Consider the following 288,358-nt stretch of genomic DNA (forward strand, 5'->3'; position numbering starts at 1 on the left):
CTCATAGAAGAGTTATTTGTTCCTCTATGTGTTAGCTTTACATGGGTTTTTGAATCACCCAAATCGGAGTTGTATATTGAGAGATATGATCAAAAGAGTACAGACTGCGCAGGTTGGAAACGCGACGCGCGCGCGCGAATTGCATGACGAGCTCGCGACTTGTGCCCGATAACTCACTGACTCTCATTTTGCACTTTACGCGCTCGCGACTTTCAACTGCGCGCTCGCGACTTGTGCCCGATAACACACTATCTCTCATTTTGCACTTCTCGCACTCGCGACTTTGCACTGCGCGCTCGCGACTTGTGCCCGATAACTCACTGACTCTCATCTGGTGCTTCTCGCGCTCGCGACTTTGCAAGGCGCGCTCGCGACTTGTGTTTTCATGCACTTTTGGACTTCATTTTCAATGCAATTGTATTCCTTTGCTTAACTTATATGCCTCCAATCATTTTAACACCAAAATACAACATGAGAACATGTATTAAAACAACATGCAAGCATACACTATTGACATCTCAACATTATGCTCCATTGAGGTTAGGTAGAAACCATGTAGATAAGGCTATGTCGTGACATAGGATAGCAGATCTGTGCCCCATACAGTTCGATACTCCGGCTATAGGCCGTTGAGTGGATATGATTATATATGGGCCATAGCAGCCAAGCATACAGTATTCATCCAGTTTCATACAGTTTTTCTTATCACTTCGGTTTCACTATAACCTTATGGAGCCATACAGATATCTTGACTTAACATTGCATGACAGAAAGAAAGATCATGATATGTGTGCTTATATGTGCCATATGTGTTTACATGATTCCTTTTATACATGTATGTGCTTCTATGTTTCTTTATATGTTGAGATATCCACTGAGCTTTATTTGCTCAGCGAGTTACCTGTTTAACTCGCAGGTTTTGAGTCTGGACCGTAGAGAGTCAGCTTACAACTGCTGTAGTTCATCTGTAGAAGACTCGTTCTTCAGGGTAGCTACTCATTTTAATGTGTACCTTTTGTCTCTCCTTTTTATGGCATGTACAGGGCACTCAGTTGGGCCCATTCCATTTTGTAAACTAGTATCATGTCTTGTAAACATTAATACATTATGAGTATAAACAGCATCAGCATGCTATTATATTCAATATACATTGTGATTTCAGCATAACAGGACATAAGTCAACCAGTTTGTAGCATCTCGACTCGGTTTATTCGGGTTTACGGGTGGACCGGGAAGGGATGTTACAAATTTTGGTATCAGAGCCCTATGTTTAGTTTCCCCGGGCTTTCATGCATATGTCAGTATAGTGTACATGCCATGTCTACCCTGATGAACTAAGCAGTTGTTGTTCTTTTAGGAGGATGTCACAGGAAGGTGAGAGTGAGTCACACGCCTCCAGAGCAGTGGAGGGTGAGGCTCCAGTAGCACCAGGTCAAGAGGTGTTATTAAAGCAACTTGCAGATTCTTTTAGACAGATTGCAGGGGTGATACCTCAAGCACCAATAGTAGTAGAAAGAGAAAGAAAGCCCCTACTAGAGAAGCTTCGAAAATATGGGGCGAAAGAATTCAGAGCTAACAAGGATGATAGTCCAGAAATAGCTGAGTATTGGTTAGATGGGACATCGAGAGTTTTGGAACAATTACAGTGTACACTAGAGGACAAGTTGATTTGTGCCACATCATTGCTGATAGATGAGGCATACACATGGTGGACCACTGTTCAGCAGCGAGTATCAACAGAGCAGCATACTTGGCAATTCTTCTTGGATGAATTCAAGAAAAAGTTCATCACAGAGGCTTACCTAGATGCGAGAAGAAAGGACTTCTTATACCTTCGGCAGAACAGAATGTCAGTTGCCGAATATGAAAGAGAATTCACCAGACTCAGCAGGTATGGTGAGCGGATAGTGGCGACAGAGGCCGAATGGTGTAAAAAGTTTCAGGAAGGCCTGAACGATGAGATTCAGATGGGAGTGGTAGCTTCCAGATTCAGAGAGTTCTCATCTTTGGTAGAGGCAGCTCAGGAGATAGAGCGCATTCAGGCCAGTCAGCGTACCAGACGCCAGCGGTCTCAGCAGAGGAGAGACCAAACTCAGAGTGCACCCAGTACATATCAGTCAGAAAGCAAGAGATTCAGAGGTGCTAGTAGTTTAGCTGGTTCTAGGCCTCCCTTTAGCCAAGGCACAGCTAGGGGTGCTAACATGCCTGCGGTATCAGTTGTGGCTAGTTCTGCCGGTGGTAGTCGAGGTTCAGGCAGAGGAACTGGTAGAGGCACCAGTCGAGGTGCAGAGTCAGCCGGTTATACTTTTCCACCTTGTGAGCATTGTGGCAGACGACATGGTGGAGATTGTTGGCTGGTGACTGGCAAATGCTGGCTATGCGGAGCATCTGACCATTAGAAGAAAGACTGTCCTAAGAGGGCAAAAGTTCCTACACAGTTCATAGCAGGCAGAGGTAGAGGTGAGAGCTCCGGAGGGCAGAGACAGCAATCAGAGACTGTGGACAGACCCGATACAAGAGGTCCAGCCAGGGTCTATGCTATGCGAACCAGGGAAGATGAGGAAGCTCCAGATGTAATAGTTGGTGAGTTTTCTTTATGTGATCATACAGTTTATGCTTTAATTGATCCTGGATCATCTCATTCATACATTAGCGTACCTAAACCTTGGGGTAAAGGGTTAGAAGTTGCATATGTGAGTCAGGGTATGTTAGTTACTAATCCATTAGGCGATGTAGTAAAAACCCATACAGTGGTCGAAGGATGTCCAATTGTTATTCATGGAAAAGAGTTTCCAGGAGATCTTATGGAGTTGCCATTTAAAGAATTTGATGTTATTCTGGGTATGGATTGGCTATCCAGACATCAGGCTATAGTTGATTGTGCAAAGAAAAGGGTGACACTATATACAACAGCAGGGGAGGAAATTATAATAGTTGGGAAGCGACGAGATTTTCTGGGTAATGTGATATCAGCCATGGCAGCAAAGAGATTAATTCAGAAGGGTTGTGAAGCATACTTGGTATGTGCATTACAAGCAGAGAAAGAAAAGTCAAAAGTGCAAGACATACCAACAGTGTGTGATTATCCAGATGTATTTCCAGAAGAGTTACCAGGGTTACCACCAAGGAGGGAAGTGGAGTTTACCATAGATGTCTATCCTGGAGCAGCACCAGTATCAATTGCACCTTACAGAATGGCACCAGCCGAGCTAAAAGAGTTGAAGATTCAGCTGCAGGAGTTATTGGACAAAGGCTTTATCAGACCCAGTGTATCACCTTGGGGAGCACCGGTATTATTTGTAAAGAAGAAAGATGGATCACTCAGATTGTGCATTGACTACAGACAACTGAACAAACTGACAATCAAGAATAAGTATCCATTGCCTCGAATCGATGATTTGTTTGATCAACTAAAGGGTGCAGGTATGTTTTCTAAGATCGACCTTAGGTCGGGATACCATCAGTTGCGGATAAAGGAAGAAGATATCGCTAAGACTACATTCAGGACCCGATATGGTCACTATGAATTTTTAGTCATGCCATTCGGTCTCACAAATGCACCAGCGGTTTTCATGGATCTCATGAACCGCGTGTTTCATTCATATCTGGATCAGTTTGTGGTGGTGTTTATAGATGACATTTTGGTCTACTCCAAAGACAAGGTTGAACATGATAAACATTTGCGGATTGTACTCCAGACACTGCGGGATAAACAGCTGTATGCCAAGCTCAGTAAGTGTGAGTTTTGGCTGGAAGAAGTTTCTTTCTTAGGACATGTGGTGTCATCTGAGGGTATCAGAGTGGATCCTAAGAAGATTGAAGCTATTGTTGATTGGAGACCACCCAGAAATGTCACAGAAGTTCGAAGTTTTCTGGGTTTAGCCGGTTATTACAGAAGGTTCGTAAAGGGATTCTCTATCATTGCATCACCTTTAACAAGATTATTAAAGAAAGCAGTCGTATTTCAATGGGATGATAGATGTCAGCAGAGTTTTGACACTTTGAAGAAAAAGTTGACTGAAGCACCAGTGTTGACCCAGCCAGTGTCAGGTAAAGACTTTGAGATTTACAGTGATGCCTCTCATACTGGGTTAGGATGTGTACTCATGCAAGACAGGAAAGTGGTAGCTTATGTCTCCAGACAGTTAAAGCCACATGAATTGAATTATCCAACCCATGATTTAGAACTGGCAGCCATTGTTCTAGCATTCAAAGTATGGCGGCATTATCTGTACGGTGAAAAGTGTCACATTTACACAGATCATCAGAGTTTAAAGTATTTACCGACACAGAAAGATTTGAATTCAAGACAACGGAAGTGGATGCAGATTCTGGCTAATTATGATTATGTCATTAATTACCATCCGGGCAAAGCTAATGTGGTAGCTGATGCCCTTAGCCGGAAATCATTGTTTGCTTTGAGAGCAATGAGAATTAGTATGGAGTTGCAACAGCAGGGAATTATTCTAGCACAGATGCAAGTACAGCCATCTTGGGTTCAGGAAGTTGCAGAAGCACAGAAGAAAGATGCACAAACAGCACTATGGGTGAAACAAGTACAAGAAGATCATGGTGGGAAATTCAGATTGGATAACAGTGGAGTCTTGTTCTATGAGGACAGAGTTGCTGTACCACAGATAGGGGAGCTTAGACAAAAGATTCTGCATGAAGCTCATAACAGTCCATACACAATGCATCCAGGTAGTACCAAGATGTATCAAGATTTGAAGAAAGGCTATTGGTGGCCGGGCATGAAGAAAGATATCGGAAATGTTGTAACAAGATGTTTAACATGTCAACAAGTAAAAGCAGAACATCAATTGCCAGCTGGGTTGCTTCATCCAATAACAGTGCCAACTTGGAAATGGGATCAGATCACGATGGATTTTGTTACTGGATTACCTCAGACGCAGCGGAAGCATGATGCAGTATGGGTGATTGTGGACAGATTAACTAAGTCCGCACACTTTCTACCAGTTAGGATGGACTATTCTCTAGACAAGTTAGCAAAAATTTATGTTAGAGAAATAGTTCGACTACATGGAGTTCCATCATCCATTATATCTGATCGTGATCCAAGGTTTACATCGAAGTTTTGGGGTAAACTGCAGGAAGCATTAGGAACGAAATTGCATTTCAGCACTGCATTTCATCCTCAGACAGATGGCCAATCAGAGAGAGTAATTCAAATCCTGGAAGACATGATGAGATCATGTGTTATAGAATTTGAAGGCAGTTGGGACAGATATGTACCTCTTATGGAATTTGCCTACAACAACAGCTATCAATCGAGCATTAAGATGGCACCATATGAAGCATTGTATGGTAGACAATGTAGGACACCTGTGTGTTGGACAGAACTGAGTGAGAAGAAGATTTTGGGTCCAGATTTGGTTAGAGAAACAGAAGAGAAAGTGGAAATCATCAGAAAACGGCTGAAAGAAGCAAGTGATCGACATAAGTCTTATGCCGATTTAAAGAGAAAGGATATTGAGTACTCGGTTGGTGATAAAGTATTTCTGAAAGTTTCACCATGGAAAAAGATCCTAAGGTTTGGACGAAAGGGTAAGCTTAGCCCTAGGTTCATTGGTCCATACGAGATTGTTGAACGTGTAGGACCATTAGCCTATCGCCTAGCGTTACCTTCGACCTTAGATCGAATTCATAATGTCTTTCACGTATCCATGTTAAGGAGATACAGATCAGACCCATCACATGTGTTATCAGCAGAAGAGATTGAAATTCAGCCGGATCTCACTTATGAAGAAGAACCAGTTCAGATCTTAGCCAGAGAAATTAAAGAATTACGGAACAAGAAAATAGCATTGGTAAAAGTTCTTTGGAGGAATCATAAGACAGAAGAAGCAACTTGGGAATCTGAAGAAACCATGCGACAACAGTATCCACAATTGTTCACAACAGGTAAACTTCGGGACGAAGTTTTTTTATTTAGGAGGGGAGAATTGTGACATCCTACCGAGTCGAGTCGAGTTGACTCGAGTTGAACCAAACCCGGTTGGGGTAGAATGGGTTTATAAGTGGACTTACTTGATTGAGAGAAAAAGATCAAAGCAGATGGGTGAGGATTTATTTGCATTAAAAGATCAAGCTTGGGTATTAAGTTGTAGCCTTTTCACAATTGAGGTACCATTTAGTAAGTTTCACATAACATTTCATGATATTTTGGGAACCTACCCGTGAGCTCCATGTCACTTTCCCATTTTCATCTTTATCTTCATCTTCTTCATTTTCTTCCTTTCCTCTTCCACCTTCCTTTCAATTTTAATGGTAGTTAAGCCTTAACTTCAACTTCTCTTCTATCCAAGTAAGTAAACCTTCTTGAAGTTCATAATTGAATCATTTGGTGCTATTTTTAGAATATTCATAAGAATTCTTATTTATAGGTGAAGTGAGTTCAAAGGTAGTAGAAAAAGGAAACTAAGGAAGAGCTCAAGCTTTTGGAGTAAAGGTTTGATATCTCTTGTCATTTTTCCATTTTCTTTGCATGAGAATTTGTGTGGTGTGTTGCTAGTGAGACAATATATTGCTTCATGTTGAGTGGTAGGACTGGTAATGGTGAGAAAACAGGGGAGGAAGTGAATAAATGAAGTAAATAGTGAGTTTATGCTGAAACAGGTTTTGCTGGAAATTTTACTAGTAACTTCATCTTGATTTTGACCCCATTTAATGATGGAATTAGGAAGTGTCATAGAAGAGTTATTTGTTCCTCTATGTGTTAGCTTTACATGGGTTTTTGAATCACCCCAAATTGGAGTTTTATATTGAGAGATATGATCAAAAGAGTACAGACTGCGCAGGTTGGAAACGCGACGCGCGCGCGCGAATTGCATGACGAGCTCGCGACTTGTGCCCGATAACTCACTGACTCTCATTTTGCACTTTACGCGCTCGCGACTTTCAACTGCGCGCTCGCGACTTGTGCCCGATAACACACTGTCTCTCATTTTGCACTTCTCGCGCTCGCGACTTTGCACTGCGCGCTCGCGACTTGTGCCGTTAACTCACTGACTCTCATCTGGTGCTTCTCGCGCTCGCGACTTTGCAAGGGGCGCTCGCGACTTGTGTTTTCATGCACTTTTGGACTTCATTTTCAATGCAATTGTATTCCTTTGCTTAACTTATATGCCTCCAATCATTTTAACACCAAAATACAACATGAGAACATGTATTAAAACAACATGCAAGCATACACTATTGACATCTCAACATTATGCTCCATTGAGGTTAGGTAGAAACCATGTAGATAAGGCTATGTCGCGACATGGGATAGCAGATCTGCGCCCCATACAGTTCGATACTCCGGCTATAGGCCGTTGAGTGGATATGATTATATATGGGCCATAGCAGCCAAGCATACAGTATTCATCCAGTTTCATACAGTTTTTCTTATCACTTCGGTTTCACTATAACCTTATGGAGCCATACAGATATCTTGACTTAACATTGCATGACAGAAAGAAAGATCATGATATGTGTGCTTATATGTGCCATATGTGTTTACATGATTCTTTTTATACATGTATGTGCTTCTATGTTTCTTTATATGTTGAGATATCCACTGAGCTTTATTTGCTCAGCGAGTTACCTGTTTAACTCGCAGGTTTTGAGTCTGGACCGTAGAGAGTCAGCTTACAACTGCTGCAGTTCATCTGTAGAAGACTCGTTCTTCAGGGTAGCTACTCATTTTAATGTGTACCTTTTGTCTCTCCTTTTTATGGCATGTACAGGGCACTCAGTTGGGCCCATTCCATTTTGTAAACTAGTATCATGTCTTGTAAACATTAATACATTATGAGTATAAACAGCATCAGCATGCTATTATATTCAATATACATTGTGATTTCAGCATAACAGGACATAAGTCAACCAGTTTGTAGCATCTCGACTCGGTTTATTCGGGTTTACGGGTGGACCGGGAAGGGATGTTACAGGAGTTCTCCCTTTTGTGGACATCTCCTTTAGTATGTCCAAGATTCTTGCATAGTATACATGTCATTACAACACCTCTCTTTGAAAGCTTTCTAATTTTCTTTTTTGGTTCATATTTGTGCCTTCGTCTGTTTATCTTTTTTCCTCCCTGCTCTTTTTTTTTTTTTCTCAATGATTGGTGGTAGAACAACAGGATTATTGGTCTCAGGCTAAAGCTTCATTCCTAGCATTGGTTGCACACTAAAACCGTATAACAATAAAAAAAATGTTGCTTCCTATACCACTAGGCAATGTAATCTTCTAGATTCAACTTTATGTGGTTCATGGCACAAATTGCATGTTGATATAGAATGCCTTTAAGCTCCCATGACTTGCAATTATATGTCATTTTACCCAAACACACAGTGTGTTGGTATTCTCCTCTACAATTTCAAATCCAATATCCCTATTCCACTTTGGTGTATAATGCATAACTAATAGCTTGTGCAATTCTAATTTTTCCATTGCAACAGGCGAGATATCACAAATCCATGTCTCTACAAATTCTCTCATTCTCACATTCCTCTCCATCACCTGTTGCTTAATCTCTTCACACATGGTTATAATGGATTTCAGTCTGGCACTGAGAATCCACCCATTAAATATCTCAGACATGTTGTTTTCAACCACATCACATTGAGTTGAGTCCTAAAGAGTGCCCTACACCAAGTATTGGTATTATAATACAACAAATTCTCAACAATACTAGTTCCAAGTTTGCTCATATCTTTCAACTTCTCTTTTAATAGCATTTCAAATGGTGCCCTTACCACCTCCTAAAACTTCTTCCTTCTCTCTTCATCCCTCCACTTCTTTGCCCAGTTTGTCCAAATATACCTTGCATACATTCTGTGCTCAACATCAGGTAACTCCTAATTAATGGCTCTGTCCAATCCATATCACACACACAGTTAAAAGAAAAACCACATTTATGCATTGTTAAGAATTTATTAGTAAAAGACAAAACCAAAATGTAAAATAAATACCATAAAAGCCCCATAGCTTCTGCATGTCTGTCACAACTGCCCATCGCTTCCCTATGGTGATATCCAAATCTTGCTTCAAAGTGGAAATGAACCAAAGCCAGTTCCTTATGTTTTCAATATCAACAATAGCCTAGGCAATAGGAAACATTTGATTGTTTCCATCTTTAAAAACAAAACACAACAATTGACCTCCACATTGAAAACATTCTACTCATCATCAATCACTTCTCTACTGTCTGGGTCAAGATCATTTGAGTAGGGTTCATTGTTACCTATTTTTCCTTGTACCTACCATTGATATGATCTTCCCCTCTAAACCCAAAGTCTGCACCTACTTCCCCTAGAGCCAAATTTGCACAATCCTCTTGTCTAGGACCCCTAACTCTTCTCTTGTAAGCCCTTACACTTTGTCTAGCTTGCCTTAACTCCTCATCATTATCACTTGGATCTTCTGCTTCTTCATCCTCACCTTCAGAATCTTCGTCAAATGAAGCTTCACTTCCTCTAGGTACTCACTCTCATAACTATCTTCACTGTTTGACTCATGTTCTTCCTCTATTACATACCCTGCCTCATCCTCAATCCCATCTAATCTAACATTTTCACTACTTGAAGCATTTATTATCTCCACCACATTATCATTAATATCATTGCCCACACCCACATTGTCTAACTCAGCTTCTTTATTAACATCCCCACCAACATTTACCCCTTCTGGATTTGTAATAACTACCTCAAGAAGTCCACGAAACTCTATCTCCTCTGCTCATCCACATCATGCTCAACATACAAATGGAGGGTTTCACCATGACTCAAGACACTACACTCAAGAAGCACATCACTATCCTTGTATGAACAACTAAAGACCTCTGTCTCTCCTACTATCATAGACTTTGCAAATATCTTAAACACATTATTGTACCCAAAAGACTTGGTTGTGGCTTGGAATTCCCTAATGAAAGCGAGTTAGAGTCCATATTGGGTTCCATAGTCACATGGCCCCCAATATACCTCATTTATGGCTCAAATTGAAACATGCCACCATGATTCCATCTCAAGTGTATTCTCTTCTCAGCCATTACAGAATCCTGGAGAAAGAAATATTAAAATAAGGTCTCATGTGCATTGTCTTACAAAAATAGCTATCTAAAGAACTAAAATTTGCTACAAAACCTACTTTCTAAATAACCCAATATTTTACCCCAAATATATATATGTATAAAAAAAAAAAAACCAGTTGACAATTATTCCTTTTCCTATAACGACAAACGCAACATATTGACCATTACAAATTGCAAACTAAACACATTGTTAAAAAAATCCAATATACCTAGTAAAATCTAATCAACAGAAACCTTAAATCATATAAAAAAATGGGAAGAATGAACTTACCTGTAACAGGAAGCAGTACGCAATATCGCCTCGCTTTTCAACCAAAAACAAGCTACAAAGACGCAATGCAAGGACTTGAACAAGCAATGTGAGAGAAAGAGATTTCAAGAAGATGGAGGCACTGAGATTTTTAGATTTTACTCTCAGTTTGGGATTTTGGTTTATGGGTGAGTTTGACTGTTATTTTCCTTTAATTTTTCATTTTTTTCTTTTTCTGTTTCCCGTTAGTTCTTGTACATGTGGAATCCAACGTGGCGGATAACTTGATGACAAATTAACAGCTTTTTACACGTCAACGCAAGTGCGTTTCACGCAAAATCTTCATTTTGCTCAGGGGTACAATAGCTACAAAAAGCAAGTTAAAGGGCACAAAGGGTCTCTTGCAAAGTTGAGGGACACAAATGACAATTTTAGAAAAGTTCAAGGAGAAAATTATGCATTAGGCAATTTTTGAAAAAACTTTAAGCTATTCGACATCCCGTATACACACATATGTTCATTTTGTTTAAAAATGAACTTTAAAAAGAAAAAATTTTAAAAATTTTAAAAAGCGTAATCATAAATTCTATTTGAAAATTTATTTTTAAAAAATATATATCCAATCAAATTATACAAACATAAAAAAAATATATATTAATAAAAAATATTTCCTCCGTCCCATTTTTTTTTTTTTTTGCATGGTTTGACAAAATACGCATATTAAGGATTTAGTCAACAAAAATTATTTACCATTTTTCATGTTTAACTCACTAAGATGTTAATAAAAGTCATTCATTCAATGAAAAATCATAAATATTATTAAGAGAAAAGCAATTATTTAAATGTACAAATTTAGAAAACTTGCAAACATTTTGAGACATTCAAAAAAGAAAAAACAACCAAACAAAATGGGATGGAGAGAGTATATATTTTCTTTTTTTATCTCTCTCCTAGATAAAAGCTTTTAAAAAATTAAAATCAAATATTGAAAAAATAAATTTTAAAAATATATAAAAAAATTTTTTTCAAATGTTTCATTATCATATATATATATATTAAAAAATAAAATTTAAAAGATAAAATTTAAAATTTTGAAATACTTAATTATCTAGATTTATTTATTTTAAAAAATAATTTTAATAAATTATATCCAATCAACTAATAAAATTTAATTTTTTATTTAATTATAACTAAAATTATTTTAGGATATGTTAAATTTTATTAAGGTTTCTATCAAAATCAATTATTTCCCTTATTTCCATGGTATGGATTTAAATTCTACACAAGTAACAAACAAACAAAAAATGAGATAATGCACACCAAATATAGCAAGTGCATATACGAACTCGCAATAAATCTGAATTTGAATCTCCTTCCATAATACTAAAAAAAAAAAAGTGACGATAATAATAAAGATAAAAAAATATTTAAAAAAAATAAAAAGATTAGTCATTTGAATCCCATATAAAATTTGGGGCTTAATAAATAACACAGAGAGTAAAAACACACAAGATTTTTGCAATTGCCAGTCTATGGAGTGAGAATATGGTTAGGGACATTTAACATTGCAAAAAATGTTGAAGAGACTACAATGATTTATGAGTATACATGTTGTTATACAAAATTGACATTAATCCATGACCAAAGGAATTTTACTCGATGGCAGCAGCGATGGTAGTAGACTGTATAATGTGCCATTATCAAATGAGACATGAAGCTATACAAAAAGAAAATTTTTTTTGTTCAACCATTGATAATATAGCTGGAATATAATTTTTTTTTGGTAGTGATGGTATTAGAAATATGAATTAAATCTATATTTCCTATATTTCCTATACATCTCATTGAGAATATACACTATCAATTAAATCTCTCTTTACGATAAGAAAAATGAATTATAATTCTTTTTTTTTTTAGTAAGATTGAGAGTAAAGCTCAAAGAAGAAACTTACAAACACATTCTAGTATGTGCTACCCCACACAAATTATGGTCAAACCAGGACACAATCCCTAATCGAGGATCCAACAAAACATGACTCTCTCTGGCATAAGAATGAATTGCAATTTTGATGTATATATGATAACTCTCAAATTCTAAATATTGAAAGTTAATATTCTCCATATTTTTAATTTTGAAAGAAAATTTTAGTTTCCTTCAATATTTTAATAATATTTCACATAATTAGCATATTTACTGAAATAATATGCATCTAAATTTGGTTGGCTTCAACATTTTAATGGTACCTTCTCTCTAACATATTTTGTTTACCCAAATAAAAATTATAAGCAGATTGAGTATCAATTAAAAGGCAATTGCATGAAGATTAACATTCATCCACAAAGTATTTTCATGTGAAAATCATGATATAAAAATGATTAGAAAATGAAAGCAAATCAACCATGTAAAATTCAGTTATTAAAAACAATATGTACAGTAACAACAATCATACTTTAGTCCTAAACTAATTGAGATCAGCTGTATGAATCATTTGTTTTAAATATCCAATATATATAATTAATTTTAATAATTTGGTGAGACTTATAAATAAAGATACTATTTTAAACAGGTTAATATTCTTGTGAAATAAAAATAATAAATTCATTATATTAATTATTTCAATAATTATAGTTGAATATCTTTTTGTGTAATAAAAAATAAATACTCATGCTTAACGTTATATTTAGTATGTTGTTTTCTAATCAAACCGACTGTTAAACGAGAAATTAAATATTCTATTTCGTCATCCCTTGACAAAATCATGGCTCCATCACTGAATACAGCTAAGATCTAAATCAGGACTAGTCATGGTCCAATTTAAAATTTGAGGTCGGACCAAATTGGTTTGAGAGAATTCGATTGAATTCGGTGATTCATAGGTTGTATTAGTTCCTAAGTATAGAATTGGAACCAGTGGAAATCTGCTGGAGTCAGCCGATTCTGGCGGTGATTCTACGATTTCCAACAAAAATAAAAATAAAAATAAAAATAAAAATAAATGCTAGAAATGTTCAAGTTCGGACTAGTCTTGATTCGAAGTTAGTCAGGTTCGAAACAGACAGTTTGGCAAAGTTCTTGTAAAAATATATATATATATATATATATATTTAGTGGATGTTTTAGATTATGGTCCAACAAGATTGAGGTATTACAGGCTATTAAATGAATATGTTGAATCGGAAAAACTTACCTATATTGGATTCATGAACCATCTATAAATCAAATTAATAAAAATATAAATTTTTATTAAAATAATGATATTCATGACCATATACTTAAAAAACAAAAGATAAAATAGAAATAATTTTTAAAAAAATATTTAATTTCATTGATTTAGTCATAAGTCACTTTGTCAAAATTGAACCAATACTCTATCAACTATTCATCACAGGAATTAAATTATAAAAAAATAAATGAAAAATAAAACCAATATTGTAAAATGTAAAATCTAAGGAGAAAAACTAACTAAATTAATTTTGATGGTTTGATGTTCGGACATTTTTCCGAGGATCTTCATTACTGGCAAGCATCAATGGAGCTTTATTGAAAGTACCTGAAACTGGAAAGCTATTGCAGAAAATGGTAGTGTTTCTCCATCAAAGCAAGCCAAGATAGAGACAACATGGAATTGGAATATGAAAATCCTAGCCTTGGACCCATGAACTTTAGAGTATTAATTTTTCAACACTTTCTCTTGTCTTTCACGTTGTACAGAAAGGTAATTTTATGCTTGACTATAATAAATCAATTTGAGATCGATTTTATTCCTGTTATCCCGCGTTAGCACGGGGATTAAATCTTTATTCAAAATATAAAATTTAGGTAATTTTTATTTTTTTTAAGCTAATTTTTGAGGAGTGAGCACAGTTTGATAGCCCAATTCAAATATATATATATATATATATATATATATATATATATATATATATATATATATATATATATCATTACTAAAAACATGACATGTTCTCCACTGATTGTAATTTTTAGATGCAATGAATAATAATATTATTAAATTTAAATGAATTTGAATCCCGAAAACATTCCAAATCTTTTTACAATTTCCCAAAAGAATTAAAATAAAAAATAGAAGGCATAAAAACATTATTGGGCTCAACAAATTAAAAAAAATAGAAAAAGAAAAAGAAAAAAAGAACATAAACCCATCAGAGCATCAACATTTGCTTACCCCAGACAACATGCCCTTTTCATGTTGTCGAATACAACCCCATCCCCACTCCCAAACAACTATCATCTATTGCTGGACAAAATAAAATAAAATCTGAAAAATAAGTCATTTTTAATATTAAAAAAATAATAATTAGATGAAGAAAATATCCAAGCCAACCCAATAATGGTAAAACCAATAAACCCCCACTCCAAAATTTAATTAAAAAAAAATGTAATCACCACCACCACTCTATCTTAGCAGTCCACGTGTTTCTGTCATAAAGGTTTGTCAGAGGGCCCCACTCCAAAAGAAACACATCACGTGAAAGCCCAGGTTAGCACCAGAAATGCACACACATACCATATCCCCTACACTATTAAACATTAATTAATTTCTTCTTTTTTTTTTTTTCATTTTTCATGTTTTTTTCTTTTCTGTGTCTCTCTCTCTCTCTCAACTCATGAGAAGCTGCTCCTTGTCCGTACATTGCATGTTTTCATTGTTGTTCATCTTCTTAAGATTTTGTTGATGATACACTTGCCTTAGTCTCTCTATCTCTTTCTTCAGTGCCTCTTGATGAGCTGCCAATTTTTTTTCAGAAATTAATATATAAAATCTAAAAATAAATTTAATTTAATATAGTCAGTTCAGACCTATAATTCTAAAAGAAAAGGAAATATAGATCAATTCCTTATTTTCTGTGCTACATTCCACGTTAATATCAAATATTGCTTTAACAAAGAATGCATTCTATCTAGTTACCAAGTGTTTATTAGAAGATTGCGTGATTTCTGAGTTTAAATTTATTTAGTAAATATTGATTGAATTAAATTAGAAAAAATATATAAAGTCTAGTGATATTAATAATTTTGGTTTTTTTTAGAAAAATTTAAAATTGTACCTATAGTTCATTCTAGTATAAGATCCAGTTTATATTAGCCAAACCCTAATTCTTATTTCTTATAAGATTGAGCCTAAAGAGATTATTCATCATACATGCAAGAGTGCTAAGCAAAAACAAATTAAAATAATAAATAAATAAATAAATAAAAGTGAATCGAGTCACACTGGGTTGGGAGGGTTATCCTGCATTATCCGAATCCCAATTAGTCGGCTGTACCGGATACTGGGTGGTTTACCAAAAAAAAAAAAATAATAAATTTGCAATAATGAATAATATATCTCTTACCATCTTTGAAAATCTTGTCTTGAGCTAAGGCAGCAATCCTTTGCTTTAAAGCACTATTATCAACATTGAGAATCAACCTTTGATGATCCAAAAATGCAACTCTTGGAGACAATGCTGATACTTCCGTCTTTATTTTTCATAAAACCAACAAAAAAACAGATTTAACTACCTTAATACTCGAAATTGTGAATTAATTATATTTATTTATCTTGTAATATAAAAAATTAAGAACTACCTGCAACGTTGTGACGCTACGTTCAAGCTCTGAAATGTATTGTAACTTTCTCACTCTTGACCTTTGTGCAGATTGACGATTTGCTAATATTCTGATTGGTAACATTAATCTCAATTAGCAACTGTTAAGTATTTTCTATATAAATCCAAAACTTGCTAATGCTAATGTCGTTTTAAATTATATATACTGCATTATTTTAGTTATCTATCGACATGCAACCTTAAATAAACAATAATTATCAAGTTTTAAGACATTTTACTACGTGGGTTTTAATCTTATATTCCGTAGAAATAAAGCAATTCTTAGTTAATTACCTTTTAACTCTCTTTGGATCGATAATGGTAGGCTGCTGTGTTGTTTCTTGATTGCATATTGAGCTTTCCTCCTCTCCAGGTTCGTTCTTGGCTTTCTGTTGCTCCTGTTGCTGATGAGATTGCAGTTGTTGTTGTTGTCGTTGATCTGATGCCGCCATTGTTTTCTCATCGTTATTGCTGTTCTGATCCGACGGGGTCGACGGGTTTGATGTAGATGGCGGCAATGACAACGACATGTCGTCAAAGAACATTGACATAAGCTGCTCGTCATCATCTAACTTGTCAAATCCAAGATTCCCGGAAATGAAGGCATTCGAAGAATTATTATTATTGTTGCCGCTATTGTTGCATTCTTCCGCAGATTGGGTGGCGCTGCTTGTCTCAAGAAATGTAATTGAATCGCTTATCGACCGGCGGTGAACTCCACGTCTGGAAGACGTGAAGTCCAAGAATTCATCAAACCTCTTGGATTGATAATTCTCAACTACAGCGGTGGCGGTGGCGGTGGCCGCAATGGCAGTATTGGTAAAAAAGTTATCATTTGAAATTGGTTGATGAGGAAAAGGAAGCCAATTTGGAGTCATTGTAGGTATTTTGGGAGGTAACTGAGCCATCAAATCTTTTTCTTTCTTTCTCCTTTTTTGTAAAATGAAAATCCAAAACCCAAAATAAGGTTATTGGTAAGAAAGAAATTAGAAATCTAATGATTTAGCAAATCTTGGGCTCCTAGAAACACTCAGTTGGAGATATTAAGGGAACTGATGACTCTTCTTTTTGTCTACCTAATTATGGGTTATGGATATAGTTATAGTTATAGTTATAGTTATGAGAAAGAGAAACTAATAAGAAGAGGGAGGAGTTGAAACTAATAAGTAACAAAGAAAAAGAACCAGACAACCTAAATGAGAAAGAGAAAGTCTTGGAGAGTTTTAAAAACACTCCTAGGTATAAGATATGAAGGAGTTATAAGAGAAGCAGTTAGTACAGCAGCAACCAAGCAACATCATGATGTTAGTTTCATGTCTTGCTTTTTCTGTTTTAATTAATGTCTTTTGTTAATATTATTTATGGGTTTTTTCTGTTTTTGTTTCTTTTTCAGCATTGAGAAAGAGGAATTAAAATTCAATTATTTTCATATATATATATGAAAAATGTGTTAGCTTAAATCTTTTTTTTTTTTTAATGTATAATGCAATGAAAAGCGTTTTTAGTGTAGGATACTATGATTACATTAGAAATTATACTTTTACGTATTAAATTTTATTACGGCTTATCAAATATAATATCAGAGAGATTATTTGAAGTTTTTTTTAGTTGAATATATATTCATTATTAAATTAGTTGCTCATTTGATTTTGTGTTTGGCAAACTACATCAAGGTTTTTAATAGATTATAATTTAGAAAATGCTAATTTTTTTAAATTATAATTTTCTTAAAATAATTTAATAAATAATAAATAATAAATAATTCATTTATTTTTATAATATGTATGAACCTACTCATTGATTAAAACCAATGAAAAATACGTTTTTATTGAAATGATCATACCCGGGAACAAAAAAAAAAGTGAAAATAATATTTAAAAAATTTCTATTTTTATGAATTTAATCCATCAGCCAGTTCATAAGTCTAAGTTTAAACAAGTCTAATCCAATAAAAAATAATTTTAAATTCAATTTCAAATAACTTTTTTTTTTTTTTCAGTTATAGTTATTATTATTATTTATTTATTAAGGCCCAGAGGTGCTGGGGGTGGTGGGTCACATGGGGTTGGATTAGGAACAGCTAGCAACAGCTGGGATTTTTAGGGACTCAACGGTTTTTACTAGGAAAAGTCTCCGAGCATTTGTGTGAGTACTTCTCTAATAACTGGAGGAATCAGCCACCACGTGCAGATGTGACCCCTCTTCTTGGCATCAACTCATACACTACACTATATTTTTTTTATATTATTTTTTTAATTCAATATTTATTCCCTAAGATAGGGCATATTTTCTAATTTAAGGCACTTCAAATTGCCCTAAATTTGTATGTATGGGTTCAAAAGTTCTTTTTCTATATATGTATTTAGCCCTGGCTTGCCCTTCAACAATATTAATTCCCTATATATATAGGGCATATTTTGTAATTTAAAATATATATATATATATATATATATATATATATATATATATATATATATATATAATTTTCTTTTATTCAAATGACAAATTTTGAATCCATTCAAATGACTTATTTATTATATATCATTTCAGTTTGATCCATAAAAAAATCAAGTATAAAACTTGATTAATAAATTTTTATATATAATAAATATTTTCACGAATTAAACTAAATCGATATAATTCAATTCATCTAATTAGTTGGATATTATTTTTTTTTATGGTTTAATTTTTTTTTTTGGGTATATATATATATATACACACTCAAATAATTTGGTTGAGTTCAAAATTACTTGTGTAGCTCAAAATTTGAGAATTTCTAATTTGACAAATGGTATTGATGCTCCACTTTTGAATTTTAAAGGGTAGCATTTTTTTAATTTAGAACCATTATATTAGTTGTCACCTATTCCACAATCCTCTCTTATTCACTTCAAAATTAGATATTTATAATTTAATTAGGAAAAATAAATTACAACTGAAATTTAATCAAGTTAAAAAATTTTTTAATATAATATATTACGATTTTATTAAAAACTTTAAATCAATAAAAATAATATAGAGAGGACATGGCTCCTCTTCTGAACATCAAACATAGATTAAAAATTATTATTCTTTGATCTAATAAGAAATCCTAATGAAAATAATTGGAAGATGAACTTGAAAAAACTAATAGATCTTTAAAAGTAGTTAATTAGATAAACTCCATAAATTTTATATATGTGACCTAATTATTCATGAAATAGTTGCTTACAATGAACACAAAGGATTTGATCCGATGCAGAAATATGCTGTACTATCAGATTTAATTCAAAAGATAAAGATCATCGTGTAGTTGAAAAATTCTCCAAAAATTGCACACATGTCCAAATAAAACCAAACAAATACTCCACTAAAATGGAGAGATCATAAACTCTACACAAGATGGAGATAAATCACATAGATATATAATTTATTTAATAAAAAAACATAAAAACTTGCAACAAAACTAAAAATATAAAGAGTGACTGTCACAAAAGACAATATTCAACCTATCTCCATATCTACATGCTTGATTTTGCATTTAAATGGAGAAAAAGTAAGAAAATTTTAATGGAGAAAGGGAGAGAGAGAGTAATCAAGTTAAAGTTTGTTTTAGTAGTTTAGTGTCATCAAATAAACAAAAGGAAATTAAATAATTTTCTACATATATATCATAGATTTTAAGAAATGATAATCAGAATTTGATTTTCTTATTTTCTACCCATATATAAAAATAAACGTCTTTAAAAAAAAAAATATATATATATATATATATATATATATATAATTGAGTATTAGATTATAAGTAAAATTATAAATGAATTAATTAGCATTTAAGCTATTAGAGACTCAACTTGCAAAAAATTTATTTTATTCATTAGAAAAATTTAAGAGTAAAGTTTCAACCCGATTCGTTACTGCCATACATAGTTATAAGATCAAAAACAATAATAAAAAAATGTAGATTGTGTTCGGCAATAGTTTTAAGTAATTTTTACTATTTTTTTTAATGTTCCGTAACATAGTATTGAAACTAACTTTTAGAGGTTAAATGTATCATTTTTATAAAATGTTAACTTTAGCTTTTTAGTATTGTATGAAAAGCTACTCTACTCAATGCTACTAAAATAATTAAAAGCTACCAAAACAACTAATTTTATCGGACAGACTCGTAATGAAATATAATTATATGGGAGCGTAATATAACATGAGAGATATTTATCTTTTAAGGACATATAACATAAAATAATATAAAGGGCATAAGGTGGCATTAGTGGAAGATGTGGAGGATTTTATATAGGGAGGATGATGAGCTGTGAAAGGAAGGAAACACTGTTAGAATCATGTCTTCTTTCCCCCCATGTGAATTGTTTGTAAGACCCCTCCTTTTCTTGCTTTGTCTCCAAATCAGACCCACATGGAGAGGGTATGTGTCCTTTTTTGGTTGCCTCTCTCTCTCTCTTGTATAAGAGGTTTCTTGTTAGCTTCTATCATCTCATGTTGGCATTTTAACATATGTTTTTTTAAATGAAAGTTCTTAGAGACACATATAATGATTAGTGAAAAGTTGGAAGGCAAGTTAAGTATACCCCTTGTAATATGAAAGTTTGTCTTCCTATAAAATAAATATTATTATTTTTGATGCCCTCTTCATAATAAAATAATAATAATAATTCACCACTTGATGTAATTAATTATGTGCTTAAATTGATAAACAAGCAAAACTCAAATTTCAACGCCATTTTATTATGAGTAATGTTTTATAGACAAATGATTAGCATTAATTATAGATTTTGGGGAATTTAATTGATAATCCTTATTTTATTTGTAAGAGCCAAAATTAATTCAAATATATTATGTCGGTCCACAAATAAATGTCACATTTGCAAAAATATCATATCCACACATAAGTCACATCTATTGATTTTAACAAATAATAAAGAAATTTTTCATGTTTACCCTTTATATATAAGGAACATCGATTACTATTCTGCTCAAAAATCACATTAATTTATTACAAATAAAGATAATATAGTAAATTTACTCAATAATTTGTTATAAATTAGAGAAATTATTAGTTTCTTAAGAGACCAAAAAAATGCAAATGTGACGCTTATTAATGGACGGAAGGAATATTAAATTACAAAAATATAGGAATAGATCCATGTTATATCTTGAAGTGGCTATCGGTTCAAACTTTTCAAAATTCAATTCTTTCTCTAAATCTTATATATATTTTAAAAATATTTTTGTTTGCCTCCCTAAAATTTTCGAACTTGAATTTTTCTCCTTTAAATTTTACAAATGTATGAATGTATATATTTTTTCTCCCTACGTATTGCTTTTTATCTATCTACAATACATAAACGTATGAATGTAGAGAAATATATACGCTAGCAAAAAAGGATAATGACATAATAAAAAGTCAGTAATAATTATATTTTCATTATAATAATTAAACTTACTTCCTAATTCTATTAATACTTAGAAAATATTCAAACACTTGATTAATAAAATAAGGAATTGAAATATTAAAATAAAAAATTAATAAAACCTATGTTAAATTGTAAAAAATATTATAAGAAAAGACTGATTTGAGTGCAAACAATTTTCATTATGCAATATGGCTGCTAACCCAATAATAACAATATAACATTATGATTAATTTATATTATTTGGGACACATAATAATAAATAATATTAATTTGCATGTGCATACCATAACAAACCTAACATTAATTTTAATTTTAGGATCCCAAAAATTCTTAGGAACCGTACAGACAAGGAAGGGACTGTGAATTGGATACAATAGAAAAGCATTATTGCACGTGGAGGAGAGGGGAAAAGGGGCCCACTTGCGTGTGATTTTTGAGATAATAGTAATAAAAAGTAGCAAAAGAGAACGCGTTAACACATTACTATAATAAAGGAATAAAAGTGTATGTCTGTGGTCACCGCTTTGTACAGTTGCATCCATTTGCAAGAACAGACTCTCTGACTTTGCTCTTTTTTTTTTTTTTTTTTTTTTTTAATTATTTAAAATAAGTAATATCATAAAAAATATTGTGGAAATTATTTAATTACTTATTCAACACTGTTTAAATTTTTAGTTTGATTTGATGGTTTTAATCTCAAATCATAAAAAAAAAAATCAATGTGACAGTTTTTAAATTTTACAAATCAAACTAAATCATCAATTTTGAAAATTAAGATTTTAATTCAATTTGAATATGTTTGGTTGAATTTGGGTGGTTTGAGAACACTGTTAGGATGTGTTTACTTGTAAAAAATAATTTTCTATTTTCTATTTTCTAAAAAAATAATTTTCTTAAAATGAAAATTAGAAAATAAAAAATAGAAAAATGAAAAATGCGTTCACCGGTAATAATGAAAAAATATATTTTAACTTAAAAACTTCATAAACTTTATTCATAACCTTTATAATTAAAAGAAATAAAATACTTTTAAATTGAGAAATTTCTTAAAAATTTTTGAATTCTTATTATTGATTATTTATAATTATAACATCAATTTTTATCATTTTTGTAATTTTTAAAAAATAAAAAATATAATATATTTTTAATAATAAAATTAATATATATTAAAACATCATATAATTTTTTATTTTATTTAAGCATTTTTATTTTTTTATAGAAAAAATTATTTAGATATTATAATTTAATTATGAAAATTTCATTTTTTATAAATGGAAAGCAATTGGAAAATGTGTTTTTTTTTTTTAATAAAAGAAAATGTGATTAGTGAAATATCATTCCAAACCTTTGTTAATTTTTTAAAAATTGTAAAATTATTTTCTAATTTTTCAAATAAAAAACTAACCGATTTCAATACAATTATATAGTTTCAGTTTTTTTTTAAAAACTTTTTTAAGAAACTATCCCAGTTTTCCAAGTCAACACACTCTTACTTCCTATGAACAAATCGTATATTTTCCTCCACTAATACAAACTTCTGGATCCATGCCTAATCATAATTAGTTCTTTAATCTATATTATTTGATAATGTCACGACCCATTTCCATGGGCCGGACCGGCACTAGGACCTGGATAGGCTTAAGGCCCCCGAAGCCCGTAGTAAGCCTGTACTATTTAAAACTCGCATTCTACTCACAATTGTGGATTCAGGCCTAATAATTTATTTCATGATTATATCCAAAGTACAATCCAAATAATAAATGTCTATACTCTATTTGTTCATTTACAACCCAGTTGGAATACAATTGCGGAACTCTACTCCATAATTCGCTACCCTTTGCATTTACATATTCAATAATTATTACTCTTATCGATCCACATCTCGTTCGTTCGTTTGGACTCCAAGATTCTTCTTTCCATCTATTACCTGGGGAGGTTGGAAGGGGGGTGAGTACTAAACTCAGTGAGCAGGATTAGATAACTCTCTCACCCCACACAATCGTGCAAATGCTAAAATATTTTAATGTGGTCACCCATTTAGTTATATGATCATGCAGTTTGTCACACAAATGGCAATACAACAACAATCACAATTATTATCACCTTCATATAAGCACATCACGTGGAAATTAGTCAGTGGCACCACCTGAAACCCCAACGAGCCGTCCTCACACATGGCTCGCCCTCTCATACATGTGCACCAGGGAGCCGATCCCCCATACGGCCAACTGGTCTAATCCTCACTGACCAGTCCTCTCATTGTTTTTCCATTCTCTCTCTTTTCTTTTCCATACCAACAGGAGGCAACCCGGTGGTCTCCATCCAATCTAGATCATCAAGTGCTCACAACAGGAGGCCACCCTGCGGGCTACAATCAAATCTAGATTATCAGGTGCGCAACAACAAGAGGCCACCCTGTGGATCTATATAACCCATATCATCAGGTGCACACGGGGGCGCCGATCTCCCATTTTCCCGGCCGACGGTCAATATCATATCATATTCAGGATCCATATCACAGACCGTCCTCACAAACCCATGGTGGTCCACGTCATCCCAATTCCACACAAACAAGGCACAGTGTATTCATAGCACAAGTAATCAAACAATTTTTACTATCAACAAATAGTGCATCATAATATGGCACTTCAATAAAATAATGCATGATAACATTTAGCCGTGAATGCATGCATGCAGGCGGATGAGGCGAATTATCTAACACTACTCACAGTTCTTTATTGTCCTCTAAGGGGACTGCCTTTCTAGCCACATGCTTCCAGCCTTTGTCCTCGCATTTCAGAATTTTATAAACCTCTAAAATAAACAATAAAATTCTAAGTAAGAAGTTTAATTTGAAAGATTCTTTTTCATATTCATTTATTAGTTTTGGTTTCCAGTCATTTAATTCACTTGTTAAGATATATATTGGGTTTCCTTATTTATTTATTTATTCTAATTTATCGCCTTTAAATAAAACGTTTAGTTATCCGTTAAGTAATATTTTATAATAACGCTAAGAAGAATACGAATATTAATCATAATAATATTATTAATAGTAATAATACGATTGATAATATAATATCACAATCGATAATCATTGTAGTCGTATTATCTATTACGAATTTCTTTACTAAGTGTTCGCCGAAATTTCGGCAGCATTTCCTCTATAAACTGTACTACCCAATTTATCAAATTTTCACAAATCCACACGCACAGCCCATCCATCGGGCAAATTCATATCCACTAATCTCGTCCGCCATAACCGTCATTTATTCGGTCACTTAATTCACATAGCCCATTAAAATTAATTGTTCTATAACTATTTATTTGTTAATAAAATTCCTAAAAGTTATTATTAGCTAGGAATATATATTTTAGTACCAACCTTATAGTTATAATTAATTTTCATGAAATATATTTAACAATATTTAATTTAATTTAATTTAATTTACTTAAATACTTAATTAAGTTAATTAATTAATTAATTCGGGATTTATTCAAAAATTGCGAATTAAGCTTTAGAGTGTACCGATTGAAAATCAGATTTTATGTCCGTGATCCGCGCGAAGAGGAGATCATTCTGCCTCGCGGGGTCTTCGCCGGAGTCTCGCCGGAGCGTCGCCGGACCACCGCTGTCGCCGCCGTGCACGGTGGCCGGAAAATTTAACCTTCACCAAAATTGACAAACGATACATCATTTTATTCGTTTCGATGAGAGGATCATTAATATGTATTCAAATCAAGGTGGGTGTGAACTATTTGGCCGGAAATTGACCGGAAAGGTTCGGTGATACCCATTTTGGGTTTTTTGATTCCGGCTATTACAGTCGACGAGGAGCCTACCAAATGAAAGAGGAAGAAGAGAGGAGTCGATCAACACCTACCTCGACGCCTCACGTCATCGGAAACGATGGGAAATCGCCGGAGAAGTTGCTGCAACGGTGCTAAACGTTTCGGTCGAGATTTCTCTCAATCCGGGCTCAAATCGTGCAAACCAAAGTTTAAATCAAACTCCTTGCGACGAGTAGATATTTTTAGAGTATCTATTTGCCGGATTTGGCGGCCGGTGGTCGGAGAACGAGAAGAAAAGGGGAGGGGGGGTTTGTTGAGAGAGAAGAGCGAGAGAGAGACCACTGAGTCTCTCTTCTCGTTTCTCTTTTCTTTCTTCTTTTTTTTTTTTTTTTTTTTTTTTTTCTAGAATTTTCTAGTTGGTGGATGGGGTTTGGGTCGATTCGAGTCTGGTTTGGTTTAAATCATGGTTTTAGCTTGATTTTTCAATTGATTTATGGATTTTTCATCTGGTTTTCGAAAAATTAATTTGATTTTTGTGTCCGGTTCAATTTATTTGATTATTTTGTTCAGTTCCGTAATATTTTCTCAATTTATTCATAAAATATTAATAACAAAGATTTTTAATTTTAGGCTGATTAATTTATATAGTAGTTACATATATATAGACACATTTTTAATCGATTAACAATTAGTGTTCCATTTTATTTTCATCGAAATTTTAAGTATTACCCAAACGAAAATTCTAAATAATATGTTTTTGGACTTGAGCCCAATTCGTAAAACTTTGGGCTCAATTAGAATTACTCGATCTTAACAGCCCATATTATCATAAATCTGGATTTTTGATTTAATAAAAATTCTAAAGTTTTAAAAATAAAAATTCGGGGTATTACAGATAATTACAGTACTTGCATCAACTTTAAAAAAACTACAAAAGATTTTGAGAAAATTAAAATTATTTTTATAGTGTAATAATTTATGAGATCAAGCATATTTTATTTTGAAAATTTTAGAAATAAAATAATTTACCCAGTAAAATGCCAAGCAACAAAATACAATGACAAAATTTCATAATTTTTTATAAGTAAAATATTGGGTCATTAATTTAAATATATAATTTCCAAAGCATCGTACTAACCGGTGGCAATATTATAAAGTATGAAAATGCTGATTTTATTATAATTAATTTTTTTTCATTTAATAAATAATAAATTTTTTATTAAATAATAGAGTTGCAAATTACAATAATATATGGTTAATAATATATGGTTAACAAAAGGACAAAATATAATTTCAATTCCTTAAAAATTTGTCACATTATAATTAAAACCTTTTATATTATTTAATTAAAAAATTAACTCGATGAAGGCCCCGCATTGCGCGAGTTGCTTTTTATACATTTTATTTTATAATTTATAATTTAAGAAATTGTAAAAGAAAAGAAAAATATTTCATTTTGGTTTGAAAAATCATAAGTTGGTCAAATTCAATATTATAACCTAACTAATTGGTAAGCAATTATGTAAATAAAAAAAAGGTACTTCCTAATCATGGAAGTACTGTGCGTTAAACATGGTATTAAAAGATAAACGGGAGAAAAGAGATGAGCTTAACTCCATAGAATGAGTTTTTTGCACCATATAGTAGCCTAGCCTATGAGTAATTTACTTTATCTAGAATTCACAAATCTATTTTTATTTGCTTTATTGTTTTTCTTTGGTTCTCAATTACACCACAATCTACTAAGTAACTAAATCTATAATAGGGTGACGAAACACTTTACAAATCCTACATTAAAATGCATAACACCACTTACAAAATTGCAGCAGCATCAAAAATTTAATATCTCCATCTACAGTGTATACCTTAAGTTGATTTCTGCAAATGGTTTTTATCACTGAATTTGAGTTCGTTTTAATGATTAAAGACCTCTATCTTTGACTGTGTCTAAAAACACATAGAGAAATAGTTTAATAGAAAAATCTAGGCATATGAGAACCAGTAAAATGGGCTGTATTAAGTAGTCTTGTCCACCAGTGTTTTTATCGATGAAAAGACATTCTAAAACCTCAAAGTCTCATATCTGCTCTAGGCACTATATCTGCAATTCAGAATTAAGTTCATTACTTGATAAGTTTGTATGTGAACACAAAAGTTTTACTTATAAGATTGATAAGTTTGCCTTTTTGTTTTAACTGCTTTTGTAAACTACATCTGCAATGTTTTAGAGTTAGCAAACCATGGTTTGGGAAAGTTAGAAATGCCATGATTTCCTTAAAGCAATTTAAACAAACATCGTAGAAAAAAAAAGGGCAAAAACATAGTTTATGTCAAAGAGGCAACATTGCATACCGGGCTTATCAAAGGACATGGCAAGATAGAGTACTCACAAACTATACAAATTATGGCAAAAAAAAAAAAAAAAAAAATACAAATTTGGTTACATGCATTCAATTATGAGAAGGTTTTTATCTTAACAGTTTCCGTAGATAATACATTTGTTAATAGCATATATTTTTGCACTATAATTTGATTCTGTGAGTAACCATAAGTGCTAACCAATTCATTCACGTTCTTCCTCTATGCTAAATCACATACATAAATATTGTTTTCCAATGAGAAATTAATTTAAATTTCAGTCCTCATCTATTTATGAACTTAAACCAATAATAAATAGATGAGGATTGAGATTTAACCAAGAGATAGATAGTTTTTAAATAGATAAGATTAAATTTAAAAAATGTTTGTTATCATCATAATAATATTAATTTTTAAATTTAAAAAATAATTTTGTATCCAATTAAATTGTAAAAACAAAGAAAAAATTATACTAAATAAAAGAAAAAAAAGCTCAAACATTTGTAAAAAAGAAAAATAGAAATACTCAAAAAATAGTATGCGAAGTCAGCTTCATAAACTTTTTTTTTTTTTTTTTTTTTTTTGCTTCAGTTGATTATATGAAAACTCGAAAAGAAAAAAATAAATAATTATACCCATTGAATTACAATAAATTATTGCATTAATAAATATTAGCTTAATACCTGAAAATTTTAAAGCAACATATAATTTCGCCTTTCATCACTTGATCAAGTTATGAAAGTAAATTATTTAAATTAAAGCAACACAAATGTAGATTACAATAACTTTTCTGTAAAATAAGTCGTTGGGAAATATTTTTTATAATTTTCTGTTATTTGAGTGTTTAAGTATAAGTTGATGAAAAATATTTTATGGTAAAGGAAAACCAAGTTATTTTTAAGTAAAATGGTTTTCAATTTTTCAAAAGATGAAAATATTTTTCAGATATTGACAAATTTATTATAAATTTTATAAATGTATATTTTTTAATTTATTAATCGTCAATAGCACTACCCTGTTATCAGTCACTAGTGACTTTCTTAATTTACTATTTTATGCATTGTTGCTCATATTTAATAATAAATTCTATTATTATAAATATTTTATGGTCTTATGAGTTAAAGATTTTAATATTTTTAACTAATTTTTAATATTGTAATCAAATAATAGAAAATAAGTCATTTAACAAAAATTTTTCAAAGAATCCTTAAAAATATTTTTCAAAGGTAGGTTATTTTCCGAAAACAAATGAGGCCTAAATGTGCATTTTTTTTTATAACTAAATATTTTAAATATACTTAATTTTAGAATAATAATAATAATAATAATAATAATAATAAATGTATTAATTACTCGCAGCCTTCTTTTAAAACCTATAAAAAGAAAAATGTGAATAAAGTTAAATAAAAATCATAGCTAAAGACAACTGCTTGTAATCACTCTACAGGACCAAAGGTCTAATACTTGACCATTCATACATGGTACTGACTTTTCATCCAGTGAAAGACAAATGAATAGCAAACACTTGGAACTCAATGGAGACAAACATTAGATACACAATCGTTCATTACTTGTAGTTTGTTCAACCAAATATTAAAGCATGACATTTCTGTAACTCCATAGCCAAAAGCTAGAGGGTACATTTTTCTATGTATAGTCAAATCTGTGTCTATTTTCTATTTCTTTCATCTTATTCCTTTATTTATATACATGTTGGACAGTGAGGGACAGCACATGTCCAGGATGTAAGTTTGAAGGCCAAATTAGCCACAATACTTCCCTGATATTAGTTCTACACACTATTGCTCTTAACATCTGCTTCATGTGAAAAATGGGATTTGAGTCCGAGCCAACACTGGTAATAATCAGCATCCAAAAGCGGTGACTCAACAGCCCACGAGCAGATTCTCGGAATTAAACATGACTCAAACATGAAAGCCATTGTATCTGTGATTTTATATGGTCCTGCATCATTTCCACGTGCGATGGTAGCCTGCAAAGCAAATAAATCATTTTTAGACCACGACTTGTTCAGTGAAAACCAGCTCAAAGGGGTTGTTGATGACCAAAATAGAAATTGCAGTAGTGTATGAGCAATGAAAGCAGAAGCAGGGGTGGACACGGTTCCGGTTCCAAAATTTTTTGGAACCGGAACCGAACCGAAAATTAACAGTTTCGATTACGGTTTGGAACCGAATGGTTCCGGTTCCGATTCCGATTCCTCAACGGTTCCAAAATCGACGGTTTCGACTGGTTCTGACCAGTTTTGTACTGTTCTGACCGGTTTCGGACGGTTTCGACTGGAACTAGAACCGTCGGTTCCGACCAGAACTGGAACTGCAGGTTCACGGTTCCAAAACTGGTGGAACCGGAATCGAACCGGTTCGGACCGGTTCCGGTTCCCATCGGTTCCGCTTCCGGTTCTCACCGGTTCGGAACCGACGGTTCTAGTTCCGAAAACCGGATTTTGGCCACCCCTAACCAGAAGTGTCTTAAAACTTGTACTACTTATGTCATCTCCAAATGTGGAAGTTAGTTTGCTCTAAGTTGATAAAAAAAACTAGTGAGTGTATGAAGCCGTCCACAAGAGATATACCTCGTATGTCTTGGTATCTGGACCATGTGGAGTCATGCAGCTGTGAAGACTTGCAGCACCTGGTATGAACCCGTCAGCTTTTGCCTGAAGATGAAGATGCACAGGATGAATAAATATTAGTTAAGCTTGTTTCTAAGTGAGCAGGGAATTTAACCGAATTTTTGGCATAAGCACACAAAAAGATTAAGGGGTCACAGTATTAGCAAAATGTTTTTCCCTTTAGACCCTTTCAGTAACCTCTCAATCTACTGTTCATTTATTATCAATGTAATTACAAGTATAAAATACAATCCTCTACAAATTACATGTTACAAAAGGAAAAGAATGCGAATCCTAGAACAGCAAGAAACTGATCATAAAAAATGTGAAAAAAAAAACCTCATATCCACCATAAATCAGGCCCATAAATTCGCTCATACAATTTCGATGGTAATATGGAGGTCGAAAAGTATGCTCTGCAACTACCCATCGGGAAGGGAAAATGACAAAATCAAGTAATGCCACTCCAGGCTTGTCAGTTGGTGCTGTCAAAACTACAGTATATTGCAGAAATTCAATTAGAAGTTGAAGCACATTTTCAACAAACAAAGAATAGTAGTAAAGTGAAAATAGACTGATGATACACATCATCTACCTGTATTTATTGATGGGTCACTGTGATCAAACAAAACAGTATTATAAGGGCAAAACTTTTTGAGATCATACTGCAGATAAAAAATAGTTGTCAATTTCACACCAAATGAAGGCAAAAATGTCTCCTCGTGGAATGTGTTAAAAACTATTAACTTACTACACTTACCTTGTATGGAACATAATTACCATGCCAGGCTACAACATTGAAGGGAGAAAAATCTTGCTTTGCAGTAAATAGTTCACCACCAAACTTTTGTATGATGGTATACCCTGGACGAGAAGCCTCCTCAAACCAGGCCTTGGGAACAAGGAAATCCCTTGGAGCAGCAAGACCATTACCACCTAAATGAAACAAAAAAAGCCATATTTTTGCTGCTAAAGCAACATATATATATTGAACCAACACCTGTTTGCTAGGCACATCCAAAAAAAGAGATTAGGTACCTATTGGCCCAAGATCAGGAAGCTGAAAATGGGTACCAAATATCTCACAAGCATAACCACGAGATGGGCCGTCTGGCAAATCTACAGCAAAACGGAACCCTTGAGGTAAAACAACTATTTCACCGGGGGTGACTTGCAGCTTTCCACATTCAGTAGTAATCCACAGCCCTGCACAACCAGGACAGAGTGTGCTAGTAACAAGATCTCAAAGTTCTCAACTATTTCTCAAGTTTGTTGTAATGGAGGATGCATTAAAGATGCATAAGAAGAAATAGCCAGAATTCCAGCGACACATATAACACAATACTATACTATAGGATGCTACATGTGTTAGCAATGCATGCAGCTAATAAGGAGATAGAAAGTAAGATTCTAGTGGGGATATGGAGATCTAGTAAAGGTATCTTCGATACACAGACATTAAATATAGCGAAGTACATAAAAATTGAGGAATTTAGGAGCCATATTATCATACATACAAGTATATATCCAAGTTCTTTTAAGGATTGGGGCAAAATTAAAAGCTATTGGTAGTTTTTTAATTTATTTGGGAAAAAAAAAAAATTTCAGGTCCCCCTAAATTATAGGGAAATTAGCACAAAGGTCCATCAGTCCAAAAACTGTGTCATTTGACCGTCATATCATGGAAAATATGGAAATAGCCTTATTTTAAAAAATTCAGGTCCCTATATTATAGATCCCTAAATTATGGTTCCATTTCAAACTAAGGTCTCTAAATTGACAGATTTTGTGGATGGAAGGACCTACATGTTAGTTACGCTTAATTTTTTCGTTTCTTTCTTGTAATTTCATCTCATACTTCGCAGATGGTAACTTGATATCAATTGCATAAAACAAGAAAAGGAATTGGAGCTGGCATAAAAATAATTGCCCTATTGACAAGAATGAACAAGTACTGAATAGGGCTTCAGATAATGACTAATGCCTGCCTAAATATCTCCCACCCACTCTAATACTCTCTTCCACAAAATAATGGAATTTTAGAGGACTATAAGCAGCTAAAAAAATCCTGGTCTGCAAATCTTGTAGCAAACCAATTCACAGCCAATTTGGCATAAACAGGTATCTCTTTGCATGATTCCTATCCCTGAATGGAACACTTCCAATTATAAATTATTTGATAAACTAAAATTTGGTTTCAAAATCTAGGATTTATGAGACTATTATTGCATAATTTACTACCCAAAAAAATTTCTCCTAATAGAAAAACAAAGCAACAACCTAGAAACATATTCAAGTGTCTCAAACAATTATACAATCACTCATCATCCTCCTAAATCTATAATATTCAAATATATATCATAATTCCATATAAACCAAACGAACCAAACAACACATATTTCACACTGCAGGTATTACCAGGGCACTCATATGCACACATACATATTGGTTTCAATTTAAAACAAAAATCTAATACCATAGATCAACTAAAATAATTTTATACCAAAACCATGATTGGTTTCACATTGAATCACTCACTTCCTTTCTGAGGAACTATCAAAAAGTCACCATCCGCATTACAGAAAGCACAGTTGTCCATTGATTTGTTTGCGGTGTACCTACACAAAGAATCAATTTTTAACAAAAACAGAAACAGAAATGTTCATTCCATTTCCATATAATATAGGAAAACACCAATTACATGTGAATAGCAAATCCATGGCGAAGAAAGGAACTACCAGCCCCACAAACTGTATACAACCCATCAACAAAATCAGTTGGGGAATCAGGAATTTCCATCGGCTTCCACCGCAGCTGAGTAGGTGTTGTACGACTATTTGTCTTATCAAATTCGCTCGCTAGCTTTTCGTTACTTGGAATCCGAGGCTTAAAGGGTTCATGAGTAACTGATGGTTTTATTCGATAAAACCAACTATCCATTGAAACAAATAACATAGAAAAATCACTAACCAAAAAAAAAAAAAAATTGCCATAATTTTTTTTTTTAAAAAAAAAGGAAGAAACATGAACCTGCGTTGATTCAGCTTGCGGGGAGAAGTAAAAGATGAACCAGAGAGCTGTTCTGCATAAAGACCGTAAGGACATAAAAGCGGGCTGTTTTGGCCACGAGGAAGAGCACCAGAAATAGCCTCTGACTCAAAGCTGTTGCCGAATCCTGATTGGTAATCACCGTCGTCAGAGGGGAAATCACGGCCGTTGCGTTTTGTGGGTACTGGTTGTTCTCGGTGGTGGTAGTGGTGGTGGTGGTGGTGGTCAAGGTGGGGAATTTTCTCCATGATTGAGCTGAGTAAAGAAATGACACGTTCAGACTATATTAGTATTTTTGGTTGGGAGAGGAAATGGATATATATATATATATATATCCATATGGTGATGAAGAGGAAAACGACATAGGTGGAGGTGGCCTCCGGCGATGACTTGGCATGATGATAAAATTAGGGAGACGTGAATTGGGGGAACAAGTTCAGTAACAGAACAAGGATAAGTGCACAAGTCAGCAATTTCTTGTACTTAGCTACTTTCATAGATTTACTAATTATTAAACGTAATTTGGTCATAATTCAATCCCATAGAATTGGAATAAATATAAATATCTAGTATGAGTAATCAGGTTAAAAAGAAAATTTTAATGTAAGCAATCGAATTAAATATAACTCACTAATTAATTTGATTAAATTAAAATTCATGGTTAATGCAATATGCATATTGAGATATTTGTTTTATTATCACTGTTTCATTAACAAGATAATGGATCTGCGCAAGTGATCCTTAGCCTAGTGGCAAAGATGATGCTTGAGAGGTCTCACGTTCAATTTTTGACACTGTAATATTTAATTTTTTTTCCCCTTTATTCAATTCATTTGTTTAGAGTTTATTTTTTTCTTCGGCAAATATCTTAAAAAAAATTATCCTGTCCTTCTATAATGGATGAGATCCTTTTTTTTTATTTGATCTTTATTTTGTTAATATAGAATATTTTTTTCATTAATATAACATTTCTTTATTGCATAATGTTTCTTTATTTTCTATTTTATTTTATTAATACATTTCTTTATTATTATATATTTATTATATTTATATTATTTTTTTAGTTTTAATTTAATTTATTATTTGTTAATAGAGATTTGTTAATAAAACTTACGTGGCTAAATGCTTTTCCACTATAAGAGCCACTATAAGTTTGTTCTGTAACATGTCATAGCAATAATGGCATAGCTAGATCTTAGTTACGGAATTTAAGTTCTTTGTAGTTGAAAATAAATATTTTTCCACGTAAATGCTTTTCCACTATAAAAGCCACTATAAGTTTGTTATGTAGCATGTTGTAGCAAGAATGACATAGTTAAATTCTAGTTATGTAATTTAAATTCTTTGTAGTTGAAAATAAATACTTTTTATCAAACACTTCATTACACTGTAACTAAAACGTTAAATTCTTTTGCAATGAAAATAAAAATTTAAAGCAAATGGTTAGTTACGAAAATTAAAAATTGTAGCCCACTAATTGTTTAGCTATAACTACATAATAGAATGTCTTGCCATAGAAATAATAAAGTACCAAATATTTTTACATTTAGTTATGATTGTAGAAACTATAGCTAAAAATTAAAATTAATTGCTACAAACAATATATTCGTAATAAAAATTTTTATTTTTGTTTCGAATAACAGTTACGTGTAGTTAATTGTTAATTATTTTAGCTTCAAAATATTGAAATTATTTGCTACGAATTTTATGATGTTCTAAAAATTTAGAATTTTGAGTTTTGACATAATCATTGTAGCTAAAAATATATATAAAACAATTTTAATATTTAACCACAAATAAATACATTTATAGATAATTATTTTAATGTTTAGCTACAAATAAAAGTAGATTTTTAAGAAATAATTCAATTCATTAGTGCTAAATGAAATTTTACAACTAAATATTGTATTTTAAACCACATGGTAAACTATACATTAAACAATATGTAAAAATAAATATCACATAATACAAAGAATTACACATTTAGTTCAAATATAAATTAAAATAATAAAATAATTGAATTCGAATGAAAAAACTGTATAAAAAAACACCAATTTAAATTTTTTTCTAACTAATCAAAGTAGCAATTGAAAAGAATAATATTCTAATAATAAATTGTTTTACTAAAAAAAACTCAGTGAAATGTCACTTCGCGTCCATTAATAACCCTCTCATCTTGCCATCTTAAGGACTCTCAACTGAAGAGGCTGCAATAAACAATCACAATAAAAAATATGTTAGAAATATTAACTTAATTGCTATAAAATATAATTAGTTATAACAGTTTATTGTAGCCAAAAAAACTGTGTGGCTGATAAGACAATTATTGCCACAATATATATAAAGAATAAAAAAAACAATATATTAGTTTTAAGAGTTTAATTTATGTTAATAAAAATTTTAAAATAATTATAAGACTTTAATTTTGTAGGTATAAGTATATATTAGCTACGATATTAACTATTTATCTAAAAAAAGGATGAAGAAGATGATGGTGGAAAGATATATTTTCATTAATCTGCACACCTCAATTTATACAGATAAATAACGTAATTAACTCCTAAACTACAACCTATCATTAAGCTATTTACAAGAGTAATTGATATACTTTACAAATCAGTCTACTATCTAATTATGGTAGAGATAAATGCAGATACTTTCCTTAATACTCCCCCTCAAGTTGGCGAGTGAAGATTCCGAACTCCCAACTTGCTTCTCAAATACTCAAATTGTTCTCGACCCAAAGCTTTAGTAAAAATGTCTGCCAATTGCATTTGAGTTGGAACATAACAAGGCTGAATGAAACCCAATTGTAATTTTTCGCGCACAATATGACAATCAATCTTTATATGCTTTGTACACTCATGAAAAACCGGATTAGCTGCAATATGTAGAGTCGCCTGATTATCACAAAACAACTTGGCCGATTTCATTATTTTAACGCCCAAATTACGAAGAATATACTGAAGCCATGTAATTTCCAAACATGCATTTGTCATCGCCCTGTATTCTGCTTCAGCAGATGACCTAGAAACGTTTGTCTATTTCTTTGATTTCCATTAAATCATTGAGGTACCCAAAAATACACAATATCCTGAAATAGAGCGCCGTGTCATACGGCATCCTGCCCAATCTGAATCACAGTATGCCTTCAATTCTAAGTTATTTGTGGAAGGTAACAATAGACCCTGTCCCGGTGTGCCTTTGATATATCTCAATAAACGGAGAATAGCATTCCAGTGCGGAAGTCGTGGCTCTCCCATGAACTGACTAAGAGTCCGTACTGCATATACGATTTCTGGGCGCGTGACTGTCAGGTAAATCAGTCGCCCTACGAGTCTTCTAAACTTGGTAGGATTGTGTAAAATCTCTTCATCGGTAGATGTCAATTTCAGCTGCTGTTCCATGGGAAATGCCTCGGGCTTGGCTCCTAATAAACATGTGTCTTGTAAGATGTCTAGCGCATATTTTCGCTGTGACATAAAAATTCCTTATTGTGATCGCGAAAACTCAATGCCCAGAAAATATTTCAAGTTACCCAGATCTTTGATAAGAAATCTTTTGAGTAGGGTCTGTTTGAGCTGATGTATTTCTCGAAGGTTATTTCCTGTCAGCAAAATGTCGTCAACATAGATAATTACAGCAGTGAAAGAGGTACCTTGAACATTTGTGAATAAGCTGTAATCTGCCTTAGACTATGCATAACCGGCCTGTTGGATAGCTATGGAGAAGGTGGAGAACCAATTTCTTGAGGCTTGTTTGAGCCCATAGAGAGACTTGTGAAGTCGGCATACAGTGTTCTCCCCCTGTCGGCGGAGTCCTGGTGGAGGAATCATATACACAACCTCATGTAAATCACCATGCAGGAAGGCGTTTTGAACATCTAACTGGTGAGTGAACCATCCTCTAGCTGCAGCAACTGTGAGCAAGCAACGAGGAGTGGTCAATTTTGCTGTAGGAGAAAATGTTTCCCTCTAATCAATCCCTTCAACCTGCGTATACCCTTTGGCGACAAGGCGAGCTTTGTAACGCTTAATGGACCCGTCTGAGTTATATTTAATTTTATAGACCCAGCGACATCCAATGGGTTTATGACCTGCAGGAAGAGAAACAAGACTCCCAGTATGGTTACGCTCCAAGGTCTGTAATTCGAGATCCATAGCCTTTTGCCAATGAGGATGAAGGACAGCTTGGTCATACGAAGTAGGCTCTACCTGTATGGTTAGTTGTGCTAAAAAAGCTCGGTGTTTTTGATGAAAAATGAGAAAGTGAAATATAATTTGTTATTGGATACCTGGTACTATGCGAAGGACTTGCACCTGGGGAAACTTGATTGGCTTCAGACGACATGAAATAATCTTGGTGCCATTGTGGTGGATTTTTTATGCGAGTGGAATGACGGAGAATTTGAGGGACGTCCGAAACTGATGGCGATGAGGAAGAAATTGGTTCATGATCGGGAGATTAAGTAGGCAAAGATGTGGAGGTTGGAGATGATATCTCTGGTGAGTGTGTTGAAGAGTTTATATCTAATGAAAGTGGTGAATGAGATGATATGGAATGATTTGGAGGAGTGGCTGATATTGGATAATTATTAGAAGAGTCATGAGTTGCTGGAGAAAAATCAAGATTTGGATAAGTAACTGGGTCGATATCCATGATAAGATGTGGTTGTACTGACTCGGATGGAACATTATATGAAAAAGGAAATGAATTTTCATGAAATTGTACATCACGACTGACAAAATATCTTTTGGTGGTGAGATTATAAAGTTTATACCCTTTTTGTCTGTTTGGATATCCCACAAAAATACATGAAATGGCACGAGGATCAAATTTTTGCTTAGGATGGACATTAGTTGCATAACACTGGCAACCAAAAACTCTTAAGTGTTGCAAAGAAGGGGTTTTGTGATATAATCGTTCATATGGTGATTTATTTGATAAGATAGGTATTGGTAGTCGATTTATGATGTAAACAGCTGTAAGAACACAATCTCCCCAAAATTCTAATGGTACGTGTGACTGAAAAAGGAGAGATCGTGCAACATTAAGAATGTGACGATGTTTCCGTTCTACTACACCATTCTACTTAGGAATGTAGACACAAGTATGTTGCAATTCAATGCCATGATGATGAAGAAAATTTTTAAGAGGGTGAAATTCTGATCCATTATCAGTTCGGATGATTTTAACAGATGTGTTAAATTGTGTGTGAACAAATTGGATGAATTTTGTTAATAAGTATGGAGTTTCTGACTTAGATTTCATAAAAAATATCCAAGTGCATCTTGTAAAGTCATCCACGATGGTAAGAAAAAAACGTGCTCCTGTATGTGTGGGAATTTTATGAGGACCCCAAACATCACAATACAGTAAGTCAAAAGGAAATTTAGTAGTAATAGAACTGACAGGAAAAGGTTGTCGAGTCTGCTTTGCTAGTGGGCAGACACTACAATTATTATGAAAATTATCAGAATTTTTGTTTAAAGGTAACAAAGGAGAAATTAATTTAAGACGTGAAGGTGATAGATGTCCGAGGCGCATGTGCCATAGATCGGTCGAAATAGAAGCTTGAAATGAGTGAACAGATGAACACGAGGGCACCATGTGATAGAGTCCTCCATGTTGTTTACCCGAGCCAATCATCTTCCCCGTTGTCAAGTCCTGCAAAATACATGAGTCAGGAAGGAGAATAATGCAACAATTAAGGTCATTAGTAATTTTACTTGCTGAAATCAAGTTTAATCGGAATGAGGGAACACATAAAACATCTTTCAGGGTTATATCAGGGTTGAATTTTATGGTTCCAGTTTGTGTTATCGGAATAGTGACTCCGTTTGGTAAATTAATGGAACTGGCTAAGGGTAAACGGGATTGTGTAAATTGATGTGATCCTGAGGATATGTGGTCAGTAGCACCACTATCCAAAATCCAGGGACTAGATATGGCTGAATTGGTAAAAGCTTTGGATAACGAAAACAAACCTATTGCGTTTGCATACACATCATTGTTACCAGTAGAAGATCCTTGATTTGCTGAAGATAAGGCATGTGCTATTTGTTGTAAATATTCGGTCGAAAATCCTCTGGAATTGCTGCCTATGCTTTTTCTTTCCCCTTCGTGTGATATCTCAGACATGTTAGCCTGGGGAACTCCTTTTTGCTTTTTTTTTTTAACCTGCAACGGTCTTCAGTATGTCCACGTCTATCACAAAATTTGCAATGAAATTTCAAAGTGCGACATTCATTAATAGTGTGTCCAGATCTATGACAATGATCACAAAATTTAGAATTTTCTGAATATGTCCCTTTATTTTGAACAGCCGCAGCAATAGTAAAGTTCTCGGCTGGTTCTGATGATAATTGCCTTTGTGTTTCCTCTTGTATTACTAATGAGTATGCCTGTCGAACATTAGGCAGTGGAGTCATCATAAGAATGTTAGATCTTACCGCTTTGTACGACTCATGGAGACCCATTAAAAATTGCATTAACCTGTCTTCTTGAAGTTGCTCCTGATGCGCGGCGGTTTGATTGTATGTGACTGGGAGACGGTAAGTGTCTAATTCATCCCACAAAGCTTTCAATTTGATATAATATGATGCAACAGACATTGTACCTTGTGAGATCATTGCAATTGATTTTTGCACCTGGAAAATTTCAGGAGCATTTTTCTGATAAAATTGATCTTGAAGATCAATCCACACCTGATGCGCCGTCTTTGCATGGATTATACCTTCGGCCAAGTTGGATTCTACTGAATGTGTCAACCATGATAAAATCATGCTATTGCACTGATTCCATGCTGCAAATTCTGCGGGTTTTTCTGCTTGTGATGGTGCTTTAATCGAACCGTCGATGAAGCCGATTTTATTCTTGGCAGTGAGTGCATGAGTCATGGCTTTGCTCCATGATTGGTAATTATCACCGTTTAATTTTACCGAGACAAGTAAATGACCCGGTTGGTCTGAATGATGAACAAAGAAAGGGTGTGAAGGGTCAGAGATTAGTTGTTTAGTACCACTCTCTTTTTCAGACATGGCGGAAGTATGGTGAGAAACAACAATGATTGTTCAAGAGCCCAACCTGGCTTTGATACCATCTAAAAAAAGGATGAAGAAGATGTTGGTGGAAAGATGTATTTTCATTAATCTGCACACCTCAATTTATACAGATAAATAACGTAATTAACTCCTAAACTACAGCCTATCATTAAGCTATTTACAAGAGTAATTGATATACTTTACAAATTAGTCTACTATCTAATTATGGTAGAGATAAATGCCAGATACTTTCCTTAATAATTTATTGTAATTATAAATATAATATATTGCAGTGAGAGAGAAAAAAAGTGATGACATATTAAAATTTTTAATATAAAATAAGCCACTTATTGTCCACATGACATTTGTATTATATTACTTCATCTGCATACCGAAACTGATAACATTTGAGGTGGTGCAGGATTATACAGAAAAATCCTTTTTTGGCTTTCTCTTTAGCCTTATGCCTCTTATCTATGGGAGGTCTTCCTTCACTAGCAGGTTTTGTTTTTTTTTTCGAGAACTCCATTTATTGTAGTGTTGATGTCAGACAGATTTATATTTCTTAATTTTAATAGAACTCCTTACGAACATTGTAAAAAATTCACAGACGAAGAAATGAAAAAAAAAAATCGTTTATTCCCTTTTTATATCTTATATCTATAGTTTCTCTTGCCTAGGTGAATCTCTTTTTTATTTAATAAAAATTTTGAATCATGGGTTATTAATATGTGCAGTACTAATAAATCCAAAACCTTTTTTTCTAAGGAAAAAAATATTATTTAGTTTCTCTAATTTTGTCAAATTTACTAGCTTGTCCCCTATTTCAGGGATCCAATGAAAAGATGTTTGTACTATGTTGTCGTCTAACCCATAAATGACATATCCAGATATTTTATTTTCAAACGTTTTTTATTTTTATTAAATCAAAAATCCTATGTTTGGAGTCATGGGCTCTACACGCGACCCAATGCAGGCGAAAGCCCACAAATGGTAATTGGACCAAGTCCACAGCTGCATCATCGAGTTTTATAGACTCCAGAACCTTCAAAACTATTCCGAGAATTTTTAAGATTAATATCAAATTTATTTTTAAATAAATAAAATCTATAAGCTAAATAGTTTTATAGTAGTAGTTACCATACTAATTATTATCACAAATATTAAATACTTTTAATTATGGCGTTGGAATAATCTAGAATCAAGCTAAACCACTTTTAACCAAACTAAGTCTTAGTAAACCCGATGCAAACTTGTTGAATCGAATCAAGTGACACTTAGAGCCTCTTTGGTTCAATGATTTATACCAACTGATAGCTGATAGTTGGTAGCTGATAATTGATAGTTGGTAGCTGATAACTGATAGGGATTAGCTGATTATTGTTCGTGTTTTAGTAGCGTTAAAACATAAAATGACTACTAAAGGCATATTGTTTTTATATATTACTAGTTCTTTTATGATATGCATTGCACGTTGACTTTACTCGTTATATATTCGTTTAATTTTGTTATTTATATAACATTAAAATATAAATTATTATTTAGATTAAAATAAATACAATTATTAGTTAATGTTGTACTTTATACATACAATGAAATCCTGTAACATATCTTGTACTGTGATATCTAATTGAAAAAATATATAATTTTGTTATTAATTAATTATATAAAATCACTACAAATTTGCATTTACCGTACTGTAAAATACTATATGATTTGATGATGCTATATGAAACATCCTGTAATTTTATTTTCGAAACTTTTGAATTTTTGTTAAATCAAAATTTAGATTTTTGACTATTTGGGCTATAAATACCGTTTAATTCTGATCCGAGCTCAAGTTTACGGAGTTGGGTTCAAGCCCAAAACACATTATCGCAATTGCCGAGTTGAGAACCTTTAGAAAAAAAAATTAAATAAATATGGACCTTTAACTATTAATTTATTATAAATAAATATATGTGTGTGTGACACTATATAAATTAATTATCCTAAAATCAAATATTATTATTATTATTATTATTATTATTATTATTATTGAGTAAATTGAATAAATGATCTAGAATCTTACAAAAATAATTAAAATGAATCAAACCAGATCTGAAAACCAGTTAAAATCTTTGAAAATCGAGTCAAATTATTGAATCAGACCGAACTGGAATGATTTGGAAACCGACCTACTTTCTTTCTTCTTCTCTCTTCTTCTTCTCTTCTTGGGGAGCGCCGACAACAACGTTTCCTCCTCCCACCACGTTTTCCGACCACTGCACGACGAGGGTGAGTGGCGATCGGTTCCTAGAGCCTCACCGATCATTTTTCCGGCCTCCTTTCACGCGAAAGGAGTCCCCAACGGTGCGAAACGCGGCTGTCACCTCCGACAGCTCCCCACCTTTGATTTTTCGATGTCTAGTTTGATTCAAGCGGCGAATGGCTTCAAGGTGAGCTCCGATCAATTCCTCCCTCTTGGGTGAACAATTTTCATCCAAGAAACGATGATTTTGGTGGAAGGAACTGAAACCACCATGGACGGCGGTGTGGAGAGGACTGTGGCGCTAAATCCGGCCAAACAAGCCATTATCTCCTCAAAACGACACCTAATTCAGCTTCTACGAGTGGTTTCAAACATTTTGGTGTTTGTAATGCAAAAATTCTAGACTACTTGGGATTTTTCATCCATTGTGCACGGCGGCAGATGGGCGAGCCTCCGGCGAGGCCCCTAGAGACAGAATCTCCTTCTCCTTGCATGGATTATGGAATCGTCATCCGAATTTCAATTGGTACATTCTAAGACCCAGTTCCTCATTTTGGTATAAAATTTCTAATTTATATCTATAAGTTGATTTTCAATTGAATATTTAATCGAAATAGATAAGCATACTAAATTTTGAAAATATAGAATACAAGTCATTTAGTATAATTGTTAATCCAAATGAGAAAGATAAATTGGAGTTAGTTAATTAATTAATCAGATAGTCATTAGCCTAAAACTAGTTGGTTGTGTACAAATAAAGTAAGATGAATTTTCAGTAGGATAATGGAGGTTAGATGCGTAATCCTGAGAAACTAAGGTTTGGAAGGCCTAACCACTTTCGATACTGATATAAGAATCGAATCTAAATAAATAGTAGTTATAATAGGTTATTGATAAAAAAAAAAGAATTTTTAGAAACTTACCAATTTAACTACCATAAAACAATCTTATATGAATATTTAATGTGGATTATTTGTTAGTGGAAGTCGAGGTATGTAGAATATAACTAGATAATTATATAAATATTGATGAATTCAAAGGTAGCTGTGAAAATATCAAGCTAGGAATAGCGAGTATTTATGATGTAAATTGTAGGTTTAAAATGAAGTGTTATAGAAATAGTATATTGATATTGTCATTGGAACATGATTAGAGGAAGATGGGATTTAGAACTGATTGATTGCCCGACGGATGGGCTGTGTGATTTGAGTAAATGGTTAGATGAATGAATATGGTTATGGCGGACGGGTCAGTTGTTGTGAATTGCCCGATGGATGAGCTTTGAGAATTGGTTATTGAATTGTAGTTTAATCGAATTTTTAGGGTGCCGAAATTTCGGTAGAATCTAGGGTAGTCATAATTAATAATTAAGTTAATAGGTTTATTTAGATTAATTCTTTAACTTGATATATTTATATTAAAGTTCCTTATTTAAATTATTTATTTATTTGTTTGTTTGACAAAGGTCAATTATTATAACATATCGTTAATTGTTACTCCTTTGTTTAATTGTAATTGAATATGAATGTCTAATTGTGCAGTTGCATCACGATATTTAATTGTTTGTTATGCTTGCATTAAATTGCAATGCTTGATTATTTGTGTTGTGATATGTTATGCTTTGTTTGTGTGGAGTTAGGATGAAGTTGGTCACCATGGGGTTGTGAGGACGGTCCTGGAAATGATGAAATTACGGGATTTGAAATTTTGAAAATATGAGATTTGCCCGTTAGCCAGGTATGGGGAGATCGGTGCCCCTGTGTGCACCTGATGAAATGATATGGATGATATGGAAACCACAGGGTGGCCTCCTATTGGTACGGAAAAAAAAAAAAGAGAGAATGGAAAAACAAGAAGAGGGTTGGTCAAGTGAGGATTAGACAGTCAGCCATGTATGGGAATCAGCTCCCTGGTGCACATGTCATGAGAGGGTAGGCCATGTGGAAGGACGGCTCATCGGGGGTTTCGGTGATGCCACAGACCAATTTCCACGTGATGTGGTCATGTGAAGATGATAATGTTTGTGATTGCTGTTGATATGCCATTTGCGTGATCATATAACTAGCCGGATGACTAGATTGATATATTTACACATGTATGTGAAGTCGTGTGTCATGCAATGATTATTGCTTCTTATAAAACTCACATGAGTTATTTAACTTTTCAGGTAGTAGGTTCCTTTTCCTTTCAGTCTAAGCTCTGTTTCTTTTTATCGTTGAGCTAGAAAGAAATTTCCTAGTTTCAATCATTAAATTGCTATATAACTATATGTACAAGAATATAATTGTATTTATCTATTAGTGAACTCCGCAGTTGTAAGATCTATATACCTTTAGTCGTGTAGTAATATAGACGAAATAATTCTGTGAGCCCATATTATAAATGTGTGTATTGTAAACTGGGCCCGAATTGTAAATGTTTAAGATGTTATAGTATAGGGCCGAATTATAATATAAATATGAGGTTTATTTTCGCATTGCAGTATGGGCTTAATGTTTGGAAATCACGTTTTTATAGTTGAATTTGTAGCTAGGCTTACTTCGGGTCTCGAGGTCCTTAAACTTACCTGGATCCTAGTGCCGGTCCAGCCTATAGAATCGGGTTGTGACACTATAATATTAATATAATAAATTAAGACTTACTCTAAATATAAGATATGACTTTGATCTGCACATCAATTATTTTCGTCGGATGAAGTTAAACTGAAATTTTATCAATAGCATGTAATATTTTGGACCATGTCTTTGCACAGAATCGAAAAATAAGTTGTTTAAAAGGAATCGATATGTAAAGTTGTAAACAATAATATTGGCAATAAAATGTACTATATCAAGTTTTAAAGAAGATATAAATGAGACTAAATTTAAAAATTACAAAGTCATATATAAAAAATATTTGAAAAAAATATTAAAATTTTAAATGTCTAATTATCTTTATATTTATTTAAAAAATTTTGAAAATATCCAATTAAATCATAGAAAAATTAAATAAAATTCTATAAATTTTAAAAATAAAAGAATAGAATATTAAATAAAAATAAAGCTCTTGAATTTTCTCTTTATTTCATTTTTAATATAGAAAAGTTGAAAATAAAAATGATAGCAAATTCAAACATTTAAAGCTTATTTTTTCAAAAGGATTTCATTAGATTAAAAAGAAAACTTTATTTTTATATTAGTCAAATACTATGATTTCATACTTCCATTGCTTTTATTAAATGATTCAAATAAGTGTACAACATCCTTTTTAAAAAATTTAAAGAGAAATAATTTGTTTAAAAAATTTTATTTGATTTTCATTTAATTAATTAATGTAGTTTAATAATAAAGTGTTTAATTGTATTTTAAAAAATTCAGAACATAATAAATTAATAGAATTTAAGTTCTATTTCCAATAGTTGAATTAAAGTTTTCGATTTACATCCTGAAAAGCAATATAACACGAGAGAATATGATTAAGAATATAAAAAACTATTAATTATAAAAATCATTGGACAATAATATTACAAGATCAAATAGAAATTGTCACGACCCATTTCCATGGGCCGGACCGGCACTAGGGCCCAGGTAAGCTTAAGGCCCCCGAGGCCCCTAGTAAGCCTGAAACACTACAAATTTGCTATCTCAATATAATTTTAAACATTTACAAATTTCCCTGCTTACAATACACTATAGTTATAATACAGGCTCACAGAATTATTCCATCTATAATAATACACAACTTAAAAGTATACAAGTTCTATAACTGCGGAGTTTACTGACGGATGTATACATATAAGTCTTCGGACATTTATCTATTTAATTGATCAATACGAAAATTAGCGAATTTCTTTTTAACGGTGAAGAGCAGAGTTATAGCTGGGATTTAGAAATGCTACTTCCTGAAAGATTTAAACAAAGGAGATGTGAGTTTATTAATGAATAATAATGATTGCACAATACACGCATTCACACAATTGTATAAATATATCAACCTAGTCATCCGACTAGGTATATGCTCACACAGCCAGTCACACAAATGGCATATCACCAGCACTCACAATTATTAACATCTTCATATAATCACATCACGTGGAAATTAGTCAGTGGAGTCACCGAAACCCCCGATGAGCCGTCCTCCCACATGGCTCATCCTCTCACAGCGTGTGCACCAGGGAGCCGATCCCCCATACTGGCCGACCGGTCTAATCCTCACTTGACCAGCCCTCTCATTATTTTTCCATTCTCTCTTTTCTTTTCCATACCAACAGGAGGTAACCCGGTCGTCTCCATCAAATCTAGATCATCAGGCGCACACAACAGGAGGCCACCCTGCGGGCTGCGATCAAATCTAGATTATCAGGTGCGCCCAATAAAGAGACCAACATGTGGTTTACGGTAACGGTACGGTAGGTGCACACGGGGGCGCCGATCTCCCAATTTCCCGGCCGACGGTCCAATTTCATAATTCATCACAATTAGGATCCATGCTTTATCGACCGTCCTCACAAACCCATGGTGACCCACTTCATCCCAATTCCACACAAACAAAGCAAGGCATTGTCACATCACAACTAATCAAGCATTGCAAATAATTGCAGAAATATTGCAAAGTTGAACATCGGAATGCAATGCACAATTAGACATTCATACTCAAATGCAAATAAATAAATAAATAATAATAATGATAATAAACAATAACAATGAAAATAAAGAAGTAATTGAATAATTAAGTAAATAATGATGATAGTAAAATAATTAGAATACTTTATTTACTATGTATTAAGTTATAGAATTATTCTAAATAAACTTATTACTTTATATTGTTAACTAAAACTAGTCTAAGTTCTATCGAAATTTCGGCAGCACCTCCCCTAAAAATTGGACTATTTACCTGCTAAAATATCACAAAATTATATATATTAATCATTCAATGCACACAGCCCATCCGTCGGGCGATCAAACAGTTAAATTTCCCTTCCTCCCTCCAAATAATAATGTCAACATTCAATTATTAATTCACAACTTATAATAACCTTCAAACGTGTTCCAATAATATTACTGAACATTCATTGCTTCACATAAATATAATCAGCTTCTTTAGCTAATTGACAAATAAATAAAATCTTTTATATATCTATATACATATAAGAACACAATTACAGATATTACAATTTTATGTTCTACTTACAATGCTACTTGCTGAAATAATATTGAAATCTTTTAAAGACCAGCTTATAAACTATCCTATAGTTCAAACAAATGGTATACTATCTTAAATGCAATTGTCGTATTTTCCCAGTTGAAGTTATGTGTTTAAGATTTCTCAATCAATGTTTGAATTCTAACTTATAATCTATTTGATTTATTAGTAGAATAATTATTCATCTTATCTTAGTATAATTATTAGCATTTACTAAATTTTTGTATTACACTTATTTGCACCCATAAATTTAATCAATAGTAACCCGTATCCTATTATAACTCTATTAGTCATCTAATGATTTCTAATAGTACACTTGGCCTATTAGCCTTTAAATATTCCGCCGAACACCCGACAGCATCTCTCCTTAATCATACTCAACATCTAGTTTAAATTACTGTAAAACAATCGGCAGCCCATCCACCAGGCAAAGAACTTTAAATAAAATCCCCATCCTCCTATCATTATCAACCCACCATTCTTCGTTATACAGTAATTATAAAATCAATATCTTGAATCCATAATCTACTATGAATTACTTAATAAGTAAAAACAAAATAATTTCTTAAATTGAATCAATAAGTCTCATTTATATACATACCCATCATTGATTTTCACCTTTCAAATTTAATCACAATCAAATAAATGGTTTGTTTGACTGCACCTATTTTATATTTCATGACCTATAACCAATTATATACAACACTAAATCCTAGATTTCCTTTAATAAGCCAAGTATAACTTACAAATTAACGTGTCTAACAACCCTACTGGTTATTATATCCTTACGATGAATTTGAGTCCAACCTACAAGTATGTGCTAAGTAAACTCATATCTTGGTTTCCTAAGCATACTTTAATTCATGTTTTATGAATTCAACTTCGTCTTGGCGTAGAAAACTAAATATTTTTACCCGTTACTACTTGTAAACACGTGTCTATTTATCCTTATATCATAATCTGTATATGAAATCAATAACACTAAAAGTTTTCTTATTATAAAACTATAACTTCGATTTAATCTCAAGTCATGCTAACAAAATAAGCTAACAACCAATTTATTCATGTGATTAGAATACCCAATAACTTAGCTACTGCATTTCTACCAACCCCTCCTTAATTTAACTTTCTGTGATATTTACGGCTTAGAAGCCTAATTTTCGATTTCTGTCGTCTAATGATTCGAACACTATACCTTATCAAAGTGCAAACTAATTGCAAAACTAGATTCTATGTAAAAATTGGAATATACTGTCTATGAGGAATTCCGGTCACCGAATCCACCGCTGTCGCCGCCGTCTATGGTGGCCGGAGGTACCTTGGTTCCTAAATCTTGCAATTCTTACGCCAAGACGCAGCAAATTTCATATAGAACTCAGTTCCATAGCCAACTACCACAATTTATGTCAATATCTAACAAAATCCCAATTTTTATTTCTTAAATCCCTAAGTCCCATTTTGATCAATACCTGCGTTAAATCGCCTAATCTATACGAAATGATTTCTAAAGGAGTGAAATGGGAGGACAATCAACTTACCTCGTCGGAGATCATCGCCGGAGCTGCTCGGAGGGAACGACGGAGACGCGACTGTCTCGATCGCGTTGAGGTTCCAGCTTCGCTGTGACTCTTGCGCTCACTAGAAACAGAAACGAAGAGAAGGGGAGGAAGGCGGGCTGCTGCGGCGAGGAGTCGACGGCGAGGAGGCGCTGGTTCTGGTGGTCGGAAAAACGAGAGAGGAGAGGCAGCGAGGTCGCGTGATGGCGCTGGCGCAAGGAAGAAGAAGAGAAAAGAAAAAAAAAGAAAAAGGAAAGAAAAAAAAAAAAAGAAAAGAAAGAAAAATCTTGGCTTCTAGACCATTCCGGTTCGATTCGAACCGGTTTGGTCTAATTTAATGATTTGGCTCAATTTGCTTGGTTTTCGAGTTTTTTCGCTTGGTTTTCGAAAAATCGAATTGGTTTACGGGTCCAGTTTAGCAATAATAAAATACTACTGGTATAATCTCATTGGTTGAAATAAAAATTTTGGTTTTTAAATGAAAATTCTACGAAATTAAATTTTCAGGTCGTTTCAGAAATATATACTCATATACATATTTTCTTGAATTAAAATGATATTCAAAAGTATAAATGAAATCTATTTTTGTCGATTAAAATGCATTAAAAATACAACTAAAAGGGATATTTAAAAAGATAAATAGATTTAATTTTTCCTATTGAAATGCATGAAAAATTAATTAAAATGATATATTGGGAATTCCGAATTAAACTAAGATTACTTTAGAAAATCTCATAATTTACTCCTCTATTCCCTCATATATGTAGGTTATAGATTATAAATTTATTTTATTATCCATTGAGTTAAAAGAGAGCAAAATAATATAATAAATACATGAAGTATGTAACAGGTATTTAGTTCTAACAAATAATTTAAATCCTAAATTGAATAAAATTAAAAACATGTATAGTAAATAAAAGAATTTTTAATTTTCATGTATAGCCTTATTATATAACATTAAAATATTAAAAATAAAATGTATTTATTAATATATACTTAACATTAATTATCTATTAAGCATAATATTTAAAATAAAATTTAATTGTTATATAATTAACATTAATTATCTATTAAGCATAATATTTTAAAATAAAATTTAATTGGTCATCAATAAGGTTATTTTAGAACATTTTTAATTTCATTTAGAGCATTATCGGGAATCTCATTATTCCGCTCTTCGTTACCACATATATATATATATATATATATATTAAAGTAAATATTTTTTTAAAAAATTATTTTTATTTTAATGTTTTACATAAACAAAAATATTATTGAAAATTTTAAAATAATATTTATGAAAAATTTTTAAATAATTATAAACAAAACTAATGTTAGAACTTACGCGATGCGCGGTACAATATTAAAGGATAAAATAATTTTTTATAATTTCGACACAAATACAATACAAAAATTAGACGATTGACAGGAATATAACACGTTTAATCCGCTTAATATCATAAATATATTAAATGGATCCTGTCGATCCATATATAACTCGTGTAACCCGCTTAATATCATAAACAGATTAAGTGGATTGTTGACTTATATGCGACCCACTTAACCTGCTTATAATATTTTTTTAGTTTTTAACCTATTTAATTTATCATATTTAAAAGTAAATTTTCACACGTAACATGCATAAATTCTTCAAGATTCATAATTAAAATAAAAAGTAATACAACAATAAAATTTAAATAGATATTAGTTAGAGTATTTATATCTAACACTAAAATTACCTCTTTACTTCTAAATAAATAGGTCATTCGCCTAATTCGCATGTCAATCCGCGACACAACACATTTATATTCGTGTCATAAATAGATAACTCGTTTATGATACGAACTTGTTTAACTTCAATCCTAGCCCATTTAATTTGCATGTTAGAGGAATCGTATTCACAAGTCGTGACCCATTTTAACACCCTTAGTATGACCTGCATAAAAAAAAATGCATACACACTATTAATTATTTTTCGATAGAGATAATAATTTTGAGAATTTGACCAATTGTATTGAAATAAAAAATTAAGTATTTTTTATTTTATGTTTATGATTTATTATAAATGATTTTTATTTATTTAAAATATTAATATATTTTACTTATTTAGTATAGTGTGTCCTAAATGTGTGGATCTCCTACTTTTTAAAAATTAGTGTATCGCTTGATGAAGTGTTTTTTAAATTTATTTTTGTATCTTTTTTTATTAATGAATAATTAGAAGAAATAAGAAATGACTAAATTTTTTTTCAGAAAAACTTTTCTTACTTATTTTTTTGGATATAAAAGAAAAATAAAATTAATTTTTCTCTAAAAATTATTTTTTTTTATTTTTCTTCTAATTTGAAAAGAAAATTATCTAAATTCTTTTCTCTTATATTCCTTTATTATTTTCAAATAAAATAATTTTTGCTTATTAATATTAATTTAGTTTTTTTTCCCTCCTATATGATATTATCTAAAAATATAATTGCTTTTTTTCTCTTATAATTTGCACGGTGCGCAGAGTAATATCAAAAGATGAAATGTTTTTTTATAATAGCATTCAAAAATAGTAAAATTATATAAATTGAAACAACTTGAAATTTTATTTTCAAAATTTTTCATTTAAAATTTTAATAAATTATCACCCTACGAATTTATTTAACCAGTTAAATGCATATATATAATTTATATAGTTGAATCAACCCCACAATTAAATAAAAACCCAAATAAAACATATTGAAAATCGAAAATCATACAAAATCACGATTTGGACCGAACCGAACCCGAATCAAACCAAATCAGTCAAAAAACCTAACCCAAACAATTCTAGAAACCCCCATATCCCCTTCAGCGCCGACTTCACCCGTCCCCCTCTTTTCCTTTTCGTTTTCCCGACCAACGGAGACCAGCGCCTCTGCCACCACTCCGTGCCGCCGTCGCCTCCTCACCGCGCGCCTCCTAATTCTCCCTCCCTCTCTCCGTTCGTTTCTAGCGAGAGCAGCTCTTGCCTCGATCGGAATCGCGTCGCAGTCTCCCCTCGACTCTCTGGTGACACCAGCCCATAGTTGATCGACCATCTCGTCTCCAGCACTGCTTTATAGCCGTCTTTCCATTTCCGTTCCCTCTCTCTCTCTCTCTCTCTCTCTCTCTCTCGTTCGGTCCCAGTCTCGTGTAGCGCTGCAAGGGGAGGTGTCGGGTTGTGCTACTCCGATCCGCACAGCCACCTTCAGCCGCTATTTCTCGTTTTTCGGCAACACCAGTTACCAGCCGGCGAAGTCGGCTCTCTTCTCGTCTCTGGCTCTTCATCGCACATCACGGTTCCCTCCTCCGGCCAAGTTAACGACGACAGAACCAGACTTTGATTCATAGCCAGGTAAATTGATTGTTGACTCTTTTTCAGTATATTTTTCATGAATTCATTGAGTATAATTATAGAATTTAATGTATTAATTGAATTACTGTAGAATAAAGCATTAGATACTACTGTTCATATAAATATTTTAGAAAATTTAAATTAATTTCTTGCTAACTTTGTTTAAAACATGTTTTGGTGATTATATTAGTGTGATTAAGGTAATCTTAGTTTAAGAATGAGTGTAGCATGATTATGACAACAATTATTATTTGCTAATACATGAGCTATTGCAGAAATTTATATATCTAGCTACTGTTTAGGTGAATGTGATTAGCAATAAATGATCCCTATATTGAGATGGTTAGATTATTGCGTTTATTAGAAATCCTTGTGAAGAATTAAACATTCTTTAGGTTGAAAATAGTTAGTTAGCTATATGTTCAAGTTCTCAATATCCTAGGAAGGAGTTATTGAATTGTTTCCATTTTGAATGAGTTACAAACTGAATTTTTATCAAGAAATGTGCAAAACCAGGGGATATATTATGGGTATTAAATAGAAAATCTTGAATTCCTTGAGCTAGCAGTAATTATTTAGTTGATTTCTTGAATTATAGTGTTTGGGCCGAGTATGCGAAGTCATAAACCAAGTTCTTAATGCAATATGAGTTTAAGTTAAGGAAAATATATCTTTCTTGGGGGCAGTAGCTATTTCAGGTACTTCGTACCATTTTAAATAATTGGTATGAAAACAGATATATGTATATATTTATATTTTCAATACTCTTATGTTGGTTACTGCTTGATAGCAATATTCTTGCTAAATTAACGATTCCATGGTAAAACTCTTTAGCTATATCTAGAAGTTTTATTTTTATGTCAAGACAGAGAAAATTATGAAGCTTTAGTTATATGTTTAAGTTTCGAGTTGGGTTACCTATTAGACGTCTTCATTAAATTGTAATTTAATTGAAATATCGGTTCTTAATAGTTAGTCTAGAATTTTATAAATGTTGAATGATATTGTCTATACTTTAAGCAAAGAATGATTGATAATATTCCTGGAATAGTTGAAGGTATTTTAAATTGTAAATTATGGTTGATTGGTGATATTGTTATCGAAAGAGGATAGGTATTTAATTTGATTACTTGCCCGATGGATGGGCTGCGTGGATTGATTTAATATTGAATGAAAATTTTGATATTTAAACAGGTAGATAGTCCAATTTTTAAGAGAGGTGCTGTCGAAATTTTGGCAGAATCTAGTCTAGTTATAGCAGTTAGATACGTAGATAATTTATTAGACTAATTCCCTAACTCTTTATTTAAATTAGTGCTTTGTTTGATGCAATTCTTTTCTTATATTCTTAATTTTTAGATCATACCGGCCCATCTGCTTCTCCTCCGAGTTAAAATCCGAGTTAGAGCTTCTTCTATTCTCTATCACTGTGAGTAATAATAAATAGTGCAATCATCATTTGCATACACGTATTATTTATTTTATAATAAAGTTATATATAGAAAAAAGATAACTTAGTATTTATTTTTATACTTATATTATTATTATATTATTACTCTATAATTATATTTCATGTTTGCATTTAATTTTTAATTTGGTGCATCTTGTATTGAATAAACTGTTTGATTACTTGTGTTGTGAAATTGTTGTGCTTTGTTTGTGTGGAATTGAGATGAAGTGAGTCACCATGGATTTATGAGGGCGATCTTCGATACCGTTGGCCATGTATGGGGAGATCGGCGCCCCGTGTGCATCTGATGATATATGATATGGAGAATAATAGGGTGGCTGCCTGTTGGTATGGAAAAGAAAAGAGATTATAAAAAAAAGGAGAAGGTTGGTCAATTGAGGATCAGACCGGTCGATAATGTATGGGGATCGGCTCCCTGGTGCACACGTTTGAGAGGGCAAGCCATGTGGAGGATGGTGCGTCGAGGGTTTTGGTGACGCGACTGACTAATTTCCACTTGTTTGATTATTTGAAGGTGAAATTACTTGTGAGTGCTGATGTTGTACCATATGCTTCATTGATTGTATGCACACTTTAGTAGTTTATGATGCATTTTGCGTGAATATCTGTGTTATGCATTATTTATTATTATTCACTGAGTTGCAAAACTCACTCCTCTTTTGTTTAAGTTTTAAGGAAATAGGATTCCCATTGAGTCGCCTAAAGCTCTGCATTTTTCTTTGCAGGGCTACAAAAGTAAATATCTGGTTTCTGATTTTAATTAATTATTATATAGAAGAGTTTAGCTACTTCTAGCCATTTTTGAACTCCGCAATTATAGGACTGATATGCTTCTAATCATGTATTAATATGAATATATTAACTTGTGAGTGTTTTAATCATTTATTTTAATGCATGTATGGACCGATAGCCTATTTTATAAATTAAGTGTATTATAAATAGGTCCGAACCATAAATTGATTTGAGATGTTGAAGTTGGGCTAGGAATATGGGCTTACTGTTCCTAGAAATCTGCTTGGCGAGTATGGATTTGGATTAAGCTTACTACGGGCTTTGGGGACCTTAAGCTTACCTGAGCTTTAGTGCCGGTCTGGCCTATGGAAATGGGTCGTGAAAATAATAAAATGATAAATTGTATCTTATTGAGATATGCTGAAAAGTTGTAATGCTAAGATATGTCTTTTTAAGTATATGCGAAGCTTTTCATAAGGTATGCAATAGCAAAAGCCATGCATGATATGTCCTATATAAAAAAATGCATACACAATATTAATATATTTTTCAATAGTGATAATAATTTTGAGAATTTAACTAATTATATTGAAATAAGAAATTAAATATTTTTTTATTTTATGTTTATGATTTATTGTAAATGATTGTTTATTTATTTGAAATATTAACGTATTACTTATTGAGTGTAGTGTGTCTTAAGCATATGAATGTCCTATTTTTTAAAAATTATCGTATCTGTACGTTTCCCTATTTCGTGTCCCGTGTCTGTACAACTTAGCTCTTGGTGTATGAGACTATTCCTTACACAAACTCAACCAAGATATTTTTTTTTATTACCAATAAAAATAAAGTACTTTTTTAAATTTACTTTTGTGTCATTGAAATTTGAAATTAAGAATTTTTTATTTTATGTTTATGATTTATTATAAATGACTGTTTATTTATTTTAAATATTAATGTATTACTTATTTAGTGTACTATGTTCTAAACGTGTGGATGTCTTGCATTTTTTAAAATTATTGTATCTCGTTTCCATGCAACATAGCTCTAGTATATGAAGTTACTCTATATACCAAGCTAATCAACTAAAATTTTTTAATTATCAATAAAAAATGAAGTGTTTTTTTTTTTAATTTTTTTTTGTGATTGAAATAAGAAATTAATTATTTTTTATTTATTTTGTGTTTGTAATTTATTATAAATGATTGTTTATTTATTTAAAATATTAATGTATTACTTGTTCAGTGTATTGTATTCTAAGCGTTTGTATGCTTATATTTTTTTAAAATTATCGTATCTAGTACATTCTTTTATCTAGTGTCATATGTTTGTGAAACCTAACTCATGGCATATGAAACTACTGTATACACCAAGCTAATCAACTAAGTTTTTTTAATTATCAATAAAAATGAAGTTTGTTTTTTAATTTGCTTTTGTATCATTGAAATAAGAAATTTAGTGTTTGTTTATTTTATGTTTATTATAAATAATTGTTTATTTGTTTGAAATATTAATATTAATCGTATTCCGTACGTTTCGCATATTGTGTCCCGTTTTAGTGCAACTTAGCTCCTGGTATATGAGACTACTTTATACGCCAAGTTAATTGTCACGCCCCGACTCTAATCACTAGAGAAATTGTCCGCTTTGGATCAAGTACACAGGCCAAGAGCGGCTCACAGCCATGCTGTTTCATTCTCCTAGCGGTACTGGCTGAAATAACATTAGAGAGGTAATCCATCCTCTCCCCCACAACTACAATCTCCTCTTCAGACGGAGTCTGAAGCGTAATCCTCTTACGTCTACAATCAACAATGACCCCATGTCTAGTCAGCCAATCCATACCCTATATTACATCGTACTCCCGAAAAGGCAACTCTATGAAATCACCTGGAAATACATACTCATGAATGACTAAAGGGCAATCTCTATACACCCGATCAACTACTACACTCTGACCCAAAGGGCTAGTAACCTCAACGCTGTGCTCTAATGTATCAGCATGCATACTACCCAGTCTACCCACATGTATGCATATGTATGAATGCGTGGAGCCTGGATCAATCAAAGCAAGGACAAAAGTGTCAAAGATGGAGAAGGTACCTGCAATGACATTCGGCGCATCCCGCTGCTCCTTGGTCCTGATGGCATAAGCCCTCGCTTGTGCTCTAGCCTCTGGTCTCTCCACAGTCTCAGAAACTGGTCTCTCACTGCTAGTACCATATCCCTCACTACGGCCTCTACCTCTGCCTCTCTGAACATAGGGAGCTGGACGAGTCACGGTCATAGGACAATCCCTGATCATATGCTCAGTGGATCCACACCTAAAGCAAGCTCTCGTAGCTTCCCAACACACCCCAACATGTCTCCTGCCACACTGAATGCAAATTGGTAGACCTGGCCATGCAGCACCTCCGGCACTAGCAACAGATGTAGCCGGAGGCGCTGATCTCGTAAATATACCCCGACCAACTATCTGGGCCGGTCTGCCCCCATCTGCGGTCCGCCTCTAAATCTCTTGCTACTAGACTGGATCCCTGAAGTCTGTCCAGACGTAGCACTCTGCAATCTCTTATACTAACTGCTCTGTTGGGTCCTCTGACCTCTGGCCTGTCTCTCATTTCGAATAATCTCAAGCTCTGAAGCAGCCTTCACTAAACAAGCTAATGTGGTGTGGGGCTGGGATGTCAAGTGCATCCTACACTCATCCAGTAACCCCTTTCGGAACTGCTTACACCTATCTGCCTCAGTAGGGACCAACTTTGAAGCATACCTACTCAACCGCAGAAACTCCCGCTCATACTCGGAGACAGTCATCCGTCCCTGCCTAAGCTCAAGGAACTCTACTATCCTCTGATCCGTGTATAGCTCCCCCACATACTTCACCCGAAACTCAGAGAGAAAGAAATCCCAAGTAACATCCTCGGCTCACACTGTCTTAACCATAGACTCCCACCATAGGTAAGCCTCTTCCTTCAGCAAGGAAAGAGCACAGATCAATCTATCTGGAGGAGTACACTGCATCTGGTCCAAGATCCTCTCTGTAGCTCGGATCTAGAATTCTACTGCAGAAGGATCATCATCCCTCCGACCCATAAAATCCTTAACACGATACTTCCTCAATCTAGATCTCAACTTTGAGGAGGAGTATCCTAGAGGAGGCCAACAGTAGTCCGTATTCTATGCACCCAGGTAGTAATAAGATGTATTGGGATTTAAGAGTGCAGTATTGGTGGCCGGCTATGAAAAGGGACATTGCGGATTTTGTATCGAGATGCTTAACCTGTCAGCAGGTTAAAGCAGAGCATCAGGTCCCATCAGGTTTACTACACCCTATCTCTATTCCGGAGTGGAAATGGGATAGGATTACCATGGATTTTGTGATTGGGTTGCCTACTACACCTAGGAAGAAAGATGCTATTTGGGTCATAGTTGACAGATTGACTAAGTCAGCGCATTTTCTTCCACTTAGGACCAATTATACGATGGAGCAATATGCGGAACTCTACATTGATGAGATTGTGAGATTGCATGGAGTTCCTTCTTCCATTATCTCTGATAGAGACCCGAGATTTATTTCGAGGTTTTGGAAGAAGTTACATGAGGCTTTGGGTACTAGACTGCATTTCAGTACAACTTTTCATCCTCAGATAGATGGTCAGTCAGAGCGGGTTGTTCAGATTTTAGAGGATATGCTAAGAGCTTGCATCATTGAGTTTGAGGGTAGTTGGGAGAAGTACATCCGACTTGCGGAATTTGCCTACAATAACAGTTATCAGTCGAGCATTCAGATGGCTCCCTTCGAAGCACTATATGGCAGGAGATGTAGGACTCCACTATGTTGGTCAGAGTTGAGTGAGGGCAAGATTATAGGTCCAGATTTGATTCGAGACATAGAGGATAGGGTCAGAATTATCAAAGATAGGTTGAAAGCAGCTTCAAATCGTCAGAAGTCCTATTCAGACTTGAAGAGGAGGGATATAGAGTATGCAGTGGGTGATAAGGTTTTCCTTAAGGTATCTTCGTGGAAGAAGGTATTAAGATTTGGAAGAAAGGGTAAGCTTAGTCCTAGGTTCATTGGTCCATATGAGATCATTGAGCGTGTGGGTCTGTTGGCCTATAGACCAGCTTTACCACCAGACCTGGATAGAATACATAATGTCTTCCACGTATCTAGATTGAGGAAGTATCGTGTTGAGGATTTTATGGGTCGGAAGGATGATGATCCTTTTGCAGCAGAATTCTGGCTCCGAGCTACAGAGAGGATCTTGGACCAAATGCAGTGTACTCCTCCAGATAGATTGATCTGTGCTGTTTCCTTGCTGAAGGAAGAGGCTTACCTATGGTGGGAGTCTATGGTTAAGACAGTGAAAGCCGAGGATGTTACTTGGGATTTCTTTCTCTCTGAGTTTCGGGAGAAGTATGTGGGGGAGCTATACACGGATCAGAGGATAGCAGAGTTCCTTGAGCTCAGGCAGGGACGGATGACTGTCTCCGAGTATGAGCGGGAGTTTCTGCGGTTGAGTAGGTATGCTTCAAAGTTGGTCCCTACTCAGGCAGATAGGTGTATGCAGTTCTGGAAGGGGTTACTGGATGAGTACAGGATGCACTTGACATCCCAGTCCCACACCACATTAGCTTGGTTGGTGAAGGTTGCTTCAGAGCTTGAGATCATTCGGAATGAGAGACAGGTCGGAGGACCCAGCAGAGCAGTCAGTATAAGAGATTGCAGAGTGCTACGTTTGGACAGACTTCAGGGATCCAGTCTAGTAGCAAGAGATTTAGAGGCGGACCGCAGATGGGGGTCAGACTGGGCCAGACAGTTGGTCGGGGTATATTTACGAGATCAGCTCCTCCGGCTACATCTGTTGCTAGTGGCAGAGGTGCTGCATGGCCAGGTCTACCAATTTGCATTCAGTGTGGCAGGAGACATGTTGGGGTGTGTTGGGGAGCTACGAGAGCTTGCTTTAGATGTGGATCCACTGAGCATATGATCAGGGATTGTCCTATGACCGTGACTCGTCCAGCTCACCAAGTTGGGAGGCCAGCTCCCTATGTTCAGAGAGGCAGAGGTAGAGGCCGTAGTGAGGGATATGGTACTAGGAGTGATAGACCAGTTTCTGAGACTGTGGAGAGACCAGAGGCTAGAGCACAGGCGAGGGCTTATGCCATCAGGAGCGGCGGGATGCGCCGGATGTCATTGCAGGTACCTTCTCCATCTTTGACACTTTTGTCCTTGCTTTGATTGATCTGGGCTCCACGCATTCATACATATGCATACATGTGGGTAGACTGGGTAGTATGCATGCTGATACATTAGAGCACAGCGTTGAGGTTACTAGCCCTTTGAATGTCAAAATGGCCCAAGCTTGATAGAAATAGAGTGGATATCAGAAGCATTCTTGATTTTTGCAGTAACGCATTTAAATTATGCAGATCATTGGATCATTTTCATTTGATACCTTGTAACTCCTTTGTGATAAGATTGGATTTGGTGTTCCTTAATAATTGAATAAAAGATTGATATTGTTTCCTTTTCGTTGTTCGTTTCTCTTCTACTAATATGAAGCTTTGATATTATTTTTTAGTAATGCGAAGTGAATTCAACAGTAACACTTAAAAGAGATCCTTAATTTGATTAAGACTTGAGAAGGAAGTTGCTTTTTTATTCAAAAGTTACAATTATGTACCGCTGTGGTGTAGGAGTCATAAGTCATTGCATGTGTCACTCTCAACATCACTCTCAACTAAGGATATTTGACCTTTGTGATCAAAAAGATATTCTTAGTAGTATAAGTAATTAATTAGTTGGTTGGAATATATCTTAGGAAGATGCTTGCCTAGGAGCATTTACCAATAGTGCAATAAGTTAATTAGAATTAGGATGCTAGTGATTAGTTGAAGATAAAGCATACAACTATCAAGGTGTTTGAAAGTGAGATTTTATTTTTCCTTTTTATGTTTGCATATTTTAATTGATGAAGCTGTAAAATGAGGTTCCTATGATTTTTGGGATAAAAATAGACCCTAGCACAACTTTATTACAATTGCTGTGATTTTATTATCATATAACCCTCTTGTCTGCATTATATGTCCATATCTAACCTATTACTTTTATTGTTAATTCAAACTAGAGAGTTGGCCCAAGTAATTTTTTTGCCTATGCAGTATGTGGCTTGATTTTTTTATAATAGATTGTTTCTTGGACTAATGTTTTTAGTATTGCTTTTTTGGACCTATTTGTTTAAGTGATATTGAAATTTTATTTGGATTTTATGAAATTAAAGTAAAATATTAGAAATATTTCTTTTATTATGATAATCAACCTTTTATTTGATTTCTTAAAACTTTTATATATTTAATAAGTCTATGTAAAATATAATAAATATGAATGCATTAGTGCATGGTCAAACTTAATTTTTTTTAATGTTGTAGCAACGGTTGGAAAATATTTTCCAAGTGCTTTTTTAGTAATAGCCAAATATTGGAAAATAATGTATTTTCCCGAAAAAGATTTTCCATGGAAAACATTTCCAAAGATAAGTTATTTTCTATGAAACAAATGTAGCCTTGATCTATGTTTTCTATTTAAAATTGCAGTAGTTTAGGCTTTTAACCTTTTGTTTCTTCGGCTGCATATTTTTGCAAAGGTGTTCTCTCTCTTCAAGTGTCAAATTAATTGGTTTATTGTGGCTTTGGAAGTCTTGAATTGACAATATCATAGTCATGAAGTGCTTCGTTTCAGATTATGAGTAACTTTTATGGTTAATAGTGCAAAATTGCAAATGATGCCTTATTCATAATGCTTAATGGTTACGTTTGTGGTGAATAGTAATTAATGATTACTTGCTGTTTAATGCTTCGCATTTATGTTAGTCCTTTGTTTCTAATCATGCAACTAAAATTAATGACTACAGAAGGGAGAGGAAGGACGTTTTAAATAGGTGCAGAGTTTGTGTGGCTGTGTGCATAGAGATGTCAGAAGATTATGCACCTGCATCAGAAGATGATGATAGTGAAGTTTTGAAAAGCAAATCAGGGAGGTTGAAAGATGGTGCTAACAAATCAAAGAAACGGAAAAGCAATTTAAGTGCAATGACTGAAGAAGATTGCCATATCACGAAACTACAAAAATTTTATAAAAGAGCCATATTAGCTTTAACGAAACCATCATACCTTCTTGGGCTAGGTATTAACTCTGTGCGACCAGAAAATCGTCAGAGATTATGCCACCTTCTGCAGAAGTTGGTTAGACAACACAATTGGAGAGAAGCAAGTGGTGTACTCAGTTTGTTGTTGAAAGCAACATGCAAGGACAGTTGCCCTTCCACAAATCGGCTGAAATACTCGGTATAATTTTCATGCCAAAATGTTATTATGACATCATGCTGCTAAACTCTTGTTATTCATTTTTTCGTCTGTTATTCACTAGAATTCAAAAGGTGAATGTGGAGTTAAAAAGTTTTTGACATTATGTGTGTACTTGCATTTTTGTGAAATTAGGAAAATGATATGACGAGTACATTTTGGCTTTGACCTACTTTTTGAACCCTTACAGCTGCATTGCAATTGATGACTTAGTAATATCTTTTAAATTAGACATTGACCTTTGTGTTTGGGTTTGAACTTTTCTTGGTTCTGTTATTTATCCTTTACCATTGTATTGCGAAGAAAACTGGATAAATTTTCAACTGAAATATTCTAGTATGATCTTCCTCGCTTCTTGATGGAAAAATATGTATTGTGAACTTGGTTTGACAAGCAAGTATTTAGGCATACAGACAAATTGGGAAAATGATATCATGAGACCACATTTTTTCACACTTCTAGCTGTAATGCGATTGATGACATGGTAATATTTTTTTAAATTAGACGTTAACCTTTGTGTTTGCATTTTGAACTTTTCTTGGTTTTGTTCTTTATCCTTTACCACTGTATTATGGAAGAAAAATGAAGAAATGTTTTAACTGAAATATTCTAGCATGATATTTCTTGCTTCTTGATGGAAAAACATGTATTATGAACTTGTTATGACAAGTAAGCTTGAACACACAGAAAAATATATATGTGTTAATGCACATGCATGTTTTTCAATATATACTGAATTCAATTGCATAAAAGGACGTATAATGCTTGTATCAACAACATAATTAGCTTTACCTATTCCATATGGTTTCGATAGGGTGGAATGGGTTTTCTTTTGATAGTGCCCTTTTTTTTATTTTAATTTTATTTTGTTGATTCCTTGTAATGCCTATTTTCTTATTTGGTGATATGCCTATATTGTGTGAGGGACATGGACAACGTTATATACTCTTCTGTCATTTTCTAGGTCTTACTGGAGTTTCTCAAGCATATAGAAGGTGATGAAGTTAACTTGACAACTATCAATGGCATCTATGATACCTGGATGAGGAGAATTGTACTCAAGTTATCAAAAAAGAACAGGAGTCTATACATGGAAAAGGTTCTATATTCAAAATCATGATAATTTGTTTAGTGTTCATGGTGTTGTTGAAATCCTTGCTTTCATCAGCTGCCCATTTGTTATTACTATTGTGTTGATCAAATACATTGGCTGAGCAGGATGTCTTCATTGTTTGTTTGGAATCTATACTTAACCGACTTATGCAAGGAGACATTGAAGATGAGCATCAGAATGCTAGAAGGTATGGATTTCTCTGTTGCCAGGCTTAATAAGTTGTATAAATGTAGATAGAAGTTGCATATTAGAATCCCTATTCTTGTGAAATGTTAATTCCTGGAAGTATATGATCCATCACGATATGCTCCATGTGGTGATACTATTACTCAAATGAAAGAAGTTTTGATTTGCTTATCCTTGCCTCACATGTTATACTTCATTAATTAATTGGCATACATTTATAAATGTAAAGTATTGATTTATTTTAATCTGTTTAGTCATAAAGTTGATGTGCTTGTCAAGGTAAGTAATCACATTTTGTGCTTTCGTATGTAATTGTTGTATCTTCCCCTTTCTTGATGATCAAATTCAACCATTAGTACTAGGGTTAATGATTTATGGTGATCATATGAACCTTGGGAGAAACATACTTCAAAAGCTAACAGTTGAGATTGGAGAGCCATATTCATGTAAACCTCACACTGAATCCCATGCTTTCAGTGTAGGCTCCAAGTTCCATATCTTATAACTGAGATCATAACATCCCACCATGCGCCACAGTCCTGACTCCTATGCAGGCTGACTTTGTGCTAGGACGGTTATGTACTACGTTCTTATAAGGTGCTAGGAATGCCCGTTAATTATATATTTGGTGGTTGAATTTTGCCTATTTTTCTATTTCAGTATCTGACTTGAAAATTTTCTTCAACCAAGTACATTTAACCAGAAGTTTTACTGAAAAATTAAAATAAAAAATTTCTTCTTAATAAATGATGTCAAACATAAACATCCATTCTTTTATTTGTCTATCTTCATTTTCTTTTTTCTGCTCTGTTTGTAACCACTTCCTTGCTAATTCCTGAAAAAGCAGTCTTTTGAAACTTCTTCTCTCCATGTGATTCTAGATCTTTCCCGTTTGACACCCTTGAACGCAACATAACGCACTTATAACTGGATCACATGGGGGTCAACATAAGACATGACTAAACAATCTTAGATGTCCTTCTCTCATTTTATTCACAATAAAGTAGAAAAATTGAAAAAGTTGAGACAGTATAATAGAAAAATTAACAAAGTTCAGAAGCTAAATTTATGTTATCCCACATTTAAAAAAAAGGTTGCGTCCTTTAAAATGCTGTGGGAGAATATGGCTTTATGGCTTCTTTGTGGGTGTGGCTTAATCGATGTTAATTTTTCAGATGTCTTTTTGTGCTGCTTTTATCCATAGGTAGATTAGGCTAGGGGTTTGAGGTATTCTTTTGTCTACATTTTAATCTCTTACTATCTTCATTGAAAAAATTTATTTTTTTATAAAAAAGGAAGTTACTATAATATGGCTTCTAGACAAGACCATATATAGCTTGATTTAAAATATTATTCTCTTCATGGTTTTTTCAGCCTAGTGCAAGAACATGAATTCGTGGGTCATCCAATGTTCCTTGTGATCATTGGTTTGATATTCTTTACGCTTTGGTACTCTAAACTTCCTGAAGACATGCAGTGGAAGGATGCTAACCAAATTTCTACCCCCACAAATTCAGAAAGATCACTCATTCATTCTCAATTAGACATTTCAGCTTCAAGATTCAGTTATAAAATTGGGGGCTCAGAGGGCCATAATGCACTTTCTTATGATGAATCTTCCCTGCAATGTGACTCAGAAACATCGGTTATGAATGATCACAGAGTGCCAATGCAGGAAGATAGTGACCTTAACAAAGAAGGGGCATATATGGAGGTACATAATAAGCTGCAGACAGATCTCCCACCAGACATCCAGCCACCTGGGTTTTATGTGAATTTTGCTGAAAACGAGGCCTCTGCTGAAAATAATGGTGGTCATATGCATTCCATCCCAAATTTGTTTGCTATAAGTGAGTTCTTATTCCTTTAACATTTTTCTGTCATTATATTTTTATTTTTCATTCACCATTACTGTGTAGTTTTTTTGTCATTGCTCATTTGGCAAAGATCATAAATTTTGCTTCTATCATGTATACAAAAATTGCACATCACCTGTTATATGCCTGTATTTGGAACACAACAGAAATGCATTATGCTGCGCTGGGTAACTTTCTCCATGTATTTATACATGCTTAAGCCTAGATATGTGTATACCATAATAACAAAACTTGGCAAAATCCATGGAGTGGGGCAATCTAAGTACATGAACAAATTAGTAATTTAACCAAACCTCAGGAACTAAATAGGGAGTCATCCTATTTGTATTTCACAGGGCATTGAAGATCATTAAATGATTGCGTATTATGAATGCTGCATGTCACTCATCATTAACATGAATCATGCATGCACGTAGTTAGAATTATTAGTTTTCTTAGTTTGTGTGAACCAATGATTTTAAATACAAATGAGCAGTCCTTTCCAATGAAGTTCAGTTAGTCATTTTCTGATAATTGCATGCCACCCTTGCTATTAATTGATTTGATTCTTACTGAAATTCTCTCTTTTGCAAAGAAAGCTTGGATCCATGGTTGTTACCCTTGCAAACTAAGAATTGGGAATTCGAAAACGTGACTTTAGATGATGAATATGAGAATGCAGTAAAGTACTTAAGAGAAGCTGTTTACTCAACACCCCCGATAATGGCGGCCATACTTCCCTTGATACAGGTATAGTGAATATAAATGCTAAACATCTTGAAAATATTTTTAGAAAATCAGATACATGTCATTCTGGAACTTAAATTTTTCCATCAAATGATTAGTCCCAATTTGCATGTCAATTAGGATTCTGATATCAGTATTCAGTTGCACTCTATGGTCTGTTTCAATGAACTAGACTATATAATTTTATCTTTGAGAGAAAAACAATCTTTAAACAGTAACTCCATGTAGTAATCTCCTTATTTGACACTGTTACATTATCTCACGATTGGCATAGTAAGATTAGATTCACACAACCTATAGAAGCAGCATGCATGCTTAGCACGTAAAAAAAATATTAGGTTATGCAAAAAAGTATGCTATTCTCTTTCAAGATAAGTCATAGCAAAAGTAATGTGCATCTCCTTGTTTTTTGCTGCATCAATCATCAATAACAAGAACAATAAGTCTATCATTGTGTTCCATTCATTCTTATTTCTTCTTTTCAGTAGTATTTTTCCAAGTTACTATTTGGTTTAGCACCTGCACTTCATGTGTGTTTTTGTATTAGCACATGTCAGAGGTAACTGATATTCTTTAATTTCAATTATTTTGATTAATTTTTATTGCAAAATTATATATATTTTTTCATTGTACACTTAAAGTATGCTCATATCTAGTTCTTTTGACATGTATCTTACATACGATTTTATGTAAATTTTTTAGTTTGTTAAATATTTTTTTAAAAAATTAATATGGTTATTATTAATAATAAAGCAATGTTGAAAGTGATGCATAATGTTTTATGATTCTTTTGGAAATAAAATTACCTGGCATTATCAGAATCCTGCTTTGTCATAAACATACAATTTGAGGTCACTGCTTCAATAAAATGTACAAAATAAATAGACTAAAGATAGTAACTTTCAGATCATAGTTTAATAAATTCAAATAAAAAGACTTGAATTCATTTATACCCAAAAAATATAACATAAGGAAAGAGGTCATTTAAACAAATATAAGTTGCCAGTATCAATCAAAATCATAGAAATAAAAAAGATCATAAGAAAATAGAAGAAAAGAGTTATACATTACCAGCAAAGAAGTTAAGGATCAAATAGGTAGTTTTTGATAGTAGAAGTTGAATTCAGGTATATGGGAGAAAAAAAGTGGCCTAATAGACTTATTTACCTCTTACTTTGCAACTTATTACAACTGCACCATATTTTTAAATTTGTTAATATTATTACGCCAATTTGTATGTTTGGGATTAACTGCACCCTAAAACAGATTTTGGGAAAAATTCCACTCCAAATTGGTACCATCTATTGCAACTATATTCAATTAAGTCCAAATTTTAAGTTTAGGCCCAAAATAAGATAATGTCTTTGTCTTTTTAGTCAATTGAATCCAATTTTCATTCAACAAAATAGAGAATTATTTTCAAAATTTTATTTTTTAAAGATAAAAAAAAGCGAAATAGTTGTAAGACACTAGAACTTTCTACATACATTCAAAATCTATCGTTGTTTGACATATTTAATTTAACTCATCAATGGAAAACTCAAGATAACCAAAGTTTTTCATATTTATTTTTTTCTTTACATATTTGAAACCATATCCAATTAGAAGATAAAAATTCAAAGAAGTCAAAAAAGAATATGCAAATATAAAAAAATAACCCCATTGTAAGTTGCATAAATAAACTTTCTTTATCATTTTTAGACTTTTGTTATTTTATTTTTCAATTATGAACTTTCTATCTTTTAAAATGTGAAAGTAATTTTTTATTTTATTTGAACAAAAATTGGATTTAAATTGAGCCAAAAATAAATTAAAAAAAAAAAAGAGGAGCCAAAAGTAAAGATATTGTAGAATAGAAGTCAATTTCTATTGTTTTTGGTCTTGAATTTCAATTTTTGTTTTTATGTTTTGATTTTGTGCTTCGATTATCAGCGGTTTTGACTTTTAAATATGAAAATAATTTTTGTCGGGATTGGTTCTGTCTTCAGTTCTTTGATAAAAGCCATTTATCGGCAAAGGATCGAAATTTCGATTTTTTATTCTTTTTGAATAAAAATTGAATTCAATTGACTTAAAGATAAAAGCATTGCCCTAAGTTGGCCTTAAACTTAAACTAGCCTTAAATTGAATATAATTGAAATATTTGGGGACCAATTTGGTGTATAATCTTCTTTAAAATATGTTTTAGAGGGGTTGAATTTCAATGGAAGAGCCTAATTACATGGATACACACTTAATAGGGTATCAACTTCAGTTTGTAATTTAAAAATACCCAATCTTTAATTTATGTAAGGGTAATAGACTTTTGGTCGCAATCAATGATTTCCATTGGCTGGAATACCACGAATTTTACACGTGGCAATTTTTTAATTATCCACCCACTCCTCCACTTCGACCTTGTCCCTCTCCCTCTCCCTTTCCTCTCAACTTTTTTCCTTATTTCTCTCTCTTCACCTCTGGCAGCCACAAAAACTTTTCTTCCTATCGCTTGATCCTACCTCCACCTCTGGCAGCCACAAAAACTTTTTGTTAAGATTGGAACAAGTGCCACCTCTTGGGGTAATCCAAGGACTAGACGACCTTCACCAGGCAGAAGGTCTCTAGCTTGGACCTTCACTAGGCGAATCTGAACTATGACACCTGTTAGTGAGGTGTGCGTGGATGCACTGAGGGCTGGGAGGGCCGTACGAAGCGTTGCCGGAAGCCATGGCCATGACCTGTCACAACAAAGATCTCACCTTACATGTTTGCATTTAAGTTCCGCTGAGTTTTGTTAGCTCTAGGACTCCAAAAAGCTCAAATCATGCACCATGTAATATGAGATCCAAACTCTCCAATTGTTGATGCACCCACTCTCTAACCAATTTTCATTTTTTTCTCACTTGAATCTATTTTGCTCACTTATATAATCTGAAAAAAATTTAATTTTCTAGAATGGCAGGAATGAGATCTATATCTCTTGATTTGTTTTATAGTATGATGCTTTTTAAGGGCATACTGGCAATTCAATTCTTTTGTTTTTCATCATCTTTTTGCTATTGTATGTTTCTGGGTTTTGTTTATTTCCCTTGGACTTTGCTTTTCATTCTTTTTTATCGTTAACTGCCTATAATACAAAAATCACGAAATCAAGATGTAGTTAATTGAAAAAGGAAAGGATTACTCAGAGCAGATTTATGAGAAATGTATGTACGATTTAGAAGAGTTGATTATGGAAAAGGTGAGAGCTTGAATCTTTGAGCCTCGATCAACAGTTTTCTGAAAAATTTGAATCTGAAAAAAATTTAATTTATAGAAAATTGATTTAGTAATACTGGATATGAAGATTGGGGAGAGGAAGTAGATCTGAAGGAAGAGAGAGAAAAAGAATGAAAAAGGCAAGAGAGAGATTAAGCTGATATGGCAATACGAGTCAGATTACAAAACACGTGTCAAGCTATGTGACCGTCCGGTCAATAGAAATTATTGATTGCAAGCAAAGGTCTTTTACCGTTACATAAATTGAAGACCGGGTATTTTTTAAGTTACAAATTGAAGTTGATACCCCATTAAGTGCATACTCATATAGTTTAGGCCCTTCCAGTGAAATAAACCCTATTTTAGTATGCTATTAATCTCAAACTTGCAAACTGGGTCAGTAATAACTGTAGATTTAATGTGGGAAAATATTTTTTCTGTATTTGATTCATCAATAGGGACACATATATATACACATACAAGATACTATAAACCTAATAGGAATCTAACTCCTAATAGAGTTCTATTTACAACTAATCCTTAACACTCCCCCTCAAGTTGGAGCATAGATATTAATCATGCCTAACTTGTTACAAAGATAGTCAACCCGTGGTCCGTTTAGAGCTTTTGTAAAGATATCCCCTAACTGTTCACTTGTTTTAACGTGTCCTGTAGAGATAACACCCTGTTGTATCTTTTCACGAATGAAATGACAATCAATCTCGATATGTTTTGTTCGTTCATGGAATACTGGATTTGATGCAATGTGAAGAGCAGCTTGATTATCACACCATAACTTTGCAGGCAAGGATGACTTGAAGCCAATTTCCTCTAACAACTGACGAATCCAAATTAATTCACAAGCAGATTGTGCCATAGCTCGATATTCTGATTCAGCACTCGATCGTGAGACTACATTTTGTTTCTTGCTCCTCCATGATATCAAGTTTCCACCTACAAAGATACAATATCCTGAAGTTGATCTTCTATCAACCTTCGAACCTGCCCAATCCGCATCTGAAAAACATTCAATGTTCAAATGCCTATGATTTCTGTAAAATAGGCCACGAGCTGGATTACCTTTCAAGTAGCACAAAATCTGTCCTAAAGCTTCCCAATGGATAACAGTAGGAGAAGACATAAACTGGCTCAAAACGCTCACAGAGTAAGCAATATCTGGACGTGTTACGGTAAGATAATTCAATTTGCCTACTAACCTTCTATACATCTCAGGATCATCAAATAGCTCACCACCAATTGAAAGTTGCAAATTTGGAGTCATTGGAGCACTGCATGGCTTGGCACCCAACTTTCCAGTTTCCTTCAATAAGTCAAGGACATACTTCCTTTGAGATAAGAAGATGCCTCTCTTACACCTAGATACTTCAATACCCAAAAAATACTTCAACAATCCTAAGTCTTTTGTCTGGAACTGGGTCTGGAGAAATGACTTGAGTGATGTAATGCCGGCTGAATCACTCCCTGTAATAACAATGTCATCAACATAAACCACAAGTAGAATCAAACCAGTCTTAGTACTTCTGAAAAATACAGAATGATCAGAAGTACTCTTCTGCATGCCAAATTGATGTACCAGATTGCAAAATCTACCAAACCAAGCTCGAGGACTCTGTTTTAGGCCATAAAGAGATTTTCGAAGTTTACACACTTTACCCGACTCCCCCTGAGCAACAAAGCCTGGTGGTTGCTCCATGTAAACTTCCTCCTGAAGATCCCCATGAAGAAAGGCATTCTTAACGTCCAGCTGATGTAAAGGCCAGTCAAAAGTAGCTGCTAATGAAATAAATAAACGAACATAAGACAATTTGGCAACAGGAGAAAAAGTATCAGAATAATCCAGGCCATAGATCTGAGAATGGCCCTTTGCAACTAATCGAGCCTTGAGACGAGCAACAGTCCCATCAGGATTCACTTTAACGGTGAAAACCCACTTACAACCAATAGCTTTCTTACTTGCCGGGAGAGGCACAAGATCCCAAGTGCCATTAGTATCTAAGGCAGCCATCTCCTCTTTCATTGCTGCACACCAACCAGGATGGGACAAAGCTTGGACAACAGTTTTAGGAATAGAGACAGAGTCTAAGTTACTTACAAAACAACAAGATGAATAAGAAAGATGATCATAACTAACAAACGAGGAAATAGGGTAGGTACACTTGCGTTTACCTTTTTGAAGAGCAATGGGAAGGTCAAGGTCTGACTGGGGAGTGGATGGCACAGGCTCAGGTTGAGTGGAGAGAACCGGATCTTCTGTTGAAACGGCAGGTGGAGGAAGCGAGTCTAGAGTTCCTGGTCTCCTGGAATAAACCTGTTCAAAACGAGGGCGTGTAGATGTTGGTGCAGGAGCGGGAATAGGAGCAGCAGACGCTGGAGTAGGAGCAGGAGCAGGAGCAAGGTCAGGAATACGAGCAGGAGCAGGAGAGTTATGAACTTGCCGGATAGCATAGACTAAAAGGTCATCATCCTCCCCCTCACTCTTATATATAGAAGACGGAAAAAATGGAGTATTCTCAAAAAATGTGACATCTACAGAAATAAGATAACGGTCAAGATCAGGAGAGAAACAACGATACCCTTTTTGATGCCGAGAATACCCAAGGAAAACACAACGAAGGGACTTTGGATCTAATTTGGAAACCTGTGGACGAACATCACGAACAAAACAAGTACAACCAAAAATACGAGGTTCAATGGGGAATAGAAGTTTAGAAGGAAACAAGACATTATAAGGAATTGCACCATTAAGCACAGAAGAAGGCATGCGATTAATCAAAAAACATGCAGTAGAGACAGCATCAGCCCAAAAATGTTTAGGGACCTTCATTTGGAATAAAAGCGACCTAGCAACCTCAAGAAGATGTCGATTCTTTCTTTCTGCAACCCCATTTTGAGAAGGAGTATCAACACAAGATGTTTGATGGAGAATACCATTTTGTGACATATAAGATTGGAAGGAACTAGATAGATATTCTTTAGCATTATCACTGTGCAATATGCGAACAGAAGTATTAAATTGAGTTTTAATTTCAGCACAAAAAGAACAGAAAATAGAGAATATCTCAGAACGAGTTTTCATTAAAAATAACCAAGTAACACGAGAATAATCATCCACAAAAGTTACAAAATACCGAAAGCCAGTTTTAGAAATAATAGGACATGGACCCCAAACATCAGAATGAACTAACTCAAAAGGGGATGAAACCCGTTTATTGACTCGAGGAACTAAAGGTAAACGATGATGTTTGGCAAATTGACAAGATTCACATTCTAAACTTGATAAGGACTGAAACTGCGGACACAACTTCTTTAAAGTAGACAATGACGGATGACCCAAACGACAATGAACTTCAAGAGGAGATAGAGCACCAGCACAAGCCAAAGATAATGAAACGTGTTCATCCAAAAGATAAAGGCCACCAGACTCACGTCCTCTACCAATAATCCGCTTCGTCAAAAGATCCTGAAACACACAATATGTAGGATAAAATTTGACACAACAATTCAGCATACGAGTAATTTTGCTAACAGATAATAGATTAAACGAAAAACGAGGCAAACAAAAAACAGAGGATAATGGAAGAGATGGAATGGGATTGGCGGTGCCAATACACTTGACAGGAGATGTGGACCCATCAGCTAAAGTAACATGACGATTAAATTGTTTAGGTTCTTTTAATGAGGATAAGAGACTAGGGTTACCTGTCATGTGATCGGTGCAACTAGAATCAATGACCCACTCTGATGATGTAGACATAAGACAGGAAGGAGGAGTACCTGAGTTGGCAGCAGCAGCAATTGAGGAATCAGTAGACTTAGAGGAACGGTATCTAGAGAGCTCAGCATACTCCGCAGCAGAAATTGTTACATTGTCGTCAGACGAAGTAACTGCATAATCTTGATGTGCCATATTTACCCTTGGTGGCTTATTTATTAGTTTCTTGCAATACCGTTTAGTGTGACCAGGTTCATGACAATAATGGCAGATAAGAATGCTTGTCTCCCGAGTGATTGGTCCATTACTGCGGTTATTTCCACCTCTTCCTCTGTTTCCTGGCTGTCTAGCTACCTGATTACGACTCACAAGGGCACTATTATCAGAAGGGGAAGGTGTATGAGAACCTTCAGTACGTAGCAATCTAGCAAAAGTCTCCTGAAGAGAGGTAACATCACTGCCCAAAAGAACTTGTGATTTGGCAGTTTCAAACACTGGAGCAAGACCTGCAAGAAAACTCATCACAGCCATTTGTTCTCGCTGCGTCTGTTGAACCTTAACATCAGGACTAAAAGGCATTAAAATATTAAGTTCCTCGTAAATCTTCTTAAATTCCATGAAATAAGTTGTAAGGGGCTTATCTTGCTGGTCAGCCCGATAAAATCCCTTGCAGACTTTATACATACGAGACAGATTACCTTTTCCCGAGTACAAAAATTCAAGATAATCCATTAATTCTTTAACAAACTCACAATGATTAATTAACCCAACCACTTCACTGTCAATAGAGTTGCGAATCAGGAGAAATAACTTAGCATCTTCTCTTAGCCAACTTTGTCTATTTTCACCAATTGGTGGATCATCAATTAGATGATCATCTTTTTCAACACTCCTCAAATAAATTCTAATTGTCTTACTCCAATCTAAATAATTAGTTCCTTTCAATCTATGTTCTGTGATTTTATTCATTGCTGGGATCAATTCAGTAATAACAGCTTTAGAATCTGTGGGTGTAGTATCCATTAAATAAAATACCCCAACAGCAACCAAATAATAGCACGAACTCAACAGATCAGTAGCAACACCAAAAGGAACCGAAAACCCAAACAGCAGTAGCAAAAAACAAAGAAAGCGCCTACCAGATGCTGTCGGAACCGAAAACTAACCACTGGAAAAGAATCTGGACGTCGAGTCGATCCTGGGAGACGAAATCCGGTCACCGGAAACTGCCGCACGCGCCTCCACTCGCCGGCGCATGAGATGACGTTCGATTCTTCTGACGGCGCGTGAGGCACACTCGCCGGTCTTCAGGTCACCGGATTTGGTGGAGACGCCGATCGGAGGTCACTCTTCCTCCCTTGGGTGGCGGTGAGACAAAAGTAAACGCCTAGGTAGGAGAGCTAGACTGACAGGCGCGAATTAGAGTTATTGCCGGTCGCCGGAAACGTCAACGTAGAAACCGGAAGAGAAAAAAAAATTTTAACGAGCCAAAGGCTCTGATACCATGTAGATTTAATGTGGGAAAATATTTTTTCTGTATTTGATTCATCAATAGGGACACATATATATACACATACAAGATACTATAAACCTAATAGGAATCTAACTCCTAATAGAGTTCTATTTACAACTAATCCTTAACAATAACAAATTAGAAAAAGGGGTGCAATTGTAACATTGCAAAGTTCAGTAAATAAGTCTATTAGCACTAAAAGAAAATGTAAGAACATTGTTTTAATCACATTATAATAATTGACAAATATGAACATATTAATTAATAGAAATTGATGACTGGAAACTGAATAACCATGTACTTGGAGGCTTAGCCTAGTAGTAAGCTGATATTTAACTTGGGCAAAGGCCCATAATGGACTCTCCCTTCTTTTTTTTCTTTTTTTTTAACCAAAAAAAATAAAAAAACGTAATAACCATAGGAGAATTTAAATGGTGCAATGAACTATAAATTTATATGGTAATAATTAATAAGAACAAGTTTTGGATAGTATTTCTTATATTAGTTGAATAGTTCTAGGGTTGAGGTTTTTATTTCAATGGATGAAAATAACAGAAAAATGACTAATTCTCAAAATAAAGATAAAAGACTTCTAATTTAACTAGGATGCTCCAGCATCAAGAATTCTTTACATTATTCTTTTAATAATATAATATAACAAATAACAGATGTATAGTGTAAGGGATGATAAAAATTAACATTAGTATTTTTGTTTGTTCATATGTTTCAACCTTTTGTGTACATCTATATAATGTGCAAAAGGGGAGGATTATAATCTGAAAAGCTAAAATCGCTGTTATTTTAAACTTGTGATCGAGGGGCTTGTAGTTCAAACATTTGATTTTGATTAACATAAATTAATTGTTTGAGTTCCTTAAATTAGTGGTCATTATTCAAGAATTGTTTTTACAGGAGTTTATAAATCCTTAAACAATAAGAATAGAGAATCCTTTTATCAACACAATGTTTTGATAAAGTAATAATAAATATAAATGCAAATAGCTTAATGAATAATAAAGATTTGATAATCTAGGCAATATTAAAAGTTTGTAAAGGCGTTTATGTCCTCCGACCCCCACCTCCCCCCCAAAAAAAAAAAAAAAAATTTGTACATTTATGTATAGTATAGATAGATTCTGTATTATAGATATAGATATGATTTCTATGGAAGACGTTTGCAATATTCTCAAAGAAACCTATTTTTAATTGGAGTAGGAAATTGAAATAATCTGCAAACTGTTACTGTTGCCTCTTGTCAGAAAACTACATTTTAGTCCTCCATTGTCAACTTTTCACTACAACTTGGTTATGTTTCAGGTTAACTCGAACTAGACAGTTAGGTATATGAATAGTTTGAGTTTTTCTAGGGCAGCCACATGCTTAAGGGTATTTCAATGATCTGTGTGCATGCACAAACCATTGCGTGGCTGAAGAATTGAAACCTTCATTATCTTGGTCCAGCCAGATTACATCAAGTTGTTCCTCGCTGATGTTTCACTCTTTTTATTTTGGTGGATGCTGTCTTGATCTCTTAGCCCTCCCTTCCAAATTGTATGTTCACAAACTATTATAACTTTTAGCTCATCTTTAATGTGAAATTCCATATGCATTGGTATATGTGCAGTTTTGTTGCCCTGAAAGATGGTTTTTGCTTGCTGTTGAGTATCATCTAGCTAACAGTCTTTATCCTTAAGATGGAAAAGTGAGTCACAGACAGTGTCTGTTCCAAATTTGCCCTTGTTCCCTTCTTAATATTTTGATGGGTGCTTTCCAATTTGGCTTTAATCTTTTATTTGTTTGCAATAGTTTAAATCATTAACTTGTGTGTGGCATTCATCATTCACATGCAATTGGCGATTTTATTACTGAGTAGAATTTTAATATCTGAATGTAGTATTTTAATATCTGAATTTAACTAGTTCCTTTTTGTGCCAGTTATTGCTGATTGGATGTAAAGATCAAGAGGCCCTCCATGAACTTGAGAAGTTATGTAGCAATTCAAATGCAGCGCTTCCTAATAGGTAGTCACTTCTCTGCTAAGTTATTAACTGCTCTTGGTTGCCCAAAAGCAAGTGAAAATTGAAAGGAAAATGTGATATGTTGGGGAAGTTAACCTAGTTTGGTTAGTAAAGGGAATGACAATTATTTGATTGACGAGAAAAAACAATGGAATATATATTTGTTGCCAGAAGATTTGGCAAAAATGATGGGTGGTTGTTGCTATGGTTCTGATGTTGTGGGAAAGAAGGGTAGCTGCAATGATAGTGTAGCCAAAGGAGTAAATTTTTAATGATGGTGATGGCCGTGTGTATGTTATTTGTGATTTATTTAGATGTTAATCTCTCTCTCTCTTAGGCATTCATGCGTACACCAGCATATGTAGGTGTTCTAAGTTTATGATGTTAAAGGTAAAAGTTAAGTTAGAGAAACATAACATCAATTGTTTTGCAAATAGAGTCTGTTGAGAATCTGGTCCCTAGGAGCAATTAATCAAATTCAATTCAATTATATATTTAATATTGGGTTTATAATGAGTTGGGTTTACCTTTAACACAAAATGGCCTAAGCCATTTTGGTTGATTCACCCTTCACATTATATGGCCTTTTAGTTAGTTGTATTTATCCGATGTGGGATTACCCACATACTCCAACACTCCCCCCTCAAGTGGGATTACCCACTTGACAAGCATACGATGGCTCAACACATGGATCCATCAAGGTACGACCCAACACGGGAACTTCCCTCATGCAGGTTCGGGTCCCAGGCTATGATACCATGTTGAGAATCTGGGCCCTAGGAGCAATTAATCAAATTAAATTCAATTATATATATATAATATTGGGCTTATAATGAGTTGGGCTTACCTTTAACACAAAATGGCCTGGTTCACCCTTCACATTATATGCCTTTTTACTTAGTTGTATTTATCCGATGTGGGATTACCCACATACTCCAACAGAGTCTTTACAGATAGAAGGGCAAATAACGTGGAATTGTTTTTCCATGCCTCAGAAACGTTTGTCCTATGTGTAGAATCAGCCATTACTCAAGGTGAAAACTGTGATTCTTACAACATATCCCTGTATATTTAAGAAGCATGAGTTTAACAACTTTCATAACCAAATTACACCTTACAGTTTTGCTACTGAACTGTTTGCTTTTTCTTAAACCAATCGCAATTTTTTCCACCCATTAATTATTTTAAATTTTTTAAAATTAAAATATATAAAATTTCTCACTCACACAACACAACCATGTTCATATATATTTACACTGTATATGCATAATAATTGATCAGCATTATTTTATGTATCAATTATTTTGGGTGTATAGAACTTTCTTGCGCTGCCCTTTACCAGGTCAAAGATCAATCTCTTTTCAAAGAAATGAAAATCTTCTAGTTGCTAAAGTCTTGTTTAAAAGCTGTAATATTGCACCCTTTGTTCAGTTTTTGCAAGTTCTTGTTCTTAGTTAGGAGTTATCATTATCCCATGTTAGATGAACTGTTAGGTAATAAAGCGCTTTCTAATCACAGGGCTCCCTGCTTTGCAAGAGTTGCAATGTCTATTAAATTTGGTAAAGTACCATCTAGTAGTTTCAAGCTGGGTTAAATTTTCATATTTCCACTTTTCAAGAGTAGTTCGATCAGTTATTGTGCTTTATTCATGTTTGTCATTTCGATAAGAACTTTAACGGAATTCCCTTTTTTCGTTTCGTTTGCAGAATTCTTTTCTCAATAGAATTAACAGAATTCCTTTTTGCAGAATAAGGACTCACCTTTTGGAGCATGTTGATCCTAATAACTGCATAGTGCTTTCAACCTGTTCTGAGGACACCTTAAAGAATGACCCCACATGTAGCAAGTCACTGGCAAAGCTAATCAGCCTGCATCAAAATGGTAACTTATCCTTGCATTTGTGTGATAACCTCCTGCTGTGTCCTTCTCCTCCACCTCCCCCAATTTCTCAAACTGGTGTATGTCTTCATTATCTATTTGAAGACTGGAGTTTCAGTCTCTTGACAGTCTCTCCATCTTTGAATAAGTTCTTTTTTTTTTTTTTGTAATTTCATGAAGTTACAAACAAAATAGAACTACCAATATAATTTAGGACTCATTCCTATGAGGAAAAGCCTGCACTTCCTTAGATCAAGCTGTGAAAAGCACGCCTAAGGCGTGCCTGACTCAAGGCGCAGGTCCTGGAGCCTCAAGAGCAGAAAAAAGCCCTCGCCTAGGTGCAGGCGCAAGGCATAAAAAAAGTGTGCCCTTTTGTTATTTTATGCCACCAACAGATCTTAGGGTTTTTCTTTTTAATATATGCAGTCGGGCTGTGTTTATATAGGCTTCTATTAGTTTAAAAAAAAAAAAAAAAAACTAAAAGAAATAGAAGATATTGGTGGATCTGCAGAAGGAAAAACATAGATCCACTCTACGTCAAGCTCCTCTGCACCAGTTTATCGACAACCAAAGAAAGGCCCCAATTAGATAATTTATATCCATTAAAGCCTTCAAAAAGAAGTCTTTTCGTCCAATTCAGCAATTGATTAACATGAAAGAAAGATATGTGTCTAAACTATTCTTGAATCTTTTCTCATTTCCCCCTCTCTCCCTCAATTTGATTCAACAATCAGCTTCTACTCCCTTCTCTTTCAAGTCTAATAGCTTCAATAATAAGCTGTTATTTTGCTGAATTTTTTGCTGATTTGTGCTGCTGAAACTTAGGCTAATGGTTATTGCTATTAATTTAGGGCTGCTGAAATTATATTTAGATATTCCAAGCATTAAATAGTTTGATTTAAGATTTTATATGTTTAGATTATTAATATGAATTTTTTGTTCAGTTTTAGAATTATTTTATATTTTTTCCATTTTTTTATTTATTTTGTGCCTTCGCCTTGCACATTGCGCCTAGGCTCCAGGACCCCTTTGCACCTTAGTGTGCCTTGTGCCCTTAGCAACTATGCCAGGACCCCTTTGTGGCTTAGCGAGCTTTGCGCCTTTAACAACTATGTCTTGTATTAGAATTGCATTAAAAATTAATGGAAGCATACTTGCTGGAATTCTTATTAATTGAATAGCAGATTATGTTATGCTGAAAATAGAACATTACAAGAATATATAAAAACCCAGGGTAATTCTGAACATGCTGGTGCTTCAACTCCAAGCCATTGTGGACTTGTTTCCTTGACTAAGGATTCCAACTTTTTGTAGACAAAAGAAAATTCAAAATAGAAAATCATTTCCCTCGTAAATAGGAGAAAGTAGAAAGATATTTGAGGTTAGTAAAATTTTTTTTTGTTGAGATGAGATTAAATTCCAACTCTCCTCGTTCATGTCCTCATTTGTAGAATCTTCCTTGATTGGAGAAAACTCAACCTTGTGTCACTGTTGAACAGACTTTGTCTTCTACCCTATCAAAGGGCCTTTGATCCTTGGAGTCATGTCCATACTTTTTCTGTGTTTTTGCTTGTCAATGTGGAAATGTAGTTTATGTGATAGGAATCTGGTCAACCGTGCGTCACTGTTAAACAAACTTATCTTTTACCCTATCAAAGGGCCTTGGAGTCATGTCCATTCTCTTCTGTGTTTTTGCTTGTCCATGTGAACCTATCATTTATGTGATAGGAATCTTGTCATTCCATTGTTTAGTAATTTCTATTTTATTATGTGTGCAGGGGATTATAATCCTGAATCCCTTTTGGAAATGATAGCTTTGCATTTGGATGCTGTCTTTGTCGAATATAATATATGGAGAGAGTTTGCTTCATGCTTTCTCAAGGTTTCTCAATGTGAAGAGGATCGTATGTCAGTGTGTCTTCATGGAAATGGTGGAAAACACGAAGGTTTCTCTGCCTGTTACAACAGGATCCCCAAATTTCTTACACATGACAGATCAGGAAAGGCTTGGACGATCCGCTGCCGTTGGTGGTTGGCACGTCACTTCAGCAGGAACATGCTCACAACAGAACTTGCTGCAGGTAATTTAGCCTTTGTTTTTCTTGCAGTTGAATTTGTTTAATTGGTAGTGTAATTTAAGTGTGAAGAAATATTCTCTCTTAGTTTTTTTTTCATCAGTAGGGACATATATATATACATATACAGGATACTATAAACCTATTAGGAATCTTACTCCTAATAGAACTCTATTTACAACTAATCCTTAACACTCCCCCTCAAGTTGGAGCATAGATGTTAATCATGCCCAACTTGTTACAAAGATAGTTAACCCGAGGTCCATTTAGAGCTTTTGTAAAAATATCTTCTAATTGTTCACTTGTTTTAACGTGCCCCGTAGAGATAATACCCTGTTGTATCTTTTCACGAACGAAATGACTATCAATTTCGATATGTTTCGTTCGCTCATGGAATACTGGATTAGATGCAATATGAAGAGCAACTTGATTATCACACCATAACTTTGCAGGCAAGGATGACCTAAAGCCAATTTCTTCTAACAACTGACGAATCCAAATTATTTCACAAGTAGATTGTGCCATAGTTCGATATTTTGATTTAGCACTCGACCGTGAGACTACATTTTGTTTCTTGCTCCTCCATGATATCAAGTTTCCACCACAAAGATACAATATCCTGAAGTTGATCTTCTATCAACCTTCGAACCTGCTCAATCTGCATCTGAAAAACACGCAATGTTCAAATGCCCATGATTACTGTAAAGGAGGCCACGACCTAGATTACCTTTCGAGTAGCACAAAATTTGTCTTAAAGCTTCCCAATGGATAACAGTAGAAGAAGACATAAACTGGCTTAAGATGCTCACAGAATAAGCAATATCTGGACGTGTTACCGTAAGATAATTCAGTTTGCCCACCAATCTTTCTATACATCTCATGATCATCAAACAGCACACCACCAATTGAAAGTTGCAAATTAGGAGTCATTGGAGCACTACATGGCTTGGCACCCAACTTTCCAGTTTCCTTCAGTAAGTCAAGGATATACTTCCTTTGAGATAAGAAGATGCCTTTCTTACATCTAGACACTTCAATACCCAAAAATACAGAATGATTAGAAGTACTCTTCTGCATGCCAAATTGGTGTACCACATTGCAAAATCTACCAAACCAAGTTCGAGGACTCTGTTTGATGCCATAAAGAGATTTTCGAAGTTTACACACTTTACCCGACTCCCCCTGAGTAACAAAGCCTGGTGGTTGCTCCATGTAAACTTCCTCCTAAAGATCCCCATGAAGAAAAGCATTCTTAAGATCCAGCTGATGTAGAGGCCAGTCAAAAGTAGTTGCGAAAGAAATAAACAAACGAACAGAAGACAATTTGGCTACAGGAGAAAAAGTATCAGAGTAATCAAGACCATAAATCTGAGAATAGCCCTTAGCAACTAATCAAGCCTTGAGACGAGCAACAGATCCGGCAGGATTCATTTTAACTGTGAAAACCCATTTACAACGATAGCTTTCTTACCTGCCGGGAGAGGCACAAGATCCCAAGTACCATTAGTATCTAAGGCAGCCATCTCCTCTTTCATTGCTGCACACCAACAAGGATAGGACAAAGCTTGGACAACAGTTTTAGGGCTAGAGACAGAGTCTAGGTTACTTACAAAACAACAAGATGAAGAAGAAAGACGATCATAACTAACAAAAGAGGAAATAGGATAAGTACACTTGCGTTTACCTTTTCGAAGAGTAATGGGAAGGTCAAGGTCTAACTGAGGAGTGGATGGCACAGGCTCAGGTTGAGTGGAGGGAACTGTATCTTCTGTTGAAGCGGCAGGTAGGGGAAGTGAGTCTAGAGTTCCTGGTCTCCTGGAATAAACTTGTTCAAAACGGGGGCGGGCAAATGCTGGTGCAGGAGGGGGAATAGGAGCAGCAGACATTGTAGCAGGAGTAGGTGCAAGTTCAGGAATAGGAGCAGGAGCAAGAGAGTTAGGAAATTGTTGGATTGCGTAGACTAAAAGCTCATCATCCTCCCCCTCACTCTTATATATAGGAGAAGGAAAAAATGGAGTAGTCTCAAAAAATGTGACATCTACAGAAATAAGATAACGGTCAAGATCGGGAGAGAAACAACGATACCACTTTTGATGCCAAGAATACCCAAGGAAAACACAACGAAGGGACTTTGGATCTAATTTGGAAACCTGTGGACGAACATCACGAACAAAACAAGTACAACAAAAAATACGAGGTTCAATGGGGAATAGAAGTTTAGAAGGAAACAAGACACTATAAGGAATAGCACCATTAAGCACAGAAGAAGGCATGTGATTAATAAAAAAACATGCAGTAGAGACAGCATTCGCCCAAAAATGTTTAGGGACCTTCATGTGAAATAGAAGTGCCCTAGCAATCTCAAGAAGATGTCGATGTTTGCTTTCTGCAACCCCATTTTGAGGAGTATCAGCACAAGACGTTTGATGGAGAATATCATTCTGTGACATATAAGATTGGAAGGAACTAGATAGATATTCCTTAGCATTATCACTATGCAATATGCAAACAGAGGTATTAAATTGAGTTTTAATCTCAGCACAAAAGGAACAGAAAATAGAGAATATCTCAGAACGAGTTTTCATTAAAAATAACCAAGTAACTTAAGAATAATCATCCACAAAAGTTACAAAATATCGAAAACCAGTTTTAGAAATAACAGGACATGGACCCCAAACATCAGAATGAACTAACACAAAAGGGGATGAAACCCGTTTATTGACTCGAGGAACTAAAGGTAAACGATGATGTTTGGCAAATTGACAAGATTCACATTCTAAAATTAATAAAGATTGAAACTGCGGACACAACTTCTTTAAAGTAGACAATGAACCTCAAGCGGAGAGAGAGCACCAATACAAGCCAAAGAGGACGAAACGTGTTCATCCAGAAGATAAAGGCCATCTGACTCACGTTCTCTACCAATAATCCGCTTCGTCAAAAGATCCTAAAACACACAATAGATAGGATAAAATTTAACACAACAATTCAGTAGACGAGTAATTTTGCTAATAGACAATAGATTGAATGAAAGAAGAGGCAAACAAAAAACAGAAGACAACGGAAGAGATGGGATGGGATTGGCGGTGCCAACACACTTGACAGAAGATATGGGCCCATCAGTTAGAGTAACATGACGATTAAATTGTAACATCCCTTCCCCGTCCACCCGTGAACCCGAATGAACCGGGCCGAGACGCTACAGTCTGGTTGAACCTATGTCCTGTCATGCTGATATCATCCTGTATGCTAAATATTATGTCATGCTGTTGCTTTATACATCATTTATATACAAACCTTTAAATATGCTCCACGGAGGTTAGGTAGAAACCACGTAGATAAGGCTATGTCGCAACATAGGATAGCAAATTTGCGTCCCATACAGTTTTGTACTCAATCTATAGGCCGTTGAGTGGATAAGGATAGGATTTATATACGGGTCATAGCAGCCCAGCCATACAGTATTCATCCAGTTTCATACAGTCGTTCTTATCACTTCGGTTTCACGGTAACCTTATGGAGCCATACAGTTATGAAATTGTGTTATTTATAAATTACACGATGTTTAATAAAAATTGCATAATTCATACAGCATAATGACAAGTAGATAAGACCATGAAAGTATAATGATATGTGTGCTTACATGCTTATTTATTTAATGCTTATTAAGTTGAGATATCCACTGAGCTTTATTTGCTCAGCGAGTTACCTGTGTTAACTCGCAGGTTTTGGGTCTAGACCTTTGAGAGTCATCTTTACAACTGCTGCAATTCATCTTTTGAAGACCCAGTCTTCAGGGTAACTACTCATTTTGATATTTGGGTTCTGTGGCATGTACATGGCATATAGTTGGGCCCATTTCATTTTGGAAAATAGCGTAATGTCTTGTATATATTAAATAAATGGTTGTATATAAATGATGTATAAAGCAACAGCATGACAATATTTAGAATACAGGATGATATCAGCATGACAGGACATAGGTTCAACCAGATTGTAGCGTCTCGGCCCGGCTCATTTGGGTTCACGGGTGGACCGGGAAGGGATGTTACAAATTTTGGTATCAGAGCCTAGTTTAGTTCCCTTGGCTTGACTGCATATGTCATTATAGTGTACATGCCATGACTACCCTGATGAACTAAGCAGTTGTTATTCTTCTAGGAGGATGTCACAAGAAGGTGAGAGCGAGTCACACGCCTCCAGGGCAGTGGAGGGTGAGGCTCCAGTAGCACCAGAGCAGGAGGTGCTGTTAAAACAACTTGCGGATACCTTTAGACAGATTGCGGGGGTGGTACCTCAGGCACCAGTGGTAGTAGACAGAGAAAGAAAGCCGCCACTAGAAAAGATTAGAAAATACAGTGCGAAAGAATTCAGAGCTAGCAAGGATGACAATTCAGAGATAGCTGAGTATTGGTTAGATGGTACTTTGAGAGTCCTGGAGCAGTTACAGTGTACACCAGAGGACCGTTTGATTTGTGCCACGTCATTGTTGATAGACGAGGCATACACATGGTGGAATACTGTTCAGCAGAGAGTACCAGCAGAGCAGCGTACCTAGCAATTCTTTTTGGATGAATTCAAGAAAACGTTCGTCATAGAGGCTTACCTTGATGCTAGAAGGAAGGAATTCTTATACCTTAGGAAGAACAGAATGTCAGTTGCAGAATATGAAAGAGAATTCACCAGACTGAGCAGGTATGGTGATCGGATAGTGGCTACAGAGGCAGAGAGGTGTAAAAAGTTTCAGGAAGGCCCGAACGATGAGATTCAGATGGGGAACGATGAGATTCAGATGGGAGTGGTAGCTTCCAGATTCAGAGAGTTCTCAGCTTTGGTAGAGGCAGCTCAGGAGATAGAGTGGATTCAGGCCAGTCAGCGTACCAGACGCCAGCGGTCTCAGCAGAAGAGAGACCAGACTCAGAGTGCACCCAGTACATACCAGCCGGAGAGCAAGAGATTCAGAGGTGCTAGTACTTCAGCTGGTCCTAGGCCTCCCTTTAGCCAAGCACAGTTAGGGGTGTTAACGCGCCAATAGCATCAATCGTGGCTAGTTCTGTCGGTGGTGGTAGAGGTTCCGATAGAGGAGCTGGTAGAGGCACCGGTAGAGGTGCAAGGTCAGCCGGTTATACTTTTCCACCTTGTGAGCATTGTGGCAGACGGCATGGTGGAGATTGTTGGATGGTGACTGGTAGATGCTGGATATGCGGAGCATCAAACCATCAGAAGGACTGTCCGAAGAGAGCATAAGTTCCTACACAGTTGGGCCATTATGACATTTGGAGCTCCCTCATCTCATCGTTCAGGCCTTCCTGAAACTTTTTACACCTCTCTGCCTCTATAGCCATTATCCGATCACCACACCTGCTGAGTCTGGTGAATTCTCTTTCATATTCTGCAACTGACATTCTATTCTGCCTAAGGTATAAGAATTCCTTCCTTCTAGTATCAAGGTAAGCCTATGTGATGAACTTTTTTTTGAATTCATACAAAAAGAATTGCCAGGTACGCTGCTCTGCTGGTACTCTCTGTTGAATAGTATTCCACCATGTGTATGCCTCGTCTATCAACAATGACGTGGCACAAATCAAATGGTCCTCTGGTGTACACTGTAACTACTGCAGGACTCTCAAAGTACCATCTAACCAATATTCAGCTGTCTCTGAACTGTCATCCTTGCTAGCTCTGAATTCTTTCGCACCGTATTTTCTAATCTTTTCTAGTGGCGACTTTCTTTCTTTGTCTACTACCACTGGTGCCTGAGGTACCACCCCTACAATCTGTCTAAAGGTCTCCGCAAGTTGTTTTAACAGCACCTCCTGCTCTGGTGCTACTGGAGCCTCACCCTCCACTGCCCTGGAGGCGTGTGACTCGCTCTCACCTTCCTGTGACATCCTCCTAGAAGAATAACAACTGCTTAGTTCATCAGGGTAGTCATGGCATGTACACTGTAATGACATATGCATTCAAGCCAGAGGAACTAAACTAGGCTCTGATACCAAAATTTGTAACATCCCTTCCTGGTCCACCCGAATGAACCGGGCCGAGACGCTACAATCTGGTTGAACCTATGTCCTGTCATGTTGATATCATCCTGTATGCTAAATATTATGTCATGCTGTTGCTTTATACATCATTTATATACAGACATTAATTTAATATATACAATGACATTACACTATTTTCGAAAATGAAATGGGCCTAACTATATGCCCTGTACATGCCACAGAATCAAAATGAGTAGTTACCCTGAAGACTAAGTCTTCAAAAGATGAACTGCAGCAGTTGTAAAAATGACTCTCTACGGTCCAGACCCAAAACCTGCGAGTTAAAACAGGTAACTCGCTGAGCAAAAAAAGCGCAGTGGATATCTCAACTTAATAAGAATTAAATAAATAAGCATGTAAGCACACATATCATTATACTTTCATGGTCTTATCTGCTTCTCATTATGCAATTTTTATTAAACATTGTATAATTTATAAATAACACAATTTCATAACTGTGTGGCTCCATAAGGTTACAGTGAAACCGAAGTGATAAGAATGTCTGTATGGCTGGGCTGCTATGACCCGTATATAAATCATATCCTTATCCACTCAACGGCCTGTAGCCTGAGTACCAAACTGTATGGGACGCATATCTGCTATCCTATGTCGCGACATAGCCTTATCTACGTGGTTTCTACCTAACCTCAGTGGAGCATATTATTCATAAAATGCATAAACCATACTGTTTACCTGTATGCTGTCTCTTTCTATACGTCGTTAACCTATTTCATGCTTTAAAAGGATTTCATAGACAACTACAAGTAATATCAAATGAGGAATAATGCAAACAAGTGATAACTTGTAAAGAAATTTGCATGAAATTAATCTAACTGTTGCACCCGCGACGCAACTCTTACTAATCTTTATGTATCTTAATTTAGAACATTCGGATTTAATTTAAGTACTCCTCTTAGGCTAAATGAAGCTACATATGCATTCCAACAGCATTTCTAATGGAGCCTTAAAATCTGCCAGGGCAGCCTGTACATGTTTCACAAATTCTAGCATAACTCTTTCTTCTTAAGTCCAATTTAGGTCATTCTAAAGTCTATGGTTAGCTAACACATTAGGGTACAAATATGTCTTCTACCACCTCTTTGAAATATGTTGGTAAAATAGTCAAATATTGAATTAAAGTAGCAACTTCCAGTCTGCCTAGCTGTTGGTTTCCAGCCTGCACAGTTTGTACCATTCTGGTCATATGTCTCAATTTATAAGGCCAATTTAGGTGATTCTAAATTCTATGGTTAGCTAACACATGAGGGTACAAATATGTCTTCTACCACCTCTCTGAAATATGTTGGTAAAGTAGTCAAATATTGAATTAAAGTAGTAACTTCCGGTCTGCTCAGCTGTGGGTTTCCAGCCTGCACAGTTTGTACCATTTTGGTCATATCTCTCAATTTATAAGGTCAATTTAGGTGATTCTAAATTCTATGGTTAGCTAACACATTAGGGTACAAATATGTCTTCTATCACCTCTCTGAAATATGTTGGTAAAGTAGTCAAATAGTGAATTAAAATAGCAACTTCCAGTCTGCCCAGCTGTTGGTTTCCAGCCTGCATAGTTTGTATCATTTTGGTCATATCTCTCAATTTATAAGGTCAATTTAGGTGATTCTAAATTCTATGGTTAGCTAACACATTAGGGTACAAATATTTCTTCTAGTATGTTACAAAATCACCAAATAGTACCTAAATTTTCAATATTTTACCATTTAATACCTAAACTTTATACTTTATTTCAATTCGGTCCTCATCCTTATACAATTGAGTCTACATCTTTATGTTTCATTCAATGTAAGTCCAAGTCTTTGATTTATTTAATTTTTATGGCTCGAACCGGGTTCTGGTTCGTTCCGACTCGACTCGACTCACTAAATGAACGACTCGATTCAGTAGGATGTCACATAAATTGTTCAGATTCTTTTACTGATGATAAGAGACTAGGGTTACCTCTCATGTGATCTGTGCAACCAGAATCAATGACCCTCTCTGATGAGGTAGACATAAGACATTTAGTAGCAGTACTTGAATTGGCAGCAGCAGCAGCAATTGAGGAATCAGTAGACTTAGAAGAACGGTATCTAGAGAGCTCAGCATACTCCGCAGCAGAAATTGTTACAGTGTTGTCAGAAGAAGTAACTGTAGAATCTTGAGTGGCCATATTTGCCCTTGGCGACTTATTTATCAGTTTCTTGCAATACCATTTAGTGTGTCCAGGTTCATGACAATAATGGCAGGTAATAATGCTTGCCTCCCGATTAATTGCTCCATTACTACGGTTATTTCCTTTTCTCTTCCTCTGTTTCCTAGCTGCCTAACTATCTGATTACGACTTACAAGGGCACTATTATCATAAGGGGAAGGGGTATGAGATCCTTCAGTACACAGTAATCTAGCAAAAGTTTCCTGAAGAGAGGTAACGTTACTGCCTGAAATAACCTGTAATTGGGCAGTTTCAAAAACCGGAGCAAGACCTGCAAGAAAACTCATTACAACCATTTGTTCTCGCTGAGTCTGTTGAACCTGACAGCGGGGCTAAAAGGCAATAAAATATTAAGTTCCTCGTAAATCTTCTTAAATTCCACGAAATAAGTTGTAAGGGACTTGTCTTGCTGGTCGGCCCGATAAAATCCTTTGCAGACCTTATACATAAGAGACAGATTACTGTTTCCCTTAATACAAAAATTCAAGATATTCCATTAATTCTTTAACAAACTCACAATGATTAATTAAACCAACCACTTCACTGTCAATAGAATTTCGAATCAGTAGAAATAACTTAGCATCTTCCCTTTGTCAACTTTGTCTAATGTCACCAATTGGTGGATCATCAATTAGATGATCATCTTTTTCGACACTCTGCAAATAAATTCTAATTGTCTTATACCAATCTAAATAATTAGTTCCTTTCAATTTATGTTCTGTGATTTTATTCATTGTTGGGATCAATTTAGTAGTAATAATAGCTTTAGAATCTGTAGGTTCAGTATCCATTAATAAAAACGAAACACCCCAACAGCAACCAAATAATAGCACGAACCAAACAGAACAGTAGCAACACCAAAAGGAACTGAAAGGCGCAAACAGCAGTAGCAAAAAACAAAGAAAGCGCCTACCAGATACTGCCGGAGCCGAAAACTAACCACTGGAAAAGAACCCAGACGTCAAGTCGATCTTAGAGGACGAAACTCGGTCACCGGAAACTGCCAAACGCGCCTCCACCCGTCGGCGCGTGAGATGACGTCAGATTCTTCTGACAGCGCATGAGGCACACTTGCTGGTCGTCAGGCCACCGGATTTGGTGGAGACGCCGATCGGAGGTCACTCTTCCTCCCTTGAGTGGCGGTGAGACAAAAGCAAAGGCCTAGGTGGGAGACCTAGACTGACAGTCGCGAAATAGACTTGTCGCCGGTCGTCGGAAACGTCAACGCAGAAACCCGAAAAAAAAAAAAAATGCTAACAAGCCAAAGGCTCTGATACAATGTAATTTAAGTGTGAAGAAAACATTCTCTCTTAGTTTTTTTTCATCAATAGGGACACACACACACACACACATATATATATATATAGAATACTATAAACCTATTGGGAATCTAACTCCTAATAGAACTCTATTTACAACTAATCTTTAACATGTAGTAACTAAGAGAGTTTGACAAATCGTACTTTTGGTCCTTGAACTTTGAAGTTTGAAGTTTCAAAAGGCCCTATGTTTTCTTACTCCTTTGTATCCCTCTCTACTTCCCCCTTCCCATGCCCCTTCCTTCTTCTCCGTCTTCCTCTTCTGTTATTTTCTTCACTTCCATCTCTTTTTCCCCTCCAATATTTTCTTGTTTGGTGCCTTTTCCTTTTTGATCTTTCTCTTTTCCAGCCTCATATGTCCTCTTTTTTGTCTTCCTTTATTGTTTTGCCCCTGGCTTTTTTAAACTCTCCTTTCATTCTGTCAGATTGATATGCTGTTCACACTTTGGCACCTTTATCTTGATATGGGCCTTACAGGAAGTAGAACGTTTGTAGGCTTTATTTGCTGCCGAAGAAGTGTCTAATTAATTGGCTTCCTTTTTTTTTTTCCTTCCTTTTTCTTTTGGGGCTAACCTATGTTGGTTTTTCCAATGGTTGAATTGAAGGATGGTGTCTAGATCTGTGCTCTTCCATCTTTGTTCATCATTTTCTTGGTTTCCAAAGCTGTTGTGCTTTTTTTTTCTTTTCAAGTTTGTGAATTCTCACTGGTTTGGTTGTGGTTGTTCATCAGTTTATTGCTGATGGCTTTATAATTTAGAGGTAGGTTCAGGATTTGCTGTCAATTCAGTTGGTGACTGAATTTTGGTAGGCTAAGTGGTTAGGAAAGGAGGAGCTGGTGTCTTTGATTGTGTGCTTCTGAAGTAGACATGCAGGTGCTGTCTATGGACTGGAGATAGGAAACTTCTTTGTTGGTTTAGTGCTACAAGGGGCTGATGTAGTTTATATTTCTCCCCATAAGCATAGTCCAAGTTGAAATCATGATCTTAATCTGTTGCGGAGAGAAGAGCCTCTTTGCAAATTGCAACAATTACTTTTCTTTTAGTTGTAGGAAATTTAACAAGCAATTTATGTTTTTAATAGAGAGTGGGTTTTGGTATAATGATAAAGTTACTCCACTTGTGACATAGGGGTTATGAGTTCGAGCAATGAAAATAGTCTTGCTACAAAAAGCAAGGAGAAGGCTGCATACATGAGTCCTCCCCATAGCCTAAAACCATGGATGCTTTATGCACCAAGTCACGCTTTCAATATTCGTTTTACTAGGAGGGTTTAGAAACTTTATATTTCAAGAGGACAATTTATTAATGCTAACATCTAGGAGTGTGCAAAACCACCAACCGAACTGAACTATTTCATTTCGTTTCGGTCAGTTATTTAAGAGAGGTTCAGTTTGGACCGAATTTATTATTCAGTTCGAGAAATTCATTGGTTGGGCTTAAAATTGAACCAACATAGCAAAAATTGACCAAACCAGACGAACTGACTGGTTCAATTCGAGTCAGATGCCAATTTTGGTTCGGTCTATCGTCCAAAAATTTCTGTTCACAATTTTTTGGCCTTGGTTTGGTTCGGTTCAACCGTTTGCTCATACCTAGTAACATCTCCATTAAATTTTCCTGAATTTTCAATTTGATAAGAGTTCTTTTTTATTTTAGACAAAAGTTTTCACAATCCTGGAAATTGACAGATTTCTATATTGAGCTAGTGTTGAATTGAACGTGCCGATCTGGGTTATAAGGGCGAGCCCACCCATAGCTACTCTTTAAAATGTTGCAGTTCTGAATTTTGAGACATAAAAACAGGATAAAGTATTAAAAGGGGCTAGAAAGCTTCAACTTGTTCTTAGTCGATAATCAAAATCATATCTAACCTACCAGGCCATTCTATAATACCAATTTAATTGACATCTTAGTTTAGACGCACGCCTTATGATTTACTTCCTTGCACCACTCTAGGTCTAAGATTTATGGTTATGAGTCGAGCCCCACTTGGATTCAACATGCAAAATATTTAATTAAACTTGGTTTTAACTTTCGAAGAATTTAGCTTAAAATCAGAGTACTATTGCTCAACTCAAGTGACTCAATAGCATAATCAAGTATTATTAAGGTTTTATATATATATTATATTTATAGTAGATTATTTACTAATTTGAGCTTTATTTTTAATTTTAATAAACAAATTTATTTAGGTTTTTAATAGTAATTCAACCCTTAATTGTATGAAAAATAAAACTTGACTCAGCTCAGTTAAACTTCTAGTTACAGGGTTTTGAGCTCTTTTAATTGCCAAGTTTATGCCATATTAATTTTCTTTATTATTTTTTTTATTTTTTTGCAACAGGTGATTTGCAGCTCCTAACTTATAAAGCAGCATGTGCATCTCATATGTATGGGCCAGAATTCGAATATGTTGTAAAAGCCAACACTTTCTTAAAGAACGAAAACAATAGAGACCTGCTTATGTTCTTGAAACTGCATATGCAGAATTCTATTGGTATTTATTTGAACTTTAAACAGAGAAGCAACTGATATTTTTTCTGTTCTTTTCCTTATTTCTAATTGAAGAAGTAAGTTTCCTTTTTTATTATGTCAAAAACATTTTTATTTGCTATATATAGCATGGTATGCCTGACTTGTAATTCTGTTCATAAATTGAAGCTTGCAGTCTGTCTAGAAATATAATTCAAAATAGAGAACTTTTTTTGGTCTTTAAGGTGTGTTTTCACTCAATCTACATGTTACATCGTGAGTCAAAATATTGTGGGATAGGTGACCCATTCCAATTGGCGGATGGAGTCGATGAAATTTAGTTTTTTGATTTGATTCTGATTCAACTTATGATTCTAGGTAATTTGGCTTTTTGACTCTTGATTTGGTGTAGAAATAAGCTAACAATCTGCCAAATAGTTAAAATCAATCCTTTTTTTAGCACTCTTTATGTCGAGGCATGTATAACCTATCATCTCTGGAGTCCTCTCATTTTATCTTTAACTTCCTGCTTCTGCCTTTTGTATAATGTGGACATTTTTAATCTTGTGAACATGTTGTGAACATCTAAGCATCTTCTCAGCATTCTCATCTCCACAATATTCATCCTGTGAACATAGTTGCAGATTAGGTGCCCAACATTCATTCCCATATAGCATTGCTGTCCTACAGAGTTTACCTTTAATCTTGTTTGTTATCGTCCCATCATATAGTTCTTTTCCTTCATTTCATCCATTCTACTCGGAATCTATAGGAAACATCTTCATCTATGAGATCCCTTTCTAGAATACGGAGTTTAAATATTTGAATTAATTGCATTTAGACACTATTGTGCATAAGAATGACAATTTAATTTGAACTGATGGATATCTGCTTCAATCCGGTCCTAATGGTATGGATTTTATCCGATTTATTTAATAAATGGATTGGGATGGATATTAAAAATTATATTCATTATGGATTTTCAACAATAGTGGGTAATGTAAACCCTATCCCAAATTCAATCCGATTATATTTTTATTTAATTGTGCTTTTTTTTTTAATTTATATAAACCAAAAACTTAACGGATCCTAATAATTTAATAGTTTAAATATCATCAAAGTTCAAACTTGGTAAGTAACAAATCAAATCACCATTTGTTCAATTTATATTTTCTATTTCTTTTAATTTTTATACTTTTTTTTCATTTATTTGGTTCTTTCAATATCTATTATTCTTATTTTGCTAATCGGTTTACTATTTTTCTTATGCTCAATAAATAGTTTTAATTTTTGACTTTTTTTTTCTTTTATTTATTATGTTGAAGTGCAGCTAATAAACTTGTTTTATTTTCATTATAGTTATTATGCATATTCAATTATGTAGTTTTGTTATCATTTTATTGATTTTCACTATTTGTCATATTTATTTATGTGTTATTTATTGAAATCAATAAATAATATTGAATAACATTCATTATGAATATAATAGAAATATGTAAATTAAATGGGTTAATAATAAAAATTTGAAAAATGAAATTCAGATTAAAAAAGGAAAAATTACGATTTTATCCTTATATTTTGCCAAAATTAACTAGCATGCCCTCACGGTTTTAAAAATACACTATTTTGTTCCTAACTTTTGGTTCCGTTAAACATTTATGCCCTTCCGTCTAATTTTTCCATTTTTTCCATTAAATATCTATAAAAAGATAAAATTGTCCTCGTCTTCTACCTCTCAACCTCTTCCTCTTCCATCTCAATCTTTTAACCCAGAAAAAAAAAAAAAAAAAAAAAATCTAACAACAATTTCCAAATTCTGCAGGGCAAGATCTCCAATCCCAATTCATACTGCAATCCATAAAATCCATTCCCAATTCCTATTGCAACTTAAACAATTTTATCCCTCAAGAAGTATTTACACTCGGAAGTGGAAAACAGGAGAGCAAAAACGAAAAGAGGAAAAAAAAAACCCATTCCCATTATTACTCCATGCATTTAGCTTTTATTATTCTTTTTATTATTATTATTATTATTATTATTATCATCATCTGGGCTGGCCACTCCTCTTTAACACAGCTCCTGCGTTTTTTGCTTTTCTGGTAAAACTTTCAAATCTGGCTTTAGCAGTACCTTTTCCTTTTCTTTTTCTTTCCTTCTTTATAAAATCTTTGCCTTTTTTTTTCTTTATATCAATCAGACCCGTTATATTTTCATAAAATCTTATTGTTTTTTTGGATTTTGAATGAATCCAAAGATTTACTTCTCTTCTTCCCTTTTTTGGCTTATCTTTCTCTCCTCCATAAAAAGCCTTACCCATTTGGTTTGAATTGGGGAAAAAAAAAAAAAAAAAACAACTTATGGGTATATTTTATAGCAAGTCTTTGAACTAAAAAATTATTTTTTCTATGCTTAATCAGGATTTTGTTGTTTCTTATTATAATTGATTTGAAACAGATTTCCATCAATATTGTTTTTTACTTATCAATTTTTTGGAAAAATATCATTTTTGTTTAAACATCAATCTTTCCTGATAGATCCATGCCCTCAAGACTCAATTTATCTATGCCATCATCGGTGCAATGGAAACCCAACCAATTTGTAGAGTCGCTACTGCATTGTTGTATCGTTCTACACCCATGGAAAAGTATACATGAATAAATATAGGATGAGACAGAAAAGTAAGAAAGTGATGGAACCCTATTAAAATATGTGTATTTTCACATTTTTTTTAGATTATTTAACGTAAAAGGTCAAAATTTGAACGCAAGAGTATGATAGTTTAATTGAGCTAATATATAAAGAAAAAGCAGCGTTTTTTTTTTAAAAAAAATATTAGATACACTAGTTATTTTTGACAAAATATAGGTATAAAATCATAATTTTTTTGAAAAAAAATTGAATTTATTGAACTGTACTCACCTTGCCTCAATTCATGGTGAACTAAATAGTAGATAAGTAATTATATTGCTTCATGGGGCAGGGGAAGATAATTTAATACCTAATCCATACTCGAGTCACCGCCAACAATACCGTCTAATCTTACATCACTTTCCTATTTTTCCCTTAAACCTTCATAGTGTAAACTCATATCCTCATATCCTCAAGATTTCATCTCTGTAGCTCTAACTTTTAGTTTACTCCCTTGTTAGTTTCATTCATTAAGGCAATATTATTTAGGAATAACATGCACCAAGGAACATCCTCTTATAAACAATTGGTTAGTTCATCCACTATAAATCCTTGATGTAGCCCAGTTATTATAGGGAACTCCTTGGTATTTACATATTTGGTACGAACTCCTTCTTTCTCTAATACTTACAAAAGTATTTCTTCGATGTTCTGTCATAAACTTTCTCTAGGTCATACCATGTGTACATCCTTCTTTTTTTTCCCCCCGATATATTTTCATCACTCTTCTTAGAAGAAAAATAGCCTTCATTCCATGCATAAATCAAACTGATTCTTCGATACTTTTTGTAATGTCCATTAGTTGTGTTTTTTTACTCTTTCCTAGAGCTTCATCGTGTGACTCATAAGTTTAATACCATGTTAATTTGTACAGCTTTGGATATCCCTTCTTCTCATGTATCGATATCAAAGTGCTTTTTCTTCGTATTTATTGTAAATCTCATTCAAAAAATATTACTGGAAATTTATTTTGAAAAAAAAATCATTAAGAGCAAATGAATATTTATATCTTTATATAAATTTATGAATTATTTCATTTATAACTTGAATTTATTTAAATGTTCAAAATTAATTTAACTCATAACCTTTTTTCATGAATCAGATTTAAAGTACTCTATTAGTATTTCTTTTGGTTCTCCATAATATTTTTCCAGGAAATCTACCTATAACCCGCCCGAATGTTTTTATTTTTTATTATTTAGTTGTGATATTAAAAATTAGTTAGAAAATTTTAAAAAATTTTAATTTCTAAAAAAATGAAGAGCGATAGAAATTCATATTTTAGAATTTATGATAGTTGCCGGTGATTTATAGGCCCTATTCGATAATTTGTGAGGTAATATTATTCATATTGTTCGGTGACATTGCATTTGTAACAGTATTTAAATGCTAATGGATTGTATTATGAAACGTTATTCTTTTTAATATTAATTAAGTATTATAGTTAACAGCTTATAAAATAATTAATTTTACTAAATAGATAACTTGAATTCGGGATAGCTATTCGAAATCTTAGTGACCCATAGAGATTAGTGAATTAATAGATGTATTTTTATAAAATGATAATAAGGTTATCAATACTTGAAATGGTTCCCTTTTGAAATGACTTTCAATTTTCAAGCAAAAATTTCCTTCAAAATAGAGTCATTTTTCTTTAAAATGGTTTTTTTTTTAACCATGATAATATTTTTCAGTGATTGAATTTTTTTTTTTTTTTTAAGTGCCGGAAATATCGAACATTTAGAAAATATTTTTCACAGAAGTTATTTTTGAAAATAAAAGTAGTAATAATAATAATAATAATAATAATGTTCATCTCTTAACTTGGCCCGCCCATTATCATCAAAATTTCAGAAGCTACAAAACCAATTCAAAGCCCCTCTATCTCTCCCCGCGTCTATAATCTCAAATCCTCGCGGATTTAATCCAAAAACAGCATCAACAAACCAATTTTCCCTTGAAAGAGAGGGAAATACTTGACCCGACCCGACTTTGACAGGAAGATATGGCGGCGTACAGAGCAGACGATGATTACGACTATCTATTCAAGGTGGTGTTAATCGGCGACTCTGGAGTCGGGAAATCGAATCTACTCTCTCGATTCACTCGAAACGAGTTCAGTCTCGAATCCAAATCTACTATTGGCGTTGAATTTGCCACCCGTAGCATTCGCGTCGATGACAAGATCGTGAAGGCTCAGATTTGGGATACCGCCGGCCAAGAAAGGTTTTTTTCTTTGGATTTTCGTCATGTTTTCCCTCTCATTTTGATTGAGATTTTGGGTTGTGGAATTACCAATTCTAAAGCTTTTTCTTCATTTTGGTTTCATGATCTGTTGCTTTGGTGAGAAAATTGATCGGTGTTTAGGGATTTTTTTTTAATTTTTGGGATGTTTGAGGGAAAGATCGTTAGTGGAATATATTTTTGGTTGGTGATTGCTAATAAATATTTAAGAAATAAAAAGGAGTTTAATTTCATATCATTGGACAATAAAATGCTAGTTTTTGCAGTAATGGCTGTACCAATGGTTGATTTTCGAATCTAAGTGGGTATTTATAGGACATTTCTGGTAATTAACATTTGAAATGAATTTTTGGTAATAGTAATTAGCGCAATGTGTTATCCATTTTAAGAAAACTATTGAGTTAAGAATTGGCTAATTTGGTAGGTACTTTACCCTACATGAAGATATCTTTATATTGGATTAATTTTTTTGTTTTCTGTCTGTGAAGGTTATTCAATAGACTAATCAAGTTTCAGATAATGTATAAGGAAATATTGCAGTCCGGCTAATATTTCTCATTTTACACTGTTGAAATAAATTATTTAAGAATAAGTATGTTAAGAAAGTTGTTTGAAATTCAGTCCTTATCCTTACTGGCCAATACCAATTATATGTGAGATAATTCCTGTCAGATAAAACGCAATGGTTTTATTAAGTGCCATTGCATCTATAGCAACGTGTTGCCTTTGGTAAAGAATCTTTCTTTATTATATAGCAAGCATTGTCCACTTTCCATATGTAGCAGAGAGGCTTTCTGCTTGTAGTCTTGATCTGATTCAGTTTTTAGGATGGTAGATGTGATGTAGAGGTTTTAAATGTGATCATTACATGCAGTTATTATGAAGTACATCAGCATACACATTAATTTCTATTTAAATTATATTGGAAAGATTTGTCTTGTGTTTTGAACCTGCCAAGCGTTTATATTTTTCAAGAGATCGTGTGACCAAATGAAGCAGGTGTTTTTTGAGTATGCTATTTGGCTGCTATTCTATTAACAATATTCACTTGGGTTTCTTATCTTTCTAAAAAATTTTCATCTCTTAGATATTGAGATTTTATACAAATTGAACCAAAATAGTTTTGAGATACTTTGGCTGGCTTCCTTTGAAAACTCAGCATGAAACAATTATTGGCTAAATTATCCAAGTTTGGTCAAAACATTCTCCACATAAAATGAGCTAAGCTTGGGCCAATTGAACTGCTAGAGTTTCACAAATCAACTAGGAGGCTGTGAACAACAACTGCTGTGTTTTTAAATATAATATTCAGAAGTTTGGTTTCTAGAAATAGATAATGTACACAAAAGCATGTGATTGGCATGTTTAAAAGTCTCATTGACCTATTATGAAACCTATGTATCTTATAGACTAATTAAATTGGGCATATATATAACTCTATCTGTGGTGGTGGGGATGTGCTTGGCTAATTCTTTTGCTGGTTAGCAGTGAACCAAAATCAATCTTATGGTGAAAATGAGTGCGAGCCAGCTTGGGCTCTCTTGTGCATGACAAGCTGCATGAAACATCTCAAATGCTGGCCCAGACTTTTACCAATTATATTCCTAACTTTAGGTGAAGCCTTTTTTTTCGCCTTTTCCTTTCACTTCAGTCTTCATGCTTGATTGTTCGTGTTCTGTTGTGCTTGGTTGGAAAGGTTTATATTTCCTTCATTTTAGCACCAATATTAGAGAGATTTCGATTGACACATATGTCTGTCAAAATAATAATAATAATAATTCATGTTCGTTTCGTTTACATATGATAATCTAGCTGTGAATATTTGGCTTATGAATGTTGTAAGTGACTGCTATTTTATTTACTTTGCCAAAGGTACCGGGCGATCACGAGTGCATACTACAGAGGAGCTGTTGGTGCATTGCTAGTTTATGATGTAACAAGACATGTGACTTTTGAGAATGTGGAACGATGGTTGAAGGAGCTACGAGGTCACACAGATGCTAATATAGTGATTATGCTTGTGGGTAACAAGGCAGATCTACGTCACTTGCGTGCTGTTTCTACTGAGGATGCCAAGGCCTTTGCAGAGAGGGAGAAAACATTCTTTATGGAAACATCTGCCCTTGAGTCTATGAATGTTGAGAATGCTTTCACCGAAGTGCTGACTCAAATATATCATGTGGTGAGCCGGAAAGCACTTGATATAGGGGATGATCCAGCAGCCTTGCCCAAAGGACAAACTATCAATGTTAAGGATGATGTTTCGGCGGTTAAGAAAGTTGGTTGCTGCACTGTTTAAATCCGGGATTGAGGAGGTGGAAAAATAATATCTTTACAAATATAAACTTCAAGAATTTCACTTGATAAGACACAGCACCTCTTGCAACTCAGCCATTACAATCGTAAGTCTGATGCTGAAGATCTTAAGAGATTTCTCTGGAATCCAAAGAAAAGGTCTTTAATCTTTCATATTCCTTTTCTTGCTTTTTTAGTTGATGAGTTCTTTGATAGTTACTTGAGGTTTTCAACTTTCCCTCTTGTGTATTGTTTTCTTTCTTAGCTGATGTAGCTTCTGTTGTATTTGGATGCCGTAGCATAGACATTTTCAGAAAATTTTAATTCTGTAATTGATTTTGATTTGCATTCCTTTTGTTTATGCATAACTTCCAATGAGAATAGTTGTCATTGAGATTCAAAATTAATCTGAAAATTTTGAAAGTAGATCTATCATTAGAACTTGTTGGGATTCTTTTTTAGTCTTTGTTGAACATCAGATTTCTTGAAGGTGGAATGTAGGTCACTAGTATTGGGGGAACTGATATGGGAAGATGTGCAAAATGATGTCCTTTCATGAATTGGAAATTGTCATATTAGATCTACAGTTATTGAATCTGCAGACTCTGGAGAAAGAATACCGGTCTTTTCTCGTTTTTATTTTATTTTATTTTTCCTTTTCAAAATTATGCTTCACTGCTTCACCCTCTGCAGATGATAGTTAATAAGTATGATATGTGCACGTTTTTCAGCTCAAAAAGGGCCCCCATGGACAATGTTTCAGCATTCTTTCAAGTTCACAGTAAAAAATATTACTTATTCCACCATTGCACCCTCTTCCTTCCTGGAACCTTTGATATATTCTCTCTGTCTCACCTTTTTCTCTTTTTATATATTGAATGTGCAGATTAGATATGTAGAAAGTGATTCAGAATAATGAAAATTTTCCTATAAAGCTTTGCTGGGAAAAGATTCTCTTTTTAATGTGCTATGATTGAAAGCGACATGTACTAAATAAGTTGACCTGTTTCCATTAAAATTTGTAATTTCCATCTTGGGTTTTTTTTGTCTTATTGAGCTGAGCTGTCCTTAAATGGTATGTAACTTTGTAATGAAAATTGTAATTTTGTAGTTTTATGTATATTTTTATATTTACACACTTTAATAAATTTAAAATGTTAATAAAATATAAATGTAATTGTGATGCATAAAATAAAGTAACGATATAATTTCTTCCTATTTTTCTATAAAACAACAATTATATATTTTAAATTTATGAATTTATAAATTTAGATTTTCATGAAATCCAACAAAATTTTAGATATACATCATTCTTGCAAATGAATTTCAATTCCATAATTTAAAATATTTTATTTACTTGTTCATCTAAATAAATTTTCATTTATATCAAATATAAATATATGAAATTGTAAATAATAATTTTATTTAGATATTGAGTTTTGAATAGGAGTGTAAAAAACAAAAATTCAAATTCATATTCAACCATTATTGCAAACCCTAAAATACGTTGATCCTAAAAAAAATATTAAGATCAAACTTCAAATACATGAAAAAAAGAAAGAAGGTTTGAATATTATCGTCAATCTGAAATTTGGGATATTTAATAATAACATTATATTAATGTTATATATATATATATATATATATATATATATATATATATATATATATATATATATACTAAAATGGAAAGAAAATTCATAATAACATTATATATTACTGTCTTTTTAAAATTTTAGTTTAATTATTAAATATATTTTGTTAATTAAATTAAGATGTTATTTAAAATATGTTATTTTAAGATACTCTCAGATTTAACCATTCATTTTCCGGAACTTTTACTATATTAAGATGTTATTTAAAATATGTATACTAAAAAGATTCTTTCAATATTATTCCTATAAACGGGGGAGTTTTTTAAATATGATAATTTTTATTATATTGATTTAAAAAATTAGGAAATAAATATGATAATTTTATATTTTTTATCCATTTGGAGATTAATCATAACATGAAATCATAATAATATTTTATATTTCATTTTCTTATTCTTCCCTTAATGTCATTAACACTGTTAAAAAAAAAAAAAAAAGCTCATGTTAATTAACTAAAGTCTGCAGTTGTCAAATAATCTAATAAATATTGGAATGGAAAATTTGAAACACAAAAAATTTTTAAGAAAAAAAAATGTAAATTAAATCCTTATTTAAAACAAAACTTAAAAATAAAAATAAACTAAATAATCTTTTAAAATACATTGTGCTTTATCTAAATTTTTTTACATAAACATATTCTTTTAAAATAAATATTTTATCAAAAATTAAACATTGAAAATTAATTTAATTCCTAATTTTCAATATTAAACAAATATTCAATACTTTAAATTTAGAATAGCTTTTAATATTTTAAGATGTTTCTCTAGCTAATAACGTCTATGACATTTGTTTCACCATTTAAAAAAAAAAACATAAAAATAAGGTTTCACACTTGTCTGTTAAAATTTTTACTTTCACCCGTAAATTATTATCTCAAAGGTTATGGTAATTAACCAGACATCAGATTAATATTTTCCACATAAAAAGCCATGAACCTTAAAAACAATTGTTGTTACCGTGAAACTACATGTGGTCTTTTCTTTTTCTTTGCTTCAAATAATTTAATAATCAATTCAAAGAAGTTAATTTTATGTAGAAGCAGAATCATAGGAGGGTTTTCTGGACTTTCTCCCAGAAAAAATCCCAACGCTGAAAATAATAAAAAAGTAAAAATAAACGGATCTCCTGAAAATGGCATATTAACTGAGAGTTAATAATACAAGCATGCATGCAAATGCATAATGAGTAAGTCTGTACAAGTTTTGATAAATACATGACCAACAAATAAAAGATTTAGACAGTGTGACTGTTAGTTTAGTTGTATATTTGCAAGTGCATGTACAAAATACATACCAAAATACCAACCTCGTTACGATAAATAATTAGCAGAAGGAACAAATAGCAGCGCTGCTTCGAATGACCATCCAAAATATATATAATTGTTTCCTTTGGGTGACATTACTGAACTTATGCATGTTTCCTTTCTGCTGTCAATGCTTCTGATTTGCAGATAGGGCAGACATTCTTCAAGCGCAGCCACCTCATCAAGCAATCCGCATGGTACTCGTGTCCACAATCAAGCATTCCTATCTTCTCTTGACTCTTATAATCATCCTACAAGGTTAAATTAATAAATGAGAAAAAGGAACAAAGTGAGATTCCACTCTCACATTGAGCATCCTTCGCAAGTTTCCACTAAAACAAATTTTACCTACCTGGCATATAATGCAAGAATCAGGTTCTTGATCCATACAAGCTGTCTCTTCTAAATTAATCGACATTGGTGATGATAAATACGTTCGTGTCTTTAATCGATTTCTGATTATTTCCTCTGATAATCCTGTGTTCACATTTCCAATCCGCTCCCCAAGTGCAAGAAGTTCCTGCAATTTTTTCAATATTTATAACTTCCAATTATTCAGATCATCCAAATCCATGCTGTCCTCGCACAATTAATTTTCTTATGGACTTAGTATTACTTTGTTTGCCAAGAACAGACTGCAGTTTAGGTATCAAACTTACCTCATAAGACATGTCCTCTATATCCAAGCGCATATCACTGTGATGGTCAACATAATTTTCTACTTCATAATAGTCGGGGAACTCTAGTACAGCTACCCCCTAGACACATCAAAAACCATATATCACCACTTCAACATATAGAAGAAATATATTGAATTATTTTCCTTCATCAAAAACATCATTTTGACCAAATGAAAATTAACTGAACAAAAATTTCAGAGATCAGGGAGTAGTATTACATCAGTTGGGAGGACTCGCAAATGAGGAAGATTGCGATGTCTCAGAGCTGTCTCAGCCACGACTCCCTCACGATGAGGTCTGTACATCCTAAGGCCAGTTGGCTGCATGGAACCTGGATGCCTAACTCCTATATCCAAACCATCTTGAGATGGATTCACATTGCTCTGTGAGGCATAGCTTGTAGGACATCTAAATGAAGCGGCTGGTAACTGAGGAATAACATTAAAATTGTGGCCTCTCATTCCTTGAATAGGAGGTGACAAATGATGAAAATTATGGTGGCGGAGGTTGGCAGGTGATGGGTGCAAGAAACTTGTGTTACTTCTGTTGGTAGATAGCTCATGGTATCGCTGTAGACCCATGCTCCCAGTATCAATAGAACCCCCAGTAACATTGCTTGCTACAAGAAAGTGAAACGAGCAAACTATTAAATTCATATGTTCATCTTATGAACAACATACAATCATTTTTGTGAAAATAATGAAACAAAAAATTCAAATGTAATCCATCAAATGGAATCAAAGAATGTAAACAACTAGGAACATAGAAATTACCATGCATGTAAGTAATAGTGGGATTCTGGGTCCAAGAAGAAGCTCCTGCATCACTAGAATTATTGCTTAACTGTTGATCCAACCATAGAGAACCAGCTGGCGGAAATGGCTGAGCCATGTAGTTTCCTTGAATAAAATGATTTTGGTTATGCCCCAAACCAGGATCAATCCCAGTGGCACCTAATCTGTTCCTCACACTTCTATGAGATCCCACTTCCCTGATTGATGGAGCACTATTCCCTCTATACTGTGGCGTGAAAGATGCAGCATCCATCATAGCAACCCCATCAGGATGTCTTGTATTTAAAGGGGTTACTGAAGAACTGGAGCTTGCTGAGGGATTGAAATACTGGAAATTCCCTGAGCTACCTTCAGCAGTTTTTCTCTTGTATGAACCTCTGGCGTTATCCATGAAGTGGCTATTTGCTCCATACTCATCCGGAGAAACTCCAATGACACCATAACTGGAGGAAGATGATAAATGATCACATGACCCATGACTTAAAGGAATGCCAGAAGATGGAGCCAAATACGGAACATAGAAGTTCGATGCAGTAGCAACTTGCAGATCTATATTAGGGGCATGATGCGGAGGATAATGTTGCATGCCATGGTATTGTGGCATTCCATAAAATACAGCACTATCATAATGCTCTGGTAGATGATGAGCATCAAGAGTAGTTGTATTCCCTGCACCTGTAACCATTGTCGTCATATCAGATTGTTGGAAGTTTGTAATGCCTCCCAAAAGAATGCATGGCTCAGGATGTAGATAACCCTGGCCTTGCCGATCCATTTCTAGATCAATCATCTGACTAGCGCATAGCATGTTCCTTTGTCCCATAGCTCAAATTATCCCTGATTCCCCGAAAGGATATTCACAAGATTCAATCCAATTAGTTATGGATGATAAAGCAGTATATCATACAAAAGTTGCAGTGCAACTGTGAGAATACAAAACGTTGATTGTCCAGCAATCCAAACAATGATGCTCTTGTAACCAGTCAAATCATATATACAAAAGCAATAAGAAGGTGATGCAATGTCAAATCATATATATTCTCCAGCATTAGGGATACAACAGATGACATCAAAAACCCTTTTCCAGTTTCTTCATTATGACATCCTTTATAACGATAGCTTCCTGAAAAATGTCCTATTCTGGAAAAAGCAGTTAAATACTAAATGAAAACAGACACAACTACTTCAAAATTTCCCACCCAAAACTTAAGGAAGAGGCAAAAATTCAAAGTTAGTTCAAATGTTCCACCTGAATGTTAGTATGAAAGACATAACATATAAGACCAATAATCCCATTATTTTCATTTCTCTACATAACTGTAAATAACCTGATATACAATAGATGATTACATATAGATACAAAAAGTCAACCACGTAAGCACTTTCTTTTTTGTTTTGGGGGGGATGGGGGCAGAGAAAAACAGAAGAAAGAAAGAGAGTCAAAGAAGAGAATATTTCAATCTTCCAAAAAAAAAGAAGAACCAGGGCATTACAAGAATATCAAGGTCCAGAACCAAGTGAGAAAAAGAGAGTATATGCATTCTGCAACTCATAATGCTAAGAACATTCAACTCCAATACACCACAAGATGCCAATGCCAAGCTAAGAAATCCACTGCAGACTTGGTGTTTGAAGGATATTGATAGAAGAATTGAAATCTATGGGATCATTGACAGAATAATTAGACCTATGTCCTAGATAACCATAAGTCCATCCTATAGTAATCCAGAATTTGTCTATAGACCTCTTTGTTCGTTCAACATCCAAACAGGTGATGTGCTACATGTCAGGTTTCATAATTGAAACAAAATATGCATTTACTCTCTGTGCATGCTGGTCATAAGTCATAACAAATCAAACCAACCTCTTAGACACACTAGCGCAAAATCTATATTGGTCTGCATGATACTCCCGCCACTCCAACACCCAAACTTTTCAGAACATAGTGCAACTAGGTGCAATCAAAGCATACCGCAGATTGGATTTCTTCTTGTAAGGGGTATGAGATTCACAATTAAGATTGATGAACATAACAAGATGTTCAAGGAATAGCAAGCTTAATACCCCAAAAATTCTTGCTAGATTAATGTGTCTTTTTTCACGTGATCCATTAAAAGTTCAAAAAAGAAAACACAAAATACAGAGACCCTCAAAACCACTATCTCACACAATCTCAAAACAAATTACTTTACCCATCCTGATCATATCAGGATTCCTATTTCTCAAGCAGAAAGCATACGCCTGATTCTACTTTATGATGTATTCAATGTTTACAAAAGAACGGAACTTTGCTCCTAAAAATACAATCAAAAGGGTAAACCCTTGTGAACAGATTCAGGTTATCAATTCATCATTTGAACCCACAATAATATCGACAAAGCCAATCCAGCCAAAGGTACTATAAACAATACGATCAATAATAGGAAACATCAGCAAACGCAAACAGAAATTGTTCAAGGAAAAAAGTTTTGCATGGCATCAACTTAGCTTCTAAAATTGAATTTTAGCTTCAAAATCCTAAATAGGACAATTTAGCCCATGAAGGAAGCAGTATAAAAACAATTGAAATGCTTCTACCATTGATATCGACACCAAAACGAGCGGAACAAAAAAGTGAACGTAATAAGAGCCATTGAACCATTATAACTTCTCAAAAAAAAAAACCCAGTAATTTGCAACCAAAAAATGGAAAAAACTTTGATATATTTGCTAATAAAGCTGCAAAATTTACATATGGGTCATAATAGAGAGACCATCAAGAGATAGAATTCCTTACCTTGTGAACATTAACAAAATCGAGAGCTGGAGTATTAGCAATTGATAAGTTTTTCAATATATTTCCTGCAAAAAAGAGGAAAATTAAGGGGGAAAGAAAAAAACAAGCTTACTTTCGGATAATCAAAAAAAAAAAAAAAAAAAGAGAGAGAGAATTGGATAATTGAAATTAACGGACACAATGCAATTTGATTGAAACTAGGTTTCAGAAGAAGAAAATTAACCTATTTCACGATTTTGAGAGATCTCCCACAGAAATTTCTGAGAGAGAGAAAGAGATGGAGAGATAGAGAGAGGAGAAGGGACTCGTTTTGATTTCTTATTTCTAATATTTTATAAGCAAAATACAAGAGAAGACGCGAACTCTGTCTGTTTTCTTTTTCTTTTCTTTTCTTTTTTTTCTTTTTCTTTTTAACCGTTTTAATGACCGTCAGGGATAAGGAGAGATTCTTTTTAATAACCGTTATTGAATTTCTTTTCTTTTTCCTTCCTTTTTAATTAAATTAAAAATTTATATATCAAAACTAGTCATAATCTCGCGCTTTACGTGTATATTTATACATTATTTGAAAATTACTATTGTTATCGAAAATTTTAAAAAAATAGTTGAAAAGTTTTTTGGTAAAATCTCAAGAAATAATTATAATTAAATCCTATTTTTTACTTGAAAATTAGTCTATTATTTGAGATTTAATATATATATATATAATGTATAGACATATTAATTTATTCAAGGTATGATATGATATAGTAAAGATGGAAACTCTTCAAACAACAAATCAAGAAAAAGTTTTAAATGAAAGTATTAATATATGAATGAACTCTTTAGTGTATAAATATAATTTATTTAAAATTTTCTCTAAGAAATCCTACAAATATTATTTTTTTTCATTTAATCATACAAAGCAATTTCATATTATTGCAAAGTGAAAAAGTATTGAAGAAGCAATTTGTTTTGATTATTACATTAAAAAATAAAAAATAATACACACTTATGACCAAATATACAATATAAAAAGTTGCTTAGACAGAATTTATTTTTATATAAGACAATGTGCATGCTATAAGAACAATAATTAAAAATAAAAAATGGTAGGCAGACTCTTAAATTAGCATTTTTTACCATTACCAAAGAAAATTTTCTTTCATCTATAAGAATCATTCAAAGACCAAAGGCCTACATTAAAGCATTGCCTGAGAAGAAATTCTTGCAAATGCAATATGTAACTTATTGTAAACATGCTGAAAAATTTTGTGTCATGCTGTTTGTTGTAAAATTACCTTTAAATCCATCTAATTTCTCCACCTTAGAATAGATTGTAGCCTCCATTTATGGGTATACTTTGAATTCTGTCCAAAAAAGAAAACACCATATCAGACCTAGGTTGGTTGATTTTGTTTCATCTCTTCCTTATCCCTAGCCGAAATATAGATACTCATTAGAATTATTTATATTTAAATTTTAGAAATTTTATTTAGATAATATAGATAATATTAAGAACCAATTATATGTAAGTAAAATTTGGAAAAGCTCAAAAAATTTCCCAATAAAGAAAAATAGAAACCAATATAGACTATAATTTGTGTTCAATTTGAAAACTAATCTAATCATGATTCGTAAACAATACAGAAACTGTGTTTTAAAGATAATATAATTATATAAAAAAATTTTAATAATTAAATATGTATAATTTATAATAAAATATTAATTAAAATACTAAGTCGTCCAATCAAGGCTCAGGAAAATTAAGGAAAAATTTAAAATTTATAAAAAAAAGAAAAATAAAATTCTAGACAGAGAGACGCGTTTTTTGTTTTAGCTTTCGTATATGTATAGATATATGTATATAAATAATTTTAAAAATATTGCTGAATTAATTTACAAATATATCAGGGTTAGTTTTTTACCTAAGACAAATTAAAATCTTTTACCAATTAAATTTTATATTAAAACATTTTGAGACCAACTTCAATTGTCAGTTCATGTGAATTTTTTTTTAATTTAACATTATTAATAATTAACTATGTATTATATGGGAAAAAGTTATAATAAGGTTAAATATTTTTAATTTTAAGTGATAAATTAGTTATTATTCATAAAAATTCAACGCATATTTTCATTAATAAGAGTATTATTTATTATTATGTTTAATAATAAGTGAAACATTTTATAAAATATTAAAATTCCTAATTAATATAATTTAATATGAATCATTTCTAAGTTTTCTATTTTTTTTTCCTATTTAATGTGTATTTCCATCAATAAACTTATTATTATTGCCACTTATATTAGCGAACTCCATAACTTTGCATTAAAAATTAAAAATTTTAATTAGTTTCTAAATAATTTAATATGAATCATTTAATTATTTTAGAATAATAGGAATCATTTAATAATTCATATTAGCACATATTAGAAAAACAATTAAATAAGCGTTATAGCTTAATCATATTAATTATTTTTTTAAATAGTGTAAAAGTAAACTAAAACTATAATTTATGAAACAGAGGCAGTAAGACATAATTTATTTTCAAAATAATAATACATAACATAATTTATTTTATTTAGAAAAATAAGATTTGAGCAAACTTGAAAGATAATTATCTTTATATATTATCATATTAAAATAGTGTGTATATTTTAAATTAAATTTTTTTATCAAACAGAGCCTAAGTGGATGAGTTTTCTACTGTGTAGATCATAATATATTGCCATTAAGTTGAATCCCCCAAATAAATAAAAATAAATAAATCAAACTATTATTTTAAGAAATAAAATAATAAAATAAATAAATCAAATCTTTAAAAGCTTTCTTGTCACTCTCTTCTTTTGATATTTCTATACAAATTTTCTAATTTTTTAATTAATTTTTACACATTTCTTTTCCTATATATAATCTAATATATACCTAGATCTAAAAATTTTTAATAATTAATACTTTAAAACTTTTGAATTTTTTTCTTATCTATATCTCTATGTATGCCTATATCTATTTATATATCTCCATATTAATGAGTTTCAATGATTTCCTTTTATAGTGTTTTATTATTATTTTTTATTGCTTTTCAATTTTGTGACATTCAATTGGGCTATGTTTTTAAATTTATTATATTTTTAGCGAATCGTAGAAAACTGTAAATTTTTTTTTATTAAATGCTTCATATTCGTATATATGTAAATTTTAATTATTTATAACTATTTTAATTCATGTAATCATTATTATTATAATATTTTTTTCTCCAATTGCTAAGTTAGCCTATCGCATACAATTCAAGTATTTGATATGATTTGAATATTTGAGTTTTTGAAAGAGTTTGAGTTAATAAATTGGGAGAGAAATATAAGTATAATATATATATTATTTTTGCCATTTACGTCAAAGAGAAAGCTCTCCATTATTGAAGTTATATATCGGTAAAGTGAACATTTATATTATTATTTAAAAGGTGAAAAAAAAACAATAAATTCAATAAATATATTTAAAATAACAAAGGATCTGATAAATTAAAAATAAATATATTTAACAAATTAAAAAGAAATTGAGATACCTTATTATAGTTATAATATTTTCATCATTTAATTTTTAATTTTATTATCTAACTATATACTAAAATTATATCTAATAATATGTTTTAAAAATTAATATTTATTTACAATAATATCTATTTCTATATTTCAAATTTGAATTTTTTTTTAATTTTCTTGTTAGATCATTTAAGATATTTTTTAAGTTTTAAAATTAGTAGTTATTTTAAATAATTGATTATATTTATATTTGAATTTTTAAAAAATTTTAGATTGTTTAATTTTTTTGTGTCTATTTATTTATAATAATTATCTATCAATACATCAATATATCTTTATTATTGTCTTTTATATTTTCTATATGTCTTTCAAATTTATAATTCTGTAAAAATAATTTAACTAATGGTTATTGTCTAGGACTTTTGTAGTGTATGCATTTATCATATATATATATATATATATATATATATATATATATATATATATATATATATATATATATATATATATATATATATAATCTTTTTATTTTTTAAGTTGTAGGATTTATTTTTTATAAATATTTATTTTTATATGTAAAACAAAAAAATTAACATTTAATATAATCTATAATAACAGAATAATAAAATATCTCAGCAATACGCGGGTTTTCACCTAGTTATAATTAGATTTTCACTCCATATTGAAAGGAGTCAATTGGCATGTAAAATGACCATCAATGCTAGGTTAGATATGTATTTTTGGAATCTAATAGAATGTAATAGTTATTAAATTCAGTCTAACTCAACATGTCAATCTAGAAAATCGATGAACCCGGCTTCAAAGTTAGGTTAATTATGCTTTTAAATCATTTAAGAAAGAGAACCGGACGAACCCTTGTCGACCCGCATAACCTTATTGATCTCAATTAATTCTTTGATATTTTTAATTATTTTAGTTTATTATTAATTATTGTAAATTATAATTATTTAAAAATATATATTGTTAATATTTTTATAATAAATTAATTAAATCATTGATTCACCGGTTGAGTCGATGATCCATCGACTCGGTTCTTTAGCCGAGTCAAAGTCTGGATCGAATTTAATAACACAAAATATAATTAAATGTACTTTTGATAATATCTATATAAGAATACATTAGTTGCACTACATTTTATTTTATTATGTCTTATATCTTTTCAAATGTGGGCTAAACATATACTTAAACAAAATAAATATTATTTGGTTCATAAAAATTAATCTAATTAAAGATTTTGTTTTTTTTTTAAAACATAAGATTTTGTCTTTTTAAGAAAGTAAATTAAGGAGTCTTTCATATTTATTTTCAGTACTAAAATAATTCATTAGTGAGAACCGAAAATTTCGATAAATAAAAAAGACTAAAATACCCTCATAAGTATTGGTGATCATAAATTCTTTTGAATCCTAATGTAATCTACATCTTTTTTTTTCTTAAATTTCTTTTTATTTTTAAAATTTCTTTTTATTTTAAATAATGTTTAATATATATATATATATATATATATATATATATATATATATATATATAAAGTTGGAATGAGTTACCAAAAATAATCCTCCTATATATTTATAGATCGACAAAAATATCGTTAAAGATTTTAATTTTATTGGTTACAAAATAAAAGTAATTCGATTTGATTGGTTACATTAATTTTCTATTTAAATCTAATATTTATTGGTAAAATATAAAAATAAAAAACTAATTGGAAGAAAAAAAAGAAATCTTTAATAGCGAATAAGGTATTTATAAATTTAATAAGGTGGAAAATTTAATACAATTGTTAATTGAGAAGTTTTACATTAATTAGTATTTTAAATTGATTTCCTATTGTGCAAGTGTTGTCATATCTTAATTAATAGTTATAATACTATTGTAGTAGGTTTATCTTATTTTAATTGTTAGATATTATAAATCACCACTGTGTATAATTATTTTATCTATACAAATGTCAATAGTTTTTCTTCCACCATTAAAAGTTTCGCTATCAAGAGCACGTCGGAACACTTATCACTTGACTTATTATTATTGATAGTTGATATATTAATTTTAATTTAATCATTATGCTATGTGTTGTCAATCGTAATTAAATTTTGATGTTCCTAAACTTTACTTTGTGTTTATAGATGAATATTATAATCTTAAATTTAATTATTGTTTCATGTATTCATTTTTAATTTGTGCTTATTGACACAAGTTGGTTCAACTTTATTTTTATTTTTATTTTTATTTTTATTGTTGAGTGAATATTTCATATTTTATGATAAAATTAAATTTTATAAATCATTATGAATCTTTTTTTAATTTTTAGATTTATGAATATTCTTTTCAAATTTTGTGAAAGGAACATGAATATGAAAGAAAATTAATTATAAAAAATATTTTATCTAATCATAAATTATTTTACAATTGTATTTATATTTTATTAATTATTATATTTAATTTTTTTTATTAAAATAAAAATAAAAATTAATATCATTCTTGATAAATAACAAAAAATTATAAATTAAATGACGAGTACCTATAATAAAAATCAATACTTACAATATTTTTAAATACTAGTAACTTAAAAAATCCTAATGCCAAACAAGATTTTCAACATTTGTCCTAAAACTTTGTTTTTATTTTTTAGGAAAAGTCAAATTGACACTTAATTCTTGAGATTGACTCATCTAATTTTTGCTAAATTAAAATTAATTTTATATATTTTCAAATACTAAAAAACAATTTTTTATGCATAATAAAATTCTTTTCATACTATCAAAATATTGTATCAGTACACACTTGAATTACTTTGAAATATGTAGATAATTTTTGTTATTCAAAATATAAAATTCTCACAAAAATGTATAAATATTTTTACTATTTTTTGACAAAAAAAATTGAGTTTAGCTTACCTAAAATAAGAATAAACAATGTCATCTGGAATTTTCATTTATTTTAATTATCAAGAGTAATTTATTTATTTTTAATTATTAAACAATTTCTTTGATTTTTAAAATGATTTTGTCTAAAACAAATTATATAAGAGTGACAATTTTGTTAATACAAATAAATATGAAATACTATTTAATTTTATAAAAAATGATGATTATTAATTAAACTAAATTTTAGAATTATAATAATAATAAAATAAAGCTGAGGCTCCATAATTTTAACATGTTCCTCCAGATAGAAAAAACATATATATATATAAAACGATAGAAAAAACTGGCATGGTATTGTCTTGTTATGTCAGTCCACTTTTCAACCCGTTCTTCAACTTTTAAAAGTCTCCACCGTTGACTTTGAGCCCAATGTTTCTCTTTGACCATTGACTCCATAAGGTTACTCAGGAAAGTTTTTTTTTTCCATCAAAGCATCTTATGAGTAGATTGTTGAATGTAATGAAATGTAATTACTCCCTCGTTTACCCGGCAATAAATAAATATTTTATTTTATTTCATTTTAAGTATTCATTTAAAATTTTGAGACTATATTAATTATTTTTAAAATTTAATTCATATATATTAAGTGTCATTTTTTTATATTTACTTTTAAGAAGCACAATTTAGACATACTGTGATGTATTTTTAAAAAGTCAATGAATTTTAATCATTTTCTTAATTTTTATGAAAAGAGCAAATATTGTTATCGAAGTGAAATGGAGGGAGTATTACATAAATACATTTTATTACATTAAATTTCATTTCATTATGGGTATTTAATCTTTATTTGGATGGAGTGAGGAATTATTTAGTGAAGAAAAATAAGACAAGGTAATGGGAGAAAGGTAAAGGAAATAATAGTTTAATATATAACTTTATATTATATTATTTAGTTTGGAGATATTAGAAAATAAAGTTAAATATGAAGATTAAGAAAATATTACTCTTAAAATTTGCTATTTTAGATATATAAATTGGTTAGAATTATTTTTTATATTAATTTATGAATATTAAATTATTTTTTTTTAATTATAAAGAAAGACGTATATCTCTCTTTTTCTCAATTATAAAAATTTAGTTCAAGATCAAGGGAGAGGTTGCTTTTATCACTAGTGACAGCCCCTTCCTCTCTCTTCTTCCTTTTTATTTCTTTTGTGTTTTTTCAAACAACTCTCAGATTTGTGTCCTTTTTAAAAAGCTTTGGATTTAATTCATGTTTTCCTATATATTTTCTATGATTTTCTGATTTTTTTTTTCATAAATTTAGCGTTTTTGTTTCGAGGATTTATTCAGTATTCATCGCATGTGAAGTTCTTATATATATATATATATATATATATATATATATATATATATACATACTTGGCATAACATGTGTTTTGTTGATATTCATTCGAACCGTTTCCTCCACTGGAATCAATGCTTCAAATCTTTTTTTTTGTTCATCAATAACCTAGATTAATTTAGTCTTTTTATTCTTGAGTGTTTGGATATTTTAATTTTTTTTTTAATTTTAATAGAAAAATATAGAAAAAATGGATGGAAGGATCCGTGAAATCCTCGAAGACCATTATTAATATTATCAAATTATAGAAATGATTGGTTAAACTTAAAAGCCGAATTAATTATTTTTTCAATTATCAATAAAAAGTTGATCCGTTAGTAAACATGTTTAGGCCGTTGCTAAAATAAGAACTTTAACTCATTGATAAATTTATTTGTTGATAAATATATATTGTATTAGGGCAGGAATTCGAACCTAAATCTATTGACAGGTCGCATATGCATTTATTTATGCTTTGGTGTGCGATCTGTAGTGGATTATTATTTGACGAAAATTATTTATTATGTCTCTGTTCTGTTAATATTTTATTAATAATTTTTATCATTTTGTATTGTTATCAGTAATCTGTAAGTATATCTTGTAGCTTTACTTTGTGTAAATACTAGCAAATCCGACATTTACCTATTTCAATTTTTCAGGAATTAAAATTTTTATTTTAAATGTTTATATTTACCAAATTTACACCTTCTAAAACATTTCATAACGTGCAAATATTATCTAAACACATGGAAAAACACAATATAAATATGGCTTGACTTGCCTAGATCAAGTTTATGACTCGCTCGTAAAGTAAACTAATGAAAAATAAGTTTTTATTAAAACATGAGTGTTTTTAACCGTTCATTAAAAAAAAAAGATAAAGTGAAAATAATATTTAAATATCTTTTTTTTCATTGGTGGTACATGGGTGGGTTATAGACTAGGTTTGGTAAGTCTAATCTATATGAATATTTGGTTCAGAATTAACCAACCCAAAATCATTGTGCTTATACTTACTTACAACTGATACAAGAGCGGAACTCCATTGGGGCAAAAGGAGCCATGGCCCCCTAAAAAAATTTTTAAAAAAAGTTTTTTATGAAAATTATATTTTAATCCTTCAAAATATAAAAAACATACATTTGCCTCCCTAAAAGTTTAAAAAAATTTCATTGGCTCTCCCAAAATAATTATTTTAACTCTGCGCCGTCTAATACACGGCTAATCTTGAAGTAATTGTCAAATAAAATACGAAATTACAGAATGTAACAAAAAATGTTAATAACCTCATTTATATTCTTGGAAGTAGGAGGATTATAGTCATCAAAGCAAACGTTAAAGGCTGAGATGTCTTTATAGCTTGTCGAAATAGGTGGAGCATCTCTTGCTACATCTAACGCATACTTTCCGCTTAATGCTCCTCATCCATACACATCTCATCGCCCAACTCCTTAAGAAGTCGCTTCTTCTTCTCAAGGAACTTCTGCATAAACTATATCATTTTAGGGTCGAGAATTTGTTGTGAAGGCGATGGTGCATTGGATAAACTAGCACCTGAAGAACTCGTATTATGCTAATGCTTGCGCTCCGAGTCCATATATCCTTCTCCCTTTAGTTGCTTCCAAATATAATTGATGATCATCCGACGTCGATACGTCAGAGGATTCATTTTGTTCTGGAGTTTATCGCTCCTTTAAAATATTCCAACAAGGTCTCGGTGATGATTTTTCTTCACAATTAAATTTAAATTACCTTCAAATTTAAGGTAATTTATGAAGAAATTAATAATAATCATCTTCACAATTTATTATAGTTTTTTTTTTATTATTGTTATTTTTGGCCTCACAATTAGAAAGTTCATATTTATTACTGTTACGTTTCTTTTTATAACATTAAGAAGATGATAATTAAACTTGAATCTATTTCTTGACACGCTGATTCCATAATACATTTTTTGCAAAGTTTTAATTACTATATATTTGAGTATCTCTAATTTCTATTTTTTAAAAATTTATTTTTATTCTATTTTGCGCCTATTAGAAGAAACAAGAGAATATATTCAATAATTTTATTTAAAAAATAAATTGAAGTTTCTTCATTTCTTGGCAATCTCCAATACATGAACTTTGAAATTGAATGATACATTTAGCCTCAGAATAGAGGTAAAGAAGATTAAAGATTGATGACAAACTATGAAAAGATATATACCAAAAAGCTAAAGGCATATTCTTGGCAAGCAATGTTGGAGAATACAACTTTTTTTTTTTTTTTTCAAAAAAATAAATAAAAAGAAATAAAATTATGATGTGGGCCCTCTAATTTCTAGCCGCAAAGCACAGGATTAAGGTGGATCCCACTCTTTGTGGGCATGTTAACGACAATCAAAATATTGCTCATGCTATGTTCTCTTCTCCCATGTGCTGTCTCTCTCTCATAAAATTGTTGGGTCTTGGAATGCGACCTTTTGATACTTAAATCAAAAGCTCTATTTATAGTATTATGGTCAGCTGCCAAACTAGACTCTAATTTTGAAAAATGAAAAAAAAAATTATTATGTTTATATTCATTTACAATTCAAAATTACATTGAATTTAGTAACTATATACATACATTTTTAAATTTGTTAAATTTTTTATAATGATAACACACGCATATACACGTGTAACTTTACCTAAAATTAATCTCTTAAGCTATAATTAGTGATAGAAATAGCTAATTACTTAGGCCTCGTTTGGTTGGGAGTAAGTGAACTCGGAAACTTGATTTCATCATATTTGATTTTCAAAACTTAAAAACTTCCCGGAAAGTTGAATTTCTCTACTTCTTGTCTGTATGCGAAGTTACTTCTTCTCTCTCTTGTTGTCTTAATGGAAAGTTATTTCTTCTCCTGAATCCAAGGAAGTGCATTTCTGACCTTTAGAAATTTAATGATCGTCCATTTTGCCTTTTTCTATTTGGTGCTACTATTACAACTCCTTAAAGAAGCTATAGAAGCTTCTGGAGGTTTAGTATTTTCGGCTTGAGACAATTTGGATGAATGCAAATATGATTTACGATTGTTTGATGTGTTGCACTTCACATTATATCCATGCTTGTAAAAACAATTCGACCTCTTGACAACCCTGAGAAATTAATTTCATTAATTAATTTACTGAAAAGATGTAATATTTTTTATATTCAAATTTACGATAATATTTTATTTATTATTTTGTAAAAAAAATTATATGTTAATTATAAGCTTGTTAAACGATGGTAAATATATATAAAATGTGTTTCATAAGTTTTTTTAATGAATTATTTCAATTATTTACACTATAAAATTTATAATACAGTTTTATTTTTTAAGAATTCAATATATCAATCAAATATATTTACACTATAATTTTCAAGAAGTAACTTTCTTGAAACTCTACTCCTCCTGAAATATGTGAATTTGAGCAAAATGAAGCTTTAAAAGGTCTAGTTTTCAAACTTGTTAAAAAATTCAATCTAAAAAATATATATCATCCCTTTAAAATTTTATTTTTATACATTCACATCTTGTTAAAATATGGTATTAAATAATAAATAACAATAAGGTAGTTATGTAATTATTACTTAGTAAGAGACTTGAAGGAGAAGAAGGCTATGGTTGGACTTAATCGACTTTTTATCTGATTTGGACTTAATTTGCTGCTTTTGATAGTAATTTTGATAATATCAGCAATTCTTTTTTATTTTTGTTTAATTATTAATTGACATCTTGTTTCACCTTTAGATTAATCTAAGGCTCTGCTTGTTTCCGTAAAATAACTTACAGGAAAATAACTTGCTGAAAAATATTTTCATGGAAAATATTTTCCCCGAAAAATATTTTTTAAATGACTTATTTTTCGTTGTTTAGTTGTAATATTGAAAATTAATTTAAAATATTAAAGTCTTTATCTCATAAGACCATAAAAAATATTATTAATAATAGAAACTTTATAATTTAAAAATTTTATTGTTAAACATGAAAAGAGTGAAAAAAAAATTATGAAAGTCGCGGGCCTCCGGTGGCTGGTGGTGGTAGCTAGTGGTGACCAGTGGTAAATGATGACTGGTGGTAGTGACTATGATGATTAATAAATTAAAAAATATAGGTTTATAATATTTGCCAATATCCAAAAAATGTTTTACTCTCTCGAAAATGTGAAGTTGTTTTTCTTAAAGAATGACCTAATTTTTCTTTGACCAGGAAAATATTTTCCGTTGACTTATTTTCCTGAACGCTCCAAACAATAAAAAATTATGGAAAATATTTTCCTACAAGTTATTTTACGGAAACAAAGGGAACCTAATACTTTAAATTCTACAAGCATGTCTTACTTCTTCCAAAATTTCCAAAACTAATTACTTTTTCTTTTTCTAAATTGGTTAAATTTTTTTATTTGGTCGAAAATAATATTCCAACCCATGAAAATTAATAAATTTCGTGATGGTTTTACTTTCATTAATTTGAAAGAAAAAAATTACACTTTATCTCAGTTTAATTATTCTTTATTAATATTAAAATTTAAACAACTTAATTTTATTCTAAAAATACATTTTAAATCTATCTATATATGTATATGAAATATGTGATCAAATGTAAAATTAATTGTCTCCTTAAATTTTTAAGGATAATTATTACTAAAATTTTATCAAAATAATTAGTATTTGCAAAGAAATAGTTACCAAAGCTACCTATGCCAAAGCTACCTATGCCAAGGATGGTGATCGAATACGTCTTTCTTCCACTCAAAGGCCAATTTTAGAATAAAAAGAATAAAATTCAAAAAATAAGGGGGGAAGATGGTACTCTGTTCACGGACTCGGGTAATATTTTCAGAGTGATGACTCAGTACTATAAGGACTTACTCACTTCCTTTAATCCATTTGGGTTCGAAGATTTTTGGGCATGGTAGAGAGCAAGGTTACAGTTGAGATGAATTCATCACTCGTAGAGCTTTATACCAGCGAGTGAATCTGATTAGCCCTTAAACAAATGCACCCCTCAAAGGCCCTAGGGCCAGACGTACACCCCTTTTCTTTTTTCACAAATTTTGGCATGTTGTAGGTTATGAAGTAGAGGAGAAAATTCTTTCTATTTTGAACGATGATGTTTCCCCCAAATCCTTGAATCACACTTCCATTACCTTAATTCCAAAAATAAATGACCTGAAAATACCAAATATTTTAGGCCTATTAGCTTATGTAATGTCATGTTCAAATTAATTACTAAAACTATAGCGAATAGGCTTAAAGTTATCCTTCCGTATGTTATTCATGAATCTAATCAGCTTTTTTCCTGGGCAGACTCATTACTAATAATGCTCTATTGGCTTTTGAAACTTTTCATTTTATGAAAATAAAACCACCGGCAAGTGCTAAAATTAGATATCAGTAAGGCCTATGATAGGGTTGAGTGGTGTTTTTTAGAATAGATGATGTTGAAATTGGATTTTGATAATAAATGGGTAGATTTGGTTATGCAGTGTGTCTCTACTGTTTCTTATTATCTTTTAATTAATGGGAACCCCAAGAAGTTTTCTTTCCTCAAAGAGGACTCCGGCAAGGGACCCATTGTCCCCTTGTTTCTGACGTATACAAAAAATTTTTCGGCCCTCATTCGTAAGGCGGAAAGGGAGAAGAAAATTCATGGGATCAATTTTTGCCAGAGCCACGTAGATAGAAGCAGAAAGTATTCTCCAAGAGGTGTCCAATTATGGTAGAGCTTCAGGACAACAGGTGAATATGGATAAGTCCGATATTTCTTGTAGCTGAAACATTAGTGTCGAAATGCAAACAACCATTAAGGGTACATTAGGGGTGTGTAGGGTGGAGCAGCACAATAAATATCTAGGTCTTCCTACTATCACTGGGAGAAAGAAGAAGCTAACATTTAGCACCCTTATTGATAGGGTGGCAACAAAAATTGGCTAGTTGGAAAGAAGAATCCCTCTCTAAAGCAGGTAAAGAGGTGTTGTTGAAAGCTATCATCCAGGCTATTCTGACCTACACAATGATTTGTTTCTTGCTCCCATTAGATACTTGCAATAGAATCGAGTCTCTTATGGCGAAATTTTGGTGGGCTCAGAAAGAAAATGAGAGGAAGATTCATTAGGCTAGTTGGAAGTCGATGTGCCTTTCAAAGAAAGCTAGTGGGTTGGGTTTTAGGAATTTACATTGCTTCAATCTAGCAATGGTAGCTAAATAGTGTTAGCAATTGCGATTGGTTACTGATGAAAACTCTTTGTTGGCACAGTTTTTAAAGCAAAGTACCATCCTTAAAAGTCCTTTCTTGATGCAAAATTTGGTTCTAGACTAAGCTACACATGGCGCAACGTTATGGAAGTAAGGTGGATCATTCAAAAGGATTCTGGGTGGTTAATAGGTAAAGAAAGAGACGTTCATATATGGAAGGATAGCCGGGTTCCGAATCAACCTGAATATTGTATGTTATCCGCTCTTAATATATATGATGCGAATGCAACAGTTGATGTCTTAATTGATGTGGATTCGGTGAAATGGGATACTACTCTTATAAATTTAATTTTTTTCTCCAAGCGAAGCACGACAGATCAATAGCATTTCTTTATGCTCTAAGAGGGATGTGGATGTGTTAACGTGGCCTGTGTTGAAGTTGGGTTTTTACTCTATATGTTCTGCTTATCACTTGGCTGTTAATGAACTTTTTATGTCTGAATTGATAGGTACATCTGCAGGTGGTGACAATCCTATTTAGGTGTTGCTGTGGAAATAAAAGGTCCCACCAAAAGTGTGACATTCATGTCCAGAGCTTGTCGTAGCCAGCTACTAAATTTGAGCTTGAGTGTAGGAAGATGGATATTGATCCAATCTGTGATCTTTGTGGGGAAATGTTGGAATCCTAGGCTCATGCACTTGTAGAATGTAGGGAAGACGAGTTTGGATGTTGAGTCCCTTGAGACTCAGACCGGAGGATCAGATTGGCACTTTCAATGACTGGTTTCAATCAGTTGCTCTGTCTTTCAAGTCGGAGCATGATACAGAATCGCTACCACTCAACCATAGATCTCAAGGAAGCATGGAGAACACCTAAGTTTCTCACATTAATGGAAGCACATGTTGAGATGGAATCTGAAATTCTAGCATATGGCATGCCCTGGCCATACTAGAGCCTAACTTTGGCATAATAAGTTAGCCCATTTTTATTAGTTTTGAGTTGTAATGTTGTTAATGGGTTGGGCCATCAATAAATTGGGCCACCCTTTTATTTTTTATCCTTAGTTGGTTTGGATTAATTATTCCATATCCTTAGTTGGTTTGGATTAATTATTCATTATCCTTAGCTGGTTTGGATTAATTATTCCTTATCCTTAGTTGGTTTGGATTAATTATTCCTTATCTTAGATTTGTTTAGATTTAGTCAATCTTTAGTAGATTTGGATTAGATATCCAAATCCTTAAGTTGTTATGATTTGTTAGTCATATCCTTAGTTGGTTTAGATTTGCTAAATCCTACTCCTTAGCTAACTCTAAATCCTTTAAGGATCTGGACCTCTTAGATTAGTATAAATAGCTTGTTATTTTGTAATTATTCACATAATTATTCAATCAATTAATACAAGAGAGAGATCTTCTTCTTCATGCTTAGGCGTGTTCTTGCTTTAGAGGGTGTGAGATTGCATTCTTCTAATTGCATCAAGAATCAAGGTAAACTTATCAATTCTTTGTGGCGTTTATCTTATTCTTTTACTCTATTATTGGTGTTCTTGCTTCTTTAAGCTTTGGGTGCCATAGAGGGGAGCTTATTTAGATCTTAGATCTTAGATCTCTTCCAAAACTTGTCATAGAGTTCATGGAATTTATTTCCATTGGGTTCCGCGTTAGAGCAAGTAGAGCTTTTTTGCATGGTTTAATGGGCCATCTGGAAAGGTCGGAATGTATTATTCCATCAACACAGGGTCTTGTCAGATATACAGGTGTTGGCAATGGTGATGGGGTTGTGGATTGATTATGGTCAACAAATACGTAGTGGTGGTAGTGCATCAGCTATACGATCTACAGTTAAATGGAAGTCGCCTTCTGATGGGCAAGTCAAATTGAATTGCGATGCAGTAGTAGGAATTGACGCAACTGTGGTTATGGCTTTATAATTCGAAATAGCAACGTGCAGTTATAGCGACAGGTGCGTTAAGAGTCAACAGTCTCCTACCACTAGTTGAAGCTGGAACAAAAGCTACTTATTTTGGAATAGAGAAAGCTTTGGAGCTTGGTTTTACTTCGCTGGCATTTGAAACAAATTGCAGTACAATGGCCAATCATTTACAGCAGTGGGAGGTACCTTGTAACAATTTTGGAACTGGGATACTGAGATGTTTATTGCTCACTAGTCAATGTACTCTCTTTTCTTCTTCTCATGTGGTTAAAGAAGCCAATAGGTAGCTAGGGATGACCATTTTTCGGTTTTCGAAATTGAAATCGTCGGTTCGAAACCAGTGGAAACCAGAACTGGTGGCCTACAGTCCAGTTCTGGTTCCACCATTTTTGGAACCGTGAATTGGCGATTCCAAAAACTGGCCGAAACTAACCGAAGCCAACGGTCTTTTTAGCCAGTTAAAACCGATGTTCCAACCGACGGTTCCAAGTAAAATTTGAATTTTCTATCAAACGGCTAGAACTGACGGTTCCATCCGATTTCAGCAATTTTTTTTTGTAAATAATTTTATGAAATCTCCAAATTAACCTTCCTAATAACAATAAACGACTATATAACGATTAGTTTTAAGGGTATTTGTGAACAATTGATTTTTTGGATTTATTATAAATACTTATTTCCATTTACAATCTCTTCACACAAAATTATATTTACTCTGTCTACTCTACAATCTCTCTAATTTTTATTTATAAATTGTTGTCCAAAATATTGTAAAATAATTTCTCTAAAGTCTAATCTCCAATTATTTGTTTAAATTATTATTAATTAATTTCTCCAAATTCCAATCTCTAATTATTCTCTCTAATTTTTTTTATTCAATTTTTCAAGTTATATATTATTTTTCTATAATGGCAAGTAGAGAAAACTCAAGTTCTGGTAAGGATAAGGGAAAGATTGAAAAAACACAAAATTCATCTATGCCTAGGAACTACATCTTCAATTTCACTCCCAACTAATTTGATCTTGAGGGATATCCAAATAAAATTATATATTGAATTTGTTGAATATTCTAGAATTATAGGATTATATATTGAATTTATTGAATATTCTAATTCATCTACTTCTTCTAATTGTTCTCAATTTAATAATCAATCATTCCCAACTGAAAAGTTAAGTATTGGTGTTGCTAAAGGTATATTATTATAAAGACAAAAACAGACATAGGAAATCAGGTTCTTTTCCCGAACTTAATAATTATCTTACTACTGTTTTGAAGTTTGGTGATACTTTTGGAGATAATAATTTTCCAATTCTAGATTGGTGGAGTCGTTACGCTAATAAATTTCCAACCCTTGCACTAATTGCAAAACAAGTTTTAGCAGCTCTGGTCTCGACTGTTGCAGTTGAACAAGCTTTTAATCAACGAGGAAACATACTTGATGAAACACAATCTATGATAACAATTTGATTCACTAGAAGCGCAACCATGCATAGATGATTGGAGCAAGGCTGAATTAAGAGCACAAGAGAATATCAAAGAAAATGAAGATTTATTTGATCTTTACTATGGGTCTTCAACGAGAACATCAACTAGTGAAAATAGCGACTAAGTAAAGTAAAAAGAGTCAAATTGGTTCAACGTAAGTAGAAACTACGTGGGTTTTGATTTCTCTAAAGTCCAAGAGGATATGTAAGCAACTTAATTTTTGAAAAATTAAGTTCAAGCCATTAAAAAAAAAAAGTTCCAGCTTTTTTTTAAAAAAAAAAAAAAAAGATTAAATTTGAAGACTTTTTTTTTAAAAAAAAATTAAGTTTAAGCCTTTTTTTAAAAAAAAAAAAGTTCAAGCAATTTTTAATTTTTTTCTTACAATTTTTTTAGAAATTATTTCACAAATTTTTAAATTTTCAAGAAAAAATATTTTGTAATTTTTCATTTTATAATCATGCGATTCGCTGGAAAATCGACCGGAACTGTCGGTTTTAGAACCATTAATAAACCAGAACCGTTCGGTTCTAAATTATAATTGGAACTGTCGATTTTCGATTGAGTTCCGAAACTGTGACCATCCTTATAGGTAGCTCACTCCCTAGCTAAAGTAGCTATTTATGTGTGGATTGAGGAGATTTTTCCTTCTATTCTTCCTTGTGTTTTGAACAATAGTTTGGTTTCATCTTTATAAAATTTGCTATATTTTCCTTTAAAAAAAATAAAAAGCTATCTATGTCAATGTGATCCAGTTGATTTTCTTTCTCATTTATGTAGGGAGTTGGATATTTCAGATTCAAAATCTCTTGACCCCAAAGCCACCTATGTCAATGTGATCGAGTCGGTTATCTCACTTATGTAGGGAGATAAACATTTTAGATAAAGCATCTTAACTCTAAAGCCACTTATGCCAATGTTATCTAGTTAATTTTCTCACTTTAGATTCGAAACCTTTCGATCAAAAAAGTTTTCACCAATTTAATTAGCAGGAAAGATCATCTACATTATATAGCTCACAATATTCCTCAACCCCTTGTCCCTCATAACGAATTAAAAATGTCAGCTATCAATTTATCAACAACCATTATTAGCGATAAATTATTACAAACAAGTAAATTCATTGGCCTTTGTTTATTGTGTATGTCCTTAAATATAATTTTCTTTGGCCTTTGTTTATTTTGAAAAAGTGACACGTGGAAATTCACTAGCACGCACTTGGGATTTGGGAAAATTAATCGATCAAATGACACGTGCAAATAATACATACACATTTACCTAACAATCAAACATTAGAAGATGCAAATAATTACAATTTTTTTAAAAAAAAAAAATTCAGAATTCACATGTGCATGATATGTTCCTTTTTTCTCCTTGCAAAATGCAAAATTGAGCTGATAAAATCTGCAAAAAGCCAAGGCTTTTGTAGCAAGTTAGTTAATGCCTTGATTAAAAGCATCTAGTCGCCCACAACAAGCCTAATTGTTAAGGTATCTTCCTTTTCCAGCTTGTAATTTTCTTCAGATGGCAGGTTAAGCCTTGATTCTTTAACTATCTTACGCCCAAAACAACAAGGTGCTGGCTTTTTTCAATCTCATAAGCCACCTGCACCAACATCCTAATCCTAATTGTCAAGGGACCGCTATCGTCTCTTAAAATACTAGTCCATTGGAGTGTACAACGTCCATGTTTATAAGTTCAAAACTGGTGCTAAACTATGGTCAATGGTTCTGTTTTTAAACTATAATCAAAACCATACATTTAAGATTCTGTTTTGATTTTTATTTTTTTAAAAACTAAAACTGGCGGCTCCGGTTTGAGCTTCCTTTCTCCATTTTTTTTTTTCTGGTTAGAAAGGTTTAAGAATTAATGAACTAAACCATTACCAACTTCCTCCAATGATTTTCCATTATTATTTTGATTAATAAAAGTGGACAGATAACAGATCTTAATGCACTGAACCCTGTACTCCCAGAAACAATTGTTTGGAAATCAAACCAAACCAGTCGATAAGATGATTAAACCTGAACCGGTTAATAGGCTACGTAACAAAAACCAGTTTAGTGATCAATTTAGTCCAATCTATTATGATTTTTTTTTTTTTATCTTTAAAACAATTAATGTTGTTTCTTTTAATTTGTTGGTTATCTTTACTTATTTGTAATGTTTACAACTTATTTGCTATTTTTATTATTTTTTGGTTGATTTCTGGCCGAGTCAGACCGGTTGAATCGACAGAACCAGGACAAAAGTACCAGGGCCAGGGAGAAGTTGCATATAATTGGGTCAAACTTTGTTTTTTTTTTCTTGAAAGGTGAATTGTGACCAAATTGAATTTTATTAAATTTTTTACACCTATAAAATCCAACCAAACATAATCCAGCCGAGTATTTTTGGTTCGGTATTTGGTTATAACCAAATCAAATGAATAATTTATACTACAAATGTTACTGTCAATTTTTTCATAATACATTAATAATAATAATTATTATTATTATAAAACGATAATACTGTTGAAAGATAATAATAATTGTTAGTATATTACTAATAAAGATCGTCTTTCACCTCTCACATTTCAGTAGACAAGACCAAGAGACTCATCCAGATCAATTTCCTTGATAAAAATACATTAATAGTTGGTTTGTCGATATGAGATGCTTATAGAACAAAACTGAACTGCAGTAATTTCAAGAATTCCTGAATAATTCTGTTTGTTCTTTTGGTCGGTGGGCGAGACGGATGGTTGGATATGCTTTAGTTTACAAGAGTAAGGTTAAATATCTTAGACAGAAAAACAAACCAAGAACGATGCAACGAGCTTCTTGTAACTTGCTTACTTGCGAGCTTCTGCTTTCTTCTGTTCTTTGGCTGACAGAAAAAATGGAACTAGCATTAGAAAAACATATATAGCATTAGCATTATTCCTATTCAATGGGAAGAATCATACCAGCCTTCTCTTCATCTCGTTTCTTTGCAGCCTCTGCCCTTTGTTGCCTTATCAAGGCCAAGCGCTCTGCAAGTGCAACGTTATATCAGATTAATGATATCATGAAAAGGAGAAGCCTCTAGGGAAAAAAAAAAAAAAAAGGCACAAAAGATTAAGCAGAGGAAAGCCAAGCAGAGTCAGTTTGATACAAAGAAATCAGAAAATGAAAATTAACTTAACATGAATCTGAATATAAAAATGGCGATGCAATAGAGGTAATGAGTTCACAAATTATGATGCAAATTTAATGTTTTAGCTCCATATCTAGTGAAATCAACACTCCCAGCAGAATAGTAACATGGGAACAATCATAGTTTCTTTGAGACAAAAACCAATTAAAACAAACAGCTGTACAAGCCATTTAACTGCAAAAAGAAAGTTCATTTTACTAATGTTTATCTGTTTTCTAAAAAGAAATTATAAGTAAAACCAGCACTAAATCTTGGCAGAGCTTCTTGATTAATGAAAGGTCACACTCAAATCTGATAGATTGCTTCACCATCATGAGCCCATCCTTGTGCACTGATATAGGAACCAAGACAATATTTCTCCTCACAATTCCAGGGTAAGGGTTGCCAAGAGCACAATGCTCAAATTCAGTCCACTCAGCCAAGAATTTCTTGAACTATCGGAAAGTATCTTAACTATTTTAGTGGCTAAAGCAATATGCATAGTGCAATGACTTTACAAACACCGGGGTGATTTTATTCAATGCATCACCTTTCGCAATTCATTAAGCACTTGGCCTTCTAAACTCTCTCTCCAATGTGATCTCCGCTATAGCTTCGTTTTCTAAATGAGAATTATTTGGAGTGCAGCACAAAAACTCCAAACAAAAGATACCATTAAAGCTATATGCTTCAAATCTTTTAATCTTTAGAAAATTGACCTCAACCATACTGGCCACTTTCAAATGCATTGCATACAACAAAATGAATTCTCAGTGACGTTTTCATGCATATAATATCAACTTGCTTTAAATTTTATACAATGGGAAATCAACTATTAATAGACAGGAACTCCAGTCTTATAAATTCAATACTAATTCCACTCATTATGCACAACCATTACCTGAAGGGAAGCCAAAATTCTAACAATAATCTCATTCTCTGACAATCTATCAATACTACTGAGGGTTCTTAGTCACTGAAAGATGAAATGGATTATATACTTTTGTAATTCTCAAAGCATATGACATTAATGTAATTTGAAATTCAGATTTTTCTTCCCTTTCCTTTTTCCTTTCAAAAAAAAAAAAAAAAAAAAAAGAACATAGCAAATGGCATGAATTACATCCATCTAGCGTCATCAATTAGTAATTAGTAAATCAATATATGAGCAGCAAAAGTAATGGGGAATTTGAAATTATATCACCATTTTATAGGACTGTAACAAGTCAAATTTACATTTCAATGTTATCAGTCAAAACCATTAATTTTGAAAGTCTCCGTCATAAAAATGTTGGAAAAAAAGATTAGTAGGTAGTAATATATTATCAGTGTCCAATTCTTACCCAAATCTTTCCTTGCTTGTTCAGTTTTTCCCTGTTCCTGCAGCCTCATATATCGTTCATGTGCCTTTTGTTTTTCTATCTCTTCTCTGCAAACAAAATATTAAAAGATAAGGCAACAACAGAATCACCTAATCAGCACTTGAAAACTCGATTGAAAGACGAAGAAAAAACAGCAGTAATAAACCTTAACAAATCAGCTTCAGAACCATGCTATTTTATTTTTAATAAAAAACACACAAGTAAAGAAATTTATGTCATTAATACACTAAGGTTCGTTATCACACCCACAATCCAGAAGCAGAAAACAATTCAAGCCTTGAAAACATCCAATACAGCCAAAGAACTAAACATTCAGGCTACATTTAGTAAATCATAATGGAATGTATATTTAGGTTTATGGTTTAAGTCTCAGAACAAACAAAAAGAAGACAAGATTGGATATAATTTTCTGTTAACCACTACTTAAGGATAAAAGCATATCTCAACAAATTGAAAATGTATTTTGAAACAAAAGAACTTTTTGGTCTCAGACCTAATTTGGCTGTTCATCTAATCTATATTAGTTCACCCATGTTTCTATGAGAAGCAATTCCAATTGAGTCATCAATGTAGATTTTTAGCTACAAATTGATTCATAAATTTTCTTGTTTAGTTTTCTCTATTCATAGACGACTGAACTAGTGAAGAACTTGGTCCCTTCCACAATTTGACATCTGAATTATACCAACTATGCATTTTGAAGTTGTTAAAGAGTTGCCAATAGCATGACTTTGCATAAGGGCTCCTCGGTCCTTTCTTCACCTTCTACTGCACTATGTAGTATGTAATGCAGACGAAAACATCACAAAACAAAAAGAAAGAGCGATGATGTTTGTTGCTCCCTCCCCAGATGCCACCCTCCCCCCCCACCAACAAAGAGAGAGAGAGAGAGAGAGAGAGAGAGAGAGAAAACTGAGAGTAGATTAAGAATATCAGAATATGGAGCTTTTGAGTTGCTAAATTGTAATAACAAATATGCATGACATGGCCTCACAATTTAAAAAGGACAACATCAACAACTAATAACCCTTTGCATCTTCCACATATTATGGGGCCTAATGCATGAAATGTATAGTTATATGTATCACCACAAAAACCAAATTGCTACTGTTAAAAATATATTCAGTAAAAAAAAAAAAAATTGCAAAAACAATGAAAAATAAGGTAATGAAGTAATTACATACAATGCCAACTTCCACAAACAACCTGTTATTAGTTGCATAACAAAAGCACCTTTTGGAAACTATTATCTGAAGCAAGAACGAAAGCTAACCTTTCACGCCTTGAGAGTTCAGTTGTTTTTCCCATCTAGAAAATGAAATTTGAATCGGTAAACTCAAATATATAGTTATAAATCAACAATACTGACAAGGTGTGCAGCAGAGAACATATGACAAGCTTACGTCAACATCTTTAGCCTTCAAACTCTTTGGTTTTACTAAATTAGGGTTCTCAATCTCAATTAGTCCCTCAGCACCTTTCCGCTTCTGCCAAACATTCAAAATAATAACAAGAGAAGAAAAATGCTTTTGAGAAAAATGAAAGAAAAAATTGCATAATTCTGATAAACCAAAGAGTACATTGAGCTCAAATTATTACTACCAAGAGAAGAAAAATGCTTTTCAAAAAAGGAAAGAGAAATTGCTTAATTTTGATGAGCAAAAGTGTAGAATGACCTCAGATTCTTCTTCCACTTCCTCTTCAGACTCTTCTTCCACTTCCTCTCTAGCTTCCTGATGTATTGGAAAAGATTGCTTTTAATATACTGGAGTGTATTACATGCAAACACATTGGAATTGGTGCTTAGTGCATAATTCTTGTGTGCCAGTGCAAGTGTTTGCGAACTTGCAAACAATGCAGTTGGTACTCAATGTTTCATGCTTATGTACTAACGCAGGTGTCTTGGCATCAGAATATCAATTTGCATTGGTTTGTGGATCCCAAATCAAAGAGTAGGCAGGAGACAGGAAATGAAGCAAATTACTAATTGAATAAGACTATTAGAAAAGGAATATGACGGGGACTTTAATGTTGCTGGATCAAGTTATCAAAGATAGCCAAATCTCAGGAGAATGACTCTGTCATCTTATCAACTATTTACAGACATGCAGCTTCATTTGCCAAATGGAAAATAAATTTTCAAGCATGCCAGAGAAACACTTAAAACTTCTTCAAGATAGAACACAGTTAAATTTTTCAGAGAAACTGGTGAAGAAACATAAAGGAAACTAACATAAGAAAACAAGTTTTACACCCAATCTTTAAAGTTGAAAGCATAGCATACGTAGTATGCAACACAGAATCCATAACATAGCCAAGGCATCAACTAATGGATATCAAGTATAATAGCCGATCAGAGAGGTCTACCTGTTTAAAAGTCCGTGGACGAGATGAGATACCTGCAACTGAGATTACACAAAACACAAAAGCAAAAGAAGAAAAAGTCAGTTAAAAATAACATGAAAACATTACATCGAGCAAAGCAACCCTATTTGATCATAGTTTAGCTTATTCAAAACGCAAATTTCTCAATCACCCATTAAAGAACTAAGATTCTTCTATCAATCACAAATCAACCACCATAATTTTCACATTCTTTGAGAAACCCATGTACCAAACATCTGGTGGCATGGATTTTTAACTACAAAATTGAGGAAAATTTCCATTTTAACCCACGTTCAAAATTATCAAAAGAACTGAATGAATCTTGTAGTTCTAGCCTTCTAGGCTAAATTTAAAGAAAAGTAAATATTATCACTAAAAGCAAGAAAATTCTTCTATCAAATGATCAATAACTATAAATTCTCAAAGTCTTAACAAGTTCAGGATTTAAGTAAATATTAGTAAAAAAATGGAAAGGTGGCTAAAAATCCACATTAAAATATTTCTCCAACAATAAGAATAAAAAAAACAAACTTTTCTTTGGAAAAAAAAAATTAAACGGAAATAACATATCATAGATCTAAGATTATCCCAATAACACAAAACCTTTGCATGTGCTTGTGTTTATGTCTATATGCATATACAAATATACACATATTAAACGGTATATAAAAAATAAAAAAATAAAAAAAAGGAAGGAGGGAGTACCGAGTTCTTCAGGGGTGGAGAAGTGGCGGTGACCGGTGGGCTTGCCCTTGAACTTTCCTCTTCCCATCCCTTCTTCAGATATGGAGATGCAAGAAACAAGAGAACTGTGCCTTTTGAGCAGGTTCTTTCTCTATCTCACACACACACAATGACACAAACGCATGAGTGGTCTTATAGGAATATGGCTCCATTTGGAAGCACCGATACTACTTTTTATGTACTTTATGTGTTTTCTGTTAACCTTGCGCTGATAATGATAAAAGGAAGGGTTAGTCGTATTTATGGTCTCTCTACTTTTAAATTTTTCTAGTTTAATGTCTAAATTGAAAAAATTTGTAATTGACTATCTTGCCGAAATATTAAAATAAATCATTTTATCTGATAAATGAAATTAAATATAAATATTTATTCGATTCATCTTTTTCTTATTGAATTATGTATCTTCTCTCCTAAAAAAAATCAGAAAAATAACTTTTAATTTTCTTTAATTCTAAAGCAATATAAAAAAAAAGAGATAAAAAATAAAAAAGATAACAATTTAAAAAATAAATAAATTTAGTAAAATAGATTATTTTGTTTTCTAGATGAGAAATTTTGGCTGAAGATTTAATTTACCAAATTAAATTATTAATTCAAACATTTAAGTTGAAATAACAAAATAGGAAAAACTAAAAAATTTCAAACACAGCAAATATAATCAATCCTAAAAAGAATACTTGTAAATTGGATTTAGAATTTTTATTTAAAATTTTCTATTGTAGTGTCACATTATTTTTTTTCCCTCGACCAAGTGTTTTAATAAATGAAGTTTTATGAAAAAAAAAAAATGACTTGATGGAAGATACAATTGGACAACTCGGTCGGTCATAACTAATTTGGTTTAACCTTTAATTTCACCCTGATCTTTTTTGAGTAGTTGCAATTTCACTTTAAATCGATTTTTGTATTATGGACATCCTGAACTTATCAACTAGTTACAATTACATCATAATTTAAATTAATATCCAACTCATTATTTTTGCATCTTAAAACTGGTTCAATTTTAAAATCAAATACTCGGACTTAATTTTTTCATTTATATAGATTTAATTTTATTATTTATTGTTTAAATACTTGGGCATAGAGTTCATTTTTTTTATATTATTTTGATCAAATTTTCAATCTTAGTTTACTTTTAGAGTGCAATTGCAATAAATTAACAAGTTCAGTGTGGTGCAATTCACTTTTAGAGTGTAATTGTACTCTAAAATCAAATTATAGTGTAACTGCAATTAGATTGATAAGTTCAGGGTATCCAGAGTATAAAAGTCGATTTACAGTGAAATTACAACTATTCTGAAAAATTTAAGATGAAATTGAAGTTCAAGGTGAAATTGAAGGTTAAGCCTAACTAATTTAGATTTGTTGAATTTGCCCTATGGAGCCCACGTCAACATAAGAAGAAAATTAAAAAAAAAAAAAAAAAGAAAATCATTGTTTTGTTTTTTTTATTTTATCAAAATTAATTATTTTGTCCGTGCATTATTTAAAATACACTAATTTTTCCTTAGTTCTGGATCTATTAAACTATTTTGTCTTGATTTTTTGTATTTAAGTCAATACTTGTTATAATACTATTAAAAAAATTACTATAAATTATCCCTTATTTTTATTCAAATTAACTAATTTATCTATACATTCATTTGTATTTTGTATTTTTTATCAGAAAAGTATAAAAAAATTAACAAAAGGGCAAAGTAATATATCACATGCAATAAACACAGGAGCAATTATTAAAAAAAAAAAAAAAAAAAAAAAAAAAACTATATAGGGACATTCTTTGAGATTGATCTAGTTGTCTTGGAGGTGAAATTTTGATGGATCAATAGGGTTATAATGGAATAAGTTGCATTACCATGCTCCAAAAGGCGGAAATTAACATTTAGTCCATAAAATTTCACACTTATCCATAAATAAAAATATATAAGATGGAGAACACATCAAACACTTTGCAAAAGATGGAGACAGATTAAATCTTATTAGATATAAGATAAAGCATAAGAAATAAAAGAAAAAAACATTAGCTAAACTCAATATTTTTTCGAAATAGATACAAATATGAAATTTATTAGACAAACAACAAAAAGAACATAGAAAAAATAAATAAAACAAAGATGTAGAAAAAACGATAAAGGGGCTACCATAAGAGACAAGAGCCAACCTTCCTTGTGATTTACATGCTTGCTAGGTTTTGATGGAGCAAAAAATGAAAATAAGAGGAGAGAACATAAAATATGATAAAATCTCTGTTCATAAAAAAAAAAAAAAAGTTGTCACGTGTTGATTCAGTGGCAAGCAACCTCAATCCTTGTAAAATGATAATGCAAGTTCGATCTTGATAATACACAATAATATATACCTTTAACTAATAGATAATATAGGATTCTCTCTGTCGAGAGAATTTACTTTATTTTTTAAAAATTATGACATCTAACCCTCAATTCTAAGCGATTAAAAGATCTCATGAAAGCACACTTAACAAGATGGTTTGCTTTTAACAAAAAGAAAAAAAAATAAAGGGTTAGATTTTCTACTAAAAAGACATGAGTTTACAAATATTTTTTTTGAAAAGGATAACCTAAAATATATGATATTTGATGAATGGTGGATGAAAAGAGAATTCAAAGAGATGTGATGCATATGAACTTAGGAAAAAAAAGGGAAAGAAAAAAAGGAAGAAAGAGATATGAATCAATTCTAAAAAAGATAAGCACCGAATGTAAATATGAAATTTTAAGAATTTTTCTTTAAATAATTTTCCCTTCATCTTATAAAAAAATTCTTACTTGTCCTACCACACTAAAATGTCACTTCCAGCAACTGGTAAAGCGTTAGAAGTTAGGAGAGAATCATTTTATTAGATTCAATGTTCTATTGGATCACAGCCTTTGAGAATATTCTGCCCTAGAGGACATTAACAAAGATGCTCCCATCATGTCAAAAAGTAGCATATTCTAATGTCCAACTTGTATATTTTATATATATATATATATATATATATATATGTAGATATTCTTAAGTGATTTTGAATTATGTGAAGTTTAATTTGCAATTCTTAAAATATGATTTTACTTTTCCTCAAAAAAAAAAAAAAAAAAAGATTTTACTTTTGACTTGGTTAAGGAAGATATAAGTTTTTTTAGTAAGCTTTTATTTAAATAAATTGAATTTATATTGAAATAATACAAGTCTTAATCATTTGTGCTTTAGTTGCTGTTTATTGATTGAATTTATATATTATAATTCGAAATTAATGTATTAATTTAATGGTAACGTGAGATCACTTTAAGAATATGAATATGTTATGGTTCAAATTATAAATATAAAAATTTTTCTTTCAATTTAAAAAAAAAATTAAAAGATTTATTTTTTTTAATTCTGATTTGCTTGATGCATTTAAAAATATATAATGTTAAAAAATAATTTAAAATTCTAAATGCATCCTTAAAAGTAAAAGACTGAAGGAAAATGAGGCTTTTTCATAAAATAAGACAAAGCTTGTAATTCCAACTTCCGTAATGAACAAAACCTCGTCGTTTTTTATGTCGATATATATGCTATTATTAAACGACATACTTCTGAAGCCAGCAGTAGGAGAAAGGAATGGAAAACCTGCAACGGAAGAAGAAAAACCCTAAGCAGCAGAAGCAGTTACCGCTTAACCCTAATTGGGCTCAGCTCCAACAAGTATCTCATTTCTCTTTCTCTTCCATTCTTCCATTCTTCCTTTCTTTCACTATATCTATAAAAGTTGCAGTGTGTATGTTTTTGTTCCCAACATATGTTTTTGGTTTTTGCAGAAGCTTAACAGCTCTGGCTCTAGACATTCAAGACCTTCAAATGATTCAAGTTCAGAAACCCAAATATCTGTTTTAGGTAAACCGATTCTTCGGTTTGCAATTGAAGTACTTCTATAGTTTTCCAACACACACGTGTGTGTAAATGTATGCAATGAGCTTCTGTTGTAGTATATTGTGATGCTTGTTTGCTTGGTTGGATGTATTTTTCATATGAGAGGTTTCTCATTCCTCTCTTCTTGCTAGTTGATTTTAGCCTGGGGATTGCATATTTTTGCTTTATAATTACACCTTTTTACTTCCAGTTGGTTATGTTTTGTAACTTGGGATGATGTAATTGAATATAAAAGAAATTTAATCAAATAAAAATGCAGCACAAATTATGAGCTAAAAGTTTATTTCATTACATTATATTTAGATTAATTACATCATACCAAGCAAACATGATCTTTCTGCTTTTAGAATTTGCCTTTCAAAATCAAGAATAATAAAAGAAGAAACATTCTTTACTTTGTAAAATAAGTGATTCCTCAGTTTATCTTAGAAGTTCTTTTGCAGGAAAGCGGAAAGAGAGACCCAGTTCAGTATCTGATGAATCTCTGCCAAATCCTCTTGCTCCAACTAATGATGATTCCAGGTGCTCCTTATTGTAGCATGTTATATGTTGCTTGAGCCTGTCAAAATGTGATTATATCTTCAATAACAATTTAACCAGAGGCATGACCTGCAGCAAGTACAAACGATTGTTTGGGAACATAGCTAAATTTTTTTTATATAATTTTTTTATGCTGCCATTGTAGACAGCATATGCTTTAATGCTTATTCTGTATGTTCCCAGCTTGTTGGGTACCACGGGGTTTTATTGCTGTAGAAGCTAATACCTCTTACTTTCTGTTGGTGAATGTAAGGGGAAAGAAATTGCCTGACTTGTATTTTTTAATGCTAGTACTGTTATTCCAATTTCGCAATTTTAACAGCAGATATTCTCTGTTTACTTTAATTTACTGATTGAGATGTTAAAGTCAATCCCATATTTTTTTCAGTCGTTTTCTTGTCCTAAATGTCCTTAATAGCTAATTAATTATCACAGTTTGACAGATGTAATAGCCATGGATTGTGAAATGGTAGGCATTGGTCAAGGAAACAAAAGCGCCCTTGGACGAGTAACCCTGGTATTTCTTTGGACTTCTTTTCCGTTTATGAGTATGTCTTTTCATTTCTTGCTTTACATTGTTAAGATCAGTATGATGGCTGATAGACTGAGACTCGGAGGCATTTTTATATGTTATGATTACAACCCCACCACCGACAATTGAGCTTTAGTTTCAAATTATTTGGGGTTGGTTATATGAATCATTTGTTGCCATTTCCGCCATTGTCAATTAATAGCAAGAAATAAACAAAGCATAAAATAAGTGTTTTATATGTTATGATTATATTTTTTATAATGAGAAATAATCTATTTCTAGATATGAACTCCTTGTTCAGTCCTGATCCTAAAGTTCTATTTGTCTTCCTCTAGGAGGTGGCATTTAATTTCTTATGTCACCATACTAGGGAGTTGAAATCTTCACACAAGTGTAGGATTCCTTCCCCTTTTTATAACCCTCCTTAGGTCAAGGATGGATCACATCATGAGACATGTAGATGGCAAGTGAGACACATGCAAATTGTACAAAAGAGAAAATAGCATTGTCCGATATGTAACTTTTAAGATCTTCATCTTATTAGATGTATGGTTATTGTAAAATATAGTTTTAACTTTTAACATTAGTGATGAATGACATTGCTTTAGTTAATGACAGGTAAATCAGTGGGGAAATGTTATATATGATGAGTTTGTTCGCCCAATAGAACGTGTTGTTGATTTCCGTACAAGAATTAGTGGCATTCGACCTCAACATTTGAGGAAAGGTGATTTTGTCTTTCTTTTCTTGCTTTAAGATTTGTGCAGGAGGCAATTTTAGACCTGGTGGAACATTTTATTTATTATTTGGAGCTCCTATTCTTTTCTTTTTCTTTTGCTTTTTCCAATTTAGTTTCTTTTGTATACTGGGATACCAGTTGGACTTGGGTTGCACAATGGGGGTAGCTCTCCCTCCCTAAATAGAAGCACATCCAAAAGAACTAAAACAATAACTCTTCCTAGTCCCTGTCCACAAGCAAATTGCTAGCATTGAGACTTGATGGACTTCTTCGCACTGCTGCTCTTGGCTTAAGACACTGAACCACTGAGAAATATTTAGAATTTCCTTATAGTAAGTGTCCAAAAATAATTCGGAGCAAGATCTGAATTCTTTGCTCAAGTTAACTCAGAGCATTTGGAAACTTTTGTAGGTTTGCTTGTTTACCTTTCATCATGATAAGTATCCTTAAAAAATTTAGTGATTTTCTTTCTTCTCTCTCTCTCTCTCTCTCTCTCTCTGAGGACAGGTGGAGCATAGAGGTATTCCTGTAAAGTGATCTTGCTTCTCTGTGTACTTGAGAATGAAGGGCAAATTAGTAGCCTCACTGGCCTGTAATTGCAACTAAAGTAAAAAATAAGATTGAGTTGAGAGTGCATATCTAACAATATAATCTTGTAAACTTAATGTATTGTACCTCCCTAACACGAATAATGGATGTTCTAAACTGTATTTTCCTATGAAAAAGGATCAGAATAATCTAATTTAATGCAAGATTCACTGGTAATATATAATTGAAGTTTATGTATAGCATTAGAATAATCTTGTTTCTTAAAATACTAGATGATAGGAATTAGTACTGTATTTATCATTTTTGTGGAGAGTGTTAAAGGCTCTAGGAGTTACTGAATCTTGTGAATTTGCTAATGTTATTTGCAGCAAAGGATTTCCCAACTGTTCAGAAGAAAGTTGCAGAGTTGATTAAAGGAAGGGTTCTTGTGGGGCATGCCTTGTCTAATGATCTAAAGGTTTTATGAATTGTTTATAAAGAGGGGGGAAGGGGGGAGGAAACCTGAAATTGTGAATGGATGCTAATGATTATATATATGTATCTTCTTTTTTTTTTTTTTTTTTTTTCCATTTGAACAGGCGTTGCTATTGACTCATCCCAAAAAGGACCTGCGGGATACTTCAGAGTATCAACCCTTTCTCAAGTACTCATAATTGCACTTGGTTATTTTGTGACTAAAATTTGCCATAGAATTTATATTTTTCTATATTCCCTACCTGTTGCCTAATGATATTGTGGTTTGTTAAGCAGGGAGCGGCGCAGGAAGGCACTTCGGCATCTTGCAGCTGAATTTCTTGGTGCAAAGATACAGAATGGGGAGCACTGCTCTGTAAGTTTCTCAGCAATGATTACTTTTCTTTTATTTGTAAAGTTTATTTGCAAGTTTTTATCTAAATTTGTTGTTGTACAGCTTTTATTTCATGTATATAAGGAGTGAGGATATTGAATTCAGGACTCCAACTCCAAGCTTTACTTTGTTAAGACTAGAGACACTGAAATCTAAATTTAGTTCCATTAATTTTTGTAAGTGATTTGTGCACTGCAATATTATGCATAGCAGCAAGCATAAAATTTTCTCCTTACATCTTCCCACTATCATTTGTGCTTAATGTATTTTCCCTGTTTGGCAAGTTGTACTTTGTCTTTACAACTCTGTTGATGTTGTTGTAACTTATTTCATGAGGCATGGGATTTGGTTGCTTACATGCTTTATAGTTGTTGCACTTTCTACAGAGCTGCAAGATATTATCTTCTCAAGTTGATGAAATGTACTGAATTTTTCTTTACCTCCTTTTTCTACTTGATGTTTGTTTCAGATAGAGGATGCTCGAGCTGCTATGCTGCTTTACCAGAAAAACAGAAAAGAATGGGAGAAGAACATGAAAGATCAAAGAAGACTGAAGCTAAAACAGAAGAAACGCAAAAAGAAAAAGAAACAAAAAGAGGGAGATGCCCTGCAAGTTAAATCTGCTGCTACGCTTCATAGCAATGGCTGTTCCTTATGAATAACATATTGCAGAGTGCTTATTCATATTAATTCCATTTCACAGTGATCTGGTAGCAGATCTTCCATTTGGCTGGTGAAAGCAAGAGAATTTGGATACTTGTAATCAAGCACATTTAAGTTTTTCAGGGAAATACCAAAATTTGTTAAAATGATGTGTAACATATTTTATTTAATTATCTAAAATAATTCAGAAAATTTCTTTTATCCTCCAAGGAAAAGGATTAGTTACTATTAGAAGATTAATCAGATAATGTGCAAACAGAATATTTCAATTATTTATATTTGTTTTCTCACTTCTTTTATGAAAATATTATGATTAGAATTATATTATACTTATAAATAAAATGTTAATTTTCTTTTAAAAAAAATTGGCCACAATTTGCTTTAAAAAATGAATTTAAATTTTATGGCTGAAAATATAAAACTTTTGTAATTTGCTTTGAGAAAACGGTACATAGCAAATTCATGACGTCCCTAATTTTTTTTTTTTTAAATTTATAAACACATTTTTTAATCACAGTCTACCGTTACTCAGTCTGTAAGCAAAACACATTTTGTGGGCGAAATGTTCACGGTTAGTTAAACATACGAAATGTTACTGTTAAACACATACCGTTAGTTAAACACACTTTTTGAACTAAAAAGTTTTGATTTTTTAGACGGAACAGTGAGTAAAACAGGGTGCAAGTGTTAATAAGCTATAATTCAGGGGCGAAATGTGCTCACCCTTAGAAATAACCGATCCATGATGAGAACGACGTCGTTATTTGAACAGCCGTTTTTATGATTTTCTTATAATCGGTAAATGGCAGAGTGCTGTCCAGAAATTTCAGATTGTACTGTCTCTACGCTCTGAAATTTTTCCCCTTTTTCTCCTTTTCTTTCTCGCTCTCATCTTCTCTTTCGATAATCTATTTTTTGTCTGCTCTGATTAGAGGTGCGTTTCCAAATTTCATATTTCTTTCTCTCTTCCCATCAAATTCCCTATTGTTTATGGTTCTCGAATTAGGGTTTGTTTTTCTTTCTTTTAATTTAAATTTCTCTTTTGATATTTGAATGAAAATCTTTCTTTTGCTTTTCTAGGGTTATTTTTTCTTTCTTGCCCGTCTTGGTTTTATGCTTTGTTTACTTCAACTACATAGGTTTCCCCTTTATTTCCTACTATTGTTTTGAGAAAGAGTTGCTTTTGTTTGAGTCATGCTATACTTTGATTGGCTTCTGGGAAAATTTAGGAAAATGAGAGATGTGGATTTTAGCATATCGTGTTTCGCCTATGTTGACCTTCAGTTCCAAATGATTATATTATTGGTTTTTTTTTTTTTTTTTACTACTTCTTCATGTTTTTAGAATCACACATAGTATGCTTAAGGGTTACTGAAGTAATCAGCTTTCTGAATTTTCGTTTTGAGATGCTTTATATGAGTTGCCATACTCAGAAGGTTTATCATTAGATTAACAATTGTATGCCTAGTTGTTGATGACATTTATTTAATTGTTTACATCCATTGCTTTGAAGAGTAGCTTTGCGCTTAAATCCAAGCAATAACACTTACGAAATCAGAAATAGAAAAAGGTTAAAGGGGGAGAAACCCCTTTTTGTTTATGGTAATTCTTTAGTAGTCAAAATCTCGCTTGCGTGATGGGCTAAGATGTGTTATAATGAGGTTGAGCTTTCATGATTGATATTTCAGGCTTCGGTTGACCAATGGGGAAAAGGAAGTCAAGAGCAAAGCCTCCACCTAAGAAGCGAATGGACAAGCTTGATACTGTTTTTAGTTGTCCTTTCTGCAACCATGGGACAAGTGTTGAATGTCGCCTGTAAGTGTTGGTTTAGTTATTCTTTCACTTTCATTATTCACAATCTTTTTGTCTGTTTTGATGGGAAATATTCTTATTGAATTTTTTGTTCGTTTAATTACTATTTATCTCCACTTTTGAGGAAAAGCTTCCATTATTAGTTTTTTTGTTTTATTTGGGTTTTTTATATCTTCATCTGTAACATACTTTAGTTTTTGGAAAAAATATTTATATCCAAAAGATTTGTCATTGATGAAAGGAACCTTGAGAGAAATATGCTACAAATCCGACGTTAGATCAATTAACTTCAATTGATTTGGGAGTTCTAAATAGAGTAGGAGGTTAATGGGTGTAAAGAGTATTCAAGAACTTAGGATTACACCTGACCTCAATTTGTACCCCAATTCCAGGGTTAAAAAAATAATAGAAAATGGTTAGATAGGGAACAAGAGTCAAAACTAAACTACATTGAAAGGATGTAGTACAATGAGTAGCAATGGAGATGTAAGTAGACTGAGATTGGGTCAGATAAAGTAGAGGAGCATCAGTAACGTGTGTCATTGTCAATACCTATGGTGAGTGGTAAATTTCATGACAACAATAAGAGAGTTATGATGCTATGAGGCTCAAAGAATGCTAACATTGATAATATAATGTCAAAGTTGTAGTTTATTATCCATGAGTGGTAATATAGGACAGAATAGAAAAAGGAATACAGATACATCAAGAAAAGATGATAGTGGAACCAAGCAAAGGGGGAAAAAAATCCGTGAAAGGTCATTTAAGATAATTTGACTGCATGTAATTTAGGCCCTAAGATGTGACAATGAGAAATAGTAATTAAATTTAAGTACAATGAATGAGAAGCGTACTTGGGAGGCTGATGATAATGCACATTGGAGTTGTAATGAACAATGTAATACCTTAGCATCTCATGGAGAATGTGGTCCTTGTTAGGGCCCCGGCAATAAAATTACGAGAATAATTACGCAGCGGAATAATTAAAATTGACACATAGAAATTTACGTGGTTCACCTATAACTGTTTAGGGCTACGTCCACGGAACAAACTCCGAATAATTCTTCCATTATTAAAAATAGTAGGCTTACAAAGAGAGTAATACAAAAATAGTGGCACTCAAAGTGTCTCCCAAAAACACCCCAAAATAATTTCCTCACTATTTTTCTCTCCCCTAGTTTTAGGAAACCCTTCCTAAAACTAGATAACTCTCTCTTTACATTTTTTTTTCTTCTTTCTGCTGTGTATTTTGTGAGTTGCAGCTACCTCTACTTATAGGGACTGAGAGACGCGTAATTAACGCGTTCAAAACCGCCTAACGCGTCCATTGCGTGAAAACCGTGTGCAACAATTCAAAGCCATCAACTTTGAATTTTCTTTTCTTTCTTTTACACATGTGGGTCCCATTTAAGTGGGCACACCACAACAGAAGCGTCTATGTAGAGTTGTTGGGATTAACTTCAAAGTTATGTTTAACTTTTGTAGAGAAAAGAGAACATGGTTTGTCGCTTGAAAAAGAGCTTGTACGGGTTGAAACAAGTGCCGTGACAATGGTATAAAAAGTTTGATTCTTTCGTGGTGAATCAAGGATACAAAAAGACAGATGCAGATCCTTGTGTATATGTCCAGAAATTCCCTGATGGTAAATTTATCATCCTTCTCTTATATGTCGATGATATGCTAATTGTTGGACCAGATGCAGACATAATTAGCAGGTTAAAGAATGATTTGTCAAAAGCATTTGACATGAAGGATTTGGGACCAGCAAAGAATCGAAGAGCTAAGAAATTATGGTTGTCACAGGAGAAGTATATTGAGAAAGTACATCAAAGGTTTAGAATGGAGAACGCTGAAGCAGTTAGTTGTCCTCTTGCTAATTACTTTAAATTAAGTTCTAAATAGTGCCCTTCCACTGATGGAGAGAAGGAAGAAATGGAAAAGATTCCATATGCTTCAGCAGTTGGAAGCTTGATGTATGCCATAGTTTGTACACGGCCAGATATTGCTCACTCAGTTGGAGTAGTGAGTCAGTTTCTTTCAAATCCTAGAAAGGATTTTCAGATATGGTTGGGGATGTTGACTCAAGAAAGTCTACATCAAAATATCTAATCACATTTGCAAGGGGAGCCGTGTCGTGACAGTCAAGATTACAGAAGTGTGTTGCTCTGTCAACAACTAAGGCAGAATTTATAGCACTAACAGAAGCGTGCAAGGAGTTGCTGTGGATGAAGAAATTCTTGAATGAACTCGGAATTCATCAAGAACGGTATCAGATATTTTGTGACAATCAAAGCGCAATTCACCTTGGAAAGAATTCCACCTTCCATTCAAGATCAAAACACATTGATATTAGGGATGTGTTGGAGATGAAGCTGTTATAGGTTGAGAAGATCCTTACAGAAGAAAATGGGTCAGACATGTTGACGAGATTCTTTTAAAGGAGAAGTTCGAATACTATCGGTTAGCTGCAGGAATGGTGGCGGCTAATGTTTCCACTTAAGTGTGCGGAGGGAGAATTGTTGTGGTGTGCCCACTTAAATGGGACCCACATGTGTAAAAGAAAGAAAAGAGAATTCAAAGTTGATGGTTTTGAATTGCTGCACACGATTTTCACGCAGTGGATGTGTTAGTCGGTTTTGAACGCGTTAGGCGGTGAACGCGTTAATTACGCGTCTCTCAATCCCTATAAATAGAGGTAGTTGCAGCTCACAAAGTTCAAACTAAGAAGAAGAACATAATTTAGTGTAGAGAATTTTAGGAAAATGTTCCTAAAATTGGGAAATAGTGAGGATTATAATTTTTAGGGTGTTTTTGGGAAACACTTTGAGTGCCACTATTTTTTTATAATCTCTTTGTACCTAGCATTTTTAATAGTGGAAGAATTATTCGGAGTTTGTCCCGTAGACATAGCCCACAATAGTTAAAGGGTCAACCATGTAAGAGAAGCCCCTAACTGAATCTTTTTACATGAAATGACCCCAAAGCTGTTAGGGCTACGTCCACGGGACAAAGTCTGAAAGGTTCATCAAGAAGTTGCTATGGATGGATTAGACATGTTGACGTAGCCCTAGTCAGTGGAAGCTCACAAAAGGTTCATTTGTGGTAGCCAAAGACCCAAAGCTGTACGTGATGCATGCGAAACTCTCCCAATACACTTTGAATGTAGCGGAGAATGACAGTATAGTTGCATTTTGGCATAAATGACTAGGCCACATGAGTGAGAAAACTCTGTCAAGAGAACGTAGTACCTGGATTGGATAAAGTTCACCTAGACAAGTGTCCTGATTGTATGGCGGGAAAGCAAAACAAAGTAGCTTTCAAGATTACCCCTCCTTCCAGAATGAAAATGTATTAGATCTGATTCATTCAGATTTATGTGAACCATTGACAATGACATATGGTTGAAATCGATATTTTGTGACATTTATCGATGACCATTCTAGAAAGACCTGGGTATACACATTGAAGTCTTCTAAACCTAGTTGAGAGACAGACAGGCAAGAAGTTGAAGTGTATCAAGACAAATAATGGTGGAGAATACACTGGGCCATTTGATGCTTTCTGCAAAGAACATGGTATTCGACATCAAACGACACCTTCTAAGACGCTGCAACTGAACGGTTTGGCTGAGAGGATTAATAGAACTTTGATGGAGAGAGTCAGATGTTTACTCTCACATGCAAAGTTGTCTAAAGGTTTTGGGGTGAAGCTTTTCTTACAGCAGCTCACGTTGTTCCTCTACAGTATGATACTCCAAAAAGAGTATGGTCAAGAAAGGATGTTTCCTATGATCATTTGCGGATGTTTGGTTGCAAAGCCTTCGTGCATATCCCGAAAGATGAACGGTCTAAGCTTGATGTCAAGACTAGACATTGTGTATTCATTGGATATGGCCAAGAACAATTTGGCTATAAGTTTTATGACCCAATCTAGAAGAAGACTATAAAAAGTCGTGATGCTGTATTTGTGGAAGATCAGACTATTAAAGAAATTGAAAAGACTCGGAAGCTGAGTGCTAATAGATCTGATGAAGACTCAACAGACATACAGATAGTCCCTCTAATAGAACGCAGACAAATTGGAGATGAAGAAAATGTTCCACAAGAACAAGTGCCAGAGTTAGAAAATCCACAAGTTCCTAATGAAAATGAACCAGATGAAGATTATGATGTTCATGTTCAACCACCAGCACCGGAAGCTTCTCAAACTTTAAGAAGATCTAGTAGAGCTAGACAACCATCTATTAGATATCCAATCAATGAGTATGTACTGACGACTGATGGGGGAGAACCTGAAGGCTTTGAAGAAGCTATGGAAAATGAACACAAAAGGAACTCGATTGAAGCCATGCACGATGAAATGAAGTCCTTGCATGAGAATGAAACATTTGAGCTGGTGAAGTTGCCTAAAGGTAAGAAAGCTTTGAAGAACAAGTGGGTGTTCAGGATCAAGCAGGAAGAACACAGCTCCCAACCATGATTCAAAGGTAGACTGGATGTGAAAGGATTCAATCAAAGAAAGGTTATTGATTTTGATATTTTCACCAGTTGTGAAATGACATCCATTCGAACAGTGCTCGGAACGGCCGCCAGTTTTGATCTAGAAATCGAGCTAATGGATGTAAAGACTACCTTCTTACATGGAGATTTGAAAGAAGAAATAGACATCGAGCAACCAGAGGGTTTCGTAGAAAAAAAAAAAACGAAAAGAGGATTGTGTTTGTAAACTTGAAGCAGAAAATCGAGACAGTGGTATAAGAAGTTTGAGTCTATTATGGGGGAGCAAGGTTATAGAAAGACTACTTCAGATTACTGTGTTTTCATGAAGAAATTCTTTGATGATTATTACATTGTTCTTTTGCTCTATGTGAATGATATGTTGATTGTTGGTCAGAATTCTGTCAAAATTCTAGCTTGAAGAAACAGTTAAGTCTTTTGCTATGAAAGACTTGGGACTAGCAAAGCAGATTCTTGGCATGAAGATTACAAGGAATCAAAGAGCTAAGAAATTATGGTTGTCACAGCAGAAGTACATTGAGAAAGTACTTCAAAGGTTTAGAATGGAGAACGCTAAAGCGATTAGTTGTCTTCTTGCTAATCACTTTAAATTAAGTTCTAAACAGTGCCCTTCTACCGATGGAGAGAAGGAAGAAATGGAGAAGATTCGATATGCTTCAGCAGTTGGAAGCTTGATGTATTCCATGGTTTGTACACGACTAGATATTGCTCACTCAGTTGGAGTAGTGAGTCGATTTCTTTCAAATCCTGGAAAAGAACATTGGGCTGCAGTGAAATGGATATTCAGATATGGTTGGGGATGTTGACTCAAGAAAGTCTACATCAGAATATCTAATCACATTTGCAGGGGGAGCCGTGTCGTGACAGTCAAGATTACAGAAGTGTGTTCCTCTGTCAATAACGAGGCAGACGGAGTTGTTGTGGATGAAGAAATTCTTGACTGAACTCGAAATTCATCAAGAAAGGTATCAGATATTTTGCGACAGTCAAAGCGCAATTCATATTGGAAAGAATTCCTCCTTCCATTCAAGATCAAAACACATTGATATTAGGGATGTGTTGGAGATGAAGCTGTTACAGGTTGAGAAGATCCATACAGAAGAAAATGGATCAGACATGTTGACGAAGATTCTTTCAAAAGGAGAAGTTTGAATACTGTCGGTTAGCTGCAGGAATGATGGTGGCTAATGTTCCCACTTAAGTGTGTAGGGGGAGAATTGTTGTGGTGTGCCCACTTAAATGGGATCCACATGTGTAAAAGAAAGATAAGAGAATTCAAAGTTGATGGCTTTGAATTGCTGCACGGTTTTCAGGCGGTGGACACATTAGGCAGTGGACGTGTTAGGCGGTGAATGTGTTAATTACGCGTCTCTCAGTCCCTATAAATAGAGGCAGCTGCAGCTGACACAACACATAGCAGAAAGAAGGAAAAAAGAATATATAGAGAGAGTTATCTACTTTTAGGAGGAAAGAGAAAAATAGTGAGGAAATTATTTTGGGGTGTTTTTGGGAGACACTTTGAGTGCCACTATTTTTGTATTACTCTCTTTGTAAGCCTACTATTTTTTAATAGTGGAAGAATCATTCAGAGTTTATCCCGTGGACGTAGCCTAAAACAGTTAAGGCTGAACCACGTAAATTGCTATGTGTCACAATTTTGATTATTCTGTTGCGTAATTATTTTCGTAATTTTATTGTTGAGGCCCTAACAAATTATTGTGCGGTGCCCATTTAAATGGAACCCACATGTGTAAAAGAAGAAAAAAAAGGGAAAACGTGTATACAACTGTACACTCATTTCTTTGAAAAAGAAAAGGAAAATGGATGCGTTAATTGTGCATCAGTCGGTGAACCCGTTAATTACGTGTCCTTTTTCTCCTATAAATAGGAGAAGTTTGCCTTAACATAAAACATACTAACAAAGAAGAAGAACACACAATTAAGTGTAGAGAATTTTAGGAAAAGGTTCCTAAAATTGGGAAAGAGAGAAAATAGTGAGGATTATAATTTTTGGGAAACACTTTGACTGCCACAATTTTTTTTTTTTTTTTGTATAATCTCTTTGTACCTAATGGAAGAATTATTCGGAGTTTGTTCCGTGGACGTAGCCCATAACAGTTAGAGGGTGAACCACGTAAATCTCGGTGTCTATTTTTATCTGCATCTCCAACATGACAGCAATATACATCATGAGAGACTAAAGTCACCTCACCATCTTCTGCTAAGACTGTAGCAGATGTATTTCTGTCATTCTCTTGTCTTCAATTTGCATTCTCCTGTTTAAGTAAACAACAATTCCTTTTGAGATGACCCTCCTTACTGCAATGGTATCACTTTCTCATTTCTCTGGACTTGGATCTACCACCTAACTTTTTATGCCTTGGACCTTTACTCTTGCTCCGGCCCCTATTCTCTGTGACAAGGGCTTGTGAACTAATACTGGCAATGTCTCTTCTTCGTGGTTCTTCATTGAATAGTCTATTCTTTACCATAGACATTGTTACCACACTATTTGGAGCTGAGTTACTCAATGATACCACAAGAGTATCCCAATTATCCGGTAAAGATCCCAACAGTAGGCATGCTTGCATCTCGCCATCTAAGGACATATCGCTAACTGCTAACTCAATTACGAGTCCTTTTAAATCATTCAGGTGTTGTGTAACTGATCGCCCCTATGACAACTTCAAGTTCATGACTTTACGAATCATGAACACTTTTCCTTGAGCATTTGTAGCCTCGTACATATTCTATAATTTCTTCCAGAGAATTTGGGGATCTTTTTCATTTCTTACATGGTTGTACAGGCTAGCATCTATCCATTGGCGTATTGTACCCAATGTCTGCTTTTTTAACTTGTCCCACTGCTTTTCTTTCATTTCTTTTGGCTTTGTACAGTCACCTTCAATTGGATCATACAGATCTTTGCAATTGAGATAGTCCTCCATTCTGGATTTCTACATTGAATAATTTGAATCTGTCAATTTTATCATTGCCCCGTCGCTAGCCATGTCGAACTCTGAATCTGACAATTTTATTATTCACATGAATAGTAACTTTGCAGAAAACTGACAGAATTTTAACCTGACTCTGATTCCAGTTGTTGAGATTAATGCTCTAATCCCGAGTAGGGCCCGCAGAAAAAAAAATGAAATGTCGGTGGTAGAAGTAAAAATAAAATTACCTTTACCACATTTACCTCCAATAATTATGTTTTGGATATTGACGAACGAATCCACTAGAAAGAATAATCACGGTAAAGAGTAAATAATTACCGTAAATGCCATATAAAAATAGGGACACCGAGATTTACGTGGTTCACCCAACTGTTATAGGTTACGTCCACGGGACAAACTCCGAATAATTCTTTCACTATTAAAAATAGTAGGTACAAAGAGATTATAAAAAAAATTGTGGCACTCAAAGTGTTTTCCAAAAACACCCCAAAAATTTATTTTCTCTATTTTCCAATTTTAGGAATCTTTTCCTAAAATTCTCTACACTTAATTGTGTGTTCTTCTTCTTTGTTTGTACGTTTTGTGTTGAGGCAAACTTCTCCTATTTATAGGAAAAAAAGGACGCGTAATTAATGTGTTCACCGACTGACGCGCAATTAACGCATCTATTTTTCTTTTCTCTTTCAAAGAAACGTGTGTACAGTTGTATACACGTTTTCCCTTTTTTTTTCTTCTTTTACACATGTGGGTCCCATTTAAGTGGGCACCGCACAACACTTTATAGGGGTAGAATGGAGCAAAAGGATTCTTGTAGCCTACTCGATTTATTGGGATCTAGATTTGAGAATGTTCTGATAATAATGCACATTGGAGTTGTAATGAACAATGTAATACCTTAGCATCTCATGGAGAATGTGGTCCTTTATAGGGTAGAATGGAGTAAAAGGATTCTTGTAGCCTACTCGATTTATTGGGACCTAGATTTAGTTTGTGTTGATCTATGCCACATGAATTGCTATCTATTTCAATAGCCAAAACTAACCCTTAGTCTCGAACATCATGGGTTGGCTATATGTATCCTTTGTTACCATTTATGCTTTAATCAATAAATAGAAACAAATAGAATAAAGCATAAAATTGGGAAGCAAAGGATTTTAGAGGAAGAAAATAATTTCTGTAAAAATTATTTGAAAAATTTTAAAATAATTTACTCGATTAACTAATAAATAGGCTTAGGACAAACAATAACAAAAAAATCTTAAGCCTAGAGTAGTTTGGTTGGATATATGAATCTTTCATTTCCATTTTATTTTATTCATAACTAGATACTCATTATCTGAAGAGACCGTTGATTTTTTGCAACCACTACCCTCTATATGGTTCTTGGTCTTCCTCTTTCCCATTTAGCACCCTCTACTACGAAAGTATCACACTTACGAACTGGGGCACATGGTGCCTACATTGTAGATGCCCTTATCTCATTTTATCCTCGAATTCTGTTACTTACATCTTTTGTCGAATGTGATCATTCCTAATCTTGTCCATTCTGTTTTGTGACTTTTGTCTTACATCTTTTGTTGAATGTGATCATTCCTAATCTTGTCCATTCTGTTTTGTGACTTTTGTCCTTCTATTTGAATTTTTTTATTTTATTTCCTTATTTTTTTATTTGCCTTTAGTGATATGAAGAACTTGATTGGTGAGGCTATATGTGCAATTTGCCAAGAGAGCTTTAGCACAACTATCACAGGTATGTCATATTCTGTATGTTTTAGACTTGTTTGTGACTATCAAAACCTCATAGTTTGTTAGGGTATCCCAAATTTACATATGAGATATATCTGTCAAAAAATGTGAGGTTATTTGTTTGCATTATGAATGCTCAATGTCTCATGGAATTTTTATGGATTTCCTATATTATTTAGCAGGACAAAACTACAGATTTATGAAATTTCAGTCGGCACTCATCAGTTAGTTTCTCTTTAGGTTGGGCCAAAGGAAATGTGGCTTCAACGTAATTTGAAGGAAGAAACTTGAATTTGGTTTTTGTAGCATAATTATGGCATTTGGACCTGGTTCAGCACACTTCTAGAAATTCTAAATTGCCTGCATTTCTTCATAGTAGAAAGAATGAGAGGAGGGCAAATGCATCATTTTTAGTTCTATCCAAAAATATCCATCTTAATAGCTGGTTTTAGTTTAAAATTAATATAAAACGCAAGTCTACTTGAAAGTGGATGCAGCGTTCCTAAGCAGTTGGTTTATATTTGGCAAATTTCCTGACATCTTTTCAGAAATATGGACATCTCTACTTGTTGCCTGGATTAGCAGATCACATTGAAAATTTTGGTTTCTATTTATGAATCTCTCTTCTAGTTATACTTTCTGCATTATTATTTTTTGAATTGTGTTGACATATCGAAGTTGAACTGATATTCTGTGTTACTGTTACATTTTTGCAGCTTTAAGTGAACCCATAGACGTGTAAGTTGAAAACTGTATTTCATTTTGAACTGGAAATAACATTTGGCTATTAGATTCATTCAGATGTTTTTGGTGCGCAGATATAGTGAATGGATTGATGAATGTGAAAGGGTCAACAACCTTGAAGATGATGGTGCGTATAGAGCTGATTAGGTGGTTGAATGAAGCATAATACATAATGAAATTACATCTTAGTTATAAGATCTAGAATGTAATGCTTGTTGCTCGCGGCATGTACAGTAACTATTGATCCATGCTATGCTTGATTCATGTAACATATGTATTTGGTTTTAAGGAATAAGGATGACGAATTCTGGAAAAAATGTTCTTGGGGATAGAGTAAACTTGATTAACTGGGAAGCTTCTGTCTTTTTCCTGAACGATTTCACTGTTTGATTAGCATTTGCATTTTTGGGAAGTCATTTTAGGTGTTGAGGAAAGTACTAGTTCTAATTGTTTCTGCTGCTTCTAAAAATAGAAGCTATGGTAGCAATTTAATGTGGATGTTTGCCAGAAATTAAATTGTCGGCCTATTTTCCTCTTATCTCGTACATTTAATTTGATTTAAGGATAAACTTTTAAAAAAATAATCAATTACTACTAAATATTTTAAAAACAATAGATGTTTGTGGAGAAAAAGAACTACTCTAAAAATCAAATTCCTATTTCTTTTTTAATCACTTTAATATAAGCCAACAAAGTAGAATTTAAAAAAAAAAAGTTAATTTAATCATAGTTGATTATAATTGAAGTGGCTTTATATATGGATGAAATGTAAAATCTATGAATTTTACAAAATCTAATAGATTGCATACTTTGTGAAATTTATAAAATTTTACTTTTTATTATTTAGTAAAAAATAAAATCTATTAAAGAGGTAGGATTCAAACCAAAGAGGTAGGATTCAAACCAAAGACCAATTAGTTAATAACTGACCACTTTACTACTGAGCTATTGAAAAACAATAGATTTGATATGTAGAGTTCGATTTTCGTTTTTAAGTGATATTTCTAAAATAAAATTAAACAATTTTGAATTTCATCATTAATAAATAAAATAAAATTGAGGTGATATTCCTCCCTCTTAAAATGATGAAATTGAAACTCGATAAATTAGCGTCTATTTTACCTTAAATGGAAAAATGTGCAATTTCAGTGAATATTTAAATTTTATAAATTTTGCCGATTAGGTATGATTTGATTGGTCTTCCTACCTCTTGTAAAAGATGTAAAGAGTTAGACGTCTCAAGTTGAATTTTCTTTGCCACAAAAGTTATCATCAATTTGGTGAATGTCATTCAAATGGGAGGAGCTATCTCTATTGTATAGCTCACAATGTTGTTCAAGTCTATTAGGCCTCCTATATATAAAAAAAGAAAATTCACAAATTTTATCAAATCAATCAGACGTAAAATTTCAAAATATTAAATTTATCAATTTAAAAATACAAAAATATCGCACATCGGGCCTATGGTTCATATTTAGGCCCGAACCCAGAAATCACTTTCTCGTTAAACTGGCTGATTTAGATATCAAAATAGATTTGTTTGTGCCTTTCTTTTCGCCTTTTCTCTTATCTGTTTTTTAATTTTTTTTCTGTTCCTTCGACAATAACAAACAAACCAAAAAAAATCACTTAATCAGTCGGATTTATTACAATATAATCCAATTCTTTTTGCTGGGTCTTCGCTTTTATTACTTCCAATTTGTAATTTAGTTGGTAGTTACAATTCTCATAGCAGTCATGGGTCGACCTCCCAGTAATGGCGGCCCTGCCTTTCGCTTTATGCCTAATGAGGTATCATCTCTCTTTTTTTTCCAATTTTCTTTCTGTATGCGTAAGTTTGCACGTGGGTGTTTAGTGATGCTTTGAATTCAGAGTTGGAAATATATGATATTGTTTGATTTCATGTCTGGGTTTTATCTGCTTGTTTTTAAATGTGTTCTGAATTTTCTTTTTCATTATTTTGGCCCTGTAATGCTTGTTCGTGTTTAATTTAACTCTTTTTTTTTTTTTTTTAAAATTAAGATAGCTAAAAGACTTAGCATTTGTGGTTTATCAATGTCAGTCCTTTGTTCTTCTTGTGCCTTGGCCTTCAATTATATCTATATCTATTCCGAAGTTAGATTTCTGGGTTTTCTTGAGTTGTAGGGGGTGTGTCAACAAATTTCAAATACTGTTGGTAATGCATAAAAAGAAACCTCAAAAAGCGGAAAATAGCTAAAAGTTATGAGAATTTACGTATTCCTTGACTGGTATTGTAAAAAGAAAAACTGGGTTAACCCCCTGCCATTTTTCTTATGATGACTTTGGTGTGTTTGGAATGCTTTGATCGTTAGAGTTCATTTGTGAAATGCTGATTTGAGAAACGGAAGTCTTAATGAAAACAATTGGAAACAATTTTTTTAAATCGCGGTGACATTGGCAGACCAGGTGTGGTGTAGATGCGTCAGAATGTCAGGGTCTAATGGTAACAATAACAGTTGTTGCTATCATGAAATTTTTCAGAAAATTCTGGTTTCAGCTTGGTCAGCGTATTGATGTGGCAGTGATTCAGCATTACAATTGTGTTTATATGCTATCTTAAGGTTGATATTTAAACCATGACAGGAAAGAAATAAGGAGAAATTGTGATATTCACTGGTGACTGTAGCTTAGTAGTGAATAGCAGCTAGGTCAGTGTATGTGCCCAAACACTAGGAAAGGTTTTTGGAGAAAATATTTTCCACAAAATAAATGCAGGTTAAGAATGTGAAAGTTATGCTGTTTAGAATTCTTTTCTATTTTCCCTTTTGAGATCATTGCAATTGTTTTGAATATGTTTAGTATTTCAATCACATACGTGCTCTAAGAGAAATCTCTTCTCTGTTTTTTTTTTCCCTCTCTTTTTCCTTTGTGGAATGTATATTAAATATAATGATGGTTTAGCCATATTTTTAGGGTTTTAGGCTAAGTAGAAGTAAGACGGAATACATGCACTGCGAGTTTTGGTTTAAGGAAACAACAAGAAAATGAGGTTAGATTAGATGGTATAATGGTGTCCAAGTGGAATCAATTCAAATATTTAGTCTCTGTATTCCAAAAAGGTGGTATCATAGATGAAGATGTCTCTCATAGAATTCAAGTAGGATGGATGAGATGGAAGAGTGCTTCAGGTGTACTTGTGACAGGAAGATATCTAACAAGGTTAAAGGTAAATTCTATAGGACGGAGGTGAGATGACCAACAATCTATATGGTTGTGAATGTTGGGCACCTAATGCGCAACATGTTCAGAAGATGAATGTTGCGGGGATGCAAATGCTGAGATAGATATGTGGGCACACAAGATTGGATAAGATTAGAAATGATCATATTAGACAAAAGACGCAAGTAGCTTAAATTGGAGATAAAATAAGAGGATGCATGAGATGGTATGGCATTTATTGTATAGACCCTCACATGCCCCAGTTAGCAAATCTGATACTTTAGTAGTGAGGGTGCTAAAAAGAGGGATATCGACCTAGAACTGGAGGGAAGTTATCACTAAGGATCTACAGTCTTTGGATATTAGTGAGGATATAGCTATAAACAGAATAGAATGGAGGCGAAAGATACATGTAGCAGACCCTAGTTAGTTGTTGCCCATTTCATGCTTTGTTCTATTTATTAGTATGTCAAAATGATTTTAAATTTCCTTTTTCAAAATTTTTTACAGTTAGTATTTAAAATTTTTTTTCGACCTATATTTTGCTTTGTTTTGTTTTAGAGTGGATATTTGAAATAAATGATTCATATAGCCGGCCCAACTAGTTTGCGACTAAGGCTTGGCGGTTGTTGTTGTTGTTATTTGCCATGTTTTTGAAACTTCAAACGATTGGCTCTAAATTACCTCCTTTGTTAAGGTTGCGGAGATGGAAGGAATTTTACAAGAACATCATAATTCAATGCCAGCTCGGGAAGTTTTGGTAGCTCTTGCTGAGAAGTTCAGGTTTGCATTTTGCTTTCTTTTGAGAACAATAGATGTTGGCCTTCTTTTGATATAGGATGAATATTGAAGTAATTAGGATCTTGTCTTTGGTTGTAGCGAGTCAACTGAACGAAAAGGGAAGATCATTGTACAAATGAAACAAGTGAGGCAATTCTCTTGCATTCCCCCCCTCGTTTTGGAGTCGCTTAGAGTTTTTATAATTGACTGGACTGTGATTATAGGTTTGGAATTGGTTCCAAAATAGACGGTACGCAATAAGGGCAAAATCAAGCAAGACTCCTGTGAAGTTAAATGTTACTCCCATGTCTCGAGAGGAGTCAACTCCGGTGAGAAGTGTGCCTCAAGCTGTAGCTGCTCCAATTCCTGCTGCTATCCCTGCAACCATGGCTCTTCCTTCAGGTAGAATTTCTGAAATTCTGAGTACCTTTTTCCCCTTTTATTGAGATTTGAGCTTAATTATCTGGTCATATTTGTGTATTTTATTTATTTTTTTTTTCATGTTGTGTTGGATAGAGTCTAGTCCATAAACTACATTTAAGTTGCTGCATATTAAGATAAGTTTGGTGTGGCTCCAGATTGTCTAAAATGGTTAACATGTTTTAGTAGGGTAAAGCTATCTGGTCCGCAGTTAATTAAGCCAAAGCAATTGCAGGACTTAATAAGCTCTCATTTTGTACATTTGCTTGATCCAATGGTCTGTTTATGTACGTGATGAATAAACACAGGCTCACAAACACACACAGACACTGCAAAGCATGTGCAAGCGGACATTATTCTGTTTCTAAGTGTACTGCTTTATCTGTTTGCCATTATGCTTTGCTCCTTGTTGCACTGAAATTATGCTTAAAAGAGGTTCTTGCTATAACTTCTTATCAGTGAATGGCATACGTCTACACTTATACTCAATAAAACCTTTATCCCAGAACATTTGAAATTGGCTAAATTTATTTGTCTTCTCCACTGCGATCTTTAGAAGGGACTAGGGCTTCCAAGTCTTTCCTTATTACTTCCCTCCATGTCATCTTAAGTTCGCCCGTCTCTTTTTTCTTTCCTATGACTTAATTGTGCTAAACTTTCCTCAATGGTAATTTGTTGGTCTAAGGTGCAATGTTCTATCAACCTTTATTCAATTGGAGCTATCTAGCTTCTTGCAGATGGAATTATTCCTTGTCCATCATTGTATTTATGCCCATCCATCTGAGCATCCTCTTTCTGCCATATATCATAACTGGTAGAATTGCAGTCCTATAGAATTTCACCTTCAACCTAGCTGGTAGTGTTGAACATGTCAGACAGATCTTGTTCTTGTCACTTCTTTTACTAATATTTGGTTTTTCTTGTTAAAACTAATTTCCATTCTATCATATTTACTGGTCCACATGTGAATCAGGCGCTAGCATGGCATGGATCCAGGGTCTGAACTAGAAAATAAAGTTTGGAGAGGTGAAACAAAACTTTTTACCCCCCTCCCTTTTTCCCTCTGAGGCTGGGGTCTGCCCCTGCATGTATCTTAAATGTGAAATTAAGTTTAAAAGCTCATATTATGAAATACCATTATGATGTGAAGAAATTATGTGATGCAGCAGTTTTCAGGATGCAACTCTTAATTGCATAAGCTAATTTAAGAAGAATAAATCAATTGATGGAGTTTACACAGACAAGGTTTCAGTAAGATTGTATCTTCATTTTAATTCTTAAATGTTTCGTCACTCCTTTTTTAGTTAAGGTTTACTTGTTTGCATTCTCTTTTTTATCCATGCTTTATGTTATTCTAGTATATATAGTAATAAACTTGCTGGCCCTAACTTGAACGATAACTAGAAATATTCATGTCCGCCATCATATGGGAAGAGGAAAGATTTCAAAGATTCTCTTTTTGCGCATTTTTTGGATAATTATTTTTCCATCCTTCTTTTCTTGTACTATCTGAGAGCTAAATGCTTCTCAAGTGTTTAAATAAAATGTTCATCTAAATCCCTCTTGGAGTCTTGCTCAGTTGTTGAGAAACCTTAATAACAGCATCTGGAAAAAGACTGAAATACCACTTCTCTTCTGTGATCCCACATGCTTTAGAATTCATGTTTTGACATGCATGCTTCTTTTGGTTGTCATTCCTATACTTATTTTGCCTTCATCTTTTGAGTAGTACCTAGTGCAGGGAGAACCACTACCGAAAATTCTTATATGGAGTTTGAAGCCAAATCTGCTAGGGATGGGGCGTGGTGAGTATTTTGCACAATTCATGTTTGGAATTCAATCTGTGAGATACTTTAATGCTTTTTCAGATCCTGTTGATACTTACTTTCTTCTTTATTTGATAAAAGAATTACTTGAATCTTTAATCATATCTTCTCTTTGTCAGGTATGATGTTGGGACCTTCCTATCCCATAGGCATTTGGATACAGGAGACCCGGTAATAGTTGAGCTCATATTCCTGCAAATATTCATAGACTAATTAACAAGAACTGGTTTCAGATGCAATGCCTTGGTAGCTTGCAGTGTGCAGTGCTTCACTGTCTGTCCATTCATCTGCTGCATCTTTTTATTATTAAATAGACTAACTATATTGTTAAATTGCTTGTGGTACTGCCTTTTTGAATTTCATTTCTCTGAATAAAATTTGATTAATTCACATGATTCTGGATGCGACCAATAACTGGAACCCTATGCTGAAATTCCTTGTTGTTTTAGGAGATATGAACTTACTTAAGTGTACAAGCTTTAACCCTATTAGGCTTTGTACAAGCTATCAAATTATTTTATCTGCCAAAGCTAACGATTGACTGAGCTTATGCTAAGATGCTTAACTGAATACTGTGCTCTCCACAAAGAATCTATAAGAACTGCTGACATTATATAAAACTAGTCCAAGGCTCATGCGATGTGTGGATTTATTTTATGCATGTGTACGCGCACACACACATTGATTTTTTTTGTTATAGAATTTTTATAGCTATTTGCCTTATGGAAATAGAGTTCTTTTTCCTCTTCTGTATGATTTTGGGACAATCGTTTTTTGTTTTCTTTCAATCTGCTTCTCATGTTGTTCTGGTGTTTCTGGTCATTTCAGGAAGTATTGGTTCGGTTTGCAGGTTTTGGACCAGATGAGGATGAGTGGGTTAATATTCGGAAGCATGTCAGGCAGCGGTCCCTTCCATGTGAAGCATCCGAATGTGTTGCAGTTCTTCCTGGAGACCTCATACTCTGTTTTCAGGTAGGAATTTCTACTCTTTAGCGGCAATAAATGATCTATACCATTCCTTGAGGGTCCATTTGGAAAAGATTACATGGGAAAATTCAATTGAATTTAATCATACTAATAGAGTTTAATTTAATTAATGATAGAATTCATGTCTTTGGGATAAAGTTCAAAGCGATAGACTTCTGTTTTATTGGAAGGTATTTGTTTCCCATTTGACCCTTATTTATAAAGAGACATGTTTAATTTAAATAAGGGCATTTTTCGAGTTATTCATAGTGGAGTTTATTAGGTGGATTGTGCTTCTTTTGGCATGATCTTATTGCTTTCAAAATGATTCATCTTCTAAATTTGAAAGAATTGAATGCTGTGAAACATGCCTCTCCCAACATGAGAATTTGTGAAATAGAATTGAATTGAATTCTTGCAAGTTCTGAATTTCCGGAGGCCGATTATGCAATCTTGATAATTCTATGTTTAATGTTCTTGAAATTTTCAGGAAGGTAAAGATCAGGCTCTGTACTTTGATGCACATGTTCTTGATGCACAAAGACGAAGGCATGATGTAAGAGGTTGCCGTTGCAGGTTTTTGGTGCGTTATGATCATGACCTGTCCGAGGTACATGCATGTTCTCTCTCTCTCTCTCCCCCCCCCCCCCCCCGGGTCGCGCGCTTATACAGGAGCTCGCACACAAGTTCCTATTTTATAATCTTTAGGCAATATTTATGTCCTCTCATGATATTAGGTTGCTTTATTTAGTTTGGTAATAAGAACTGTAATCTCCTAATTTGTGTGGTTATTTTGGCTTAGTTTTCTGGCAAATGTTGTTGGTTTCCCTTTTGTCATTTTTTGGTTTTCCCTCTAATCAATGAAATTGTTTCCTTAGTAAAAAGTGTAAAAGAAACCATAAAATGTTTAACAATCTGCAACTGGATTGATGCATAGTCATCTGTCATAGGGTCGAAGTTATAGAGATTTTCCATCTCTTTTGGAATACTTACCTGTTAGAGAAGTTAAACAGGCAAGTATAAGGTTGAGACTTTGGGTCGTTTTTATACTGAAATAGAATTTTTTTTTATGCAAAAAGCAGCCTTTTGAATGCATGGACATGAAATGAGTTCGATCATTGACATAATTTATTTAAGGACAAGAAGATTGATGACTTATTGATCTTGTTGCTCTTGTTTTTTGTGTTGCAATAGGCAAGCATCCATGCACTTACTTTGATATGATTTAGTGTGTAAATATTAATGTTATGTTGTGTTTGATTACCCGTGCATTTTTTTTTGTTACTCTTCTTAACTTTATGGTGCATTTTCCTTTTTCTTCATGCAAAAATACTCAGATGATATATGGTGTGTATTATGCATTCAGCACGTAGCAATGTCCAAATAATGATTCATTCTGTAATATGGGATTTATATCTTTTGAATCCTCAGGAAATCGTACCACTAAGAAAGGTTTGTCGTAGGCCTGAAACTGATTACAGGTTGCAGCAGCTTCATGCTGCAAATGACTCGGCAACTACTGACCAGCAGAAAACTAATACGGATCCTTCTACAGCCTTCTTCCAAAGAGTTACTCTTTCTCCTGCAGAAACAATGCAGAGGCAACGAAATGCAGATGTTGCCACGACAGGCGCTGTTTCCAATGCTAACATTTCACTCCCTATCAAAACTATTATTCCGGAGCCGAAAAGTGTTGAAACTAGCAATACTGCAAATGTTGGGACTCCTAGTGTGCTCCCTAATAACACTGCTAATGTCGGAAATCCTAGTACTTTTCCAAGCAGCACTGTCAATGTCGGAAATCCTAGTGTTTTCCCAAGCAGTGCTGTCAGTTCCGGAAATCCTAGTGTTCTGCCTACCGCTGGTGTTCTCCCAAGCAATGCTGTCAACGCGGAATCAAGTGGTCCTGCTATAAATAATGTTAATTAGTGTTTATGGTGGCTCTGTAGAAAATATGCAGGTAGGGAACAATAGATTCATAGGACGACTTTATGATTCCACCTTCTTGATGACCTCATATTCTCTCCTCAAGAGGGTCATAAAGCAAAATAGGAATGGTTCCTAGATGATTGAAATTAAATTCCTAGATGATTAAAATTAAATAGAATATTTTATTTTGTAACATTATTATCATATATTTTTTTAAAATGGTTTAATATATTAATATAATTTATAAAATTTTTAACTATATTTGTTAAATTAAATTTGAACATTGAAATTTCAAAATCATTTATCTATAAATCAATTAAATAAATATTAAAAAATATTTTAATAAAAAGTGAGATATAAAAATTTAAATTAAATATTAAAAAATTAATATTATTAAATTATTTATGCAAGCACAAGCATGTAGCTACCGGTCATAATTTATAATAAACAATAACTAAAGAAATAATGAAATAAAGAAATAAAATAAAATAATTGTTTATTTAGATTCTTCTTGAAGCAATTCCTGCATTAAAATTTCATAGATATGTTGTTAATGAAAGAAGGCAGAGACTAGACACAAAGTTGACACTTTTTAAACTGATGGTAAAAATAAAATCCATTAACGCCATAGATGGAACAAGGAAGAAGGTAGCCTTCTTGAATATTTGAGCAAGCATATAATTCAAATTGATATATTAACTTTAACAATTTAATTTAAATTGATAAAATAACACCAACGATTCTTCGAGTTAGCGTTATGATTGGTTTGTTTGTCAATTTAATTTAATTTAATTATTAAAATTAAAAATAATTCTAAATGTTGTAAAAGAGTAAAAAGATTTGCTAAAGTTGACAACAATTAATTCTAACTCCCAAAAGAATTTAGATTCATTGTATGAATCTTTTATTATCCATTTTGTGTTGATTAGTTAAGGCAAGAAATTCGCGGGCTTTGACAAAAAATAATGCTTTTCAAAATTCTATTTTCTAATCTAACGTCATTTCAAAATTATTTACTAATCTAATGTTTATCCTCCCATGCAGAAAGAGTGTTGCACTAAAATCATCAACTCAATTGGTGGTTTCAATACAATAAAAAAAGGAATCCACAGTGATAAGCAATCAGTAAAAAGTAATTATATGAATAAAATAATTTTTATTTTGTATTGAGACCAGTAATCCAATTGATGGTTTCAATACAAAATGAAAATTTTAAGTTGGCAATTTGCCTTGCCAGTAAAACACACAATTCCTTGCACCGCCTCTCAAATGAATTGTGTGTTTATATATATTTTTACAGATGTTTTTATATATTTTTTTGCATTTTAAAATTTATTTTAAAATTGAAATAATAATTTATTCTTTAAACAAATAATCATTGATTAAAAGTTCAATTAGAATAATATATTAAGATAATAATAATACCTTTAAAAAATATATTATTAAAACAATATAATAAATATTTTTTTAATCAATAACAAAAAATATTAAAAAATTATAATTTATTAATTATTAAAAACTCAAGTTATTTAATAAACTCGAACTACTATCAATTATCCAATTACTAAAGATATTTTAGGAATTTTAAATTTTCACTAAAGTTATTACGTGTAATCCTATTATTCTCTCACATTCTCACTTTTATATTTAATATAGAAAATTTAACGGTATTTTTGCTGAAAGTGTAATAGAATCTATGTTGGAATATTTTAATGTATTTCAGAAAAAAAAAGTACCAACTAGTAATTTATGGCCAAATATAAAGACATATAGTAATTTTCCCTTTATTTAATTAGGAACATCATCTCATAAGGAACATTAATTCAATTAGGAATCTCAATACATTTATATTTAATTAAAATATCATTAAAATAACTTGATATTTTATTGTCCTATCAAAAACCATCTTGAATCATTTTATGTTTATGTTAAAAGATTTTTTATTTATTTATTAGGATGTCCTTTGGGTTGAAATAATTCAATGAGATACACAATATAGGTAGTTTTTCCTCTGACTTATTAAATTAATGAAAACACTTGTGATCGAGATGACTCAAACTCGAGACTTATCACTCCTCACACTAGTGAGAAGACTAACTAGATCACATGTGGTTAATTATATTTATATTAAAAGATTGAAGTCAATTATTTAGTCATTCGTATGAAATTATATTTCAGTTATTTGGCCATTCGTATGAAATTATATTTCTATTTTTAAAGTCTAATATTCTGCTTGGTATAAATGAATTTAAAATATGAAATTATTTGTAGATGAAGTATTGTATAATTTATATGTAAACAGATTTTTATGTTTGGCATGATTAATTTAAAATATGTAATTCAATTGAATTACATGTAATCATGTATGGAATAAATTCATTTGCTTTTGTTTCTTAAAATATTATTGAAGTAGTAAATTCATAAATATAAATAATAAAAATATCAATTATATTTATGTTATGCTACATAAGTTTTTTATTTTTTTATTAAAATAAATATATAAAATAAAACAATATTAATAAAATTATTTCATTTAATTTAGTGTTAAATGTATAATCTCTCTCCTCAATACTAAAAAAATATTAAAATAAAAAACACAACAATAATAAAATAGTTTTTCTTATTAAAATTTTTTAAATGGCGCAAAATAAATATGTTAAATAAATAAAACATTTAAAAATTGAGGAGAAGGACAATTTTATAATAAAAAATTAAATTGATTAGTTTGTAGATTTGTGCCTTGTATTCCTCTACAAATAATATGAAATATAGTGCAAAATATGAAGGGTTAAAAGTTAAATCTGAATAATTCATTAATTTGTAAAAAATTTTAAAACAATTTTAAAAGGCCTGAAAAATCAAATTTGATATTTCATAATTTTAAACTCGTTTAGAGACTAAATTGACTTAAAAAATCAAATTTATCCTTTTTTTTATCCAGCTAAATAAGTTGAAGGAGCAAATTGACCTTTTTAAATTAAATTTGAAATCCACGTTCACAAAATGATAGCTTAATCTTGAATACTCTCTCTATTCATAATATCTATTGAGTAATATTTTTTTCATAAATGTCTCTCAGCTTTGAGAATAAAGTAATTAATAATATTTTCAATTTTATTTTTACTTATATTAAACACAATAATTTTTTTAATTTTTTAAAACTATCTATAATAAAAATTAATAATGTCCAAAAGAATAATTAGTCAATTTAATGAATATTTAGTTATACTTTAGGGAAATTAATTTTTTCTTAATTACAGTCTAAAAATTAGGCATCAATATATTTATGGAATAAATAATTAATATATTTTTATAATATTAAGAATCAAATAATATACCAATTAAAGCAGAAAAATAGTAAATATTCCTTGCTATATTGGTTAAAATTTTTATTATCATTATGGATGTGGAAAAAAATAAAAAAATAAAAAAATAAAAAATAAAAAGAGCAAGAAGCAAAATGAAAGAGACGATGGGAGTTGGGAGTACATGTATATACATTAATCACTAAGGCAACCAACCAATCTGCGGATATTAGCAGGGACACGTTCCACTTCACCTCTTCCAAGTCCTTCTTCTCCTCCTCCTTGCTCTCTATTTCAATTCATTATAAAATCCTAATCAACCCACAAACTCATTTCCCAATGCATTAAACCTCTTTAATACTCACGTCAAACACAAACAAAAATGCAAATCTTGAAACCTCAAAGCTTCAAAAACGCAGCTATCAACTTTGACCATTGCCAACTTTTTAAGGTACCCTTTAATAGGTTTTCCGTTACCAGTTGCAGGGCGGTGCTAGTGCCCCGCTTTGGTGGGCCCGAGGTGCTGGAGCTCCGGTCCGATTTAGAGGTCCCTCAGCTCAAACCCAAAGAGGTCCTGGTTCGAGCTCGTGCTGTCTCTATCAATCCCCTCGATACTAGAGTGAGTCAATTCTTCCTAGTATCCGTTTACACTTATTGGGTTGTGGCGGTATGGGCTGTTTGTTTGTTTAATGAAATAATGTGGGTAATTGGTGTGGGAATAAAGGAAATGGTAAAAGAAATGTCGATAGCAGAGGAGTTTATATTGTAATGGAAGTAGGGTTATAGTCATTCTATATATTTATATGGGTGATTTGAAATTTTAATGATGGCTTTCTTATTCAATTGGATTATTGTGGATAGGATTATACTCTTAAGTCATATTTGCTTCACTCCAAATCTAGGAATGGAATGCAAGTCTTGGAATTTGACTTCGTTTCTTTTTATTTATTTATTTTATTTTATTTTATTTTATTTTTTGTGGTATTTTAAATAACTCTAATTCATATGGATGAGATATATTGTTAAGCATAATTCTTAATCTAGTCAATAAATTCTATTTAATTATTTAAAAAAATGGAATTGGATTTTTGAACTTAGGCATCCATTTCCTTTCCCATTCTAGTTCCAAGGTCAATCAAACAAGCCCTTAAGGGAGGGAACCCTTAAGGGAGGGAAAGTATGATTTTGTTTGGTATAGAAGACAGTGTTCATATTCACATTGTTTTAGATTTTGTATATTTCCTACCTTATACGTGTTATATAGAATTCATGGCAGTTTGGTATTGTTAGTTACCAACTAAACTTTATTTGTGGTTTCTAATACTGAGCCTCCATTGGGATTGAGAACCACGGGGCTAACGCCTTTTGTATAACTAGTTTTTATTTCCTAATTTTTCATTTTCATTCTCTTCCTTTTATATAACTGAACACTTGAGGAGTGGGGATGGTGGGTCGCTTTCTGTTCTTAATATCTCAATTCCTGATAACCAAACTGGGGTTTAGTGATTATCCTTATTCATTAAACTGTGACTTGTACAATTATTATCAGATATTGAATACTTGTGAATATAATGCTTTCAGATGCGATCAGGTTATGGCCGTTCCATCTTTGAACCGCTTCTACCTCTCATTTTGGGTCGTGATATTAGTGGTGAAGTTGCAGCTGTTGGAACTTCAGTGCAGTCGATGAATGTTGGGCAAGAAGTTTTTGGTGCATTGCATCCAACTGCTGTGAGGGGTACTTACAGTGACTATGCAATTCTTTCAGAAGACGAGCTCACTGCAAAACCAGCATCAGTAACACACGTGGTAAGTACTGTAGCTTTTGTTGATTTAGGCATATAAATTATTTTGTAGCTCATGCTGTGTTCTTTTGGTTCATGTGTTTGGTCGGGTGGATCCCTAAACCTGAAACCGTGTGGTAACTTGTTTCTAAGTGTTCTTTATCTTCCAACCTTTCTACGGACATTTCTGTTGGAGATGAAATATTTCCCTTGAACCCCTAAAAGTCTGTATGCCACTCAGTAAGTTTGGAGTGTGACTTGTTCTTTTCTTGGTTTAATGTTCATATAAATTGTTTGCGTATGGACTTTTCTCAATAGTAAGAATTTAATCTGTTGTTTTCCTCTAACTATTATTTTTAGTTCTTCTCTGTGATAGCATTTGTGTCTTATAATCAATTGTTGAAATTTTGATTTCTGGCAATCTGATTTAGTAATTCATAGTTATGACCATATTGTTTTAATTCCTTTCACTATAGAACATGATCTGAATTTCTTTTCAATTCCTTCTGCAGGAAGCAAGTGCTATTCCTTTTGCTGCACTAACTGCATGGCGTGCTCTGAGAAGTACAGCTAGGATCACTGAGGGGTATGTTTATATTGACCTAGAACATGAAAATGAACTGCAATTCAATCTATCATCTGTAAATTCTTTTCAAGAGTCGATCTTTGACATTATTTGAGTACAGAATTGGAATTTGACATGAAATTTCTGAGAGAAATTCGAACTCAACATGATTTAGACTTGCCTATCATGAAAGTTATTAATGCAGCTCATTTCTAAAAATTAATAAATTGATCACCTTTAGCCAAACTAAAATAGAAACCTGAATTCGACATCACTATCTACACAAAACATGAGCTGTAGGCCAAGCCTTTATTTTCATTCAAACCTTAAATTCCTCACTTTCTGAAACATTATTGCTCCACTATGGTTTATTGATTATGCAGGCAAATCTTTCCTCCATCTGTTTTGGTAATAGGGTCAGCAAATCTGGATCTTTCTTTCAAAAATTTCTGGAATTTTTACATATTTGGTTTCATCGTATTTATCAAAATTGAATGGAATTCAAGGTTTAAATCTTTCTAAAGAAAAAGTGGCTATCAAGATTAAAACTTAGTAGCTTGATTCAGGAAATCTATTGCTATTCTAGTGATGAAGTTAGTCAACCTTTTCCTTGTGAATGGACCTTTCTTTAAAAAAGTCCTGGAGTTGTCTATCAGATTAGGCTTCAGCGTTGTTAGTCATTTTTATCTATGAAAAACCAGAAAACATGGTTACTGTTCAATCACACTATAAATCTATGCAATAACAACTAATTTGAAACCCAATAGCAGCTCAAAAAGAGGAAGCCGCACTTGGTCATCTATGAGAGTGGGGGTAATTATAGTCAAATAGACTTAATACTTACTAGCCGGAGGGACAAAACCATATGTGAAGATTGCAACGTTATACCATTAGAATCTCTGAGCACCCAACATAGGTTATTGGTTTTTTAGATGTGAAGATTAAGATTGGAGAGATTAAGGAATAGAGTTCCATGCAACCAAGAATTTGGTGGTGGACATTAAAAAATACAAACCAGATAGCTTTTAACAACCAGCTATTAAAGGAGGGTGTTTAGGACTTAGAAGCTACCCTGGATATCTTATGCAATGAAATGACGAGTTGCATTAACAAAGTAGCAAATGCAGTTCTAAGTTTGACTAAAGGGCCAGGATCTCAACCACAAGAAATAAGAATCATGGTGGTGGAATGAGGAGGTACGAAGAGCTATTAAAGCAAAAAAACGATTGATACAAGAAGTTCCAAACATAGAAGATGGACGGGAGGGGGAGAAAGAAATGTACAAACAATTCAGAGAGAAAAGGGTTGAGGATCTACCTTAAGCGTGTTAAAGATGATTCCTAACAAGTTTTGATAGGAGATAAATAGATTAAAGAGAAATAAACAGTGCTAATTTGACCTATTGTTCATCACAAGCTACAAGGATAAATTTACAGATCTCTAGAGTTTAGATCTCTATGATAGACAAAAACCTAGAATATATTAGCGGAAGTAGGCTTATTAAAATCAAGTAGGCCATGGAAAATATGAAGGTGGGAAAAACATGTGGTCCAGATGGTCTCCAATTAAGGTTTGGAAGAGCTTTGAGGAAGTTGGAATCATTTAGTTAACAAAGCTATTAAATGCTATTTTAAAATGTGGTAAGATGACAAAAGAGTGTCGAAAGAACAGTTTGGTTCCTTTGTATAAGCCATATGATGAAGGTTTAGAAATGAGTGATTGAGCATGGATTTTGCGACATTATAAAGGTGTCGAAGAATCGATTTGGCTTTATGCCTGATAAATCTACAAATAGATGCTATATTTTTACTAGGAAGATTGAAGGAAATTCATAGGGAGGCGGAAGAAGAATCTCCACATTGTGTTCATTGACCTAGAGAAAGCATATGATAGTGTCAAGAAAAGTCACATGGTGTATGCTGGAGAATTTCATAACAAATATATAAATTTCATTCAGGATATGTATGCAGGAGAAGTCACAAGTGTGAAAACTGTGGAGGGATACAAAAGAGTTTCTTGCAATTGTAGGATTAAACTAGGGATCTGCTTTGAGCTCTTACTTGTTTACCCTAGTTATGGATTAATTAGTTAACAAATAGTCTATAGTATTATGTCCCATGATGTATGCTATTCGCATGCTTAATCATTAAAACTAGCGAGGGTGTCAATTAAAAGTTAAAAATGTGGAGAAGCAATTTTCAGAATAAGGGTATTAGGCTAAGTAGAAGTGAAACAAATATATACTACGAGTTTAGCCCACGTAAGGAGAATAGAGGTGAGGTGAGATTGGATGGTATTTTGGTGCCTAATACAATCAATTTAAATATCTAAACTCTTTTTTCTAGCAGGATAATGATAAATGAAGATGTAATCCATAGAATTAAAATGGGATGGATGAAATGAAAGAGGGTTACAAGTGTGATATGTGATAGGTAGATATCTAACAAATTGAAAGGCAAGTTCTAATGAACAACGGTGGGACCAATGATGTTATGTGGGAGTAAATGCTGGGCCCATAACCTAAGGTCTAAAATATTTACAAGATGGATGTTGCAAAAATGTAGATGTTAAGATGGATATGCAAACATCGAGATTGGACAAGAATGTAATGCTCACATCCAACAAACATGCAAGTAGCACACATTAGGTATAGTATAAGAGAAGGATGTCTGAGATAGTTTGGTCATGTTTTACGTAGATCTTCATGTGCCCAAGTTCGTAAAAATATGATATTTTAACAGTAGAAAATGATAGAAGGAGAAGAAATAAACATAAAACCACGTGGAGGGAAGTTGTCTCAAAGGACCTCTTGGTTCTTGGCATCAGTGCCAACCCCAGTTAGTTTGGGATTAAGGCTTTTGGTTTTATCGTTGTTGTAGCATGTTACAGTAGCGAGAATAGTAGAACTAAAACTCTAGACTTTTATTCCTGCATCATAAGCTCAAGGAACAAGTTCACATGCACTATTGGAAGGATAGATGTAAATAACTATCATACTCAAGGGATTACACTATTAGGTTTTATAGCATGGTTATTTTGAAATGAGGATTTGATGATTTCTGCATATCAGTGAGGGTTTAATCCTCAAACTTCTTCAGGACCAGTACCTAGTAAACTTCATAACATGAATGGTGAGTGTAAATTGAATTCAGATAGAAGAAGTGATTAGTAAGGGAAAGACTTTGACAATAACTTCCGTAAAAGGAACTGATGTGATAATTTATGCAGTGGAGAGCTGCCAAATAGGAGATGATTTTGAGTTATGGGAATAATTTGCTTGGGCATCATATTTCCTGATTTGTCTGTTTTAATTCTTATTTTCTCCTTGTATGCAGCTTATTGATTATGATGATGAAGGATCTATTGTAGTTAGGATATTGCTTTTCAGTTGTTTGTTTAAACGTAGATTGTTCTTTAGAGCTATAAGCAGTTTTAATCGGATTACTGTTTTTGGTCCTTCCGGCGAATGTGATTAAGATCTTTATGAAACAATTTAATTATCAAAAACATTTGTGATTTACAGTATATCACAATATTATATAAAATTAGATGTTAGTGGTCTATGTTATTCTTATCAAGTTTGTTTTTTGTCATTGGATGACAACATGCTATCATCTTTTAATCCCATTTTCAAATAATCATCCTTTGCATCTGTTGGTTGAAAAGGTTGACAAGTATGACCTTTTGCCGTGAAAGCTACCACATGCTTTTTTTGCTTTTAAAAATATCATTATTTATTCCCTTCAAGCAGCATCTTCAATCTTATTTCTGCAGGCAAAGACTCTTGGTAGTGGGTGGTGGTGGAGCAGTGGGCTTTGCTGCTATTCAGCTTGCAGTAGCTGCTGGTTGCCATGTCACAACTACTTGTGGAAGTCAAAGCATAGATCGTGTGCTGAAAGCCGGAGCTGAGCAGGCTGTTGACTACATAGCTGAGGTGGTTGTATAATCATTAACTAATCTGCTTCATTTACACTTCCAGCTGTTAAAATCATATTCTATATTCTCTTGTTTTATTTATTTTTAGTTGGAATATAAAACTACTGCTTGGAATTTACAAGTTAGAGATGTTTATGTTGATAAGCTTGCTTGTTTAATTAGGACGTTGAACTGGCAATTAAGGGGAAGTTTGATGCTGTTTTGGACACCATTGGTGCACCAGAAACAGAGAGAATTGGTGTGAACTTTCTGAAGAGAGGTGGATACTATATGACCCTTCAGGTAAGAGACATTGAAGCCCTTTTTTAAAATACAATATATTTTTTTTGTACCTCAAAAAATATTTTAGAAGTTACTTTTTCCTAAATTCTTTGATGTGATCTTTTATGAGAGGCGCGACTGAGAATGCCTTCACTGTGCCTGCCCTCATATTGACTCCTTGTATTACAGGGTGAGGCAGCATCCTTGGCTGATCGGTATGGACTAGCAGTTGGACTTCCTATTGCTACAGCTCTTTTGCTGAAGAAACAGATTCAATATCGATATTCACATGGAATAGGTATGGCAAATTTGTGGATTTGCATCATTATTTGAGCAGTGAGTTTTTGGAAAACAATAAAATTAAGTATGAGCTGTATTTCTCTTTCTTCATATGTTTTTCTTGTTTTTAGCTTCAAAGTAGGTTGGTTATGCAATTTTCTTTCAATCAGTTTAACAACCTACACCGGATTAAATATAGGCAATATAAGGGGGAGTTACAAAAGAAATATATAGATTGGGAAACGGTCATTCATGCTCATTATTGGGTTAACGATTTATTGAGCTCAGCTGACACTATGAAATTATCTTTGAAGTGATGGATTGGTGTAGAATATAGGAAAATGATGTTTGAGGAGTCTTAGCGTCCCTCAATTAAATGGTATCAGTTTGTTACTTTCGCATTGTTCTCAAGAGGACTTAGCTCTTCACCATAAAAATGAAATGTGCACAAACATGCTTGATTACACACATTTTTTTTCAAAATTTGACCCCTAACTCTAGTATTTATAGTCTAATATTACATATTGTTCAATATGGCCCATGGCTTAACTTCTGTTATGCTGAACCAGACCCTTTCGTCCACATTCGTGCACTATGCTAATTTGTGCTGAAGATATTTTGTTTAGATGCTTTCATTTTGTGTTATATCATGTCCTCAGTTCCTAATGCAAGCTATCCATTTCACATGCCTTTTATGTACATTGCGTGTACATGCACCATCCCTAAATTTAATGAAACAATGTCTGCTTGTTCTTGCTGTTGCAGAATATTCATGGACTTACATGAGAGCTGATTCGGATGGTTTGGATGAGATTCGCCGTTTATTTGAAGCTGGAAAGCTGAAGATACCTGTTGAAAAAACATTTCCCTTCACACAAGTGAGAGAGGCCCATGAGGCAAAAGACAAAAAGCTAATTCCAGGTAAAGTGGTGCTGGAACTTGATTAAAGTCGATTCAATATGATCATAGGGATAATTTTCAAATGACTTGATTTGTTGGCTATAGTTCTTTTCTAATCTCTTTAAATGTTTTCTTCTACTTAATATGTGGTGACTTGGTCTTACACTGTAAGACAAGCACTGCAAAAAATAAAGTGCTCAAGCATTTTTGTATAGCAGTTGGTAGTTCTATGGGTGGAATTTTCAATATCCACGTGGCGATCTGTAAATGCTAAGAATGTGCTCTTTATTAAAATCTTATAATTTTGTTTTGCAATTTATGCTATTTTCTAAATTCTTGCTTGAGTCCTTCTAGTCCTAGGCTGATTGAGAATGCGTTGAACAATTGAAGTCCTAAATGTTGAAGAACTCCTTGAATTCCTTTCACAGTTTCCTTTATTGTTGACAATTGAAGGTGAGTTTGCTATATAACACAGCAAAATATTTTAGGAATGAGTTGGTAGAGAGAAAAGTGGAGATTTTGATCAATCATTAGGGATGGTATGGATTAATAGAATCCAGCTCTCTTGAATTCACCAACTCAAAATGTCTATTCCTATTCATTTCTTTTGATATTTCTGAAAGTTGACAATTTGCCAAAGCTTAAAATGATCAAAGTCTCCAGTGGCAGTGAGAGTGAGAATAAAAATATATATATATTTGAATTAGATCAGAATGATGTATCTGACTTGTGCTCCTGAAATGCTTTAGTATGCCAGAAATTGAAGAAATGAGAAAAACTTGATCTCCTGGAAAGTTGCTCCACCTCTTGCAGTTTTTGCCTTAAAAGTTCCACTTCTTTTTCCAAAGCACTTCTCTTTTGCTTCATTGCCTGATAAAAATGCATGATTAGAGTTTCTTTTCTTTGAAATCATGCAGGATTACACAAGAAAGATCCTTTTTGGCTTTCTCTTTAGCCTTGTATCTCTTATACCTAGGAGGTCTTCCTCCACTAGCAGATTTTTTTCAGAAAATTCATTGGAAAAAAAAAAAAAAATATAATACTATGTTAAGTGGTGTAAAATATTGAAATAAAAAAAAATGGAAAAGAAATGAAGATTCTTTATTAAACTAGTCAAAACAAGAAAATTAATACCTCTATTTCTTGCCTGTGCTTTTCTTCTTTTCTTGCTTGTGCTCTTGAGTTTCTCTGCACCTCATAGATTATGGCAATTCCTGCAACCTAATTGAATAGAATGAGTTTTTTTGTCATTAAATATATGTAAGAGCTTATTTGATATAAAAGAATTTCACGAAATTTTATTAAATTCGTTAACAAATCTAAATAAAAAAAATTTTGAATTTTATAGAACTTGTTTTAAAAATTAATAAAATTTGCAAATGAGTATAGCTACTAAAAGTAGCCGATTAGGATAAATTTTATGATTATCTAAATATGAAAATTTATTTATAAATAAAAATAGATTTGTTTAATAAAATTTATTTGCAAATATTACTGTAAAAAGAGTAAAATTACTGTAAAAACAAAAAATTCGCCAAGAATATCAGCAGCAGCTTGAACAGCTTTTCCCTCATTTAGAGGTCGGATCAGAATATCAGTTCGATGTCCATATATGCGTCTTTGGATTGTTGTTGAAAAGCGATGGTTAACCTGAGACAAATAAAAATAATTATTGATAGACTAAATTAATGATCTAAGGATATATCTGTAATTTTATCAATATAATTATATTGAGCATTACATAATCATTTCAAAGTATGTAATATTCGGTCAAAAATTAACATTTAATGACCGCCATATCCACTGCATTCACTGCTCAGACAAAGACAACGGACACTCTACTTTTCCTATAGATTCTTGTACAAATACGGTGGCGCCACAACCAGACAGGCGCATCTAACTTTCAAAAAAAATATTTATAAGACAGAATTAAATTAGTTAAAAAATAAAAATTTTAAAAAGCATAAATTAAGTGAAAAAGTTTAGAATTTTTAATCTAGTTGATCCACTAAAATTCAAATTAAATAAATAATCTATTGAAAAATATTTTTGGCTCCCCCACTGTCACTGAAAAATAAATTTGAATCACATATAATCATATATTTTCTGAATTGCCTATTTATCATTTTCACTTCTAACAAAAATATTAATAAATCAATAGTCGATTGGAAATGACAGTGACTTCATATCATGTGAATTTAGAAATGAATTATATTTCTATTTCCATATGAATTTTATAGAAGTTCAAAATCAGAAATTGCTACTGTTGGTCTGAGCATGAATTAATTCCACCTGCGTACTACACGGTGTAAACAAATAATAACAATAATAAAAAGAAAAATAAAAATCCTAAAGCATGAAAATAAATAACCTGGGCAAAGTTGATAATGAGATATCGAAATTTAGGATGCAAGCCAGCCGCTTGTTTGAGTTTAGAAGCTATGGGTTTAGAGATGGTTCTGAGGGCTAAAGTCCCTAATTTCAGAACTATTGAACTCATCGTCTTTCTCCCTCTCTTTTTCTTCTCGTCTCTATTTTTGCATTAATAAATTCGGTTGAGACCACAGCTTCTTGTTGTTGGGATGGACTTCAAAATAGTTTCTTGCAGGGGAAGTTAAAAAATAAAAGTGAAAAAAAAAAAAAATCTTGCAGAGAACGAAAGCCTCGTTAAAAATAAACTAAAATTTCTATTTTTCAATAGTAAAAAAAAAGAAAAAAGAAAAGTCTTATGCTATAATTAGTGCAATAAAATTAAATATTATTACTATTATTAAAATTAAATTAAAAATATACACTTTTAGTATCATTTTTGAGAGAGTTAGGAATTTTCATGCACATATATATATATATATATAGTAAAGAATGATTTTATATAGAAAATTTTCAATAAAAGAAAATATGTACTGCATCTAAATTATACTTTGACGACAAATTGGGCATGATAGATTTTTCCGCAACCAAAGATCAATACATGTTGAATGAAACATATGTTTACATAATGGAAAAATTCTGCATAATTCTCCGATAACATAATCATCTAAACATATCGCGCAATTTTCGCATTTCTCTTTAATTTCTTCGCTTCCATATTTTATAGATGACAACAACTTATCAAAGGATCGTTCTTTCGCTATTTTTCTCCCTGAATTTGTTTCTTCATTTGCCTCTAAATCATGTATGCGCTCAATATTAGAATTGTGGTTCGGAGATAGAGATCGAAGGATGATATGATTCAATATTGCATATAGAGCAAGAATCATCATCGACACAGCAGCAATGCAAACTAAAATTATGCAAATAATGATTAAAATCATTAAACTAATTTTGGTGACTATATCACTATTGAAGAGGTTTTCAAAATTTGAATTGAGAACCATCTTTGTGAATGTAGAAAGATTTGGATATGCAAGAACATGGTTTTTTAGCTTCAATATTTATATTCTTTATCACAAAGTTGTTAGAAAACTGATTAACTAAAAACTTATTAGAACAAATTTTAGTTCAAAACTAGTACATAAAAACAGAATGATGCAAAGAAATAAAATTACAGTGAATTTGGAGTAGTAGGCATTAATTTAGGCTTTGTTTGTTTATGAAAAATATTTACCGGATTTTCTGATGCACTTAAGAAATAGTTAAGGAAATTTTTTTTTTTTTCTAGTAAGAAAAACTAAATCCTTCTCCTTTTCAAGAGAGGAGGAAAACATTTTTTTTTTTTTAAATTAATAAAACACTCTTAATAAATACATATTTATTAATTTGTTAATTATCAGTAGTGGGTAATATCTATGACGCATGTGTCACTATCCACTGTAAGGCCACCACCTTCTGTCTCCAGCTATTACTACAATTTATCATTTTTATATATTTTTTTTACACATTTAATAAAAAATTTAAAATATTTCTATGTTCAGACTTATAATTAAAATTTTTAATATAACAATTAAATAACAAAAAATAAGTTACTTTTCCAAATAAAATTTTCTAAGAATGACTTAATTTTTGAAAACAAAGATTTGGATTAAAATTAATTCTGTTTGTAACTTAACTAACCAACAAGACTCTAATCATTCTAAATTGTTCAACTTTGGCAATCGTTATATTTCCATAGTGCTAAAACAAAAGTTATTATGAAAATTAGAAAAATTACCAATGAGAATAATAAAAAAAAATTAGAATAAAAAATATATTGTTTTAGTTAATTATAGTTATAAACTGATAACTACATTATATGGTTTTGCTTACTATCTCTCACAGTTCCATCCGTTGATCAAATATTATAGTTATAAATTGATAACTACATTAGATGGTTTTGCTTACTATCTTTCACATTTGTGGATTTCATAAATAGTAAATTATTTTTTCCATTTTTACCTTCTGTATAGGACCAAAGTGACTGTTCACTTCTTCAATAATTTATTGTAACTTAGACAAATTATGGATAGTATTGTCAATTTTTTCAATAATTTATTGTAATTTAGGCAAATTATGGATAGTATTGTCAATTTTTTCAATAATTTATTGTATCTTAGACAAATTGAATGATTTTCTTAAGGGATACGAAAATTCAAACGTGACAAGTATTTAAGAACAAAGATAGTACTTGATATGCGAAAGAGCTATCAATAATTGTATTGTATTTGGCAGTGTATATATAGAGTACACATGAATGCTTTAGCTTGCATTAATTACAAAATTAATGGTGCAGTTCCCAAATATCAAGTGATGCTTAATCTTAACCTTGATTTGTTGTATTTGTTTTCTGATTGACTTGATCTTGGTTTGTTCTGGTGCTATGTCTACCAATACCCTATCAAACAAAACAACGGGAAGGAGAGATTGAGCTTGGAAGATTAGAATTAGAAACGGTCTTTGGAAAACCGGGAGCTATCATTAGGGTAGCTAAGAGATTATCACATCTTATTAATGGTAGAGATAAGAGTTTTATACTAAGTTCTCAAAACAGATAAATAAACCATTGAATTTCCACTACTATATGTGCCAATGCCCAATATTCAACTTCAGAACAGGACCCTGAATTAGTAGCTTGTTTCTTGGCTGACCAGGTAATCAAGTAGATCCAACGAATATACAGAACTCAGTGATGGATCATCTATCAGAAGGAGTGCCTGCCAAGTCAAAGTTGGATTATGCATGAAGAAAAAAATAGTGGTAGGACAAAAAAGAGTCCCTTTGCAAGACTTCTTTATCAGGGAAAAAAACTCAACATGTCGAGTTTTCTAGACTTAAAACTGGATTATAGAAATACAATCTTCAACAACCTTAGAATTATCACCTGCTACAATGTTGTCATCAACGTAGACTAACACAACTATTGTATTAAAGTGAGTATCATGAATAAAATATAGATTGACTTGTAAAGAATCCATAAGAGATTAAGAATGACTGTAATATATGAAACCAAGCTTGAGAGGATTGGTTGAGCTATATAAGGTTGTTTCTAACTCATAAACATGGTAAGGTTGCAAGGGATTTGTATAATATGGTGGTTGCCACGTGTGAACGTCTTCTTCAAGTAGCCGTTTAACAATACATTGTGAACATCTAATTGTTCGAGTGGCCATTGTTTAGACATTGCACGATAGAGAATGGTTCAAATAGTTGAAGATTTGGCAATCAGCCTAAAAGTCTCACCATAATCAAGACCCTTTTATTAATTGAAGCCTTTGGCAACTAAACATGCTTCATGCCATTCAATCGTAACATCAAATTTGCGCTTCACTTTGAAAATCCATTTACATCCTATCATATTGAGCTGCGTTTAGGGGAGCTAGATGCCACAACTTATTTTTCAGGAGTTCTTCATACTCAATGTCTGTTGCAGCACGCCAATAAGGTGACTTAATAGCTTGCATATATGATGTAGGCTCATGATATGGATAATCTTGTAGTGTAACTGAGAATGAGGAATGTAGTGGATACCTTATTGTACATATACAAGTTTATTAATGGACTTGCATTTTTTTTTTTTTTTTGAAGAGGGGATGAGGTTGGAGCATCTATTTTAGGTGAAGATATGGTCGGGGAAGAGGGTTCGGGAGCGGGAAAAGGAGATTGAGATTGATTTAGTTGTGTCTGGGCTTATGATAGCAGATGTTTAAGCGAGAGTTTCTTATTGTGAGTGGTTGGAAGCTGTCAAAATAGCTTGGTGCTAAAATATTTTGAGGTTAGTGATGGGTCTATTAATTGTGAAGTGGAAGAAGTTATGACTTATGTGGTTTATGTTTGGTAGTGTGAACATCTAAATTCTAGACCCCAGATATCCAAACGAAACATTAAAAATATATCAAATCAGACTTGGACCAGTTGAACCTAAATTGACATAAAATATATCGAAAAATTGTAGTAATTTGACCATAATTTTTTCGAGTTGAATTTCTAACAAACTTGGTACTAATGAAAATTAGACTATGGGGAGCTTTCTAATATATCACAAGCCAAAATTAGAGTTGAAATGAGTCATGAACTGCCCAAATCACGTAAATTTGAATCAATGGGTCGAACCAAAGCAGGCTAAGGGTTGATCACCCAGGCACTGAATCCTACCTCAGAAAATGTGCCAAAGCCCATTCAATTGTTTTCTTATAAATTAAGCCTTGAAACTCATTCCAAAACAAAGCTCAGTTGAAACATTCTTTTGGCTTTCTAGCTCTCTTCTCATCTCCTACTCTTTGAGTATTCTAAGTGGGGGATGCGATATTCCTTTGAACTCACTTTTTCTCTAGTCTCTTTTCTTGTTTTGGAGGTCATCGTCGTTAGGAATTTTGCCTAGTTCAAAGTTTTTCCTTGCCTTTGGTTTAGCGCCTCTTAACCATTCAAACCATCACCAATCGCTTCAACAGTTTGGAGCCTCTTTGGTCATCCAAACCCCAAGTCCTTTAGTTTAGGTTTCTTTTTAAAATCTAAAATCTTTTCCAAGATGAAGCTTTGAGATGGGAAGATTCTCAACTAGCCAACCAAGTTAAGGAGAAGGAATTGAGCCAATCTGTAACGTGAATCTCGCAAAAAGGCTAAGGTACGATCTCTAAATCCTTTCTTTTCAATTATTCATCTCTTCCTTCTTCTTTCTGTTTTAAATTTGGTGATGAAAGCTAAAAACATGATAAATTAAAGGATTAAAATGAACCTTTTTTCAACTAAAATCAACCAACCCTCATTTTTGTGATGGGTAGAACTACTTAGTTCTGATTCCCATTTGAATGGATAAGTAGGCAGGCTTGATTACAAAACTCGAGCTACAAACTAAATCACCAAAAAATTCTCTTTTTCTCTTTTTTTTCTTAATTTTCTTTTATTGTTTTATTTTAGGGAGATCTGTGATTGCCTCAAAATCCCCAAAAGAGGTTAGATGCAATACTCGTCGTTTTATATTGTTGAGATTGATAACTTTACTGCTTCCGTTACTACTTTCTCTGTTTTTTTTTTTTTCACTCTAATATTGCCATACATGATATCTCGTCATCTCAAATCTCTTTTTGGTTTTGCCAAAGCATTAATATTAAGGCCAATTGATTAATTGTTTAAACCAAAAATTTAGTATTGAAATTCTCCCTGATTTTAAAGGGTAGTGTGCTTTTCTAATTGGACAATGGTTTGAAGTCAAATAAAATTAGCGTTTCTTAAATTTAATTACACTAAAATGAAAATTAAGTGGTGACTTGTTTTTAAAAGAAAGCAAATCAATTAAGTAGGTTTTCACACTATGAACCTAATCCAAACAACATTCGAATTTCATTTAGTGGATTGGACTTGGCTCGGATCGAGGTTACAAGTGATATAAGTAGAGTGGTGGGTAAATAATAGTTGGTCAGTAAAAGAAGAGGTGGATTGAAAATTTTGGAGAAATAGAAAAGATGTTTCATCAAATATAACATGATAGTTCATGTATGTTGGAAGACTGCTCTATCTAACCATTTCTGTATTTTACCAATACCGCCTTGTCCATCACTTAAGTAAAAAGGATGTCCCTTGAAACCTAAGTCATATGGTTCAAGCACATTTTAAAAATCAATGATTTTAGTAACATATTTACCCTTCCTCTAGTTTTCTCCGATTGGAGTAATATTGAAATGGATGATTTGTGACAACCTAGACGAATTTCACATCAGTTAAGCACAATGTGGAAGTAATATACATAAGGATAAGTAAGACTAAAATGACTAAAATACCCTTAGGGTTATCTAGTGTTAAATTATATTCAAAAGGAGTGTCTGTGAGAGTCCCATCAAAAAGGGCAGACGTCGAACTAAATAATGATGAATTTCTCGATTGAATCTTTAGCCTTGTGGTAGCGAATGTCAAATCGATCATATTCGAAGGACTTGCACTATGGACCATTAGTGATGCTGATGATTTACAGAAATCGACAGCTTCGACATAGCTTTTGAGTTTGGCTCCTAGAGCTGCTACAGGAGTGGGAGATAAGATTGAAGTTTGGGTTTAGGAGCGATCGATAGACAGGAGGAGAAGCTAAAGGGCATTTTTGACTTTTTACACTCTTTTAATTGAAAAATGGGCTGATTTCAGACGGAAGGGCATATTATTGAGACAGAATCAAATGTCAGGAACTATATACTACCTCTGTTTCATAATATTTGTCACATTTGAAAAAATAGTTTGTTCCAAAATACATATACATTTGTGATTTCAAAGAGTAATAAATATTTTTTTTCATGTTTACCCTTTGTACATGATACTTCAATTTAATAATTTTTTTAAAAAATTAATATTAAATTAAGGATAATATAATCAAATTATTGTAACTTAAACAAATGTAATGATTTTCTTAAAAACTATAAAATTTCAAATGTGACAAATATTATAAAATAAATAATAATTAATATATAAACTATGAGGATAAAATAATTAATTTTATAAAACCTCAAGGACAAAATAATTATTTTCCCAGGAGAAATTTCAAAATAAAAAAAACTCTCCACACCCTCTCCCTTCTCCCCGATTCCAACGACAGCCCATTTTCCCTTACCTTTCTGCGATTTCCGGCCACCTGAGGTTGACTCTGGCTGACCGGACCTCCTTCTCGTCGCCATCACTTCTCCGGCCACCGCTCCTTCCATTTCCAGCCTGTCATAGCGTCGCAAACGATAAGGAGAGCTGCGGTTTCGATCGACGCAGCTCACTCTTCCCTTCTCTTTCGTTTTTCCGGAGAGACCAGCCAAGGACCCTCCGTTCTAGACTATTAATTATTGGACCCACTCAATCTCCATTAAAGTTGACAGAAGGTGTTCGACCCTGAAGCATCTCCCTCCTTTTTTTCCTGTGCGTCTACCTTACCTCTTTTTGTGTCTCCAAAAAGCGTCACCCTTTTCCTTCCAGTCTCCTCTTAGAAATGACCCAGCTTGAATTCCCATCTGATATGGAGAAGAAGACTATGATGAAGACCACAACAAACCTGGAAAGTCCCTTCCTACTCTTAACCCGAATGGGCTTCATCCGGCTCAATATAAACACCTCTTGCAAAATATTCTTCTTCTTCTTCTTCTTCTTCCCTGAAGATTACATAGTTCCTATATATATATATATATATATGCATTGGTAATGGAGAGATTACCTGGTGACTCTGTCTCAAGATTTTTTGTTGGTTGGATCACCAAAATCTTGCGGCTGCTCCTACAAGATCAAATAGCTTAATTCAGTCTAATTTTGGTTCTTCTTCATCTTCTTCTTCTCTTTTTTAACCCAAGAACAGAACTTGTTTGATTTGCTGGTTTTCAATTCTAGATGAGATCGGTTTCGTGAAATTACCTACGATGGCGCTTTTCTTTTTATGGAAATTTTGATAAAATGTCAATTGGGTATTTTGAATATGCATGAATCGAGTATTTTCGAAGGCAAACCTTTCTGGACAGTGATATTAATATATAATCGAAGATGTTGTCTAGTCAATTAAATCTGGGAAATAGTTTTCACTTCTTACTATGAGAAAGAAATATGATCATCTTTAACTGGTTTTTTTTGCTGAAAGCTTCGGTGCCGATGGATGAAAGAAATTTAATTGGCAATATTGAAACATTTGCCAGGATTACTTTTATCAAGGTTCTGCTTATTTTCTGATTATTTTAAGGGAAGAGAAGACAAAACAGTAGAACGCTATACGGTTATGGTGAAGATTGCAGTTTTGTTTGCGATGAGAGTAAAGATGGAGCGGGAAAACCAGAAATATAGAGGAAGAGTTTTAACTTACCTTTGGTTAACATTAACTCAGGGTTGAGTTTGTCCTACTATTAATACTTTTCTAGTTTGGGCTGGGCCAATTTATTTATAGGTTATTTTTAGGAAAAAGCTTAAAATAGAATCTCTGTAGCTGTCGATTAGGGTTATTTCAAAACATAAGACATCAACTCAATCTTTTTCTTTCTTTCAGATCTGCCCTGCTCCGCCTCCTCTCTCTCTCTAATTCTCGTTGCGCCTTGGTCTCTCGCTCGTCTTCTGCACTTTCCATTCTCTCATATCTTACTATTTCTACCTAAGATCGCCGCCGGAAATGATAACTGATAGCGTCGCTAATGGCGGCTGAACCACAGGTTTGTCTTTTGTTTTCTTCAGTCGCTCCGCTCTCACCGGACGTCTTTCAGATTTTAATTCGACTATCACAAATATCTTTTTTCGAAATGTTTTTATCTGCACTTTTTATCGGTTAAATTTTTATTTTTTTTACTTAATGTTGTGGATAATGCCAACAAATTCAAGGATATGTATATATCTTCTGAATTTGAAAACATTTCCTAAACAATATGAAAAGGAAGGGTTTTTTTTTGGAGAAGGGAAAATATTAAAAAAAGGAGGCTCTTTTGAGGAAAGAAAATATGGAAGAGAAATATCAAAGGAAAGAAAATATGCACTATTATCTCTTGATGTAAAATTTTTTCAATATTTTTTTTTTAAAATGAATAGATTAAAAAATTATAATTTTTAATGTGAAATTGATTTTATTATTTTTCTCTTATTATTTTTTTAATATTTTTTCTCACCTTTCCAAATAAACTCTTAAAAATAAAAATAAAGGATTAGTGGTTACTTTATTCCATAATTTAGCCAAGGTAAAACAACTAGAGGTTCAAGTAATAGAAATAGGAGAGAAAATGAGACAGCACTTAAGATTAGGCATGGCCACCGGTTCGATTCTAATCGGAATCGAACCTTAGAATCGAACCGTACTGTAGACGAATTGGAGTCGGACCAAAATTGGTGGTTTATAATTTTGAACTGAAATCGGTGATTCACGGATTGGTTAAGATTCATGTGAATTTTAAAATATGAACTGAAACCGGCGGTTTCGGTCTGGTTCGAATTGGATGTACAAAAAAATTGTAGCTTAAAATTTTTATAAAAAAATTTATATTATTTTATTTGATTGTAGTTGATTCGATTTATAGTGAAGAGAAGTACAATGGTACATAAATAATTGATTTATAAAAAAATACATATTTTTTTACTTAATTTATAAAAAAAAATGGTACATGAATAATTGATTTATATAAAAAAAAAAAAACTTTCAAATGTATAAAAAAATGTGTAACGAATAGTAATTTATTTTTTGGTAAATAAATTTTATTATTTTTTAATCATTTATTTATTTATTTATTAAATTATCCAAAAATATAGTTGTTATTTTTTTATTATAAGAGACAATTTGAAAAATTAATAAATGAGAAACATGTATAAATATAATGAGTTGATGATTTTTTATTTCACAACCAATTATATTATAACTCTTCTCTTATTCTCAATTAAAATTCTCGCAAATTTTTATATTTCATTAATTTTTTCTATTGCTTTATTTTTCTTAATATTGGATTGTTTATTTTTTATTTTCTTAAATCTAATTCTAAATTCTTTCTCTAATCTCAATTTTTTCCATTCATAAATTTACTTCATTTATCTTTTTAATAATTTTCTTAGTATTTGAAAATAATAATTTTCAACTCATTTCATTAATTTTATATTCCATTTATAGTTTTCTATATTAGTGAATTAGCAAAATTTGTAAATTTAATACAATAATAGTTCCAAATTAGTTAATAGAAGTTTTTCTTTTAAAATTTTATAATAAATTATTTAGTTAATAAAGTTTAAACATTTTAAAATTATTATTTATTTATGAATTCGGAATTAAAATTTTATTATTTTTTAAAAAATTTGCATAATGTCGGAACCGAATTGAAACCGTAATTCGAACCGTCGGTTCGTTCGAACCGTCGGTTCGTTGGAACCGTGTCGAACCATGCCAGAATCGGAGGTTTAAGGGTCGGTTCCGGTTCAAAATTTTAAACATCTCGAACCGGCTGTTCATTGAACCGGAATTGGCGGTTCACTGAACCGGCCATGTCTACTTAAGATGGTCTTTGAATATTGGTAAAGAGAAAGAAAGGAAACAATTCACATATATAATAAATATAAGGATTATTTATAATTTTGTTTACTCATTTCTATTGCATGCATTTTTATGAGTATATTGGACCTTATTAGTCCAACATTCGTTTTCATATAATATCACTGGTCTCATCGTTATATTATACTCCCTCCGTTCTTACATAAAGGAAAAAATTTTTTATTTTTAAGTGTTTTTTTATATAAAGAATTTTGTTTAATTTGGAACAATATTAATGTGAAAGGTCTATCTTATCTTTCTCTTAGTGCTTTGTGAAGGCTGATAGAAAAAGCTATAGATGGGCATTCAATGTGAAGAAGTTTTGGAAAAAGGGTGATTTTTACATTAATTCCTGTTAATAAAGTGCTCGTATAAGTTATATAAGCAGTGATTAAACCCAAGTTTGAATAGGAAAATGGCTGTTTTCAGATTGATCATATCGAAAAAAATTCTTGCATATTTTGCTTAATATTTGAAAAATTAAGCCACATATAAAATATATTTTCAATAATCGAAGGCGTTTCAGTTGAAGGTTAAATAAGCATAGGTTTTGATATTTTCACATAGCTTTTCCAAACAAGGACTTAAAAAAAAAAAAAAATTCCCTCCAAAGGTAGGTATAGACTTCATTTTTTTGCACTCATTTGTATTCATTTCATTTCAACAAAATATTATTTAATATTGAAATACATTTTAAGGTGTACATTGATATTATAGAAGGAATTGACGAGATATTAGGGGGGTGAATTAGGAAAAAAAAGTTGGTTGAGTCATTTTTTTTAATTTTGGTGAAAATTTAGTTGTTCCTATATAAAAAGAATGAAGGTAGTAGGATTTACTCGCTCTGTGAGATATTTTCTTATTGCGTAGCACACCAATTGTACTTTATTTCATCCAATTTATCTTAATTTTGAGTTGCATCTTCATCTATAATATTTTTTTTAAATATAGAATAGATATTTGAATTATTTGGATATAGGTTTCATTATATCATGCAATCTTAGCTCACTTTCATCCTTTTAATGTGGGCCAAACTTGTAATGCATATATTTTATCTTACTTTTGGTTAGTTTAAAACTCTTACTTTAAAGAGTGTTCTTTCTCATTCCTAAGTTTTGGTTAAATTCTCACAAGTTTCATCAATTAAGAAAAGTGGTTAAATTATGTTGAACAATCATTTTGAAAAGAAAAAAAAATTATGTCGAGTAGTTTTGCGGTTGAGGTACGATGTAGGGGTGTTATGTTGTTACTATGTTAACTAATTGTCTGTTTGATTTTATTATTTTGACCTTTTCAAACTTTTGTATTTATACAGTTTGCATTCTCAAGGATGGGCATAAATCATTTGACACTTCGTATTGAAAGCATACTAGAAAGTTGTATTAAAAGGTAGCAGGAACCTCGGAAGGCAAGTAAACATACTGTTATTGCTATGCTCTATTACTTATGAAATTAGTTGGAGCAGATGACTTCATTTCACCAGTAATTATCTTATTTTACACTATTTTTGATTTGGTTAAGTTTACTTGATCACTTGTTTGGCTACGGAAAGGGTGTTCCTTGTCTTTGGTTTACCTTGTGGCTACAGTGGGAATGCTAGCTTGATTAAGCAAACGTTCTTCTTTTCTATAAGCTCTAGGTCTTTTCACAGCATTGCTTATCTTTCCGCCATATGTCATGGTTAGAAGAAAATTTTTGATTTTCAAAATTATCCATAGCTATATTTGTAAATATTTCATGACGAGTATTTTCGTAACCTTTATATTTAACATTATGTTCATGTGCTATCAAACCAAACAAAACAATGTTATTAAACTTTCAGTTACCATACCTTCTCCACAAACACAAAAAAGGTCGTTTACCATACTCCCTTACCATCATTTACTATACTTTACTAGAATGATCCCTCTCTCCTTTCATCCAAGCAGAGCGCTAGTTTCCTTTTTTAATTGTTTAAGCTTGAGGTCCTTTTATGGGTTTTCTACCTTTATCGGCTTCTGCTTAGGGGTGGGCATTTGGTTTATCGAACCAAATTGGTTCAGTTCGATTTGATCGAATGGATTTTTATGACAATGTAGACTAAAAAATATAAAAAATGGATTGGTTATTCCATGCTGAATCATTTATTTTGGGGGTAAAAAATTTAGTTAGCTAGGTACAAGATCGAACAAAAACCAAAACCGAATAGTTATCACTATTCAAACCAAACGATAACCATTTAATTTGTTAAAACCTAACGGAACCAAACCGAAATGTATTTGTTTGGTTTGGTTTTTGGGTCATACTTGATTATTGCTTTGCCCTTTTGTGGGCCTCTTGTACTCTGGGAGTTGTAGGCCATTTTTTCCCCTTGAGCTCTTCTTACTTGAGTTGAAAGTTGAGAAAATACTACTAACTCCCTTGAGCCCAATTTTCATTCTTTAAAGCTACAAGCCATGAACCCCCTTATTATTCTCACTTTGAAAGTCCTAATCACTTCTTATTCTTACATTCTCTGGTCTTCAATATCCAATTAAAATTATGAGCTATTAGTTGTTAACAATTAAAAAAGTAGAAGGTAAAAGATAAAGAAAACGATGATATAATACGAGAGAGAAAAGATGGTGACAAAGATGAGAATGATGATTATAAAGCTAAAGAAGACAAGTGGTTGTTCGCCTTGATGCATGGAGCACAATTGTGGTGTTCACCAAAGAAGCAACACCTCTAATAAACCAAGTTAGCCTTAAAAGTTTGATGGATGCACCTCTTCTTTCAATAATTTCAACACTATTCATTATTATGTATAAAAGAGTTTAACCTCAAAATGAAGCTAGCATTAAAAGAAATGTTTTGGCACCCAAGTAGTAACTAGTGTAATTTAGCCCTTTCTCAACAAGCAAACCAGTTAGTTAACTAGTCCTTTCATTTAAGATGTACGCCAAACTACCTTGCTATTGCTAATGTATCTATTTACTACTTGTTCCTTGGGGTCATAGTTGTTAAAGGCGTTAGGCGCACTAAGGTGCAAAGGGGTTCTGGAGCCTAAGCACAAGGCGTGCGATCGAGCGACGCTTGGCGCCAAAATAAAAAAAATTGAAAAAATAGTAAATAATTGAAAAACTATACAAAAAAATGAATATTAATAATGTAGGAAAAATTAGAAGTAGAAAAAATTATAATACGATATTTGTCGTATGTGAAATACAACTAGTCTGTCCTTGTCTTTATTAAAATATACTAATTTATCCTTATATTTTGTGTTCGTTACACTATTAGGTCTTGTTCAATTTTTGCATCTTTTCTGTTCAGTCAACAAGAAAAACAGAGATTAAATGAGTGATTAAAATATTGTATCAAAAAAATTACAGTGCAGTCCTTATGATTTGAAGAATACAACTAATTTGTTCTTGTGTTTTTAAAAATAAAAGGGGTATTTTCGTCATTTCATGAGGTACCTAACGGAAAAGGCGTAAAAATTAGATGAAAGTACCTCACAGTCTGACGAAAGTAAACTATATGGATGTTTTAGACTACAGGGATCGTACTGTAATTTTTCCTTAAAAGTAAATAATTGCATAGGATGTTCTTATTTCTTGCTTCCTATTTGTACTACCATACTACATATTAAATAATTAACATTAAAATTACTCAAAACTCATTTAATCATCAATCATCAATCATCATGATGCAAAACAAGATATTCTTTATTATCCTCTCAATCCAAATCTTCATATTCATCATCACCCTCACTCCTATGTTTAACTGTGAACACCCATTTACATCCAATTGGCTTCTTTCCTGATGGAGGAGTTACAAGATCCCATGTCTCGTTTTTTGCCAAAGCTCTCATCTCTTCAACTATTGCAGCCTTCCATTTTGAGTCCTATAATGCCTCTTGCCGATCCTGCGGTATAGAAACAAAAGAAACAGACAAAACAAAGGCTCTATAGGAAGGGGACAGAGAATTATAGCAGATAAAATGGAAGATGGGATGTTTAATGCATGTTCTAACTCCTTTTCTAAGAGCAATAGGAATATCAAGATCATTGTCAGAAGGGCTAGATCAAGATTAGGATCAGAATCATCAGGGATTAAAGAAGACTCACCAAGTTCTTGTTCGGCTGTATTTTCAGAGCCTGAAATTGGAGAAGACGGTTGATCACAGGTCTCATGCCCCATGGTTGTATCTGTATTGGTCCACCGTGTGTTGATTTTCAAATCAGGTCTATCCAATCTTCCTAGAGGTTTGGGTGGTTGTTCTCTCTTACTATTTATGTCTACAAAAATCTCACCCTGGAAAGGAATGTCATTCATCTCTTCTTTCATCTGATATTTCTCCCCCTGAAGAGGTTGTGGGGAAGGAAAATAAGACTCAAATTCTCGAAAGGTAACATCCATACTCACAAAGTATTTTCTAGGAGGATGATAACACTTGTATCCTTTTTGAGTAGTAGAGTAACCAACAAACACACACTTCAAAGCTCTAGGATCTAATTTGCTTAGACCATTTTGATGAACAAAACAAACACAACCAAAGACTTTAGGAGGTACAATATAAGAGTTTTTTTCTAGAAGAACCTCTAATGGAGTTTTAAATTTTAAAGTACGAAGAGGCATACGATTGATAAGGTAAACAACAGTCAAAATAGCATCCCAATATGGTTTGGAAAGATTCATAGTGAACATGAGAGACCTAGCTACTTCCAATAAATGCTTATTTTTCCTCTTCGCTACTCCATTTTGAGCACTAGTATTGACACAACTAGTTTGATGTATAATACCATTAGAATCTAAATAGTTACGAAAATATGCATTCATGTATTCAGTACCATTATCAGTTCTAAGGATTTTAATATGCGCATCAAACTGAGTACTAATCATTTTATGGTAGTTCTGAAAACATGAAAACACTTCATTTTTTATTTTCATCAAATAAATCCAAGTCAATCTAGTGCAGCAATCAATAAAGGTCACAAACCACCTATAACCAGAGAGAGACAGTTTTAATAGGACCCATACATCAAAATGAATAGTAGCAAAAGGAATCAAACTTTTATTATTAATTGGAGAATAAGAATGCCTAATGTGTTTGGCAAGTTCACAAGCATCACATACTAATGAATCAAAATCACACTTAGCAAACGAAGTGGTAAATAAACGTCCTAAAACAAAAAAAAGAGGGATGTCCTAATCTCCTATGCCATTGAATAACTTCATGGGAAGAATTTCTAGAAGTTCCTAACAAAGCTTGACCGGTACCCGAATTTGAAAAACGACAAACGTCATCCAACAGATACAGTCCATCGCACAAGCTACCACTACCAATCGTTCTCCTCGTGTTTAGTTCTTGAAATATACAATGAGTCGGGCAAAAAGTTAGTTTGCAATTAAGCGCTTTTGTGATTAAGCTAATGGATAACAGATTAATAGGGAATCTAGGGACATGAAGAACAAAGGAGAGTTTAATATTGGAAGTACAGTCAATAGGACCTGTGCTAGCAATCGGTACTAAGGAGCCATCGGCAATGTGAATTTTTTTTGTGCTTTGATACTTAGAATATGTGAGTAAATGTTTTATAGAGCTTGTTGTATGTTTATTTGCTCCTGAATCTATAACCCAAGAGGGTTTTGCAATTTTTGCAAGAAAGGTAAGAAAAGCATTACCTGAATTAACAAAATTAGAGGCTGCAGTCTTAGTTGAGGAAGAATCAAGCTATGACAATAATCATTGTAGAGATTGAATTTCCTTATTAGAAAGCTACCAGCGATAGATGTTTCCTAACATAAAGCTCCACCATCAGATATGTGTGCCTGCGGTCTAGAAGAATTGACCCGCTTCCCTCCACGCCCTTTAGTTGGGCATCCATGTAATTTCCAGCAGAACTCCTTAGTGTGCCTGTTCTTACCGCAATAGTCACAAAATAATTGATCTCTGTCTGAAGAACTGTTCTTTGTAGCCTGCATATGTTCTCTTGCAAAATTAGTAATCAACCTTGCTTTATCAATTGTAGATCTGTGAACCATAGCATTCCTCGGAGTCTCCTCTTGCTGTACAAATGAATATGCTTGTCGCAAGGATGGAAAAGGATTTTGTCCATGAACATGGACTCGAATTTGATCATACTCATTATTTAGGCTAGCCAGAAAATCATACACACGTTGTACTTCAATCAACTTTTGAACTTGAGTCGCATCATCAGGACATTTGGCTTGAAAGTCTTGGTAATAATCCAGTTCCTGCCATAACCCATTAAGTTTAGCAAATTACTGAGCGATAGTCAGATCTACTTGCTTGGTCTCATGAACTTTCTGTCGCAATTCATACCTCTGAGCATAGTTTCCAATTTGCGGATACGTCTGTGAAGCGACATCCCATATCTTTTTAGCTGTATCAAGAAGCAAATTGCCTCGGGAAATAGTTGGCTGCATGGAATTTATTAGCTAAGACATAATAATAGAATTCTCGGATTTCCATTTGTTAAAGCCTGAATCTGTCGAAACTGGTTTAGTCGCTCCACCAACAAGGTATTCCTACAAATTTTTTGCTTCAATGAATAATAAACAAGGCCGAGACCAAGCCAGGTAGTTTGTTCCATCTAACTTCATTGGACTAATTTGAAGAGAGGGGCTCTCTGAGTGAAAACCCATATCTACCTTCTTTCCGTCACCCATATTGTTAGAAAAAAAATTTTCAAGCGGCAATGGCGAAGAACCAGCAGTGGTAGAAATAAATCAAAAAACAAAAAAAATTCTTAAAAAGCAAAATTGGTGCTGGAGGACCAGTAAGGGAAAATCGCCGCAACAAATTGAGGCCGCCGGAATAAGAAAAATCGATGGAGCTCACCGGAAACAGCCACACGGGCCAGCGCGTGGAGAACGGCCAGAATCTTCTGAGGCGCATGTGCTCACGCGCGTGGTTGGGCGACGACGCGGTTTGGACGGAGGGCCGATCGGCGGACGATTTTCCTTCTGAGCCCGGCGGTGACGACCAACTCCTACTCCCGGCTGTACTGTGTGTATGTCAGCCCACTCGCAAACTGCAACCGTTGCTGAAAAATTCACGGCTATGGCTCTAAAACTATGAAGAAAGAATATGTCGTATTTCTTTTATTGTGTTATATTTTTTCAATCTCTACACTATATATATACACAATATTGTTCATATATACACAATATTGTTCCAATAGAGGAAGTAATCTAAATAAGAATAAACCTAAACTAGGAAAGACAACATTGACTTTAATTATAAAGATTTCAACAGACTATAATCGAATTTGGTCCCAAGTTAAGTCCGCATTAGTGCAATTTACTCAAACTAGTTTGTTAGGTCAAACCTCATGGAGAAATTGTAACCCATATATTTTCCACAACATTTCATTTTATTTCTACTTGCAATTACCCAGAGTCAATATTGTAGAATAATAATAAAAAGAATAAATTTGAATACTTTAGAGAATCTTAAGTTGTCATAACCTTAGGATGGGCATTATTTTTTTTCAAATTATTATAGTTTGATATGGAACAAACTCCCTATGATCTTTATATGGGCAGCTCTTGCTCCCAATTTTTTGTATAGTGAAGTTCTATGACAAAATAAATTGCCACTTAGCCTGCTCAACACTTTGTTAGTTGGTCCACTTTTTGCTTCACAAGGGTGTTTAGGTTGATGGTAGTGATAGTGCTTTTGAAAGTAGTTGAAGAGGTCAAGTAGCAAATGTAGAAAGCAAAAAGGCTAACAATCGTCAGGTTGATAAATTTACATTAATTGTCACTAAGCTTTACAGTGAGTTTCAACAACAATAGTAATTAAGCCATAAGCTCAAAATTGTTGGGTCTGGCTATATGAACCTTTTGTTTTTATTCCCTTCTTTTCATACTAAGTCCACATCAGTGACAAGTATGTCTTTTGAGATAGTTTCCCTCCATGTGGTTTTAGGTCTACCTCTTCCTTGTTGTGCTTCCTTCATTTTTGTTTATTAATGTATCACACTTACAAAATGGAGAACAAGGGATCTATGCATAAGATGACCAAACCATCACAATTTACTTTTCGTACTTTATTCCTAACTTGTGCTACTTGCACTTTTTGTAGGATGTGGTCATTTCTAATCTTGTCTGACCACATATTAATCTTAATATTTACATTGTTTGCTACATTCATCTAGTGAACATGTTGGGCATTTGGGGCCTAATCTTCACTACTATATTAGATGATAGGCCTCATCGCCGTTCTATGGAACTTGCTTTCACTTTGTTAAATATCTTCCTGTCATAGGACACACCTGTAGCACTATTCTATTTCATTTACTGTACTTTAGTTCTATGAGTTTCATCTTGAACCATCATGCAACCCTCTGAAATATTGTCAAGATTTATGAGTTGACTGCACTTAGCTCACAGTACTCTCCAATCTCACCTTATCTTATTCTTCTAAATAGGGCCAACTCATAGTGCATGTCACTAAGCTTCACAGTGAATAAGAGAGAGAAAGAGGGTTACAAAATAAATTGGTAGAGTAAAATATCTTTTTTGTTCTGTTTTTTTTTAGTTATTATTTATTTGTGTCCATTTACTAACTAGATTGATACGTAAATTTTTTATCAGTTTATTGTCAGAAAATGTGATTATTTTAATAAACGTTAATGAAATTTAAATTGAATTTTCATGACCTTATTGAAACTAAGAGCAATAGTTGGAAGCAATTGATGTAATTTACCTTCAATAGAGTAGAGTGATTCTAACATAGGTTTGATTTTTTGTTGTAGGATTAGGTCTACTTAGTATGGAGAGGTTATGGATTCTTTTGTGACGGTGGCTTGTCATGGCTGAAATAAGTGTCTTTATGACATGGTTGGTTGATAAAATCATGATTGGGCTTAAGAAATGTAACTTGGGTGTGATTTCAGATAGGTATGTGCATGGTATGGTTTTAGCAAAAAGTTGGAATTATGGAAGAGCACTTTTGATGAGGGTTTTTGGCTAAGCAATACCAAGATGAAATACATGCACTGTGAGTTTGACAAAAAAAAGAAGTAGGGACAAGGGATTTCAATGGACGGTGAGCTGGTTCCAAAGTCCAGTCAATTCAGGTATTTAGGCTCCATGTTCTAGAAAGGGGTCTGATTGATGAAGATGTAACTCATAGAATCAAGCAAGATGTATGAAATGGAGTGCCACAAGGATGCTGTGTGATAGAAAGATACTGAACAAGTTGAAAGATAAAATCAATAGGACCTTAGTCAGGCTTGCAACGTTGCAATAAAAAGTGTAAGTAGCACAATGGAGATAAATGAGGGAAGGATGCATATATGTTTTGGCCATGTGGTTTGTAGACACCCATGTGTCCATTTCGTAAATGTAATCCTTAGAGGGTGCTAAACATTGAATAGATAATCCAACTATAAATAAAACAGAATGAAGACGAGATTCCTATAGCCTATCCCAACTAATTTAGGATTAAGACTCTTTTACTATCATCTGCTATATATATATATATATATATATATATGTATATATATATGCTTTCTTATGCTTGCGATTGTGGACTCAATTAGATATAATGACAAAGGATTCATATAGCCTGTGTGAGCGTGTGTGCGGGCGTGCGTTAGTGACATTGTAGATGAAGATGTAACACATAAAATTAAAATAAGATGGATGAAATGGAGGAGTGCTATAGATGTACTACTGGTAGGAAGATATGAATCGAAAGGCAAGTTTTGTAAAGCAACAATGAGATTTGCAACATTATACAATCCTGAATGTTGGGCTCCAAATGCTCAACATATCCTCAAGATGAATGTGCGGTCACATAAAATTGGACAAGATTAGAAAGGATCGCATCTGACAAAAGTTGCAAATAGTACAAGTTAGGGATAAAATGTTAGAAGGATGTATGAGATGGTTTGGTAATTTCCTATGTAAACCTCAATGTGCTTCAGTTGTGTGTGTGTGTGGGTAGAAGGATATCATTCTAACCTTATACCCTCTTATGGCTTGTGACATTATTATATCTTTCATTTGTAGATTAACTACGTCAGTTGCTTCCTTCAAGAGCTAATTCAATTGCTATTAGGGCATTTTAGGCACTCTATCAACAATGCATTGGATATATATTCTTTTATTGATTAAACTACCTACTCTATTAGGCTCTATACAATATATCTGCATACATCCCATGAATCAACAACTAGCTCGCAAAGTATTTTTGCTTATGGATATACCCCAGGGAGCTTTAAGGCCATGTTTGGTATGATATAATCAACTATATAATGGAATGAGAATTAAATTACATGATTGCTTACATTGTTTGGTTAAACTTTTTTTTAAACACTTCAATGTAATTGAGATTGTATATGTAATCGTCATTATTTAAATTGATGTAATATTCATTATATCAAAAAACAATTGTATTGGCCATTACATCAAGCACATGTAATACCAATTACATCAAGCATATGTAATACCAATTACATTAAGCACATGTAATACCAATTACATCAAGTCGCTCCAATCAAAACTCTACCACTACCACAATCGCTTGACCACCATTACCACCACCCCACCACCGCCTCAATCACCACCATCACTTAATAAAAATTATATTTTAGTATTTATTAGGCAACACAGAATAAAAATTATATTTTATTCTTTTGTTTTATTATACAAATGGAAAAAATAGAATAAAAAGCATTAAAAATATCAAAATGCACATAATTTATATTGTAATTTAATTTATTCAATGAAAATATATGAAAAAATCAATTTCTAATGATTTTAACTTTTATCTTGTTATATTACATTTTTTTGAGTTACCTTCTCTTTATTTTTTAGTTCAAATAAATTTACAAATTTAAATGGTCTTTAATAGCATAAATGGCAAATAGCTTTTGGCTCAAACATTTCTTTTGTATTAATAATGATGTCGTGGTGGTGGAGTGGTGTTCGACGTGGTGGTGGTGATGGCAGTGGTGGTAGGGGTGTACTAATTACATTATATATTTACAAACAAACGTAAAAAAGGAATGATGATTACATTCCATAAATTTTCTCAATTATATTACCAAACGTAGTAATGGAATCTTAATTACATTCCATTAAATTACATTTTTGATTGCATTACATCTTTTATTACATTACATTGCATCACTTCAAACTAAACATAGCCTATATGTCTTTTCCAGCTTCCATTAGAAATCTTACCCTAACACTTGGAACTTAAATTGGCATTGTAGCTCCTTTAAGTTAGATAACTATTTGATTTTGGTTTGTATTGTATACCTGATGCATTTATATTTTCTGAGTAGATTTATAGAAGAAAGGATGAGATAGATGGGTTTGGGTTGGATACGGATCATCTGCATGTTACACTAGTTCGGGATTGGGTAGAGTAAATTTTATTGGTACTTGCTGCAATTCTTACTTGCCCCAACCAATGATTAGTTAATTCATCGCCCTCCTTTCCCTACCCCCCCCCCCCCCCCAACCCTAACATCAAACTACATGGTTCTGCCATCTTCTTGACTCCATGGTTTTCGTTTGCAGTATAGTTGCTTTTGTTATTATGTCGAAGAATTCAGAAGGATTGGTTGCTTCAGATGACTTGAGCAAAGTAGGACCGGATTACTTTACTTTCTATGCATGTGAAATCAAAGAGTTGCTCTCACAAAATGAGGATTGCCTGCCTCTTGCCACTGAATCGACTAGAAACGGATGTGAGAAGGTTAGGGCTCAAGTCAAGATTGAGCCTTCTAGTTCTTTTTTCCACAACAGCGTGGGAGCTGGTCTTTCAGATTACAAAAAGGAAAGGTTGAATTCATCACTTCGGCAGACATTAGCAGTACTTGCACCACAAGTTGATGAGGTTAGGTTGAGATATCTATGTTCTCTTTTAAGAACTTTTTTGGGTTTTACCGTTTTTCTCTGTTATTATAGAGATGCACAGTAGTCAACACCTGTATTTTCAAAATTAATTTAAGAGTTCTTCGATTTTAACTTTGTTTAGCTATCATGTCCATCTATTTTATTTCCTATTGAATAGTCTCAAAAAGCCAGTTTTACCCTTTACTATGAATTAATATTTGATCTATATATTTTAATATATTATACTAGTAAAGATCCTTATTTTAATTTTGATAATCCTTGTCTTTTATGACCTTCCAAATAGAAAATACCAATTAACAAGTAATTTTATGTGATTTTTAAACCTAAAAATTACATATATTTTGGTTTTTTTGACTTGTTTTTAGTTGATTAACCAAAAAATTACACAAATTCTAGTAAAAGACTATTTAGTTGGAGAATTATAAAGAATACAAGGACTACTAAATTAATTTTTAAAAATAGAAATCCTGTATAGTGTAATTTGTTTTGACAAGGGACTAAATTGTAATTCACCCTAACTTTTTTATGCATAAAAATAATGGAGTTTAACTTGGGGCAAATTCATAAAGTAACACTTGAAACTTACGTGAAAAATCCATTGGCACCATTTTTATAAAAGGCTTAAGGTGGATTAAGACATGCATTGAAGAATAAGGCACAAGGGAAAGGAGGTGCATGCTTGGTGGGCACAAGGCTTAAAACATATTTCCTAGTTGAATATTAAGGTGTAAAATAGTAAAAAAAGAGGTACAAAGGAAAATTAAATTTCGGTGGGATAATGGAGACATGCTAGTTGATTTGCCTCAGATAGAATAAGGTGATGCATCTTATATGTTCTAACGTTGGAGGAAGGCCTTGTGCAATTTACTGGTACTTTGCTGCCTTTTGCAATTTTACTTGTCTATATATATGTATTGATAATTACACCCCACAATGTAAAGTTATTTGCAATTTACATTGTGAATGCTTACTCGCTTTTGTCGTTTTTTTAATAAATTCACAGTCATGGCATATCAAAATACTTTATGAAGCTAGAACCACTACACTCACTCCACTATATAACAGGATAGTTGTTTAATAAAAAAGTAGTTGTTACCGCCATAGGCAAAATTAAGCCATTATGGTTTTGATGATATGGAGTTACAAAGTCATTATACAATGGAGGTGTAAGTAATTTTGAAGCTACAGAAAGATAGGAAAATTCGTCATATGATGTTATTGGGTTAATCTTTGTTTGCAAATCTTTAATTTTCAATGGTTGATAGATAGGGAAGAGCCTGTTGACTTTGCTTCAAAACGTAGTCTAGATAAAATTGCAGCTAAATTTGTTTTGGGTTGTAATTGCTAAAGAAAAGATTAGGGCCACTTCAATTGTGCATTTTGTTTTTTTGTGAGTAGGGGTTTTGTGTGTGTGTTTTTGTCATTGAATTTTGATGTTTCTAATTTGGTCACAAAAGATGAATTTCATTTAGATGTGTCAGTGAATGTTGTTAAGCCAAGAGGAAGTCCTATTGCGAAGTGTTGTGGTGTTGTTCATCAAGTCATTGGATGACTTTTGATAGGTCCATGTCATATTTTCTTCATACAACGTGTTGAATTGGTTAAGACTTTAGAAAACAAAAGAGCAGTAGCTCCACAAAAGTTTCAGTCCAAATTACTTACTAGTTTGCTATAATTTCATTACAATACAAGGAAGGTGTTCAGAACCTTGTCATACTGGGAAAAATTGATCATGTTGGCAGCCCTAGTTATTTCATTTAGGATGTGAGACCTCCTATGACTATCTGTTTTTAGTTTCTCTACCCCATATGTGATACATATCTGAGTTATTTCATCTCTCTACCCTATGTCCATCTGTTTTTTGTAGTGATACATTTCTGCAAAGTTACGGAATCCATATGCGATAAACTTGATACTTGGAGAATTGACTAGGTGATCTCGTTACTTTTGTTGCATGACTTTTAGGCAGTTTAATTATCAAAATATAGACATTTGTTAACTAGTATCGTAAGTACTTGAATTTCCTGTAACCATGTGATTTGTTGAATGCAGATGCTTGAACCAGTTGTGGCTATGCGTAAATTGCAAACTGAGGTCAGAAGCAGAAAGTTATTTTCAGGTCACAAAGGCACAGAATCTGAGGGTAAGATGAGGCAGAAGAATCCTGATAAGAGAATCAAGATGTCATCTTCCTCATCAACAACCATTGCTACACCCACTAGTCCTATTAGTTCTGGAACATGTAAAGAGGTTACACATGCTTTTACAATAAATCCTTGTTCTTCATATTAGTTTACATTTAAATATCTTATGCATTTGAAACCTTTTTTATATTTTCTTCAAATGGTATTGTATTTTATGATAATTTTCTTGAATAAAATGTTATGCATGATAAGATTGCCAAACTTCCTGACAATCCAAAATTCTTTCCTATGGCTTGATGTCAAAATATCCAAAATGATTTTCTGAAGTTTCTCTTTGAAACATTACTCCCCTCTATGCATGATTTCTTGTGATTCCTCTTTTTCTTTAATTACTTTTATCTTCTAATTTCATAAATCAACATTTCTTGTTGCCTTATTTGTAAGAAGTGATGGTATATGCTGTTTCAGTTTAAACTACAGGTATTAGTTTGAGAGATATGGGATATGTTGGTTATCTTTTGATCAGCCTTTTTTTCCCCTCTTTGATATAAACTGCTAGTTTGTTAATTTTTGTTTTGTCCCTTTTGGGATTATATGCCGTATTTGTCTATGATTTTGTTTCATCTTGTGTCTATCTTATTTTGCCATGATTGATTAAAGGAACTGGGATTCTATTTTAAAAATATTTGGATTGTAAAGAATGTAACAAATCTTGACCTAAATGATTAGAAAACCAATGGGGCAGAAGGGCAGTGAAGGGGGAGGGGGTGGTGTTGAGGTGGGATTTTTTTTTGGTTCATCAAGTGGATTAGTTCAAGATAAATGCCGGTCAGTGGTGGAAGGGGGCCAAACCCAATCCATTGCCACTGTTGTTACAGCCAGTACATTCTCCTTCTTTAGGATATTGTATCATGTTCATTTATTGGATTTCCCTAAGTATACTAATCTAGAATGATGCAGTTTATGTTCCTCATGGGCAAATTTTAAGTTCAATCCAAGCCTGTTTTGGATAGAACAAACTGTTCTCAACTGTTATTCTTCCTTTATCTATTCGAGTCGGAAACTTAATAACTGCTTAGATGTTTTTTACAGGGCCCTTTTTAGCAATTTTTCATGATTTCTTTATATGAGATTGTAACCTCTACAGGGATATTTAATATTTTAGGTGTCAGAACTTAGGGATATACATTATTCACAGTGCAGATAAAGTTGCAAATAGAACAAATATATCAACGCATTCTTACTGCTTCTGCAAGTCAGTTCTAAAATTTTCCTTCATATAAAGTAGAACCCTCATATGCCTCGCAAATGGCGTTCATAAATTGACAAGCTTATTCAACACCGTGTCACAATTTTTCAATGCCATTCATAAATTGACAATTTTATTCAACATATTGAATTATTCTTCTCTAGCAAATGGCGCATACCATAAAACGCTTGGGTGAGTAATCCACCAAGAAATCCTCAAATCATAGTGCCTTTTATTCATATTCTCATGAAGACGTTAGATTCAATGAGCTTCTGTGTGGAAGATTCATGTTCTGTGTGGAAGATTCATGTTAAATTCACTTTCCAATACAGGGTTCAGCATCTAAATTTTTGGATTCTATACATTTGCTTACTAAATCTTTTAGTTTGTATATGATTGTTCATTTGACATACATATGCAGGCAATAAACTCAGTTATTTTGGTGCCTTTTTTTCCTGCAGTTTCAGTGCAATGCTAATAAAAATGAAAATGAATCTCATTTTGGCTCAAACACATCTTCTGGCAAAGGAGACAGAGAGGTGAGAAGTGGATGATTCATATTTATTGATTTGGTTTAAAGAGTTTGCTGGATGCAAAATTAAGTTGCCTTTTTAGATTCAATGGAGGAGAGTTATCAAGGATGTGCAAGATGCACTCATACGCCTAACTCTCACTCTACGCATAGACATTACTAATCTGTTCATTAATGTGAATGTCTACTGTTTTCTTTGCACTAGGGGGATGGTGATTTGCAGTTTCTACTTGAGAATGATAGCTCGTTGGTTGAGGAGACAATCAAGAAATATTCTGATCAACTACTCACAACTGTAGTTTTCTGAAAATCTATCCTGTTTTTTTTACTGTTATATATCAAGGCCCTGTTGTGTTTAAAAATGTTAATTAATTTTGTGATAATCATATCTGAAAAAAGGTATATGCTTCTTTTTCAGCTTGGCCACATGGAGAAGCAACTTGAAGAAATTCTTGATACTGTGGTGTCTACATGCAGGTACGTTACATTGGATGCTAAACAGATATACAACTTTTTTGTTTTGCTGTGCAATTTCACATTCCTTAATCATAGGAGATTCGATGTATAAATGCAAGTTATGTCCTATTAATGAAGTTCCATCGCAAGAAATGTTATATCTTTAGCCTTCATTCATATTGAAATAATGAAATCTGATCACATTGCAATAATGTCTAATGTCAAGAATAAATGTTGAGAGGTTAAATCGATTAGAATCGTCTGAAGTTTCTAGATTTCTGAACATTTTGTGTTGGTGTGAGTTTGGGCTTTGCCTTAATTATTACCTTGAACCAAACTGCCACCTACAACCTGCAGGCCAATGACCCTAACAGAGAAGCAGCAGCTTAGAAAACTAATTCAGAAGTTACCCCCAAAGAACTACAACCGCGTGGTTGAAATTGTACAACGCAGCAAGCCAGTCGATACACATCAATCTGATGAAATTTTCATCGATTTGGAGCAACAGGTATAAGGAACATAAAACATATGGTATGTTAACATGTAAATAACTTTCTATCACTTCCTAATATGCTGTCTTTTCCAGGAAAATGCAACACTTTGGAGGTTATATTACTACGTTGAGGCAGTTGATAAAGCTAGAAAACTTTCATCATAACTCAATTTCAAACTACCCTATACTACGTTGGCACTTCCCAGAATTATTCACGAGACGCAATGCAAGGTTGCTTGTGAATTTCTGCATCTTGACTTTTTCTTTTCTTGGTTTGCAAATATACAGACTTTCATTTAGATCTAACAGTAAGCATGATTCTTCGAGCAGAGGCCAAGAATTCTTCTATCTACCTCAGTGCTTGAAGCAATTCCAGGCGGTACTGGTGCAATGTTCTAGAGTGTTGGCCAATTCTTTTGTCCCCATTGATTTTATTTACCATCTCTGCATATTGTAGGTAGATACAATTTTTTAACATCACTGAAATGACTGATCCTTGGGAGATGTTTTTTGTCACACATCTCATTCTGCTCAGCAGATGATGAAAAATATGTCAGAGTTGAAATGCAAGAGCATCAAGTTGTACACAGCGTGAGAAAATTTTTTATATTCCTGTTCCTTTAGAAATATGAATCTACTGTTCAATTGAAGCCTTTTTTTTTTTTTTTTTTTTTTTGAAAAAAAAGCAAAATTTCTATGTCTTGTATTTCTCCATATTGGCTTTGTTGTCTGCCTTGAAGGCCCGTTTCTGTATGGCTTTTCATAGTGTCATTAACATAGATGCTTGTAAGTTCTGGCAACTTAAAGATTCTTAACATTTTTTTTATGTCGCCTAGTAGATTCATTAAATATTTTATGTAGGCTGAGCAAAATTTAGTAAAAATCAAACAAACAACCAAATCAAATCTGTTTGATTTGGTTCAGTTTAGCATTTTACATAATTGATTTGGTTTTAGTTTTTAATAGAAAGAAATTTGAAGATTTTTTCATTTGATTCAGTTTTAATGATGCTTATGAATGTCTAAATTTGTATAAAAATTTGCTAAAACTGGGTAGAACTAAATCAAATTGAACATTTTGGTTTGATTTGATTTTGTACACTTTGATTTGGTTCAATTTAATTTTTTAAAAAAGTTGATTTATTTAGTGAGCATTAGTCCAACTGGGTTTGAATAGAACTGGTCGAATAATTTTAGACTATTGGCACAGGCTTGACACTCTTACCAAAGTGTATATTATGAGAAAAACCACAATAAAATGAGAAAAGTTAATGGAATTACGTATTGGTGATAGCCTATGATGTAACATTATTCATGTTAAGCCAGATGCGTGACATAATATTAAAGGATGAGATGAAATAATTTTTTATAATTTTGATATAAATACAATATGAAAATTAGACAGTTAATATGAACATGACATGCATAAATTGTTCAAGATTTATAATTAAAACAAAAAGTAATATAACAATAAAATTTAAATAGGTTTTAGTTGGAGTATTTATATTTAACACTAAAATTATCTCTTTACTTTTAAATAAACGGATCACCTAACTTAAATGTCAATTCGTTTATATTCGCGTCATAAATGGGTGATTCATTTATAACACGAATTCGTTTAACCTCAAACCTAACCTATTTATTTCGCATGGTAAACGAATCGTGTTTACGTGTCGAGACCCATTTTGACACTCTTGGTATGACATGCATAAAAAATCTTACACACTATTAATGTATTTTTTAATAGCGATAATAGTTTTGAAAATTTAATTAATTATATTGAAATAAGAAATTAAGTATTTTTTTAATTTTATATTTATGATTTATTATAACTGATTGTTTATTTATTTGAAATATTAATATATTATACTTATTTAGTTTAGTGTGTCTTAAACATGTGAATCTCTTACTTTTTAAGAAATTATTGTATCACATACGTTCCCATGTCGCATGATGAATTTTTTTAAATTTATTTTTATATCTTTTCTATTAATGAATAATCAAAAAAAAAAAAGAAAGGACTAAATTTATTTTCGAAAACAATTTTATTACTTATTTTTTTTGGATATAAAAGAAAAACAAAATTAATTTTTCTCTACAACTTTATTTTTATAGTTTTTTATTTTCCTTCTAATTTGAAGAGAAAATTATCGGAATTCTTTTTTCTTATATTCCTTTTTTATTTCCAAATAAAATAGTTTTTGTTCATTAGTACTAATTTAGTTTTTTTTTCTCTTATATGATATTATTTGAAGATATAATTTTTTTTTCTTATAATCCGCACGATGCGCAGAATAATATTAAAAGATGATATAGTATTTTATAATATTATTCAAAAATAGTAAAATGATATAATAAAATGATAAATTGTATCTTATTGAAATATGCTAAAAAGTTGAGATGCTAAGATATATCTTCTTAAGTATAATGTTTAGCTTTTCATAAGATATGCAATAGCAAAAAAGCCATGCATAGTATGACCTATATAAAAAAAAAGCATACGCACTATTAATATATTTTTCAATCATTATAATAATTTTAAGAATTTAACTAATTATATTGAGATAAGAAATTAAGTATTTTTTATATTTTATGTCTATGATTTATTAGAAATGACTGTTTATTTATTTAAATATTAATATATTACTTATTTGGTGTAGTGTGCCCTAAGCTTATGTATGTCTTACTTGTTAAAAATTATCATATTTGTACGTTCATATATCTTGTGTCCCGTGTCCATGCAACCTAGCTCTTGATATATGAGACTACGTACTTCTTACACCAAGCTAATCAACCAAGATTTTTTTTTATTACCAATAAAAATAAAGTATTTTTTTTTAATTTGCTTTTGTGTCATTCAAATAAGAAATTAAGTTTTTTTTTTTATTTTATTTTTATAATTTATTATAAATGATTGTTTATTTATTTGGAATATTAATATATTACTTATTTAGTGTACTGTGTTTTATGCGTGTAGATGTTTTACCTTTTTTAAAAATTGGCATATCCCCTTTCCATGCAACATAGCTCCTGGTATATGAGACTACTCTATATATCGAGCTCATCAACCAAGGTTTTTTTTTTATTACCAAATAAAAAATGATGTGTTTTTTTTTTTAATTTGTTTTTGCGTCATTGAAATAAAAAATTAAGTTTCTTTTTTATTTTGTGTTTATAATTTATTATAAATAATTTTTTATTTATTTAAAATATTAATGTATTACTTATTAAGTGTACTGTGTCCTAAGCGTGTGGATGTCCTACCTTTTTTAAAAATTATTGTTCTTGTGTCCTGTGTTTGTACAACCTAGCTCCTGGTAAATAAGACTACTCCATAGACTAAGCTAATCAACAAAAATTTTTTTTTATTACCAATAAAAATGAAGTGTTTTTTTTTTTTAATTTGCTTTTATGTCATTGAAATAAGAAATTTAGTATTTTTTTTTATTTTATGTTTATTATAAATGATTATTTATTTATTTGAAATATTAATGTATTATATTTAGTGTAGTGTGTTTTAAGCGAGTGAATGTCCTATCTTTTTTAAACATTATTGTATTCTGTGTCTCGTGTCCATTTTCCGTGTAACTTAACTCCTGTATACGAGACTCCTATAACTTTCTAAACTACTATAAGACAGACCAAACAAACAATAAAACAAAAAATTGCTAGAATAAAAATAAAAATTCTCCATTTAGAAGGAACTGAAGCTCATCAATTAGGAATGACTTTATCTAGTTGAGTACAAAAATTGTACACAAGATGTAATGGAAAATCAACATAATCTCATCCAAGAAATTAAGTATTTCTTATTTTATGGCTTGAGTTATTTGTATTTTAATTAAATTTTAATTTAATTTAATATATTATCTTGATGGGATGTAACAAATAGATATTATTATGATAAAGACATTATCTAAAAATATAAAACAACTTCTTATAATTGTTGTCATTACACTTTATCTTTTTACAACGGAGCTAAATAATTGTTGTCCTCTTCATACTTACCAATTTCACAAGCTTACACTTGGCTTCGGTATAATGGAAACTACTTTGCTTATATATATATATATATATATATATATATATATATATATATATATATATATATATATTTAAAATGAATTTAATATTATTTACTTTTTTTCATATCCACAATTATTAGTATTCATATAGTAATAAAAAACTAATAAGTAAAAAAATAAAAATAAAATACACCAGGCAATTGTGGAGAGATACTATCTTTTTTTTCTAGAAGAGATTAAACTCGAAATTTTTAGAATAAATTAAACTAAAAATTTCATTAAGTGGAAACTATAGATCAATATGTTTTTATATTTTTGTACAGAAAGTCTAATAATAAATCACTTATACAAAGAATAAAAAAACACAATTTTGATTTGAAATATCTGATCGAGTTGACATAGCATAATATTTGTTCCATTGGCGATCACTTACTCCACATAGTGCCTATTCATGGTCATTGTTCGGCTTGATGGTCTTTCTATAAATCCGATATGATTACGTTTAAATTTCTTTCGAAAATCTATATTTCTTTCTGCATAACTATATAAATAATAAAAAAAAATAGACAAAATCACTAGAATGGTAATAACAATAATTTAGAATTAGATCTGAGAACAAAATCTCAATATATGGGAAACAATAACTCAAATCTGTATACAAATCTGAGGATTATTTGAAAAAAAAAAAAAAGAAAATAGATTATTTAGGTTTTAGGTTTTCGGAGGAAGAGTGAAGACTATACTAACATATAAAAGCTTAATGATTTTGACAGCAATGAGAGACGCTAATTAAGGGTGGGTCAAATAATGTGTAAGTTAGCTCAAAACTACTTTGTCCCAATATTAATAAAATAAATATTCAATATCAATCTTAATATTTTTGAAATTAAATGTTCAAATATTATTAAAATGTTTAAGTAATGGACGTGTCAAAAATATTAAAAAAAAAAAAACCTAATATAATAAATTGCAGATTGTGTGAATGATTTGTTGCAATTGGCCTTCACTACTGCTACCACCATTAACATTGTGCATATTATAAAATCTATTTGGCAGTCAAACAATATAGTCTACCTAGAACCAAACCCAGAATGACTCAAAAAGTTCAAGTACTTCCATTAAGGATTTAGATTTTTTTTTTTTTTTTTTTAACATGACTAATTTCCAGTTATGAGATTGCAAGTTAGGCAAATTTGAAGGTTGAACAAGCTCCAACAGGAAATGTCAGGTCACATTGGAGGCCAAGGCCATACCCTTTCTTATTCTCATATCCAGGATAATCCCATATATTGAACCTTACTTCTTCAACCAAACATAACCCAACTTGCTTGGCTAACTTCACAATCTCCCAATTACTGAATGGATGAGCAGTTTTGTGAGTCACATGAGCCTCACCATTCTTTGACAACATGTTTCTTGCGCTCTTAAGAAAGCCCTCCACTACCTTCTTATGAAGCCTGTGCATTAACCATAAACTAAATCAGAAAAGACAATTTTAACAATTAGAGACATGAGACAGGTACGAGATAAACCCCAAACTTACTCAATTTGGAGCCAGTCATGTTCACGCCAGATAAGAGAAGCATGAGGAAAGTTAAAGACTATCCTGTCAAAAGATTTGTTGTTGAGGAGAGGGTGTTGTCTCATTGTAAGAGCATCCACTCCATGAACAATTGTGCATCCAAGCTCTTCTAGCTCCTTTAAGTGCACTATAGCTTTTGAGTACTTTGACTTCAACTCATCTTTATTTTACAAAACAAAATCAAAATAAGAATGATCATTTTACATGCATACTTAATCCCCAACAGGTGAGATGAGGTGGGATGGTAGAGATCCCTTCTCCCCCTTAACCAGAGGTCTTGAGTTCAAATTCTGGGTATGAAGTCTCTTTAAATACTCGGGAATGAGCATTTTGCCCCTTTGCGAGACGAGGCTGCCCAACGTGAATCCAAATTAGATGGGCCAATCGGCTTCGGATACCGAATAGTTAAAAAAAAAAAAAAAAAAAGAAATACATACTTAAGAGAAAGTGCTTTACCTTTGGAGTCCAAAGAAGTGGCAACAATGTTTGTAGCAGAACCAAAGGCTCTACCCAAGCAAACAGCAAAAGAAAAGTCTCCTTCACCAACGAGGAGTATTTTCTGAGAACTACAATAATGCTTTATCCATTTCTCTTCCTTGACAGAAACTACATTGCTGACGCTAGCCATTTTCATCAATTTGCTTTCATGGACCTTGTAAATGGCCAATGCTATTAGGGTTTTCTTAATTTCTTTTTCCACGAAAATATAAAGCCCCAAAAGAATTTTAGGAGAGTAGTTTATTTGCCTTTTCTTTCCTTTAACCTCTAAACTAATTATTCCTTCCATTAGTTTTTCCTTTTGGATAACTTGCTTGTCTTCTTTTGGATAACTTGTTTTTCCTCTTCTCTTCTTCTTGCATTTGTATGTGTAATTAAGACGTTTCTTTGACGTTTGGATTAAATAATTGAAGATTAATTAAATTAAATCATCTTGATTTGTGGAAGGTTAATTAATTATATTAATTAATGAAATTAGATGACATTTCTTCTTGATGCAGGAAGCATTATTTTTTAATTAATTAGTGTGTTCTATTTCCAAAGAATTTGTAGTTTTTTTTTAATCAAACGACTCTTAGTTTTCTTTCTCATCAATAAATAAAGCATTATTTTTAATTAATTAGTGTGTTCTATTTCCAAAGACTTTGTAGTTTTTTTTTTAATCAAACGACTCTTAGTTTTCTTTCTCATCAATATATAAAGGATTGTGGCCATTCAGCTCTCTCCCTTTAATTAAAGACCAGCAACACTTTACCTGAAAATGTATTTTGGGTAATTAATGATAAATAATTTATAGGATTGAATGATATAAAATGATACTCCCTCTGTTCTTTTTATATAGGAAAAGTTTCTATTTTGAGTGTTCTTTTTATATAGAAAATTTTGCCTAATTTGATAACTTTGGGAACTATGCCAATGTGAAAAATCTATTTTACCATTGTTTAATTCTTTGTGAAGCTTTTACTGTGGGAGATTCTCAAGATAATGACAGACAAAAGTATAGATGAACATTTAATGTGAAGAAATTTTGGAGAATTGGTTTCTTACATCAATTTTCATTGAAAAAAAATATGCTCATATAGGTGATTTGAGTGCTGATTAAAATGCAGTTTGAATAGAAAAAGGCCACAAAATTTTTAGGTTGAACACAATGAAAAGCATTTATACGGACTTCACTTGAATATTTGATAAATTGCACGATATTTAAAGTATGTCTTCAATAATCAAAAGTAGTTGAAATGTTAAATGAGCATAAATTTTCATATTTCAACACAACTTTCCTAAATAAAAGACTAAAAAATGTATTTTCCTCCACAACTTAGAGCATAAACTTTATTTTTTGCATCCGTCTTTATTCTCTTTATTCCAACAAAGCATTTAAAGCTTCATTGAAGATTGAAACATAATTTAAAGCATACATTGATATTAGAGGAGAAATAAATGAGATATTAGGGGTAAATTAGGAAAAGAAGGGCACAAAAAAGTTGGTTAAACTACTTTTTTAATCTTAGTGAAAAATTAGTTGTTTCTATATAAAAACAACAGAAGGAGTATAAAATATAAAAATCAATCAACCAAATGTAAAAATGATATAAAATATAAAAAATAAATGAATAAAATACAAAATTAAATAAACATTTTATAGGATTGACAATTGAATGTTATATTTATGATGAATCGATAACTTAATTTGATACTGCAACTAGCCATGTCGTTTAAAAATCCTTAACAAACAGAGTAAGTTGTTTGATAATGTTTATGTTTATCTATATACCTTGTTCGTCTTTAACCTAGTTAAACAAAGTTCAACATATTCTTGCATTTTCTAAGTAGCCAAACAGAAAAAAGAATTTTACTTCACATGTCATCCACTAAATATCACATTTTTGATTGACTATCATTGTATAAGCTAGCTCTACAAAAATTTCCAATACTAGTTTACAATAATGATAATCGTACAAATTATGTCAAAAAGCTGGTCGCTAAATCTTCTTTGGTTTCAACTTCTAGTTTATTTTTTTCCATTGGGCAATTATTTTTTTGGAATCATGTTAGGATTTTTTTTTTTTTCCTTAAGTTTTCCCTTTAATAATTAAACATAAGATGACGACTACTTTTTTCTAAAAGCAAAATCAGATTAATAAGCTTTTTCCGTGTAGTTTTAGTCCAATTTAGCATTTCAATTTCTTTAATTGGAATGGTGTTCAAGCGAGATATCATAATCGTTAGGTTTTCCTTTGACTTGTACTATAAAATTGCAAATATTGAAACAATTTAATGTAATAGACTCAAAATGCGACAATATATTAGTCAATTTTTAAAAAGACAAGGTAATGTCTTTTTCTTTTTTAGCAAAATACAAGAGTACGATGATAACTTTCTCTAATTATAATAATTAATATTAATATTAAGCATGATTAAATAATAATTAATATTATTATTGTATTTGATATTTCTATTTATATGTTAAAATAACTAAATGATAAAAACAATTAGTAGCATATACGTCTAACACTATTCCCTCTCCTTTCTTTATTTTCTTTCAAGTCTTTTAACCCTACATTCTACTCTTTCTTTTGCTTCACCTTCACTTTTAATTTTTTATTCACTCTAATAACTCAGATATGTTTTTTCTATAATAGATTTATCCTTTTTTTGTATTTTTGTTATTATTGGTTTTTCTCTACATTCAGAGTTTTTTTTATCTCAACTTTGTGAGGGTGATCCCTTCTTTATAAGAGTTTATTACTAAATTAAAATATGATATTTGAATTTATTTAGTTGGAGATTTTACGTCTTGATTTGCATGCGTATATTTAAACCAATTGGATATACAATATTTAAACCGGTATGAATACGGGTAGGGCAATTTTAATGGGTAACCTACCCATTGTCATTTTTAGGATTAAAGTTGTAAATGCTGTAAATTTAATGGAAGTTTGAGTTGACGTGGACCAGTTAAAAACCAAAAAATTAAACTTACGTTTAGGACAGTATTCGAGGTAGAATTATATCATATTGAGTTTTTTTTTTTAGACTGAAAAATTTTAGACGATTTTCTAGAATACGTCAGAGTCCAAGAAACTTGTGCACACTCTTGATACTGTTTTGAAAAATTTTATTTGGTTTATATCTTTTAAGTATTCGCTCTGTCTCAAACTAATAATCGTTTTTTATTTTAAAAATATAAGTTATTTTATGTATTTCAAAAAATATAAGCAATGTTTTTTCAATATATCATAATTAATTATTAATTTTGAGACAAATTATTATTCAGTTTGTTATAATCTAAGAAAATTAATTGCTTCTTAATCGTTGTGTAAAAATTTTAAATTATTTATATTTTGAGATAAATAAAGTAATTTGTAAAATTGAGGATCATCATATTTTTATTTTTCCACTTAATTTATAAAATTGAGGACCATCGTCTTGAGAAAGTTACAAACAAATTTTGTGGCCAATCCTCGTTGCTCTATTTTGAAGCCCCTTTCAATGTTTGCAGCACATTTTCCCATCTCTTTCAGCATAGAAGTTACAAACACAAAATAGCCTTAGCAAATCCAGTATTTACAACCGTTGCCACGTCTACATACTGCTCAAAGTTACTTATGAAAATTTCTTGACCATTTCTATACAATAAACCAATAAAAAAAAAAAAAAAAAACAAAACATTACTGTTTTTCTTTTCTCAATTTGGCTAAAAATATTACTCTCTCCGTCTAATTTTATTTGTATAGTTTGATAAAACACACATATTAAAAATTTAGTAAACAAAAATTATTTTACCTTATTTTACCCTTAACTCATAAAAGATATTAATAAAATATTCACATTTAATAAAGGATCCTAAAAGTTATTATTGAAAAAATAATTATTTATATTATAAATTTAGAAATCTTGCAAATATTCTCAAACATCTAAAAAAGAAATAACAAACAAATAACTTGAGATAAAAAAATTATTATTTAAATCAAAATACTATTTATAATTGATTTATTATCCATTTATATGTCTGTACAGGTAGGTATATAATTACCATTAATTATATGCTTTCATGGTAGGGCCCATCAATATACGATTAAAAGTTATCATGACGTGGCTCAATTATGATCCGATGCCTTTTTATAAACAAAAATGAAAAAAAAAAACAAATAATATTATTCCGTGCCATTTGTTTACTTATCATTTCTTTTTTAGATGTTTCAAAATATTTACAAGGTTTCTAAATTTAGATTTGTTTTTCTCATGATAATTTTTATAATTCTTTATTAAATGAGAGACTTTTATTAATATTTTTAATAAATTAAAGGTAAAAAGAGACAAAATAACTTTTATTGACTAAATTCTCAATATGCGTATTTTGTTAAACTATGCAAATAAAATGAGAATGAGGGAGTAGATGATTGATATTGTTTTCAAATTATTTGTGATTATTTAAAAGGGAAATTTATATACATGACGTCAATATTTTTTTATAGAAAAGGCTTATATCACTATTGATGACATTCCCCGTGAATTATATTTTGTATGAAAAAATAAAAGCAGACATAAAGCTATTGATAAAACTCGATTAGATTTGGTTCATAAATTCACTATAAATCAAACTAATAAAAATAATAATTTTTAAAAATTATTCTCACTTTATTCAATAGTTAGCTAGAAATATCTATTTTTTAAAATTATTTTTTATTAATTTAGTCTATAAATGAAGTGATAAATAAGTCCAAGCAAATTATTTTCTAAAATTATTATTCTTTTTTCTTATTCCCATCATTTTCACTAGAATATTTGAATAAGCAGTAGCCTTCCCCTCCATCAAAACTTTACTCCTTAAGGCCAAAATATTATTGGAATATTAATTCCCTTTGCTATTTTATTCATTTCATTAGATCTAGCAAATTCTTAATAAAAGAGTCAACATATGTTTCTTGCATCTTTTTTCCAGCCAGAACTTTTTTCAAGGTAACATGATTGCTCTTCACCTCCATGGCTACTTCACTATCTTTATCCATCACCGATTTGATGGCTTTGCTCAAATTCTCCTTGGAAATCCAACCATTTTCTCCTCTTTTCACTTCTACTGCAACTTTAAGATCTTCCACCATTAGCATAGTATTTACAATCTGATCGCCCAAATGAGGTACAAGAACTATTTGGCAATCACTCAATAAAGATTCCCACATTGAACCAAAACCACAATGACTTATAAAACACCCAACAGATGGATGCTCTAATATTTGTGGCTGTGGAACCCAACCGCCATAAACGCAACCTCTTTCTTTGACCCTTTCTTCAAATCCTTCTGGTAATGCTTCTTCAATAGTTGAACATCCATTTGGTGGCTTTAAAGCTACAAGAAATGGCAACCCACTTAATTCAAACCCTAAAACTAATTCCTGAAATTGTTTCTTTTCTAATACAATTTGACTTCCAAATGCACAATACACGACAGAGCCTTCTTCAAATTTTGATAGCCAATTTCCCCACACTTCTCCAAGCTGTGATATGGGTTCTTCAGGCAAGACAGGTCCTGTTAGCAAGACTTGCTTTGAATATTGCTTCGAAAGATAGTCAATAAAAGGAGCTTCAATTTCATAGCAAGTTCTAATAGTAATAGCATCACTTTCTTTCTTACTAGTGACTAATCTTTCATAAAATGGCAGTCCACTCCCCAGCTCCTCTGCAAGAAATCTTACTTGGGCAACTTCATCTGGTCTAGGTACAACTGTTAAAGAAGGATAACCAGGCGGTGTTTGCATTAGCTCTTCAAATGTCATGCCTTTAATTATCTTCTTCGCCGGAACTACACGTAAAGCATGGCCAGCAGCACCTAAGACACTGTACATGATGGACTTAAACCCTAACTCTTTTCCTAAAGAAGGAATCCAACAAGAAAGATCGTAAAACACAAAATTAGGCTTAATAGTATCTAAAATGGTTTTGACTTGGGTTTTTGTTTGATCAAATGCAGTGGCAAGATGATTGTGAAGTGGAAACGGTACATCGGAGCAAGTTTCTGCTCCAGAAGGAAGGCCGTCGACATGAGGAACGAGTAGAGGAAAGAATTTAATGAGATCTGGATACTGGTTTTGCTCGGTTAGTTTGGGGATTGTCCCTTTGGGTAGCAAGTAGGAGACTCTGTGGCCTCTTTCAGCCAGCTTATTAGCAAGGTGAAGGTAGGGTGTGAAATGACCAAAAGCTATCCATGGAAACATCGCCACATGAATAGAGTTCTTGGTGTCTGCCATTCTTTTACCCAAAAATCTCCTAAGTTGGTGCTTTGCTTGAGAAGCCTATGTTGTGGTTTCCCTTTATAGATATCTTACTGTAATGTAGTTAAGGGTAGCTGCAGTAATAAGTTAGGGTGAGCACACAGTCAGTTCCGATCTGAAATTAAAACATACAAACCGAAATTTTTATAGACAAATCGAACTGAAATTGCCTTCTGAATTGAACCGAACCAATTTTGACGGTTTTGCCATTTTGATTCGATTTTAATCCAAACCAATAGATTTTCATAAAATCTATTTGAATCAAATAATAAATTCGGTTCAAACCAAATAAATATCGATAACTGCACCTATCTTGATTTAACTGACCGAACAAAACCAAAATGAGTCGGTTCAATTTTATTTCGATTCGAAGGGTAAATTTGCACACTCTTAATACACCCATCCTAAGTCGGGTTGATAAGAAAACCAAAACCCAGAACAAAAAGCTGCAAAAAACTACAGAAATTTTTTTTTTAGGTAAGATAAGGACACTGACAGTAACAACAAAACACACATAATATTAAAAAAAGCACAATAAGACAGCAAACCCAAAACTTAAAAGCAGGACATGAGAACTAAAACATCAATACAGCTCGCACCGACACAACCACAGCAAGAGCAGCAAAATTAAATCCACGCCATGAACAAAGATGCTATGAAGGGATATAAGTTGTTAGATCCTAATGCTGTGTTTGGGAAAAAGAGGAAGGAAAATAAGAGATGAAAAAAAAATCAAGGAAGAAAATAAGAAAAAAAAATCAAGGAAGAAAATAAGAAAAAAAAAAATATTATTATTCATTTTCCCTTCTTATTTTTTACTCTATGTTTGGTTGGAAAGGAAAATAAAAAGGAGGAAGAAAAATATAATTGTTATAAATTTAAAATTTTTGTACTTCTTATAAATAGTGGAATATTCCCTTCATATTTTCTTTCCTCCCACAAGAGAAGTGAGAGTTTCCAAGCATTTTCCACCCGTATTTCTTTCCTTTCACAAAATCACCAATTCCCAAACATAGTGTAAAAGATTCATTAATGCTAGCTTTCATTATGATACTAGCAATATATCCGTGCTATACACGGTTAAAAAAAAATAAAGTAAAGTAAAATTAAGAGAATATATATATAATTTATAGATTCTTCAATAAAATTTCTTTTATTATGTTATTAAAAAATGTTATAAAGATATATCAATAGTAAAAAAATATATATAGCGTGATTTTTTATTATTAAAGTAAAAATTAGTAAATAGACAAGTGTTCGGGAATATAGATTAAAAATATTGAATCTAAAGAGATAAATAAAAAAAAGTAAAATGAAAGATAGTAAATTTCATTAATTTGATTTAATTTAAAATTAATGTAAAAAATAATTAACTCGTTATTTCATAAAATTCATGATTAAATAATTTATTTTAAATAATTAAAAGTCAACTTATCATATTATTAACACTATAATTAATCATATATTTAATATAATTTAAATTAATATAAATTTTTAATTTTTTAATATAAAATAATAACAACGCACATCATTAAAATTTATAAATTACGTAATTTATTTATATCATTAAAAGTTATATAAATTGTTATATTAATTCGCTAACATTATATTAATTCATTACGTTTAAGATGGTTTAATTCAATTATAAATTAATTTATTTTTAAATACATATAAAAATAAATAATTAAGTCATACATATGTCATTAATTTGAAAATCTACGTGACAACACCAAGAAAAATTCTATCTGAATATATATATATATATATTTATTGATCTGATAGTTTACGGTACAAAAACGTGTTTAATAATCTTTAAAAAATGAGACAAAAAAAATTTGAGTAAGAACTACTAATCCCATTAGTGAAAATAGTTAGTAAGAACTACTAATCCCATTAGTGAAAATAGTTAAAATCTCAAAAATTCTGAAATAAAAAAAAAGAATAATATTTTTAAAAGTAAGGACCAATACACTTTTGCCAATAATATAGAAAAATATAGCAATACAACTTATATATAATATTTCTAAAAAAGCTAAAGTGTTTCTCGAAGGTAAATAATTTAAAATTAAAAAACAAATACATTACTACACCATTTAAAAAAATAAATAAATGGAAAAGGAAACCTTAAAGATACATTAACGGTTGTTAGAGGAAACATTTGTTACTTTACAAATTTGAAAGTAAACATTTGTTACAAAGCAATACATTAATTGAATAATTCATTGTTATTAAACTTTATCATTTTTAAAAATTAAAAATTAATAATAATTACTTAAAGCCATTAATACATTAAATAACAAAATCAAACCAAATAAAAATACTAATTCAAAATAAATCCAAACCAAACCAATACATCAATAAATTAAATAATCAAATCAAATCGAATAAAAAATATTAACTCAAAATAAATCCAAACTAAACCAATATATTGAATAATCAAATCAAACCATACCAAGTGGAAGTCTAATTGGAGAAATATGCTATATGTCAAATTAAAATATCAAGTGGATATGACACATGTCTACTTTCTAGGAAAAAAAATGCTTGCTTTATATATATATATATATATATATATATATATATATATATATATATATATATATATTATTATTATTATTATTATTATTTGATTTAGCCACTTCTTATGGATCAATTTATTAGTTCACGGGTCAAGTCTAGTAATTGATGACTTGCATCTGCTCTTCAAACTTGGACATCATGCATAACCATTAAAGATCCACCCAATCTTGTCGGTCGAGAATGCAAAAGGAAATGAGCAATGAGGGCTTTTTGTAAAAATCTTTTCCTTTTTTCAAGATTCATTGCATGTGGAAATTGAATGTTCTAGTTTTTACATGCACAAAGTGTAGGTAACTTATTATCATTAAAATATATTTATATCATTACTATAACTGTAGTTTAAATACGCTTTCTCGGTTCAAGATTTTTAAAATATTGGACTTGACCGCCCTTAAAATCTCGACTTCGGTTCAATTTTTCTATTTCAGTCGATTTCGACGTGATTTCGATAAACCGACGGTTTCAATCATGATTTCTGACAATATGTGTATTAATTTTTTCTAAAAAAAAATTAAAATTCGATTATAACGCGTCTTTCTTTTGAAAAGATTAATGTGAATTTGAAAAAAATATTGGTAAATTTATTTTAAATAACTTTTAGAATGCTCGTATGAATATACGCAATAAAATTAATTAATTTTATACAATAATCAAATAAATTATAATTTTATTTGTCTAAATTTTATTAATTAAATAAATTATTAGAAAAATTTTAAAAATGTTTCAAACAATGTAATTTTGAACTAAGTAAATATTTAAAAGGAAAAAAATGTTAAACTCACATTTGTATTAAACAACATAATTATATACTAAATTTTATAAAATAGACTAAGTGATTATATTTTGTAAAAATAAAAATAAAAAATTTTCAGCCGAACTGGACTAGAACCGCCAGTTCAGGTTCAGAATTTAACATTCACATGAATCTTAACAGGATCTTAAACTGCCGGTTCCAATTTAAAACTTTGAATCGACAGTTTCAATTCTAATTCGTCTACAGTACGGTACGATTCTAGTTTTGTTCCGATTCAAACTGAACCGGTAGCCATGCCTAAGTTTAAAGCAAGCAGCCGATAGAAAAAATAAAATAGGAGATGAAAAAAATATATATAAATCACTATCTTTGTTCCATAATAGTTGTCACATTTAGAATTTCATAATCCTTAAGAAAACAATTAAATTGTCTAGGTTACAATAAATTATTGAGTAAATTGACTATATTACTCTTAATTTGATACTAATTCTCTAAGAAAATTATTAAAAGGGTAAATATGGAAAAAAAATTTATTATTCCTTCGAATTACAAATGTGACAAGTATTGTGAAACGGAAGTAGTACTTTTTCTATTAGAATTATTGAGTAAACGGAAGTGGAAACTATAGATCAATATGTTTTTATATTTTTGTACAGAAAGTCTAATAATAAATCACTTATACAAAGAATAAAAAAACACAATTTTGATTTGAAATATCTGATCGAGTTGACATAGCATAATATTTGTTCCATTGGCGATCACTTACTCCACATAGTGCCTATTCATGGTCATTGTTCGGCTTGATGGTCTTTCTATAAATCCGATATGATTACGTTTAAATTTCTTTCGAAAATCTATATTTCTTTCTGCATAACTATATAAATAATAAAAAAAAATAGACAAAATCACTAGAATGGTAATAACAATAATTTAGAATTAGATCTGAGAACAAAATCTCAATATATGGGAAACAATAACTCAAATCTGTATACAAATCTGAGGATTATTTGAAAAAAAAAAAAAAGAAAATAGATTATTTAGGTTTTAGGTTTTCGGAGGAAGAGTGAAGACTATACTAACATATAAAAGCTTAATGATTTTGACAGCAATGAGAGACGCTAATTAAGGGTGGGTCAAATAATGTGTAAGTTAGCTCAAAACTACTTTGTCCCAATATTAATAAAATAAATATTCAATATCAATCTTAATATTTTTGAAATTAAATGTTCAAATATTATTAAAATGTTTAAGTAATGGACGTGTCAAAAATATTAAAAAAAAAAAAACCTAATATAATAAATTGCAGATTGTGTGAATGATTTGTTGCAATTGGCCTTCACTACTGCTACCACCATTAACATTGTGCATATTATAAAATCTATTTGGCAGTCAAACAATATAGTCTACCTAGAACCAAACCCAGAATGACTCAAAAAGTTCAAGTACTTCCATTAAGGATTTAGATTTTTTTTTTTTTTTTTTTTAACATGACTAATTTCCAGTTATGAGATTGCAAGTTAGGCAAATTTGAAGGTTGAACAAGCTCCAACAGGAAATGTCAGGTCACATTGGAGGCCAAGGCCATACCCTTTCTTATTCTCATATCCAGGATAATCCCATATATTGAACCTTACTTCTTCAACCAAACATAACCCAACTTGCTTGGCTAACTTCACAATCTCCCAATTACTGAATGGATGAGCAGTTTTGTGAGTCACATGAGCCTCACCATTCTTTGACAACATGTTTCTTGCGCTCTTAAGAAAGCCCTCCACTACCTTCTTATGAAGCCTGTGCATTAACCATAAACTAAATCAGAAAAGACAATTTTAACAATTAGAGACATGAGACAGGTACGAGATAAACCCCAAACTTACTCAATTTGGAGCCAGTCATGTTCACGCCAGATAAGAGAAGCATGAGGAAAGTTAAAGACTATCCTGTCAAAAGATTTGTTGTTGAGGAGAGGGTGTTGTCTCATTGTAAGAGCATCCACTCCATGAACAATTGTGCATCCAAGCTCTTCTAGCTCCTTTAAGTGCACTATAGCTTTTGAGTACTTTGACTTCAACTCATCTTTATTTTACAAAACAAAATCAAAATAAGAATGATCATTTTACATGCATACTTAATCCCCAACAGGTGAGATGAGGTGGGATGGTAGAGATCCCTTCTCCCCCTTAACCAGAGGTCTTGAGTTCAAATTCTGGGTATGAAGTCTCTTTAAATACTCGGGAATGAGCATTTTGCCCCTTTGCGAGACGAGGCTGCCCAACGTGAATCCAAATTAGATGGGCCAATCGGCTTCGGATACCGAATAGTTAAAAAAAAAAAAAAAAAAAGAAATACATACTTAAGAGAAAGTGCTTTACCTTTGGAGTCCAAAGAAGTGGCAACAATGTTTGTAGCAGAACCAAAGGCTCTACCCAAGCAAACAGCAAAAGAAAAGTCTCCTTCACCAACGAGGAGTATTTTCTGAGAACTACAATAATGCTTTATCCATTTCTCTTCCTTGACAGAAACTACATTGCTGACGCTAGCCATTTTCATCAATTTGCTTTCATGGACCTTGTAAATGGCCAATGCTATTAGGGTTTTCTTAATTTCTTTTTCCACGAAAATATAAAGCCCCAAAAGAATTTTAGGAGAGTAGTTTATTTGCCTTTTCTTTCCTTTAACCTCTAAACTAATTATTCCTTCCATTAGTTTTTCCTTTTGGATAACTTGCTTGTCTTCTTTTGGATAACTTGTTTTTCCTCTTCTCTTCTTCTTGCATTTGTATGTGTAATTAAGACGTTTCTTTGACGTTTGGATTAAATAATTGAAGATTAATTAAATTAAATCATCTTGATTTGTGGAAGGTTAATTAATTATATTAATTAATGAAATTAGATGACATTTCTTCTTGATGCAGGAAGCATTATTTTTTAATTAATTAGTGTGTTCTATTTCCAAAGAATTTGTAGTTTTTTTTTAATCAAACGACTCTTAGTTTTCTTTCTCATCAATAAATAAAGCATTATTTTTAATTAATTAGTGTGTTCTATTTCCAAAGACTTTGTAGTTTTTTTTTTAATCAAACGACTCTTAGTTTTCTTTCTCATCAATATATAAAGGATTGTGGCCATTCAGCTCTCTCCCTTTAATTAAAGACCAGCAACACTTTACCTGAAAATGTATTTTGGGTAATTAATGATAAATAATTTATAGGATTGAATGATATAAAATGATACTCCCTCTGTTCTTTTTATATAGGAAAAGTTTCTATTTTGAGTGTTCTTTTTATATAGAAAATTTTGCCTAATTTGATAACTTTGGGAACTATGCCAATGTGAAAAATCTATTTTACCATTGTTTAATTCTTTGTGAAGCTTTTACTGTGGGAGATTCTCAAGATAATGACAGACAAAAGTATAGATGAACATTTAATGTGAAGAAATTTTGGAGAATTGGTTTCTTACATCAATTTTCATTGAAAAAAAATATGCTCATATAGGTGATTTGAGTGCTGATTAAAATGCAGTTTGAATAGAAAAATGCCACAAAATTTTTAGGTTGAACACAATGAAAAGCATTTATACGGACTTCACTTGAATATTTGATAAATTGCACGATATTTAAAGTATGTCTTCAATAATCAAAAGTAGTTGAAATGTTAAATGAGCATAAATTTTCATATTTCAACACAACTTTCCTAAATAAAAGACTAAAAAATGTATTTTCCTCCACAACTTAGAGCATAAACTTTATTTTTTGCATCCGTCTTTATTCTCTTTATTCCAACAAAGCATTTAAAGCTTCATTGAAGATTGAAACATAATTTAAAGCATACATTGATATTAGAGGAGAAATAAATGAGATATTAGGGGTAAATTAGGAAAAGAAGGGCACAAAAAAGTTGGTTAAACTACTTTTTTAATCTTAGTGAAAAATTAGTTGTTTCTATATAAAAACAACAGAAGGAGTATAAAATATAAAAATCAATCAACCAAATGTAAAAATGATATAAAATATAAAAAATAAATGAATAAAATACAAAATTAAATAAACATTTTATAGGATTGACAATTGAATGTTATATTTATGATGAATCGATAACTTAATTTGATACTGCAACTAGCCATGTCGTTTAAAAATCCTTAACAAACAGAGTAAGTTGTTTGATAATGTTTATGTTTATCTATATACCTTGTTCGTCTTTAACCTAGTTAAACAAAGTTCAACATATTCTTGCATTTTCTAAGTAGCCAAACAGAAAAAAGAATTTTACTTCACATGTCATCCACTAAATATCACATTTTTGATTGACTATCATTGTATAAGCTAGCTCTACAAAAATTTCCAATACTAGTTTACAATAATGATAATCGTACAAATTATGTCAAAAAGCTGGTCGCTAAATCTTCTTTGGTTTCAACTTCTAGTTTATTTTTTTCCATTGGGCAATTATTTTTTTGGAATCATGTTAGGATTTTTTTTTTTTTCCTTAAGTTTTCCCTTTAATAATTAAACATAAGATGACGACTACTTTTTTCTAAAAGCAAAATCAGATTAATAAGCTTTTTCCGTGTAGTTTTAGTCCAATTTAGCATTTCAATTTCTTTAATTGGAATGGTGTTCAAGCGAGATATCATAATCGTTAGGTTTTCCTTTGACTTGTACTATAAAATTGCAAATATTGAAACAATTTAATGTAATAGACTCAAAATGCGACAATATATTAGTCAATTTTTAAAAAGACAAGGTAATGTCTTTTTCTTTTTTAGCAAAATACAAGAGTACGATGATAACTTTCTCTAATTATAATAATTAATATTAATATTAAGCATGATTAAATAATAATTAATATTATTATTGTATTTGATATTTCTATTTATATGTTAAAATAACTAAATGATAAAAACAATTAGTAGCATATACGTCTAACACTATTCCCTCTCCTTTCTTTATTTTCTTTCAAGTCTTTTAACCCTACATTCTACTCTTTCTTTTGCTTCACCTTCACTTTTAATTTTTTATTCACTCTAATAACTCAGATATGTTTTTTCTATAATAGATTTATCCTTTTTTTGTATTTTTGTTATTATTGGTTTTTCTCTACATTCAGAGTTTTTTTTATCTCAACTTTGTGAGGGTGATCCCTTCTTTATAAGAGTTTATTACTAAATTAAAATATGATATTTGAATTTATTTAGTTGGAGATTTTACGTCTTGATTTGCATGCGTATATTTAAACCAATTGGATATACAATATTTAAACCGGTATGAATACGGGTAGGGCAATTTTAATGGGTAACCTACCCATTGTCATTTTTAGGATTAAAGTTGTAAATGCTGTAAATTTAATGGAAGTTTGAGTTGACGTGGACCAGTTAAAAACCAAAAAATTAAACTTACGTTTAGGACAGTATTCGAGGTAGAATTATATCATATTGAGTTTTTTTTTTTAGACTGAAAAATTTTAGACGATTTTCTAGAATACGTCAGAGTCCAAGAAACTTGTGCACACTCTTGATACTGTTTTGAAAAATTTTATTTGGTTTATATCTTTTAAGTATTCGCTCTGTCTCAAACTAATAATCGTTTTTTATTTTAAAAATATAAGTTATTTTATGTATTTCAAAAAATATAAGCAATGTTTTTTCAATATATCATAATTAATTATTAATTTTGAGACAAATTATTATTCAGTTTGTTATAATCTAAGAAAATTAATTGCTTCTTAATCGTTGTGTAAAAATTTTAAATTATTTATATTTTGAGATAAATAAAGTAATTTGTAAAATTGAGGATCATCATATTTTTATTTTTCCACTTAATTTATAAAATTGAGGACCATCGTCTTGAGAAAGTTACAAACAAATTTTGTGGCCAATCCTCGTTGCTCTATTTTGAAGCCCCTTTCAATGTTTGCAGCACATTTTCCCATCTCTTTCAGCATAGAAGTTACAAACACAAAATAGCCTTAGCAAATCCAGTATTTACAACCGTTGCCACGTCTACATACTGCTCAAAGTTACTTATGAAAATTTCTTGACCATTTCTATACAATAAACCAATAAAAAAAAAAAAAAAAAACAAAACATTACTGTTTTTCTTTTCTCAATTTGGCTAAAAATATTACTCTCTCCGTCTAATTTTATTTGTATAGTTTGATAAAACACACATATTAAAAATTTAGTAAACAAAAATTATTTTACCTTATTTTACCCTTAACTCATAAAAGATATTAATAAAATATTCACATTTAATAAAGGATCCTAAAAGTTATTATTGAAAAAATAATTATTTATATTATAAATTTAGAAATCTTGCAAATATTCTCAAACATCTAAAAAAGAAATAACAAACAAATAACTTGAGATAAAAAAATTATTATTTAAATCAAAATACTATTTATAATTGATTTATTATCCATTTATATGTCTGTACAGGTAGGTATATAATTACCATTAATTATATGCTTTCATGGTAGGGCCCATCAATATACGATTAAAAGTTATCATGACGTGGCTCAATTATGATCCGATGCCTTTTTATAAACAAAAATGAAAAAAAAAAACAAATAATATTATTCCGTGCCATTTGTTTACTTATCATTTCTTTTTTAGATGTTTCAAAATATTTACAAGGTTTCTAAATTTAGATTTGTTTTTCTCATGATAATTTTTATAATTCTTTATTAAATGAGAGACTTTTATTAATATTTTTAATAAATTAAAGGTAAAAAGAGACAAAATAACTTTTATTGACTAAATTCTCAATATGCGTATTTTGTTAAACTATGCAAATAAAATGAGAATGAGGGAGTAGATGATTGATATTGTTTTCAAATTATTTGTGATTATTTAAAAGGGAAATTTATATACATGACGTCAATATTTTTTTATAGAAAAGGCTTATATCACTATTGATGACATTCCCCGTGAATTATATTTTGTATGAAAAAATAAAAGCAGACATAAAGCTATTGATAAAACTCGATTAGATTTGGTTCATAAATTCACTATAAATCAAACTAATAAAAATAATAATTTTTAAAAATTATTCTCACTTTATTCAATAGTTAGCTAGAAATATCTATTTTTTAAAATTATTTTTTATTAATTTAGTCTATAAATGAAGTGATAAATAAGTCCAAGCAAATTATTTTCTAAAATTATTATTCTTTTTTCTTATTCCCATCATTTTCACTAGAATATTTGAATAAGCAGTAGCCTTCCCCTCCATCAAAACTTTACTCCTTAAGGCCAAAATATTATTGGAATATTAATTCCCTTTGCTATTTTATTCATTTCATTAGATCTAGCAAATTCTTAATAAAAGAGTCAACATATGTTTCTTGCATCTTTTTTCCAGCCAGAACTTTTTTCAAGGTAACATGATTGCTCTTCACCTCCATGGCTACTTCACTATCTTTATCCATCACCGATTTGATGGCTTTGCTCAAATTCTCCTTGGAAATCCAACCATTTTCTCCTCTTTTCACTTCTACTGCAACTTTAAGATCTTCCACCATTAGCATAGTATTTACAATCTGATCGCCCAAATGAGGTACAAGAACTATTTGGCAATCACTCAATAAAGATTCCCACATTGAACCAAAACCACAATGACTTATAAAACACCCAACAGATGGATGCTCTAATATTTGTGGCTGTGGAACCCAACCGCCATAAACGCAACCTCTTTCTTTGACCCTTTCTTCAAATCCTTCTGGTAATGCTTCTTCAATAGTTGAACATCCATTTGGTGGCTTTAAAGCTACAAGAAATGGCAACCCACTTAATTCAAACCCTAAAACTAATTCCTGAAATTGTTTCTTTTCTAATACAATTTGACTTCCAAATGCACAATACACGACAGAGCCTTCTTCAAATTTTGATAGCCAATTTCCCCACACTTCTCCAAGCTGTGATATGGGTTCTTCAGGCAAGACAGGTCCTGTTAGCAAGACTTGCTTTGAATATTGCTTCGAAAGATAGTCAATAAAAGGAGCTTCAATTTCATAGCAAGTTCTAATAGTAATAGCATCACTTTCTTTCTTACTAGTGACTAATCTTTCATAAAATGGCAGTCCACTCCCCAGCTCCTCTGCAAGAAATCTTACTTGGGCAACTTCATCTGGTCTAGGTACAACTGTTAAAGAAGGATAACCAGGCGGTGTTTGCATTAGCTCTTCAAATGTCATGCCTTTAATTATCTTCTTCGCCGGAACTACACGTAAAGCATGGCCAGCAGCACCTAAGACACTGTACATGATGGACTTAAACCCTAACTCTTTTCCTAAAGAAGGAATCCAACAAGCAAGATCGTAAAACACAAAATTAGGCTTAATAGTATCTAAAATGGTTTTGACTTGGGTTTTTGTTTGATCAAATGCAGTGGCAAGATGATTGTGAAGTGGAAACGGTACATCGGAGCAAGTTTCTGCTCCAGAAGGAAGGCCGTCGACATGAGGAACGAGTAGAGGAAAGAATTTAATGAGATCTGGATACTGGTTTTGCTCGGTTAGTTTGGGGATTGTCCCTTTGGGTAGCAAGTAGGAGACTCTGTGGCCTCTTTCAGCCAGCTTATTAGCAAGGTGAAGGTAGGGTGTGAAATGACCAAAAGCTATCCATGGAAACATCGCCACATGAATAGAGTTCTTGGTGTCTGCCATTCTTTTACCCAAAAATCTCCTAAGTTGGTGCTTTGCTTGAGAAGCCTATGTTGTGGTTTCCCTTTATAGATATCTTACTGTAATGTAGTTAAGGGTAGCTGCAGTAATAAGTTAGGGTGAGCACACAGTCAGTTCCGATCTGAAATTAAAACATACAAACCGAAATTTTTATAGACAAATCGAACTGAAATTGCCTTCTGAATTGAACCGAACCAATTTTGACGGTTTTGCCATTTTGATTCGATTTTAATCCAAACCAATAGATTTTCATAAAATCTATTTGAATCAAATAATAAATTCGGTTCAAACCAAATAAATATCGATAACTGCACCTATCTTGATTTAACTGACCGAACAAAACCAAAATGAGTCGGTTCAATTTTATTTCGATTCGAAGGGTAAATTTGCACACTCTTAATACACCCATCCTAAGTCGGGTTGATAAGAAAACCAAAACCCAGAACAAAAAGCTGCAAAAAACTACAGAAATTTTTTTTTTAGGTAAGATAAGGACACTGACAGTAACAACAAAACACACATAATATTAAAAAAAGCACAATAAGACAGCAAACCCAAAACTTAAAAGCAGGACATGAGAACTAAAACATCAATACAGCTCGCACCGACACAACCACAGCAAGAGCAGCAAAATTAAATCCACGCCATGAACAAAGATGCTATGAAGGGATATAAGTTGTTAGATCCTAATGCTGTGTTTGGGAAAAAGAGGAAGGAAAATAAGAGATGAAAAAAAAATCAAGGAAGAAAATAAGAAAAAAAAATCAAGGAAGAAAATAAGAAAAAAAAAATATTATTATTCATTTTCCCTTCTTATTTTTTACTCTATGTTTGGTTGGAAAGGAAAATAAAAAGGAGGAAGAAAAATATAATTGTTATAAATTTAAAATTTTTGTACTTCTTATAAATAGTGGAATATTCCCTTCATATTTTCTTTCCTCCCACAAGAGAAGTGAGAGTTTCCAAGCATTTTCCACCCGTATTTCTTTCCTTTCACAAAATCACCAATTCCCAAACATAGTGTAAAAGATTCATTAATGCTAGCTTTCATTATGATACTAGCAATATATCCGTGCTATACACGGTTAAAAAAAAATAAAGTAAAGTAAAATTAAGAGAATATATATATAATTTATAGATTCTTCAATAAAATTTCTTTTATTATGTTATTAAAAAATGTTATAAAGATATATCAATAGTAAAAAAATATATATAGCGTGATTTTTTATTATTAAAGTAAAAATTAGTAAATAGACAAGTGTTCGGGAATATAGATTAAAAATATTGAATCTAAAGAGATAAATAAAAAAAAGTAAAATGAAAGATAGTAAATTTCATTAATTTGATTTAATTTAAAATTAATGTAAAAAATAATTAACTCGTTATTTCATAAAATTCATGATTAAATAATTTATTTTAAATAATTAAAAGTCAACTTATCATATTATTAACACTATAATTAATCATATATTTAATATAATTTAAATTAATATAAATTTTTAATTTTTTAATATAAAATAATAACAACGCACATCATTAAAATTTATAAATTATGTAATTTATTTATATCATTAAAAGTTATATAAATTGTTATATTAATTCGCTAACATTATATTAATTTATTACGTTTAAGATGGTTTAATTCAATTATAAATTAATTTATTTTTAAATACATATAAAAATAAATAATTAAGTCATACATATGTCATTAATTTGAAAATCTACGTGACAACACCAAGAAAAATTCTATCTGAATATATATATATATATATATATATATATATATATATATATATATATATATATATATATATATATATATATATATTTATTGATCTGATAGTTTACGGTACAAAAACGTGTTTAATAATCTTTAAAAAATGAGACAAAAAAAATTTGAGTAAGAACTACTAATCCCATTAGTGAAAATAGTTAAAATCTCAAAAATTCTGAAATAAAAAAAAAGAATAATATTTTTAAAAGTAAGGACCAATACACTTTTGCCAATAATATAGAAAAATATAGCAATACAACTTATATATAATATTTCTAAAAAAGCTAAAGTGTTTCTCGAAGGTAAATAATTTAAAATTAAAAAACAAATACATTACTACACCATTTAAAAAAATAAATAAATGGAAAAGGAAACCTTAAAGATACATTAACGGTTGTTAGAGGAAACATTTGTTACTTTACAAATTTGAAAGTAAACATTTGTTACAAAGCAATACATTAATTGAATAATTCATTGTTATTAAACTTTATCATTTTTAAAAATTAAAAATTAATAATAATTACTTAAAGCCATTAATACATTAAATAACAAAATCAAACCAAATAAAAATACTAATTCAAAATAAATCCAAACCAAACCAATACATCAATAAATTAAATAATCAAATCAAATCGAATAAAAAATATTAACTCAAAATAAATCCAAACTAAACCAATATATTGAATAATCAAATCAAACCATACCAAGTGGAAGTCTAATTGGAGAAATATGCTATATGTCAAATTAAAATATCAAGTGGATATGACACATGTCTACTTTCTAGGAAAAAAAATGCTTGCTTTATATATATATATATATATATATATATATATATATATATATATATATATATATATATTATTATTATTATTATTATTATTTGATTTAGCCACTTCTTATGGATCAATTTATTAGTTCACGGGTCAAGTCTAGTAATTGATGACTTGCATCTGCTCTTCAAACTTGGACATCATGCATAACCATTAAAGATCCACCCAATCTTGTCGGTCGAGAATGCAAAAGGAAATGAGCAATGAGGGCTTTTTGTAAAAATCTTTTCCTTTTTTCAAGATTCATTGCATGTGGAAATTGAATGTTCTAGTTTTTACATGCACAAAGTGTAGGTAACTTATTATCATTAAAATATATTTATATCATTACTATAACTGTAGTTTAAATACGCTTTCTCGGTTCAAGATTTTTAAAATATTGGACTTGACCGCCCTTAAAATCTCGACTTCGGTTCAATTTTTCTATTTCAGTCGATTTCGACGTGATTTCGATAAACCGACGGTTTCAATCATGATTTCTGACAATATGTGTATTAATTTTTTCTAAAAAAAAATTAAAATTCGATTATAACGCGTCTTTCTTTTGAAAAGATTAATGTGAATTTGAAAAAAATATTGGTAAATTTATTTTAAATAACTTTTAGAATGCTCGTATGAATATACGCAATAAAATTAATTAATTTTATACAATAATCAAATAAATTATAATTTTATTTGTCTAAATTTTATTAATTAAATAAATTATTAGAAAAATTTTAAAAATGTTTCAAACAATGTAATTTTGAACTAAGTAAATATTTAAAAGGAAAAAAATGTTAAACTCACATTTGTATTAAACAACATAATTATATACTAAATTTTATAAAATAGACTAAGTGATTATATTTTGTAAAAATAAAAATAAAAAATTTTCAGCCGAACTGGACTAGAACCGCCAGTTCAGGTTCAGAATTTAACATTCACATGAATCTTAACAGGATCTTAAACTGCCGGTTCCAATTTAAAACTTTGAATCGACAGTTTCAATTCTAATTCGTCTATAGTACGGTACGATTCTAGTTTTGTTCCGATTCAAACTGAACCGGTAGCCATGCCTAAGTTTAAAGCAAGCAGCCGATAGAAAAAATAAAATAGGAGATGAAAAAAAAAATATATAAATCACTATCTTTGTTCCATAATAGTTGTCACATTTAGAATTTCATAATCCTTAAGAAAACAATTAAATTGTCTAGGTTACAATAAATTATTGAGTAAATTGACTATATTACTCTTAATTTGATACTAATTCTCTAAGAAAATTATTAAAAGGGTAAATATGGAAAAAAAATTTATTATTCCTTCGAATTACAAATGTGACAAGTATTGTGAAACGGAAGTAGTACTTTTTCTGTCTTAAAATATATGTCAATTTAGGGTTATTGTTTTGTTCCAAATATGTATTGTTTTGAGTATTTTAAAGAATAATAAATAACATTTTTACAATTTTTACCCTTATTAATACTTCATTAAATCAATATAATGGAGTGAGACAAAAGATAATTTGATCAAATTACTTTTAATTTTACTATAATTTAGGAGAATTAATTTTTTTGACAATTTCCATACAAAATCTTAAACAACTAATCAGTTCATTGGACCTCTGAATGAAAAAATATAATAAATTCCTGATAATATTTATTTACCCAGTAATATTTAACCAATACTAATATTAACTACTCCTTCCATCTCAAAATATAAGTCGTTTTTGGGTGATTATTTTATCCCAAAACATAAGTCATGTTGAGTATTTTTAAGAGTAATAAATAATATTTTTCAAATGTTACCCTTATTTACATTATATACAATAAATACTTTCACAAGTAACTATTGATTTTGCGATAAAAGATAATTTGATCAAATTAACTTTAATTTGTTATAATCTAGAAGAATTAATTATTTTTTTAATCTTTATAAAAAAACCTTAAACGATTTATATCTTAGCACATATAAATTGTATTTTTATTTTTTCCATTAAATAAAAATCTTATTTGAACAGAAATCATCGGGGCTCGGCCCAATTTCATTAACTTAGGGCCAACTAGGATTAATTTTTCCGTTTTTTAGGCGTTAGGCCTCGGAAATGGATTTTCAATTTAAATTTATTTTCAAAAGTTTTCAAAATAAAAATTTCGGATATTACATTAATAATTTAGCATTTCTAATTCTAATAGGTGAATTCTGAGATTAAGTAAAATACAATTAAATGAGATCTGCAGAGGTTCTTTTTAAGAGACAATTGCCCAGTAAAATTAGAGGGAGAAAGTTCATTAAACCTTCAACATAAATAGAGGGGCTTATCTGCCAAACTGATTAATTTACCATTTTGTCTTCAGCCATTTTACGGTTTGATCCCTAATTAATTACCATTTCATCATTATTTTAATATACACTCTTACCAGAAGTAACATTGGATAGTCCTCACTGCTTACCTCCTATCATTTTTATTTTAAAAAAAATTGTTATGCTATCAAAATACTATTTTTTTTCTATGATATTTGTCACATTTGTAATTTCACGTCCCTTAATAAAATTATTAAATTTATCTAAGTTATATTAAATTATTGAGTAAATTAACTATATTACCTTTAATTTAATAATATTTCTCTAAAAAAATCATTAAATTGAGGTAAAAATTATTGGTCATAGGGTAAACATAAAAAAAAAATTTATTATTCCTTGAGATCACAAATGTGACAAATATTTTAGAATAAACTATTTTCTCAAATGTGACAAGTATTATGGAATGGAGGTAGTATTTTTTTTTTTTTTTAAATATAAGAAACAATAATGAAGTAAAGTATTCTAAAAAAAAATTTAAATAAAAGATCAGTTAATAAAACCAACATAAAACTACACATTTCCACATCAAATTAATCTTTTATACCATTAAATTATTTATAATTTACCCTAAACAATAAAATAGTTGTGATATTAATTTTTTTTTTTTAAAGGAAAATAATGCATCAATTCAAATAAGGAAATAAAGTATTCACGATCCCATACAAAATAAACTCGTGATGTCAATAAATGAAGAACACTATTCGCTGACTTTTCACAAAATACACCGAACATGCACAATTTCTTGAATTAAAGACTTATATTCTAAAATGACACTATCAAAATAAGATCTATCTGAAGAACTAAGATTCACTGCTTGCACCAACAAGAGAGGATCCGTCTCAACTACAACATTGCTTGAGCCATTATTTTAGGGAAACACCTATCAATACATGCTGTATAGGCTCGTACCAAATCAATTATAAACAATGTTTTAGTTTAAATTGATAATATTTTTTGTCGGGAAACAAAAGGACAAAACAACATTTTTTTAAAAGTTTTTTTTTATTAGCTTAAACTCCGTTTGTTTCCATAAAATAACTTATAGAAAAATGATTTACTGAAAAATATTTCCATGGAAAACATTTTTCTTGAAAAATATTTTCCAAATGACTTATTTTTCATCGTTTGATTATAATATTGAAAATTAGTTAAAAAAATATTAAAGACTTTATCTCATAAGACCATGAAAAATATTAATAATAATAGAAATTTTATAATTTAAAAATTTTATTGTTAAATATAAAAAGAATGAAAAAAAATATAAATTATGAAAGCCGCCGGTGGCCTGTAGTGGTGGCCGCCGGTGATAAATGATAACTGGTGGTAGTGACTATGATAATTAATAAATTAAAAAATATGAATTTTTAAGGTTCATCAATATCCGGAAAATGTTTTACTCTCTCGAAAATGGAAAGTTATTTTCCTTAAAAAAAAGACTTAATTTTTTTTTAACCAGAAAAATATTTTCCATTGACTTATTTTCTTGAGCGCTTCAAACAACAGAAAATTGTGGAAAATATTTTTTTACAAGTTATTTTACGAAAACAAATGGAGTCTTAATTGAGGAAAAAAACTTCTTTACTTTTACCCAACTAAGGGCCTCTCAAAATAATAAGGCTTCAACAACTACTGGGTACTGTGCACCAAACAAGAAGACAAGTTGCACGCATTCAGCACGGTTCCTCCTCCATTTCGCAACACTCAACTTTCACCAACCTGACTAGGATTGGAATAATTAGCGCATATTTGTTAGTAACGATTAGTTGTTTGAGCAAATTTTCATAAAACGTTAAAAGCTAAAAGCTAAACGGTATAAAATATAATATTACCGAACACCGTAAAAAAATATCGTTAAGCCAAAACGCTAAAAACTGTTGGGTTTGGGTTCCCTTCCTATGTGGTAAAAGCCCATATTTTGAAGTCCACTAAACTAATTATTGTTTTACATTTTTGCCCCTCAACTAACAGCCATATTTTGATATGTTTGGCTGCTATGTGATCGACACATTCATTCAAAAACCGTGTGAGAAAAATAGAAAAGAAGAGGAGAGGAGAGGGTTTTTTCTGCACAGCCCCATCTAGCACCAGCCATCGTGTTCTGGAGATGCCTGGAGTTCCAACCATTGGATCTTTGTGATTTTTGGATATGTTGTTCTTTGCTCTCTGTTCTTGATTCTCACCGAAGGGATTTTGATTTGGAGGTTCAGAGATTGAGTTCTGGCTCTGAATCCAAAGCTGTCCTGTTTTACTTCCAGCTCTGCATAGCTTCATCTTCTTCGGCGTTTCGGCAGTCATCCTTTGTCGGATTGAACTGATTTTTGGTGAGAATGTTCCTAACATCCAATTCTAGATTCTAGCTGATCATTTTAATTTTTGGATGAGTAGAATATTTTTAAATGTATTAAGAACAGCAGCTGTGTTTTGTGATCACTCCATTGCGTTGCTACACATTTGTTTGTGATTGTTTGTGGTATAGCTACATTTTTTGTGCTTGTAGCTTGCTGTAATTTGTAAGACAATATTTGTGATAGTGAACTTTATTTCCTTGGACCGGAGGAGAGGTCCCGTGGTTTTTATCCTTCACACCGGATGAGGAGTTTTCCACGTAAAAAGATTTGTGTTCGTGTGGTGAATGTTGTTTTTTGATTGTGCATGATTTGGGACAGCTTGTGTTGCTTGAATTTGTTGCTCATTATTACTCCTAATAGATTCATTCAAGTGGGGAAGTTTTTATTGTGAAGTTATTTTGTGTTACTTCCCATCAAAAACTACTCAAAAGCTGATGCCGCACTCACTTTAGAAGCATCAATATTACACTTAAGAAGCCTAGCAGGAGCTTTGGACCTCTCCCAGGTTGAAGGTTATGGCGTAACTGAGAGAATTGCCAACTAAAGAACCAAACAAAAGCTGAACTTATCTGAGTTGCTACTTGAATACAATAACCTTTCCACAAAACAAAATTTCTATATATTTTGCCAAATTATCCACATAATTAAACAGAAATTGTGAATATAAATTGTAGTCTCTGCAGGCAAAATAAATTACAATTTTCAAATTAATATTCTATTATAATTTAATTTTTGCAACACATTACTTGAAATAAGAATAATATATATAGTGATAATTTGGAAAACAAATTATATTTATAATGGTAAGTTTAACCATATCGATAACAAAACTATGCCATATTCATTTTCTCAGCTAGGAAAGTTATCTAGAATATCATTTCCGGTCTTCTTGGATTAATGAGCAGTTGGATGATTTATGTTAATTATTAACAAACTATGTTAGCTACTAATTATAACAAAAAGTACCAATTATCACTAACAGAGTGCTTAGTATGACAAAAATAACCAGTCACAAAAATCAGGAGTTGCTGATATTAAATTTGTAGCTAGGCTACATTCTCAAATAGAGATAAATTCAAACTACATAATTATTATCACTTAACAAGATCCTGCATATTTTGAACAAATTTATCAATATAACTAGTCATTATCCCTTTACTTACCATCGTTTCCCTCCATTTATTGTGATTCTTCTTCACCATTAAGCCCACTTCGCTTTCTTTATCCATAACAGACTTAATAGCTTGGCTTAAATTTTCTTTAGAAAACCATCCATTTTCATCTCTTTCCACTTCTACTGCAACTTTCAACTCTTCAGCCATAAATCTTGTGTTCAAAATTTGGTCACCCAAGTGAGGCACTAATACTACTTGACAATTACTCATCAAAGCTTCCCACATTGACCCAAACCCACAATGATTAACAAAACATCCTACTGATGGATGATCTAAAATCTTTAATTGTTGTACCCATTCACCACAAATGATTCCTCTACCTTTTACCCTTTTCTCGAAACCTTCCGGCAACGCTTCTTCTACTGTTGATATGCCGGCCGGTGGTTTTATTGCTACTAGAAATGGCAAACCTGCTAGTTCAAACCCTAAAACCAATTCTTGAAATTGTTCCTTTTCTAATACTATTTGACTTCCAAATGCACAAAAAATAACTGAATCTTTTTCGAACCCATTTAACCATTTATTCCAACGTTCTTCTAATGGTGCTTTGCCCGGTTCTGGTATAACCGGTCCGGTTAAAAAAACCGGCTTTTTGTATTGACTACCAATATAATCACAAAACTTTCCTTCTGTTTCGTGGCATGTTCTAATAGCTAAAGCATCACTTTCTTTCATTGCATTAGTGATTCTTTCGTAAAAAGTAATTCCTTCGCCAAAAGGGTACGATACAAATAACAAAGACCGGACTTCATGCCTTCGAAGCACAACCGTTGATGATGGATAACCACTAGGCGGCACCGCCAGTTCAGCCTCCGTAATGGGTTTTTCTAAAGTTACTTTACGTGCCGGATTTAATACTATAGCAAGAGATGCCGCGGAAACCACAGTATAATTTATAGCTTTAATACCAACACTTTTGGTTATTTCCGGTATCCAATGGGCAACATCATAAATAACCAATTTAGGTTTCTTTTCATGTATAACTTTTTCAACCTGATCACGGGTGCGGTCCATGGCTATGGTTAGAAAATGAGTTAAGTGGATAGGGATATCGGAGGCTGTCTCCGTACCGGCTGGGAGGCCATCAACCGGAGGGATGATGAGAGAATGGAAAGCAATAAGATCGGGGTAAAGATTGAAATGTTTTAATTGTTGTATAGCTTTGTTAGGGAGCAAAAATGTTGTAGAGAGACCTTTTTCTGCTAGCCTATTAGAGAGGTGGAGAAATGGAGTCATGTGACCAACAGCAAACCATGGAAACATTACTATATGGAAAATGGAGTTTTTTTTAGGGTTAGACATTGCTGTTGTTTCTAGAGAGTAGAAGAGATGAAAATTGAATTTGGGTTTTGATTTTGTTGGAGAAAGATTGGATCAAGCTAAAGATTAGGTTATGATGGAGAGGAAGAAGGCATGAAATTTTTTATGGTTGTACCGAATTCTTGCTCTTTTGACTCTTAAAACCAAGTAAAGAGTTTTTTTTTTAAATGGAAAATACTCGTCCAAACCTGGTCTAGTTCTTTTTTTTTTTTTGAATCCGTCTAGTTCCCATATATAGATCAAACTAATGTCCGCAATTCCACTGCAAGAATATTGTGTATACATTATTTTCTCTATATGATAAGATTAGATTGGTTGGCTATTTGGTTATTGTAGTTGGTTGATGAAAGTGGCGTGATATGCGTATTGACTAGTTCATATGTCGTTGAAGGTTTATCCTCCAATCAATTATCTTTTTCATCATTTTTTTTTTTTTTTTGTATAATGACCAAATTGAGGATCTTCGAACTTTTTATAAAAACTATATATGATAACGTCAGTTAACTGCAAGAAGGGCAATAAAAGTTCATTATGATTCTGAATAAGCAGCTCTTCTTCTTGGAAACAATTGAAATGAGTTTAAACAGATGCCAGATTTGGCAAATTGGGGAGAAGCGTATATATAATGCACAAAACAATTCAATAGGTCCTGTTTGGTTTAGCTGATTCCTAATTAATAGTTAGGTTGTATGTTTTTGGTGAGTTTTTTAATAGTGCCGATCCAATATTTTTGAGCTTTTTTGTATTAGTTTGTAGGTGATTTGTATAATTTCGTATAATTAATTATTAATAACTTTTTAAAGTAATATTTTTTATTTATATAATACATTAAAATGAAAAGTAATATATTCACCTTAAAAGTTAAAATTATACATCACAATATATATAATCAATGTACCATTGATGGTCGGACACTAAAACATAGGTTAGTAGTAAATACATATATGACCTGACAATAGATCCAAATTTAAAATCCTCATCCCCGTACTAATATATATATATATATATATATATATATATATATATATATATATATGATGGTCATTTTATATTTGAGTTAATTTGGTTCAAAGAAATTTATTGATGTTCAGGGTTCGAGCTATGGCGTTGTGAATGGAGAAAACAGGATTGGGGGGTCGCCCCCATAATGGGCCTCTGCAGAACTCGAATTCGGATTAGTCGGCTATGCCGAATACCGGATGGTTTACAAACAAAAAAATTATCGAGAAGTTTTCGGTCCTTAGCATTTGACATGGATTTACGTGTTATTTTTCTGTATTTTCTACAAAATATTTTTTATTTATCAAATAATTATATTTTTTTTCACTTTTCTTATCTCCTTTTAATTCAAATCTTTAAATTATTATCAAATATTACAAGTAATGTTAAATATATATTTTTAATAGATATAAAATTAAAATTTTTAATTAACTATTTAAAGTCTTTTAAATCACAATCATTAAAATGTAAAAAAAAATTTATTTTTTATTCAATTTTCTTTATCACTCTCCTAATTAAAAATCTTTAAATTAAATTAAAATTACATATTTATTAAATTAAAAAATTTTAATTGGTCATATCTAAGGATAGTTTATAGATATCTCAAATTTTATTAAGCATATCTAGAAAATCTCATTATCCTCAGACATATACTATATCCATTTTTTTATACATGTTTATAAGTTATGCTACTATATAGTTAATTGTAGAGCATATTTACTGATTTTGGTCAGCAAATGCTGCCTTAGGTAGGGATTCAGCATTTGGCCAGTTCAGTAAATCAGCCAAAAATAATTAAATTGATTTTTTAAAAAGAAACCAATACAGAATTTATGTATGAATTCAAATCAAATCTATTCAATTTGATTTGATTTTTAATTCATTATCTTTATTTTTCTTCGGCATATCTTTTAAAAATTTTAAAAATCGAACCAAACCTTTTTTTTTAAAAAAAAAAAATTCTATAGAAACCAAAATATAATTTAATAATTTGAAAATCAAACTAGATTAAACTAATGGATTATTAATTCAATTTGACTGAATTGTGTTGAGACTACCCTATGGAGTACTACTACCGTTTCATAATATTTATTACATTTGAGAAAATAGTTTGTTCTAAAATATTTGTCACATTTATAGTTTCAAGAAGTAATAAATATTTTTTTCATATTTATCCTCTATATATAACCAATAATTATTACATTAATTTAATAGTTTTTTTAAAAAATTAGTACTAACTTAAGGATAATACAGTTAATTTACTCAATAATTTATTATAATTTAAACAAATTTAATAATTATTTTTACAGCTGTAAAATTTCAAATATGATAAATATTATAAAATAAAAGTAGTATAACACTGAAGTCCGGTGGGCAGAATGAGAAGTATATTTTGCTTTTAGGAATCCCAAACGTAACGCTACCAATAGTTTGACTAATCCATGTGTCTCCATCCGTCATTTTCCACCAAAAGATTAAACAAATTTATATATTTTTTATTGTATTTAATAACCAGGTGATTTTCGGCAGTTCATGCGAATGTATAATATAATTACATTCTTGTTAATTGAAAAAATGTTAGTTCTTATCCCTACCATAATTTAGTTAAAATAATTAGAATATATAAATGTTATTAACTTCTTAAATTTGAAGAATGTTTTATACTTATATAGAATTAAAAGAATTTGAATTGTTAAAAAAAAAAATAAATTGCAAAATTAAGTACAAGCAAGGCCAAGCGTAGATGAGAAAATTGAATTACCAACTAAAATTAGTTTTATTCATTTTAATCCAATTTAAGTTACTAATTTATTTTGTTTTGATTTTAAGTGATGGATCTTTTGTTCTTCAATATTAAAACTCATTAAAAATATAATGGTAATAATTAAATTTCTTCAAATACCATAATTGAATTTTAAAACTCATAAGAATGAAGAACAAATTAATCATTATGATGGAAGAGAAAAAACTGATTAAAAAAAAAGAGAAATATTAAAAAATTTCTCAATCAAGATAAAGCAAATGCTAAAATATTAGAGCCTCACCTCTCTTGAGAAAGTGCCACATCGACATATTGCAAAAATTTCATGTTTCTCTCTCATATATATACTAGACGGTCTTCTGTGCTTTACACGACTGTATAATAATTATATTTTTTATTTCAAATGTAAGATATATATATTGAGTAAATTATAGAAATTCATTTTTTTTAGGGAAAAGTGACTGGAATTATTATTATATATAAAGTCTCGTAGATATTTAAAATAATTTAAATACTTAATTTTTATTTTTGTAGAGATTTATCTAATTGGAAGTATATAATTAAAAAAACCTATTAAAACATAATAATTAATTCATTATTGCATAAAATATATTTAAATCTTTTGAAATTTCACACACTTAAATCCTTGTAAAAATAAATAAAATAAAACTAAGCTAAGCAAAATATAAAATGAAAATGAAAATGAAAATAAAAAAATAAAACCAAGTAAACAACTCAAACAAAACAATAAAATACCACAATGTTCCTCTTTCAACCAACAATAAACTGAAGAAGTTAAAGTAAAGAATTAAATTAAACTTTCAACAATAGAATAAAATTTTAAAATTTTACAAAATAAACAAAAAAAAGTAGAACAGTAAACAAAAAGAGAATCTTAAACTTTTTGTTTATATAAGATAATGATATATAAATATTCAAATTCTCAATTAGAAAAAAACAATTCAATTTTTAAAAGCTACACATCAATCCAATTCTTTGAATTTTAAATCAAATTAAGAAAAACCACATAAATAGTTTTTTTTATGATAAATTCGATATAATCATACAAACAATAAATTGAATTTGAAGATCTCAAATATTTTGCATTTGAAAATAATTAACTTATCATGAGAAGAAAAACTAAACTTGTATCCTTATAATTGACTCAAAAACTAAAAATCATAATTAAACAAATCAAAGAGAAATAAAAAAAAAAAAGAATATTACCCATCATCTTATCTCAATCATTTTCAAACTATATTTTATAATGTGTATTTTTTAAACAGATGGTTTTTAAAATATTTTTCAAATCATTAAATTTTTAAACATACTATATTTGATTTGAAGTTTAGACTAAAAAAAATAAAAGTTTTTTTATATTATGAAAATTTAAAGATTTGGACATTGTATTATTTTTTTTTTATCACATATGTGATTTCTAAAAAAAAAAAAAAAAGGCATATTTGATTTGAATTTTAGAACTAATAAAATCTTTATATATGTCTCAATTATGAAAATCTAAAAAAATGTAATTGAAATATTTAAATTTTTTATATTGTCATAATTGAATGAATTTAAAATTCACAAAAATAAAAAGACAATTCATTATTGAAAAGTAAATGATAGGAGAGAAAAAGTAGATGGAAAATCGTAAAATGCTCAAAAATTCATAAAAAAAAAGATAAATCAATTACTTAAATCTATATTCTCTTACTTTTTAGAGGAAGCGTCACGTTAGCATAGGGAAAAGTCTATTAATTTTCCTTTATATATGCTTTTGTAGATTATAAATTTCATTTATTTTTAAACGAAGTATTAGCGACATAAATTAGAATTAGCACAAGGTAATGACAAAAGAAATAATGAAAATTTAGTTACGAATAATTAATTATTAGTAATTAATTTAATAATAGATATTAGAAGCATTATAAATGTGAAAGATATATATATAAATGTAAAAAAAAAAAAAAAAAAAAAAAAAAGAAGGACATAATGGGGAGGGGGTTATTGACCACATAAGTCGGCGTTAGTACGAGGCATATTTTCAAACCAGTCAACTTCTAGCTGCCAATTCATCTTATTATTGCTTTTTCATTTTTTATCATTACTTATTTTAAAAGGAAAATACTAACACACAATGTTTAGTTCCGATCGACTTTGTATTTAATTTCTGAAATGATATAAAATGAAATGAAAATTTTAAATCTTAAATATTTGAAAATGGAAAAAATAACGTGGCTATTTCCAAATACAGTGATAGAATCATATCCGTGAAGACAGCAAAATGTAATAACTTTGAAGCCTTCGCACTAACAGATGTCTATAATAACATAATAATTTATTTAGATGCGATGGCTGTACTTACACAACACTAACAGATGTACATAATAATTCTTTTACAGATGTACATAATAACATATTTAAATTTGATGGCTGCTAAGTGAAAGGGAGGACTATTCTATTAATACAATTTATTGAATAAAAAAATAAATATACACAAATAAAATAACATATTTAAATATATAGCTACTCATCTTATTTTATTATTTTTTTAAAATCTAATTATATATTTTTATTTTATTATTGTCAAATTATATATGTAATTAAACTGTTAGTTATTGTTATTTCCTACGTTATACAATTATTTAAGTCAAAAAAGACTACTTATATTTTCAGTCAATATTGGCTGACATTTAATAATAGAGTCATCACTTATTTCAATGTGTATATGTCACGTTTGCTTTTAAGTTTTAACTTATTCTCAGGTTCTTTTAATCTTTTTTTTCAACAGCTTCAATATATATATATATATTATAGAGATAAAATCTGAAAATAACTGTATCTGCTTTGTATCTAGCAATATATATATATATATATATATACACACATTGCATCAAATTCACCAAAATCACTCATCCTTGAGTCTTCACTGTCTTTCTTTCCTTCACAATGCTTTTCTTCATTACCGTATTCTTCATCTTCATTGCACTAAGAATATGGAAGAAATCGAAAAGCAACTCAACCCTAAATCTACCTCCAGGGCCAAAGAAACTACCTCTAATAGGGAACATACACAATTTAGCTGGCTATTTACCCTATCACCGTCTAAGAGATTTATCCAATGAATACGGACCCATTATGCACCTTCAGCTCGGCGAAATTAACAGCATAGTCGTTTCTTCGCCGGAACTTGCTAAAGAAGTTATGAAAACCCATGATATAAATTTTGCTTACAGGCCTTTTGTCCTCGCCGGAGATATAGTAAGCTATAAGTGTAAAGATATTGCATTCGCCCCTTATGGCGAATACTGGCGACAACTGCGAAAGATGTGCTCCCTCGAATTATTAACCGCGAAACGTGTACAATCTTTCAAATCAATAAGAGAAGAAGAAGGATCTAAACTCCTCCAATCGATATCTTCGAGCTCTGGATCGCCTGTCAATTTTAGCAAAATGACGAGTTCGTTGACATACAGTATTATTTCAAGAGCTGCATTCGGTAAAGTATGCCAAGGAGAAGAAGTATTTGTGCCGGCTGTTGTAAAGTTGACTGAAGCAGGAAGAAGCATTAGTCTTGCTGATGTTTATCCTTCCGTTAAATTGTTTAATACTTTTAGCGTTGTGAGGCGGAACGTGGAGAAGATCCATAGTGAAGTAGATAAGATAGTTGAAAATATTGTGAAGGAACATAAAGAGAGAAAAAGAGTGGAGGATATTGGCATGAAGAGTAAAGAGGAAGAAGATCTTGTAGATGTTCTTTTGAAATTTCAAGAAAATGGAGACGTTGATTCATCTCTATCCGACGAGAGCGTCAAAGCAGTCATCTTGGTCAGTATTATCTCTTTACTTTATTTTTTCGCTGGCTTCACTAGATGAATCAGTTCTGAACATAGCATATAGACTAGTTAATATTACAGATATCTTACCAAATCTTGAGTCTTATAACTAAAAAGATTAAACTTGGGGATATAAAGATCTTGTAGATTGAACACCATCCCCTTGTGTGGATGAGATTAATTCATTCTCAGGTAAATGCTCTCCTAACAGTGGCGGCTCTGGCGAGGTTTCAAATCGCTAAACTTATGAGTAAAATTTACCTGGAAATGCAATTCATTTCTTATGATCACTTATACCAGACATTTTCACTGCAAAAACTTCTTTTCCAATTATTAATTTCATGTTGTTGATGTAATTATCACTTACAAAAGCAACAGCTTTATTAATTGTTTTGATCTTAATTATTTATTTCAGGACATGTTTATCGCGGGTAGTGACACTTCATCTACAACTTTGGAATGGGCAATGTCAGAAATGATGAAAAACCCATCAATAATGGAGAAGGCACAAGCAGAAGTGAGGAAAGTTTTTGGTTCAAAAGGAAAGGTTGATGAAGCAGGCTTACATGAACTAAGCTACTTGAAATTGGTAATTAAAGAAACTCTGAGATTACACCCTCCAGTCCCATTGTTACTTCCAAGAGAAAATAAAGAGAATGTTGTGATCGAGGGTTATGATATACCTGCGAAATCTAAAGTCGTTGTAAATGCATGGGCTATCGCAAGAGATCCTAAATATTGGGATGAAGCTGAGAGATTTTATCCAGAAAGATTCATTAATAGTTCAATTGATTTTAAGGGAGCAAATTTTGAATTCATCCCATTTGGAGCTGGAAGGAGGATGTGTCCTGGAATGATATTTGGTCTTGCTTCTGTTGAGCTTCCACTTGCACAGTTGCTATATCATTTTGATTGGAAGCTTCCTGGAGGACAGAAGCCAGAAGATCTTGACATGTCTGAAGATCTTGGTGGTACAGCGACGAGAAGCAATGCTCTCTATTTGATTCCCACTCCGTATATTCCTCCCACAGTTGGCAAAATCTCAAGATAAATTAGTTTGAGATCAGAAAACTAATAAGTCAATTGACATATTCTAATGTTGTTTCATATCTGATCATGTAGGATTGGATGAAATATTTTGATGTTTTATTCTACTTAATTAATTTTATTTGATGATATAATACCAATATGTTTCTATAAGGTCCCTCATAATTCTAATTTGTTTCAATTTTAATACTTTTAATTGATTGTGCCACCAGCTTTCGTATCATTTTTACCAGGTCTCAAACTTTATAATATGTGAATTGTGAAAGAAACATTTGAATAATATTGTGACTTTTGCTAATATCTGTTATGAAATTAGTCATAAGGGGCGGAGGAGGTCATTCTTGATTTATATTAGAATTTTACTATTTTAATATAAATCATAGAACAAAATCTTGATCTGCTTATGTTATTAATAATTTATTTTTTCAACTCTTAGCTACCACACAATGAAAAACATTTTGTTTACAATCAGTAAGCAGTTAATTAGTCGATTAGTGTGTGCTAACTAACAATAGGACAAAAAATCTTGATTTGCGTATGTTATTAACCATCTTTTAATTAATATGTTATTACTCTTTCGTCCCATAATCTTTCTCCTACTTTACTTTTGCATCCGTCTCAAATTATTGTCGTGTCTATTTATTAAAGTGAGTAATATTTGAAGCTTCATGTTTCATTTTTATTTAATATAGTTCTTTGTCAAAAATATAATAGTCGGCTGAATATATCGATTCAACCTTGAACTTTATAAATTTTAACTTTGTGGCATTCTGAACTTATCAAATGACTTAATATACACTTAAACTTATAAATTTTGATAATATTATACACTTTTCGAACTAATATCAATATTTTTTAGAGTTTTTTTTATTTTTATCTATAAAATATCTACTTGATATGTAATTAGCATGATTTTTAAAGCAAAAGTTTTCATAAATTTTAACTTTTTAATGAGTGTTTAATTAATTTAATTTGACAAGTTGAAGTATTCAATAAAATAAATTTAAAAATTAAAGTGTTTAATAGATATACTTTTATGAGTTCAAGTGCTTAATAGGTCAAAGTAAAAGTTGAGAATGTCATAAGATTAGAGCAACAAAATTTATGGGTGAATTTATATATTCTGCATATAACAGTGAAACTACTATAATGTTATTAATTTAAATCTTGATATAAATTATATTATTAACGTACTATTATCTCTGTAGCCATTCAAAAAAAAATTTAATATTAATAGATATTAACATAATAATGTATTAGAAAATAAAAATATTATCTAAATTTTTTCAATCTACGAAGTAGGACATAAATTATGAGTAAAAGGAGTAATAATTTATTCCAACTCGTAGCATTCGATAATGAAGCAAGTAGTCAAATAGTGTGGGCTGACTGCTGAAGTTAAAATAAATTATTATTTTAATTAAGCGGATGCTTTAATTGACAACATATAAATATTCTTTGATTGATAGGCACACGTAGTAGACAAAAAGATGTGAATTCTTTAAATCTATTTTGGTCAAAGAATGGATGCTTGACATCACTAAATGGTTATTTTTCGTGTCCTCTTTTTTCAAATTGATCCAATCCAATTTGGTCAAAGAATGGATGCTTGACATTAGAATATAGTTATTTTTGTCATATTATCTATTTTATTTACCCAATCCAAAATTTCAACAGTTTAAGTCAGTATAAATAATAAAAATATAAATATTTTTAATAAAATCAATTTTTTTTTATTAAAACAAGTAAAATTAATAATTATAATATTATAAACAATTGTAATTCCTTCCAAATATATAAGTCATGTTAGGGTGATTGTTTTGTTTCGGAATTTAAGTTCTTAACCTAAGGAGTAACAAATGATTTTTTTTTTTCAATTTTACCCTTTTATTCATATTAAATTTAATAACTATCTTTACAAATTCTTCTTGGTTTTGAAATAAAGAGTAAATTTAGTCAAAGTACTCTTGATGTTATTATAATTTAAAAGGATAATTATTTTCTTAATGCTCGTGTAAATATCTTAACCGACTTATATTTTAAAAAGAGCGAGTACTTTTTACAAAAATCTATAGATCCTGATAATACGAACTTTAAGTCATAAATCTAATTGGACTGTGATTGAGTGTATCATACAATAAATTATAAGTTGTTTAATTATTTATTATTAATCAATGCAGCATTTATTTTTCTAATATAATATAATTTAATTTTTATTACTTCCTCTATCTTATATGTATAGACTCACTCTCTTTTTTGTTTGTTTCAAAATTTATTTTTTTTAAAAAGTATTTATTGTTTAATTTTTTATATACCTCTATTTAACGTATATTTATATTTCGAACTATATATATATATATATATATATATATATATATATACACACGGGATGAAGAGGTATTTATTCTTTCTAGTGTTGTTTGGGGTAAAAGCGGATAGATCCATTAAGCCTGCGTTTATCAAGATGCCTAACGGTAGTTAGATTGGATTAACGCCCAACGAGCTTGCTAGTCCAGATGAGAATAAGAAGATACAAGAAGGGAAGACAAATAGGTGAGAGAGACGAGAGAGAAATTAAAGCAATTAGAGGTTAGAAAAAAAAGGGAGGTGACATAGAGGAGAAAAGGGGTTTGCTAATTAGTTGTACACTCCCTTCGATTCATTTATTTAGACAGTTTTTATTTTCGACATTCTATTTATATACACAAAATTACTTAATTTGGTCTATGATTAAAGTGCAAAGTCTAAATTACCCTTGATTTGTTTTGTTTAGAGTACCAACTTTTTAGAAAAACAAGAAAGTGGCAAACAAAGTTGAAATATTGCATGAAATATGATTGACTAACCAATTCATAACTATATTATCCTTCTCTCTCCATTTCAAACAAAATTAAACGTATTTAGAAATTTTGCACACATTTACTTAACAAAGACTATTGCTTATTTTTTATATACAGTTAGAAATAAAAAATACATGTAATAATAATATATGTGCAATACTTGACGTAAAAATACCAACATTTGCAATATTTGAACACATATTTTTATTATCCAAAAGATGATTTGAGGCAACGTTTTACAAAGACAACTAATGCACCTTTTTTTTTTAAAAAAAAAAGCACATTTTTTGAACTACTAAGTGTCATTTATCATTTAAAACATATGAAACTACTATCACGTGGCAAATATGTTCGCAATAGGATGTTGCATTGTTGTTGCTATTTCCTTCACTATTTATGCATTAACTTCAATTATCATTTATCCCATGGCAAATATGTTCGCAAGGACCATTCATTTATTTGTAACTAGTGCATCATTATTTATAATATGTCAAACTCTATAAACTGACTTTTTTGAAATAGACAATGTGTACGCAACTTTCTCGATAGAGTACAAATTTAACACTCCTTGCATTTTAAAAAGAAGCATGTTTTTAACTAAATTTTTGGTTTCTTCTGTCATTTTCTTTTTCTTCGCTCCCTTCTTTGTATCTACGCCAGAAGGACATTGTATGAATTTAAACTCTTCATCATGATTGATGATTGTGTATTTTCTTCTGCATTTAAATCGATCAAGTCCAATGAACCAACAATTAGAGTGAACACATCTTCTAAAATTATAGAAGAATCAAGAGGGTGTAGATTCAAATAAAATGGATATGACATGGTTGTAGGCAGTGCACTTTTGGATTTTTTTGATGTAGTTCGTGTGCAATAATTGTTAGCTATTAAATTAACGTTATTTATAAAAGAGTATTTGGGAAGAATTTGAAGAGATAGTTAATGCTATCAAAATTTTGGCTTCAAAAAGATTATTTGCACATAATTCCTTTACTAAGTGTCCATATTTTTTAACTAAAAATTAAACTTTCGTTTCCCACCAAATTTTTGCGCTAAAAATGAGAGGGCCAAATTTTAAAATTTGATTAGGAGGTAAAACTTAACGTAATTAGCAAAAATGATTAGATTTTTGTTGTGATTCATCCTTTAATTATGATTATAAGTCCTTAATTGTGTTTATGAGAATAATTTGACATGACATATTTGACTTTTAAAGCAAACATTTAATTAATGCAATGTTGGGGGCAAAATAAGAAAGATTTGGCCAAAGATTATAGTTTAACTAACGCCTTCTTCCATGTGCAAAGTAAGTTGTGTCTATATAAATGAATGGGAGAGAGTAAATGTTTAGCACATTCGAATAAAAAAATAAAGTAAATGCTTAGTACATTCGAGTTAATTGTATTAGCCGATATGAACAGTTAAACCAAAAAGGCATAATTAGATTCAAAGAGACTTTTTTATACCCATCAATTGAAATATTGAATAATATATGTTGGCAATAATAAAATTAATAATTTATTCCAACTTTAATTTTTACAATTACTATTTATATATGCAATAGAGAAAATAATAATAAATTAATTATACAAAAATAAAAAAAAATTAAGTTACGACAAAAATTAGAATTTTTTTTATCGTGATATTGATTTTGTTGTTATGGTAAAAAGCACTTTGCATTCAGTAGATCGTAGATCGGGTTTGATTGAATGGAACTCGGTGGGTTCGCTCGTTGTTTCTGGATTTGCTATCTCTAGATCTCATGTCTTTATAAGTGGCATATATACCGCTAAAAGAAAAATAGCAGATTTTCTCTCCATCCATACACATCTGTTGCCTTTTCTTTAATCATAATGGGTACTGTGACTTATGAAGGGCAGATTGAGGGCTCAACCCCACCAGCCAAGCTGTTCAAGATGATAGTCCTTGAACCTCAAATCTACCTTCCCAAAGTCCTGCCTGGGGCTATTAAAAGTTTTGTCAATCTTCAAGGAGATGGAGGACCTGGCACTCTCAGACAAATCACCTTCCCTGAAGGTCAGTTTTTTCAATATTAATTTCAGAATTATGAGTAAGTTTCACATCTGACTTGTTAAGGTAACTGATTTTTTAATCTTACTTAAAATATTCAGGGAGTCCAATTAGTCATTTGAAGGAGACAGTTGATGCAATTGATGAGGAGAATTTCATATTTGAATATTCAATAATCGGAGGCGATCCTGCTATTATTGATACCAGTTTAGTTGAGAAAATGTCTTTTCAAATTAAGTTTGAAATTTCTCCTGATGGAAGAACTGTTTGCAAGCGAAGCTGTAAGGCCTATACTGTTGATGGTGTTGAGGTTAAAGAAGATGAAATTAGGGGTAGCCTAGAAAAGACTATGCAAGTCTTTTTTGGATCATTCAAGCTTTATGAAGCCTATGCCTTGGCAAATCCTGATGCCTAACTTAATTTATATGTATTTTAGTTTTAATAAAGCATGAGCTTGGAGTTTGATGTGAAACCCTAGTAGCTTTCTCGCATTTTCTCTTCAATAATATTTTGTAATTTCTGAAAGCGTTTTGAACATAGAATTGAAATAAAATGCGTGGTCCTACAGGTACTTAGTAATTTTTAATCACCTGAATTTTAATTTCAAAAATTACTGCCAAGTCTCAAAGATTTGGTCACATTAAATTACTCAGCACTCTTCAAAAAGTATTATTTTTGGTAGAAAATATCTTTGATATTTAACTATTTGGTCTGACATATTTAATGTATTAATTTTCTAACATGTACTACTGAATTACTACTATTTATTCTCTCACTTAATGGGAAAAAAAAAACTTTTTGATTGAATGACTAGGTAGTTTACAGGACCAAACTTTTTTATTTAATCCCATATTTTGATCAAATTATTTTGAGTCTGACGCATAGTGATCATTTATCAAAGAATGACGCTGGTAATCAAATAATTGAAGAGCCGGGAGCAATTTATTTACGATACTTAGTTGACATTCATAAAATGTATCTGATGAAATTATTATGAGTTTAGAATATTTTTCTGAAAGACATTTTAACTCTAATAAAAAATAAAGTAAAATATACCAATAGTTGATAATTTTACTTTTTATAAGATTGTGTACCCAAAATTTGATGAATCACATTACCCTAATTTGAAGAACTTTGTCTTCTCACACTACAAAAAAAACGCTCAATTGCGACCGATTTTTGCGACCGACATATAAGGGTCGCAATTTTGCGACCGATTTGCGACTTCTAGTACATCAGTCGCTAATATTGGCGCTGAAAAATTCCCGCGAGAATGGTTAGTGATTTGCGACCGCCTTACTACGGATTTGCGACCGATTTGCGACTACGTTTTATCGGTCGCAAAATTTCGCGCGTAAAAAATGCGGCAAAGTTCTGAGACCGATTTGAGACTGAATTGCGACTGATTTTTTTGCGACCGATATGTTTTGTCGCAAATCGGTCGCAAAACTTGTGCCTAGTCAAACGACGTCGGCTCATTAAAAATTGCGACCGAGTTTATGGAAATTGCGACCGATAAGTCGGTCGCAAAAATTAGGGCTTTAAACAAGCCGCGCCCTCTCTTTTTTCTTTCTTCTTCTTTCTCTCTTCTCCTTCTCCTCTCCTCTCCTCCGTCCGCAGCGCCACGCAGCCTCTTCCTCACACCGTTCCAGCTCGCCTGACACCGCCAGCCCCGCCCCCTTTGCTCTCCGCCAGCCACACAGGTTAGTTTTATTTTGCGATTAATTTGTCAAATTTTTTTTTTTCGAATTTATTTGTTTTTCGAATTTATTTATTTTTATTATATTAAGTTATATATGGTTGATTTTGTGTATTGTTGTTATAATTTTGTATATGGTTGCGATTAATTTATTTTGTATATGGTTAATTTATTTTATTATTATTATAATTATTAGCTAGTATTATTGCTGTTATTATTATTATTATTATTATTATTATTATTATTATTATTATTGTGATTGTTATTATTATTATTATTATTATTATTGTTATTATTATAATTATTACTGCTGTTCTTATTATTGTTATTATTATTATTGTTATTATTATAATTATTATATACTGCTGTTCTTATTATTATTATTATTATTATTATTATTATTATTATTATTATTATTATTATTATTATTATTATTGTTATTATTAAAATTATTACTACTGTTCTTATTATTATTATTATTATTATTATTATTATTATTATTATTATTATTATTATTATTAGTATTAGTATTATTAGTATTATTGTTGTTGTTATTAATATTATTATTAATGTTATTATTATTATTATTGTGATTGTAATTATTATTATTATTATTATTAGTATTATTGTAGCTTCATATAATAATAATAATAATGTTAGGAATAATAATAATTTTATTACTGAATATAAAATTGTAGCTTCATAAAATTTTATTATTAGTATTGTAGCTTTATTATTATTATAATTTTATTATTTTAGCTTCATAAAATCTCCATAACCCGTAGATAATTATTTTATTATTTCATTATATTACTATTTCGAAAAGTTTTTAATTTGCAGCTTGATATTAAAACCTAATTGAAAGTACTTTTTGTAAAATGTTAGGAATAATAATAATTGAGAGAAAATTTATATTGTATTCAAAGTTGAAGGAGAAAGAGAAGAATTTTTATGGTATTGAAATTAATGTTCTTGTCTCTATTTAATTATCTATAAACCATAATTATTTATATTTAAATGCCTAATTATCAATTTATCGATTTAAATAATTTTAAATAATTGTGTAAAGTAGAATGCACAACAACAATTTGATTGTATAAATTTCATGTGGCGTTCTTTCTCCTTTTGCCCATGTCATTTTTGGACCTCCAAAACTAAGATTGGATATGCATTTTATTAAAAAATAATAATTATTTATAAAAGACATGTACATGCTAGCTAGCTTAATCGTCCAAGAAATTAACGGTGAGTATACCAATCTAATCACATGAAAATAATGTATCCTGCACTCTTCAGTTTGTAAACTGTCATAAAAAGCAACCTTTTTTTTTGTTTTTTACCATGTAGTGAAAGAAGATGATCAAAGACAATTGAGAGAAAAACATTGAGTGCAGTTTTATATTCAAAACTCTGTATTTAGGGATTTTAAAATCCTTGGATTAAAAGTTAACCCCAAATAATTAGTTGCGACTTACAAAGTTACTGAGTTGTTGCAAATTCTCACCGTAATCTTACTTTTAGGATGCTAATAAATCTAAGTTTTAAAATGAGAGTGCCAAGAGGATAAAGTTTATTTTAGACTGATTTAAGCCTTTTGTGTATAAAATGATAAGTTATATGTTAGTTGAGATTTTTTTTTTATAATTAAGGATATTTAATTTTTATGATATTAATAATAAAAATTTTCAAATGAATAGAAGATTATATTTTTTTTAAAATATATTTTTAGATTTCTTTTATTTACTTTAATAATATTTTTAATTTATAATTGGGCGCTCTTGAATCAATCTTCTAGATACGTCCCTTCCTACAATTTTTACCTGTCTTAAAAACAACCTCCTTAACATTTTTTTTCAAAGGTATTACTATCTTTTTACAACAATTACAACGTGGCCAGTGTCTCTGGCACAAATTGTGCCAAAAGTATTTACGGAAAAGAATAATTACATGGATAAGGTTAACTTTTTAGTCAAAAAATCCATTAACACGCACCGTCAAGCAAATGAGGAATCTAACTAGAAAGCATTGTACTCGTACTACTACTACTACTATTAACGATGTAAGACTGCTATGGAACAATAGAATATTATATATTCTAAAGACCTATATATATGTAATGAGTAGAGGGATCATAATGATATTACCTTATTAGATATTGAGATTTTATCTCCACGAGTCTCGTGCGAATGATTATTCTTCCTAAGCAATAAAAAGAATAAAAATACAATAATGAGAGATGTAATCACTTATCTTATTCACTCAAAAACAGAAATTATATTAAAAACATACTTTGAATTTTTCATTTTTTTTAAATTTTCACTCATTAATTCTAATGAAAAATCTTTTGGATATAGTTCTATTGATATTTAAAAGGAATAAAAAAATTGTCATAGGAGGCACATTATGAGAAAATGACATATAACTATATGAGCAAAATGAGAATATAATATAGAATATAATGAGAATATATTTATACACTTCGTTCAAGTTTCAAAGTCTGCTTTGATAGAATATAATATAGATTTTTGAAGAATAATTGGAATTTATATAAACTATTTTTTGTGTGTTTAGGTTATTACATGTTCTTAATTATTGGCAACTCTTTCTTGATAAGTTTTGGCTGTGTTTTTCTTTAATTTATATTATTGTCATTATTACTCTTAAGTATGTTTTTGACTTAAATGAATGATGAGTTTGGATTGGAGTGGCCATATTGCCTTTGGAGAATGTTGGTATGATATAGAAGTGTTTATTGATTTGTTTTTGTATTTGAGTTGAGATTTGATTGTGTTGTGTCGAAATGCTGCCGAATTTTTTTCCGGAAAATTCAATAATTGGAATAGTACACTGACCTTTATTATAGTAGTCTTTGTATTCAATAAATGAACTTAGTGATTTTACACTTATATATAGTTACCCTTATTATAGAAATAACCTTAGTTAGTTATAAGTGTTGCAAATTGAACTTTACATTAGGTGCATGTTTTAAGGATGATTTAGACTAATGCAATTACATGACATGACCCCCTTTATAAACACATTGTTAATTAGGTAAAAAAAAATGCAAAATAATCGAGATTGGATGTACTGGAGGTTCGAGGTCAATGGGATATTAAGACAAGAGTTCCTGCAAGGATTGGAGGCGTTTATACAGTTTGCAGTTGGTAATCCCAGTTTTATGGATGGTAATAAGTTGAGGTGTCCATGTAATCACAAGAAGTGTCGAAATCGAGCCTTCTTAGACATCGATACAGTGAAACTTCATTTGTGCAAACATGGGTTCGTGGAAAATTATTATGAATGGATACATCATGGTGAAGCTCGAGTTGCCAGTGGGTCAGGCCACTCCATTCCGGTAAGTTTAGAAGTTCAGCCTTATCAATTTCTGTATGGTAATCAATGCAATGATATGGTAATCGATGCGAGTAGAGTACAATGTGATTGGGATAATATGGAGGAATCGCCAAATGTAGCAGCACAACAATTGTTTGACATGCTAAGTGCAGCTAACAGTGAATTGTGGCCTGGATGCGAGAATCATTCAGTTCTGTCTGTTGTTGCACGATTACTACACATGAAAGCGGAGCACCATTTTTCAGAAAGGTGTTACGATGATTTTGTGCAGTTAGCAAAAGAAATGTTGCCTGAAGGCCATTCCATGGTTGATAATTTTTATCGCACAAAAAAATTAGTTCGGGGGTTGGGACTACCGGTAGAAAAGATTGATTGCTGTCGTAATAATTGTATGATATTCTGGGGTGATGACTCGGAATTCAGAGAATGCAAGTTTTGTAATCTTCCAAGATATCAACGGCGGGGTCAAGGGACTGGTAGAAAGCAAAAAGAGAAGGCTTTCAATAAGATGTATTATTTCCCTCTTATTCCTCGCCTTCAAAGGTTATATGCATCTAAGGCGACAGCTCAACACATGACATGGCATGCTTTGCATGAATATGATGATGGTATAATGACTCATCCGTCAGACTCTGAAGCGTGGAAACATTTTGATAACATTCATCCTGTGTTTGCTGCTGAAATGATAACACAGGCGGATCTATATCTGCTATAGAGACAGCTCGATTATTAGTAAGTGACCTAGTCCATTTACAATAAACTGATGTTTAATGAAAGTACATTATATATATTAATATATCATGAATAAAAATTTATTACAGGCTAAAGAATTAGGTCGTGAGCCCACACCGATGGAGGTGTTTACATACACTCACACGAAGGACCACGATCGTAATACCTTTGTCGACAGACGTGCGCTGAGCGTCAATGTAAGTAACAATGAATAATATTTACATTTACCCTCTAATCATTGCGAAGATGTACAAAGTTCAATATAATAAAGCTTGCAATTGCATTGATTAATTAATTTTTTATTTTCAGGAGAACTATACTACAGCTCGGGAGCGTATTGTTACTTCTCACACCGATGAATCCGAAGCTGAGTCAAGAATTGACGAGGTAGCGCTTTATCTCGAGGCTGTAGGGGGCGAGAAGAAGAGGAAGGTATACGGCATCGGGTCTCAGGCATCACAGTTTTACACTGGCTCAGCAGCTCACGCTTCTACAGCCAGCGCAGCACCGCAGCCGGAGCACACTGACTCGCACTATGATGATGATATATGGGCTCAGCTTGCTGATCAGCAGAGACAGATTGCAGAGCTTAGAGCGCATGTGCTGCGGCTGTCCGGTGAGCACCGTGCTGGTACTTCTTCCTCTGATCCTGCGCCTGCTACAGACCGACATGTTTCGACGTCTCAGCAGCAGCCACTATCGGCTCCTGATCCCGATGCTGCAGGCGATACCTTGCTCACCCCTCCTGGCGCTACATCACATCCAGCAGGTACTCCTCCCGGCGATCCGACATTGGATCCTGCAGATGAGCAGCAGCATATATAGATTTGATTTCCGACCTTTTATTTTTTCATTTGTATTTTCATTTTTTAATTTGTTCAGAACAATAAAAATTACATTTTTATACTGTTCTTGAATTGCGTGTGTGTATATATGCATTTATGTCAACTTTCACAGGTGTAGAAAAATTTTGGTTTCAAAATAATATTTAATTTTTTTTATTCCCTTTTCATTTTTGCGACCGATTTGATACCAAAAAAAAAATTTTGAATTTATAAATTGCGACCGATTTGCGACCGATTTTAAAAATTTGCGACCGATATTCTGCGACCAAATTTGCGACTGAATTTTCAATTAAATCACGACCAAAAGTTGCGACCGATTATTCAATTTTGCGACCGACTTATCGGTCTCTAATTTGCGACCGATTTTCTCATCGGTCGCAATTTAGATTTGCGACCAGTGATTTTGCGACCGACTTTTTGCCATTTTGCGACCGATTGGTCGGTCGCAAAACGGCATTTTTTTTGTAGTGTCAGTGAACGAGATTGCTCACACTAAAATATCACTTGTGTTTTATTTTAAGAAAGGCGTCTACAATTCATTTTTAATTCATAAAAAAGAAATCTATAACTTCATTCGAGATGATTGTATGACTCATGTGAGACAAAATAAAATAAAAAAAAAAAAACAACACTTAAATATACTCCCTCGTTCCAAAGTAATAGACACTTAATTATGATAAATTAGTTATTTGAGTTAGAAATGTAAAATTATATGTTTTTTTTTATTATACCCTATTTTAATATGAGATATACTTATTAATTTATCATTGACTTTTTGCATTAATCAGGACTAAATAATTATTTCAGATGGGTTAATATGCATTGAAAATGACTAAACTTAGTAAATACTCACATTTTCAAATTTCCAAGTAATTATCAATAAATAATGATATTGGAAATAAAAAATAATTGATAAAAGTAAGAAAGTTATTTTTAACAAGTAACATTAAATATGGGTAAAATAGAAATTTAACATATTAAATGGTAAGTAAACTATAATTTGGGACAAACGAAAAAGAAAAGTGGAACTATTAATTCACGATAAAAGAAATATTAAAATAACCAAATATATGCCTTAATTAATTATGCATTAGGATTTGCTAAAGCATAAGCTTCAAAAGTCTTGTAAATTGCATAAAAGTGTTGAGTGGTCATTTCTAGACCAGCCCTAACTTCCTCTTCATTGACTTCAACTCCATCAATCGTGTAAGCCTTGCAACTGCGTTTGGCAATGGTTCCACCATCAGGAGTTGCTTCAAATTTAAGCTGGAAAGACATTTTCTCAACTATGCTTGTATCTATCAGAGCAGGATCGCCTCCGATTATGGAATAGTGATATGTATAATTCTCTTTATCGATTAGATCAATCGTCTCAATAACATGAGTTATTGGGCTTCCTGAACAATATAAAATTAACTTTAGAAAATTGTCTAAATAACTCTATACATGAATTTCAATATACATAGTAAATTAAAATTGCTAACCATCGCCAAAGGTAGTTTTCTTGATGGTACCAGGTCCTCCATCTCCTTGAAGAGTTTCATAACTCTTAACAGCATCTGGCAGCACCTTGGAGACATTTTTTTCAGATTCAAGGATAATCATCTTGAACAGTTTCGCTGGCGGAAGTGAGATCTCAATTTGCCCTTCATAAGTCACAATACGCATTATGATATAAATAACTGAGACTAGCTATAAAAATTATACAAGCGTTTTGGAGGAGGCAAATGTAACAAGATTAGATATGGCTTTGCTATATATATATTGAACATTTCCTTTCAGATAACCAGAAGTTGGAATTGATTATTTCGTTGACCATAAAAATGTTAATTAGATGTAGTCTATTCGGTCTTCACACCGTTGATCTCCTAATGAATCAAAAATAATTTTTAAAAAATATTAATTGTATTATTATACTATGAGCACAACTTGATGAATGTGCTAAATATGCCATGTATATATTAGTTATATAGAGTGTTACTCAGCATTAGAAGACTACAAATTTTTCTATCAGATTCATTATTCACGTGATCCACATAAATCTGAAACACAAGAAATATTTTTTTGTCGGTTTTGGTCAACAAAGTTAAGCTAATTAGAGTAAATTAGCATGATATGTATGTATAACTTATTTTGCTCAGTTGGCAAGGAATGATGTTGAGAAAGTGGTACCACATAGCAGTATAGCACATGCAAGGGGCCGATCTCGCCTGATGATAAAAATGGAAATGTTATATATAGTGAAAATAATTAATGATAACACATCAACATGAACGAATTAAAATAACAATTCAACAAAAATAAGTTATACTCTCTCAGTTCTAAAAAGATAGTCCACTTTTTATTTTCACACAGATTAAAAAATATGGTTAAAAATTAATTTTAATCATACAACTGTCTTATTATATCCATCTTAAATAACACATGCGTATTGAAATAATAACTAATAATTAATGAGGGTTATTGAAAATAAGGCAATTTAATAAGGGTATAATAAACAATTCAAGAATTAACTATAATGCAAAAAAAGGAAAATGGATTATATTTGGGACAAACTAAAAAGAAAGATGGACTATCTTTTGAGAGGGAAGGAGTACTTATTAAAAAAATAAAAAATAAATAATTATAAAGAGTGCATAAGAGTTGATTGATGAGATACAAGAATTAAAAATCACCCAAGATTAGATAGTTTTAATAAATGTCTTATTTTTCGTGGATTATTATTTAAACGATCCCGTTGATATCGTATATAATTATTCATTGTTCTCCTCGGATTGTAAAGTATAAGGTTTTTAGCCTGCTAACAAAGTGTACTTCTTAGAAATCGAACTTATTATCATCCTCAAAAGTTTGAGGTTGCTTACCACTTTAACTAACACTTTATTGGTTAACTTATTCCACTAAAAGCATTTTATATCACAAATTAAACCATTGTATTTAAAAATTGAAATATAGGGTTTATTAAAACAAGTTTCGTCTAAGTTTTACAAAACAATGTTTTAGTTGTTATTGAACCATTGCATTGAACTCGTTTTTTTCATTCGTTTATTTTTTTTGTTTATGTAATATTAAAATATAAATTTTTATTCAAATTAAAATAAATACAATGTTTATTTACATTACACTTTACTATAAAAACTAATTGTAATACAAATTCTATGTACTTAATCCTATTGTATACAATAAAATGTTCTCAAAATGAAGTTCAACCCAACCCTTAAACTTAATTTTATATAAATCAAATTGTAGAAAAATAAAAATATGAAAATTTAAAAATGAAAATTTGTTTTAAAACATAAATTAAGAAATTAAAAATTTTTAAAGTCTTAATTATGTGTAGATCTATATTTAAAAATAAATTTATAAAAAAATCCTATCAAAATGTAAAAAAATAAAAAAAAATTCAAAAGTTAGTCCTCCTAATCAAAATATTTTAAGTTACAATCAAATATTTTTATTTTTTTCTTACCTTATCTCTCTCGTAATCAATATATTCAAAATTACAATTAAATTATAAATATTTTTTGAAGATAAAATTTTTTTAATTGACTATGACTAAGGTTATTTAAAATTTTACCAAGGACACTATTGAAAATCTCGTTATTCACTCTCCTATTCTCACACTTATATATAATAGATTATAGATTAAGTATGATTATAATTCTTCTCTTATATTCTCTAGTTTTTTTTGATAACAATGTATGATCTGATTGGTCTTCTTATATCTTATAAAAGACGTAGGGAGCTGATAAACTTAAGTTGAAGTTCTCTCTACCATAAAAGTTATCACCGATTTAGTAAATGTTATTCAAACAGATTATTACCCACATATGTCCGCTGCTATGTAGCCCAAGTATCCTTCCGGTATATTCAACCTCCTATATATATATATATATATATATAATAATAATAATAATAATAATAATAATTTGTTGGCTGTTTGGTTGAATCCATAAACTCTTGTATCTTCTCTATTATTTTACCGCTATTCTCTCCTTTTATAATATTCTTGTTTTATAACTTCAATTAATATTATTTTCAAAAAAAAGAAACGTCAATTAATATTAGAATAATTCTTTTTTTTTTTTTTTACTTTAAGAAAGTTGTTTACAATTCTTTTTTTTTTCAGTCCATCAAAAAGAAAATTATCACTTACACCATTAAAATTAACTACAGAAAAAGTAAGGTGGTAAAAAGAAGATAACACATCTTTTAACGGCCTTCCACGTAGTACTTCAACAGATCAAGAACAATAAACAGGTAAAAATAATAATAATGAAACCCATATATGTTTCAACATATCAAGAAATTTATTTCCAGGGCTTACATTGGAAGAAAAGCGTTGAATTAAACTTGATTAACCTGTACAAGCAAATTTAGGAGGCATGCAGCAGGAACCTTCTTTTTTTTTTTTTTTTTAGAAAGGATCAAGAAAAACCCAAATATACCAAAAGGTTTGCTAAAACAAACTAGGCATACATATATATATATCAATTATGCATCAGGATTTGCTAAAGCATAAGCTTCAAAAATCTTGAAAACTCCCAGAAAGATTTGATTGGTCTTTTCTAGACCAGCCCTAACTTCCTCTTCCTTCACTTCTACACCATCAACCGTATAGCCCTTGCAGCTACGTGTGGCAATGGTTCCACCATTAGGACTTGCTTCAAATTTAAGTTCAAAAGACATTTTCTCAATTATACTTTTATCTATCAGAGTAGGATCTCCTCCAACTATAGAATAATGAAATGTTAAATTTTCTTTGTCCAGAAAATCAATCGTGTCAATAACATGAGTCATTGGGCTGCCTGAAAGAATGTTACAAAAATTAAATTAAAATTATCTAAATAATTCTATGTATCACTAAATAAAAATTACTAACCAGCGCCAAAGGTAAGTTTCCTGACGCTACCAGGTCCTCCATCTCCTTGGAGAGTTTCAAAACTCGTAACAGCATCAGGCTGCACCTTGGAGACATAGGTTTCAGATTCAAGGACAAGCATCTTGAACAGTCTGGCTGGTGGGAGTGGGCTCTCAATTTGGCCTTCATAAGTCACAATTCCCATTATGGTTTAAAGAACTGAGACTAGCTACAAAAATAAGACCCCTATATATGGCTCTGCTATTTATAGTTAAAACATTTGCTTATATGATTGGGAGGCTAGAACTGATTACTTAAATACACATCGAAAATACAAGTATATGCACATTAGGTTTCGGGGCCGAATTGAAATTAAGATGGTGTTTGTTCTACTGATTTATATAGCTGATCGCTGATTTATACTCAACAGTTAATTTGCAAATATTTAATAAACTTTTTAATTAAAATCGATAGTTAATAGAAGTTTCAACTAGTTATTGTTAAATCCATCAGCTATGTTTTAGAGTTTTTTTTTAGCTCATAGCTTATTTGTATTTATATTATATTTGAATTTCATTACTTTCGTATAAATAATTATCAGTAAAATTATTTTTTTTAAAATTATTATTTTCAATGATCATTTTATTTGTAATTATTATTTTTTTATTAAATATTTTTTAAATTAAAAATATTTGGTATTTAAATCAATATATTAAATTAAAAAATATCATTATTATTACTTTATAACAAAAATGGTGAATAAGTTGAAACTGTTTGTTCTACACCTGAAATTGATAATTAACTTCTAAATTATCATCTATTAGAATAATCAATCATCATCATACTTGTCTTTTAAACATGCATTCTCGAATTCTCTATTTTAAGATATGTAATTATCATCTTAATTCAAGATAATTTACATAATTAATTTGCGTTAATCTAATTTATAGTATATTGCATGGGCGTTACATAAGCTTTGATTGTATTGTCAGTTGTCAATATCTAAAGTGTATATATATATATATATATATATATATATATATATATATTAGAATCTAAAAACATGTACCAACAACAAAAGAAAGAATACACATATTAATATTTAATGGATAACAAGAATCATTTAACTTGTAATTAAATAGAAGTGGGGACATTACACAACAAATATTTCTTGTCGGTTTTGGTCAACAAAGTTACACTATGAATATGACGATGTTTGGTGCTCTTCTGCTGCGTCTTTTAGTGACTTCAAATATTATGTTACTTTTGGATTCATCTTCCTAAATGAAATCGGATGTTGATGATCTTTTTTATTACTTTTCACAAAAGTATAATTTAAGTGTTGGTCTTGGTTACCCATCAGAACCCTATACATTATTAATAAAAGATGTATATTAAAATATTTTCGGATTTGGATAATTTAAAATTTATAAATATTTTATTTATTGAAGATGTTGTATTTCAAATAAATTTTGAATGGGTACATATAATAAATATTAAACGGGTTTAAAAATGAATATTTAAACATGTTTGGGATGGATATGTGTAGTAAAATTCTAAATAGATAAAGATATAGATAGCTCAAAATTTACGGACACTCTCACTGCTTTTATCCCTATGTGAACCATAAATTTAAGTAATTTTTCAAAGTATGGGTTTATAATAAGAAAATAATTCAAACTAGACAAAATTTTTTTGTAAAAATCAATAATTGAATTTAATATGGAAAGTCTATCCTATAAAAGTAACCACAACATGATTAATTAATAAAATAATATTTTTTGCTGATAAAAAAAAAAACCGGTTAACCGAGCTTCCAATTGCATATAACTAATGAAAAATTCATTTTTCATACGTATATTTATGTTTATCACACCCAACATGTAATTAATAAACAAATATAACTAAAAATTATCAATTATGTGGTGATCTAATTGGTCTTCTCACCTATATAAAGAGTGAAATGTTTCGATTTTGAGTTCTCTCAACTATAGTTATTTTCACCAATTTAATGAGTCAATAAGAGGACTACTCTCTATCGTGTTTGAAATTCTTAACTAGTCAATAAGAGGACTGCTCTCTATTGTGTTTGAAATTCTTAACTGGGCAAGTACAACAAAATTAAATAAATATTGGAAATAAAATAATTCTCCCTCAATTTCATTTTAATAGTAACATTTGATCTTTTTTCACAAATGATTAACAAAATGATTACATTGATTTTCTAAAAAATACAATAAAATGTTTAAATTATGTTTCTTAAAATTAAAAGCTCTCCATTTAATTTGGCTTCAAAATAACTAATAAATATTAAAATTAGAAAAAAATAATTAATACTCTCAAAATTCTAAATAAACACTTAAAGTGAAACTTAAAGCGAAACTAAAAGCGAAACAAGATAAAATCTCTATTTGTTGCTATTAAAGTGTAACGGTGGGATTACATTACACTAACACTATACATAAAGTTCCTTCTAAAAAAAAACACTATATATAGAGTTTATGTTAATTAAGTTTGATGTCTCTAATACGTCGTGCCCTCACTAAGAGAATAAAATTAAAGTTATATATAAATTTAGATCTTCCCCAATACCCATGTAAAATAAGAAAAATTCATTGCGTGGGAGCATAATATAATTCTAATCTAACGAGCAGGAATACATCTATTTCAGTGTCATAAAAAGATAACACATCTGTTAAACCAATTTGCCAAAATGATATTGGCTGTATACATCGATAATATTTTAATAATGTTTTCATGCATTATTTGAACAAATCAAAAGCAAATGGGTAAAAATAAAATAATAAAAAAGAAATGACATATTTCGGAAAAGCATTGAATTAAACTTAATTTTTACAAGCAAATTTTTACATGCGGGATTTTTTTTTAACAAAAAAAAAAAAAAGAAAACCCAAATACATTTATTTATTCAGATGCAGTTTTGCTCATGCCACTGTCTTATTAAACCAAAACAGGCATACATATTAATTATATGCATCAGGATTTGCCAAAGCATAAGCTTCATAAGCCTTGAAAATTTCATAAAAGACTTGAGTGTTCTGTTCTAGACCAGCCCTAACTTCCTCTTCGTTTACTTCAACACCATTGATCGTATAGCTCTTACCGCTGCGTGTGGCAATGGTTCCGCCATTAGGAGTTGCTTCAAACTTAAGTTGGAAAGACATTTTCTCAATTATACTTGTATCTATGAGAGCAGGATGGCCTCCGATTAAGGAATAGTGAAATGTGAAATTCTCTCTATCCAACAAATCAACCGTAGTAATGACATGAGGTGATGGACTGCCTGAAGATTATAAAATTAATTTGAAAATTGTCTAAATAATGTTATATATGAATTCCAAAATACATAGTAAGTAGAATACTAACCGTCGCCAAAGGTAATTTTCCTGACAGTACCAGGTCCTCCATCTCCTTGAAGAGTTTCAAATCTCTGAACAGCTTCAGGCTGCACCTTGGAGATACTGGTATCAGATTCAAGGACAAGCATCCTGAAGAGTTTGGCTGGTGGGAGTGAGCTCTCAATTTGGCCTTCATAAGTCACAATACCCATTATGCTTTAAATAACTGAGACTAGCTAAAAATATAGATATGATAAGAATTATAAAGAGGTTTGCAGGGGGCAAATGTAACACCTCCCTGACTCTGCTATTTATAGTTAAATATTTGCTTAGATAATTAGGGTTTGGAATTGATTATAGTTAAACATTTATCCATTCAGACAAGTACATGGACCAAACAACTATGCACAATAGGGTTGTGCCCGATTTCATAAAAAAAATGAATAGTACAGAATTCAGTTTCGGTTCCATCTGTTATCAAGAGCTGAACTCAAACTGTATTGAAGAATCTTTTAATATATATATAGTTTAATAACTAAAAAACCTGAACTTTATCATTTTTTGCAATTTTAATTAGTTCTTTTAATCCATCATAGTAATGAACTTATTTTTTTAAAGCAATTATAGCCTCCATCCAAGAACTATTATAGAAGTTTGCTGATGTGGCATTAATGGACTCTACATATCGCCACCTCAATGCTACGTGGACATATAGTCATCATGGAAAAAGGTTTAATGGTTAAAAAGGACATGAAGTTTTCTTTTAAAATTGATTTAGTTTTGCAAGCTGCAGTACTCAATAAAATTATTTTGTAAATTGAAGTATTTAATTGTGTGATTTTATAAGTTGAAGTGTTTGATAGGTTAAAATAAAAGTTGAGGGTGCCACAAGTTAAAGTAATAAAATATATGAGTGAATTTTTGTTTCTGCCTTTTGTTATTAATTTCTTTTATAAGTATTTAATAATAAATATGAGATATAAGTTGAAACTATTTGAATTATTAAAGTAGTGAGAGTATGAGGATTTATTTTTTTCTTTTTCTTTTTTTCTTGAAGAAAAAGTTATGAGTTGGTGATATATATACAGCTATCTCTTTTATCATTTGAATAACAATGTAAAAAATAATAAAAACAAATTATTATATTTAAATATAATTCTTCTTGATTTATGAATAAAATATTTATATAAAAAAAATGAAGTACAAACTAATTATGCTCTTAATAGCACAAGATAACAAACAAATAATGATTAACGACAAATAATTAAATAAGTATCAGCAGTTATGTGAGTGGTCGTGAGAGTGGTCCCAGTTTGTAGGGGTGTACATGGGTTGGATTGGGCTAGAAATTCATAATTTTCAGTCTCATCTCAAAATATCGGGATGTAAAAAATGGAGTTTCAATTTTATCCTACTAGATATGTAGTTCCGTCTCTTTTCGTCCTATTTTTTAAAACGGGACGGGACGGGAGAATGGATGGAAATTCGGATCTACGGGACAAGACGGAATGAGTAGGATCGAAAATTAATCGGGATTTCCCGCAATCTTACTAAATTATTTTTCATCAAAAAATGATAAAAAAAATTACTATATTCATCGATTACAATCAAACAAAATTCATTTATATAAGTTTGAGTTTAAAAAAAGAAGAATAAATCAAATAATTATTCAATCATTAATGATCTACAACTAATGTTACAATAGAAGATTTTTAAGTAGTTATTTTCTAGTTAATAAAAGCGTTAAATATAATAAAATAAAATAATGCAAAAATTACATACAATTTAATTTTATTTACATTTTATGAATTTTAACTCGTCATTGTTTTTGTCACTATTGTCTTTAAGCTTATTTAAATTCGATACTTACATAATTTAATCTTGAATACCATTTGAAAAATAAATAATGAAAGCATTAAGCATATCCAATAATAAGATTAATTGAAGTTAATATTTTCTCTTAATTTGATTAATCTTTCTATGTTTTGTTTAATAAAAAAGATTTATTAAAAAAATTTACTCAACACATATTGTGGAATAATAGAAGAAAAATCTATGTTGAAAATTATGTTTAAAGAAAAAATAGAATGGAAATTCTCGATTTTGGGCCAAGACGCAATGTGACAAAATTTGGGCCGGTACGGGTCAGTTTTAATCAAAGAATCAGTGTCGTCCCATAAATGTTTTCAGGACGGGACTAAGAAATTAATCTCTTGCAATGAGAAATTTAGGACGGTTTTCAGGAATGGGTCGAGATTTCCGCAATCCCATGCACACCCCTGCTAGTTTGTAAGTCAAAATGGGTTGTTATGGCAGCCTCCCTGTTACTATGTTCAAATCATTCAACTTAATTGTGTATATGGTTTATAGGGGATCCATTAACCGCTTAAAATGTATCATCAAAATTTAAATCCAAACTCATCCTTAACCTATTTAGAAATTCTTTTTTATTACTCAAGTTTATCGTAAATTCCATCATAATACCTAATTAAGACTCGAATCTAATTTTAATAACATTAGTTATAAATTTTTTTATTTTTTATTCTCAAAAATAAAAAATAAATAAAAATTATAAAATTCTATTTTGGCTTTGATAATTATAGTACTAATTATAATTAGAAATTAAAATACACTTATAATTGTTTTTTTTTTTTGAAAAATAATTTTTTTTAGTATTTGTAGAATATTAATGAAATGAGTAATCGGTAGAGTACTCAAGTCATTGAACAAGAACTTGAATCAAATTCAGTGGCGAAGTTTGAAATATTTTTTTAGTAAAGTCATTTTAATTTAATTTTTAGTGGGATCACTTAGACAAAAACTCTAAATTTTTTTACTTAATATACACTTTTTTAAACTTTTGTTATCAATTCAATCTATTTGATGAAATTCCGAAGCAAAGCAGGAATTGTATCGGAGATTATGAAGTAAAGCAGACATTGTATCCGGTAACCAACTCTATAGAGAATCTAATGTGTTCCTTGGTTCTCCAAATATGCTTGCAATTTGGATACTGATCTACACAATTTTGTCTTTCTCCCTACAATTCTTAACTAGGTTATCAATAGGGACCTACCAAACATAATAGGAGTTTCATTCCCTCATAGTTGCCTCCTGTACCAGAAATGCTTGTTGCTTAATTATTATGTAAACACTGTTGCTGTTCATTTGATATAGGATTGTTGTTAATTAGTTGCTTTCTCTCAGTTATTATCTTATTCATGGATGCTATTCTTTGTGATTGTGCTGCTTGATTATGAAGTTGATGTGGTTGTGCTGCTTGTTATGCACTATTGAAATTTTTGCATTGTTAGGTTAGGTGAAATTAAATATGAGCAATGAAATCAAATGTTCTAGTATATATACTGGATTGCAATAGTAGCATTAAAATCATATCGTCACAACATTTTCTTCAACTACTAGAGTCCCAGAGATTTGCTATATTATTTGTGCTGCAGAGAGTGGAGGAAGGTACTGTTGCTTTAGAAGGAGAGAGCTGTTGAGAAAGGTTTTTCTCTTGCATATTATATTAGACTTTGGCTTTGTTTAGCTTTTCCATATCTTCTCTGTCTCTTTTCTGGGTTTGTATGTGAACAACCGGCGGCTTGTTTGCACCATCTCCATTGGCTGTTAACGGTGGATGAGGGTAAAAGAAATCTGTAGGAAAAAAGTAATACTGAAGACCAGCCATTGGTGAAACTTGTGATTGTTGTGAGCTAAATTGAATGAACAATTTAATCTGATAGCATAGAGCTATAAAAAGTTTGTATTGGTTTTTAAAATTTTTAAGTGCTTGATTGAATTGGTTGCATTTAGATTTGGGATAATTATATCTTTGGTATCTAACCTTTTACATTTTTTCTATTTTGATGTCTCAATAGAAAACGGTAACGATTGAGTGTTTGAATTTGTAAAACTTTACAATTAGGTATCTCCAGATGACTTGGCAAACCGAAAAAAATGATTATGTACCTATAGGACCCAATTTTTATGATATGTCAATTGACTTGGTGACAAATTGCTTGACTTTTTGCCATATAACGCCCTGCTGACATGAAATTAGCTTGAAATTCTCATTATGGTCTCCATTAATTGTATTCCGCCTACCTACTAGTGATCAAATGTTGCAATTTCCCATTCAAAAATAATTACCTTGACTACTAGTGAGAGTCATCGAGACCCAGAAGGAGAAAATGCAACAGAAAAAGAAAAAAGATATTGAGGCAAGATAAGGTTCAAGGGTTTTATTGGCAGAGATCTTATTGGCTTTCGATTTTAAGGGTCTTGCCCTTATCGTCCGATGGCTGGAGTGTAGGACAGCGATAGTGGAAAGTGAGCTCTTGCCTGTTATGCATGAAATAGAAATCTTTAGGGACTATATATAGTAGGTAGACTATAAATACGACGACGTTTAGTAGCAGCTTATTTGAGTAGACTACTGACGCTCTCAGTCTTACCCTTTTTCAACCTTTTGACTTGCAAGAACTAGAAGCAACAACCGAAAACACCATGGTAGAAGACAAAGCAAATAATAAACAAGAAGGAACATAAACCGAAGAGCGAGATCAAGTGGTAAATCCATGGGAGGTTTCGGCTAAAAATGGGGGCGAAATCGATTACGAAAAACTAATTGACAAATTTGGATGTCAAAGACTGGACCAATCATTAATCGACTGTGTCCACCGCCTCACCAACCGTCCTCCTCATGTCTTTCTCGGCGTCTTTTTTGCTCATAGAGATTTCAATGAGATATCAGATGCTTATGAAAAATGCCAAAAGTTCTTATCTTTATACAGGCAGATGCCCTTCCTCAGAATCCCTGAAATTTCCATTTAGTTTTGATGACATAACAATTTCGAGAGTGGTACAATTGTTTCCAGCAAAAGCAATATTGGTGTTTCATGTTTAATTGCATTTCATCCTTATTGCAGCAGAAAGAAATTCCAAGAACTGAAAATTGAAGCACAATGTGATAGAGGCAGTTAATGAACTGATTGAAGATATTAATACTTGCCATGAATAGATAGCAGAACAAGCGGTGGAGCTTATTCATCAAAAGTATTTACAACCATCGGTTCAGATTGTTTTCCCTTGGATCACTGCATTTCAAATCATCGTTTTTATTTCAAGATAATGGAGGAGCTTAGTTTGAAAGAGGAGATTAGAAGAAAGAGGTTTATTTCAATCCTTTGGTTATACCTAACATTACAAGAAAGAGAAGTCGGTAGGTGGAATACAATTAATGGAAGCTAACATGGGAATTTTAGTCCAATTCCATGTCAACAACGGGTTAGATGGTAAAAAGTCCAGCAATTTGTCGCCAAGTCAGTTGCCACGTTATAAAAATTGGGTCTTACAAGTGCATAATCATTTTTTCGATTTGTCATATCATCCGAAGACACTTAATTACAAAGTTTTACAAATTTAAACACTCATTTATTACAGTTTTCTGTTGAGACACCAAAATAGAAAAAATGTGAAAATTTAGACACCAAAAATAACACATTAGGAACTTTTTGAGATCTCTTTATAGCAAAAATTCATATATTTATTTTAGTTACATTTTCACCTAATATTAAGAAAATTCATGAAATAGAAGTGAGTATTGGATTGATATATATCATACCAATTTCGCTAAATACATAAGTTTATCCTATATTTTTAATTAAAAAAATTATGGTAGCCTTAACTTTTATTTGGATTTATTAAATATTTTAACTTATAAAATTTTATGGATTAATACTAATTGAATAGTTGAAAATTATAAAAGTTATTTTTGCAAATGTTATATTTACTACATATCAAATCAATATTTTCATATAAAAATAAAAAAGTCCGAAAAAATTATTAGTTAACATGAATAAATATACACTATTATTAAAATTTGTAAATTTAGGAGCCATAATAAATCCCTCGCAAAATTTGGAGTGCTATAAGATTTTTGTGAAAAATATAATAGGGAATTTATTTATTTGGCTTATTAATTAATTTAATCCATGCATTTATTTAAAGGAATTATATTTTAAGAGTTTTAAAATAAAAAATCTTATCACCTCACGCAACCATAAATGTACCAGTTAGTGCATGTAATCTGATTTGAGAGAAGGCAATTTAACTTGAAATGAATCCGCAATCATCCCAACATTTTTCTTTGATCTTGTTCGGATCCTGATATATAATATATTTGAATTAAATATTAAATATTATAGTTTTAATAAAAATATTCTTAAATTACGTCTAAAAAAATTTATATTTGTAACTCATATTTTATTTTTTAACAAAGAAATTTACATTTTATAATGATATATTGAAATTTAAAAGATAAAATAAAATAATCCCGTGGGAACCTACTTGCCCTGACCCGGGTACATTATATTTAATGCAAGTGTCTTGATTACTATTTAACGAAATGTTATCTTTACCATCTGAAGTGTTATATTTAAAAAGTGCTGCACTTACCCATGTCCTTAAGTCAGACAAAGACCATTCTTACTATTCTCCTATGACTATTCTGCAAATTTGAGATAAAAAAATAATTAATTTCGTATTTTTTACAGATAAATTACAATTAATAACTCATGAATTTACCGTTTTTGGTTATTATTATGGTCATTTAAATAATTGAAATAGTTCTTTATTTGAGCAGTGCTTGCAAAAGCCACAAGGAGATTAATATGGAGAAATAATTGTAAATCCAAAATTTAGAGAGCTGGAGTATTTTTTATTATTATTTATAGCCATTAATGCCCCAAGTTGAAGGGACGAGACATGATAGGTTGAAGAGTAAGACTGAGAAACAACTGTCAAACAGCAAAACTCTGATCAGCATTAATAATCAGATAAATAATTTTTGTTTTAACTATATGTTAATTTTAGCTTTTCACTTTTTGTACAAAATATTATCAATTTTTATTTATTTTAATCTTTTATTTTTATTTTGATACTGGATTTATTATAAATTTATTTAATCACATATTGTGCACATTCTTTAATTATGAAAACAGTCATCCCAGCATTGCGCAAGCACCCACGCCTAATAATGAACTATTGAAGATAAATTATTTTCCTCCTATATTCAAATAAAAATATTCACTTGTTTTCCCTCTATTTTTTTAAATTTTTTGTCATTATATTTCCTCTTTATTCCAAAGATGGTATGGAACTTCCATACTCGAAAGCTCTTATGGAACATGTTCAATTATATGAAAATGAAATGTAATATGATAATTTAATGTTTGGCATATTATAAACCAAAATAAGATATACCGGAGAAGATCCATAGTTTTATTTGAGTGAAAGATAGATCTATTTAATATAATCACGTTTAATGAATGAATAAGTCAAGATCCAACCTATAAAAATATTTCAAAACGAAAAATATAAAAGATCCTAAAAAAGTAGAACACTTGAACACTTTTAAATTACTCACCCGCCTTCTTTTTTATATATCATCAATTGATGCTATTTTAGTGGTGGTTCTTAATATCAGCAAATTCTCTAAAACGGCAGCGGACAAAGAGCATCACTTCGAATTAAAAGTTGATGCCGAAGCTTCTAAGAAAAACTTAAAAATTTATAAAAAAAATAAATAAAAAATAAAATGTTGGACAAAGAGAACACATCGAGCTTTCTCTTTGTTTCAACTTTCATATATATATATATATATATATATATATGTGTGTGTGTGTGGGGATATATCATCATAAAAAATGCCCATGCAAGGTCTATTTCCAGGTTTTTATTAAATATAATTCCATTTTTTAATTATTGACCAAACAGATTGCATATATTACCGTAACCACAAAAATTTATTAGTTTGCTCCAATATTTCAAAATAAAATATATCACAAAAGAAACTTTTTGAGACCTTCCTACAATAAAGATTCATATATTTATTTTAATTATATTTTCACCTAATGTGTTAGAAAAATAATAGAAGCGAGTATTTAAATGATATATCATATTAATTTCACCAGATACATAAATTCATAATGTACTTTTAATTAAAAAAAGAAGAATATTTATGGTAAATTTAAGTTTTATTTTGATTCACTAAATGCTTTTAACTTATAAAATTATGTCAATTGAATAATTATTGAATAGTTGAAAAATGTAAAATTTATTATTGCAAAAGTTTATTTATTACATATCAAATCAATATTTGCATATAAAAAAAAAATCCTAAGAACTATTTTTAACTATAGGAAGTATAATAAGTCCCTCACAAAATTTGGAATGATAAACGATTTTTTGAGAAAAATATAATATAAGAGTGGATTTATTTATTTGGCTATTAATTTTTGCATTAATTAGTGCATTTATACAAATGAATTAAATTTAAGAGTTTTAAAATAAAAAATCTTATCACCTCACATAACCTCACAAAACCATAAATGTACAAGTTACTGGGCGTAATCCGATTTTAGGGATGGCATTTTAATTTGAAACCAATCCGCAATGATTCAAATATTTTTCTCTCATCTTCTCCCGAGCCCCATATATAATATTTAATGTATTTGAATTAAATATTTAAATATTATAGTTTTAATAAAAATAATATTAAAACTATGTTTAAAATTTATATTTGCAACTCATACTTTATTTTTTTTTAACAAAGAAATTTACACTTTATAATGACATATTGAAATTGAAAAAATAAATTTACACTTTATAATGACATATTGAAATTGAAAAAATAAAATAATCTCAATTCTCCATAACTGTTATCCCATTTTAAACATTCACTATTTATCCCGATCACATTGCGCCTTGCATTTTCTTTTTTCTGATTATGACGAATTTATGATCATAATTTATAGCATATAATATGAATACTTATTCACACCATCCACGTGTAAGAAAATTAATTCATTTATCTAATCAAAACAAATACATATCCCATCTTCTTACTTGAAGCCCAAATCTAAGCCCAGTCCACTCAGCAAATAGCTCTCTTTCCCTTAAAACATTCATATGCTTGTACATATTTCTCACACTCCAAACAAATTGCGGTCTCTAGATATACGTAAAATCAATCATTCAATTACTTCATAAAATTTAAAAATAAAAAATAAAAAAATATTAAGAGATAGATTTCGTGGCAGTAAAAATATATACTCCCTCTAACCTTTATTTCAAGTGAAAGAGATTTTTCGGACCCGAATTTTAATTTTCATTTTTCACCGTAAACTAAATAACTGGAAAAATGTTTATAATATTTAACTTCCTTATAGATAGAGGCATAATGCCCTAAGATTTGGAACATATAATTGAAGTGACTTACAAATCATTTCAATGATGGAAGAGAAATTAAATATCTCAGAATTACAAATTCAAAATCTTAACTTCTAATTGAATGTTATAACCCAAATATTAAAATTTTACTTTTCAACCGTTAGCTAAATAAATGGTATATGCCCATTAAAAGATAGTTAAACTAGAGTGTATATCAAGAATATTAAGCTGAGAACTCGGAATTCCCTGAGTTGGCAGTAATAATAATAATAGGGATTTTATGGTAATTGAAGTATTAATTTCAGAAGTCAATCTAGAATTTTATAAAAGGGATTTTGTTTACTCGATAATTAGCTAGATAAATTAATTATACTGTGATAAAGTGAGAATGTGAGAGGTTATGCTTGAAGGATATTTATATATCAAGTAAAGCTAATCAAGTAAAGAAGTGTTTTTAATTATTAGATCTTATTTATTTCATAGCTGAATAAGGAAACTCAATTATTTTGAGAAGTAAGAATGATGATATTTAAAGCATGTGTTGAGGATATTTGAAGTTTTGAAATGTTGATTCAAAATGGATATAATTACATGAATGAAGGAAAGGAGAACTGAATTGCTTGATTGCCCGATATATGGGCTATATGAAATAATTAATGAGTATAATTAATTATTAATACTTGAGCAGATAGATATTTCTATTTTCAGGGAAGGTGCCGCCAAATTTTCGATAAGATTTAGATTAATCATAGCAGTTAAGTTGATAGATAAATATATATTAGATTAATTCTTTAATTCCTTATCAGAGTGAACCATTGTCTAATTCCATATTTTCTTTCATATTTGTAATTTATCTAGATCGTCTGAGTTCATTCACTGCTCCTGCTAGCCATAATCAAAATTAAAGCTTGCTCTTTATCTTATCATTGTGAGTATTAATAAATAACGCATACCATCGTTTGCATATATACAACACTATTTTACATTATATATATAATACTCGGTCTTTATTCTTTTAATCCTATATTATTGAAATATAATATCTTATATTATTATCCACCCTATGATGTTGTGCCTTGTGCAATTAAGGCATTTGTGTCATCAATTATCATGGAATTTAGTAGTATGCAAATCAAGACACCTGTGGATTTTATTTTTCACTATAACTATGCAAGGACCAGTTAGTCCATATTATGAATAGTTTGAATTATTTTTATTTTTAGGCCCGAGCTATGAGTTGTTTGGAATATTGAAATTAGGTCAGATGTATGAATTGACTATATGATTTAAAATAAAGTAACATGGACTTATTAATCCGAACATCACTTTAATAAAATTGAATTTGTTCAAATTAGATTTATTACGGATTTCAAAGGCCTCAAGTTTATCAAGGTTCTAACGCCGGTCCGGCCTATGTCTCGTACCGTGAAAATTTTCTAATTTTTCAAATAGAAAATTGATTACTAATGTTTATAAATAAACATCACGTGACCACAGTATAATATTTAAATATAATCTATGTTAGCACCGGATATGCTCTACCACTAACGTTAGTGTGCTTTTAGAATTGACGACATTAATTTTATATGCGGTGGCATTACTTTAGAGGCTGTTATACTCGATCAATTCCAACTTGAGTCGGTGAACCAAATGCTCGAAAATAAATAAACCACATCACCGTAGATTGTATCTGTTGATGGTCATAACCGGCCCAGGCTTTCTGGAGTACGTTAGCAGGTCTGTTTGCTGTCTCTCCCTTTCGCGGGGGAATAGAACTTGTTTTCTACGAGGCCTTTTTCAGTCGGACTTCCTTCATTCCGCGTCCGATCCTTAGTTCAGCGACCATGTCTGGAAACGCTAGTTCGACGGTTTACATAGGTGAGTTCTCTATTTTGTTAATTGTAAAACAGGATCTCTATTATATTTTTGTTTCGCTGTAAAATACTAGGAGAATCAGCTAATCTTGATAGGGTTTATTGTTGATTTTGGTTAATTTATTCATTCCGGGTGCCGATTTATTCGATCGCTATTTTTTCTGTAGGTAATTTGGACGAGAGAGTGACCGATAGGGTTTTATATGATATTTTAATTCAAGCCGGGCGGGTGGTGGATTTATACATTCCGAAAGATAAGGAAACTGATAAATCCAAAGGGTATGCTTTTGCAGAATATGAAACTGAGGAGATTGCAGAGTATGCTGTAAAGCTTTTCACGGGCCTTGTGGTTCTTTATAATCGGACTTTGAAATTTGCGGTGTGTTATTTGATGTCTTTGTCTTGTTTCTTTCTTTTAATGAAATTTTGGTTAGGTCCGTAAAGTAATCGTGCTTTGGTCCTTTATTTAATATCGAAAAAACTGTCTCTGTTGTAGACTGTCTTGTTGTTATACATGCCTCTTTTATGTTTTGGTGCATAATTGCAGTTCTTGTCGTCAATTGTAGAAGTTGAACTCTTGTTATATTTAATTATGGTGCCTTGTTAAAATGTGAAGTCAATTGTCCAAAAGGGATAGATAATTTGCAAGGGCTACCAATGACTAATGTCATATTATAGCTTTGGTTTATTGAGGATTGACACATTTTTGGTTGAACAGATTTCTGGGCAAGATAGACCTTCTCAAAGTCTTCAAAATGGACCTATAACCGCATTAAATAACAAGCCAAGGCCACACCCTTCTTTTCCCACAAACAATGTAGATATCTCTCATCAATCTATGAGGTTGTCTGCAACTTGCAGGGTTTCGGCTTACCCTCACAATTATTCCCAAGGTAATGGGCTTTTCCACACTTTCATCCTTTAATTTTTCCTTAAAAAATATTAAAGGTAGTTTATTTAGTCTCATTCCTGAGCAATGTTTTCTTTGATTCAGTGCCAGTTTCCCATGGTGTAACATACCATCATAATGGATATGGGTCTCAATTCAATGGCATCAATTATGATAGTGGTCGAAGAGTTGTTGGGTCCCCTTTTGATACCGTTAGCCGTTTTAGGTCACGTCGCTATGATTCGAGTAACCATGCATCATACCCCTCTTATTGATAGCATGTGATATTTTAGAGATTGAAACTCATCTGTGATTATGAAATTCTTGCTTCTGTGTAATCAGTCAGTCTGGCAACTTAAGTAATCTACTTGTGAATATGTGCAACATTAGTCAAAGATGCTATATTATTCTGTCTAGATGCCTTAGACAGGAGGAGGGCCAGTTCGTTATTGCTCTTCTTAATTTGTTGTTGTTGTAGTCTATTTGGCAATGCATTTGAACTTAAATGGCATGAACTATGAAATCTCAGTGCACAGTTTTTCTAGTGGTTTCTACTTAACTTCTCAGGTACATTGTAGGAATTGTTTCTTATTCTTCTTCTCTTTCCCTTAATTGAGTATGTTGTTTTGAGTGTTCCAATATCATAAAAGAAGACAAATGAATGCTGAATGGATGTGTAATTTTATGCAGTCTGCCTCTACAAGAAAAGAGGACAAAGGGAAGGTATTAAAAACACTTGATTTCAAGTTCATATACTAATGCTATTTACAATTTTCTATGAATGCTAATTTTGGCATCAATCGGAGATGTTGCTTTGCATGATTTATTGTATTTCACCTGCTTAAACCTTCAGTTGAAAGTGTCATACCTGTCATCTTTCAGACCTCATTAGCAATTATTATGCTAAATGCTTTGAATGAAATATAGACGAGATTTCCTCTTTCTAATATGTATTCCAATGCTGTCGAAGAGGGGTTGGTTTATAATATCCTTCTTCAGTTTGATTTCTGTTTTATGTTTAAAAATGGATACAAAGTGAGTTATCTCATTGATACTTTATTTTTTTGTTATTGATTTTTTGGACCTAATTTTTTTGCTGATCTGGGGGTACTATGTGAATTTGACTGCCTATTGGTAAACGATCCATATGAGAACTGTTTTTGAGAGTAATTTTCCTTTCATAGGGCGCTCTCATGTTCATCTCTTTTTGTTGTTCATAAAGCTTGTGGTCACTCAACTAGTTTTGTGGTCATTGTAGAAGTTCTTGAACTTGTTTGACTTGTTGTAGAGGAATTGATTTATTCAAAAGAGAGGTGGTTTTCTGTGGTTGAGATCCTCTCAATCCTTAACATGATTCATCCTGTTCAATTCATATCATTAAATTTAAGTATAGTTGGAGTATAATTGCATAAAAATAACCACCCACCCCTTGAAAATTGAATAGGAGTTTTAATTGCAAAAGTTCTTAACTGCTAATATTGATTTCAGCAGTGTAGGTTCGTCTTATTGTAACTTGCCAACTGGGGAAACATGAGAGGATTATTGTATATTTTTTTTTAGGGAGAATTACTATTTGGTTGTTGTGGTTTGATGAAATTGACTACTTTGTTGTTACCTTTTCAAAAATATACGAATGTGTCTAACCATCCAATATTTTGGTCCTTGCGTATAAATTTTATGCCTTTTGCTGTTAATTTTCGGTGGAAAGAGAAACACCCTTTTATACGTGTAACTTTTATTAAAAAAAGTTAATTTTTTACTTTTAGCATAAAGACAATAGAAGTAGGATACATGGTATTGTTGGTCTATTAAAAATAATGGCAAAATTATAAATTTGGATAGTTCAACAGAGGCTAACTTCAATGATGTTTTGATGTATTTTTTTGAAAAGCAAACTAGAGGTACTAATAGTAGTTTACCTTTTGGGGACCTTCTATTTATCTCTAGTGTTTTTGGTATGGAATACTTGGGATCTTTGATTTGAAAAGATTGTTTTCAATTCATCAAGTGGCATTGCATGTGAAGTTAGCTTATATAAACTATTATTTTTCCTAATAGTTCAGTCGGTCCTAAAGGGCTGGACACCACCTTGATATTAAAAAAAAAAGTTTATTTGATATATTGTGCTTTTGTTTAATTTTCTTGTATTTGAAGATATAGGTGGCAAAGTATAATTGAAAATTTCTTTAGGAATTATATGCATAAAAGATGGTTGAGAGAATGACTTTGTTATAACTGTTTTACATAAAAACGGAATTGCAGATTATGGTAGTAGTAAATGATTTAATTCAGTATTAACTCTTGGTCTATAGGTGTTGAATGCTGTCATTTTTAGCAACTCGAATCAGCTTAATTTATATTGTTGTTTCCTTTATTTTATATGATTTCTCATTTTAGCTATTTGTTTTTTGATGATAAACATTTTACTCCAATTCTCTTATTGGTGACGCATGTGGTGGAAGCGGGTCTTTTACTTGTTTCATCTGTTTGTTCATGTTTTCATTTCATTCATTTATTTTTATTGTCTCACTAGATGTGTAGCGCATAGAATGTGATGCACCATTTCTAAGTTTTAACCAGGTTTAACTAGGTACCAGGTAGATAGAGCCCTTGTCAAATTGGTTGCAACTGTTTGAGCTCGACTGTTCAACGCTAGTGTGTTGAAACTCTTTTAAGTTGTCTTCGTAGATATTTGTTTTTATTTGTCTAATTGAGAGAAATTTTCCTTAATTTTCCCATTTTTCAAATTAAATAGCAAAATGAACTTGAAATTTGTGGGTTGGGATGACATGCTCAGATGGTCTAGAGGTTAAACATGTGGCCGACTGTGTTGTGTGGCCAACTTAGAAGTTATTAGTTTTCACGTTTTAAAGGTTTCGTAAGAATATTTAGGCTAAATCATCAAAGATTAAGGGTAGTTTTATTTGTATTTTAAATTTAATATTTTTTCCTTGTATTTTGAACTTTAATTTTAATTACAATAGCACTGAAATTTCAAATTAAATTAAATTTAATGAATAAAATATTATTGTTTGGGATCTAGTTTAAAATCAGACTCCACCACCACTTTATATAAATAAATATAAATATTTATTTATATAAATATTAGAATAAAAAAATAATTTATTCATCTTAAAAATAAATTACTTATATTATTTATATGATATTTACAATAAGTATTGGTGTTCTAAAAATAAAATTACTGTGTAATGAATAAAATCTATTTTTATAACAGATTTATCTAAGTATAAACAAAATTCTATACTTAAAAATTGTCAATCAAAAATCTAAATTAATAGTTTATGCTTGGCTTTTTATGAATTTAAATTTTTAATTGATATGAGTTAAGGTGTTAAATAATGAATTTTTAGTTAATCTGACCATAAGAAAGAGTACAGGTCTGACGAAAATAATATTTTATTTATTAAATTAGATGTAATTTGAAATTAAGATATTATAATTAAAATTAAAATTCAGAGTATATAAGAAGAAAATTGAATTTTAATAAAAATTATTCATAAAGTTTGGGGTGTTTTTAATGATTTAACATATATATATAAATATATATATATATACATTTTAAAAGAAGACATGATCGCAGGTACTGTTTATACTGATTTACTTTAAGGGAGTTCGTCAATCATTTTAGTTTTAAAATTTTTCTTGTCAAATTGTTAAGTTTGAGCTGCTTTTAAATTTATGAGTTGGTTAATGAGTACAAGGTTCTTCTAAGTTTAGTAAATTCTATGATGTATTTGGAAAATTTTATTTTTTGGTATAAAATTGTTTTAAAAAATTTTTGTTTAGCTGTCCCTTAATTCTTTTGCTAAAATATGTTTATTTTATTCCTGCTATGAATTTAACTATAAAATCAAGAGTGCCGAAATGATAATGGTAAAAAGAGTATCAAGACTGCCACAAAGAAAAAGGGAAATCCGGAAACATTTATATCTTGATGGTCTAATACTAATCCCACAGAAACTACAATTCTTGCGAAGTAGACAATTTTTATTTTACTCACCCGGAAAAAGACAACGTTTCTTCAATCCTTATTAGAATAGATTGTGTAATTATTTACAAACTAGATCATTTTATATTATTTATCAGCATTAACTGTAATTGTTAATGTTGTGATTACAGGGGAGGACTGACTTTTAAACTGACCAGCTAACACAATTGAATTGGCTGATGAAAAGGGTTCCTTTGGGTTTGGAGAGGTCGATTAGCTGGCAAGTGGCAACTTCTCATACTATAATATTATTGAATAATTTCAAAATTTCCAAGTCCTTGAATTGTAAAATTTTATTACGGCAAAGTAAAATTTGAAATAGTAAATAAAATTCATCTCTTCTTCCTTTAGAGAAGAGTAACACATTCTTCACTCTTGTAGCAATTAGGAAACTTTTATTATAAAAAAACAGCATTCATAGACATTTTAGGGTGTGTTCAATAATATTATTTTGCAATGCAATGGAAGCGACCTAATAGATTGTTTAAGATTTAGTTAGATGTAATTTCAATTTAAAATTTTAACAATAAAATTTTAAAATATATTGTTTTGAAATTAAAAATTTTTAAATAGTTAAATACATAATTTGTTTGTTACTTTTACACAAAAACAAAAAAAGAAAAAGAAAATATTCATTTCATTCTAAAAAAAAGGGGAGAAATCGTGGGGAAGGAGAAATGCAGTCCAATAAGGCCATGTAGAAATGTTTTTTTGAAGTCCCTGTACTTTAATTTCGTCTGATATTCAGTTATTTTGTTTGATTTTAATTAATTTGACCGTTAAGTCAATTTTAAAAGAAAATGACTTAAATAACCTTACAACTTTTGTCTCTCTTCTATTCACTTTCCTTCGCCAAATCTTGATTAAAATTCATCAAATTTCTCTCAATTTTGCCCTCAGGTCATGGCAAACTTGGTCTGCACCACAAGCGATTCAATCTCGATTTGAATTTATAATTATAGGTACTCATTTTCTTTTCAATTTAGTGTTTTTTGGAGAAGTGCGATATTCTGTGCATTTAAAAGTGAATGTTTTCTTAATAGAGATCAGTTTCAGTAAGATCAAAATCCGTTATTTCACTAAGTAAAGACTAGTGCAAGGCCCAACTGTAGTATCTTGAAATTGAACCACATTGGGGAGATTAGACAAACAAAACTCTTTCCTGTTTCTGCAGTCTGTTGAGCCGGGAAGAAAAAAGTTCAATTATAAATTCACCATAGGCTTGAAAAAAGGTCTGGGTAACTGATCATGCTGGAGAGTTTGACATGTCAATGACATTAGAGAGGCTAAAGAAAGAGTCTTTTTAGATCAGTGATTTTGTTGGAAATATGGTTGAGGTTTGTTACTTGTTGGAGATGGAGGTTATTGTAAAGTTCTGTTTTCTTTAGTTGGTAGCCCTTAGAAGGTTCAATTTCAGTTGATGGTGTTTAAAGTAAAGATTGAATTGCATGGGGAGGTGTGCCTAGATGACGATTGTTGAATTGATTCGGGATTCACGAGACAAATTGAACAAGGAAGAAGACAGGTGAATGAGTGAGAAAGGAAACCAGAAGAAGATATGGGTCTCAAGGATACTTTTAAGTATGAATTTTTACTCGCTATCGTATGACCTTCATTATTGCACTGACTTAACGGGCAAAACACATAAAATCGGATGGAACGAGTGAATGTTATGTAATTTGATATTTACATAGATAAAATATTAATTTTTCCTTTTAAGTATATTTCCTCCGTCTCATAACTGTTGTCCTACGTGTAGATTAAGAAAATACAATTAATATAATTAGATTATAATTTTCACTAATCAAACATTTTTGAATTCGAGAGGGGAATTTGACCCTGTATATATTGTTAAGCCGTATATGCATTTATATCACTTGGCTATGCGTTGATGTATATCAAACATTTGATTAAATAGAGTTTTATTTTTGAAACATTAAATGTTGATATTTTAATTTTAATTATATCAAAATTTTAATTAATGATAATGTAGTAGTTTGACTATTCTATTTGTTGAAAAATAAAAACACATATTAAATAAGAATAAAATAATAAATCTTCAATGTTATTTACTTATAAAAAAATAGGATAATAATTTGGGGGATGAAAAAGAAAAGTAAGATAAGGATTATGGGAGGGAAGTATTATTTGGATATTTATCATTTTTTCAATAAATTATAATTAGTCAATTAACAATTTGGCTACCATAAAATTAGGTTCGATTATGGTCCCGTTTTAAACCTGACAAACTAAAATTATAACTAAATCATGGATTTTTGGTTTGAAACTATAATTAAGTGGACGCCCGTGCATTGCGGGGATTGCTTTACCACACTTTGGTATTTATTTAGACAATCATTCCAAGCAAAAAAAAGATTCAAATAATTTGTCTAGTCAACTACACTTTTTATATATTTTATCAAGCTCCCAATTTAATTTTTATTGAGATTTTTTATAAGATCATTAAATTTTATTATTCTTTTTTTAGTTATAAATCAATTACCAAAATAAAACAAGCATAACTTATCAAATAAATATTGAGGTAGGCACAATTAATAAATAAAAACTTATATAACATAATTATCAAATGAAAATTGAGACATACTGAAGTACTGTCAATGACAACTGAGACTAGACAAACATAACTATCTAACAAAATTTGTAAATTAGTTTTTATTCCCTCTATTCTGTTACATAGAAAAAGTTTCTAATTATGATTTTTTTAATAGAGAAATTTATTTTATTTTGAAATTTTGGAATGAATGTCAAATGAAAAAGTCTATAATACCCTTAATCTATCCCTTTTTTTTGACATTTAATATTGCTCATTTTATTATTAAGAGAAGAAACGAGCAATACAAGTGGGAACAATATCCCAAGTTCGAAAACAAGCTCCACAAGGAACTGATTTAGCCAATACATAAGCTATATCATTAGCTTGTCTTCTAATCCAAGCCAAAGTGACATTAGGCAATTGGACTAATAGTAGCTTACATTCAGAAATAACAACTCCAAACTCGGACCAATCTTGGACAGAATTCCTCATAGCACAGTAAACTTGCAAACAATCGGTCTCAATCTGAATCTTCAAGTTGGAGTAGCCCGACAGCAACCAAGACAACACTGTTCTTAGCGCCTGAGCTTCTGCTACTGCTGGAGAAGAACAACCTTGCAATGAAGACGTTGCTGCTGATACAAATCCGCTATTGCAATTTGAAATTATAGCAGCAACGGCTCCATGTCCTACAGAGGAGAGAAGGGTTGCATCAAAATTGATTTTAAAAGTGCCAACAGGTGGCGAAAACCATTGGCTACCTGCAGGATCACCTGTACCTGTACCCGAACCGGGCGACTTTCGCTGGGCTTTCTTCCAAGATGTGAGCATACTTTTAGCTCGAGTAACCACTTGATAGGGTCCTTCTTCCACTTGATTCCATTTTAGCTCATTACTGCTTAACCAAACACTCCATAGTCCCATAACAAAATTCTCAAAAAATGCATTCTCCCACACCTTATGTAAATGTTCCAACAGTTGTAAGAAAGTTGAAAAATTCCCAATAGTAAGTTGAATACCAAAAAGCTGCCAACAAAAGCTTACTCTTGGACACTCAACAAGAGCACGGACTAACGTTTCAGTAGTACCATAGTAATCGCATCCTGTATCAAGCTCCAGTCCCATTCTTGCCAAAGTTGCTTTAACTAGCAGAATGTCTCGACAACATCTCCAGAGAAAATGCCTCACTTTCGGCGGAATTTTCATTGACCAAAGAGCTTTCCAAAAACTCGATCTCCAAGCATCTTCAATATCCACATATAGAGATGCTACTATTCTGTGTCCCGATTTCATAGAGTATATCCCTGAGTCTGTCCAATGCCATATAAGGATGTCGTCCTGAACATTTGTAGCTAAAGGAATAGAAGTAATAATTTCAACAATTGAAGGATTGAAAAGACCATGTATTAGTGGCAAATTCCAAGCACGTGCCCCATGTGTCAAAATAAGATCAGAAACCCGTATATGCTCAAAACCAGGAAGAATAGGCAAGTGAACCCAAAACTCATTGTCCCTCAATAGCCACGGTTTGGTCCAGACATTAATTGATTGACCATCTTCAATTCTCCACCGAAAACCTGAACAAATAGCATCCTTGGCTGCACAAATCCCTCTCCATACAAAACTTGGATCACGGCCAACACCTGCACTAAGAAAATTCCTACTTGGGAAATATTTAGATTTGAAAGAGCTATAAAAGAGAGAGTTTGTATTATGTAAAAACCTCCAATAGCGCTTTCCTAACAAGGCCAGATTGAAGCTTCGCAAATGTCTAAAACCCAAACCTCATTCTTCCTTCGCTACACACAGCCTTTCCCAACTCAACCATCTCATCTTCCCTCCCCACCAATAGGAATTCATTAGCCGCTGAAGCTCCACTAGAATAGATACCGATATAAGGAAAGAACTCATACAGAATGAAGGAATAGCTTGTGCTACAGCCTTTATTAGTACCTCTTTACCCGCTTTGGATAGGAGTTTCTGATTCCAACCACTGACCAACTTCCTCACTCAATCCTTCAAGAAAGAAAAAATATGTCTCCTTTCCCTACCAATTAACGATGGCAGGCCGAGATACCTTCCATAGTTCAAAGGAGCAATCACACCAAAAATCCCTTTAACAGCATTCTTATTCAGCTCAGAAGTGTTAGAGCTGAAAAAAATATCAGATTTTTGCCGATTAACCGCTTGACCTGAAGCTGCTTCATAAGTAACTAGAATATTTTTCATCTCTAGAGCTTGTGTCCATGATGCCTCAAAGAAGAACAAACTACCATCCGCAAATAACAAGTTAGATAACTGAGGAGCAGCTCTCGAGACTCTACAGCCTTTGAGTCGACCTTCATGTTTAGACTTACTGAACAACTTTGACAGTCCTTCAGCACAGAGAATAAATAAATAGGGCGATAATGGACAGCCTTGTCTTAACCCCCGTTCTGGAATAATTGGGCCAACCTCATCCCCGTTCACTCCCACCCAGTATTTAACAGAGGCAACACACAGCATGATCAAGTCACCCAACGCTGGCTAAAACCCAAGCCCTGCATAATAGCCTGTAGTTAACACCAATTAACTCTGTCATAGGCTTTGGAGATATCAACTTTCAGTGCGGAAGCTCCTTGTCGACTTGTTATTCTTATTTTCATAGAGTGGATTAACTCGAAAGCAACTAACACATTATCTGAGATCAATCGGCACGGGACAAAAGTCGACTGAGATAATGAAATAAGGTTAGGCAGAATGGTCTTCAGCCTGTTCACCAGAACCTTAGCAAACACTTTATAAACTACATTACAAAGTGAAATAGGTCGAAAATCCTTCACTGCCTCTGGGTCCTCTACTTTCGAAATCAACATAATTAAGGTATCATTCAGATTATTTGGAAAAACGCCTGTATTGAACCAGTCTCGGCAACTTTGGACAACATCGTGACCCACAACATCCCAAACCTCTGGTAGAATCTAGGATTTAGACCATCCATCCCTGGGCTTTTATCCGCATGCATCTGTTTCACAGCTAATATAACCTCATCCACCGAAATATCTCAAAGTAACATAGAATTATCATTATCCGAAACCAAAGGAGAGAATAAACCCACGACAGGACTTAAGTCAACATCCCCTGCCTCAAATAGATTAACAAAATAATCACTCACCATACCTATCAGCAAATTATTGTCATTTATCCACTCGCCATTAGCATCCTTCAACCGAAAAATCTGCTTCGACTTTTTTCGTTTTTTAGCAGTTGCATGGAAGTACCTAGAGTTCATATCCCCAGATTTTAGGCAATGGGATTTCGGTCGTTGAGACCAGAAGACCTCTTCACGGTGCAGAACATCATCAAGCGTAAGCTACACATCTTCAAACTGTGCAATATTACCTCTGATCCGAAGATTCTCAAGCTGCATTGTCAACTTCTTTGCGTCTTGCCTAAACCGAAGCTTTATAATCTCCTACTCTAGCTCTGTAAGCGTTCTCCATAAACTTTTATCTTCCCCGTTACATCAACACCGTCATGACCGGTCCAACTCTCTCTAACCATAGCGTCTACATTAGATTCCTCTAGCCAAATATTCTTAAATCGAAAATGTTGATGTCTCGGCTTTACAATTCTAGGAGAAGTAAGAATAAAAAGTGTAACACCCTAGGCGAATCCCACATCGGTTAAGTGCAAGGTGTAAGTGATGTACATAACTATGGACAAACCTTAGACTGTCAAGAGGCCTTTTGGGTGGTCTGGCCAAGGTGTAAGGAGGGTACGAGCCTACCTTGTGTCGGCACCCAGGAACAAAACCGTGTAGGCCTGTGGCCTAAAGCGGACAATATCTTGGTCAGTTTGGGCTATTACAGCTTGGTATCAGAGCCCAAGTCTGGTTCCTCTGGCCGGTGGTGGGGCAAACCTAAGCGAGGACGCTGAGTCCCGAAGGGGGGAGGTGAATGTAACACCCTAGGCGAATCCCACATCGGTTAAGTGCAAGGTGCAAGCGATGTACATAAGTATGGACAGATTTTAGACTGTCAAGAGGCCTTTTGGGTGGTCTGGCCAAGGTGTAAGGAGGGTACGGGCCTACCTTGTGTCGGCACCCAGGAATAACATTGTGCGGGCCTGTGGCCCAAAGCAGACAATATCTTGGTCAGTCTGGGCTCTTACAAAAAGGGGAGAGTGATCAGACTTACTTGAGACTAAGTTTTGGACCTGATAATTAGGAAAATGGTTCTGCCAAGTGATGTTTCCAAAAGCTCTGTCTAATCTTTCCTCTACCCGGTGTTGACCTCTATCGTGAGCCCAAGTAAAAGGGTACCCAGACATTCCCAAATCAACTAGACCACAGTCAGCCACAGTATCCGAGAAACCCTGTAATAAGCATGGAGGGTGAGGATGATGCCCTTTCTTTTCTTCAGCGAACATTAGGTCTTTTCTTCAGTGAGACGCCAAATAAAACCTTTAGCTTCCTTAATTTTCATATCAATAAAATGTGAAGAATAATGGATAACTTCTAAATTTGACTGAGAATTCCACAAAATTGCTAAACCATCACTTCGTCCCACCACATCCACAGCAAAACAATAATCGAAATGAAATCTGCAGTGGAGCTGCTCAATTTTATTCAAAGCAACTAGAGTTTCGGATAGAAAAATAACTGTTGGCTTATTGCATCGAATAAGTTCACAAAGCACATTTGCTGCTCAAGGGTTGCCAAGTCCTCGACAGTTCCAACAAAGAATATTCATGGTTCAAGGATAGCATCTGGTTACCCAATGGCAGCCAAAGTAGACTTCATAGCATCCAATTTGGACTACACATAGAAAACTGGCCATAATTTCAATAGAGAAAAGTCACTCATGCAAAAACGCAAGACAGCTCACATGCGACAAACGCAAGACTTACAATTTTATAGATCTTGATTATGGAGAAAATCCTGAAATTGATTGTAAAAAATCATTTATCGTCTTATTGATGTTTGATGTCCTTCGTAGCAGAACACACAGACATCCAAGCCAAGCTATCGCCTTTCCCCTGCTGCTTTTTATTCTCATCAATTCATGGAAATAAGGTCAGCAGCGTCACATTACCAGTAGACAATCTGCGTCGGAAATCAAAATTTTCGGGAAGAACAATAGGCAACTAGACCTATACTCTAAACTGGTTACTGCTGCTGCTAGTTCGATCGAAAGTGAAGGCAATGGTGGTCGAAGAAACTGCAGGTGAGAAGATCAAATCACAAATGCCGGCTAAGGAAATTGTTGCCGAAAAAATGGAGGAGCAGGACTGGTTGCGCTACTGTCCCGATTGAGGCTCCCTCTCTCGCTTGCAATGCTAGAACAAGAGGCGGAATGGAAGAAACTGGTGGCCAGTGGAGTTGTTAGCAAGGAGAGGTGATTTGTTTGGCGGTTAAAGACGGTGAACGGAAAACACATGAGGGGGAGGAGCTGCGTCAGCGGAATCGGGAAGGAGAGATTTTTTTTTTTTCATTTCGCTTAAGTGCAAATGATACCCTTAATCTAACTTTATTATTTATGTTAAACTTTATGAGATAAAAGAGATAATGGCAGACAAATCATGGGTTAGAGTATAATTAATTGACTATTTTCTCACCATAGTTTTTAAATATATGCTTGACTTTTAATTGCGACACATATTGATTTATATTTTCACACAATTGTTTAGTACATGATAATTAATGATATATCACTTGAATCAAATTAGCACGAACCTTAGTAAAATTTTGCATATAAAAGTATACTATGGTCATGAAATTTTGTATATAAAAGAATAATATGGTCATGAAATTTTTTAGAAATGCACCATTTTTAAATGAAATTACTGTCATTAAATGCGCTATTGAGAGTATTAAAACATGAAATGGCTGACATAAAAAATAAGAGAGGATTTAATAGTGTTTTAGAGACAAATAAAAAGTTTCTAATTATGATTTTTTTAATAGAGAAATTTAATTTATTTGGAAATTTTGGAACGAATGTCAAAGGAAAAAAGTCTATAATACCCTTAATCTAACTTTATTATCTATATTAAATTTTATGAGATAAAAGAGATAATAGCAGACAAATCATGGGTCATAGTATAATTAATTGACTATTTTCTCACCATAGTTTTTAATTACGAGCTTGACTTTTGATTGCGACACATATTGATTTATATTTTCACACAATTGTTTAGTACATGATAATTAATAATATATGGACTTGAATCATATGAGCATGAACCCTAATAAAATTTTGTATATAAAAGTATAATATGGTCATGGAATTTTTTAGAAATGCACCATCTTTAAATGAAATTACTATCATTAAATACGCTATCGAGAGTATTAAAACATTAGTTGGCTGCCATAAAAAATAAGAGAGGATTTAATAGTGTTTTAGAGACAAATAAAAAGTTTCTAATTATGATTTTTTTAATAGAGAAATTTAATTTATTTGGAAATTTTGGAACGAATGTCAGAGGAAAAAAAGTCTATAATACCCTTAATCTAACTTTATTATCTATATTAAATTTTATGAGATAAAAGAGATAATGGCAGACAAATCATGGGTCAGAGTATAATTAATTGACTATTTTCTCACCATAATTTTTAATTACGAGCTTGACTTTGGATTGCGACACATATTGATTTATATTTTCACACAATTGTTTAGTACATGATAATTAATAATATATGCACTTGAATCATATGAGCATGAACCCTAGTAAAATTTTATATATAAAAGTATAATATGGTCATGGAATTTTTTAGAAATGCACCATCTTTAAATGAAATTACTGTCATTAAATGCGCTATGGAGAGTATTAAAACATGAGTTGGCTGACATAAAAAATAAGAGAGGATTTAATAGTGTTTTAGAGACAAATAAAAAGTTTCTAATTATGATTTTTTTAATAGAGAAATTTAATTTATTTGGAAATTTTGGAACGAATGTCAAAGGAAAAAAAAGGCTATAATACCCTTAATCTAACTTTATTATCTATATTAAATTTTATGAGATCAAAGAGATAATGGCAGACAAATCATGGGTCAAATATAATTAATTGACTATTTTCTCACCATAGTTTTAATTACGAGCTTGACTTTTGATTGCGACACATATTGATTTATATTTTCACACAAATGTTTAGTAAATGATAATTAATAATATATGGACTTGAATCATATGAGCATGAACCCTAGTAAAATTTTGTATATAAAAGTATAATATGGTCATGGAATTTTTTTGAAATGTACCATTTTTAAATGAAATTATTGTCATTAAATGCGCTATTGAGAGTATTAAAACATGAGTTGGCTGACATAAAAAATAAGAGAG

At 31.8% G+C, this 288,358-nt stretch overlaps 21 protein-coding genes, 1 long non-coding RNA gene and 2 pseudogenes across 38 annotated transcripts; 10 read left to right on the plus strand and 14 right to left on the minus strand.

The window, feature by feature from the left end:
* Positions 1 to 14,620: 14,620 nt before the first annotated feature.
* LOC105635733 (basic leucine zipper 34) lies at positions 14,621 to 17,264 on the minus strand. The gene is made up of 4 exons (XM_012218819.4): positions 16,254 to 17,264; positions 15,940 to 16,030; positions 15,705 to 15,831; positions 14,621 to 15,096 (listed from the first exon to the last, which is right to left on the minus strand). The coding sequence occupies exons 1-4, from the start codon at positions 16,865 to 16,867 to the stop codon at positions 14,969 to 14,971; spliced, it is 960 nt and encodes a 319-aa protein (XP_012074209.1). The 5' UTR covers positions 16,868 to 17,264; the 3' UTR covers positions 14,621 to 14,968.
* Positions 17,265 to 23,059: 5,795 nt separating this feature from the next.
* Positions 23,060 to 25,535, minus strand: LOC105635732 (uncharacterized). The gene is made up of 4 exons (XR_016321583.1): positions 25,258 to 25,535; positions 24,903 to 25,041; positions 24,103 to 24,187; positions 23,060 to 23,300 (listed from the first exon to the last, which is right to left on the minus strand). It is a non-coding gene; the product is annotated as an uncharacterized LOC105635732 (long non-coding RNA).
* Positions 25,536 to 29,059: 3,524 nt separating this feature from the next.
* On the minus strand, positions 29,060 to 33,637 carry HGO (homogentisate 1,2-dioxygenase). Its single transcript, XM_012218818.4, has 9 exons — positions 33,189 to 33,637; positions 32,860 to 33,090; positions 32,697 to 32,776; positions 31,197 to 31,364; positions 30,919 to 31,094; positions 30,754 to 30,823; positions 30,498 to 30,652; positions 30,120 to 30,203; positions 29,060 to 29,516 (listed from the first exon to the last, which is right to left on the minus strand). The coding sequence occupies exons 1-9, from the start codon at positions 33,452 to 33,454 to the stop codon at positions 29,316 to 29,318; spliced, it is 1,431 nt and encodes a 476-aa protein (XP_012074208.1). The 5' UTR covers positions 33,455 to 33,637; the 3' UTR covers positions 29,060 to 29,315.
* An 18,435-nt stretch (positions 33,638 to 52,072) lies between these two features.
* LOC105635730 (TAF RNA polymerase I subunit A) lies at positions 52,073 to 92,711 on the plus strand. 9 transcript variants are annotated; one of them, XM_089723633.1, is made up of 12 exons: positions 52,073 to 52,595; positions 53,955 to 54,024; positions 54,268 to 54,592; positions 61,716 to 62,148; positions 63,131 to 63,265; positions 63,385 to 63,467; positions 64,841 to 65,316; positions 65,918 to 66,072; positions 76,488 to 76,573; positions 78,318 to 78,451; positions 80,227 to 80,529; positions 92,442 to 92,711. In XM_089723633.1, the coding sequence occupies exons 4-12, from the start codon at positions 61,774 to 61,776 to the stop codon at positions 92,627 to 92,629; spliced, it is 1,935 nt and encodes a 644-aa protein (XP_089579759.1). In that variant the 5' UTR covers positions 52,073 to 52,595; positions 53,955 to 54,024; positions 54,268 to 54,592; positions 61,716 to 61,773; the 3' UTR covers positions 92,630 to 92,711. The 9 variants fall into 9 exon arrangements, 7 of the variants coding, with proteins under 7 accessions (XP_089579759.1, XP_089579757.1, XP_089579758.1 ...); XM_089723631.1 differs by having other exon boundaries at positions 54,268 to 54,580; XM_089723632.1 differs by having other exon boundaries at positions 54,274 to 54,580.
* A 4,363-nt stretch (positions 92,712 to 97,074) lies between these two features.
* RABA1G (RAB GTPase homolog A1G) lies at positions 97,075 to 100,199 on the plus strand. Its single transcript, XM_012218816.4, has 2 exons — positions 97,075 to 97,483; positions 99,374 to 100,199. The coding sequence occupies exons 1-2, from the start codon at positions 97,263 to 97,265 to the stop codon at positions 99,798 to 99,800; spliced, it is 648 nt and encodes a 215-aa protein (XP_012074206.1). The 5' UTR covers positions 97,075 to 97,262; the 3' UTR covers positions 99,801 to 100,199.
* Positions 100,200 to 102,558: 2,359 nt separating this feature from the next.
* On the minus strand, positions 102,559 to 107,380 carry LOC105635728 (putative E3 ubiquitin-protein ligase ZFP1). Its single transcript, XM_012218815.4, has 7 exons — positions 107,228 to 107,380; positions 107,005 to 107,069; positions 104,208 to 105,065; positions 103,653 to 104,053; positions 103,414 to 103,512; positions 103,107 to 103,274; positions 102,559 to 103,005 (listed from the first exon to the last, which is right to left on the minus strand). The coding sequence occupies exons 3-7, from the start codon at positions 105,049 to 105,051 to the stop codon at positions 102,859 to 102,861; spliced, it is 1,659 nt and encodes a 552-aa protein (XP_012074205.1). The 5' UTR covers positions 105,052 to 105,065; positions 107,005 to 107,069; positions 107,228 to 107,380; the 3' UTR covers positions 102,559 to 102,858.
* Positions 107,381 to 127,111: 19,731 nt separating this feature from the next.
* LOC105635727 (uncharacterized) lies at positions 127,112 to 132,284 on the minus strand. The gene is made up of 8 exons (XM_012218814.4): positions 132,053 to 132,284; positions 131,330 to 131,367; positions 130,639 to 130,695; positions 130,366 to 130,449; positions 130,236 to 130,270; positions 128,924 to 129,009; positions 127,372 to 127,437; positions 127,112 to 127,292 (listed from the first exon to the last, which is right to left on the minus strand). The coding sequence occupies exons 1-8, from the start codon at positions 132,117 to 132,119 to the stop codon at positions 127,258 to 127,260; spliced, it is 468 nt and encodes a 155-aa protein (XP_012074204.1). The 5' UTR covers positions 132,120 to 132,284; the 3' UTR covers positions 127,112 to 127,257.
* A 3,335-nt stretch (positions 132,285 to 135,619) lies between these two features.
* Positions 135,620 to 140,074, plus strand: LOC105635726 (Polynucleotidyl transferase, ribonuclease H-like superfamily protein). 3 transcript variants are annotated; one of them, XM_089724547.1, is made up of 9 exons: positions 135,620 to 135,778; positions 135,892 to 135,967; positions 136,447 to 136,525; positions 136,979 to 137,060; positions 137,694 to 137,802; positions 138,732 to 138,820; positions 138,942 to 139,006; positions 139,111 to 139,192; positions 139,680 to 140,074. In XM_089724547.1, exons 1-9 carry the CDS (start codon positions 135,695 to 135,697, stop codon positions 139,866 to 139,868), a joined length of 855 nt encoding a protein of 284 aa, XP_089580673.1. In that variant the 5' UTR covers positions 135,620 to 135,694; the 3' UTR covers positions 139,869 to 140,074. The 3 variants fall into 3 exon arrangements, with proteins under 3 accessions (XP_089580673.1, XP_089580674.1, XP_020535623.3); XM_089724548.1 differs by having other exon boundaries at positions 139,114 to 139,192; XM_020679964.3 differs by having other exon boundaries at positions 138,942 to 138,988; positions 139,114 to 139,192.
* A 574-nt stretch (positions 140,075 to 140,648) lies between these two features.
* Positions 140,649 to 152,023, plus strand: LOC149494926 (transcription elongation factor 1 homolog). The gene is made up of 5 exons (XM_089724044.1): positions 140,649 to 140,807; positions 141,562 to 141,688; positions 150,839 to 150,909; positions 151,622 to 151,643; positions 151,724 to 152,023. The coding sequence occupies exons 2-5, from the start codon at positions 141,576 to 141,578 to the stop codon at positions 151,794 to 151,796; spliced, it is 279 nt and encodes a 92-aa protein (XP_089580170.1). The 5' UTR covers positions 140,649 to 140,807; positions 141,562 to 141,575; the 3' UTR covers positions 151,797 to 152,023.
* Positions 152,024 to 153,174: 1,151 nt separating this feature from the next.
* SHH2 (DNA-BINDING TRANSCRIPTION FACTOR 2) lies at positions 153,175 to 160,943 on the plus strand. Its single transcript, XM_089724269.1, has 9 exons — positions 153,175 to 153,440; positions 155,527 to 155,612; positions 155,709 to 155,754; positions 155,834 to 156,011; positions 157,759 to 157,834; positions 157,975 to 158,026; positions 158,684 to 158,827; positions 159,312 to 159,431; positions 160,253 to 160,943. Exons 1-9 carry the CDS (start codon positions 153,387 to 153,389, stop codon positions 160,748 to 160,750), a joined length of 1,254 nt encoding a protein of 417 aa, XP_089580395.1. The 5' UTR covers positions 153,175 to 153,386; the 3' UTR covers positions 160,751 to 160,943.
* A 3,299-nt stretch (positions 160,944 to 164,242) lies between these two features.
* LOC149494928 (GroES-like zinc-binding alcohol dehydrogenase family protein) lies at positions 164,243 to 172,095 on the plus strand. The gene is made up of 7 exons (XM_089724351.1): positions 164,243 to 164,674; positions 165,637 to 165,864; positions 166,352 to 166,425; positions 170,179 to 170,338; positions 170,503 to 170,622; positions 170,791 to 170,899; positions 171,646 to 172,095. Exons 1-7 carry the CDS (start codon positions 164,438 to 164,440, stop codon positions 171,825 to 171,827), a joined length of 1,110 nt encoding a protein of 369 aa, XP_089580477.1. The 5' UTR covers positions 164,243 to 164,437; the 3' UTR covers positions 171,828 to 172,095.
* A 350-nt stretch (positions 172,096 to 172,445) lies between these two features.
* LOC149494929 (OPA3-like protein) lies at positions 172,446 to 174,588 on the minus strand. Its single transcript, XM_089724352.1, has 4 exons — positions 174,152 to 174,588; positions 173,296 to 173,430; positions 172,915 to 173,001; positions 172,446 to 172,650 (listed from the first exon to the last, which is right to left on the minus strand). Exons 1-4 carry the CDS (start codon positions 174,278 to 174,280, stop codon positions 172,489 to 172,491), a joined length of 513 nt encoding a protein of 170 aa, XP_089580478.1. The 5' UTR covers positions 174,281 to 174,588; the 3' UTR covers positions 172,446 to 172,488.
* A 3,852-nt stretch (positions 174,589 to 178,440) lies between these two features.
* LOC105635720 (uncharacterized) lies at positions 178,441 to 201,581 on the plus strand. 7 transcript variants are annotated; one of them, XM_089723876.1, is made up of 12 exons: positions 178,441 to 178,816; positions 179,110 to 179,144; positions 185,508 to 185,600; positions 192,940 to 193,441; positions 195,719 to 196,037; positions 198,110 to 198,307; positions 199,912 to 199,989; positions 200,188 to 200,277; positions 200,401 to 200,459; positions 200,796 to 200,946; positions 201,025 to 201,162; positions 201,262 to 201,581. In XM_089723876.1, exons 5-11 carry the CDS (start codon positions 195,738 to 195,740, stop codon positions 201,094 to 201,096), a joined length of 948 nt encoding a protein of 315 aa, XP_089580002.1. In that variant the 5' UTR covers positions 178,441 to 178,816; positions 179,110 to 179,144; positions 185,508 to 185,600; positions 192,940 to 193,441; positions 195,719 to 195,737; the 3' UTR covers positions 201,097 to 201,162; positions 201,262 to 201,581. The 7 variants fall into 7 exon arrangements, with proteins under 7 accessions (XP_089580002.1, XP_089579997.1, XP_089579999.1 ...); XM_089723871.1 differs by lacking the exon at positions 192,940 to 193,441 and having other exon boundaries at positions 185,508 to 185,581; XM_089723873.1 differs by lacking the exon at positions 192,940 to 193,441 and having other exon boundaries at positions 178,442 to 178,816.
* Positions 201,582 to 205,941: 4,360 nt separating this feature from the next.
* LOC105650542 (uncharacterized protein At4g26485) lies at positions 205,942 to 207,324 on the minus strand. The gene is made up of 3 exons (XM_037637852.2): positions 206,994 to 207,324; positions 206,499 to 206,697; positions 205,942 to 206,412 (listed from the first exon to the last, which is right to left on the minus strand). Exons 1-3 carry the CDS (start codon positions 207,322 to 207,324, stop codon positions 206,139 to 206,141), a joined length of 804 nt encoding a protein of 267 aa, XP_037493780.2. The 3' UTR covers positions 205,942 to 206,138.
* Positions 207,325 to 211,879: 4,555 nt separating this feature from the next.
* On the minus strand, positions 211,880 to 213,394 carry LOC149494930 (UDP-glycosyltransferase 79B6 pseudogene; annotated as a pseudogene).
* Positions 213,395 to 217,960: 4,566 nt separating this feature from the next.
* LOC149494931 (uncharacterized protein At4g26485-like) lies at positions 217,961 to 219,344 on the minus strand. The gene is made up of 3 exons (XM_089724458.1): positions 219,014 to 219,344; positions 218,519 to 218,717; positions 217,961 to 218,432 (listed from the first exon to the last, which is right to left on the minus strand). The coding sequence occupies exons 1-3, from the start codon at positions 219,342 to 219,344 to the stop codon at positions 218,159 to 218,161; spliced, it is 804 nt and encodes a 267-aa protein (XP_089580584.1). The 3' UTR covers positions 217,961 to 218,158.
* A 4,555-nt stretch (positions 219,345 to 223,899) lies between these two features.
* LOC149494932 (UDP-glycosyltransferase 79B6 pseudogene) lies at positions 223,900 to 225,403 on the minus strand (annotated as a pseudogene).
* Positions 225,404 to 233,615: 8,212 nt separating this feature from the next.
* Positions 233,616 to 235,327, minus strand: LOC105635719 (UDP-glycosyltransferase 79B6). Its single transcript, XM_012218805.4, has one exon. It carries the CDS (start codon positions 235,088 to 235,090, stop codon positions 233,708 to 233,710), a length of 1,383 nt encoding a protein of 460 aa, XP_012074195.1. The 5' UTR covers positions 235,091 to 235,327; the 3' UTR covers positions 233,616 to 233,707.
* A 5,428-nt stretch (positions 235,328 to 240,755) lies between these two features.
* On the plus strand, positions 240,756 to 242,905 carry LOC105635718 (cytochrome P450 71D445). The gene is made up of 2 exons (XM_012218804.4): positions 240,756 to 241,697; positions 242,121 to 242,905. Exons 1-2 carry the CDS (start codon positions 240,819 to 240,821, stop codon positions 242,754 to 242,756), a joined length of 1,515 nt encoding a protein of 504 aa, XP_012074194.1. The 5' UTR covers positions 240,756 to 240,818; the 3' UTR covers positions 242,757 to 242,905.
* Positions 242,906 to 247,318: 4,413 nt separating this feature from the next.
* LOC105635717 (major allergen Pru ar 1) lies at positions 247,319 to 248,184 on the plus strand. Its single transcript, XM_012218803.4, has 2 exons — positions 247,319 to 247,629; positions 247,725 to 248,184. Exons 1-2 carry the CDS (start codon positions 247,446 to 247,448, stop codon positions 248,036 to 248,038), a joined length of 498 nt encoding a protein of 165 aa, XP_012074193.1. The 5' UTR covers positions 247,319 to 247,445; the 3' UTR covers positions 248,039 to 248,184.
* Positions 248,185 to 255,336: 7,152 nt separating this feature from the next.
* On the minus strand, positions 255,337 to 255,921 carry LOC105635744 (major allergen Pru ar 1). The gene is made up of 2 exons (XM_012218831.3): positions 255,738 to 255,921; positions 255,337 to 255,650 (listed from the first exon to the last, which is right to left on the minus strand). The coding sequence occupies exons 1-2, from the start codon at positions 255,919 to 255,921 to the stop codon at positions 255,337 to 255,339; spliced, it is 498 nt and encodes a 165-aa protein (XP_012074221.1).
* Positions 255,922 to 258,575: 2,654 nt separating this feature from the next.
* LOC105635743 (major allergen Pru ar 1) lies at positions 258,576 to 259,441 on the minus strand. Its single transcript, XM_012218830.4, has 2 exons — positions 259,136 to 259,441; positions 258,576 to 259,061 (listed from the first exon to the last, which is right to left on the minus strand). The coding sequence occupies exons 1-2, from the start codon at positions 259,317 to 259,319 to the stop codon at positions 258,748 to 258,750; spliced, it is 498 nt and encodes a 165-aa protein (XP_012074220.1). The 5' UTR covers positions 259,320 to 259,441; the 3' UTR covers positions 258,576 to 258,747.
* A 2,657-nt stretch (positions 259,442 to 262,098) lies between these two features.
* On the minus strand, positions 262,099 to 262,719 carry LOC105635742 (major allergen Pru av 1). The gene is made up of 2 exons (XM_012218829.3): positions 262,502 to 262,719; positions 262,099 to 262,418 (listed from the first exon to the last, which is right to left on the minus strand). Exons 1-2 carry the CDS (start codon positions 262,683 to 262,685, stop codon positions 262,099 to 262,101), a joined length of 504 nt encoding a protein of 167 aa, XP_012074219.1. The 5' UTR covers positions 262,686 to 262,719.
* Positions 262,720 to 273,314: 10,595 nt separating this feature from the next.
* Positions 273,315 to 275,014, plus strand: LOC105635716 (RNA-binding (RRM/RBD/RNP motifs) family protein). Its single transcript, XM_012218801.4, has 4 exons — positions 273,315 to 273,585; positions 273,749 to 273,960; positions 274,300 to 274,474; positions 274,576 to 275,014. Exons 1-4 carry the CDS (start codon positions 273,552 to 273,554, stop codon positions 274,743 to 274,745), a joined length of 591 nt encoding a protein of 196 aa, XP_012074191.1. The 5' UTR covers positions 273,315 to 273,551; the 3' UTR covers positions 274,746 to 275,014.
* Positions 275,015 to 288,358: the final 13,344 nt, after the last annotated feature.

The sequence above is a fragment of the Jatropha curcas genome, chromosome 7 (assembly GCF_041381405.1).
Source record: "Jatropha curcas cultivar XTBG-Jc1 chromosome 7, XTBG_Jcur_1.0, whole genome shotgun sequence".
In the NCBI taxonomy this organism is placed as follows: Eukaryota; Viridiplantae; Streptophyta; class Magnoliopsida; order Malpighiales; family Euphorbiaceae; genus Jatropha; species Jatropha curcas.

What these genes read in the sequence shown, in the direction of transcription:
- LOC105635733 (XM_012218819.4), bottom strand. Translation starts at nt 16,867, where the DNA reads ATGGCTCAGTTACCTCCCAAAATACCTACAATGACTCCAAATTGGCTT. An exon ending in GATCCAAAGAGAGTTAAAAG is followed by an intron (nt 16,031 to 16,253) that starts GTAATTAACTAA and finishes GTTACCAATCAG; the next exon opens with AATATTAGCAAATCGTCAAT. An exon ending in AGACAAGATTTTCAAAGATG is followed by an intron (nt 15,097 to 15,704) that starts GTAAGAGATATA and finishes AAAAATTGGCAG; the next exon opens with CTCATCAAGAGGCACTGAAG.
- LOC149494926 (XM_089724044.1), top strand. Translation starts at nt 141,576, where the DNA reads ATGGGGAAAAGGAAGTCAAGAGCAAAGCCTCCACCTAAGAAGCGAATG. An exon ending in CTTTAGCACAACTATCACAG is followed by an intron (nt 150,910 to 151,621) that starts GTATGTCATATT and finishes ACATTTTTGCAG; the next exon opens with CTTTAAGTGAACCCATAGAC. An exon ending in TTAAGTGAACCCATAGACGT is followed by an intron (nt 151,644 to 151,723) that starts GTAAGTTGAAAA and finishes TTTGGTGCGCAG; the next exon opens with ATATAGTGAATGGATTGATG.
- LOC105635744 (XM_012218831.3), bottom strand. Translation starts at nt 255,921, where the DNA reads ATGCGTATTGTGACTTATGAAGGGCAAATTGAGATCTCACTTCCGCCA. An exon ending in GAAAACTACCTTTGGCGATG is followed by an intron (nt 255,651 to 255,737) that starts GTTAGCAATTTT and finishes TATATTGTTCAG; the next exon opens with GAAGCCCAATAACTCATGTT.
- LOC105635742 (XM_012218829.3), bottom strand. Translation starts at nt 262,685, where the DNA reads ATGGGTATTGTGACTTATGAAGGCCAAATTGAGAGCTCACTCCCACCA. An exon ending in GAAAATTACCTTTGGCGACG is followed by an intron (nt 262,419 to 262,501) that starts GTTAGTATTCTA and finishes TATAATCTTCAG; the next exon opens with GCAGTCCATCACCTCATGTC.
- LOC105650542 (XM_037637852.2), bottom strand. Translation starts at nt 207,324, where the DNA reads ATGGAAGGAATAATTAGTTTAGAGGTTAAAGGAAAGAAAAGGCAAATA. An exon ending in CACTTCTTTGGACTCCAAAG is followed by an intron (nt 206,698 to 206,993) that starts GTAAAGCACTTT and finishes TGTAAAATAAAG; the next exon opens with ATGAGTTGAAGTCAAAGTAC. An exon ending in CATGACTGGCTCCAAATTGA is followed by an intron (nt 206,413 to 206,498) that starts GTAAGTTTGGGG and finishes GTTAATGCACAG; the next exon opens with GCTTCATAAGAAGGTAGTGG.
- LOC105635727 (XM_012218814.4), bottom strand. Translation starts at nt 132,119, where the DNA reads ATGGGAAGAGGAAAGTTCAAGGGCAAGCCCACCGGTCACCGCCACTTC. An exon ending in GTCCACGGACTTTTAAACAG is followed by an intron (nt 130,696 to 131,329) that starts GTAGACCTCTCT and finishes CCAATACATCAG; the next exon opens with GAAGCTAGAGAGGAAGTGGA. An exon ending in TGAAGGCTAAAGATGTTGAC is followed by an intron (nt 130,271 to 130,365) that starts GTAAGCTTGTCA and finishes TTCATTTTCTAG; the next exon opens with ATGGGAAAAACAACTGAACT.
- LOC105635743 (XM_012218830.4), bottom strand. Translation starts at nt 259,319, where the DNA reads ATGGGAATTGTGACTTATGAAGGCCAAATTGAGAGCCCACTCCCACCA. An exon ending in GAAACTTACCTTTGGCGCTG is followed by an intron (nt 259,062 to 259,135) that starts GTTAGTAATTTT and finishes ACATTCTTTCAG; the next exon opens with GCAGCCCAATGACTCATGTT.
- LOC149494928 (XM_089724351.1), top strand. Translation starts at nt 164,438, where the DNA reads ATGCAAATCTTGAAACCTCAAAGCTTCAAAAACGCAGCTATCAACTTT. An exon ending in ACAGCTAGGATCACTGAGGG is followed by an intron (nt 166,426 to 170,178) that starts GTATGTTTATAT and finishes TTATTTCTGCAG; the next exon opens with GCAAAGACTCTTGGTAGTGG. An exon ending in TCGATATTCACATGGAATAG is followed by an intron (nt 170,900 to 171,645) that starts GTATGGCAAATT and finishes TTGCTGTTGCAG; the next exon opens with AATATTCATGGACTTACATG.
- HGO (XM_012218818.4), bottom strand. Translation starts at nt 33,454, where the DNA reads ATGGAGAAAATTCCCCACCTTGACCACCACCACCACCACCACTACCAC. An exon ending in TGATTTATGGTGGATATGAG is followed by an intron (nt 30,204 to 30,497) that starts GTTTTTTTTTTC and finishes CTTCATCTTCAG; the next exon opens with GCAAAAGCTGACGGGTTCAT. An exon ending in CAGATACCAAGACATACGAG is followed by an intron (nt 29,517 to 30,119) that starts GTATATCTCTTG and finishes TTTGCTTTGCAG; the next exon opens with GCTACCATCGCACGTGGAAA.
- SHH2 (XM_089724269.1), top strand. Translation starts at nt 153,387, where the DNA reads ATGGGTCGACCTCCCAGTAATGGCGGCCCTGCCTTTCGCTTTATGCCT. An exon ending in TCATTGTACAAATGAAACAA is followed by an intron (nt 155,755 to 155,833) that starts GTGAGGCAATTC and finishes CTGTGATTATAG; the next exon opens with GTTTGGAATTGGTTCCAAAA. An exon ending in ATTTGGATACAGGAGACCCG is followed by an intron (nt 158,027 to 158,683) that starts GTAATAGTTGAG and finishes TGGTCATTTCAG; the next exon opens with GAAGTATTGGTTCGGTTTGC.
- LOC105635730 (XM_089723628.1), top strand. Translation starts at nt 59,853, where the DNA reads ATGTTCAGAGAGGCAGAGGTAGAGGCCGTAGTGAGGGATATGGTACTA. An exon ending in CAAATCGGCTGAAATACTCG is followed by an intron (nt 62,149 to 63,130) that starts GTATAATTTTCA and finishes GTCATTTTCTAG; the next exon opens with GTCTTACTGGAGTTTCTCAA. An exon ending in GAGCATCAGAATGCTAGAAG is followed by an intron (nt 63,468 to 64,840) that starts GTATGGATTTCT and finishes TGGTTTTTTCAG; the next exon opens with CCTAGTGCAAGAACATGAAT.
- LOC149494929 (XM_089724352.1), bottom strand. Translation starts at nt 174,280, where the DNA reads ATGAGTTCAATAGTTCTGAAATTAGGGACTTTAGCCCTCAGAACCATC. An exon ending in TCATTATCAACTTTGCCCAG is followed by an intron (nt 173,431 to 174,151) that starts GTTATTTATTTT and finishes TATTTGTCTCAG; the next exon opens with GTTAACCATCGCTTTTCAAC. An exon ending in AGCACAGGCAAGAAATAGAG is followed by an intron (nt 172,651 to 172,914) that starts GTATTAATTTTC and finishes CATTTTTATCAG; the next exon opens with GCAATGAAGCAAAAGAGAAG.
- LOC105635728 (XM_012218815.4), bottom strand. Translation starts at nt 105,051, where the DNA reads ATGGGACAAAGGAACATGCTATGCGCTAGTCAGATGATTGATCTAGAA. An exon ending in TAGAGGACATGTCTTATGAG is followed by an intron (nt 103,275 to 103,413) that starts GTAAGTTTGATA and finishes AAAAAATTGCAG; the next exon opens with GAACTTCTTGCACTTGGGGA. An exon ending in ATTCTTGCATTATATGCCAG is followed by an intron (nt 103,006 to 103,106) that starts GTAGGTAAAATT and finishes TTAACCTTGTAG; the next exon opens with GATGATTATAAGAGTCAAGA.
- RABA1G (XM_012218816.4), top strand. Translation starts at nt 97,263, where the DNA reads ATGGCGGCGTACAGAGCAGACGATGATTACGACTATCTATTCAAGGTG. An exon ending in GATACCGCCGGCCAAGAAAG is followed by an intron (nt 97,484 to 99,373) that starts GTTTTTTTCTTT and finishes ACTTTGCCAAAG; the next exon opens with GTACCGGGCGATCACGAGTG.
- LOC105635717 (XM_012218803.4), top strand. Translation starts at nt 247,446, where the DNA reads ATGGGTACTGTGACTTATGAAGGGCAGATTGAGGGCTCAACCCCACCA. An exon ending in ACAAATCACCTTCCCTGAAG is followed by an intron (nt 247,630 to 247,724) that starts GTCAGTTTTTTC and finishes TAAAATATTCAG; the next exon opens with GGAGTCCAATTAGTCATTTG.
- LOC105635720 (XM_089723870.1), top strand. An exon ending in CTGGCAAAGGAGACAGAGAG is followed by an intron (nt 199,990 to 200,187) that starts GTGAGAAGTGGA and finishes TCTTTGCACTAG; the next exon opens with GGGGATGGTGATTTGCAGTT. An exon ending in ACTGTGGTGTCTACATGCAG is followed by an intron (nt 200,460 to 200,795) that starts GTACGTTACATT and finishes TACAACCTGCAG; the next exon opens with GCCAATGACCCTAACAGAGA.
- LOC149494931 (XM_089724458.1), bottom strand. Translation starts at nt 219,344, where the DNA reads ATGGAAGGAATAATTAGTTTAGAGGTTAAAGGAAAGAAAAGGCAAATA. An exon ending in CACTTCTTTGGACTCCAAAG is followed by an intron (nt 218,718 to 219,013) that starts GTAAAGCACTTT and finishes TGTAAAATAAAG; the next exon opens with ATGAGTTGAAGTCAAAGTAC. An exon ending in CATGACTGGCTCCAAATTGA is followed by an intron (nt 218,433 to 218,518) that starts GTAAGTTTGGGG and finishes GTTAATGCACAG; the next exon opens with GCTTCATAAGAAGGTAGTGG.
- LOC105635726 (XM_089724547.1), top strand. Translation starts at nt 135,695, where the DNA reads ATGGAAAACCTGCAACGGAAGAAGAAAAACCCTAAGCAGCAGAAGCAG. An exon ending in CCAACTAATGATGATTCCAG is followed by an intron (nt 136,526 to 136,978) that starts GTGCTCCTTATT and finishes TAATTATCACAG; the next exon opens with TTTGACAGATGTAATAGCCA. An exon ending in CCTTGTCTAATGATCTAAAG is followed by an intron (nt 138,821 to 138,941) that starts GTTTTATGAATT and finishes CCATTTGAACAG; the next exon opens with GCGTTGCTATTGACTCATCC.
- LOC105635716 (XM_012218801.4), top strand. Translation starts at nt 273,552, where the DNA reads ATGTCTGGAAACGCTAGTTCGACGGTTTACATAG. An exon ending in TAGTTCGACGGTTTACATAG is followed by an intron (nt 273,586 to 273,748) that starts GTGAGTTCTCTA and finishes TTTTTTCTGTAG; the next exon opens with GTAATTTGGACGAGAGAGTG. An exon ending in ATCGGACTTTGAAATTTGCG is followed by an intron (nt 273,961 to 274,299) that starts GTGTGTTATTTG and finishes TTGGTTGAACAG; the next exon opens with ATTTCTGGGCAAGATAGACC.
- LOC105635719 (XM_012218805.4), bottom strand. Translation starts at nt 235,090, where the DNA reads ATGTCTAACCCTAAAAAAAACTCCATTTTCCATATAGTAATGTTTCCA.
- LOC105635718 (XM_012218804.4), top strand. Translation starts at nt 240,819, where the DNA reads ATGCTTTTCTTCATTACCGTATTCTTCATCTTCATTGCACTAAGAATA. An exon ending in GCGTCAAAGCAGTCATCTTG is followed by an intron (nt 241,698 to 242,120) that starts GTCAGTATTATC and finishes TATTTATTTCAG; the next exon opens with GACATGTTTATCGCGGGTAG.